Genomic DNA, 288,358 nt, shown 5'->3' on the forward strand with positions numbered 1-288,358 from the left:
TGTACTCCACCAAGGTTAGAATAGGTTATAGGGTCGTAATAGGTATTATGTGCATTTAGGGTTAGTATAGTGTATTATTTATAGTTATCTGTATATTTAGGAAGTTTTAGTATTAGGGTCAGTATAGTCGATTATTTATTGCTATCTGTATATTTAGGAAGTTTCACTTGTTTAAGCTTAACATAGATGTAAATTATGTTCTGTGTACTTATATGTTATGTTATACCAGGGGCTTGCGTTGTCTTGTCTTAAGAATTTCAGTGCCCAGTCTGACCTTGTGTTGTTCTGTGTACCTGACAAATAAAAGACTTGAACTTGAAACATTCCAATTACAGTCCTAACCTGGACACACATTGCATCACTGTGTCTGTCTCACTGTACATGCATGTATAGGATTTCCCATGTACTTAAGTTATACACTAATCAATAGAACTTTCAGTAATCAATAGAACTAGTCATTGGATACTTAGTATGTTCTCATGTGAGTTTGTTATTTATAAGAGTAGATTGGGTGTAGTGAGGTTGAATAGATGTTCAGGGTCACGAGAAAGTACTGGGTGAACGTCCCTTGTGATGACGGGGAGAGCTCAATCTATGATCTCTCTCTGCCCCCAATGCCCTACATTTTATCTGTGACACTGCTGGGTGGGTGAGTGACAGTGATAAGGTAAAACAGAAAGACTGCAGACTCAAGACTGCATAGAAGTTGAATACCCCTGATCTAAAAAATTATTTCTCTGGTTTCCTATTGAATTGTAGGTGGACCAGAGTCCTTGGATCATGACTACCTGGCCTGACAACACCAATCTGACCTTGTCCAAAGCCGCTGTCCACAGCCCACATGGTGGACCTTGTCTACCTGGTTGAACTGCTCATCTGGATTCAGTCTGAAGAAAGGATACAGTTCACCTATGTTTATTGAGCTGCTGGTCTTCTGAACATGCAAAAATATGAATATGAATTTAAAGGTAATCTAATCTGATCTCACCAGCAGAAGCAGAAGACAACACCTCGTAGTCCGACTACAATTTGATTGATATTTGATATGTCAGCAATGTTAGATCAGAGGAATGTGCCCATATTGTGTACAAGCTTTTACCTTTACATCTCATGTGCTAGGGATAAGTAGTCATTAGAGGGGGCAGGTATCAATGTAATGTTTTATGTGAAGCTATTAAATTATCCAAAGTCACATTTATATTGTACGAATTATAATCACTTTCTTTTAATAAAGTTTGTTTTCAATACACCATCTCCATTGTGTTTATTTCATTGTATTCATAAAATTGATAATATCTGCATTTATCTTACTAGCTAATGGATTGTATAGTGGCCTCTAATTATTTTGGCTGTCTATTCTGTTGCTGCGGGTTCTCCATTGCATCATCAATGTGGGAATAAGATGGGTTGTCCATGATGGCAATCAGCTACTCTCAGCCTCCTTCTCCAAGCTGTCCAGCGTGATCCCCAGCAGAGAACTCACCTTTGATGAAGAAAGTATCTTGTTCGTCTTCATTAACAGAGACTAAATTCAGTTCCGTATTTTTATAAGTGGCTACATGTATTATTGATCTGCAGATTGGGAGAGAAAACTGACCTCTGAAAATAAATACGGCACAACACCAGGCTTAGGTCTCAATCGTGTCTCCCATCTTCAAAGGTCGGAGGATCGTGTTTTATAGGGCCAAATAAAGTCACCATAGCTGATAGTTAGGCATTAATGATGTAACAACAGTCACAGAGAAAGATTCCCAGCTCCCAGCCCATGACCACTCAGGGCAGAGAGAGATCATAGGTGGAGCTCTCCCCGCAGTCACATGGAACGTTCACCCAGGACTTTTTCGTGACCCTGAACATCTATTCAACCTGACTACACACAATCTACTCTTATCAATAACAAACTCACATGAGAACATACTAACTTAGTATGACATTTCCTATTGGTTTGTGAAAGTTCTATTGATTAGTGAATAAGTTAAGTACATGGGACATCCCGTGTCCAAGTTAGGACTGTAATTGGAATGCTTAATAACACCCATTGGAAATGCCTAAGTCCTAGGAATTAATGACTGCATCTTTTGAATTAATGACTGCATTTCAACATATTTGTGAAATAATAAAACACAATGCCTGCCGTTTCCCTCCCACATGAACAACATAGGCTACTCGGAGCAGGTACACATTTGAACAGTAGATGTTCACAGTAAAACAGTAGAGGGAGTCAGATGGCTGAGCGGTGCGGGAGTCGGGCTAGTAATCTGAAGGTTGCTGGATCGATTCCCTGCCGTGCCACATGTTGTTGTGTCCTTGGGCAAGGCACTTCACCCTACTTGCCACGGGGGGAATGTACCTGTAGTTGCTGTAAGTCGCTCTGGATAAGAGCGTCTGCTAAATGACTAAAATGTAAATGTAGATGGTGTAGTTCTGCCAATTTAGTGGAATTTAACCTGATAACTATGGTACACATACAATACATTCATAAAAATAAAAAAAGGACAATGATTACGTTTTTTGGGGTCTCAAAACATCCAACTTAATCCATTTTCAAAATCAATGTTGAACAAAACCGAACGCCAACGGATTGCAAAGTCTACAATGGCCACAGTGGGGAACGCTCTTAGCGTAGAAAATGTTAGCCCTTTGCAAACAGAATTTACATAGCCTAACTACTCCCGCCCACATGAAAGTCATTAGCATACATTGTTGATATCCAAAATGCAATTCTGGATATCCAAAATTCGAATTGTTGATATCCAAAATGCAATTCTTGATATCCAAAATTTGAATTGTTGATATCCAAAATGCAATTCTTGATATCCAAAATTTGATTTGTTGATATCCAAAATGCAATTCTGGATATCCAAAATTCGAATTGTTGATATCCAAAATGCAATTCTTGATTTCCAAAATTCGAATTGTTGATATCCAAAAATGCAATTCTTGATTTCCAAAATTCGAATTGTTGATATCCAAAATTGAATTATTGATATCCAAAATTCGAATTTTGGATATCAAGAATTCATTGGTTAAATAAAATGGCTTGCCATAAACAGCATATTCAATATGCGACGTGCGGGACAAGGAGTGAAAATGCTCTGCGACACAACGCAAAGCGGGACAGGTGGTCACCCTAGTGTCAATAAGCAGGATGAGCCTGTGAAAATTTGGAGCGCGCGCTGTGGAGCAATTCAATTGAATTCAATCATATATAGACATACCAAGGTGAAATTGTTTATGGTACTTCCGAGTGATGTCGTCTTGAACCCTAGTCAAAATTATATTACATTTTACATTTTTAGTCATTTAGCAGACGCTCTTATCCAGAGCGACTTACAGTAAGTACAGGGACATTCCCCCCGACGCAAGTAGGGTGAAGTGCCTTGCCCAATGACACAACGCCATCTGACTCCTCAGAGAGATATTAGATTTATTAACACAAAGATATTGAGGCAATGTGGACATTTACATAAATACACCCCTTTCAGCCATTTTGTATTGCATTTCTTATTCAATTTGACCATTTATAAAAACATGTATTCTACACATCTGTAACTAATTTCAAGTCGATTGGATCTTTTGTTCGTGAGGAGAAGGGTTTTGAAGGTTGTACCAAATTTGGACTGTACAGCAAAATCTATCATGGCGGACCTTATGGGTTCTTGATGCTTTTTTGTTCCCCATGAGAAATAAGGAATGTATACCAATTTCCAGGCATTTTGGAGTAATGGGGCACTGGGGAAATCACGTAAACTTTGGGCGTGTTTTATAGCGCCACCTATGGGCGTACATGGGCCACTAGCCGTCTGGGAGTAATGAGTGACCTGTTGTATCATTGGGCCAAATTGGAAAAAATTGGGTCCAGGACTTTTTGAGCTATTGAGGCATTTAGCAGAGAAGAAAAATAATAATAGGAATACTAACAAAACAATATGTTCCCTCCTACCGGAGCAACCCTAATAATAAGAAGAAAAAACATAGTTGCAAGCAGTGATGTGGGTTCCTCCGCAAAATATTATAAAAATGTACATTGTAGAAGGTCAAGAGTTGGACAACAAGAGCGCAAAAGTACTTCATAGTGGGCCATCTACAATAGGCTGAATGAGGATTTGAACTCATAAGCATAAGGTTACAAGGCAGCCTCTCTATCCTCTCTGCTACACACCAACTGTTGAGAATGTATGAGTAGTAAGGGCCTAGTATTAGCTTTGGTCAGCTTTGGGACAAAGGTTAAGAAACGGTTGACATTTCAAAGTGGAATTGCATGAAATTGCGCATGGTGTTTCATAATAATGTCATCCTGTTTAACTAAACAGATATTCAAATTGCGGCTGGATACAAACCTACAACCTTATACTTTGCAGGTCACTGTCCCAGTCCATTGAGCTATTCTCAGTGTTGAATATTGTCATGTTCAATAACTGTATACAAAAGTAAGCCGTTTCTTCTGTGGTAAGAGTTGTCAGATTTAGCCAAAGTTTAAACTACTCAAATTCAATCATATTTTTTATTGTTGATGGTACTTCAGAGTGATGTCATCTTGAACCCAATAAGATTTGAAAACCATGAGTCAAAATTATATTTGATTTATTGACACAAAGATATTGAGGCAATGTGGACATTTACATAAATACACCCCTTTCAGACATTTTGTATTACATTTCTCATTCCATTTCACCCTATATAAAAACACACCTGCCCGCACACTATCCCCCAATCCATGCCGTTTACCTCCTTCCCAGCACAAGTCAATCCAAAACAGAAATGCTGTAGCGGACGCATGAATTTAGACGTCGACCAAAATGTACCTCCCAAAATCAAAACACATTGCTCTCAACACTGTTTCCAGAATTTCTCTAAGATGGCTTAGACCGCTTTCCAAAACCACAGTCATCTTACAATGAAGAATAGCCTCATTGGCCAAAGGTCTGTAGCACAGTCCATGATGATCTCCTTGCTGACACAAATGTATAAAGGCCGACTCTCAGTTCCGATTAAACCACACAACATGCACTCTCAGGGTGACCAACAAGATTATTTTAACTAACAAACAACAATATTACAAACATCTAATTGAACGAACACAACAACTAAAATCCCTTGCATAGCTGTTGTAACCAAACTATTTACCACAAGTCTTGGCGTTTTTTGACATGCCGCACTGGATGCTGGGTACCCAAGAGCGCTGACGCTGATGATCTAGCTGTGCTCCGACTGTGTGATATGACGAGATGCTACTGACACGCAAAGGTCCCGGCATCTCCTGAAATGTAACGCGTCTTTCTGCCTTGAAGCTGCGTGCGCATCATCATCAAGACCCCATGTATATGACAAGATAACATCCAAGCTAACAATTTTGGCAAATCTGGAATGCAGCTTTGTATACCATATGTAGCCTACTGTGTTATGGTTGTTTGAGTTAAACAACTTGCTTAATGAATTTAATGGCTGTTAAATGTCAAATCCAACTATACATTTATAAAAGAGAGAGTTCCAATCAAATCTGAATTATTTTTAAACCTAGAGGTTTAAAAGACAACCTTTGCCTAAACTGACATGCACCAACTCAGAGAACTGAGTTTCAACATCCATTTACACATTTAGTCTCTATTTTTTACTCTACTCTTAAGGCATAACTATGTTTAACTTAATGTCTGCGCCTCTCTGTCACCAACTGTCTCTGGAGTGGGGGGTGGGGTCTTCACAGGGTTTCTACAGGTGTAAACAAGTTACATTTAAGACTTTTTAAGACCTTTTAATACCCCTTCCAATTGAAATTAAAGCCAAATTTACGATGGAAATACAGATCAAAAGTGGAAATATACAGTAATCTTCCCAAACACTGATGTCTGTTCAATATGAACAGTATGGTAAAATGTACATTGACTAAATGTGTGTAATGCGAAAGGATAACACAAAAATGGAATTTCTGTCCTAAATTATATTTTGTATTAAACAATGGTGGAGCAGAAACTAGCAATTCCATGATTCCATTTTCATCAATATCCTCAAAAAAGCAGTCTGCAGAGCTACTGTGTCTGTGGGGTGACTGTCTGTCTCTGGAGGGGCAAGCAGGGCCTGCAGGCAGGGGCAAGCAGGGCCTGCAGGCAGGGGCAAGCAGGGCCTGCAGGCAGGGGCAAGCAGGGCCTGCAGGCAGGGGCAAGCAGGGCCTGCAGGCAGGGGCAAGCAGGGCCTGCAGGCAGGGGCAAGCAGGGCCTGCAGGCAGGGGCAAGCAGGGCCTGCAGGCAGGGGCAAGCAGGGCCTGCAGGCAGGGGCAAGCAGGGCCTGCAGGCAGGGGCAAGCAGGGCCTGCAGGCAGGCAGTCAGGGTAGGCCAGCTGGATGACGCTGTCCTGGGGTCAGGGCTGAAGAGAAGCTGTCCTGATTCTGACTCTGTCCAGCTAGAGGGGGGTAGTCCAGCAAAGGATCAGCATCCTCTGTTGAACTCTGTTGAGCAGGCCTCTGCATGACCCTACAGACCTGTAAAAGTGAAGAAAGGATCCATGTCAGTTGTGAAAAATGAAGCTTTTTACATCTACACTTGACTTAAACAACAGTTTTGACTGTGAAATGGTCTTGTAGGTTAGTTATAACGAAGTTAAGTCTTGTACTCGCTGTGAAATATTTTACTATTGATTGTTGTACACTGTACAGGTACAGTCCTGCACTTTTTTGTGGTTCATGTTGTTTTAATTTGTAACTTGCATAACTGCATGCTCTTATGGGTTTTCCCTTTTGGCACTTGTTTAGTTTTTTCACAATGTATGCTTCATGTTTTGGCTGCTTGCAATGTTTGGGACTACCTCGTTGTTATGATCAGTGACCTATGCTCTTTTGTAAAGCTCTCTCTTGGAAGTCGCTTTGGATAAAAGCGTCTGCTAAATGCATAAATGTAAATGCAGTGGCATTACTTGAGCTTGAATCCAAATGTGTTGAACTGATGGAGACCCGGCCATGCAAAGTCACTCAAAACATTTGGCTCGATTCCAGGCTCTGGCAAGAGTATTTAGCTCTAAACTGGTCAATATACACATCTGACCAAAGACCAGCTCGAACTTTGCCTGTAAACAGTAATTCTGACTGTCAGAGACCTTTAAATAGGCTGACCGAGTGAAACTAGCCTGGCTAACGGTAGGTCGCTTTCTCAGGAAAATGACAAATGAAATAGGCTTGTTTTGAAAGATCCTTTATACTGGCTATCTTCAGTTGACTCTTGTCTACAAAAAGCAGCCCTCCCTGACGTTTTAGGACTAGAATTTAGTGAATTACGATATCGTTTACACACTGCCAGTGAGTGAGCGAGCCGAGTCTGTCATTGAGGCCAAGTCAACACAATGTACCCTCGGGACGCAGTCTCACTCCACTTGCAAGTTTTCCACAAATCACAAAAATAATCGGAGCATCTGGCTAGAAGTACAATTCCTACATCTCTTAAAGGCTTCCCTCCTCGAGGTTTGGTAACAAACACATTTTTGGTGTCGACCGAACTGTGAAATGGTGAACTTGTGAACATGACGCGACCAAAACATGGCTACCGCCTAACAGTGCGTTCACACTGCTGCGACGCGAATCGCTTGCCTTCCCACAGTTCACCACGCTCGGGGGCGTTTCAAACAGAGAAATGTAGAATGTAGTTCTCTAAAGTCAGTATTGTAGTTGTCATGGCCAAGTGTGCAGACTTGGGTTTACGTAGTTGCAACATCGATCAAAATACAACTTGTATACAACATACAAAACCGTTTAATAGACATACACGTTGACATGTGCAAAAAACGTTTTACTATATTCCTCAGTCTCTGCTAATCTGTCTAGACTGAATTAGAAAGTACAAGCACCAACAACTTCGGCAACCTTGCGCCATGCATTGTTTTTTTTAAATGAACATCTCTGTACAAATACAGCTATGTATCGTACAGGACTGGGTAAGCAGCCACACAAACGATTAGTTTCTCCTTCACCTTGAAACCTAGAAAGCTAGAAATGTTTGCCATAGTTGCTACGTTACGAGAAACAAGAAAACACTCCGATTGGCCATCGCTAGCGAAAATCGCGATGCGAGCAACAACATGTTTTCCATTCATTTTCTATGGAGCCAGGCGAATCGCTTGCGTGGTGCATTTTGGGTAGCGACGCGACGCGACAGTTGAGATTTTCTCAACTTTATGCAAATGAGGAGCGATTTTCGCTAGCGATGGCCAATTGGAGTGTTTTCTTGTTTCTCGTAACGTAACAACCATGGCAAACATTTCTAGGTTTCAAGGTGGAGGAGAAACTAATCGTTTGTGTGGCTGCTTACCCAGTCCTGTAAGATACATAGCTGTATTTGTACAGAGATATTAATTTAAAAAAAAACAATGCATGGCGCAAGGTTTGCCGAAGTTGTGGGTGCTTGTACTTTCAAATTCAGTTTAGTCTCATTACGTAACTTCGTTCTGTGGTAACTAGCTAGCTAGCCCGGCTGGAACTCCCTATCGTATCGACAGATTAGCAGAGACTGAGGAATATAGTAAAACGTTTTTTACACATGTCAACGTGTATGTCTATTAAACAGTTTTGTATGTTGTATACAAGTTGTATTTGATCGATGTTGCAACTACGTAAACCCAAGTCTGCACACTTGGCCATGACAACTACAATAGTGACTTTAGAGAACTACATTCTACATGTAGGTTATCTGTTTGAAACGCCCCCGAGCGTGGTAAACTGTGGGAAGGCAAGCGATGGCAAGCGATTCGCGTCGCTGCAGTGTGAACGCACTGTGAGCCTATGCGGTCTCCCTGGCGCATAGGCTTATTACAAAGACTTTCACGAGCCAAATCAAAATTCTGAGCCGACAGGTCTGTGGGGAATCGCTTGTTCTCCTAAAAGCTGCCCTCTTCTACCTTTTTGATGAATTCGCCGAGATGCTTCATGATTCACTAATTAATTACACAGGGAGAACGCTAGCTACTTTTCGAGTTCGGTTTTCCGTCACTTCAAACTCACGATCTACAGGTCTCAAAGTGCTCAAACCTTCACCATAATTCAAGAGTAGTGTACTTTCAGGAACCCAATCATTTATTCTAGCTTAAAATGTGTAAAAATAGGACTTACCGAACTTGGCTGCCTCCAGCATGGCTATAAGGCAATTCCAGTTGAAAACAACAATGGCCGCCGAAAAAGAATTTATATTCGTAACGGCAGCTGCGATTGGAAGCGAAATTAGGGTGAGGGTGGGGCTTGGTCAGCACACCATTTCCAGAAAGGATGTGTGTGCGTCTTGCCAAGCTCGCGCGTGTCAGTAGGTAGACTTTCGGCGTGTTTTATAGCACCACCTATGGGCGCACATGGGCCACTAGCCGTCTGGGAGTAATGAGTGACCTGTTGTATCATTGGGCCAAATTGGAAAAACTCGGGTCCAAGACTTTTTGAGCTATTGGGCCATTTAGCGGAGAAATATAATAATAATAAGAAGAATACTAACAAAAACAATAGGTTTCCTCCTACTGGAGGAAGCCTAACTAACAAAAACAATAGGTTCCCTCCTACCGGAGGAACCCTAACAAGAATACTACAATACAACAGTGAGTGTGTAAACATTGGACAGTTGACTTGCTCATTGTAATTTATTTCAGTTACACGACATGTTGTCATGTCATACGGGCAACTTCCCCGGTTGCCCGTATGATAATCCGGCCCTGGGGTCTCATTTATAAAGCTTGTGTACGCACAAAACGGGGATGAAAATGTGCATACGCCACTTTACGTGCAAAGGTGGCGATTTATAAAAAACAAACTTGACGGGAGAATGTGCGGTCCTCCATGCAAACTCTGACCCTCCCGTAGGCCTACGCACATTTTGGAAACAGTTGGAATTGGCGACGCAGATGACCGTACTGTAGTCAGACTGCAGAAATTGAATGTGGGAAGAACGTTGCTCGTACTATTTATATATTTTTTTTTCCTCACACACACGTTTTTTTCATTCAATTTCATAATTATCATGAAGATTACATCCAGCAGTGTTATTTGCACTTGTACTAAATGATAATTTTTCCATAAAAACCTTGTACAATCCAACTCAAATTTTAAATCAGAATTCAGCGCTGGTTCACCATCAGATTGTCCACTATGGGAGGGTAGGAGGGGGAGATTCCCCGACTGCATGAAATACAGGATAACATCACATTTCCTACCTTTAGATAACTGCAGAACACAGTGTATAACTAAATATATTTCTTTAATACTGAGCGAATATCCTTATATGTCAAAAACTGGAAATACAGTCGTTAAGCTCCCGTGCAATCGCTACACTCTACGTCCTCGTTATCAGTCCAGACTTTAATAGATACTGTTCATAACAAAAAGCTTTTGTTTTCAAATTGTATCTCGACTCCGGGTATCGTCTGGCACAGTTGACGCCACTCGCACAGTTTTTTTATTGATGATCCCTGGCCACCAAATAATGTGGTTTTCGGGCCTCCACCAATAGGTTAACAGCGTCTGAGAACTTTTGCTTTTTTGGTCAGCATGATTCACCGTGAAGAACAATCGCATGCCAGGGTCATGAGATAGTAGATTAGCATTTATGAGGTGCTTTGCATTGACCATTTATGGTAAAAAATGGGCGTGTTCAGGGAGGGGTAACATGCTGATTCACGTACGCACACTTGTTGGTAATCTGTGATTTATAAAGAGAACATTGCGTACAGGTGTGCGTACGTACGGTTTTATAAATCTGAATTTTTGTGTGCGTACGCCATTTTAGGCGTTGAGAGATTAGGTTGGGAGCTGGGTCTACACTACGCAAGCTATGATGACTTTCACCTTGATATTTTAGCGCGGATGTATACTTAGCCGAATTAAACTGTAGGGGACGTGAACGAGTCTTCGAACCTGTGTGTATGCCTTGTGTATGAAATCACCACATCAAACGTGACGTGCTAACATCGATGCAGCTATGAAGCCGCCGGGTTTGCTTCAGGCGGGCCAAGCACTGATGTAGCGCAGGGGAAGAGTCGTGTCAAACTACTATGTTTGAGTGCAACCGAGGCAAGCCCGTCAGCAGCTGTATCAACCAAGCTAACTAATCTCCTCGCTCACCTGGCTTGAGAAACCCTTTCTCAAAGACTTACTTTTAGTCTTTATTTGGGTAGCACACATATTCTGAATGCCTTCGGCGGAATTCAAATGAGCCATTTTAATCTAGATTAATCTTGATTAATTCCAAGATTATATCCAATATCACTAATTATATTAGGCTATAACTACGTTTATCACGCCATGAACATAACATTCATTACACAATTGTTAAATCTACTTTAAAATAACAGAAATAAACTCTATAAACAACCGTTATGTGTGCAACCATTTGTAAAACTGGCTACAGCAAGGCAGGTGAACTGTAGTTTATCAAACCCTTAATTTCCCTTGTGCTCATTCAGCTCAGGTAAATCAGTGTTCGGCTAATGTTCCCTTTTGTGCTCGTGCCTTATTCGTATCCGCATTGAGCACATTTCCAGGCAATTTTTCTTGACGTAAGCAAATAAATAGGGTGCTAGTTTACCCATTTCGTATTGGTTTCAAATTTAGCAAAAATCAGGAAAAATGATTCTAAGATAGTAGTATAAAAAGCTAGTAGTATGAGCAAGGTTCGAGAATCGAACAAAAGGTATTGGGGGAGATAGGGAATTGTTTCTCTTGTTGGCCAGTTGTAACTGATTTAACTTCTTGTACTTACTTTGAATTATATTATTGTTGCTTGCTTTCCCACAGGTAAACTCTTGCACTTTTGAGGTCGATGTTGTTTAATTGTAACTTGTTTAACTACATGCTCTTATGTTTCTTCCCATTGGCACTTATTTGCTTTTCACAATGTATGCTTCATGTTTTGGCAACCCATTGTTTATGGGGCTATCTCGTTGTTCATGATCATTGATCTATGCCCTTTTGTAAAGCACTCTCTTGGAAGTCGCTTTGGATAAAAATGTCTGCTAAATGAATAAATGTAAATATAATGTAACTCATGTGATCTCACTCCCAAGCTTTTGATAAAACTTGAGGATCCTGTCTTAAATAATAAACTCATTGTAAGGCAATGATGTGGTGGCACATAACAGGTGTAGGAAAACCCGGAGGGCAGACACCAACACAAAAGAGAAAAACTGGTGATGAAACTAGGGCTGCAACTAACGATTATTTTAATAATCGATTAATATGTTGATTCTTTTTTCGATTAATTGATGAATCGGATACAAAAACAAAAAAGCATTGATTTCCAACCCTTTATTCAAAAACAGAACTGACAGTGCAAATTCACAGTACAAAAACCTTCAGAATGTGCACAAACAGGCACACAATTTTGAAAAAGTTATTAATATTAGTGTGGATTTAATGCTATTTTCAGAGATGAGCAATTTATTTGAGTTTTGTTTAAAACTTAATTGAAAATTGAAAGGTTGTGGAAGTAGGCCAGACTTGATTAGAATAATCTGGTGTAAATTTATTAATTTTTTTACACCATTTTGAAAAAGGTTAAGATTTGTGAGGATTAATCTATTTTCAAAAATTAGTGATTTTCTATCATTTTATTCGAAAAAAGTTAAGGCCGTGGAAGTATGCCAGACATTGTTAAGATACTCTGTTGTCTGTTTGAGGTTTTATAGTCATAAAAATATTATAAAAGTCTAAATTTTTAAAAATGGTATGGGTAGTTTTCACCATAGTAACATATAGGCTCATTTAACTTAGCTTGCTTTGACGAGCTAGAACAAAGACAGAGTCAGATATTCAAGTTTACAGTTTCTTTATCCGTCACAAACTTAAGCAGTCACATTAAAAACATGAAGCAAAAAGAACAACGTATATTTGGTGAGTCTGAGTCGTATGTGGAAGGTATGTTCCATATATTATAGGCCTATACCTCTAGTACTATATAGTACTAATAGTATTGATTTTTGTGAAGTTCACATGATGTATCTTGTGTCAGCTTCTTGATTGGATTTGTACCCCATTCTGCCAGTTTTCTGCCTTAGCTCACACTAAGGATCACCACCCTCAGCAATGGAGCCATGAATCTGGCGAGTCTACAACATTGCAAAGGAAAAATGTGTCCTTATCATAGAATTTAGCAACCGAGCAAACCAGATTACTCATCTTAATTACTTTGGGCTACAGAAGTTTGTGAGAGGCCTTAGAACACCGGATGCATTTATCCATATTAGTGCAGTACAGAGCAGTTTATTGGACAATCCTGGAAAGCAGCTGAAATTGTGTACATTAGAAGTTCTCAGCAGCATGCTAGTGTACTCCTAACATAGGTGGCCAAACTTGTGAAAGAAATGCACTTCTTAAATGTTAACATTTAAACTTCATTTGGTTACACATTTAAAATCCCTAGTCTAAATCTGCTATTTCAGTTGTGAGACAATGAACTACATAACAAAAGAAAGATGTAAACAAATATTATTTTCTTTATTTGACAAAACACATTTCACATGTTCAGGTCCCAGAGATGATATTGGTGATCCAATAGCAGCAACTAATTACTTGATCCTTTCTCTTTGTTTCTTCTCGTGATATACACTCAGTTCTGGTTCTAGAAAAAGTCCCAGCTAGAACGCTGACATTATAAAATTATACTTTTCACTTATTCGATGATGATAGAAAATGTCCCTCCTCACATCTTCATTAGGTTCAACTAAATTACATCATCTTTTAGAAAAATACTGCTTGAAGGGATTTCATTTTACACATATGGCATTGAAATCCTAATTAATTTCATAAGTTCAATGTGTGATGCATCTTTAGATGAATGTATCAGATAAAATGAAGTGGACCCTTTTTTTAAAAGGTTTTTATCCATCTTTTCAAAATATGGCATCTTGTTCTTGTGGCATCTTGTTCTTGTTTCCATTTCACCAAATCAACTGCCTCACAATCTTCTCACACATTTCCAGAACAGTCACTGAAGCTCAACTACATATGGAGATGTACAATAGAACAAGGGCCATATTCACAAAACATCTTAAGGCTAAAAGTAGCTAATAACGTGCTGATTTAGGAAAACTCTTAAAAAGTATGGGTTAGTCAGTCCTAATTTTAGGAATCCAATTTAATAGTTCATATTTGTGAAATATTATTTCATTTTAGCGCTAAAACCAGCTCCTAAATCTGTGAAAAGTTAAGGGTCGTCAAGAGGACTCCTAAGTCACTAAAACCAAATCACAAACAATCAAAACATTTCGATGCTGACAAATACGCCTGGGAACGTAAACATTTAAGAAACATTTCATTATAATGAGCTGTTAAAAAAGGTATCGTCGGGTAACATGATTGTAATAGAGTTATCAGGGATGCAGTCACTTATGAAAATGACCAAGTAACACCAGAGATCAAGGTTGACAACTCTACGCTACTTGACCACAGGGAAAATGCAGCTATGCATAGCAGATGAACTAGGTATATTATCTCAGTCATCCGTCAGTAGAACACATAACATTGCATCAAACAATATGCCCTCTGCAAACCTCACATCGACAATTCACACGGTGGTCTTTATGCATATTTGTTTTTCTTTACAAGGTTTAAGAAACGGACAATTAGCTTAACTTATACTAATAAGTGACAAGCTACAATTGAACATTTTTTTTTACATTTTACGCAAATCGCAACATCTAACCTTGTTCTACAATATGTCTATGATGAAATCATTGACAGCGATCCATCCCCCATTAGCCAAACACTGTGGGCATAGTTAGTAAGCTTGTTGATATCATCCTTAGCAACAAGGTCAACCCGCCCTTTGTCTTAGCTTAAAGGTCCCATGACATGCTATTTTTGGATGCTTTTATATAGCCCTTAGTGGTCCAATACTGTATCGTAAGTCTCTTTTCCGAAATTCAGCCGTGGTGCATAATTACAGCCACTATGAGCAGTCCCACAATGAGCTTTCCTCAGGACGTGCCGTTTCTGTAGCTTTAAATGCTAATAAGGAGAAGAGAGGCGGCACCATGCGCTGATGTTTACAGTGGATGTATCGCAATGGCTCGTAGCCCCGTTACTGTAAGATGCTTCGAATTTGCCCATTCTCATCTGATCACCCTGGTTTGCAGAGGTGCACACTCAGTCATTTCAATGAGTGGAAAGGCGGATATCGCGCGCCATAACACCAACAGCACGAACGGTTATCCAAATAACAAAGAAGTGTACAACACTCGCGTTACAGCGTTTGTATTCACACACATACTTGATGCTCTCTACCTTTACATTAGCGACAATAACTGAGCCGTTAGCTGAAGAGCTTATGTTACAGCCACATTCTAAGGGTAGCAAGCTAGGTAACCATATACAGTAAAGCAACATACAAAACTTTGGGAAGTTGTGTCGGTGCATTTCCAGAGAAAATTGATTTTTCCACGCTTGGATGAAGGAACTGTAAAAATACTTTTGTTTTCATTTGTACATCAAAACAGTGAGCAACTGTTATGCTTCGTTAGTTTGCAAGCCATCATGTCTAAGAAAAACCAATATGGCACTCGCACGGTCGTAGCTCTGTTTCTTAAGGGCGGGCCAGGTTCTCTGGGCGGGCAAAGCAGAGAGAGGGAGGTAACCCCCTAATGTGACATCACAATAGGGGGATTTTCAAAACCAAGCTTTTAAGCTCTCTTTTTCTCAAAGGTGGAGAAGAATACCCAGGGCTTGTTTTACACCTTTCAAAATTTCTAGCCACTGGGGGACCAAAGGCAGGCTAGGGGAACTTGTATTAATGTTAAATAACCTCCTGTGAAGTGAAGTTTTCATGTCATGGGACCTTTAAGATTTCTCTGTATTCCTTAGTAAAAGTAGGTCTCAGCAGCTTAGTGAAGATGTTTTAAAAAGAAACTCTTTGCAAATAACTTTTACTGCTGTTTAGGAAAACTCTTAGTGGTAAGATAAGATGTTTTGTGAATACGAGCCCACGTCTGGACAAGTTTTATACTCAACATGCAGTATGTTATACAACACTGTACTTGGGCACTTTCATTATTACGTGACTAAAACAAATCAATCGAGATCACCCTCGATTTTATTCGACAATACTTTATTATACTCCTTTCACACCAAAAACCAGTCAGTTAACAGTATAGTCCCATTCAAGTTATTCAAACCAATGGCTGAATCCAGTTATACTGGTCAAATTTAGTAGGTGTGAGAGATTGTATGACAGGATAAAGCAGCCACCCATATGTACATGGGGGCAAGGGAAGAACAGAACACACCAACCAAAAACAGTAGGGTCTGACCTGCTGACCACAAGAAGGTCGTGCCCAGTTGGCCGTTATTGTATTTGAATAAGAGCCACCAGACTACCTTTCCGGATGTATGGATGTAGAATTGGTTAGTGTGTTGCCAGGAACACCCTCTGGACCCACCACACTGATTAGCAGGGATGGCATCAACAATGGCCAAAAAGACATGCACTATAAATTGAACGTTTATACTTTACTAGATTTGGACACAATACTATATCTACAGAAGTTATGAATACTATTACATAAGGAGATAAGTCATAGCTGATCCCTTGTAAAAGTGTGTTTGGCACAATGAAGCCAAAGGATCCAACCACAGGAGCTAAGGTGATCCAAACACCACAAAATTAGAAGTTATTGTTCCTGTGAAGTTACAATCATAGATTGCAACAACAACACTACACTGAAGAAATCTTAACTTCCACTAATTTCACGCATTGTGTAATTATTTAAATTTTCTGTTGTAAAATTATTCTCATGTCGATTTCATATCAAACTGTTTCATATCCATTCCATGATGTTGACAGATGTGGGATCATATAGTTTTATTTCAATGGTCCGATCAAAACACGGTCTCGCTGAAAAGCATTGAGTTTATTTTTCTTAAGCAGTGCGTGAGCACGCCACTGTTGACCCATCCTTTTCAAAGCTGAGCAATACAAAAGTTTTTAAATTTCAATTTCACGTTTTTTTGTTGCTTGATGAACTTTTTATGTAGATCTCTGAACTGTCAGTCTTGATGAGTCTTTTCTTGAACAACTTTGCATTCATACTGAGAAAAAATAAGCCAAGATAGGTATACATGTAAAATGTACTACAGTGAAAAATCCTTGTTTTGTGAATTCATATTAAAAGATACACATTTTATAAAACTTTACACTTTCACAATTTTGTTGAGTTACAGAATAATCTCAAGTTAAGAAAGTCTAGTGACAAGTTGGATGCAAACTGTGTTTCTTACCATGGCTAGCTGTCTTCCTATGTTTCCCATGGTTATCACACCAGCAAAGAAGATGCAGGGTAACCAGGAGCGAATGTATAGGAAGTCTGGAGATGTATACCTGATATAAAAGAAGAGGTATGTTAGCATAGCAACAAACATTTGGGTTCTCAACTAAATGTATTCTCATTGAATTGAATTGAATGTTTTACATTCCATAAATACATATCACATGTAACATGAGTAAGTCAGATGGGTAGACTTAGAATAGTATTCACAGCATGGATAGCACATTAGGCTGTATTAGATTGTGTTGAGACTTCTGTAGTTATTTTCATAGTGTGGTAATGACTATGAATTGAACATATAAATGCGCCCTGTCCATTGTGTACCATCATGATTTTGGCCTTCTTCCTCAGAATAGAACAAGCCCCAACCTGAAACGTCACTCAAGTATACCACATCATAACCCATGTTGCCCCATTTGGTTTCAGATTAAATGTTTCTTAACCTTACTTGTACATCGGTCTGTGGAGAAAGTGTAAATGTCCAGGATTTTATAATTGAGGATGCCTAGATTTTGAAATTACAATATTGTATGTTATGCATCATATCTGCAACACTAAGTCACATTTGTTGGTTGATTTAACATGAGTTTGGAATTATTTCTATTTCACCAGGAAATGTATTTGTGTGTGTGTTGGCAGTGTAATATGTGCAATGTAAAAAAATAAAATAAAAGGTTTAAGTGTACTTACTGAAACACTCCATTGTGGACTAGGAGTTGAGTGGCCAGGGTGGCCAGCAGGGCAATGCCCACACCAAGGCCAAAACCACTGCGTGAGCGGTCAAAGGTCCACCACAGGCCAACTGAAAGGGCGGCCAGGGTCAGGGACAGCTGCACATTGTTAGCAAAGTCAACTTTCTGAGGGAGGTGGTTAAGGTTCGTACATTAATATCATAACAACTACAGAATAATGTACTATTGTAGTTGAATTGATGTTATTGTTGTACTGTGTCTGGTAAAATAAATAAAAATACAGCCCATTCCTTGGTACCAACCATTGAAAAACTGTTAGGACTGAACTTATGGTTCTTGAATATCTTCTGTACTTACTATATGCACTTGAGATAAAGCATCCGCAAAATTATTCAAATGTTAATTTTATTCCAAAGCAATCTACAAAGGCTGCATCACAACTTGGTTACACAAATTTACAAACAGGACAATGTAGTATTTAGCTTATGATTGCTACTAAGGGTCTGCACATGATGTTTGTCTCCCGTAATGTTTACATTATATTTTCCACAGCTAACAGTGGTCACATTTTCATGTAAAATAAAATAACATGATTGATGGCAAAACTATTTGCGAATTCTATGATGAAATACAAGATTGTTTTCGTACAAAGACTTTAAAAGTTTTGCCAAAACTGGCAATGATTTGATACTGTAACGATGTTAATTGTCAAAGCCATGGGTGATTTTAATGTTCTATTGACTTAGAAAGATACAGCACTGGCGTGGTTGATACCCACAAACACAGCTACGCAACGCATCACACTCGACCATTCACGCTTGAATTTGTGAGGCTCTCCCAGACGACTGTCGATGCAAGGGTACAGCAGACCAATCATGGCTGATAGAAAAAAAAAAAAAAAAAAAAAGAGAAAGTGGGATAGAGAAAGAAATTGAGTAGGCAGCAAATAAATCAAGCAACCATCTTCATTGCTGCACCAGCATACAAGTATTGTCCAGAGACAGCAGCAAGGCTGTATCCAACTATTTTGTATCCTATATAGTTTTAAAATATAGCTGCAAGCAGCAATGGGGGGGCCAAGCAAATCAGACAACCCAAAGAAACATTTTAAACATCCTCAGTACAAGGTTCCATCAGTATATTTAGCAAGTTTGGTGTCAATGCAGCAAAGATTTCCTGAGAAACGACCCAACATCCTATTTGGCGGCTTTGCTGCCAATTTAGATAGGCTGTACAGGAAAAACGGTTTTGAGAAAGGACAAAAAAACGTGATAACTTTTGTGAGGCTTGATCTGAAGAATCTGTGCTTTTATCATAAATTCAAAATGGCGGCTGCATCAATTTGGCTGGTGTCGTAAATTAACATGTGTGTGGAATTGCCCAAGATATTAACAGACAAAGGAATCACTTTAAAGCAGAGGTCTTCAACCCTGGTCCTCAAGGACCCCCTGTCCTGCAAGTTTTAGATTTTTCCCTGCTCCAACACACCTGATTCAAATGAATGGTCGTTAACAGGCTTCTGCCTAACTAGATAACGACCCACCCATTTGAATCAGGTGTGTTGGAGTAGGGAAACATCTCAAACGTGCAGGACAGCGGCCCTCGAGGACCAGGATTCGACACCCCTGCCATAGAGGGTGTTGAACTCGTGTTGATTCAGGGAATCCATACCTCATCTTTGGAAATCAGGCATAAGGTTTCTAAAGGCAGACCCTCCAAGAATTCACAATGTTGCGATCGCACCAATTCACGCGAATTCAACGATTTCCCGCGAATTCAGCGCAATGTTGCAATTTTAACCAATCACCGCAATTTTCCCTTAACTTTGACCAATTATCGTCGTCTCACACAACTCTCTCCAGTAGGGGTTAAATCCAGTGTTGCGCCTGAACATGTTCATTGAACGAAAGCTCATGAACTCATTCATAATTTTGGTGAACGTGAACTGAACGTACTGTTACTGCCTGATAAACGATACTGTGAAGGCGTTCATTCTGGTGTCTGTGAACTCTTTCACTCTTTTTAATTTCGTTCAATAAGGTGCCAGATTTCTAGAGACTTCAAGGCAAAAATCACACCGTTAACAGTCCTGTATCCAGGGTTTCCCAACCAGTCCTCCCTTAAATGCGAATGTAAATCCTGGTTGTATAAGGATAAAAAATTGGATATGATGAAAATTGGCATTTTGGTAAGGTTATTTAGGCGACCCTTTTTCAATGGTTTTATTATTTATTTTACTATTTGATTAAAATGACAGTTCTCTCTACAGTCAGTGCTCGCGCAATAAGGTGGAACGTAAGGGAGATACCCTTTCCAAAACTTGTAAGGGCGTAATAGTTTGTGAAAGACCCAGAGAAAGACAAATATCCAACGAGGCAAAATCCTGGACAATTTTGGAATCCCTGCCGGACGTATTTTTTAGGTCTCGAAAAGAGGATATGTCCAGGTAAAAGAGGACGTCTGGTCACCCTAGTTTTATTCTTTAATGAATGTTTGTTAATTACTTAATTTTCAACCAATAACTCAATTAAAATTACAAAGAGGGAAATTCACAACATTGTTTTCGCATCTTTCACTTGCTCCCGCAATTTAATCGCAACAAACACCTAAAAAAACACAGCAACTTTCATCACAACTTTTTGGAAAAGCTACCGCAAAATCAGGAATTTTAGCCCGCAACTATCACAAAAAAGACCCGCGAAATCCTGGGGGGACTGAAAAATTTACGTGTAAACGCACTTCCAACTTTTGCAATTGGTGGTGATAGAGTGCTCCAATGAGAGACATGAAACTGGGTGAAATTGATGAGGAGACTATCCTTAATGTGTGCCAAATTTCACAACTTTTCCCATATGGTTCTAGGGGCTGCCATAGACTCCAATGGGAGAACAAGATATGTAATACGGTGTTGCCTTCAGGATTTTTATTAGCAGTGGGGGCAGGTCTGTCCAAACAACATGCCCAGCTCCGCCACCAAATGTTTTACGTATGAAACATACCTAGAACATGCATTTCTTGCTGAAAATGTGTTGGAATGCTGAAATCTGATTTTTTTTAAATGGCTGAAAATATAGAAATTAGAAAATACTAGAGGAGAGAAGAAGTAGGCTAGTTAGTCGTAACAACGCAGCAACGCAGGATTCAGAACGCAGCGGCCCGCCTGGTCTACAATCTACCCAGACGCTCCCATGTTACCCCGCTCCTCATCTCTCTCCACTGGCTACCCATCAACGCCTGTATCAGATTCAAGACCCTGGTACTGACCTTCCGAGCAGTGAACGGGACTGCACCCTATTACATCATGTCTCTCCTGCAACCTTACACCCCCAACCGTCACCTACGGTCTTCTTCAGACAACCGCCTGGTGGTCCCACCGCTAAAGACCGCCGGTCCCAACACAAGCTCTTCTCCTGCCTGGCCCCCCAATGGTGAAACCAGCTCCCCACCTCCATCAGGGACACTGACTGTCTCCCCACCTTCAAGAAAAGGCTCAAGACGCACTTGTTCCAGGAGTACAAAGGCACTTAGGAATGCTTGGCTGAACCTGATGTTAGTTTCCTCCAGGATCGCCAATTACTCTTATTGAGTGACTTGTTGCTCTTGTAGGTTATTTATAACGAAGTTAAGTCTTGTACTCGCTGTGAAATATTTTACTGTTGATTGTTCTTCTACAGCACAGGTGTCAAACTCAAGGCCCGCGGGCCAAATGTGGCCCGCCACGTCATTTTATGTGGCCGCGGAAGCTTAATGGGCTATTGAAATAAGTCTACGCTGCTTTACAGCGTGCATTGACCATAAACGACATCTCTCAACATGCATTTCGATTGTGTTACGGCAAAGTGACGACATCCCGCCTCTAGAAAGCAGTGTATGCACATCAGTGTTAAACGCAAAGTTTAACTGGGTGAAGGCGAGCATGGTTTGAATGACAGCACTCCAATGCAGCCGGTTCTGCGAACGTACCCCATGTGCATTTTCAGCCAAGGTCCTCGGGCATTCAACCCAAGTTGGTATCGCTCTCGAACTTGGTTAGAGTACTCAGCCAAGCTAGCATGTTTCTGCTTCCCTTGTCGACAATTTGGAGCCAGAAATGATGAAGACATCACCTTCATTAGACAAGGTTTTACCAATTGGAAAACGGCAATGTTTATTTTACATAAAGCTCAAAAAGCTATTCTGCGTTCAAATGAAGGGCAAAAAAAGTTTTGCTCTTGCGCTATGCGCGCTTGCATTTTGTCACCAAACACTGAGAAAAATTTGCAAATTTATCCTCCAAGAAAAACAGCAGATTGTCCAAGAATTAAAAGGCGGACTTCAAATCGCAGCATAATAGGCCCTATGTTCACAAAAGCTACAACAAAAACACCATGTTTTTACATCGTTACTGACGTTACATCGTAGTTACAACTGGCCCTTTGACGGCAACCATAATGCTGATGTGGCCCTCGGTGAAAATGAGTTTGACACCCCTGTTTTACAGGTACAGTCCTGCACTTTTTGTGGTTCATGTTGTTTTAATTTGTAACTTGTATAACTGCATGCTCTAATGGGTCTTCCCTTTTGGCACTTGTTTAGTTTTTTCACAATGTATGCTTCATGTTTTGGCTGCTTGCAATGTTTGGGACTACCTCGTTGTTATGATCAGTGACCTATGCTCTTTTGTAAAGCTCTCTCTTGGAAGTCGCTTTGGATAAAAGCGTCTGCTAAATGCCTAAATGTAAATGTAACAAGAATATTATAGTTTTAACAGCTGAAATTAGTTGGGATAGTAATAGCAGTAGCAGGTACAGTAGCCTTAGTTAGTGGCGGAGCAGGATGCACCGCCACTAACCAGGGTCGGATGTACGTTCTTCAAGTGGCACATCATTTGAGTCGTGGAGGAGTTGTATTTATACTCAGCTTTGCAGTGTTGGCAGTGAAAAAAGTAATTTTTAAGCCAAAATGGTCTCACGCTACACTTCGCCGTGACCTCTTCATTTTTACTTTTGAAATACATGGAAACTCGCCGGTAACTGAGTAGGCCTGTGGCGTTTTTTCCCAAACATTGGCTTCGTTTGGTAAAATGTTTAATTGCTGCCACATAGCTAAATCCATTGCATTCCTTCAAGACTCACACTACGCAACAGAACACGCATTAGTTTTATCAATGAACAAATAATGTCATCAACTAAATTTTTAATGGTCGATAATCGATCGTCGATTAATTATGCCCATCCCTACTTTACACTGACATGCAGTTAATAACAATTATACATTTGATTTGGTAGGTCCTTTCTTAGTGCTGTTGTATGAGTGATGAAGATAAATACTGACTTAAAACCAAATAAGAGTATATTTAAGAGTATTTTCATTGTGCATATGAGTACTTTGTTAAGGTAGTCTAATATTATAACACTGTAGCTTGCATAACTTGCATCAAGCTGTGTATGTTGTCTTTACATGAGTTACCTGAGGCTGTACCACAGCAGGGTGGCACCCACCAGGCTGAGGAAAAAATACTACTGATGACATCTGGGGGGAAGAGAGTGACGTTCCTCTGGATCTGCAGCAGGTTGAGCACCAGGGCCAAGAACACCCCAACGGAGAACAGCATGGCCCCACGTATCACCAGGTTGGTGGTTCTGTTGGTGATTACACCAATATACGGTCCTCGAGAAGGTAACTGCTGTGAATCACTGGCCATTGCTGTCAACTATGGCTGGCAGGGCCAGGGCATCCGTAGCTGTCAGAGGACAAAGCAACTCTATCCTCCTGTGATCTCACTGCCCAAGCTCCTTAGCTCTGGTGATCTCTCATACATCCCAAGTAACCTGCTAAAAAAATACAACTTGTTGTGATTGTTCAGTTGAGTTTACAGACCCAAAAAGGATAGTTAATACATTTGAGTATATACAAAAAAAAGTACTTTTGGGCAGCTAAATACAGGTGCAGTTTACAAGTGAGGGCAGGAATACAAATGATCACTGATCACCCATACAAAACTACTTTAACCTGGCAGGCACACATACTAATCAGTTTACTTGAGAAGTAGCTAGTTATCTACAGGTTAGGTATCTAAAACTGTTTCAAATAACAGGTTTGAATCAGATAAGCAAAAAAGTTGCAATTTAACTAGCTAATCTAAAAGTAGGTTGGCCTAAATGACTATGTGCTACTAATGTAGCTAGTTATTTCTTTAGTGTGTTGTTAATGTGTTTGTCTAATAAGGAAGATGGGTTCCTCTATTGTACTTAATATAGGCAGCACATGCTAGTTAAGAAGAAACGATAGATTATCCCCGATATAGCAAATAAACCTAGTCTAATTGAAACAGATACTACAGCGCAGGTAGATAGCATACACCATCTGTACCACGTTAACAATACCACAGTGGATTGCAAACAGATGGGTTGCTTTTAAATGTCAGTGTCCACAAAGGTAGACTACGCGATGTCACGAAGGTGTTTATAATATCAACTGGTACAACAAGCACTACTTTATCAATCTACATATAATATATTATCCATAGGAAGCTAGCTGGTGCCAGTTGTCTATGATGAATCTGAAACGAAACGTTGATTACAGTAGGCCCTACTAACTATGGTTAGGGTTAGCTCTAGGTTTCAACTTCCTTCTTAGTATGAGCCAGCTAACAAGCCTTTTAGCTCATGAATCATGCTTCCTTTCATTTGGACTCGACCTGGAATATTTAATTACATTTAAGTCAATGACATGAAAAAAATTACAACGAATTAGCCTTGTTAGCACTACCCCTCATCATTCAACTTAATCTTAAACAAGTTATTTGCTAGTCTAGCTAGCTCTAGCTAGCTCTACAATACTGGTAGCCTACTTTTGTGCATTTTTGCACTTTACATTTTAAACTGTAGTGTTAGCTCTACGTCTTAATGTTTTTTTCCTTCCTTATTTTAGTTACAATATGTGTAAACTATTGCATTGATGTGTTCTCTCTAGCCTACCTTTTATCCGGTATCGTACTATGAATTGGCAACACACAGTATCAACAGAGAATGGCTGTTTATCAATCCACGTTTTTTTCCGTTCTTGTGTTCTTGCGAACTCGTTTGACGTAATCTTTCATTGCCCAAGTACGGTTCCAATCCAAAGAACACAAGTCACCAAGAACGCCAAAAATACCCGGAAATGTTCCTGATCCGACCTTTTATCGAGGATGCATCGAATGCAAGCCCCCACCCCTCGCCCCTCGGCTTGAAGCAACGGCCCCGGTGGATGTAGGTGGTATTGCATTACGGTTAGGTTTCCGACTCTTCCGGTCTTTTTTATTCTATTAACTCCAGTCAACATTTACAAAACTATCTCCCCCAATAATTTTTTGTTCGATTCTCGAACCTGGCTCATACTACTAGCTTTTTCATAGAATAATTGTTCCCGATTTTTGCTAAGTTTGAGACCAATCCGAAATGGGTAAACTAGCACCCCATTTATTTGCTTACGTCAATAAAAGTTGACTGCAAATGTGCTGGCGGATACTAACAGGGCACGAGCACCAAAGTTCACATTGGCCGATAGCCGATTTACATTGAGCTGAATGAGCCTTAAATTGAATGAGCATAGGGAGAAATGGCTTGAGTTGCCTGCCTTGTTGTGACAAGTTTAGCAGATCGTTGTCACACTTACATTAAAAGTTGTTAATATAGTTTATTCCCGTTATTTTAAAACGGATTGGATTTTTCGTAAAAACGTTCATGACATGATGGCAAAGATATTGTGTTAAGCGCGAGCATAGATTGTTGACATGTCTATCTGGAGCAAAGACGAAGATTAATACTGTAACTGTTAACCACAATAGGAAATGATATATATTTAAATAATATTAGTTTTTAGTTAGTCTTTTTTTGATCGTGCCAGACTGCTGTTGTGGGACAATGAAGGTCCTCAGTGACTATGTTTCACCCCCACTTACATCTGATGGTAACGTCTTGTAGCCTATATGGTTCTATGAATATGCCCCTTTCAAAGGCAAATGTTCAATAAAGTATATTTTAGACACACTTCTCGAGCTTTTATTTATTACATTATTAACATGTCTTGTTAGATCACTTTATATCCATTAAAAGACGTTTGGTTTTCTAGGTTGAACATATAAAACACAGGCCACATTTCTACACCAATGATAAATTGAAGGCAGTGTGAATTTGTGGCATTTCGTTTGAATATAAAGTTGACAGTAAGCTATGGTAAGTCTGCATTATGGAAGATTTCGGTTACCTAAATAACTAAGCTTTCTTTGCCTGGCGAGAACAACGACGGAGCTGTTCATGTTAACAGTTTATTTCATCCGATACAATGCATTGGAAATCATATGTCACGAAGAAAAAAAGCAAAATATGTGATGAGTTCCATCTAGAATAGCCCTATATTTAGCCCTATAGCCTATTTCTAAAAAACAAGTAGAAGGAATATTATACAGTGACAGAATACATTTCCGTTAAGTTTGCATCATGTCATTGATTCTTATCGGACTTTCTGCCCATAGATTCTGCCTTAGCTCACACGCTCGGGACCATATAAATCTATACTCGCGACTGGTTGTCGCAAAGTATGACGTGTACAGCTAGTTGCAAGCGTGCCCGAGGTCTCGGAGCTAGGGGAAAAAAGAGCCACTGTTTAAAGCTGGACCGGAAGACACGGAAGTGGAAATATGGCCGCGCCCGTTCTCGCGCTCTCGCTTGCCTCACTGCGCCACTGAGCACTTTTCATAGAAATGAATGGGGACGCCATCTTGGAAGACAAAAGTAGCTTACTCTAGTTATATTAACTCTATGGGATGGTTTTGTTGCCCTCTCTTATAAAAAAGAGAAACATTTTGAGAAATAGGAAATAGCCTATTGGGTCCATCCAATCCTGAAGTTGCGCAGAGAGGAAGGAGAGTTTCATCTCCTTTATCAAGGAGCCCAGAAATTGTCAGGAGAAATTTAAAATTGACCTTAGAATGTCAGTGGATCAGTTTGATTATCTAATGTCACATATTATCATTTAACAGATATTTTGTTATGTAAATTATTGCAGTCATTTAGGTGACCAGGACATTGCATGTATTCTATTAAAAGTCCAAGTATACTAGCAACTGAATGAATACACCCTGGTTGAGACGACGTTATCACTTTTGACAACGAATGAATGACATTAGCAACAAGCTATTGTTTAGCTAACTTGAACACAATACTATATAAACCTTCGTACACCCTTTGTCTTTATAATCCGCACTTTTCTTGTCATACAGTGCTCTGTGCTGCGAGACCAACTTGTCAGACGCCATTCTGGATTTTGTCGTTCGCTTGTACGGTGGCTCTGAATTGCCAAAAAAACTATCAAAATGCTGGCTACGGATGAGAAAAACGCAGAAAATCGAACCCGATCCTCACTTTTTTTTGACGATCGAAAATTTCGGAGGCAGTGTACAAGCGCAATTGACATAACGTGAGGTCGTTTTTTTTTTTTACGTGCGAAGATTTCGGATACAAATTTCGGACTCAGTGTGCAAGGGCCTTTAGACAATTCAGTGTATACGAAAATTGTAACGAGACAAACAAAAAGCCAGTCCAGAAATTATACTGTTACTAACTGTTTTTCATTGAAAAGAACTAAGATCTAAGATATGTTTACATTCCTCCTTTTTTTGTCTGTAATACAACTGACTTATTTGTGTTTATTTATCTTTTAAATACTTTAAAGCCACATGATTGAAACAATGCTTAGAGAGCATTTTGGATTTAGGTTGGACACAATTGGACAAATAGAGATGTAATAGCCTGTTCAGTTGGCTCAAAGTGCAATACAAATATTTTTTTCAAAAGCGGAAGTGATTTCTTGGTTTTATTTCTAAGTTAGAATAAGTATAACTCAATGTTTTAACAAATTGCAAAAGCTGAATAATTGTTCAAAGCATTCTGATTAATCAATGAAAAAATAGATGATTAGTCGACTAATTGATCTAATAATCGTTATATTAGTCGATAATCAAAATAATCGTTTGTTGCAGCCCTAAGTGGCAGTGTCGGTGGGGTGGGACATGAACTCGTCAATGGGAGGGAGGATGTTACAATAGAGGAGAAATGGGGGGGGGATGGGGAGCGGAGGTTGCGGCAGAAAGTTACGAGGGGAGGGGAGGTAGTAGGGGTTTGAGGGAGAGAGACAGAGAATTGGATGAAGGAGTGATCAGAAATGTGTAGTCAGATTACAGAGGTTAAGTCAGTGGTACAGTTACGTGTCAGGATGAGGTTGAGCTGCTTTCCTGCCTTGTGGGTCGTCGGTGTGTTCAGCAGCTTCAGGTCGAAGGAAGCCAGAAGAGACTTAAAGTCGACGGCCTGCGTTCCTTCGAGGTGGATGTTGAAGTCCCCAAGGAGTATCAGCGTCAGCATCATCCGGGAAGACGCTGAGGAGCATGTCCAGCTCCTCCACAAAGTCAGCTAATAACGCGTTAACGCAATCTCACTTTAACGCAACAAGAAAAATTGTGCCGTTAACGCAGGTTTCTTTTTGACCCTGGGAATCGCCTGTCGTCACATGACTCCGACTGCCGACGGTAGCTGAATGATGGAGAGAGGGCTTTTAGATGGGAAGTTCCATTTCAAAAAGTTGCGAGACGGCTTGGTTTGACAAAACTAAGGCTGTGTGTACCGATTGTCAGGCTGAGTTTAGTTATCACTGGAGTACTTCCAGCCTAAACTATCGCATGCAAGCAAAGCACACAGCTAGCAGCAGCAGTGTTAGCACTGTAGCAGTAGCAGCATTCGCTCCTGTAACAAATGGCAGACAACACTCGCAAAAGAAGCTGACTGAGTTCAACAAAATATAAACTGTCTTGTTCAATATTAAGGTCAATCTGTGGTTGCTTAAGTATCTGAAGTATGTTTGAGTGAGATTTGAATATTATGGAGCAGGATATCGTAGTAGGCTATGAGACAACATGTCTTAAATGTATTTTATTTTCCAGAAGTCTAATTTTGTAGATGTTTATTATAGCTACAGCAGTATACTTTGTGAGTGAATACAACTCCTTCACAATTTAAGTTGTATTCCATCTGAACTCCTTTATGGACATGATCAACCAGTTAGGCCTATTTGAAGTTTTTGAGTACACCATTTTATTGTTTCGTTTTTTTAAATCATTTATTGGGGTAACATGTTAACAGATTAAATAGTTTGCGATTAATCGCGATGAATAATGTGAAATAATACGATTAATCGCGATAAAATATTTTAATCGCTTGACAGCCCTACTAAAAATGCTTTGATAGGATCAGTTAGCATCACATAATGGTGTTCAAATGATTTGGCAGTAACAGAGAGTGGGGTGGATGTGTATTTAATATGTGGGGAAAGAAGCAAACCTGTCCCACCACCTTGCCCGGTTGAGCGAGGTGAATGAGAAAACGAGTGGTTGACGGAGAGAGCAGCTGGAGTTGCAGTGTTCTCTGGGCGGATCCATGTCTCTGTCAGCGCAAGGGCGTGCAGAGAAACATGGGATGCAAATTCCGGGATAAGGTCTGCTTTGTTCACAGCAGACTGGCAGTTCCAGAGCCCTATAGAAAGAGAGAGGGCAGGTGGAGAATATCTGGATAGGTAGCTAAGATTAGAAGTGGAACGTATATACTTTGTGACATATCTACGTCTGTGTCTGCAAGTGGTGTAATGAGCGGGAATGCTGAAGAAACACATGCTAGCTATGAATGTTCTAGGTGGATTAGAATACAAATTGAGGTTGATACTTATCAGAAGAGGTGATCCGGCCTCGTCGGCCATCCTCGGTGGACTCCCGCAGGTAGACTCCGTGTCTTTGTTCAACCGAGTCTTCGTGCACCAAGGCTGCCAGACAAGGCTGCCTCTGTAGTGCTAGCCGGTGTTAGACCGAATTCTCACTCCCCCGCAGAATCCCACTCCCCTACGCGTGAACGCGCACTGCCTTCCTAGTGTATTGCTAGTTGTAGTTTGAGCTTCCTAGTGTATTGCTAGTTGTAGTTTGACGAACCGAGGCGAGCCTATACGATTTGTATGTCGTGCTACTCGTAAAGTCAGAATTATTGTCTCAAGAAAGTAGACAAACTTTGGAGTTGCACTTGAAAAACGATGTTGATGTCGATGTATAGCCTATACTGTAGTATTATCGAAATGAGGGTAATAAGTGAATTATGTTGTAGTTGCGAATGCAGTTATGTCACTGTCTGGTAAAGCGAGAATCATTCTGTGTATTCATTTGTACGAATCACTTTTAGTAGAACTATTCACTTCTGATTCTTGATTACGTTGTACTTGCTATAGGCCTACTTACTAAATGCACTATATGCCAATTAATTGGCATAAAATCGTCAGGTAAATGAGAATGGCTACATCATTTTACAAATGTAGGCTATATAAAAAGGCCCCTGCTCACAGGTCCCTCCTAACATAATTCAACTTCTGTTTCCCTCTCAGTAAACTACTAGCCAAACAACTGCTTTGTGTTTACAATCATATCCATTTTATAGATCCTGCTTCCCACAGCCTAGTTTGTGTCTGCTAACTTGCCATGTACAGTGCTTGGTTTTAGTACCTGATTAGCCAAGTCTGGACCTTCCCTTTGTGAATGGCTAGTGAAAAACATCTCATAAATGATGACATTTTGATTAGTTCCATCACATTTATTTTTAACAAAAAACTATAATGATATATTTAACAAAAGGTAGAAAAAAAGAAAGAAAGTCATCTTTAAATGAGAGTTTTAACAAGTTTGAGGCTTGATCATGAAAACAGGTCAGGGATGTTTACGGCAGGCAGCACAGACATATACCCTCAGTTGGATTTGAGCACAACACTGATAGAACCTTTTGAGGCAGCTGTCACAGCCAACCTGAGATTTTGGATAAACATTAAGATTAATTTGTGGAATGATAATGAATGATCAAACATTAGGAATGGCAAAAACTGGCACTGTCACCTATAATAACATTACCGCGTATACAAAGAAAAACCAATGCTTCATTATAAATGTGTCTATTAGTGAAAAAAGTATTGTATTCAATACCATTTGACAAGCTATTACCCAGTTAGTGTTGCCAGCCATATTGTCCACATCCTGGTGTGTGTCTAATTTTATAATCACAAGATATGAGGGGGGGGAGGATTTCGGCAGGTATGAAAAACAGTGTTGCCAAAATCCTACTCCCCTTCTAACTTTTACATTTACGCAACTAGTATCAAAAGCTTTTTATTGTACACTCTACAGGGCATGAGGAGCCACCAAATAATTTTGGGGTGTGTCAAATTTTATAATCCCAAAATATGAGGGGGGGGAGGATTTCGGCAGGTATGAAAAACAGTGTTGCCAAAATCCCACTCCCCTTCTAACTTTTACATTTATGCAACTAGTATCAAAAGCTTTTTATGGTACACTCTACAGGGCATGAGGAGCCACCAAAATAATTTGGGGGTGTGTCAAATTTTATAATCCCAAGATATGAGGGGGGGGAGGATTTCGGCAGGTATGAAAAACAGTGTTACCAAAATCCCACTCCCCTTCTAACTTTTACATTTCTGCAACTAGTATCAAAAGCTTTTTATTGTACACTACAGGGCATGAGGAGCCACCAAAAATTATTTTGGGGTGTGTCAGATATTATACTCCCAAGATATGGGGGGGAAGGATTTCGGCAGGTAGGATGTTATCCACCATCATCCCTGTGCCCAAAAAACCAAGACCAACAGGACATAATGACTACAGACCCGTCGCCCTGACCTCTGTGGTAATGAAGTAATTTGAGCGCCTGGTGCCCTCATTGGGCTCATCTCTGACAAGTCTGATTACAGCTGGGAAGCTGACAACCTGGTGACCTGGTGCAACCAGAACAACTTAGAGCTCAATGCTCTTAAGACAGTGGAGATGGTTGTGGACTTCAGGAAGAATACAGCCCCATTCACCCCCATCACCCTGTGCAACTCCCCAGTGAACATTGTGGAGTCCTTCCGCTTCCTGGGCACTATCCTCTCCCAGGACCTCAAGTGGGAACTGAACATCAGCTCCCTCACCAAGAAAGCACAACAGAGGATGTACTTCCTACAGCAGCAAAATAAATTCAACCTGCCAAAGACAATGATGGTGCACTTCTACACAGCCATCATTGAATCTATCCTCGCCTCCTCCATCACCATCTGGTACGCTGCTGCCAAGGACAAGAGCAGACTGCAGCGTATCATCCGCACTACTGAGAAGGTGATTGGTTGCAATCTGCCTACCCTACAAGACCTGCACACCTAGAGGACCCTGGGGCGAGCAAGGAAAATTGTGAACACACTCTGTTTCAGCCACTCCCCTCCGGCAGAAGGCTGCGGTCCATCAGGACCAATACCACACACCACAAAAACAGTTTCTTCCCATCCGCTGTTGGCCTCTTAAACAAGGTTAAGGGCTCACACTGACTTAAATGACTTTAATCGCAATCTGCACAGTGACAACTTGCCACATTGCAATTTGCACTATATTGCACTATTTGTATCTTTTGTACTATTTGTATTTTTATATTGTAAATTTTGGCTACTTCATATTTTATTCTAAATCCCCTTAGTATTAGCTAGACTTTGTACCTTTTGTATAGTTAGACCACATATTTCAGTTTTAAGGTTCCTATATATTTAATGTATGCATACACTTACAATGTATGTATGCCAAAGTAAATTCCTTGTCTGTGCAAACTTTCATGGCAATTAAAACCCTTTCTAATTCTGATGAAAAACAGTGTTGCCAAAACCCTAACCCCAGTAAATTGAAAAGAAATACTCAATATCTGCATCATTAAATAGTTGATTAGAGTAGCAGTTGGTTTTTATGTTTGTTAAATTGGTGAGGTATCGTGTGAGATAAAGAGAACTCATACACAGTAGCCTACTGCAATGCATACAAGGTGAAAATAATGGGGCATTAAGTTGTATTAAACATAGATGAACAAAGCTCTATTTGAACATTTCAGGGATATAGGGTACAGATTAACCCACTAGTAAGATGACGGTCACAATGTTCACTCAGCAGAAACACAAATGCACTCTCATGCATTTGTGGATCGTGCTGTGCATTTGTGAATAGTTTTCCTACAATAATGGCCCCATACATACCCTCTGGCCTGGTTCAAGTATCGGCAACTCTTTTGCTCTGTGTCTTGCTCCATACGCTTCCTTTTGATTCTCTTTCAGCTTTGTGTCTTTTATTCTGAAAACATGGAGATCTGGCCACTTTGGCTTGAGAATTAGTGGTGGGGCTGGAACTGTAGATCTTAATTTTCGTCCCATCAGAAGTTCTGCTGGAGAGACTCCGTGAGCTAATGGGGTTGTTCTGTAGGCTAAGAGAGGTCTCTGATGATCTTGATTCTTACTCAGTATCTGCTTCACGGTTCTGACCGCTCTCTCCGCCTCCCTGTTGCTCTGCGGGTATATGGGGCTACTAGTGACATGTTCAAAACAATGTTCCCTCAAAAAAATATTCTGCTGTGAGCAAATAGAAATCTGTCTTTGCGCAAAACTCAGTACTTTGAGCCAAGTTTGCAGAGAACTCCGCTAGCTTCTTCGTAGTTAAATATATCAGAAAGCTTCACCAGCCCACTTGGACCATCGCTTGTGTCCGTTTGAACAATTTCATCAAGCCAATTGTGTTTAAATGTAAAATTGCCCAATTTTTTGGGCGCTTGTAACAAGGGAGTAGGTTTGGTCTCAGCTTTGGTAGGGACACTTGTTTGTTCAGAATGTTTTTATTTCATACGTAGGGTAGGTAATTGGTTGAAGTTTTATAGAGCTGTACTAGGCCTAGCTGTTACATAATCTGTACTGGACTTCTCAGCAATGAAATAATATATGATGCATACATTTGGGCATCCCAATTTATAGCACCTTTTTACTATCTACAAGTATAAGTGTGAATGATAAAATTTATGGGTAACATCGTCTAAACATCCCTTATAAAACTGCTATTTAATGCAATACTTACCAAAATGAACAAATCAACTTCTCACCTTAACCCCTGATGCTGATTCATCACCAACCTACTCTACATCTGTATCTTCAGGGCGCCGTTTTTCCTGCACAGCAATTCATCAATTTAATACAGACGCTAACCATGCTTAGTTGTCTGCTGACATTGGTCGAGATTACAAGAATAGGCACATTACTTTCCGAGGGATCATATAGGCAGACATCCCAAGTCTCCCGGAAGGTCAGGGAGTCTCCCGCATTTCAATAGTGGCCCCCTGACGCCCGCAAATGCTATACAATCTCCCGGAAATCTGGGATTTTGTTTTTCGAGCGAGAGACTGTGACCGGCTCAGTGAACACAGACACACACAGTGTGGATGATGTGAGTAAGACACTCCCATACAGTAGAGAGAGACCTGTGTACAACATTCCATTCTTCTCTCATTGAAACCAAATGTCTAAAATGTAATCCCTTGACAGTGTTTCGGGGGGGGGGGGGGGGAGGGGGGGGGGGGGGGGGGTATACGTGCTGGTTGAGGGGGTACTTCATGCGGGGGGGGGAGCCTCCCGGAAATGAGTCTTTGCAGGTTGGGATGTCTGTATAGGCCTACTTATTACCAGTTAATATCACTTGTGAGTTGCTAGCCTGCTGGTACTAGGCTAAACTAGCACGGTCCCATTATGTGGGAAGGTTAGCTTTATCTTTCTGGCTTCAACAAGACAAGCCGCTGCTAACACACTGGTCGAAAGATTGCAGACGCTAGGGATAGCGTTATATTTTATACAAGCAAAAGTTACATGTTCTACTACACTAACAACTTTAAAAACACGTTTCCATTGTAGAATTCGTTTCCATTGTAGTGGGTGTCGATGTAAGGCTAGCAGGTTCGCACTGTGTGTGTAGTTTTCCTACTAACTAACAATGAGCTTCTTGATAGCTACTTAGTCTCTGGGTGTTGAAAACACTTCTGATATCTCTCTTCTTTTTGGGTGACATATTCCTATCTATAAAGCACACAAGGGTCAAAAATATCAATGCTGAAACCAAACAAAATACTAATATGAGGCTTCATTATTTCCTGGCGTACTGCCAGCTCTCTTTTTGCAAGTCACGATTGACTACATTTACATTTAGTCATTTAGAAGACGCTCTTATCCAGAGCGACTTACAGTAAGTACAGGGACATTCCCCCCGAGACAAGTAGGGTGAAGTGCCTTGCCCAAGGACACAACGTCATTTGGCACGGCGGGGAATCGATCCGGCATCCTTCTGATTACTAGCCTGGCTCCGTCACCGCTCAGCCATCTGACTCCCATCTGACTAAGTGTTTCTGACTGCCTGCCACTTCAGCCAATTAAATGACATCATCTTGTCTCGCAGGTTTGAGGGCGCATTGTTTAACTTGAAATGTATTTTTTACTTTTCTGGGTGACGAATAAAGTAAAGCAGGGGCGGATCTAGAGATTTTCATTCGGGGTGGCAATGGGGTGTCAGAAGGAAGTTGTTGGGTGGCCTCCTGGAGGCGAATCAAACCCAAAGTAGGGGGGTACAGTACTCCCTATGGTAAATGATTAGGCTAGAACATTGTAGTTTAAATTAAACAGTAACATTAATATAATTTATTTAAATGTTCTGTAATGTACAAATAATATTGTTCCATGGGAAGATTGAGGTTCATGTTGTTTAATTGTAACTTGTTTCACTACATGCTCTTATGGTTCTTCCTTTTGGGACTGTTTTTTCACAATGTATGCTTCATGTTCTGGCTACCCGCAATGTTTGGGGCTATCTCGTTGTTATGATCAGAAACCTATGCACTTTTGTAAAGCTCTCTCTTGGAAGTCGCTTTGGATAAAAGCGTCTGTTGTTTTGTTAAAAGCTTGCGTGTAGTCTAGAGTGACATTGAAATGTATGAAGTGGGCTTTGCCGCATTTCACCGATCAACTGAACATTTATTGGTTTTATGAAGTAATTTTATTAAAAGTTATATTTTTATTGAAAAAAATACAGATTTTATTTTGTGCGCGGTTTGGAAATCTAGTGCGCGGGTCCTTCAACTGGTCTGCGCGGTCACGCAGGCGCGCAGCTTAGAGGGAACATTGGTTCAAAATCATATTCTTGGGCAAATTTTAAGAACTCAGAATCAGAATTCAGTTTAATGGCCAAGTATATTTACATATACAGGATATTGTCCTGGTGATTGGTGCATAGGACATAAAACACATAACATAACAACAAAATAGCAAAAACAAGAATGAAAGACAAAACCATTGTAAATCATTTGATTTACAAGATAGAATATTAAATAATAATAAATAATTTGGGCATGTGCAGGGCTAAGATGCAGTGAATTGGAAATGGCAAACCCAGTCAGTGCAGATGCAGGGGACTTGTTTGTGAGCACCACTGCCGTGGGGAAAAAACTGTTCAGGTGGCGCAAGGTTTTGGTCTTTATAGCCCGGAACCTTCTGCCAGATAGGAGTCTCTGAAATAGGTGGTGACTGGGATGGGAAGGATCAGCGATGATCTTGCATGCTCTCTTGCTAGTCCTGGAGTGGAACAGGTCTAGGAGAGACGGCAGGTCGCAGCCGATGACCTTCTCGGCTGACCGAATGATCCGCTATAGTCTGCCTTTGTCCTTTGCAGTAGAGGCAGCGAACCAGATGGTAATTGATGAGGTGAGGACTGACTCAATGATGGCTGTGTAGAACTCGACCATCACCTTCTGCGGCATGTTGAATTTTTTTAGCTGCCAAAGGAAGAACATCCTTTGCTGGGCCTTCTTGATTGTGGAGGTGATGTTCTAACCTAACACCTTAGGTCCTGTGCCATAATTGTTCCCAGGAATCTGAAAGACTCTACAGTGTTAACTGGGGAGTCACACATGATAAGGGGGATGGTTGGGGCTGAGCTCCTCCTGAAGTCTGCTACCATCTCTACTGTTTTACAGGCGTTCAGCTCCAGGGGATTCTGGCTGCACCAGAAAGCCAGGCTGTCAACTTCTTTTATGTAGACTGCCTCGTCCCCATTGGAGATTAGTCCAATGAGGGTTGTGTCATCCGCAAATTTAAGGAGTTTGAGAGAGGGGTGGCTGGAGGTGCAGTTGTTGTTGTAGAGGGAGAAGAGTAAAGGAGAGAGCACACAGCCTTGTGGGGCTCCAGTGCTGATGGTCCGGGGCTCTGAGACAAGCTTGCCCAGCCTCACACGCTGCTCCCTGTCTGACAGGAAGTCAGTGATCCAACTACAGGTGGGCTCAGGCATGCTCAGCTGTGTTAGCTTGTCTTGGAAGAGAGCTGGGGCGATCGTGTTGAATGCCGAGCTGAAATCCACAAACAGGATCCTGGCGTAGGTGCCGGGGGAATCGAGGTGCTGGAGTCCCATGTTAATTGCGTCATCTACAGACCTGTTGGCTCTGTAGGCAAACTGCAGTGGGTCGAGGAGGTGGTTGGTGATGGCCTTGAGGTGGGTTAGCACGAGGCGCTCAAAGGTCTTCATCACTACAGAGGTCAGGGCGACTGGTCTATAGTCATTAAGGCCTGTGATCCTCTGCTTTTTGGGAAAGGGGATGATGGTGGAGGTTTTAAATCAGGCAGGGTCCACGCATTCAGCCAGTGAGGTGTTAAAGATGTCCGTGAACACTGGAGACAGCTGGTCCGCACAGTACCTTAGTGTGAAGGGAGAGACAGCATCTGGTCCAGCTGCTTTGCGGGGGTTATGTTTTTTTAAGAGGTGTTGACATCCCTCTCCTGAATGGAGAGAGGTGGGATGGGGGGAAGAGGGCTGTCTAGGATCATTCTGTGGGAGAGGGTGGTGTCTTCGTCCAGGCTGGGAAGAGTAGATGTGATAGCTGTGGTGGGGACAGGGTTAGGAGTGGTCCATTGTCTGTCGAATCTGCAGTAGAAGTCATTCAGATCATTTGCCAGTCTAAGGTCTTCCATAGAGTGGGGGGATTTGGTTTTGCAGCCAATGATGAGGTATGCAGATGAGGCGAACTGCGGCCCATTGTCCGTCACTAATACTTCAGGGATGCCAAATTTGGCGAAGATGACTTTCAGTCTCTCCACTGTGGTTGCAGTTGTGAGGGTCGGCAGATTGGCTACTTCAATGTACCTGGAGAAATAGTCAATCACTACCAGGTAGTGTCCTTTCCCCCACTGAAAGATGTCTGCAGCTAACCTCTGCCATGGTCCAGCTGGTAATTGTGTTGTGATCAGTGGCTCTGTGTGGTAAGCAGAGTATTGGCAGCATACCTTGCATCTTTCCACCAGCTCTCTGATCTCTCTTGATAACCCTGGCCACCAAATGGATTGCTGTGCTTTGGCAAAGCATTTTGTCATTCCCTGATGGCCATGGTGTATTCTCTCAAACATCTCTCTGCGCATCGGCGCTGGGATGAGGATTCGTTCTCCCTTCAGGAGGATCCCATCAGCCACATGTATGTCTGCTCTGTATGGCCAATACGGTAACAAAAGCTCAGGAACTGCTTTCCTCTGCACGGGCCACCCTCTGTTTGTGTATGCTCGGAGTTGTGTCATTGTACCATCTCTGTTCTGTAAGTTTGACATGGTCAATGAAGACTTGGCACTCTCTTTCCAGATTGTCACATTCTGTGCTTTCTTCAGGTCCAAGGGGTGCTCATAACAACGCGTCAGCTGCCACTAGCTGTTTTCCTGACTTTCTTGAATAGCCTCAACTCGCTGTCCTGATCGACACACCACCATGAAATGATCTTTCCTATTGCATCTTCTACAGTCTGCCTCTTTAGCTGGACATTGTTTCCATGAGTGCTGAGGGCTTTTACCACATCTTTTACAATTTTCTGTATGACATTTTTGTGTTGGCGCCGCCATCTGAAATGTCCATGGTTTTCGTGCAGATAGTGCACCCACATTTGCTTCCTTAATTTCAGTCTTGTGTCTAATCAGAGGGTGTTGTTTTTTTTTCTTCTTCATTTAGTCGGACTTGTGTTTTTGTTTTCGCCAATGTGAGATTAGGATCTAATTGCAACTTCTCTGACAGTTTGGCATCTCTGATTCCAACTACAATCTACTCTTATAATTTCTTCCAGCAAAACGCCATTTTACATTTAGTCATTTAGCAGACGCTCTTAACCAGAGCGACTTACAGTAAGTACAGGGATATTCCCCCGAGGCAAGTAGGATTGAAGTGCCTTGCCCAAGGACACAACATCATTTGGCACCACAGGGAATCAAACTGGCAACCTTCATATTACTAGCCCTATTCCGTAACTGCTCAGCCACCTGACATTATACCATTTTGACAATGCTCTGCAAGCTAGTGAACATCATTGATAAAACTTTACACTGTTTCACCTGGCTGTTGATATCTGCTATTAAATTTGTCTCTCTCTTAAATGACATTGTGTTTGCCAATGAAATACTCACTCAGGGATTTGCACACATCTTCATATTTCTTTCTCCGAGTGTCACTCAATGTCAGCGTGTGATGGGGAGGTTTTCTGGAGAAGGCAGGCCGGAAGGAGGCACGACAAAGTAAAGGAGTTTGATTCTCTGGTTTATTAGTCGAGTACCCGGATCAAACAATCAGTTCAAGACAAACTGATGGCATGAGTCCAAACTCTGTCTCTCAGCCATGCTTAAATACATGAGTTGGACAGTACAGATATAGAATGCACAGAATTGCTTCCTTAACGGGTCTTCAGTGGGCAGTACACTTATACACTAGAGTATTCGATAGCTGAGGTAGTCGTCAATTACGACAATTAACAATTTGTACATGATTTGCCTCACAGTCTCCTAACTGTCTGGGCTGTGTGCTATATATTTTGCTCAGAGAGAGGCCTCGCTGCAGCACCTATTGACCTTACAGATACTTAGGCTGTACATGTACACAGAAAATCTGCCTTACAGCGTGTACAAAACGTCATCACTTTTCTCCATGCCCGTATAGTAGCGAGTTGACCTGATACCCCTCAGTCTTTTCTGATAGTCCAGGAGCTATCCTAAATCGCTCAAAGTGCCTGTAGCCATTGCCTCCAACTGTTTGGCTCATCAAAATTGAAGCTTGCCGGGGGCGGTATCGAAAATATCTGGTCCATTCTGACCTATGATTCTGACGTTATCCCTCTCCTTTTCTTATCGAGGAAAAGTCAATAAGCGAGCAGCTAGTTCTCTTGCTTAGCAGCTTGCTAAATCACCACTGCAGGCAAATTTGAACGTCTTCCTGACGTTCCCAATTGCACTTTTGCTTTACCCGCATTATCATCCCACTTCTGACACCATGTACAATGGTATGATGTGAACTAGCTCTGTTATACCAGACAGTAACGACGATGTGTATTCTTCATCTATCCAGCTTCGTACATTAGTCATTACTCAATGGTCAAGCACACCCTAGTGGCCTGACGTTTCACTACAGTTACAGCAGAACCCATCTACGCAGAGCCTGTTCACTCCCTATTAAGCCCCATTGTACCGAATTTGGTTGCAGTTCAACTGGAGGTGATCGCGGGACAGTGCAAAATGAATGGGAGTCTATGGAGCTAGACGGCTAAATTCGCAACAAAAAAGCAGTGTATATTTTCTTTGCCTCCCCTTTTGAATGCAACATTCAAATTACTAGACAAAAAGCTACATAATGAGAAAAGTGGATTTTGAGGGGTATAGCTCCATAGACTTCCATTCATTCTGCACTCGCTCGTGAGCGCCCTCACATGGAACCTCGAGTGGAACTGTAACCAGTTCAGATGCTGGAAGTTTCCAGAGAGTGGTAGTTCTCCCCTTATTAGACAGTGGCTGTTTATCAATCCGAAGAACGCAAGTATGTTCTTTTGAAGAACGTTCTTGCAAGAATCCTTGTGAGAACGGCCTTGCAAGACCCCAAGGACGGAGAACGAATTGAGATGCGGGTTTTTCTTGGCTATTTCGCAATACCCTGGACTCGCCGTCTAGATTATTGAAAAGTCGGAACAAATTTACAAATCAGCCGTTTCATCAATAAAATAAGCAAATTTTCAGCAACTACATTGCCCATTTTTCATCACATTATAAGTCAGATGCTAATTTCCACGTAACGTTTAGCTTAAATATGAATTTTGAAGTTTGTCCGCCTCTCCTGACATCTTGCAATGACTTCTGGGAAATCAGATGTGTTCTCGCTGGCTAAGTCACCATCCGAGGTATTTTTGGCGTTCTTGTGTCAACAAGAATGTGTAATAAGGGAGAACTGCCACTCTCAGGAAACTTCCGGGTTCTGCACTGGTTGCAGTTCCACTCTAGTTCCATATGAGGGCGCTAATTTGAATGTTGAATTCGAAAGGGGAGGCAAAAAACACAATGCTGGGTGTCTCAATGTCACAATGCTCTGTCGTTTTTTTTGTCTTAACCAGTTAATTAGTAGCATCAGACATTTGTGAACGTTCGAAAGCGGGCCCCACAGAGTACCGTCACACATGTGTGATTCTGAACATTCCAACCGGCTATTTTCCAATAGACAAAAACTATATGACAAACGCTATAAATTTACAATTAGGAGGCTAACAAGTAGCACTAGCAGGTAGTAGCATAGCTACGAGTATTATGCTAAGTTGCTAGGTAATGGAAGCTAACTAAAGCTAGCTCCTGGGGAGGCAAACTGTCAGGCCCTCGCCAGCTCTCCACTAGTGTCCCACAGGGCTCCGTCCTTGGACCCCCCCTCTTCTCTCTGTACACCATCTCACTTGGACCAATCATCACCTCCCATGGCTTCTCCTACCACTGCTACGCTGACGACACGCAGCTGTACCTGTCGTTCCCCCCGACTGATCCGGGGATGTCAGCTAGGATTGAGGCCTGCCTCACAGACATTTCCGCCTGGATGACCGAGCACCACCTCCAGCTGAACCTCGCCAAAACAGAACTTCACATCATCCCAGCTAAACCCTCCATCTCCCACGATCTGTCAATCACACTGGGATCTGCGACGGTGACCCCTTCATCCTCTGCCAGGAACCTTGGGGTTACCATGGATGACGAGCTCTCACTCACGGCCCACATTGCCGCAGTCTCCCGGTCTTGTAGATTCACCCTCTACAACATCCAGAAGATCAGGAGATACCTGTCTGAGCACTCCACCCAGCTGCTAGTCAAAGCACTGGTCCTCTCCAAGTTGGACTACTGCAACTCGCTGCTCGCTGGTCTCCCAGCATGTGCAACCCGCCCTCTTCAGAGGATTCAGAACGCAGCGGCCCGCCTGGTCTACAATCTACCCAGACGCTCCCATGTTACCCCGCTCTTCATCTCTCTCCACTGGCTAACCATCAACGCCCGTATCAGATTCAAAACCCTGGTACTGACCTTCCGAGCAGTGAACGGGACTGCACCCGACTACATCAAGTCTCTCCTGCAACTTTACACCCCCACCCGTCACCTAGCCACCTGCCGCCACCAGCCGCCTGGTGGTCCCACCGCTCAAGACTGCCCGGTCCCAACACAAGCTCTTCTCCTGCCTGGCCCCCCAATGATGGAACCAGCTCCCCACCTCCATCAGGGACACTGACTGTCTCCCCACCTTCAAGAAAAGGCTCAAGACGCACTTGTTGAAGGACAACGGCACTTAGGAATGCTTGGCTGGACCTGATGTTAGTTTCCTCCAGGATCACAATGACTCTTATTGAGTGACTTGTTGCTGTTGTAGGTTAGTTATAACGAAGTTAAGTCTTTTACTCGCTGTGAAATATTTTACTGTTGATTGTTCTTCTACAGGTACAGTCCTGCAATTTTTGTGGTTCGTGTTGTTTTAATTTGTAACTTGTATAACTGCATGCACTTATGGGTCTTCCCTTTAGGCACTTGTTTAGTTTTTTCACAATGTATGCTTCATGTTTTGGCTGCTTGCAATGTTTGGGACTACCTTGTTGTTATGATCAGTGACCTATGCTCTTTTGGAAGTCGCTTTGGATAAAAGCGTCTGCTAAATGCATAAATGTAAATGTAGCTAGCTTCCGTTTTGCAAAAGCGTCAGAAATATTTTGAACTCACTCGTTAACAGGTTAAAAAGCCTTTTAAAATGTCAATGACGTCATACACAGCGTATGACCAGAGATACTCCTTTACGGCACGCTCTGGTCACTTCCGTTTTTCTCCCGAGGCATCGACAAAATAGCTGACAGGTTAGGCTCTCCCTGTCAATACACTATGCTAGAAAGAGTTTTGGCTTGCTAATGTTGTTGCTAATGCTCTGACATTCTGGTTCCGCTTCGGATGCCATTAAGAGGGATCTCTGGTCGTAGTCAGTCCTTCACTAACCAATCAGCATTCATTAGCAGAATGCTAGCGTGTTTAATGGGCAACAACGACTCACCCTGTAAGAAATCAAAAGGACATAAATTCAAATTTCGACCTATATTCCATAGTTGAACACATAAAAACTACAGTCAAATCTGAGATTTCTCAACGACAATCAGGCGAAAGAGACAAATTTAGCCATTTAGCCCCATAGACTCCCATTCAATTTGCACTTGACCGCAATCACCCCCAGTGGAACTCTGGTGTAACTGCAACAAAATTTGGTACAATGGGGCTTAAAAGGGAGTGGACAGGCTCTCCTTAGACAGGCTCTGCTTGTGTTCTTTGGATCGGAACCGTACTTGGCAATGAAAGATGACGTAAAACGAGTTAGCAAGAACACAAGAACGCAAGAACGCAGAAAAACGTGCATTGATAAACAGCCATTCTCTGGTTACAGCCAAAGTCTGCGACGAAGGTGCCAAAACAGGAAGTAAGGTCATATCTCAGTTTTTTTTATTTTTCTCTTCATTAATCATCAACATATACATATTTTTTAGAAAACGTTTACATCTCACAATGTATAAACAAAACTCTATGGATACATGTGAGGAAACACAGTTTAAGCCAGGGGTGAACTTGTAGCTTTTTTGTATTCAATCTTATCCAGAGTAATACCATATAGTTTAATTTGTTTAATAAAATGTGGCTCAATTTGGCTTAGCATTAGCCCATTTTCTGACGTGAATGTGATATTTCACCAGCAAGATAAGAAGCTGTATAAGAAATAAAATTGTGTTTGTGGAATCAATAGTATCTTGTAAAAAATAACATCAAACTTTTAAATTTGTATTGATTTTCCAAACAACTTAGACATATAGTTAGATACATTCATCCAAAATATCCTTGAATATATAAACCGAAAGAAAAGATGGGTTACAGATTCTTTAGCAAAGCCACAAAAAAGAAAGAGTTTTCCATATCCAAGTTAAAATGTTCACTTAACACCCACTTAACACCTTGACAGGGTCAATTCTGTGCAATATTTTAAATGAAAACCACCTCCCTTTTTTTCAATTTCATTAACCATACGTCTCTCAACTTATGTCTAACCTGTTTGGTCCATTGCAATCGGACCATGGTCTGTTTTCTCTGTAAGTCCGGTTTGTTTGGAGAGGTGAGAAAAAAATATTTCATTATTTATAATAATGATGATGATAATAATATTTATGGTTACATTAAATGTATTACTTGTGTCTTAATCCCTAATCTTTTGAGTTTATCATACAGTATGCACTATATAGATTCAGTCATTTATATTAAAAAAGACAAACCAACTAGTTCAAATAGTCTATCAACAGAAGAACATGTTAAAACACCATGAAAATCACAACAAAGTTTTTAAGATAAAGATGTATTTGATTCCAAGCATAACAAAGGGTATAACATTAACATTATTTACCAAACACTATTTATTTTATCCTAAGCGACTTCCAAGAGAGAGCTTTAGGGCAATTCCATGCAAAGGTCACCCTTACCATAGAAAAAAAAAGTTGTGCCCACACAAATATAACTGTTGTTAAAATGTTCACTTTTTTGTTGCATGTAACCACTCTGATCTAAATTTATAGACAATTGCACTCTTTTACATAATATACAAGTTGTGCACTCATGCAAAAAAAACATTTGTCAAATGGTTGTTTTGTACCATTTCAAGAACTGGGTAAATGAACTCCAGTTTTCAATAAAATGTAACCATTTAGCATTTTCCTGATTGACAAGGGAATGATAGAGCATTGTGTATGCTCAGCTTGAGTTAAAAGCACAACTCCTTAAATGCATTAAGCCTCTTGTTTATGAGTCAGTGAGTTCCAAGGCTCATGTCCGTAACGTTTTGTAGAATAAGTTTATGCCTATCAAACAGTGCCGATGCTACAACATCCAAAGTTTCTGTGCAAAGCTTATTTATACCAATGGTTAGTTTAATTAACAAATCTTGCCCCTTTGTTACTTTTAAAAACTTAAATGATGTGTTATGGACATGACGTTACGGATGCTACACAATGTAAATCTTCACAATACACTGTTCACAACACAATGGAAATGTTCTCAAATGAAACGCCAAAGCTAACAATCGTGTTTTCGGCTGTTATAACCTCTTTCACCGACGTGTTTCAGTGAAACAGACATTCCAGTCGTGATTATAGTCGGATGGGTCATAGACATTACACCAAAAAATAAATAGTATGATGCCAGTAGTTGTATGTACATTCTTATGTACATTCTGTTTATCTTCACAATCTAATTGTGTTTAATTGTTGTTTCATAAATGTTTCATTTAGCCATAATGTTTGACAGTTTGTTGTTTGAGGGTAACATGACGATCGACATCTTCTCCAGTGATACAGACATTTCGAGTAGCCTAATTGTCTTGCCGTAACTGTCTTTTCCATAACCTCGATCCCCGCTCCATGTTTGTAATATTTTCTTCCTACTAAGAGGCAACTCGAAAGTGCTTGAGGGACTCGATTGGTTTAGCCATTTAAGGCGGCGCTCTGTAATCTGCTCGCGCTACCTGTCGGATCAAGCTGAGGTAGAATTTACAGCTTAGATCTTAAAGGGGTCATTGACTGTGTTTTGGGGGTATTTCACACAGTTTATTTTTTAACTCAATGTTTTTAATTTCAGTGCTTAATTAATAGTTTAATGTTGAAAATCACTATTCATGTAGGTGTTTTATGTAATTTGCAGAAGACTGGTCCAGACGGTCACATCCATGACGTTCAAACGTCATATCTGAAATGCTGGTTTCCCAAAAAAGACCAATATTTTAAATAATTTTTTTTGTGTTCATTACTCAAAATCATTTGTAAGACTGTGTGAGAGTATTCACAGCTAAAGATGATTGTGACCATTCTGAACTTTTATAATAGTAAGTTGACAGCAACTCCATCTGAAAAAAGATAAGGGGTCCTTTTCTTGTACCCAGCGCAATTGACTTTTGTGACGACCCTCCATTCCACTGGGTGTCTTCTTTCTTTAGTGCTGGTTGTCTTTCAGGTGCCCTGTTGGAGTGGTGGGTCATCAGGCCTGATGAGCCACACCGTGCCCGGTCTGGCTATATTAAGACTACTCTTCCAGTTCGGGGGAGAGCCCTGGCCAGTTGCAGACGGCTGACTCTCACTGGGATATTGACTTCCGCGATTCGTTAACGTAGTGTTATAATAAATACCTGTCATTTTGGTCATCCCTCGTCTGTCTCCCTCGTTTGTTGACAAGGCTCAGAGGCAGGCTGCGTCACATGGGGGCTCGTCCAATTGTGTTTGACCTTTTGGGTGTGACGCCATAGGTGTTTCGTAGTGGTAGCAGCAGTGGCTGTGAGTGTGAATTGTTTGGGAGAGCGACGAGTGCGGTGAGTAGTTTTTGGTATTTGAATAAGCATTGTGTATCGTGCATTGTGTAGACGGGCAGTTGTGCTGGTTGAGGGGCTATCTTGTTATCGGTTGTGTGCCGCTGAGATCTGTCATCTTGTAGTCACGTCAGTGGTAAGTTGCCGTGTTCTGTCCCTGGTAGGATAAGAGCGTCTTCCCTTTGGAATTCGTTTCGGGGGTGGTTAATGTGGTGTGGAGTGGTTAGTAGCATTTGCTCGGGGACACTCCATAGTTGCAGTGTGAGGTCGCCAGTTTTTGGTTGCCTTACCGGACTATCGGGCTTGGTGTTCTAAGGATCCCGCCACAGAAGCGCTTGAAGACTAGGGGGGAGATTATTTAGGTTTTTGGGTAGGCAGTTAGAGGGACAGGCCTCGGTAGTACCGGTTGACTGGCAAGGCTGTGAGCTCAGTGGCGTTATGGTTTCTGATTGTATTGACAGATTGTTCTGATGGCCAGTGTGGAGGATTTTCTCAAAGCTCCTTCGGAGGAGTTGTTGAGTGGCTGTTCCAGAGACCAGCTGTTGAAAATCGCGGAGCATTATCATGTGCAGGTCGGGGATAAGAGGTCGAAAGAGGGCCTTAGGTTTAGCATAAAAACGCATTTGGTAGAAGCAGGGATTATCACAGAAATTTATGCTGCTGCTGATTTACCTGTTGCTATAGAAGCTAGGTTTTCTTTTGACCAGAACAGGGAATTGCTTTTGTTGCAGATGGAGAGAGAGAAAGTGGCTCTTGAGAGAGTAAAACAAGAGGTTGAGGGTAAAAGACTTGAGCTGGAGGCGCGTAGGTTGCCTGCTGTAGCTATGGGTGTAGGCCAGCTTGGTCATCTTGCCCCTGGTCATGGGTTTGATGTTGCCAAGAATCTGCGTTTGGTTCCTCAGTTTCATGAACAGGACCTCAAGACTTTTTTCTTGCTTTTTGAGCGGGTAAGCAAAGTAGAAACTGGTCAGACGCTGACAGCACGTTACTTTTGCAGTGTGTTTTAGTAGGTAAAGCACAGGAATCCTACTCTGCCCTCACCGTCGCGGACAGTAGAGTTTATCTTAATGTCAAGGCTGCAGTGTTCAGGGCGTATGAGTTAGTGCCTGAGGCGTATCGCCAGAAGTTCCGTACATGGGAGAAATCGGCTAAACAGACGCATGTGGAGTTCGCCAGGGAGCTAGTTTCTCATTTCACTCGGTGGGGTGCTGCCCTGAAAGTTGACACGTATGAAGCTTTGTGTGATTTGATTGTGCTGGAACAGTTCAAGATCTCCATCCCTAGCCACATTGCTGTTCATATCACTGAGCGTAAAGTGATGACTGCTGCAGAGGCTGCTGTACTGGCAGACGAGTATGTGCTTACCCACAGGGAAAACCGTGAGCTCTGTTCTCGTGATGTTGGGTACAGGGGGGGAAGCAGTATGTTTCGTGCAGGTACAGAGAGGGAAGCATTTAGTCCTCGCTCAGGTAGATCAGAATTTGCTACACGTGGTCAGATGGAGTTTGACTCAAATACATGCCATTACTGTGGGGGCAAGGGCCATTGGAAAGCGGAGTGTCCTAAAGCTATACGTGGAGGCGGTAGGGGACAGGTTTCACCAGCACTGTTTGCTGGTTCTGTTGACTCGACCAATTATGTTTCTCCCTGTCAACAGGTGCAATCTGGAGTGAAAGGCAGTTTGGGGTCAGATTTCTCTGCGTTCTTGTCGGACGGCTTCATGTCACTTGTGGGGAGTGACATCACTGTACTGGTAAAGATTCTGAGGGACACGGGGGCTTTTAACTCATACATAGTGAGCTCTGTCTTACCTTTTTCTGGAGACTCTGATACAGGGGACCAGGTTTTGATGCGAGGTATGGGTTTGAGCGTGTTCCCTGTCCCACTGCATAAGATGGTGTTCAACTGTGGGTTGGTCAAGGGTGAGGTGGTCCTGGGCGTGCGGCCTGCATTACCCATTGAGGGCGTGGAGGTCATAGTGGGAAATGACCTGGCAGGTAGCCGTGTGTGGGCTGGAACTCAGCCAAGTCCCATTCCTCCGATAGTGACATCCTCACCCTGTGTTACAGGAGAACCCGATGAGAGTGCTCAGCGCTTCCCTGGGGTGTTTACTGCCTGTGCAGTGAGACGGGCTATGGGCCGTGCCGGGTCAGGGCCTGAACCTGCATCTGAGCAGGAGGGGGCAGAAGAGAGGGTGCCTATTCCTGACTCTCTTTTGTCAGTTTCTCGCAGTGACCTGGTGGCGGAGCAGAGAGCTGATTCCTCACTGAGCCAACTGTTTGACTTGGTTCTCACCACTGAGGAAGGAAGGAGTGCTGCTAGTGGGTACTTGCTTCAGGACAAGTTGCTGGTGAGGAAATGGCTTCCACATGGGGATAGCTTTGCTGATAATCCCGTGTTTCAGGTAGTAGTTCCTTTTAAATTTCGTGGAGAGGTTCTGAAGACCGCTCATGATCAGTCAGGCCATTTGGGAGTTAGTAAGACATATGAGTACTTGCTGCGATATTTTGTCTGGCCCTGTGTAAGGAGGGATGTGTCTAGTTATGTCAAAACGTGCCATACATGTCAAATGACCGGTAAACCCAATCAGGGTATTTCCCCGGCTCCCTTATACCCGATTCCGGTGGTGGAGCAGCCATTCGAGCACCTGATAATAGACTGTGTGGGTCCTCTGCCTCGTTCCACTGGGCCGTTGACAGTGTTGCGGCAGACTTCAAGTCAAAACTATTTATTATCAACACCCTTGCGCAGAAAACCAACCCAGCTCTGCCATATAAATCTGCTCAAACCCTATTATGCTCGTGAGTCAGAGGATTCTGTATGTAGTAGTAGGGAGCTGAGAGGGTCTGTTAGTCCTATTCTAGTCGCGGTCCCAGTTGTTAGTGCACATTTTCCTCTGCAGGAGGATGACGGGGTTATATCGCCTGATGACAGTCTGTTGAAAGGTCGGTTGAGAAACTCTGAGACACTGCGTGATCTGGAGTCTATGTTTGGTCGCCTGTCTGAGGAGAGTGGTGCTGAGCTGTCTGCTCTTGTTAATGGCTAACCTTCTTCATTTGGTGATACACCTAGTAGAACACACTTGATGGAGCATGACGTTGATGTGGGCGAGGCACAGCCAATCCGTCAGCGTTTCTATCGCGTGTCTGAGGAGAAGCGTAAGGTGATGGACGTTGAGATAAAGTATATGCTTGAAACCGGTATCGCAGAGCCGTCATCCTCTAGCTGGGCGTCTCCTTGCCTCATTGTAGACAAATCTGATAAGAGTCCCAGATTTTGCACAGACTACCGTAAGGTTAAGGGAGTCACCAAACCAGACGCTTTTCCCCTGCCACGTATGGAGGATTGTGTGGATCCGGTCGGTTCAGCCCGGTATGTTGGTACGTTTGATTTATTGAAGGGTTATTGGCAGGTACCTCTGTCCAGGAGAGCGAGGGAATTTTCAGCCTTTATAACGCCTTCTGGTCTGTTCTCTTATTCAGTGATGAGCTTTGGGTTGCGGAATGCACCAGCCACCTTCCAGCGCCTGATGAACATGATTGAGTCTGGGCTTGAAGGATGTGCTGTGTACCTGGATGATGTTGTGATTTACAGTGATACTGGGGGGGAGCACGTGGTTCGTATTGAGCAGCTGTTCGACCACTTGCGTAATGCCCGTTTGACTGTAAAGTTGGCGAAGTGTGAGTTTGCTAAGGCCACAGTCAGATACCTGGGCAAGGTAGTTGGGCAGGGGATTGTGCGGCCCTTCAGGCTAAAGTGACTGCCATTGAGCACTGTTTTTGCAAGCCTACTGTTTGGACATCCGTTACATCAAAGGCTCTGAAAATATTGTGTCAGGTGCCTTGTCGAGAGCACCTTGCTCTTAAGTTCTGTATCCATTTAGTCTTTGTTTGGCCTGCTCTGTCTGTGTGTCTCTGCTTTCCAAAAGCGTCTCTCTGGTGACTAGGTGGCGGGGTTGGCTAAGGTTGGCGGTTCCAGGTGGGGACGTTTTTTTATGGGTGGGAGTGTGACGACCCTCCACTCCACTGGGTGTCTTCTTTCTTTATTGCTGGTTGTCTTTCAGGTGCCCTGTTGGAGTGGTGGGTCATCAGGCCTGATGAGCCACACCTGTGCCCGGTCTGGCTATATCAAGACTACTCTTCCAGTTCGGGGGAGAGCCCTGGCCGGTTGCAGACGGCTGACTCTCACTGGGATATTGACTTCCGCGATTCTTTAACGTAGTGTCATAATAAATACTAGTGCTGTCAAACGATTAAAATATTTAATCGCGATTAATCGCATTAATGTCATAGTTAACTCGCGATTAATCAATTAATCGCACATTTTTATCTATTCTAAATGTCCCTTGATTTCTTTTTGTCCCATTCTTTTTTCAAATTTTAAAGCTCTTATCAACATGGAAAAGTGGTTCGGATTGCTTCGTGCAAATATTTTTTTTATTAAAAACAACATTGCAATCGCCTGGCTTTGACGAGGGGGCGGAGAATTCGCATGAATCGCATCAGCTGTGTGCTTGGCCATCAAGTGGTATTTCAGACTGGACGTGCTGCGATGATAGCTCAGTTAACAACGACAAAACACACAGATCACTTTGGTCTTGTCAATGGAACCATTTGGCAACTTTTTAGAAGTAAACTTTCCATTCAGAATCTTATTGGCATCCATTTCGGCGTCTCGCGCTCGCCATCCACTTAAAACGTAACGTTAGCCTACTACCAGAGAATGTCTAATATCCATAAACGGGCTCTGCTACTACTCTTTAGCCGGCTCGCAAGCCAAACAAGTGTGTGTAGCGTGCCTGTTGTTTTATTTCCGGTCTAGCTAGATCCGCAGTGGTGTTGTAGTCTTTCTAACATCGGTAATTGTTGCATCATCATGTGAAAAAAACTACAAAGTTTGCTAGGCCAAAAAGAGCGTTAATCGCGCGATAAAAAAATTGACGCCGTTAATTTGGGTTTGCGTTAACGCCGTTAATAACGCGTTAAACTGACAGCACTAATAAATACCTGTCATTTTGGTCATCCCTCGTCTGTCTCCCTCGTTTGTTGACAAGGCTCAGAGGCAGGCTGCGTCACACTTTGTACACTGACGCAAGTATCATTCCTATTTTGCACTCAGCAGAAAGCAGACTTTTCTCTTCACAGACGCACGTCGGTAAATTAGGGAAGGAACTTGCGCTCCCAGGGCAGTTCAGCGAAAAGAGGGGGCATGTTCCTGCGCAAACGTTCGTTGGTGTTATTTTGCAGTTTGCAAAAAAAATTACGCCACAGACCAGGAAAAAGTTAGTCTAAAGTCAATGGCGCGTTATTCAGATGCTATTTTAAGGGTGCATGCTTGGCCCGTGCGCACTACTGACGAGGCCAGGCTCCTTTTCCTGCAAGCTACGTTACATTTCTTCCATGTCAATGATTGAAAAGAGTTTCATGAGTCTCTGTATGTGAACTTGATTTTTAACAATTGTGGCAAATTCCGTTATAATAGCAATCCGCAAGATAACAAGCGCGCCTGCTCTTAAAGGAAATGTGAGATGTTGCTCTGATTGGTTTATTGCACGTTACACCCAAACCACACCTATGAGTAATGTAGCTACTTCAGACCAACCCATTTTAGATTTGCGCCAGGCGCAGAGTCATTTATCCCGCCGGTATAATAGCAACAACGCCGGAGTACCGCCCACAAAGTCACTTGCGTTTCACTTTTTGATCCTTGCGTTTCAGATTGTTAAAATAGGGCCCAAAATGTCATTATCAATGCTATTTTGGTGGCCATCTTGAAAATCTCCAGTGACATTTCAGATGGTTTTCTTAATGTTAAAACTAATTCACAAGTTATTTTAGATGTTGAGAAAAGCGCTGTGAAAGTTTGATTCTTGATTTCCCAACAGATTCTGTGTGTATTTCAGACACGTCACATCCATAACAGAATAATGTCACATCCATAATGCAGGTTTTTCCTCATACAATTCTGCATAAAAGACTAAATGTTTTAAAACTGGCTATTTTTATGTTCACCTAAAACTCCATGATCATGTCAATATCAAACTTTCTACATTAGACTTAAGGGTTCATAGAGTTACAGAAAAAAGTACTGTCTCCAGAAAATGACTGTCATTTCTCGTCACCATAACGCAGGTGTTTTTGTAATAATTTAGTGTCTGAAAAATATTTTTTGCAAAAAAATAAATCCTCCTCTATTCTACCCATTGAGTACTTTCGGAATATGCATGACTAATTTAAATATTGTAAGAAGCTTTGTTTTACTGATACATTTTTCTTGTCATTTTGAGTACAAATGTCACATCCATAATGCTGGAATTTCCCTTTACAAAGTGCATAGGTCACTGATAATAACAACAATGGAGCCCCAAAACATTGTGAGTAGCCAAAACATGAAGCACATATTGTGAACAACCAAAATAAGTGCCAAAGGGAAGAACCACAATGGCATGTAGTTAAACAAGTTACAATTAAACAACATGAACCGCTATAAGTGCAGGTGTACCTGTGGAAAAACAAGCAACAATAAAAACAATATATCACAGCGAGTACAACATTTTTACTCAGTTACCACTAACCACGAGAGCAACAAGTCTATAAGCAAGAGTCATTGTGATCAGGGTCGGACTGGGACTGAAAAACAGCCCGGGACTTTGAAACACAGACCGCCCCCCCCCCCCCTTCCACTTTCTCCCTCACTTTCTTTTTCCATACTTGTCTGTTTCTGCATCTGCTATTTGATGTTGCAAAAGAACAAGAATCAGTTAACTATATTCAATAATGACAATCAATTCAATAAAAAATTTCCATATAATATCCCTGTTAACAGACTCTTGTGTACAGTTTTAGCTCTGCACCAGTCATAGTCTCTCCACTGGACCCTGTCACCACAGCAGCCTCCATCTCTTTCCCTGTGTCACCTGTGCCTGCTTTAAAGAACTTTCGAACTTTCGATAAGTGTAAACCAAGCCCTGCGTGTTCTTTTCCGCCTTTGACAAAATTAAGGCTCAATTGCTCTGTTTGAAAATCTCCTCCTAGTGACGTAGATAGGGGGAAGGTTACCTCCCCTCTCTCTGCTTTGCCCACCCAGATCATCTAGCCCGCCCATGAGAAACTGAGCTACCACCGTGCAAGGGCGAGTGCGATATCGTTTTTCCTGGAGAGACATCATGGCGAGCAAACAAACGAAGCATAGCAGTTGCTCAGTGCTTGGATGTACAAATCAAAACAAAAGTATTTTTTTAGTTCCTTCATCCAAGCTTCTGCACAACCAGTATCTTAATTTGATTTTCGCTGGAATTGCGCCAACACAACTTCACAAAGTTTTGTATGTCTGCGCCAAACATTTCAGCCTCTACTGTTTCCTCAACTTGAGCCAATATAAAACTGGCCTTGCTGAAAGGAAATTCTGGATCATTACTAACTCTCCTTGGTCAAGCTACAAACCTTGGACAAGTAAGTTAACTAACGCTATATCATTTTGTTGCTTTACTGTATATGGTTACCTCGCTTGCTACCCTTAGAATGTGGCTGTAACATTAGCTCTGCAGCTAACAGCTGAGTTACTGTTGCCAATGTAAAGATAGATGGCATAAAGTATGTGTGTGAATACAAACGCTGTAACGCCAGTGTTGTACACTTCTTTGTTATTTGGAAAACCGTTATGCTCAGGCCCGTAACGGAAACACATGAGGCCCCCCCGCAGAATAAGTCTGAGAGGCCCCCCCCCCCTCCCCCCACATATGTAAGGGATAATGTCATACAAATACCGACGAGCCGAACAGGATCAACAGAACTTTTTGGAACATTCTGAGAGCCTTGTAATAAATGCACAATATCAAAACTCAAGCTTGTCTTGTGAGGGAAATGTATTCAATCAGAAAAAAACACTTGGCGAACGCCTGACTCTCCCTTATCTTCTTTCACAGAATGTATTTTCGATCTGTCGTGTGAAACTTGTAGAAAGCAATGACTGTACGTTTTACACGATCACAATATGTATATAACTGAAATACAATGAGTTATTGTAACTTTGATTATGTTTTTTGTATGTTTACTAAATAGTCAAACGCAATCGCTGCAACTGCACGATACTACTATGTCGCATACGTTAGCATGTTTGCTAATAATGTCAGTTATGTAATATATTTTATAGGCTAATTAAGCACTTTTTCTAATTTCGCTTTTTTGTAGTTTCACTCCATTTCAATGTTGTCAGCTTGATAGGAAGTCAATAAAGGAGCAAGAAGGCAAAAGCAGATGCTACATACGGTTTGAGAGCATATTTCGATACTCAAATCTCAAACTAAGAAGATGTAATTTGGTGTGCAGCAATATAAGATGTGTACATATCGATAAGTTACTTTTGTTCGTTGCTGCTGCATATCTTCTTTAAGAAATTAACGGAAGAAACGGTTGTGGACGATAATGGGGCCCCAAACGTTGGAAATTTTGAGTGGACGATAATGGGGCCCCTTACACTACGTGGTACAGTAATGCATTGTTAGCTATAGCAAACAGTACAATACCTGTCTCTTCTGTGCACCCTCCTTCACCGACTGGTCGAAAAAGACTAGTAAGTTTTGTAAGTTTGGCATTTAATTCAGATTTTATTTTTTTGGAATGCCGCTTTTGGGCACCGCTTTCAAATGTGCGTTAAATTTTTCCTACAGTTAGCTAGCGTTACCTATTTGCAGCGGGCTCGCCGGTCTGTGTGACCACCTGACCTGCTTCGTCACGTCACTTACCTAGCTAACAAAGAAAGCACAATTAAATATACCTTTTTTCATTTTCATATCACCTCTGGAAACAAAGACAAGACAATAAGACCATAGTGTGCATCCCATGTAATTCAAAGTGGATAAAAAAAATAAAACGGGAGACCTCCCACGAGGCCCCCCGTCTCTGCGAGGCGTGTGATCAGATGAGAACGGGCAAATTCGAGGCATCTTACAGCAACGGGGCTTCGAGTTAGCTGAGTTACTGTCGCTAATGTAAAGGTGGATGGCATCAAGTGTGTGTATGAATACAAACGCTGTAACGCCAGTGTTGTACACTTCTTTGTTATTTGGATAACCGTTCTGCTGTTGGTGTTATGGCGCGCAATATCCGCCTTTCTCTTCATTGAAATGACTATGAGTGATCCAAAAACAGCATTTCATGTCTCCTTTAATACACAGAACAAAAAATCAAGACAATTGCATTTCAGCCACATAGCACATTTATTATTTGAAGCCAAAAAACATGTTGTGCATATTTAGATGAGTGCCTTTTTCTCTTGGCCATTTCTATTACTTCATTTAAAATATATAGCCTATATATTGGCTAACAGTAATACCAAATGTATAATGTTTTAAGAAAAATTAAAACATGGTTTGGAATGATATTTGAATTTTCTAAATGTCGAAATTACAGCAGTTTACAGCTACTTGCACCTGGCATCTCTGGTACAGCCGCATCTTCGGGCTGCAAACTCTCTCCATCTTTTGACGGCGTAAACATGTATTCGATACTTCTACATTGTGCAGCATTTGCTTGCTGTGCCCGTTGTTTTTCTCCTTTTCTTTTCGTTTCAATTGTTTTTGCTAAAGAAACAACGATGTTAGCTAAAATAGCTCCAACGAATTGGCTGTACCCGGAAAACGATAGATTTTTGACCAATCGTGATCTGTAAAATGGACGGACAAGTGCACCGTTCAAGTTTACACGGGGGAAATTCCCACCCCCACCCTTTGGATTTTGGATTGCTCCAGTTAAACAGTTGAATGGTATTAAGGCCGTCCTTAAAGTGAGCGTAAACTATTAGGATTTTTTTTCTTGAATAGTGCCGTGGCCGTAGCGGCCGTTTGTTTGACCGGCCGTTCGGGAAATCTCTCGAGTCTCCCGATGGCCAGTCCGACCCTGATTGTGATCCTTGAGGAAACTAACATCGGGTCAAGCAAACCATTCCTAAGTACCGTTGTACTCCCGGAACAAGTGCGTCTTGAGCCTTTTTTTGAAGGTGGAGAGACAGTCAGTGTCTCTGATGTAGGTGGGGAGTTCCACCACTGGGAGGCCAGACAGGAGAAGAGCTTATGTTGAGACCGGGCAGTCTTGAGCGGTGGGACCACCAGGCGGTTGTCTGAAGAAGACCGTAGGTGGCGGGTGGGGGTGTAAGGCTGCAGGAGAGACTTGATGTAGTCGGGTGCAGTCCCGTTCACTGCTCGGAAAGTCAGTACCAGGGTCTTGAATCTGATACGGGCCGTGATGGGTAGCCAGTGGACAGAGATGAGGAGCGGGGGAACATGGGAGCATCTGGGTAGATTGTAGACCAGGCAGGCCGCTGCGTTCTGAATCCTCTGAAGAGGGCAGGTTGCGCATGCTGGGAGACCAGCGAGCAGCGAGTTGCAGTAGTCCAACTTGGAGAGGACAAGTGCTTGGACTAGCAGCTGGATGGAGTGCTCAGACAGGTATCTCCTGATCTTCCGGATGTTGTAGAGGGTGAATCTACACGACCAGGAGACTGCAGCAATGTGGGCAAACAACAACATGTGGGCTAACAAGCAATGCTAATTTAAGATAGACCTCAATAAGCTTGGATTGCGCGCGCACACGGAATACAGAAGCAGCCCAGATCAGGCGATCATCGAAAAGAGGAGTTATGTCGCAAAAGCAGAGCGTAAACCAGCAGAGTGGTGTTATTTTTAGCTGTGTAAATTGATTGTTTTTTTTTTTTATCCCAAAAAGGGCAATATTTCTGCAATTAACACGGCGGGGGGGTGGGGGGGGTTACTTTTCAAACCTTTGATGACCGTAAATTGTAGGCCTACCAAATCTACTTAACATAACGAAGGCATTTAGGCCGACTGATAATGAGTGTAATTTGATGAGCTGTCTGAACATTTTCTGACTGGTAAATACATCACTGGCCGATATTTTCCACAGGAGGTTGAGATTAATAGCCAAAAAAAGAATGCGGCAGCAATTGAAATTTGTATTTGGATGGGGCATGGACAGTGGCAGGGCTGCTACTGTACAACATGGGGTCTCTTCAGTCCACGACACCCTAAGTGTTATCACAGCCTCACTTTGGGAAAGCATGCCCTGTTGGGCACAGCATCTTGTTTCTCTTTTGGAAAGGGCACCATTTGGGACACTGTCATGTAGGGGCAGCATAAAGGGAACTTCATAACAGCACCCTTTTTCTTTGGAAGTAAGCGCACAGGAACAGTCAAGTTTAGACCATTGTAAGGGCACCATACAGGGTACTGCATCACGTTTTCTCTACTAAAAAGGCACTCATTAAGACATTATTATAGAGGGCACACTATCATTTATTGCGATAAGGGGCACCCTGGGCACTCAGGAATATTTCCCAATGAGAATGGCATACAGTAGGGCACTGGGTCTCATTTTTGCCACTTTAGAGGGCATTTTAGAAATGCTTTTTCAACCCTGGGGGCACCAGGCAGTCACCCCTTGAGTCTTCCAGTGGGCCTGGATACATCAATGGAGACAGTATATTGAACCTATAACATTGGGGAAGCCAGAAGGAGAGAATTAAGTAATAAAAAGCCTTGTCAACATATAGGCTACTTTAAACTAAGAAAATACTTTATACAATTGAATAAAAAGTCTCATTGTTCTTTGTGTTTCAAGATGACCTGGAAAACTGATGAAAATATTCAGGTATCACTTTGAAGCAAGGTATACCCAGAGCCTGTTTAAGGAGAGCCTGCCCACTCCCTATTAAGCCCCATTGTACCGAATTTTGTAGCAGTTCCACCAGAGCGATCAGTTCCACCAGAGTGGGAGTGATCGCGGTCGAGTGCAAAATGAATGGGAGTCTATGGAGCTAAACGGCTAAATTTGTCTCTTTCGCCTGATTGTTGTTGATAAATCTCAGATTTGATTGTAGTTTTTGCATGTTCAACATAGATTACAGGTCAAAAGTTGAATGAACGAGAACTTATGTCCTTTTAATTTCTTACATGGTAAGTCGTTGTGTCCAACACGCTAGCATTCTGCTGGTTAGTGAAGGACTGGCTACGACCAGAGATCACGCTTGATGGCATCCGAAGCAGAACCAGAATGTCAGAGCATTAGCAACATTAGCAACAACATTAGCAAGCCAAAACTCTTTCTAGCATGTGTATTGACAGGGAGAGCCTAACCTGTCAGCTGTGTTGTCGATGCCTCGAGAGTAAAGTGGAAGTAACCAGAGCTTGCCGTCAAGCAGTAGCTCTGGTCGTACGATGTGTGTGACGTCAATGCCATTTTCAAAGGCTTTTTAGAACAGAAAGGCGACTTTAAAAAATATATATAACACCCAGTGGTGTGTATTTTTTTTGCCTCCCCTTTCGATTTCAGAGTTCAAATTACTAGACAAAAAATCATATCCTGAGAAAAGTGGATTTTGAGGGGTATAGCTCCATAGACCTCCATTCATTCTGCACTCGACCGTTAGCGCCCTCATATGCAACTTGAGTGGAACTGCAACCAGTTCAGAACCCGGAAGTTTCCCTAGAGTGGGTGTTCTCTCTTTATTAGACATTCTCTGGTATACCCTTCTTATTTATTGGCATAGTTGCCTTTGCTGAACCTTTCTAAGTCACCACCCTGCAGTAGGGGCTAAATCCCTCAGAGCGTCATGGACTTCCATATAGACGTCCATGGACGGACGGCAATGGCTGCTTGATCTTTGAATCCCTGAACAGCAGGGACGTCCGTCGCTAGGGGGAGCATAGAGCATGGACGGCGATGCTGTTCAGAATGCCATCCCTGATAAGCATGGACGGAGGGCGATAGGGGGAGCATAGAGCATGGATGGCGATGCTGTTCAGAGTGCCGTCCCTGATTGGCATGGACGGACAGCGAATGCACCTAATTAGTTGAGAGGGACGGCCATGTTTGCAGGATGTTCAGCTAAACCAGAGCCGTCGAAGCTTCCATAGAATGTAGCTACAACCTTGGATGACTCAATAACTTTTGTCACGTTATTTTGTTGTTAATATTATATTCATTACCAATGCTAACAACACCAAATGCAATAACAATGTATTTTCTCAGTTTTATTTTTTATGGAAATGTTCTTGTTTTAGGTCATGATAAGAATACTCTACAGGCATCAAGGAAGGTGCCGCTATGGCTGATTTATCAATAGCAGGAAAGCTATTTAGGAGACGGGTTCTATGCTTTTATTTATGTTACATTGTTTGATTTAATATTGATGGTGGGGTTTTGTATTTGAATAAAACATTTAGGGCCAAACATGCTTTTGTTTCGGAGGTCCCAGTGCTTCCCACACAGACAAATTTGTGGTGGTGCGCCACAGAATCAACACCGGACGCCACATATTGCATTTCGTTATTCTTAAAAAAAAATTGTTTACGTTATTTAAAACACGCAGCGTATTTGTTTGGCTGCATTTCCTTTCCCTGCTCTCCATCTCGGTCACTCATGCGTCTCTCTCACGTACAGACAGTCACAACGTCAGCACACGTTAGCAACAACGCATAGATATATGGAGTTAGATTAGTTTCATAATTTAAACAAACAAATGCAACACGATTCAAACAAACTTAACACGATCCAAACAAACGTAACACGATTCATACAAACATAATACGATTCAAACAAACAAACGTAACACGATTCAAACAAACGTAACACGATTCATAAATGTATTTCGTGATTCACAAATGTATTTCGTGATTCACAAATGTAACGCGATTCACAAGTAAATGACTCTATTACATTTGTTTGCAACCTGACAAACACAAGTTACAAATCCCTGCATTCGTTGGTGTGAATCCCTGCATTCGTTGGTGTGAATCCCTGCATTCGTTGGTGTGGATTTTTTAAACTTTCCTGACGCGCTTAGATTCACAAATGCATTTTTTCTAAAAGACATCCTCTGCAGCCTATCAGATTGTCTCTTCCAATTTTAGAAAATCACATTAACGTGTCTATGTGCTCTTCAACAACCTGCCATAATGACGGACATCGTCTCCTTCAGATCACGAGCAATGTCGTCTGGTAGCATGTAGGTGAAATATTATGATATTACATAATATTACATTTGTGAATCACGAAAACATTTTTGAATCGCGTTACATTATTTGTGAATCATGAAATACATTTCAAATCAAATCAAATCAAATGTATTTGTATAGCCCTTTTTACACGCAAGCATGTCACAGAGGGCTTCACATGCGCCCATAGAACTGCCCCTCAACCAACCTAAACCCTCAAGGAAGACAAGGAAAAACTCCCAGAAAAACTCCCACCGGAAGAAAAAATGGAAGAAACCTTGGGAGGAGCAATTCAGAGAGGGATCCCCTCCTCCAGAGACGGTTGGTAAGAGAGAGGGAGCAGAACACAAGCTAAACATAGTCATACAGTGTCAATGGGTTTTGAAACACCAAAATCCATTGTTCGGCTTTATAGACGTTGGATGGGACAGGGAAACTCGCTGTTGGCCGTCATGGAGACTGGATTCCGGGTGACGACCTGGTTCAGCGTAGGCAGACCGACGACCAAGCAGGTCCTGACAGCTCAAACCCCCCACACCACAGGGAATGTGTGTGGGGGGGGGGGGGACAGAGAGGAGAGCAAAATTTGTGAATCGTGTTACGTTTGTGTGAATCGTGTTACGTTTGTTTGAATCGTTTTACGTTTGTTTGGATTGTGTTACAGTACTGTTGTTTAAATCTTGTTACGTTTGTTTGAATTACGAAACTAATCTAACTCCATATGTAACCCCCCCCAAAAATCTAAAGAGTGATGTCTGGAAATATTTCGGATTTTGGTCAGTTGATGGTAAACTTGTTGAGCCTACAGCTAAAGTAGTGTGTAAGCTATGTAAGCTAGAGTTAGCTTACCATTCAAAAACTAGCAACTGGAGACTACATCTCCATGTTTACCACAGCACAACTCGCTCGGAGCGTTCAATGTCGGTTCTATAATGTAAAACTTCAATTAATGTCAATAATATTTGTTTCAATCACTGAATGAAGCCTGCCATATTTGGGACAAGAATCGCAACCTTAAATTGCTTGCACAAAACTCTTGATCAGAACTCAGCATTTGTTTATTGTTGTCGTTCATTTTACACCGCCATGCGCAGAGAGCGCGACGGTGCGAGAGAGAGCGTGTGTGCGAGCGAGAGGCCAAGGTCTGCGGTCTTGGCCATTAGTTCATTTACTTATTTTTGTGTAGGTAATATGTTGTTAAATATGTTTAAACTTATATAAATTAAGTCTGCATACCTACAGTATACAAGTAGTTATGTCTCGTTGTATTAATTTGTCCTGTTATTTACGTGCCTAATGCGCAACGATAGTTAATGGAGGTAACTCCATTGACTGAAGATCAAAACGTGTGTGTATGTATACACACCTGTCCCTCACACAGGTGCCCTATATAAGGGGGTGACAGCCGTCACTCATCCTCCCAAAAGTGTTAAATACAGCCGGGTTGAATAAGTCGAGCTGGGCCTGCAACCCTATGGGGCTCCGCTCCACTCATAGAACTGGAGTTACCTCCATTAACTATTGTTCTATTTTGTGGAGTTCCGCCAAATAGGGGAGCTCTGCTCCTAATGGTTTAGGCGGGGCGAGCGAGGCCAGATATACCCCCAGCGAGACTAAATCTAAAAAGACTCAATCTCACAAGGCACCGAGGACAGACCTGCTGATGTTAAAAAAAATACACAGGGTCTGTCCTCCCGATCAGGCCGCTACTGTGACACAGAGAGCCGTCCAGGGTAGAAAAAACAGGGGAAGTTTACTTAAAAACTCATGTTGTTTCTCTCGTCTGCACAACAGCTAAGCTAGAGGGGCAACAGAATACATACAATAAAGACATCTCAACTGAGAATGTCTGCCTGTCCCACATTTGGCGATATAATCAACAAACAACTCTCATCTAGGGCCCACAAGAACCTTGCAAGTTGTCATCTCGCTACACCTGATCCACCAGCCATGACAACCTGATCCACCATCCAGGACAGAATGCGCAAAAGATGAGGAGGAAACGTCCAACAGATAATATCACACAAATGGTGAAGGCGATGACCAAGACGCTGCTTCACAAATCTCCTCTACTCCTACACCCCTGAGGATGGCCGCTGAGGCTGCCATTCCTCGGGTGGAATGAGCCCGAATGCCAGGTGGCACGGGACATCTCATAGACTCGTACGCGAGACCAATAGCCTCGCAGAGCCAGTGAGAAAGTCTCTGTTTTGAGAGTGGCAAGCCAGCCCTCGATCCGCCGTAACAGATCAGTAACTGGGGAAAATATCTGATACTTGCAGTGCATTCCAGATGGCGCACTGAAGCCTCTTGTTTATACAATGAAGGCTGAATAAGCTTTCTTTAGAGGTAGCCTGTATATTCTTATAAATACAACTAATTGAAATGATAATGTCAAAGTTCAAAAATTCAGTACTGTGTTTAATGAATAGTGACAGTTACAGATAATACAATAACTTTATAATGATTTAATACATTCTGGTAAAGATTATTTCTGTGCAATAAAGCATGCCATAATTACAGTAGACAAATAACAATTTTTCACAAAGAGGTGAGTTCATCGCTATATTGGAATATTAATCTTAATTAATCATATAAACCTGACATTGCTCATCTTAACAAGTACATTAGACATTTTGTAACACAAACCAATTATTTCTTTGCACAAAAGATGTCTGATGCGATACTTACATGAAATGATAAAATGGTTCATTCACATCCTAACAGGACAGAGCCTTCCACAAGGTCAACTGATGGAGTAGCAATGTTATGTGCTACATCAATGGTTCAAGCCACTAGGGCTGTGCACAAGTGAATGCAGTAGGCAATAGAATATTCCAGGTGTCAGTAGGACCAGAGTCCTTATACAGTACATTGTGACCTCTCTTGCCCTGCCACAAGTAAAATCAGTCATGCCAAAAGGCTCGAGACAATAATCAGAACAAAGCAATGAAAACAGTCTCCAATGTCTACAGATAATTAATGGCCGTTATAAATAGATGAACACAGTTTACCATATTTCTGTCGGTATACACAAGAATTGGATTTCTAGGCAGTGTATAGGCCAGTCTGGGCTATGAGGCACCCTTGCCTCTAAGCTTGGACAGCAGCATCTCATTCTTACGACACTCCTGTAGACAAAAACATAGCAATCGTGACTATTACTATTAATCAAACATATTTTCTTAAATTCATGACAATTGCTTAATGAATAAAAACCAGCTTATAGTCAAATTCAATCAATACAGGTCATTGACAGTAACATTTTAAGAAACAGTGTTGTTTTACCATGTAATAACAAATACAATGTGTGTGCACTCTATATCTACTCTAACTATTGTCGGTCACTTTTCTTCAACGACTATTTCCATCTATGTTGTCAATGCAATTGTCCTAACCAGTAAATCCTTAAAACCCTTGTGCTGTCTTCGGGTCATTGTGACCCACCGTCTTGGTGCAAAAGGCCCGAAGGCAGCTAATAGGGGTGTGATGATACACTCGATGATATTTAACAACATTGATGATGTTTTATGTTTAAATGTTATTTTTATTGAAATTAATTTTCGTAACAATCTTACGGAAAATGTTTATCTGTATGACGCACGCACACGCCCCGCCAGCTGCAGTAGTCACGGCCTTGTATGGTTTAGACTTTTTCTGCTGTAATCGTGGTTTGGAGAGATATGTTGAGATATATTTTGTTCCTTTTGCATTAGTTTCCATGCTTTCTGGACTACAGTTGTCGTGTGCCTGGAGAGCCTTCACTTTACACAGCTCTTGCGCCAGCCATATTATAGTCTGCAGCAATGTTTTCAGGAAGTGCCCAAGGTTATTCACACATCTAAGTAATTTGGACAAACCCCCCACAGATTGATATCTGATATAACTCACCAAAACCTTACAAGTTACATATGGAGTCTGGAGATTATGTGGGGTACTTACTGTTTACTACTTTACACATGCTGTTGCAGCTAGCTCAGGGGAGAGACTGTAAGTAATACAGCCTGAGACATACACATTAAAACAAATTGGCTTCAAGTTCTCAGTGCTCCAAACAGTTTTTTGAGACAGTGCGAGAATGTTTTACTCGTACTCGCGCATGTGCGACTTACAAATGTGGAATTTATTGGGTGTGCACAACAACAGCACACGTTAGCAACGACTCATAGATACAACAATCTGGATAAGAGAGTCTGCTTAATAAATGACTAATGCACCTTCTAGTAAGAAAGCGATATCAGCAAGCCCTCAGCATTAGTACCGCAGCTAAAAGTCTAGTAAAGTTAGGCTATTTTTTGCTATACCTAGACTACGAACATGTCTTAATACTTATTTAGCACTAGCGTTGTTGCTACTGTATCCCTGCCTGTTTCCGCTGTTGCTCAGCAAGTAGCCTATCGTGTCATGGTGTAGGAGAACTGATCGACAAGCGCATCATACATTTAAGACATTTAGCTAAGACTTGCATGTACAGTAGTTAGTCTGGAGCCCTGCTTCTGCATTTTTGATTTGCTTGTCCCTCCATTGTACTGAACTCGTACCGAACCGTGATGTCTGAACCGCGGTGTGAACCGAACCGTGACTTTAGTGTACCGTTCCACCCCTAGTTTCAAACTCAGCAAAAAACAAATATTTAATATCTAAAGTTATTAGTTTGAGCCAGGTTCGAGTACATAATGTTTTGGGGGGAAGGGGGGATAGTTTCAGGGTTCGTACAGATACTGTATAATGGAATTCCAGTACTTTCAAAGACTTTTCAAGCACTATTTTGGAGGTTTTCAAGGACTACAATCAGAGATCTCATTTATCAAACTTATACTTTATTTACTTTAAATTAATCCTTATTATAGCTACATATGTTATTCGATCAAGAGCAGCGAGTGATTTTCTCTTTCTTTTGTTCTTTGATTAACATTAATGAGACGGACAGCAGTGGGTTTATTAGACGGCTGGCTCTTTAAGACCTGACATGTTGCGGATCTGACACAAATCCAGTTCTCCTCCAGCTCTTCACCTTCATTTAAGACTTTGAAACTCATTAAAAGACTGCTTACGAGGATACTCGCCAAAATGGTCATTTTGACCATTTTCTGTTTCGTCCTCAAGTAGGCCTAATCAATACAGTACTGGCGAGCAATGGCTGAGAGGAAGCGGCTTTTCTCTCGGTGTTTGAGTCTGGTTTTTGTAGAAAGAATGCCGCTTCAGACAGCGCTTCTTCAGAACCGAATTGTTGAATTCTACTTTGGCTCTTATCGTGCTTGAAAAACACTTAAATTATTGAGAACATGATCATATGCTATAACGCAAACCAAAGAATGCCAGAAAAAACGGATGGTGCTTTAAATAAATTAGCAGGAGGGGATGGGCTGAGGCGTTAATTTTTTAGCAAAAATACTGTATTTATGTTTTTATGAACACTTCAAAATTAATTTGTAAATTCATATATATTGTTTTTAAATAATTCAAGCACTTTTAAAGTACCTCGTCATTAATATGACTGTTTTCAAGGGTTTTCCAGGACCTACATTTCAAAAAATCTAATTCAAGTACTTCAAGCACTGTAAAAACACCTTGTACAAACCCTGTAGTTTTAACTTGAGTCAATAGAATAAAATAACTGGGACAAGCCGGGTACCTAATCAGAAATGCAATTCCACCAAGATCCATTGGGGCCTTTGCCTCAAGCCGAGGAGCGAGGGGTGGGAGCTTGGATACTACTATGCATCCACGAGACAGCTTTCCACTCAATGACAAATATCTTGAACTTATAATACTGCATTCCCTAGTAGAGAGGTTTTCAACCCTGGTCCTCAGGGACCCCCTGTCCTGCATGTTTCAGATGTTTCCCTGCTCCAACACACCTGATTCAAATGAATGGTCGTTAACAGGCGTCTGCCTAACTAGATAATGACCCATTCTTTTAAATCAGGTGTGTTGGAGCAGGGAAACATCTAAATCGTGCAGGACAGGGGGTCCCTGAGGACCAGGGTTGAAGACCTCTGCCCTAGTATCTAAAGTGCAAACACAACCATAGTCACAATAAAACACTACTGTATGAACCTCTTTGAAGTCCTTCACAGTTTTGAAGTAGAGCCTCTGTTTATCGAGCAGCTCCAGGTATTCATCATTCAGCTGGTCTCTCCTCATCTTGTTCTCCTGTTTCTTCTTTTCCATCTAGGTACAGCAACACAAATACAATAGCCAGATCTAACATCAACATTGCATGCATGTAAATGTATAATTAATGAGCATTTCCTAACATGTATTTTTCCCATTCTGGATAAGCATTCATATATTACCCATTCTGGTTAAGCTCAGAAGTAAGTGTTAATTTCTAACTATAATAAGTAGGGTTGTAACAATACGCTCAGCTCATGATACAATATGTATCATAATACTGGGTGTACGATACAATACGCATCACAATATTTTGAACAACATTTTTAAATGAAACAGAAATTCAATTAACAGATTCATTTCCAAAACATTAAACATTTTCACAAATTCTTTGTTGCACATACAATTTAGTTAACTCAGTTCAAGCTATTTCTGTGAATGCTATGAATGCACGCATGACGCAGAGTAGGTCGCGTGCTGGTCGCTCAACCAATAGGATCAAACGGACGTCATATTGTAAAAATATTGCCGTAACTCTACGATAAATATTGTAACATTTTTGTATTGCGATATATTGTTCCTAAAGGCCGTAATCATAATATATATTGGGAGGGACACATCCCCCAATATTCAAATCTGGTCAAAATGTCCCCCCCCCCCCCCCCCCCAATATATTGATATAAAAATATAAATGTGCTACGCTACGACAGTTATACAAATAAAATAAAATTGTCCCCCGTGATGTTGACACCATGGCTACAGCCTTGTTGTTACACCCCTAATAATAGGCAATGTATGTCTAATTTAGCACAACTTCTCAGTTGGCTACATACTGTATGTGCTGAATGATTTTACATAAAGTTGTAGGCTGTAACATGAATAAGTCTGGCATATTTTAAACCCACTTCAGAAATATTAGGTATAAAAAGGTTCTGAAGACAATGTTAGATCATCATAGGAATTCAACATAGATGAAAGCTTTATATTTACAAAGTATTGACAAGAGCATTAATGGTTCCATACCTTAATGCGGTTTTGTTTGATTCCATCGACTATCTGTTCCATCTGTCTTAGGAACTGCTCTTTAGCCCCCGAAGATGCCATAGCCCTAAGCAAGACAGCAGACCACAGATCATACAGGAAATATACTGATTTAGCAATACCTCCTATAATCTCATTAAAGAATCTGAATGAAGATCTGGTTAATACTCACTGTTGAAAGTTGTCATAGATGGAGTTCAGCAAATTCACCTATGGGAAAATAGATAATAAAGTAGCAAAACCTTTTCCTCAAGCCTAAACCTAACAGGATGGATCTTGTCTCCTCCCCTCTCTTACCTCCTTCTCTAGGTAAACCTTCTTATCATCCAGAGTGTTGTAAAGGGTGAAGAACTGCTTGGTCTCTTTGTGTGTGGCTGAAACTGCAAAGGGGAAAACAAAATTACCAAAAACATAACCTGGCTGAGTCTTATTTGGGAGAACAGAATAAAGTTCACATATTTTGGAACATGTTATTGAACATTGATCAAATGTTTGATGAAGTTAATAAAACCCACCTTGACCATACAGCTCAATGAATCTTTTCTGATACTGAGTCAGCTCTGCCCGGCACGGCACCTCATCTATCTTCCTGTGCAGGATGGCAATCTCACGGTTCTTTCGTGCCTATGGTAGACGAGCACATCCAGTATTTAGCTATTGCCTACTTTGTATGTACAAATTAATATATCATAACTGTCATCAACAGCCTTTACCATCAGTAACCGAATCTTCTGTAGCTTTTCTCTGTCCATACTGTGCTGCTTGTCAAACAGCAAACTCCTCTCCTTAGAGAGAGATAGAGAGAGAGAACATGACAGAAGTGAGAGCTAGAGAGAGTGACTTAACATATTGGCACACGTGTGTAAACTGGACATGCGAGGACAAGTTTATGTAAGCTACCTTCTCCTCCTCTGTGTTGTCTCCAGACTCTATCTTCAAGTTTTCTATGTTCTGCTGCAGACGAACCATCTCCTCCTAGACAAACAAGAGTAAAGCTTACAGTAGCTTTAAATGTGAAGATTAAATGACCTTGTAGCTATTTTATAAGGAAAAGGGTTGTGCACTAAGCTTGGGCCGGTATCGGATTTTGACGGTATGATAACCTTGAGAAAAAATTCCACGGTTTCACAGATTGCAATTACAGCTCAAAAATATTTTTGTTGAACACAATATATGTTATGCCATTTCGCAGAAATGTAGTAGCAGGGATCTCAAGTTTTATCAAATGTTTGGCGTGAGATTACCATCATATTGTCTGGTTTTTAACTCTGTATAACTCGAGACAACTATCAACTCTGCAGAAATCTGTGCTTCTCAGCGTGAGAAATGGTTGAAATGTGTGCGTTTGAGAGACCTGTAGTAGGCAAATCTGCTCTTCCCCAGAAAGATATTTTTCTATGGCTCTGGTGTAACGTAACGGGAAATTAGCTGATGCTAGCTAGTTACCTGCCTCAGTCGGTAGCATGCCAATAGTACTGTTCAAAGTTTATTCCACCAGTTCTAAACACGCCAACTCTCTCAACTTGTTACAAATGTTCATTTAAAATGTTCAATTTCAGACACAGTTATCTTTAATTTTGCGAATAGTGATGGACAGAGCCATTGAAATAGAGTTACGACACTCTTTGATCTTGCCGACACATCATCCCGTGGTTCAAGTAGCTCACTGTAGTTCCAAAAAACCCACTGCTGTCAACCTGTTTGAATGGTTTTCGCCGGGACAGACAGCAGCACCATCTCGATTTACTGACATTTCCAGTATATTAACACATAATATCAATTGGTTACTGGTGTGTTGTATCATGTATATGTCTGATACTTTATTAACATTTATGTATTACATTAACTTATAACACTAGGCAGTAGGGATGGGCATAATTAATCGACGATCGATTATCGATCATTAAGAATTTAGTCGATGACATTATTTGTTCATCGATAAAACAAATGCGTGTTCTGTTGCGTAGTGTGAGTCTTGAAGGAATGCAATGGATTTCGCTATGTGGCAGCAATTAAACATATTACCAAATTAAGCCAATGTTTGGAAAAAAAACGCCACATGCCTAGTTACCGGCGAGTTTCCATGTATTTCAAAAGTAAACATGAAGAGGTCACGGCGAAGTGTAGCGTGAGACCATATTGACCAAAAAAATTACTTTGTTCACTGCCAACACAGCAAATCTGAGTATAAATACAACTCCTCCACGACTCAAATGATGTACCACTTGAAGAACGTCGCCTACATCCGACCCTGGTTAGTGGCGGTGCATCCTGCTCTCGGTGCTAGCACGGAGGAGCTGCGATGCACAACGAGCAGAGAAAATTACCCAACGGATCTGCCAAGTCCATCGAGATGGATATGCTGCCCTTAAGTATTGTTGAGGGCCAAGGTTTTTATGAAGCTTTGTTAATTAGCCGGAAAAAAACGAGGGTCAGTTGTGTTTGAGCACAGGCTTCTAGCTGTCGGCTCCGCTTCTAGGAGTTACAGAAATAGTTGTTTTTCTTGTAACAGCTACAGATCTCTATGCGGAAACACGCTGTGTTTTTTCTATTTTCACTGCATTTTAATATAGCCTATAAATAGTGAATTTTAATATAATTTTTTTAATGATTAATCGAAAATCGATCGTTAATTCTCCCGACGATCGATTAAGACAATTTAGTCGAATGCCCATCCCTACTAGGCAGCAATATTGGGAAGCAGAGCTAGAAATGGCTATGCTAGTTACCATACTGTAGCCTAATGAGGACAATTGTTATACTAAGGATGTAAGTGGCAGAATTGTCTGGCCTAGGTGACATTTACTGAGATGAGTGTTGATACAGGTTATACATACATTTGATCTTTCTTTCTCCCTTTCTTTCTTCCTCCATTTATCTCTCTCCCCTATCTCTCACCATCTTATTAGGGGTGATTGATTGCAAAACCGATTTTGCCTTGTCATAGTTGAAAAATGACAGTTTGGTGTGTAAAAGACACAGTGAACCTCAAAGTCCATTGAAACCTCTTTCCTATCAAAATTTCACTTTTTGAAACTGCAACTTGCAAACTCTAGCTTTTGAAACAGTGCAAGTTGTGACGTCAATGCAAGTGGTGACGTGCAGCATCAACTTTGACACGCTCCAAAATGTAAATTGACCCGCCCTCTGGTCAGACACTAGTTTAGCTGCGCGCTGCTCTGTGTACTTCCACGCGAACAACACGTTTTTAAAGTATATTGAAAATGGACCATCGTAAATCCAGTGTTCCAGGCTGTACTGGGAATGCTGACACTTTTTATAACTTCCCAAGGAACCAGACACTCGACAGGCATGGGCTGATGTTCATCTATGGGAAGATTCCTATAAAGTACGACACTAAATTATTACTTTGCTCGGACCATTTCACCAAAGACGAAGGATTTGCTAAGCCGCTGTTGCTGAAAAGAAGTGCTGTTCCGACCGTATGCTCATAACAAATGCAAGCTGTAAGTATGATTTTGTCGCTAACAGTAGCCTATTAGCAATGCTAACGTCTCCTGTATAAGTAGAATGCTAAATACGTTTCAAAACACATCTACATAGCGTACCTTACTTAGCAAATGACTGTAGTTAGACTAGCTGTAGTCGGCATTGGAAGGGAAGCTTCCAAAAAAATAGCCAGAAAACAAATAGCAGTCTTGCATATTGCTAACACCTGTCTAGATTATTTATTTGAAAGAACTGGAGAAAGGCAGGTGCAAGATACAGGATACGTTAGCATTGCTAATAACTGTTGCAGTTGTGATGAACATAAGGTCAGAACGCACCTCTTTTCAGCAACAGCTTCATAGCAAATCCTGCTTACATTGTCCAAGGTTTTCAAAACCGTCCTTGGTGAAATGGTTCGAGCAAATGTGTAATTGAGGGTCGAACTGCACAGGGATCGTCTACACTAAAGCTACGGTATACATCAACCATGCCCGTCGAGTCAATGCTAGTAAGACTCTAGCTCATCTGCTTTTTATTAACACTGATTTGCAAGGAATGCAAGAACAGCTAGATGGCGAAAACACCTAGACTGTAGTACGGTGGCCCTGAAGTGCAAAACACCCCCCCTAATGTGAGTACATCCCCCAAATGAAAACACTCCCCCCGAATACGAGTCAACTCCCCCCAAATCGGATGACTTGTTCACCTCCCCACAATACAGAAACACACTCCCCCAAAAAGAAAACAACATTAAATTAACTCAAAAACACATTACATTAACTGTGAATGGAAAGGGTAGGTACTACACTTCAGCGCTGATTGGATGCATTAGGCTAACTAACAAGAAATAAGAAATTGATTGACAGAAGTACAAAATGCAATAGCCTGGCAGAGTTACGTACACCAGGACATTTGTTTGGCTATCGAAGAATGTAGCAAATAGTAGGCTATTTATGCAAAAGTATTTTGTGTTAAATGTAAAAATCGATAGCCAAACAACTATCCTGGTCCACGTTACTCTGTCATTGTTGCATTTCGTTCTTCTGTAGTGGACTATTCGTTTTTTCTTCTGAAAAGTCCTGCTTCCTTCAACTGCGTTTTTAGCGTGCGCATAGGCTACTTATTTTAATATTGTGAAACGTTAACAGCATATCTGAGATTATTTCATAGGAATGACCCTGATTAAAATAAAGAGTAGATGACTACTCATCTATGACTCTGAATTGTTAACACAAATGTTTCCTCTTTCCTTCCAACCAAAACGATCAAGTTCATGATAATGACAGAGTTAGGTGGACTAGTTGTTTGGCTATCGATGTTTATGTTTAACACGCAATTTATGCTTTTGCATAAGTAGCCTCGATGCTACATGCTTCAATACCCAAATAAATGTCCTGGTGCACGTAACTCTGTCAGGCTATTGCATTTTGTACTTCTGTCGATCAATTTTTCATTTTTTGTTAGTTAGCATGCTGCATCCAATCAGCGCTTAAGTGTAGTACCTACCCTTTCCATTCAGAGTTAATGAAATGTGTTTGAGTTAATTTAATGTCGTTTTCCATTTCGGGGGCGTGTTTTTGTATTGGGGGGAGGTGAACAAGTCATCCGATTTCGGGGGAGTTGACTCGTATTCGGGGGGGGAGTGTTTTCATTTGAGGGATGTACTCATATTAAGGGGTGTGTTTTGCACTTCAGGGCCACCGTACTGTAGTCATGTAAACTAGTTTAGCTTGCTAACGCAAGAGCATGGGTAGAATGTGTGACGATTTAGTTTATTGGCAATGGGGCTAACGCGTTATTGGATGTTCCTGACTGTTTCATTCTAATAAATAACCTGTGTTACGTGTAAATCTACAATTCACGAAGCATGTTTGTCCAGATCTTTGTCAGGTAATTTTTCAGCAAGATACCTAGCTACAGTACCTGAAGCTGAGTTGAATCATGATTTAGTTTGGTTGATGCTAAGCTGTAAAGTTTTACCCACCTAAGTCGATCCAGTTTTCTTTGACAAAAGAAGTGGAAACAACTATCATTTCAGATGATATTTAGTCAATCTGTCAAAAACAGTGTTGTGTAGATACAATAAATGTATTTGCACGTTTTTTTATTTCAAGTCTCAGTCTCCACCTTCGTGTTTTAGTGAGTGCTGTTGTCCGTGTTGCGTTTCTGCTCTGCAGCTTCACTCGCTGAAAACCAACCAATCAGGAAAGGAAAGTTTAGGTAACTTTTCGCTAGGTACCTACAAACATGTCTCAATCTGTTAGACAAGTGGGTTCCCCATCGTTCTTTTGGAGCAGTCTCACAAGCCCTACTTACCCGTCGTCATGGAGCCGACCAGCTAAATAGTTATTTAGCACTAACGTTGCTACCTGCATATATGCAGAAATGGTTAAAATATTTTCAGGCTTCAACCAGTGCTGCTCAAGCATAAAAACAGGGTCAGGGAAAGAGTCGTTAGGCATTGAAGAAAGAGTAGGAGAGGACAGCATCCAACATAACTTTTTTTTTTCCTATTAAAGCTATGTGTAACGGTCTGTGTAACGAATGACACCCCCCCCCCCCCCCCTCCCCCGCCACAAATTGCTTTCTAATCTGTGGGAAACATCGAGATGAGCGAGCGGACCTGAAATTCCTGACGAGCGTTGAGAGACGATTGGGGACCCCTTAATCTGAAATTCATTGTTGCTAGATCTAATCAGATGTACCAGGCTAATAAGAGAAGACTACCCCCCCCCACCCCCGCCACAAATTGCTTTCTAATCTGTGGGAAACACTGAGATGAGCGAGCGGACCTGAAATTCCTGACGAGCGTTGAGAGACGATTGGGGACCCCTTAATCTGAAATTCATTGTTGCTAGATCTAATCAGATGTACCAGGCTAATAAGAGAAGACTACCTTTGTATACCAACGAACGCCATTAACTAGAACTAATTTGACAGACTATAAACCAACTGACTTCTGGTTATGATACACATGCTCTCTAGCTAGCTATAGTAGCTTACGTTAGATACTAGACCTACAGTCCAACTCTAACTGCATTTAAAATCTAACAAGCTATTATCTTACGATAAACTTTAACTAAAGTTGGCTATATAAAATACTACTGGGATCTGCAACGCTGACCCATTCATCCTCTGCCAGGAACCTCGGGGTTACCATGGATGACAAACTCACCCTCACAGCCCACAATGCTGCAGTCTCCCGGTCGTGTAGATTCACCCTCTACAACATCCGGAAGATCAGGAGATACCTGTCCGAGCATTCCACCCAGAAGCTAGTCCAAGCACTTGTCCTCTCAAAGTTGGACTACTGCAACTTGCTTCTCGCCGGTTTCCCAGCATGCGCAAACCACCCTCTCCAGAAGATCCAGAATACAGCAGCCTGCCTGATATTCAACCTACCCAGACGCTCCAATGTTAGCCCACTCTTCATCTCCCATCACGGCCCGCATCAGATTCAAGAACCTGGTACTGAGCTTCCGAGCAGTGAACAGGACTGCACCTGACTACATACAGTCTCTCGTCCAGCCTTACATCCCCACCCGCCACCTACGGTCTACTTCCGACAACCGTCTGGTGGTCCCACCTCTCAAGAGCGCCCGCTCACAACCCAAGCTCTTCTCCTGTCTGGCCCCCCCAATGGTGGAATCATCTCCCCACCTCCATCAGAGATACTGTCTCTCCACCTTCAAGAAAAGGCTAAAGACGCACTTGTTCCGGAAGTACAACGGTACTTAAAGATTTGTTGGTCCAGATGTTAGTTTATCTCTTCTGGGAACACTGACACTTACTGAGGGACTCGCTGCACTTGTTGGTTAGTTGTAACAGATTTAACTGCTTGTAGTTGCTGTGAATTATATTATTGTTGCTTGCTTCCTCCTGGTACACTCGGGCACTTTCAAGGATCATGTTGTTTAATTGAAATTAGTTGAACTACATGCTCTTCTGGTTCCACCCATTGGCACTTATTTGCTTTTTCATAATGTATGCTTCATGTTTTGGCTACCCGCAATGATTTTATGATCATTGACCTATGCAATTTTTGTAAAGCTCTCTTGTAAGTCTCTTTGGATAAAAGCGTCTGCTAAATGACTGAATGTAAATGTACTAATAACAATTAATAAGAGGTGCACTTATGTGTTGAAATATAAAAAAAATCAGTAATTTCATCAATTTAACAGCTAACTTACTTCGGAAACACTGAAATTAATGGGGTTGAACGTTGGAAATATACAATGTTTGGAACTATAGGTCGCACATGACACGCTTTACTTCCGCATTCGACTACAATGGAAGTGTCGCAACTCAGTGTTTCCCACAGATTAGAAATCTATTTGGGGGGGGGGGGGGGGGGGGGGGGGGGGTATAACGGCGTATGCATTGTTGCTAACGTGTGCTGACGTAGTGACTGTGTGTGTATGTGAGAAAGACGCGTGAGTGAGAGAGACGGAGGGAGATTAGGGAAAGGAAATGCAATTTAACGAATACGCTGCGTGTTTTTACCTAAATAATGTTTAAAAAAATGTTTTTACGAAATGCAATATGTGGTAGCCGGTGTTGATTCCAGGGATGCAAACATATGTATGGTCAAAAAGAGAGAGGTAATTGAAGCCCTTGCCCTGTGGCAAATATCCATACCTACATTGCCACCAACCCCCTGACATCCCTGGCCCACCCCTATATGCACAGAGTAAAATTACATTCTGAACATCAAAATACACCAACACTCATTTGTAATATTCAATTTCATTTTTAATTCCGAGACAAACTCTTATTAAATTATGTAGCACTTCTTCTGGTTTTACTCCTTCTTCCTATTCTTCCTGGCCACCTCTAAGGGCACTAAATGTTGATGATCCTAGCCAACTCCTTCAGCTAAGTAACAGCCTGGGAATGGCCCCTCACCACAAGATCAATGGAGGACAAGGCCTGTACATTCTTACTTTTGAGAGGTAGTTTGTTCTACTTGCCACAAGCTGTGTATGCCTTGGTCACCTTCCTAATAAAATCCATGACAGTAGGAGATTTCTTTAAGACTGCAAAGGAAGCTCGGTTTCCCCTAAAACAGGGGTACTCAATTAGAAACTCAAAAGGTCCACTCACCAAATTTCCATTCAGTCCAGGGTCCGGAACGGACCATGGTTTATTTTTCTGGCCCTTATCTCCCATTGACTCCCATTCAAAATTGACTTATGTTTACGCACAGTGCCCGTACCCCTGGCCATCTTTTTCCCATAGATCAGAGTTCTGGGTGTCCTTTTGTTCAGTGTCTATGCTTTGTGTCATAGTGACGTTTTGACGTTAGCTCTACCACTTTTGACAAGCGCAACCGTCTCATTGCAGATTAAACACATCGGTTTTGTGCTCCCCACCGGCAACACAAATGCGTACTTGTCAGTCCATTCTGTCTGAAATTTGTGATTTTCAGAATCTACTTTTTGTTGGGTTTTGTCACGCCATGATTTTTGCTGAGGAAGAAACAGGTAGGCTAGCTACCGTTAGCAAATCGATTAGCCTGCGTTGTTGCGAATGACACACACCCGCGTTACCCACAGAGGTTGCGGCTAACGTTGAGTGAGTGAGTTGTCATGGTGATTACAGTTATTATAGGTCCTGATTGGAGCTTTAGATTGGACACGGAAGATATAAAGCACATCTAGTAGGAAAAAAAATATAGGCTATAGCACAAAATCACGCACAAATGAATTGTGTCTAGGTATTGCGGTCCGGATCCGGACCGGAGTCCGTTTATTGAGTACCCACCGTAGACAGTAAAAGATACGCAGCAGGAAGAAACACTACTGGTTCACGCCTGCGCGCATAAACTACTGGGGATTTGCTTATTTCCTATTTACTTGTTGGGTGGAAGCAATCCAGAATTACTGTTGGTGGAATTATAACCAGACCCCCCCCCTTAAAAAAAAAACTCTTTGGATCTGCACGATTCACGCAAGTCACCCAAACTGACGTGAAAAAAGCGGGAGGCGCCTGTTTGCATCCCTGTGATTCTGTGGCGAACCGCCACAAATTTGTCTATGTGTGGGATACAATGCAACTCTTTATCTATGTCTCTGGTGATGGGTGTTGCTCCCGTATATGGGATATCAAACGTATTGCCTCCTCTAGCAACCACACTAAAACACGTCTTACAAGTTGCATTTCCTTCACTCGTGGCCATCTGAATGTTTTCGGTAATCAAAAATACCCATACAGCAGGGAAAAGTTCCAGGCAGGGGTGTTGTTAGACATAAAATCTACCGGGGCACAGGCCCCTATTCATATCCCTTTTTTTTTTTTTTTTTTTCAAGCTTGCAGTGCACAACGCACTACTACGCTATAGAAACGCCTTGCTTAACCCACTATACCAGGGGTTTTCAACCGCGGGTCTGCGGCCCCCTGGTGGTCTACGGGGACATTGCAGGGGGTCCGCGACACGAGCCTATGTTGATCAGTCCACCACTGATTAAAAAATATATATAAATACGCTACAAAGATTTTTCTAGATTTGTTTTAGTTTTTTTTTTATATATATATTTTATTAGTGTTCAGAATCTCACATACACATATTTCAATTTTTCAGATTCTATTTATATTAGTTGAGGTTTTTAAGTAGATATATCTAGATTTGTTTGAGGTTTTTAAATAAAAGCAACATGGAAAACCAAATGTTAAAACTTCCTTCTATCTGCACGCACGCACGCACACACACACACACGTAGGCACGCACACACACACGTAGGCAGTGGGCCGCGGATTACTTTCTAGTAAGAATGGTTGTCCCTGGGACAAAACCAGTTGAAAACCCCTGCACTATAAAACAGTTCAGGGACGCAAGTTTGAAATCAGCTTTGGCCGGGACGTCATTGGTTAATGCGAGCGTGCACATACTTTTCGCATTCATTTGAGCACAAATACAGTTTTTTTGAGCTTCATGTAATATGGTTATGTTTTTGTCAAAATAAGATGATCGGTAGGCCTATCATTTACAAACGTTCTTTTGTTTTGCCTTTTCTTAGCCTACCTCAATTCTGACCAAGTCCGACACCTTGACGTCTGTGTGCATGCTGCAGTGGCTATTTGGCAAGCTCAGAAGAGCGCACTGACGTGGAATTCTGCGTGCATTGGTTTGTGTTTTAGGTAAATTGCTTAGATTTTACAAGCGTTGATTGGGATACTGCGTTTTTTTTTCTAAATCTAAATTCATGCACTGACTAATAAAGTAAATTGTTCAAACTCAAACTTTAGATTTTACTGGGGCACAGCAGATTTATACTGGGGCACGTGCCCCAGTAAAAAGGGTCTAACAACGCCCCTGGTCCCAGGGGTGCACATCCTTCGGCTCTTCTATACACCTGGTGGTGACTGACTGCTTGCTCGCACCAACCGGAGGGATACATTCTCCGCTGCGTAAAACCTGAAGGATTCCTGCACTTTACGTTTTTGACAAGACAAAAAACAGCTCATACCACAGGTTTCACCTTGAAACCGGTAACCGGTCCATGCCTCCTGTGTATTAAGTGAAACGTGTATTGTTGGATAGTACAAATACTCACTCTACAATGTGTACGGAACTCCTGCTCTTGGTGTTTCAGATTTTCATTCATGGCAACCAAAGCTTTCAGTTTATCCAATAGCCTGGGCCAAAACGAAAACAAAAAAACAAAACATGCCACTGTGACACATTCAACTTTAACTGATGTGAGTATATGATGTTTTAAGACTTACATTAGCAACACAATATGAAAGGACGCAACACAATATGAAAGGACGCAACACTCACCCTGTGTCAGCCTGAGCCTCCATCTCCTTCAGAGCACTCAGTTCTTTCTCCAGTCTTTCTGAATGCTCTGTAGCCTATGAACACATGAGGTAAAATATGGAAAGTTCAATCGTTTGACTACAACTTATATTATGTCAATTACAGGGTGGTAGGGAAGGTAGTTCTTCTTGAACATGCTGTTGAAACACCTTACCTCCATTAGTTTGCTCTTGGCCTCTTCACATCCGGTTTTTACCTCTAAATGCTTGGCCTGCAACTAAAAAACCAGACCGCACACAAAGGAAATTCTGACTGTCAAAGAAGTACACTGTAAAATTATATCTCAAAAAGTGTAATTAAGGGGACGTTAAGGGTAACTGTATACCAATACTGTGAGTTCTTACTTCCTCCAGTTGTTTGGTCTTCTGCATGATCTGTTTGTTCAAAGAGGCCACCATGCGGCGGTGTTGTTGCAGAGGTCCAAACCACTCTGAATGGTCCTCTGCTGATAGCTCAGATTGCTAGGAACAGGTGAAAACAGTTACATTACAATAACGGGAGCCGGCCCGACAACGGGAGCCAATAGCGCCAATTGCATTTGCAGTACTCCTATTGTCATCATGCACGAAATGTAGAGGGATGTAGCTTCACTTTGCTCTCTGTTCGTTTTTTTTCTCGTGATGTTTATGTTGTTGTTGTTGGTAGTGGTGAAGAGGTCAAACGGAAAGGGCTGTATCACCGCTAGTTGTAATGAAAACAGCGCCACGTATTGTACTGTGATTCGGTTTATTCACTGCCATATATATTCGGATAATAGCAGTTGCCCCAAAAATGAGCATTATCCGAATAAAGCTAGATTCGAATTGATACCATCATGTAAACGCAGTGAGTGATAGCTTTAGATGCTCACCCTTTCAGCATACTCCAATGCTATCTGCTTAATCTCCTCAGACTGCAGACCCACTATCTGGCCCACTGCACTAGCTGTTAGCCTCCCCTGTGGAAAATCAGATTAACAACCATCTCAAATATCCTAATATATCGGTAAAACAAAAATAATATAAAAAAACTATACTGTATTTTTACCTCTTCAGCTGCCATGGCAGCCATGTTGGTCATCAAGTTTTTGATGCACAGCTATGAAGGATGAGGAAGACAGTCAGTTAAATCATGACTAATGTTCCAACAATTTATGGTAGAATTGCAGATTCTGCAATTAAGTATTAATAATGGAGTATTAATAACACAGTTATATTTTAGATTGAACTGTTGTGCAGACAAAACACGAATAATCTCCAACAGCAAAAGTGCTATGACAATATTTATACAGGTGTCTTGAGAACTCACCTCCTCTGCCGCCTGCAGATCCTCATCCTCCGACACCTCCATCATTCCTGGCGGCAAGGCCTGAGAGCCCCGAACCAATAAAGCCTTCTGCTCATTTGCCTGGAAAATAGAAGGCTCATTAACATCTTGTCTCCCAGTTCAATCCTGTTATCTAGTCTTTTTTAGAGAATATTCCACTGATTGAAGCTTGGGATATAAGTTCACTCCCAAAACTATTAATTACAAAACAAATCATTCCTTTATCCATTAGTACAAGAGTATAATAGTATAACAACACAGAGAGTGCTCTCTGAAAAATTGGCTACCAAGGTAAATTTTAAAAACAAGGCTGTGAAATCATTAAATTGTTGTTTAACAGCTTGACCTTAAAAGTCGCAATCTGCGCTAAGGTTTTAGAGCTTCCAGCAGCAGTAAGCAATACAACAGTAAGGCAAGCCTACTAGACAGTGTTAACGTCATTTTTGAGACTGTATTCAGTAAGAGGGAGAAAGATAGAGATAAAGATCATTTTTACTTCATTTCCATAATATGACACGCAACACAAATAATAAAGGAAATACTATATACCTCAGATCAAACAGATTGGACTTTATTTTAATTAACTACGGACTCTAGTGAAACCTAGCCTGATGTTGTCATACTCATAATTCTATTCAGAATATGAGTCTGATACCGCTCAGTTGGGCTGTGAGTATGGGGCGTGTTTCAACTGAACCCCGAAGAAAATGCTTCTTCGCTCAATTCGATAGACCTACAACCAATCAGAGCAACGAGGTATGTTTGTTGAAAATCAGAATCAGAATGGGCATTTGCTTTGGCAGGAAGGTGCATACAATAAATATATAGGAATCTTAAATTTAAATATGTGGTCTAACTATACTAAAACTAGCAGTAATAAGTGGAATACACTAAAATAGAATAAAAGTGGGCATAAAATAAAATATAAGTTGACAAATTACAATATAAAATACAAATATTACAGGAATTGAATGTAGTGCAAAAGTAAAAAGTTTTAAGACATGAAGTCATTAGAGTCAGTGTGAGCTCTTGGCCTTGTTGAGGAGGCCAACAGCGGAAGGGAAGAAACTGTTTGTGTGGCGTGAGGTTTTGGTCCTGATGGACCGCAGCCTTCTGCCAGAGGGGAGTGTTTGAAACAGGGAGTGACCAGGGTGGGAGGAGTCCGCCACAATCTTCTTCGCTCGTCTCAGGGTCCTCGAGGTGTGCAGGTCCTCAAGGGAAGGCAGATTGCAGCCAATCACCTTCTCTGCAGTGCGGATGATACGCTGCAGCCTGCTCTTGTCCTTGGCAGTGGCAGCAGCGTACCAGATGGTGATGGAGGAGGTGAGGATAGACTCAATGATGGCTGTGTAGAAGTGCACCATCATTGTCTTTGGCAGGTTGAATTTCTTCAGCTGCCGCAGGAAGTACATCCTCTGTTGTGCTTTCTTGGTGAGGGAACTGATGTTCAGTTCCCACTTGAGGTCCTGGGAGAGGATAGTGCCCAGGAAGCGGAAGGACTCCACAGTGTTGACTGGGGAGTCACACAGGGTGATGGGGGTGAGTGGGGCTGTCTTCTTCCTGAAGTCTTCCTTCTCCACTGTCTTGAGAGCATTGAGCTCTAGGTTGTTCTGCCTGCACCAGGTCACCAGGTTGTCCGCTTCCCACCTATAGTCGGACTCGTCTCCACCAGAGATGAGCCCAATGAGGGTGGTGTCGTCCGCAAACTTCAGGAGTTTGACGGACGGATGGAGGTGCAGCTGTTGGTGTACAGGGAGAAGAGCAGAGGGGAAAGGACGCAGCCCTGGGGAGATCCAGTGCTGATGGACCGGGAATCAGAGACTTGTGTTCCCAGCTTAACGCACTGCTTCCTGTCAGACAGTAAGTCTGTGATCCACATGCAGGTGGAATCAGGCACGTTCAGCTGGGAGAGCTTGTCCTGAAGCAGAGCGGGGATGATGGTGTTGAAGGCAGAGCTGAAGTCCACAAACAGGATCCTGGCGTAGGATGCTGGGGAGTCCAGGTGCTGTAGGTGGAGGGCCAAATTAACTGCATCGTCCACAGACCTGTTGGCTCTGTAGGCAAACTGCAGGGGGTCCAGTAGAGGGTCAGTGATGGATTTAAGGTGTGCCAGCACCAGGCGCTCAAAAGACTTCATTACCACAGAGGTCAGGGCGACGGGTCTGTAGTCATTATGTCCAGTTGGCCTGGGCTTTTTGGGCACAGGGATGATGGTGGAGGATTTGAGACAGGCTGGCACATGGCATGTCTCCAGGGAGGTGTTAAAGATGTAGGTAAACACCGGAGACAGCTGGTCAGTGCAGTTCTTGAGGGTGCCTGGAGAGACAGAGTCCGGCCCAGCTGCTTTGCGGGGGTTCTGTCTCTTGGAACAGTTTGTTCACTTCTCAAAAACTAATTCAACCCAAGCGCTATTTGGTGACGTGGTTGATTATGTTACTGTTGATCATCTGTCCATCATCATATAAAGCCCGCCCTGACCATTTGATTGGTACAAACAGTTCTTGTTTAGGTATAGTTTTTCCCCGACCGAGCAACTCCAGACAGTACTTCCCGACCAATTTTTTTTGTGGGCGGGGCTAGGTTCGGCTGGCACCCAAGCTAAGTGAAACCCCCAAAATAATTAAAAGGCTTAAGTGATCAACATTTTCTACCCCAGTAATTAACTGTCAGAGTCTGTGGTTATTGACACTAGTAATTAAAACAACCAAGCATAATGACAAAACATCTATTTAACCTGACACTACATATGTGGCATTCACCTTGTCTTCTTTTGACTGCTTGCTGAATCCATAGCGTCTGAAAAAAATAAGGATTTGTCAAATGAAATATTTTGTAATGTTCAACAGTGATGGCATTACTTGTATGCATGTCAATGTAATTGTACACTTGAAAGCGACACCCAAATTCGAGATCTGAACATAGGCAAGGATACAATACAGAGCAGCAAAACAGCAGGAAATTTGCCATGCATTTTACTAAATCATATCCAACCTTGCTTACACATTCATTTGAATACCACTTCTTGCAGAAAACTACACAACACACACACACACACACCATCCTTACAGGAGTAAACCTGACAGTCTTACACAGGGATGGAATTTATGGAAAGATATGGAGTAGCAATATTAAGGTGATTGTTAAATTAGCTGAGCAAAACAGACAGAGGGTAACTAATTGAACTCTCCAATGCAAAATAGGAACCTAGAGAATTTATGCAAAATATAAACAGATAATGCAAATTGTGGAGACGTGGAGGACAGAAAGTGTGCATACCTCCCATACTCTAACAGAGTTGAGTGAACTTTGGACTGCTCCTCCAGCAATTCTCCTGCCTCTGCTTGTCTCTTGTACTTCCTCTGGGGCTTGTACACTTCCTGGAAATCCCAGAAGAAAATTAAGTTTCTGAGTTTCTCAACAACAACAAAAAATCAGAATCTAAAATAAGATGAGCTGAAGGTTAGTTCCACAGCCAGTAGCTAGAGCCATCTCAAAAACATGCATCTTATATTTAATGGAGTTACTTACAATGACATCCAGTACAGCCTTGACAGCCTGGTTTTTCCTATGCAGGAAGTCTTCATCCTACAAAAAGGGGAGGACTGTTCATTTGATGTTCTAAAGCAGTGTTTCCCAAACTTTTTTCAGTCATGGCACCCTTAAAAAAGTTTCAACATTTTGTGTGTGTGTCCCCCCCCCCAAATGAAAAGGACTTCACTCTGCTTATCCGGAATTCTCCTGATTGAGGAACGTTTTTAACTCTTCCCTCAGTTTGTAGAGTCGTGCCAAAACCTTGCCGCGTGATAGCCATCGATGCCAGCTCTGATGTTCCTCTCCCATTTCCTCGCATTAAAATCAAAAATAGACGGCTCTGAAGTGGGCGTGCCTTGATGAAGTTAACTATATCTACTGCTCTGTCCAGTACATCAGAGTTCCTTCGGGAGCGTTTTTGCTACCAGTGCCTCCTTATGTAAAAAGCAGTGAGTGGCTTTCACATGTGGGTTTTGCGCTCTGACTCTGCTAATGAAGCCTTTCATACTCCCAGTCATGGCAGCGGCCCCATCAGTACATAAACTGTGACAGTCCTTCCAATTCAACCCCACCCTGTTCAAGATACTGTTGTCACACAATATATTTCTTCTCCCGTTGTTTTGTCAGGCATTGATTTACAGAATAAAAACATTTCTCTAATGCTGTCACCATCTAGGAATCGAACATTTGCCAGGAGCTGAGCGTGCGTGCCCACTAATGTCAGTCGACTCATCCAGCTACAAAGAAAAATTGTTGAAGGCAGGGACGGACTGGGAGTAACGCCACCGAGTGATGGTCCACTCGGTACTACGGTGTCGATACTGTCCCGACACATTCAACACTCACTGCATCGGATCAACGTTTCGAGCAGGGTTTTAAAAACACTTTCGGTCTCGTGTCAAAGTGTTTGTGACGTGATCTTAAACGAAACCTGTCTCGTCCTTGCCAAAGAGACTGACATGTCGGGGTATAAAATGAGGCGGCAAAGCCAAAGGTTTTGAATGCGTGAGACTTTGGCTGAGAGATTCGTGAGAGTTTGGAAAAATGGAAGAAAATCGACCCATAATACCTATCCCTGTTCATCCTATGGCATATGCTTTTGAACCGATACGTAATTATGTACCCGCAGGACCGCAGTTGTCCCATATGATGCAGAATATGTGTTTTTGTCGGAAGATATAAATATAGTTAACACTGACAAGTTGAGTGGTGTACTTGTAGCTAGCTACTTGTCGTAACTGCAGACAATGCCAACAGACAGAATTGATCTGATCAAAGAGGCAGACCTGCATGACCTGGGTGTTGGTGGTCCACCAAAATGATCGTTCATCATTGAGCACAGGCTCTTTCCCATGCTGTGTGAGGAGAAATACCTTTTATGTTAACTTATCATAGGTGTAACCTATGCTCGGTCTGACCCTGTGTTGTTCTGTGCATCTGACAATAAGTTTGGAGTGCCCTACACATAGCTGGTAGCTTAAGTTTCAGTTACTCCTAGCCCCTTCAAGTTGTGTGAAACATGCTCACTGGTTGAGTTGATAACTTGTTCGCTGCTAGGTTAAACAAACTACAGTGTAGGAAACGTTACGTAACGGAGCTAGCTTTGGCTACAATCAGATGTGAATTTAGGAGCTAGAGCTAGCTAGCGTAGCTATGTCAAAAACGCCAGTGTGTGTATTAACGTTAGCGTATTTAACAGGTTTATAAATATAATCCACTTCTGTAAAGTGATCCCTGCAAACGCTGAATCCAGGGGCAACTGGCGGGCTTTGGCGCTGTATAGCTACAAGCCATTTTCATAAAACCGGTTGCCGCTTGGGTAGGACATGATAGTGAATGCCTTCTGTCTTGTAAAATTTGTTTGTACAACCAGCCAGTAAGATCCTACTTTCTACCTTGTTTTAGCTGGTTCGTTTAAGCCATTTATACCTCTGTTCTCCCTGAAAATCTATCAATGTCTATCTTGATGACTGCTAGCAGCCGGCAGTCACAATACTTAACCATTCTCGTGACGTCACAGACATGACGATTCAAAGATGGCCACGCCCAGTAGTTAAATAGTAAAGTTTAAAACGTTTTTATTAACAAATGGAACATTTTGCTCTTTTAGTTGTCAGATAAAGTTGTGATTTTATTTTAATAATTATATAAGCCGTACTTCATAAATCAGTTCAGTTCCATTTTAAGAACACAATGTGGAATTAGCTGTAAGACTATAAGTCTTCACTAGGGTGAATTATGCCATACTCGTAGCTGCCAGCAGATGTCGAGCAGAAGTAAAGGTTGAGCGTTTCAAAGGCCCCGACTCCAATGTTTCAATTGTCTCGGTGTTTCGAAAAGCCTCGATTTGCCCATCACTAACGCCACCACAGCTGCCCTGCCAATGCATCCACATTCTGTGTTTGATGTTATGCAACTTAGGGAGTTTGACAGTTCATGCGAGTGCTTATGTCGCGCGAGTTAACATTCTTGGCCTTAATTTGAGCGCAAAATAGTTTTTTAAGCTTAAATAAACATAGCCGTTTTTCAATTGGTAAAACTTTGTCTAGTGAAGATTATTTGAATTCTCCCGGTGATCCCGATGGCCAGTCCGCTACTGGTTGAAGGACTTTTACACGGCACCCCTGTTCTCATCAGACGGCACCCTGGTTGGGAAACACTGTTCTAAAGCTATAAAACTTTTGATGAAGTTTTGTTAGAAAAATACAAATTAAAAAACTATCTACCTCAGGAAACTTGTGGGTCTTCTGAAACTGACAGATGGAGTAGGCTCGCACATAGTCTCCCATTTCCTCTCTGGTCTCTATAGCCATCTTCACAAGCCACTGATAAAAACAAGACAATGGATCACAAATCTGCAACATATACATTACTTTTCACTGCAGTGTGTGTGTGAGGAGCATGTAAAATAACTGCTGCATACTTTTAGCAATACACACCTGTATTACTGGAAATATGTGGATGAAATCCAGTCCCTGAATCTGGTGGGGCTCAAGACGATGGGGGCATTTCATTTTGGGCAGAACAGACACTATTTTTTCTGTGAGTGCTCTGTACAAACATAAACACCATTTTGGGAGATATAACAATATAGTTATGATGTTCAAGTGGTTGTGCATATTAATTTCCCATACATACAGTTAGTTATAATAAAATATAAATATATTATACCACAGAAATGGTAACCCAGCTAACCCTGAATTGCATGGAATGCTCAACCAACAAGGAGCACATTCAATTTGGGGATATTCTGTCATGGGGACTTGCTACATTTTAGAGAAATTAGATAGATATCACAGATAATTGTACAGTAGTCTGCTTCAACTTACATTTTCTGGCCAATGGTTGAATTCTCTTGGAACAGCAGGTCCACATCAATGTCGAAATTACATGTTGTAATACACCAGGTCATCCCCCCAACCACCTAAAGACGAATATTGATTTTGCCCTTTGAAATTATCCAGTTTCTAGCGTGAGGCAAAAGTTGTGAATTTTAAGGCAAGATCCCTAAGTACCTTATCGAAAGGGGACAATCCTTTGATTCGGGCTCGAAAGTATCCAGCAGCCAGCAGAAGCTCCAGGATTTCTGTAAGCTTCAAAATCTGTTCCTCGTCGTCCCTTGTCTCAACCTGCAAGCAACCGTTTTGTTGAGAGGTTACAGTTAGCTAATTATTTAATAGCCGGACCCAGGCAAAATTTTAGGCAAAATCACCCTTTGGCTTTGCAACTTTAGCTAACAACGCTAGCCAGCTACTCGTACTACGTAGCACTACCTGTCTACTAGTTAACCGGCCAATAAGGCTGCTTCCTGTTGCTAACTAGCTAGCTACCAGCACATTTTAGACGCCCAGTCAGTTTACCTCGAAAATACTGTGTTTTTACCATAGCAGAAACAGCAAGAAACAACATTTCACAGCGTGTCAACAATGTTACCGGAATAAGGTGGCCTTCTTGGTCATATTGAGCTCCTATTTTTGAACCTGTTCTTGCTCTTTGGAAAACCGATGTGGCCGCCATAACTGCATGCCATGTGATTGGAAGCATATGGCAGTGATGTCAGACTAAAGCAAGGTTTTAGCAGAGAATGTCTAATAAAGAGAGAACTCCCACTCTCGGGAAACTTCCGGGTTCTGAACTGGTTGCAGTTCCACTCAAGTTCCATATGAGGGCGCTAACGGTCGAGTGCAGAATGAATGGAGGTCTATGGAGCTATACCCCTCAAAATCCACTTTTCTCAGGATATAATTTTTTGTCTAGTAATTTGAATTCTGAAATCGAAAGGGGAGGCAAAAAAAACTGTTCTAAAAAGCCTTTGAAAATGGCATTGACGTCATTCACATCGTACGACCAGAGCTACTGCTTGACGCCAAGCTCTGGTTACTTCCACTTTACTCTCGAGGCATTGACAACACAGCTGACAGGTTAGGCTCTACCTGTTAATACACATGCTAGAATGAGTTTTGGCTTGCTAATGTTGTTGCTAATGTTGCTAATGCTCTGACATTCTGGTTCTGCGTCGGATGCCATAAAGCGGGATCTCTGGTCGTAGTCAGTCCTTCACTAACCAATCAACATTCGTTAGCAGAATGCTAGTGTGTTATGGGCAACAACGACTTACCCCGTAAGAAATCGAAAGGACATAAGTACTCGTTCATTCAACTTTTGACCTGTAATCCATGTTGAACATGCAAAAACTATAATCAAATCTGAGATTTATCAACGACAATCAGGCGAAAAAGACAAATTTAGCCGTTTAGCTCCATAGACTCCCATTCATTTTGCACTCGACCGCGATCACTCCCGGTGGAACTCTGGTGGAACTGCAACAAAATTCGGTACAATGGGGCTTAATAGGGAGTGGGCAGGCTCTCCTTAAACAGGCTCTGGTTTTAGGCTATTGCATGTTGATGTTTTTTTTTTATGATCCTTTGCATATTTTGAAAGACTGACAACGTGTAAAAAGCAAAATACATATTTATACAACCGATTATATTCGCTATAAGTAACAGCTGGAATTCAATATATTGTAATGTCACTTGTGTCCATTAAAACGTGCCTAAACGCCCGTTTAAGGACTAAGGAAGTTTATTTTACTCTTTATTCAAACTAGTGCCGTGCATAGTGTCCACAATAAAATTGGTGGCATTCACACACATTCATAGAATTATTATTGTTATATATATTTATTTTTGTATTCCTGGAATTATAGATAGGGTAGTGGCCGTGATGATGTCGGTGAGGGACTGAAATTGTTACATCTGAAATCTAAATTGTTAACTTTCTAAAAGAGTCGTTATTTGTGTTGGAATTAAAGCCATAGCAGAACCGTGTTGTCCGCTTTCTATCAAAAGTAGGGTTGCTAGGCAACACCTGAAACACCATGAGAAGACTTGAGAGCTAGGCGGTGGCTGTGTCTACCCCCGCGCACTTTATGAAGTACACCGCAATACAGTGCCCTGCAAAACAGAGCACTTACATATTCAGTGCACTCTGTCGCTGATAAGTGCTGTCTCAAATGGAACACTGCTAGGTTAAACACTTGGTGGAAGTGACGGAAGTAAATCTGCTCGCCACACCCGCAAAACCTGCCAAAATGAACGCGCTAAAAGCGGCCGAAAGGGCTCCTCCTTTTCCACTACGTAGCCAAGATGGCGCCCGTTTAGGGCGAGTAGTGTCCATCATTGTACACTGTTTTTTTGGACCGTTTGCAGTGCGCCATCCTGGTACTTTCAGTGCACTGAATTATTCTGGTTTTGTGAGTGAAGCGCCCTAAGCACTGAAAGTCAGTGCTCGAAGTGCACAAGTAAGTACATTGCAATACAGTGCACTGCAAAACAGTGCACTTACATATTCAGTGAACGCCGTCGCTGATAAGTGCTGTCTGAAATGGAACACTTGCGTTAAACACTTGGCGGAAGTGACGGACGCAAATCTGCCCGCGACACCCGCAAAACCTGCCAAAATGAACGAGAAGGGTCCGAATGCAGTGCTCCCTCCTCAGGCCCCTCTAAACCGGAACTCTCTCCTCAGGCCCCTGAAGCCGGAACTCTCTCCTCAGGCCCCTTTTTTCATGTGTATCCGAGGTATTAGCGCCACCGCTGGTCGGAGGATACTGTAGGCTATTTATATTAATAGGCTAACTTACATTGATCTTCGGTTTTAGCATAAGTCAATAGTGTTTAACATAGCGGAAATTAGCATTGCAGCTAGCGTTACGTACAGCGTTCTAAATTAACACCCGCCAACCCGCCAAATGCGGGCTAAATTTCATTTTCATAATAAAAACTCGCTAGCCAGTTTGGCCGGTGATACATGAGGCATTTCATGAACGATACATAAGGCTATGTTTTCGGCATGGTTATTGTTAATTTATCCCCTTGCAGTAGCCTAAGTTTCCCATGAACACTGTGCCGTAATCCTACGTTATTGGAATATGGAATATATGTTTAGTACTATTATCACACATCTTGATTGATGTGGTAATTGATGAAGCAACATTTAACATAAATACAAGGATAGATATTGATTTCAGATTAAGAGAGTAGTGTTGATTTTATTATCAACGTTAAAATATTAATTATTTCAGAACCGGCTCTTGTTGCCCTGGAAACAATAAACAATAATACGAGCCAGCTGTAGCTGCTGCAAATGACCAACGGAAAAAATGTGATATTATATAATCACTAGATGGTGCTAAACTGCCAAACCTATTTTCTATGCTTGCCAGGGGCAGAACAGTGATCATGTTCGTAATGTTAGCAATACGTAATGCTAGCCGCAATGCTAATTTACGCTATGTTAAACACTATTGACTTATGCTAGCCTACTGTATCCTCCGACCAGCGGTGGCGCTAATACCTCGGATACACATGAAAAAAGGGGCCTGAGGAGAGAGTTCCGGCTTCAGGGGCCTAAGGAGAGAGTTCCGGTTTAGAGGGGCCTGAGGAGGGAGCACTGCAATTGGACCCTATTCAAATGAACGCGCTTCTTCCAAGCCCCCACCCCTCGCCCCTCGGCTTGAAGCAACGGCCCGCGTACAGTCTCGCGATCTCGCTTGCCTCACTGCGCCTCTGAGCACTTTTCATAGAAATGAATGGGGACGCCATCTTGGAAGGCAAAAGTAGCTTACTCTAGTTATATTAACTCTATGGCTTCTCCCAAGCCCCCACCCCTCGCCCCTCGGCTTGAAGCAACGGCCCCGGTGGATGTAGGTGGTATTGCATTACGGTTAGGTTTCCGGTCGTTTTTATTCTATTAACTCCAGTCAACATTTACAAAACCATCTCCCCCAATAATTTTTGTTGGATTCTCAAACCTGGCTCATACTACTAGCTTTTTCATGGAATAATTTTTCCAGATTTTTGCTAAGTTTGAGACCATCCGAAATGGGTAAACTAGCACCCCATTTATTTGCTTACGTCAATAAAAGATGCCTGCAAATGTGCTCGCGGATACTAACAGGGCACGAGCACAAAAGTTCACATTGGCCGATAGCCGATTTACATTGAGCTGAATGAGCCATAGACTTATATTGAATGAGCACAGGGAGAAATGGCTTGAGTTGCCTGCCTTGTTGTAGCAAGTTTAGCAAATCGTTCTCACGCATACATGAAATGTTGTTAATATAGTTTATTCCCGTTATTTTAAAATGGATTTGATTTTTCGTAAAAACATTCATGACATGATGGCTAATAGCCTATATTATGTTAAGCGCGAGCATAGATTGTTGACATGTCTATCTGGAGCAAAGACAAAGATTAATACTTTAACTGTTAACCACAATAGGAAATGATATATATTTAATTAATATTAGTCTTGCCTTCAGAAGCTTTTGTTAAAAACACCCATTATTCTTTTTTTGATCGTGCCAGACTGCTTTTGTGGGACAATGAAGGTCCTCAGTGACTATGTTTCACCCCCACTTACATCTGATGGTAACGTCTTGTAGCCCATATGGTTATGGCTATGAATATGCCCCTTTCAAAGGCAAATGTTCAATAAAGTATATTTTAGACACACTTCTCAAGCTTTTATTTATTACATTATTAACACGTCTTGTTAGATCACGTTATATCCATTAATAGACGTTTGGTTTTCTAGGTTGAACATATAAAACACAGGTCACATTTCGACACTGATGTGAAATTGAAGGCAATGTGAATTTCGTGGCATTTCGTTTGAATATAAAGTTGACAGTAAGCTATGGTAAGTCTGCATTATGGAAGATTTCGGTTACCAAAATAACTAAGCTTTCTTTGCCTGGTGAGAACAACGACGGAGCTGTTCATGTTAACAGTTTATTTAATCCGATACAATGCGTTTGAAATCATACTCATGTCATGAAGATAAAAAGCAACATATGTGATGAGTTCCATCTAGAATAGCCCTATATTTAGCCCTATAGCCTATTTCTAAAAAACAAGTAGAAGGAATACTATACAGTGACAGAATACATTTCCGTTAAGTTTGCATCATGTCTCTGATTCTTATCGGACTTTCTGCCTATAGATTCTGCCTTAGCTCACACGCTCGTAACCATATAAATCCATGCTCGCGACTGGTTGTCGCAAAGTATGACGTGTACAGCTAGTTGCAAGCGTGCACGAGGTCTCGGAGCTAGGGAAAAAAAGAGCCACTGTTTAAAGCTAGACCGGAAGACACGGAAGTGGAAATATGGCCGCGTCCAGTTTCGCACTCTCGCTTGCCTCACTGCGCCACTGAGCACTTTTCATAGAAATGAATGGGGACGCCATCTTGGAAGACAAAAGTAGCTTACTCTAGTTATATTAACTCTATGGCTTCTCCACCCCAAGTGGTAAAAATTGCCGAAAGGGCTCCTCCTCTTCCGCTACGTAGCCAAGATGGCGCCTGTTTAGGGCGAGTAGTGTCCATCGTTGTACACAGTTTTTTTGGAACGTTTGCAGTGCGCCATCCGGGTACTTTCAGTGCACTGAATTCTGCTGTTTTTTGAGTGAAGCGCCCTAAGCAATGAAAGTCAGTGCTCGAAGTGCACAAGTGCGCAGTAGTAGACACAGCTTGGCTGTTTATCAATCCGAAGAACGCTGAGAACGCAAGTACATTCTTTTGAAGAACGTTCTGGCAAGCGTCCTTGCGAGAATGGTCTTGCAAGGACGCAAGGACGGAGAATGAATTGAGATGGTTCAGAGATGGTTCAGTCGCATTTTCAGCGACTGAACTGCCCATTTCCCGTCACATTTTAATTCAGATGCTGATTTACACGTACCGTTTAGCTGAAATATGAAAAGTAAAAAATTACTGTTGTGAGGTTTGTCCGCCTCGCTTGACATCTTACAATGACTTCTGGGAAATCAGAAGCGTTCTCGCTGGTCAAGTCACCATCCGATGCATCCTTGATAAAAGGGGCGGATCCTTGATAAAAGGGGCGGATCAGGAAAATTTCCGGGTATTTTTGGCGTTCTTGGTGACTTGTGTTCTGGAACCATGGATTGGAACCATACTTGGGCAATAAAAGATGACATCAAACGAGTTCGCAAGAACACAAGAACGGAAAAAACCGTGGATTGATAAACAGCCACTGTTCTTTTGGACCGTTTGCAGTGCGCCATCCGGGTACTTTCAGTGCACTGAATTCTGCTGGTTTTGTGAGTGAAGCTGAAAGTCAGTGCTCGAAGTGCGCAAGGGCGCGGTAGTAGACACAGCTAGTGTGAAGGAATGATAACATACTGCTAATCAATGCTGCTATACAAATCACTACCTCGTATATGTATGTATACACATATGTCACGTAATGCTTAATACTGAAACATGTATCCAATTATAATCAATTGAATTAATAAAGAAGTAATGAGATCATGCAACAGGATGCCTTCTGTGCAAGTGAGGCAGTGCTGAGATGTATCTGTGCAGCAAATTTCGTGTGTCAATGTAACTCTGGTGTGTGCAAACATGCCAAGGTCAGACAGGAAGCAAGCTTGAGACGCTCAGAGACTGGTGCGAGCACAATAGGGCCTCTCAGCTCTTGGGAGTAAAAGTGCCAACTTGGGAGATAAGGTGATGCTGGGACTGTAAGGCCGAATCCCAATACTCCCCCTTACCCCTTCCCCTTCCCCCTTCCCCTTAGTTTTGCGCGTTCCCGTGAGAGCTAGTGGTGTTCAAATACTCTTTTTGAGCTAGGGGAAGGGCTAAGACTAAGGGGTATACACCCCTTAAAACCAAGTAAGATCGGTATCTTACTTGAAACCTAGGGCTATGTGAAAACTGCGCGACCGGCAACAATGGTGACCAAATCATCCAGAGATTCCAATAAATGTTATATTATCGGCTTAATTAATTGTTAAAAAATTCTGACAGTCTTGTTTTTTGTTATATACAGTCATGAACATATATACAGTGCCCTCCAAAAGTATTGGAACAGTGAGGCGAATTCCTTTATTTTTGCTGTAGACTGAAAACATTTGGGCTTGACATCAAACGATGAATGTGAAACCAGAGATCAACGTTTCAGCTTTTATTTCCAGGTATTTACATCAGGATCTGATGCACAAATTAGAAAATATCACCTTTTTGTTCGAACCCACCCATTTGTCACGTGAGCAAAAGTATTGGAACATGTGACTGACAGGTGTGTTTTGTTGCCCAGGTGTGTCCTATTACATACATTATTCAATCAATAAATACCACTGAATGTCTACACTCAGGTTCAGATTGGGTAAGATAGGTTTTGTCTATGCAGACTGTATTCAGAGGTGAAAACAACATGAAAACCAGAGCGCTGTCTTTGGGTGAAAAACAAGCAATTGTGAGTCTTAGAGAAGATGGAAAATCAATCAGAGCCATTGCAGAAACATTGGCCATAGCCAGTACAACCATTTGGAATGTCCTGAAGAAGAAGAAAACTACTGGTGTACTAAGTAACAGACGTCGAACAGGTAGACCAAGGAAAACCTCAGCAGTTGATGACAGAAACATTGTGAGAGCTGTAAAGAAAGACCCTAAAACAACTGTTAGTGAGATCAGCAACAACCTCCAGATGGCAGGAGTGAAGGTATCACTATCTACTGTTCGCAGAAGACTTCATGAACAAAGTACAAGGGCTACACCAGAAGATGCAAACCACTCATTAGCAAGAAGAATAGGAAGGCCAGGCTGGAAATTGCCAAAAAGTACAGAGATGAACCTCAAAAATTCTGGGACAAAGTTTTATGGACTGATGAGACAAAGATTAACTTTTACCAAAGTGATGGAAAGGCTAAAGTTTGGAGAAAGAAAGGAACTGCTCATGATCCCAAACACACAAGCTCATCTGTGAAACACGGTGGAGGTAATGTCATGGCTTGGGCTTGCATGGCTTCTTCTGGGACGGGCTCATTAATCTTCATTGAGGATGTAACACATGATGGCAGCAGCAAAATGACCTCGGAAGTCTACAGAAACATTTTGTCTGCCAATTTAAGGAAAGATGCAACCAAACTGATTGGCAGAGCCTTCATCATGCAGCAAGATAATGACCCAAAACACACTGCCAAAACAACAAAGGAGTTCATCAGGGGCAAGAAATGGAAGGTATTAGACTGGCCATGTCAATCTCCAGACTTAAATAAATGTGTCATTTATTTAAGCTTGTGTTATATAATTATTTATTTATCCAAGTATTTATTTATTTAGTTTTGGCCCCTATAATCCTCCATAGTGTTTCCCTATAGAGCATGCATTTTACCTGCTTAAGAGGAGACTGAAGGGAGGAACCCCACAAAACAAACAACAACTGAAAGAGGCTGCAGTGAAAGCCTGGGAAAGCATCAAAAAGGAAGAATGCAAAAGTTTGGTGACGTCAATGGGTCACAGACTTGCTGCAGTTATTGAAAGCAAAGGATTTGCAACTAAATATTAAGTCTTATTCACTTAAATATGTTTTAAGTATATCTGTTCCAATACTTTTGCTCACATGACAAATGGGTGGATTCAAACAAAATGCGATATTTTCTTAGTTGTGCATCAGATCCTGATGTAAATACCTGGAAATAAAAGCTGAAACGTTGATCTCTGGTCTCACGTTCATTATTTGATGTCAAGCCCAAATGTTTTCAGTCTACAGCAAAAATAAAGGAATTCGCCTCACTGTTCCAATACTTTTGGAGGGCACTGTATTTGCAACCATTTTCCTAAATGAAACGTTTCTAAAAATCGCTAGTTTGGTACGCTAATGTTACAGTTCTGAGGCAAGTAGGGTGAAGTGCCTTGCCCAAGGACACAACGTCATTTGGCTTGGCCGGGAATCGAACTGGCATCCTTCAGATTACTAGCCCGATTCCATAACCGCTCAGCCACCTGACTTCCCCCTAACTGTTCTCTGTTTAGGGAAAGATCTGTCTCCCGAGGACAGGGAGACAGAACTTGGTGTGGGCAGAACTCTCTAATCTCACGAGGGCCTTCGTTTGTTCTATTCTGAGACTTCTGTTAGACTTTTACATTAGCACGTTAGCATTTGCATCATCGACTGATTCGTTGTATTAGACTGCGAACATCCTGGTGTGTTGTTTTCATTGTGTATCTTGTGATTGCATCATTACTTACATTTAACTACAAGTAACTTGGTCCGATGTTTAACCTTGTTTTATTCACTACCCAGCTACACATTCCTTAACACTAGCTACAATTAGCCTACCATTTATTTTCATTTACAAAATGAAAAGACTGAAAAATATCAAACCTCGGCTTTGCTGTATCCGTAAGCTCACGGTGCTTACGGTGCTTCAAAAAAATGGGCATCGTCGGTGTTTTGTTATTTTAGCATCGAAAGGTATCATAAGTATCGGTTCTCGTGACATCCCTAGGACCGTAAGCACCGTGAGCGCCGATGCCAGATGTTAGCATCGGTGCTGCGCCTCTTCTGGAACTGATGGGGGCAGTATTCAAGAGTGTTCTAGTCGACGTTTACATTCAGAAAACCAAGATGGCAACTTCAGCCGCAGCAATCGCCCCACCTCGACTTGTTTACAACAAAGTCACAAAAAGTCGTGTTTGGAAATAGCCTACTTTGCGTTTGAGGCAGATGACCGTGGCGTTATAATTAATCCGCAGAAGCCACTATGCAGAAGATGCTACCTTGTTCTTCAGATCAAGGGAGGTAATACTTCCAATTTAGCTACGCAACTGAAAGATCGTCATCCGGATTTGTTTAGAGAATTCAAGGCAGTGTTTTATGGAGGATTATAGGGGCCAAAACTAAATAAATAAATACTTGGATAAATAAATAATTATATAACACAAAGCTTAAATAAATGACACAAAATATATAAATGTTACATGTATTTGTGTGTATATATATATATATGTTTACGTTTTCATGTGTTTACATTTATTCATTTATACTTACATTTATTCATTTATACTTACATTTATTTATTTATACTTACATTTATGTATTTATACTTACATTTATCCACGGTGAAACTTCCTGCAGCAAAATAAATCTGTCGTCCCCCCGTCACCAAGTCAGGGGGCGGGTCAAAGCCTCTGATTGGTGGTTCAACTTGAATTGACTGCTTTTGACTATTCCAAGGTGGCAGCACCTTGTGCGGATTCAATGAATGAAATATTGAATGCTACAGTGGTCGAAATGTTGGCGGAAGCTGAAGAGATGGAGGCACCTGCCAGTTCACTTTTTTTTACATCATATTGAGAGCTTCGCTGAAATTATAGGAATGATATTGGCCCTAACTGACACAGACATCAATGAAAATGTGTTCACGATCCTCAGCGAGATGATACAGCATAGGGGTGGGCATATCGATCTTAAGACCGACAGTGGCCGGGTTGGGAAACCTGGCAACTATCAATACCAACGTTGGTATCAATAGCCTGATTGATAGCGTGATAAGATCGATACTTAAGTTTCATTCCACACTGAGTACACAACTCCCTTTACATCATAGTGGTTGTGCAAACACCGTCTAACTTCGCTCAAACTCACTTTGCCCCTCCACTGCTTTTCTAAGCCCAAAGTATCGGTATTGGCAATACTGGCCCTGTATTTACTCCTTGGTATCGGATCTATACCACATCGTGCAGTGTCGCACACCCCTAGCAGCTGTAGAGTGAGGCGATAGAGGATCCCTCTAGCTTGAAGAGAGCTTGATCGACTGGTTGAGCCTGCCTGGTGTGTAATACTGTTCATTCACCAATCAGACGCTTTGACCCGCCCCCTGACTTGGTGATGGGGGGACGACAGATTTATTTTGCTGCAGGAAGTTTCACCGTGGATAAATGTAAGTATAAATACATAAATGTAAGTATAAATAAATAAATGTAAGTATAAATAAATGTAAGTATAAATAAATAAATGTAAGTATAAATGAATAAATGTAAACACATGAAAACGTAAACATACATATATATATACACACACAAATACATGTAACATTTATATATTTTGTGTCATTTATTTAAGCTTGTGTTATGTAATTATTTATTTATCCAAGTATTTATTTATTTAGTTTTGGCCCCTATAATCCTCCATAGTGTTTCCCTTATGTTGATTTTAGGCCGTCTATCAGCCGTGATTGTTAGAGCACATGTCGGAGAATAGCACAGACGCGCTTCACAGCGCAGGTGAGATTGCGCGTGTGCGTCCTTGAGAACTGAAAGTCGTATAACTTATGTTGTCAGTTCATTTAAGTCTTTTTATTGTATTAGTCTATAGTTCTTGCAAATTTAAATTAAGTTAACTGGTGATTTTTGTTGTTTATATTCTTCCCCTGCTTGCGAAATTGCACGTCTGTTGATTTGATAGCGATTGCTGCCCTTGCTCACGTTTGTATTTTAGGTGCATTATTATGCTTAAGTAGCCTAGTTTTAATGAATAAATAGTGTGTATATTGTTATTATTTGCTACAGAATGCTTATCTTATCAAGATCAAATGAAGCAGACAGTGTACATGCTTCCGAGTGGCCTACCTTAATGTGTAGGCTAGGCCACTGCATTTACAATAAGTACAATTATTAACTGGCAGCATTTATGCCATTTAGAACATACTGTAAGGTATCTTTAAGTATGCTAATATTATTTCTTTAGGGGAAATAGGACGAAAATATGTGCAATATTACATTAGCTATTAGACTAGTGCATTAAGTTGCTCCGAAATATAGTGTTAGCACTTTGTTTTGGGGGGGGGGGGGGGGTGTTCGTTGTGGTTCGTTGTGGTCGCGGCGAAGTTCTGAATACATCCAAAGAATGCACTTTTTCTGTTTTTTAATCTGTCATACACGTTACTGTGTACAGGATGTTTGAGATGGTGGGCACTAGTGTTACAATGGCTTATGTTATGTACTTAGTTTAGGTTAGCTATGCTGTAGTTTTAACGTTAGCCTATAGCCTACCTTTGTTAAAAGGTAAAGTCATGTTCATCTTGTTAGCTGAATGGCTTAATTGCACTGTATTAGGTTGTGCTATGCTCTGTTGCACATGTTTTGTATGTCTTATGACATTTTGCTGTTTTTCAAAATATTTTTTATAAATAAGTAAATGTTTCAAGTTCAAGTACATGGAATTTTAGAAAATCCTTTTTTTTTTACCATGGTATTGAAATTGGCATCGAGAATCATGTTATTTTACTGGTATCGGCACCGACTACTGAATTTTTGGTATCGTGACACCCCTACCCTATACGTTCAAGCCTCAGTTTGAAATTTCCCGGCATGACCTTACTCTCGGTTAGTAAGTAGTTATTAGGTGCGCTCGACATGGACTGACTTCATGCAGGCGGCTGACTTGAAACTGAATTCTGGTTAGACTTTTTCTCCAACTTGAGACGGCGCCGAGGCTAGGTCACTGTGACTCCATCTGGCATTTGGTATGGCGTTGCAAGGGTAATATTTATGTAAGATCTTTATATGAACTTCTTTCGGTTTATTTGAAATAAAAAAATCTATGCCGATCAGACCATACACATGCTATCATCATTTCAGGGAAATTAGATTTCCAAAAGTGAAGTGCTCTGGGAGAGTCACTGTGAATCATCGATATTGATTGCCTGATGTGAAGATTATTACATTTCCTGTCAGTAAGGTCTAACCCATTAATTGATAATCGAGGCATCTCACCCGTGAAAGACCCATATGAGGTCAACCGAGCGCATTTTCTCAAGAGCAACTGCACGGGTTCAAGTGACGACACAGCTATTTAATGATTGGCCAGACTCACACACGACAACTTTGACGCGTGTTTTGTAATATTCGGACAACCTTCAGTTTCGCCAATGCTCAAATCCGGACCAAACTGTTGAATTGAATAAAAAATGTAAGGAAGAAAGGGTTTTACTCCACCTCTTCACTTACGGAAAGACTACGTTTAATTGTAAATAGAGTAAAGTAAGCAAACAGCGCTTAATCGGCCGTGACTGACGTCAACGCAGCAAACCACGAGAAGCTGAAATGTCCGACTTCACAGAGCCTTTTTCAACTCCGGCCACTCTCGCCGGTCGTTTCATGCAGCCGCAGTCCATGTCGAGCGCACCTATTGTCAGACCGCAGGCCGGCGAGGAGGTCAGTACGCGGCTGGCATGACTACCCATTAGCCAATCAGAACGCTCGTACTGTCATTGCCATATAATAAAGCATAGACATATATGTCTATGTAATAAAGAAGCACATCAAACTAAAGGCACAAAATGCTTTCGAAGCTATAATCCAAACAGTGACGTCATATCAAATGCCGGATGGAGGTTCAGGACCGCAAGAATGAAAAAAGAAAAGAAAAAAAGGACCGCAAGAATGGAACACCATGGGCGTGTCGCGGGCGACTCGTTTCTCTACTACGCTGAAAAGGAAAGCCATTCTTTAATCTACACCCCATTTGAATTTTTTTATGTTTTTCTTTGCCATCCCAGTTTTGTGCTTAATAGTTTAGCATAATTTTCCTCTTGGACTTCTTGAATGCACCCCAAACTTGAACGCATTGATCAAAAATACATCTAATTGGATGTTGTGAGCGAAGCCATTCGTTCACCAAGCGGGTGTGATTCATATTATTTGACTAGTTAAAACAAAATAGTTTATATTTTGGCATATATAACAAGTAATCGTATTCGGTTTGTGAAGGAAATCGGTAACTGGAATGTAACACATGGCAGCAGTTAGCGTTTCCAAGCCGCTCTGTCATCCGTGCGCTTACGATGAGAAATTCAAAGGTAAACTCATCCTTACTTGATGGTCGTATATTCCAGTCATGCAAACGATGACAATTAAATATGGACAGTTGGCTGTATTTAAGTTACTTTGTAAATGCGATATAATGTCATTTTGACATTGTACCTGAGACTGAGGCGGAGGTTCCACCGGTTTCATTCCAACCCAATCTTTTCTTTCCTCATCACCTGGCTGAATTAGAGTAATTACGAGAAGTAAACAATGTGGTTGTCTAGGTCAAGGTGGATGCTATGGGATTTGTTGTGGAGGGGAGATGGCGGGGAAATAATGTTTTATCTGTAGCTTGAGGTGTGGTTCTGTTATTCTGGTCAGTTGAGCTGCACGTGAAGAGGCCTTTGGTGCCGGTCCAGCTCAGCCCGCAGCAGGTGGGTCTTGAGATGCTGTGTCTCTGTGGACAGCTGGACCTGCTCATCAGAGCACAGGTACATCAGGTAAGGTTGACTTATGCATTGTACACAATAAAATATTTGTTAAATCTTTAAAGATAAAAGAAAGATAAAAAAAATGTGAAAGACCACAAACATGAGGACAAAAAAATCTTTCATTGAACCGTTTTGCTCCTATAGCCTAGTGTGTGGTGTTTTTCCTCGTGGTTCCCCCCACACACCAAGATTTCTTAAGATACCAAGAGAATATTCAATATTTAAGTTTTGTGATCGGGGCGGTGTTCTTCCGAGCAAGTTTGGTCAATCTTAATACACTTCACACCTAGGGAAAATCTGATCAAATAATCTGTCGATAATCAGGAAGATACCTAGGCTTGTCGGGACATTACCTAGGATTGTTGGAAGGTGGAAATCAACCCAAAATCAGCCCGATTATCTTGTGGCATGTACCCAGCATTACAGCAGGGTTCTCCAATCATGGTCCTCGAGGGCCGCTGTCCTGCATGTTTTAGACATTTCCCTAATCCAGCACACCTGTTTCAAATGAATGGGTTGTTATCAAACTCTGTGGACCATTCATTTGAATCAGGTGTGCTGGAGCATGGTAACATCTAAAACATGCAGGACAGCGGCCCTCGAGGACCAGGATTGGAGAACCCTTAGAGTGACTTACGGTAACAACCGCTTTGCGCACCTGGCTGCATCATAATAATAATAATAACCTTTAATAACATAGTTACAGACAGAAACACAAAATGAGACAACATTTAGGAGTTAGTGTCATAGCCAGATACATTAAAAACACATTAAAAACATTTACATCTTAAGGAATCTGTCTCTAGTTCTTTCTTTTTTAATTTAAAAGGATTTAGCGAGATTAAAGCCTTCAGTTTCAAAACACTTTGAAACATATTCCATGCCGAGGGTGCAGAGTACAGAAAAGCCCTCTTTCCAATTTCCGTACGGGCATAAGGGACAGATAGCATGACACTGTCCTGGGAACGCAAAGAGTATTTCCCTGCACTTTTCTTCTTTACAAGGTCACAAAGGTAGTATGGGAGCAGACCAAGAATGGCCTCATATATAAAGGCGTACCAATGACAGAGCCTACGGGTGGTCAGAGCAGGCCATCCTACCAGAGAGTATAACTCACAGTGGTGAGTCAGAGCTTTACAGTTTATGATGAACCTCATGGAAGCATGGTATGCTGTGTCAACCTTATGAAGACACTGAGCAGAGGTGTGCATATACAATAGATCACTATACTGCCCTGCAAAAGCTAACCGCAGTAACTACGCAAACAGTGAAACTGAGAAAAATGACTTAAAAGTTCTTTGACTATCCAGCCAGATGTGTTGTAGGTAGATTAGTGGTAGTGCACTGATTGAACATATATGAATGAAGTAATATTTATTAATTAAAAAACATGGCCAGAGATTTGACCCGTGACCCCAAAAATGCAGATACTTCACTCTGCCTTTTCATTTCCGTAATAGCTATACAGGTAATGTAGAAGCTAAGTGCAGTAACTACAAAGTTGTTTTCCAGTTTTCGTAGGTCATTAGCATTAAAATACTTTTATTACCATTATCTGCGGTTTGTTTCGGTTTTAATTGCGTCCGATGTATGGGGAAACAGATACAGAGCGCAGTAACTAGACTTACTGCAGTTTGCCTTGGTTTTAAGTGTGATTTTGTAGTTACTGCAATTCTTTATACCCCTTTTCTCGAAAACTGAGCAAGATTGAACTCTTAAACCTTGTCACAAGATAAAACAGATATTGAGAAGTTCAATTTAACTTAAAACTCAATTTTGACAAAATGTTGAAAAAAAGTTACTGCGGTTAGCCTTTGCACGGCAGTATAGTCCAGTACAGATAAAAAAGGTGGCTGCAACAAGTTGCTTTTTTACATTAAAAGAAAAACACAACTTATATAGAAAATAAGCCAGTTAAAAAAAAAACTGTTTTAGCCTCAGCTTTTTCACCAGGTACAGAACATGTGCCTTAAAAGTGAGGGAGTCATCAATCAAAATACACAGGTATTTATAATAGTTAACAAACTCTTTCACTTCCCTCAAGAGTGACTACCGAAGCAATATTTAGTGGCCTGTTCCTAGAGTTGGTACATTTACATTTATGCATTTAGCAGACGCTTTTATCCAAAGCGACTTCCAAGAGAGAGCTTTACAAAAGAGCATAGGTCACTGATCATAACAACGAGGAAGTCCCAAACATTGCAAGCAGCCAAAACATGAAGCATATATTGTAAAAAAACTAAACAAGTGCCAAAAGGGAAGACCCATGAGAGCATGCAATTATACAAGTTACAAATTAAACCCATAAGAGCATGCAGTTATACAAGTTACAAATTAAAACAACATCAACCACAAAAGTGCGGGACTGTACCTGTAGAAGAACAATCAATAGTAAAATATTTGGTAAACAACATACATTTAGTCTTATCTGCATTTAGAACGAGTTTCAGCTGAAGTAGGGTATTTTGGAAAATAATAAAAGCATTTTGCACGTTTTCAGTGGCCTTTACAAGTGTTGACGCACAGCAGTATATAACAGTGTCATCAGCATAAAAATGAAGATTAGCATCTAACACGTTTTGACCCAGATTATTAATATAAATAGTAAATAAAAGTGGACCTAATACAGAGCCCTGTGGAACACCCTTGTAGATGGATGCAATATCAGAACATAGACCATCATATTTAATGCACTGAGACCTATTACTAAGGTAGTTTGAGAACCAAGCTACTGCTTGCTCCGAGAGTCCTGAGTTAAGAAGTCTAAGTTTTAAAACATCATGATCAACTGTGTCGAACGCTTTAGACAGATCATTAAGAGTGATGCACAATGTTGCCTCTTGTCCAGTGCAACAGAAATGTTATTACCACCTTCAGTGCAGCTGTGATGGTGCTATGTTTTTTTCTAAAACCCGATTGATATGTTGACAAAATGGCATTTGTGTATAGAAACTCCTTTAATTGATCACTCACAAGGGCTTCAAGAATTTTAGCAAGTACCGATAAATTAGATATTGGCCTATAGTTGTTTGAAATAGCTGAGTCACCCCCTTTTAATAAAGGGAGAAAAAAAGCAGATTTCCATACTCGAGGAATTTCCTTATTCTCTACTGTAAGGTTAAAAAGATATGCAAGAGGCCCTGCTACAAAATCAGCTGCAATTTCAAAAAGTAAGGATCAATAAAATCAGGTCCTGAGGGTTTTTCTAGGATCTAAGGTTTTTAGGGCTTTATGAACTCCCTGAATAGAGAATGATACAAAATTTAAAGACTGACCAGTATACACTGGAATGTCAGAACAAGGTTTCACAGAATCAGAACAGAGTCAAACAGAGAGCCAGAAAATATATAAAATGCTTGTTAGAACATGTCAGTATCTCCATTTTGTCATAGACAACAACCGTATCCTTCATAACAAAGGTCGGTACAGCTTGAGAGTTTTTGCTTACAGAAAGGGATTTTATCGTTTTCCAAAATCAGCTGGGGTCATTTAGATTATAAGTAGTGACATACAAACAATATTCTGTATTGGCTTTTTTTGATCAAAAAGGAACATTGTTTCTTAGCTGTTTAAAAACCAGCCAATCAGCGGTAGAACCTGTTGTCCTTGCCTTAGCCCCAGCCAAGTTACGCTCATGAATAGTATCTGCTAGCTCAGAGGAAAACCAAGGGTTATCGCGCCCTTTTACTCTGTATCTTCTGAAAGGGGCATGTGTATTTACGATTTGCATAAAACCATAATTAAAGAAGGTCCGCGCTGTCTCCACATCGGGGATTAGCTTCATTCTACTCCAATCGAAATTAAACACATCATGATAAAACCCTTTAATGTATCCTGCCCATCCTTCATGTATCCTGCACAGTCGGAACGTGTTTTACTGTCTTTGTAGTTCCAGGAGCAGCTCAGGCTAGACTGCAGCCCAGAGGAGTCAGACACATTCCAGGGTCAGGGTGAGTGTCTTCATCCCTCTTAACATTTGTCCATCTTCTCTATCCTCAACTCGTCTTCCTCAATCTGCAGTGATGTTTCTGGAACTGACAGCTACGGGATGTCTTGTCAGAAGTCTCATGTTTCCTGTCCAGCTAACAGTGTGATGCTTTTTGCTCTGACCACACAGGAAGTGACATAATTGACCTGATGTTCCATTTCCTTGAACATCTGCCTAAGCCTCTACCTCAGCTGGAGGTATCTGTTTTACCTTGAATACAATTTACCGTGTTGACATACTGATAAGGAATTTTATATAATATGATTTGGGTAAATGTGGATTTTTTCCAGGACTACTTGGACATAGTAGGGCTGTCTGCCATATTTCCAAGAGTGGAAGTGTTCCTCCTCCAGGGTAGCCCCGTGGACATGCTTGAGAAGCCCCTAATGGATGGTGAGCTACCCCCACCCATCCTAACCCTACCTATCAGGAGGGTTGACATGCTGTTCCGAGTCTGAGACTCCCTATTAATGAGTATGCGGGACAGTTAGGTTCCAACTAGTTGTAGACTGAGTAATCGCAGGTAAAATAAACTACTGCCGTAAACCCTGACCCTGGGGAGTGTTCTTTTGGCTTGATGGGGTTTGAACTAAAATAGTGTTTGTGTTGCAGAGTACTTCTGTCACATCTCCAGGCTGAACCAGCTACTTGTGCTTAGCCAGCAACTGCAGGAGGACATCAAGCACCTAGGGAGCCACAAATACATCACTCACCAACTTTCAGTTATCTATGTACCTAAAATATCTTCTCTTCTCATATCCTGTCTTTTCTGATAGTAATATAATCTGTGTCCTAGCCATCTATATGTTTCTGTTTTGTAGCAGGTCATTAGTTCTTTCAAAGGCATCCAGCCCTTGTGGGTACTTAAGAAAGACATTGAGAGGAACTTCAAACAGCTGAAGTTGTCCTTGGTGACAGAGGAAGGTTCAAGACAAGAGCCCCAGTTGTCTGCACACTACATCAGCTGGTGAGATCATTGATGTCATAGACAAAGATTTTTGTTCACTTTTAAAATGTGTTTATTGATTGAAGTCAGTTTTGAAATGCTTGTACCAATCGTGGTTCCCAGCCTGAGTAATGTCAGACCCCGTCTGTCATTTACTTCCTGACAGGATACTGGAGGTAATGGAGACAATAACGTCCACTGTGTCCTCTTTACCTGAGGAGCTGATGGAAGACCTGAATCCAGCCTTGACCTTCATCTCCCAGCTTTCCTCCTAGTCATCTGGCCAACACTTGTCTTCCTCTCTGCCTACATATCCTATAGCCTACATATCCTTGTATGTCCCCTCCACCCAGCCCTTTTCCTCCACAGGCTGCTCTTGTTTTCTGTTGGAACAAACAATAAGAACGCTTTTTGTTAGGCACAGGCACCAAATTACCCCTTTCTGATCTTTACTTTACCAAACATCTCAAAAGAGAGTGGCAGGCGTACCTTTAAATTTAAAGCCCCCTCAGACTGGAATAACCTACCAGGGTCTCTAAGATCTATCACTTCTTTGCACTCCTTCAAAATATCCCTTTATAATCACTTACAAGCAAATTATCGCTGTAAATGTTTTGCTCATGTTTGACTGGACTTTTTTCTTTTTCTTTTTTTATTTATGAATAAATATTGTACGTGTGTACGGGTGAAGGTTTGTGTATATGTGTGCATATGTATGTATGTATATGTGTATGTATGTATATGTGTATATATACCTCTCAATATTACAATATGTATTCAATAAGGAGTCGGTGGGGTGGGTGAGGTCTGGGAGTGGGGGAACTTGAGCGAGTTTGAATGTGCATGTATTTGTCTTGTGTCTTGAGGACCCCCTCGAAAACGAGATGCTGCATCTCAAGGGGTTATCCTCCAAACAATAAATTTCTTTGAATTTCTTTGATTAGCTGCTGTTTGTGCTCAATAACGTGACAGAATCAAAGTCAGAATGTAACATTTCAAATCATTGCATTTGTTTAACACTAATATAAATGATATTCACATGGCTTGGGAAACTGATGATAATGATATTCCAACTGTCCAGTAAAATCAGATATTTGGCATTCAATTAAATGCTTTTTCAAATTAATTATATACATTCATCCTACATTTTAATTGATGGGTGGCAGTAAGCGGGGGGTGCAAACTCGTCACCTTTTGGCGAAATTCGCAGTTTTTGATCCAAAATAGGTCATTTGTATGATTTGTGAAGATCTGCAATGAAAATCGAGGGGGTGGGGGGGGGGGGGATCCTCCAAGTAATCTGCGAACGCAAGCTGTCATGAATATTTTTTTCAAGCATGTTCGTTTGGCCAACCATTGTCATCATGACACGCACACTTTTTATTTAGAGTCTTCGGGTCTGTAACTGCCTCGATGCCGTAATAGACAGGTGTGACGTTGGTACACTGCAAGAACGTTAGGCTATCTAACGTCGGATAATGTGCTAATGTCAGACCACATCAACAAATCACATCATCCATTTTTGCTGGTTTCAATAACGGTGTTATCGAGTAGTACAGTGTCTATTTCTCGGTAACTTTAGAAAAATCTAAGCGAGAAAACAACTAAAAATGTACTCTACATAAAAGCCAGAAAACACAACTTTAGCTGCAATTTAAGTTTAATTCCTCAAAATCAGCTTACCAATAAAAAGCAGTCTTGGGTCCAAAGTGATCACAACTACTTGTGTGATGTTAAATTGCTCCACATAAAAAAATCCTAAAGTAAATCATGGGAAATCAACGGAGCAAGGGTTTACTCTGATATCAATGTAATGTTAGCGAATGAGGGATAAGAAGCCCCCCCCTTGCTAATATGTCCAAAGCCAAATCTATTCTTGAGGTTTAAACATTTTTTAAGCAATTTGGCTTTGAATCTGAGTAGTTGATCTTATGTCCCGTCGTTTGAAGCAAACATTTTAGCTCTGGCATTGGTCTCCCATTATTTATTTATAACTTCACTGGAATGGAAGTAGATTATCCAGGTTTTCGCACGCCCCCTTCATTGAGGCAGAGTTTAGGTTTGCCTCCCATATGTGCTTTTTCACTGTGGTTTTAAGTCAGATCAGCATGACTAAATAGCTTCTACACATACGTGAAATACATGACCAAATATTTGGTTGTGTGTCTGTCAAGGGGATGCAGGGTTGGGGTGGGGGGAGGCCACGTGGGAAGGGAGTTATGTAGGAAGTATTTCAAATGTTGATTCTGTAAGTTATGCATGTAAAATTCTAACAAACAAAATAAAAATAAAAAAAGAACTGGCTTCATTTCTCATTTCCCTTTTCCTTGTTCAGAATAGGATCAAGTTAAAGGGGTTGTGAAAGTTGAAAACCACCCAAGATGAATATCCGCATCTTATTTGTGTTTTACTTGAATACCATTGAAGCATATACGAATATATATGTATATATAAAAAAATATATATATATATATTTAAATATTTTTAGTAAATACCCCCCGAGGGGGTCCTTGTCACCTTTTTCATCCCTGATGAGTTTGCACCCCTGAGTAAGGGACCTAGATAATGGAGTATGGGGGCTCTGGCCTGGGTTTGACAGAAGGTATATTTATATGTTCCAGAGAAGTAAATAATAGACGCTTGTTCGTAGCTAGCTAGCATTGATACACAGGTAAGGTGAACTATGAACACTATGAACTGGGGCTGGGCGATAAATCGATAAAAAATCATTATCGAAGTAATGACTTCCCTCAATAAAGATATCGTAACATTAAGTCATTTTCAATAATATCGATAATGTCGATAGAGTATAATTAGGAACAGCAGCCCATTTAATTTCTGTGATGCAGCAGGAAGTTGCAGAGAAATGGTAGCCTACGCTCACTAAAATATTCTGAGCACCTCGAGTGAAGTAGCTAATGTTAACCGCGGAAAATTTTGTCTTATTGCCAAAAACAGTGGCAGCGATAGCCATGGCAAGGGAGCAACTTCCAATTAAGAAATTATTGATGAAAAGGGTTCATCTTCTTCAGTTATTTGGAAGTTGTTTGGCTTTTTGAAATCCCGACAAAGAGCAGAGCAATGTTAGGTGCAAATTGGTGTAGTAAACAAACGGGTGGCTACCAAGTCTGGTAATACGACAAACTGCAAATGTGACTTCTTGTTGACCTCGACCTACGGTCTCGATTAACAAACGTTTCAAAAAATTTCTGCTTACAAAGGTGTTTGTAGACCTGTCGAAAAGTCCATATTTGTTTTTTTATATTATACAACAACACGTAGGAAAATCCCAAATCAAACCCGACGAATCTGGAGCAGACGCCATGTTGTCAACATCTCACAGGCAACCGCTTGCTAGGTCTGTAAATCGTTTGCGGGCCTCTGGAGAGGTCCAGACCGAACAATTTATTTGTCGCTGTTGATGTCTTTAGTATTGTCTGGATAGTAAAACTATATTAAAACTCAGCTGACTCCTCGAAATCGCTCATTTTGAAGATGACGTCAGAGGAGGGCAATAATAATCTGTATCAGACCGCGGACCGGCGATGAGGTCAATACGTCGCTGGCATGACTACCCATTAGCCAATCAGAGCGCCCGTACTGTCGTTGCCATATAATAATAGGTGCGTTCGACATGACCCGACTTCATGCGGCGCTGCAGCCGGCTGCAGGCGGCTAACTTGTTACAGTGAATTCTGGTTAGACTTTTTGTCCGACTTGAGACGGCGCTGAGGATACGTCACTGTGGCGTCGCCATCAAAGTACCGTGAGATCGATTCGAGAACTGCTGGCTGTGTAGCCGAGCGCATTTTCTCTAGAGCAACTGCACGAGTTCAAGTGACGACACAGCTATTTCATGATTGGCCAGACTCACACACAACAACTGACGCGTGTGTTGTAATATTCTGACACTTTCAGTTTTGCCAATGCTCAAATCCGGACCAAACAGTTGAATTGAATAAAAAATGTATGGAAGAAAGGGTTGTACTCCGCCTCTTCACTAACGGAAAGACTACGTTTAATTATAAATAGAGTCAAGTAAGCAAACAGCGCTTAATCGGCCGTGACTGACGTAAACGCAGCAAACCACGAGAAGCTGAAATGTCCGACTTCACAGAGCCGTTTTCAACTCCTCCCCGACTGCAAGCGGCTACTCTCGCCGGTCGTTTCATGCAGCCGCAGTCCATGTCGAATGCACCTTGATATAAGAAACCTTTTTTACCACCTGAAGCGAAATCACTCGTTGGGTGAGTTTGCGCCAAGGTATTGATAGATAGGCTATTGATAAAAAGCAAGGTTTTAAAAAGCTTAAGTTGCTTGACCCCAGGTACGTGCTCCCTGGGTGTAAGCATTTCTCTCAAACCGCTCTGCCTAAACTTTATGCTGAGTGTAGGGAAAAAGTTGAGGAAAATAATTATTTTGCTACTACTACAGATCTGTGGTCTATCGTCTTAATTATCGTTATCGAATGTAAATATAAATATATTTATCGAACATTTTTTACCCATATCGCCCAGCCCTAACCACCAACGATGAGATGAGATGTGTTTGGCTATGCTGAATGGTTTCTAGGCCTATGGTTTAAAATCATTCCTGCTATGGGACTTTTTGGAATACAAGTTGTTTGAATTTACAACATTAAATCACATGCTTGCCCACCAGTTTAGCATCAACTCAAATATATTCAAAGAAGACATGATGATGACAGACTGATGAGATTGATGTGTACTTATTTTAACAGAATTACTGTTTTAAAGTCTACCTTCCTAAAAGTTGAGACTTCAGAGCACAAATGAGTTTTAAACTAATATGTCTAATTGTAAGCAAGGTCTTTGATATTTATTGCCCAGTTTAGTCTTAAATACAGGGACAGGGATTGATCAGATATGTCTGATGTAGGCCTTTATGTCAACAAATGTTTATAATACACCCATCACACAACATTTGTCTAATAATACCAGGAATCTCTGTGTGTGCGTGTCTGTCTGTCTCTCTGCAGTTTTAAAATGAGATTTTAAGGCAATACGTTTCCCATGATTTATCTCGAGAACCGGGCACTGCGCAAAGTTCTAATTTTCAGAACCCAAGTATGTGCAGTGCTGCGTTTCAAATTGTTTGGATAAGCGCTTCCACATAACTAAACTGATTTTCCGCCAGTTTCGGAATGAACTCTTTCAGCCATGTTGAGCTGGCACTATAGGCCTCGACTGAGCTAGTGTTGAGCTGCACTATAGGCTACACTGCATTTACCTGAGCTCCACTAAGCACTTGAACAACTGATCTCACAGCAGGGTTTTCTTTTTGGATGAAATGCTGGCTAGCTAATAGAAAGACAATATGAAGTGGATACTTTATTTCAGTATAGATCAGTGAATTAGTTACATGAATCTACTGATGCAAAAACTCACATTGTAAATGAGCACAAACTCCAATTAAACTGACACCAAATCAACTACTACATTATAATCACCGGCTGCATCATGGGCACTGCACCTGGCCTGTAACTTGATGATTTGGGCCTGCTCTTCGGTCAGTTATCAGAGTTGAAACAAGCCACAACGGTGATAGGACAAGAACACTATTCCAACCCTGGTCGGTTTCTTGAGGTATGGATATAGCGAGCCACAAATGGGCATTGCCTATGACAGGAACAATGTTCTTACAAATTTAGCCTCCTCAGTTGGTTCAGGCAGGAGGACTCAGTATGTCTTTACTAATACTTTATTGCACACTATACAATACATGATTGTACACTTGATTTGGCATTGTGGTTCTGCTCGCATCGGCTGCCTGCTGCTTCCAACGAGACACCGTCTCGACCTCCGAGCAGAGAGCAGCGACGCATTCCCCCTACAACAGGAAACAGAACCAAGGGTGGAGGCCGGGGTGGCGGAGGCAGCAGGATGACTGATGTCTATGTCGCACTAGCGATGCATATGCCGGGATACCCTGCTATATACCCCACCCTGTTAGGAGGGAGTGCCCTGGAGCATAATATGACGCGTTGCTAGTGACGCGCTATGTCTCGCGTCCTCCTTCATAAACTAGCTCCTCTTGATTCAGGCAGGAGGACTCAGTATGTCTTTACTAATACTTTATTGCACACTATACAATATATGATTGTACATTTGATTTGGCATTGTGGTTCTGCTCGCATCGGCTCCCTGCCGCATCCAACGAGACACCGTCTCGACCTCCGAGCAGAGAGCAGCGACGCATTCCCCAACACAAAACCACATGCCAGACGAGACAATGATGAGACTACTGTGTGTACATGGTGCCCCTGTAGATATGAATGATATGTGCGTCGTGTTACCCATACATACCTCAGCATTGTATCTCAGCGCACTGGTGCCCCTGATGCATCTAGTGACTGAAATGAATCGATTGAAGTGTTACCAACTGAGGCACTGCCTCTACATACCAACTGAGGCACGGCCTCAACATACCAACAGGGGCACGGCCTCGCCATACCAACTGAGGCACGGCCTCTACTTACAAACTGAGACACCCCTCAGCTTACCAACTGAGGCACGGCCTCGACTTACCAATGTTGATGGTGACGTGTCACCTTGTTAACGTGCTGCTGCATACCCGCGCCCGGCCAGCCACCTGACGAACGTTTATTATAATTAGTATGCACATATACATGGTATTAAGCGAAAGGAAATGCGATACACAACGTGAAAAGCAAGTTATCGAGAGGTAGGGAGAGTGGAAGCCATTCTCCTCTGGCCTTCCAGAACATCAGTGGCATTCAGTCTGATGTAACGTTAAACGCTTGCAGATGACCAACGACCCATCACTTTCAGCGTTGAGGCTGAGACCACTTGAGATGCTGACGTAGCTGCACCGATTCGGAACGAGTGCGCCGTGTACAGCTTTGGGTCCAGACCACAGCGCCGGCACAGGATTCCGAGCCTCCCGGTGAACCAGTACCGGCTCATGGCTTTCCCAGCATCGGTGACGAACAGGGGCTCGCTCGTTGCCGTGGATGAACGCCAGCGGAGGTATTTCGCCATAGAGGAGAGGGGACAAAAAGCTGAGTTAATCCACGATATGACGACAGGAGTACCCACACCGGCTTTCACACCCTTGCTGTGTTTTAACACCACTGTGTACATACACGTATCCACGGTTAAATTGTAGAGGGTGAGATTGTGCATAGGTTGAAATGTGCTTGACCGACAAGTGAATCTTGAATCTCTTCCTCTTGAAACATGACACGTGATAGTTACCACTCAATGAAGCCTGTTTGAGACAACAACTCAGCCGGTGTTTTGGATGAAGGCTGAATATCCTGATATCGCCACAAAAGTACTGAAAATCTTGCTTCCATTTCCAACATCCTTTGTGAAACGGGATTTTCCACTGTCGTCACGTTTACACACAAAAGTGTGACTGACAGATTGAAAGCTAAACTAGCAAGTAACAATATAACGATGGAAAACCAGGCTAAGAAACGTAAAGATGCAGCTGCAAGATTAAGCAAGAGTGTATGGCTGCAGCCTGCAGCCTCCCGCCTCATGCCCTCCCGCCTCATGCCCTCCCGTCTCATGCCCTCCCGTCTCATGCCCTCCCGTCTCATGCCCTCCCATCTCATGCCTCTACTTTTCAAAATAAAAGCTTGTCTGGTCCGCTATTTCTCCTTTCTACTTTGGTGTACGTGTTTTTTTTAGCTAGACTACAAACTAAAATCCATTCTACGGCTGCAGCCTGGGAGGCCCGGTTGAGTTTAGGCGTAACAACGACGGTTGAGGTTAGGATTAGTTTAAGGCCAGGAGTCGTAGCAGAGGTCGAGGTTAAGGCTAGGCACAACCACAACGGTTGGGGGACAATGATGGTCGGTACAGCACACCGTGCATTTTGTCACCTGCGGTGTGTTCTTTTTTTTAAAGACACTGATGTGTACCATAAGGAAAATCCCAAAAAGAAACCATCAAAGTCTGCAACCATAAATTGCTCTAGGTAACGTTAGCTAATATTCGCTAACAAATGTCAACATAAAACGCTGATGCAGTTTTCAATGAAGGTCATCGCAGGTTTCATCAAATATACGTTAACATCAGGGACAGAACAATAACATCCAGAAATCAGCAAACAAAAAAATTATATTTCAAGTTTTTCAATTTATTGCAACAAACGTGCTCACGAACTTACCTTTAGTATTTTTGACCCACTGAACTTACCATTGGTTGGACAGCTTGGGCATGAGACGGGAGGGCATGAGACGGGAGGGCATGAGACGGGAGGGCATGAGACGGGAGGGCATGAGACGGGAGGCTGCAGGCTGCAGCCATACCCGTCTCAGATTAAGAGACAAAAATACATCACATTCATTAGACAAGATTTTACCAATTGAAAAACAGAGGTTTATTTTACATAAAGCTCCAAAAACTATTTTTAGCTCAAATTAGCAAAAAGAAAGTATTGCACGCTCGCATTACATGTGCAAGTCGCTATCTAAGATCACATCAAACCCAGAGCGTGCATGCATTAGCAGGGCAGCCGTGGTGGCGGGGGCCAGTTCTGGTGGGCCAGTTTGGATCAAAGTCCATGGCCCATCTTTCCTCCCAGTCCGTCCCTGCCGGTCCGTGAAAATATGTATTCCATGAAACCGGTCCGTGGCGCAAAAAAGGTTGGGGGACTGCTGCCATACACAACAGTCTCCCTAGGCAGGTTCTCCATGTCCTTCTGAACCCCATACATCCCTAGCTAGGACCTGCCGTTCCTAGAAGGAATTACGTTTACTAACCTACTACTAGACCAAAAAAACTTTAAAGTTAGCAGGTGTAAAAGATTACGCTACCGACAAAATTGACCTGTAAATAAATAGTCTACTGTCACACTGGTAGTTGTTGCAGTTGATTGCCAAACACTGCGTTCTTTGAGTCCACTTGGACTTCGTTGTCATATTGTTCCTGTGTAACTGTTATAACTAGCTAGTAGGCTATGTTACTTTGTTACTATTAGTCCAGGCAAAGTAGCGTTTTAAAACAGACTAATGGTAAAAGATTTTACAGCGTAGATCATTTCTATGAGGTGTCCAGAACAACATACTAAACGTCCTCAGAAATCCTACTTGAGGAAATATGGCTGAAGACGCACTTGTTCCAGGAGTACAACGGTACTTAGGAATGGTTTGCTGGACCCAATGCTGGTTTTCTCAAGGATCACAATGACTTAGAGCCTTGTTGCTCTTGTTGGTTAGTGGTAACTGATTTAAATTGTTGTACTCGCTGTGAAATATTTTATTTTACTGTTACTTGCTTTTCCACAGGTACACTTGCACTTATAGTGATTCTTGTTGCTTAATTGTAACTTGGATATTACTTGTATATTGCCATGGGTATTACGTGTTTTATTTTTTGAATAAGGCTACTCTGTGTACTGTCCAGCTATCTTCAACCCTGTGTATTCCTAACCAGTTTCATTGTAATGTTATTTTACTTGCTGTTGCAAGAGTGTATGGCTGCAGCCTGCAGTCTCCCGCCTCATGGCCTCCCGTCTCATGCCATAATTTATCCTTGGGTATACCCATCACATGTGTGGTCCGTTCTGCTGAGTTCATCATCGGCAGGAAGCTCCCAGCCCTACAGGACACCTACCACACACGTTGCCTAAGGAAAGCCGTCAGGATTCTAAGAGACTGTTCCCACCCATCCTTCAGTCTCTTTACCCCGTTGCCTTCTGGCAGGCGTTACCACAGCATCCGGTCGCGCACACTCAGACTGGACAACAGTTTCTACCCAAGGGCCATCAGGCTTCTGAATGGACACTGATATGGACATTTTTTTTCTGCACACTAGTCACTTATACACTGTAACTTTCAGCTACTGGTTGCTCTATCAGTAACTTGCACTACTGTACCTCACTGTACCTCGCCAACAGGCTCCTGTATGGTCATTGACATTGCACTATTGTACTGTACTCCACTTAGGTTAGAATAGGTTATAGGGTTGGAACAGGTTTCTTGTGCATTTAGGGTTAGTATAGTGTACTATCTATTGTTATCTGTAATTTAGGAAGTTTTAGTATTAGGGTTAGTATAGTCAATATTTATTGCTATCTGTATATGTAGGAAGTTTCACTTATTTAAGCTCAGCATTGATGTAAATTGTGTTCCGTGTACTTGTATGTTATGCCAGGTGCTTGCGTTGTCTTGTCATAAGAATTTCAGTGCCCAGTCTAACCTTGTGTTGTTCTGTGTACCTGACAATAAAAGACTTGAACTTGAACATTGACCAGAGGCTCTGCCCTTACCATTTGTGCTCTCACACTGCCATTTAGTGGGCACTTAAGGTATACACTTTTTGAAATGTGAATGATAAGTATACAAGCTTAATTATTTTCTGAGTAAATATCCGGTAGCTTACAAAATAACCTACAGTTGTTGATAAAGTCACTGCCAATTTATATTAGCCTATTTCTTAACCTTAATTCAATCAAGATTGGTTGAGTGTGGACAGGTTTTCTCTTGCAATGATCGTTATCTGGTTTCCCCTCAAACACAAATTAAGTGGTAGCCAGGGTTGCCAGGTCTGTGTGACAAAACCAGCCCAATGGACAATCAAAACCAGCCCAAAACCAGCCCAATATCTGAACTCAAAATATGCCCCTGCCTTAGAAAAAACGGCCGTGTACTACGGTGGCCCTGAAGTGCAAAACACAACGGCAAATAGCAAAACACAACGGCAAATAAAAACACAACGGCAAATAGTAAAACACAACGGCGAACAGCGTTTTACTATTTGCCGTTGTGTTTTCTTATTTGCCGTTGCGTTTTCCTATTTGCTGTTGCGTTTTCCTATTTGCCGTTGTGTTTTCCTATTCGCCATTGTGTTTTCCTATTTGCTGTTGTGTTTTGCTATTTGCCGTTGTGTTTTCCTATTCGCCGTTGTGTTTTGCTATTTGCCGTTGTGTTTTGCTATTTGCCGTTGTGTTTTGCACTTCAGGGCCACCGTAGTGTACAGATGTTCACGTTAAAATGTAATGTCTGTATACGAACGTTAACTTCCACGTTTTGGCACAGTTGATGTTCGATAGTCAACTTACAAGTTTTGTCCCTTACGGCCTGCCATATTCTCGCTTGCCTCACTGCGCCATTAACTCTATGCACTGAGCACTTTTCATAGAAATGAATGGGGACGCCATTTTTAAAGAGCAGGCTTGCTGTCTGTCTATGCTGCAGACCTGGAGCACTGATATCACAGAAGATATTTCACGCTACTGCTTGTTAAACCCCTTGCCACGCGATGGCACTGTAACTTAAGCATCTGGACTAAACATGGACGGCTCTAGCCTATTCATATTCCTCTGGTAAGATCAAACTCTTTATAGTTATAACTGACATTGCACATCGCGAAATACATCACTTTTCTCTAAGAGAATGTACGAATATTACCACAATCCACCCATTATGAGAGACTTAAACAGTTATTCCGACAGCTAGGTTATCCGCTCTCCCCAACCACCGCAAACAAAGCGTGTCATTTTGTGTACATATTCTGTAGCTATATCCGTGAATACAAAATCATCATTTATGAGTGAAGGTGCGGTTCAGTCTGGCCGTGAGGGCTGTGTCGGAATGAGCACAGGCATGGGGGATGGGGACAAAGCTTTTGCTTTAGAGAGCAATAGGGGCGGGAATCTAGAGGAGGGACTGCACATCCTGAGTGGTACTCAGACTATCCAATCAGACTCTTGTTTATATTTACTGATGTAGAAGTAGCCAATGGTCGGTTTAAAAGGACATGCTTCCTCCATTGCGCATTAGCAGCCATGAGTGCAGAGACAGTGTTTTGAAAATTTAGGAACGTATGCAGTATGTGGTATATCTAAAGTTCTGACGAATTCAATGAAATATTTACAGAAAATATCTAAGAACAGCTATATTCCCTAAATACAGAAACGGTAAACACATTTATTGGGTGTGATTGCTTTGGCAAGGACCAACCTATATTCTCTATAAATCATTTATTGGGTGTGCTTGCCTAACCTATATTCTGTCATGTATATTCATTTATTATTATTTATTTTCCCACCCCTAAAAACCTTTTTCACGACATAGCTAGTTCGTCTTGGTCCCGATTGCTTGTACTATCTGTGCGAACGTCCTGTTTGACGGTTTAGGCATAATTTAAAGATCCTGTAGAGTAAATTCCATGTTTTGCTTCCAAGCGTTCTATATACGTGTGAAATTAGTTCCTGAAAGCATGTGCAAAGCACAAAAACTTTTTCGCACTGAAATGTGGAGTTAGACTGAAGAAAAGTTTATCTTCCGTTTTCAGATCAGGTTTTAAGGGGCGGAGCCCAAAAACTCCCCATTTATGTCATTCCTCCCCATCTACGTCAGATCACTGAATGGCTCCTCCTGCTGTAGCCTTCTCATCAGCTATCTAGCATCAGGATGCCTACCTCCATCCGCAACTGCATCTTCCATGGATGCAAGAACTCCAGCTGCGTTGCAACGGTATTTTAGTTCCCTCATGATAAGGAAAGGAAAAATCGGTGGATAGATTTTGTAAAGCGCCACGCTCATGGAATGCTTGGTATAAACTCCAACAGCCGCCTCTGCACTGACCATTTCACGGCGGATAGTTTTAACATGGACCAGAGACAGACGGGGTTCACAGAGACACAGCTTCTCTTACGGCGCAGAGCTGTACTGAGCATTGCCCTCCTGGCCGTTCACCCTCCAGTCGCACCAGGACCATCCACCGCCGCCAGCAGTTCGTCACTCAGTTCTGTGAGCTTGTTATAATTATACTAGATAACTTGTCCAGAGGTATCTCTGCTATGAGTTAGTGCAAACCGCTAACTTGATATTAGGCTACTCGGTGTAGAATGATGGTATATTGGTGAAATGGTAGCTAATGTGCCAGAAGTAGTTGGAGAGCTCACTGTCTGCTGTCTCTGGTGTCAATTTTTACTCCTGTGTTACAGCACAGGGGAACATTTCATGTATATGCATCTGTGTGTTTCACTCATTGAACAAATACATTCTAATTCTAAACTGTTTTGTTCGGCTTGACGTAGCGTCCATTATCTGGGTCGTAGGTAGCTTACTTGAGAGAGGCGGCGCCTTCCAGCGAGGGGGCCGAGCTTCAGCTCCTTCAGGCGACACGCCCCTCCAGTCTCGAACAGAGACGACTGATGATTTTCTTACGATTTCAAAGCCTAATTTAACATACTTGTTGGTGTTTTTTTCATTCTAATTTGTATGGGTAGTTAATAACACATTATTCTGTAGTGTGGTGAACTTGAAACTCGTTTTTAATTCCACTTTACAGGATCTTTAAGTTTTTGTGGAGAAAAGTGAACCTAACGGTGGTTAACTAGTGGGGGTCGGAGTCTTTTGGTACCGATTCGATTCTAGGGGTCACGATTTTTTAAATCAAATTTCGATTCAATATATGCTTACATTTGATTTCGGTTTGCTGTTTAGTGTTACCTGTTTCTATTTGACTGTGATAGGCAGTTAAGTGTTGAAGAAAAAAAATCCCAATGCATCAAAACCTTGAAATTGATAGTTCTTCTTGCATTTTAGTAAACTCATTGTAAAAAAACATTTTTTGTTTTGAAATTTGTGAATCGATATGAATCGCTAGAAGACGAATGTGAACACATTTTTGTCCCCCACCCCTACTAACTAGCTAGCCACAGTCACAAACATCACTAACGAGCTACGGGCTAGTCATCTGAAGGTTGCCAGTTCGATTCCCGGCTGGTGCACATGAAGTTGTGTTCTTGGGCAAGACACTTCACCCTACTTGCCTCGGGGAGAATGTCCCTGTACTTACTGTAAGTCGCTCTGGATAAGAGCGTCTGCTAAATGACTAAATGCAAATGTAAACTTTATCAACGGGAATCATACATTCTAGCGATATATTACTATCAGTTATTGTCCATCTTGGTCTATTTCGGGGGCACCGGTAACTAAGGTAGAAGGTTACTAGGGAAGGTACACGCATGCATACCTACTCTCCTCGTCCTGATTGGTCAGCTGTCAGAAAGGCGCTTGACGTCACCCAGCGCTTTTCTGAAAAGTTGACAAAAATTGAACTTAAAAAGGCATTGGGCGCTGCGCTTTTTTAGAAGTTTTTAAAAGGCGGACGCTTTTTAACGCTCGTACTGTCGTTGCCATATAATAATAATACTTATCAGACCGCAGACCGGCGATGAGGTCAATACGCAGCTGGCATGACTACCCATTAGCGGCCAATCACAATGCTCGTACTGTCGTTGCCATATAATAATGACACTTATTACACGGATGTTCTTAATGCTGTAGAATGCTCCATTCATTCTGATTGGCCGCTAATGGGTAGTCATGCCAGACGCGTATTGACCTCATCGCGGGTCTGCGGTCTGATAAGTTTTTAAGTTTTTTTGATAATTATTATTATTATATGGCAACGACAGTAGGCTATAAGCGTTCTGATTGGCTAATGGGTAGTCATGCCAGCCGCGGTCTGTGGTCTGATAAGTATTATTATTGCCCTGCTCTGACGTCATCTGCGTTCTGATACGGATACTACGAAGACTAGACTCTTTGAATCACTTGTGTCGTTATTTTGTGTTGGAATTAAAGCCATTTTAGCAGAACCGTGTTGTCATCTTTCTATCAAAAGTAATTGGTTGCCAGGCAACCCTTACAAAAAATAAGTATATTAAAGTATACTATAAGTATACTAAAATATGGATAGTACATTTTTTGTTCACTTTTGATATACTTTTAAGTATGCTTTGAAAATAGTTCACTTTTGATGTACTTTTAAGTATGCTTCGAAAATAGTTCACTTTTTATATACTTTTAAGAAGTATGCTTAGAAACAGAAAATTGTATACATTTCTTCTGGAGTAGGATATACGTCTTCTATTATTATACAGCAAAAACCGTCAAAATAATTTAAAAGTACATTACAGGTTACATTTTTTAGATACATCTCATTGTAATTATTCATGTCTATGAAAATCTATTATGCATTGCACATTTAATCTTTTTTGGTACTGAAGCTGTAACCTTAATTACTGCCAAAACATTCTGAAACCCTATAATCTTATTCTAATAATTATATAATAATATAAGTATTAATGGAAAAAAAGAAAAAGCTACTTGAGAAAGAAGTAGACAGAAGGGTTTCATTATGCATTTGAAGTGCATGCATTATACTGTCATACTGACTGAAGAACGAAATAACGACGTGAAAAAATGAAGATAGCGTGGCTCATTGGCTGTTCAATTCCCATGATGCAAGGCGGTAAATAGTGTTAAAATTTGCTGATAAGTTTGCCGTTTGTTCGAAATACAGATGTAACTTAATGAATTTAGTTTTTTTAATGTGTCTGCTTAGAATGTAGTGTTTTGTTGCGTGGTCATTGTTGTGGTGGTTTCCCATTCTAACCATGAGTTAAATTACAGTTACATTTCATAAGAAGAGCTGGATTCTTAAAACATCAACGCTTATGCAGTGAATAGTTTCTTTCAGCTAAGAAACTACAGTGTAACTTTGCAAGTGCCCCCTTTCTCGCTAAGTTACTTATAATCAGAGGTTTGAGGGCCTCCTAAACATTATAATATATTAGTAAGCAATAGTAAAATGAAATTAATAAGTTTACTTTTTGAAGTACATACACTAATAGAAAGTGCACTTAAAAGTATTGCAAAGCATACTTTGAGGCTCTTTAGGAAGTATACTTCATGAACTGAAAGTGCACTACACATGTTACTTACGGGGGTGGGTGTGGGGGGGGGGGCATCATAAAGGAATTATGCGTAGGGCACCAAAATGGCTTGCGGCGGCACTGATTTCACAATTCTAACCAACCTGGCATTGGATTTGTCAAATGCATTCTGGTAGATTCATTTTGGCTCACATGCATGGCTTTCAGATGGTGAAAGAGATTGCTAGTGTTTCCACCTTTGGCTAGCACAATTCGACAACATAATTTACAGAGTAGGCTACTGCTTGTTGGTCGATAACTTGATAACGGATAACTTGAAACCAAATCATTTCCAATCAATTTTTTTGGACCAATTCTTCTTTGTCCAGCAAATCAACCCCACTGGCGTTATTTTCAGACATCATTAACGCTTGATTACACTTGCCAACAGAAGCAGTTTACTCATATGAATGTTTGCTTCCTCTGGAGTTGCTCTAGCTTGTTTGTTGACTCTCATTGTCTGGCATAATGCGTGCAGCGTCCATGCTGCATGTTTTTTTTGTAAAAGATACATATTTGAACTAGCCCAATAGGCAGTATCACTTGACTTATTTTATACCAAACAGAAACCCTTTACGAATACATTTATTTATATATCGTGATATCCTTGAAATGGCAAAATCCATATCATGGAACAACGCAATACCGGTATTCATGTTCATACCGGTATACCGCCCACCCCTAGTATACTTTATGAACTGAAAATGCGCTACACAGGCAACTTTAGAGTATTCCAAAGTATACTTTGAAATCCTTTAGGAAGAATACTTTATGAACTGAAAGTGAACTACACAGGCTACTTTAAAGTATTCCAAAGTGTACTTTGAAGTACTTTAGGAAGTTTACTTTTAGAACTGAAAGTTCACTACACAGAAGCCTTCAAGAAGCCTTCACTGGACCCCTCCATTCAAAAAAACTTTTGTCCTATCTCGGTCTTGCCTTTCATGTAAAAAATTCTGGAGAAAATGTTGCTAAATCAACTCCAAAGCTTTCTGAATAACAATTGTACCTATAAGGTTTTTCAATCAGGCTTTGAGTCTGCCCACAGTACTGAGTCTGCCCTTTTGAGAGTTTTAAATGACATTTATCTTTCTACTGACTCCGGAGATTCTGTGGTTCTTGTTCTGCTAGATTTATCAGCTGCTTTTGATACCATAGACCACTCCCTTTTATTATCGAGGCTTGAGACCTTGGTTGGTCTAAAAGCTAATGTCCTGAGCTGGTTTCAGTCATACCTCACTGACAGAAAGTTCATATTGAAACTGGGTAACTTTTCCTCCTCCCCTGCCTCGCTGTCGTGTGGCCTTCCTCAAGGCTCTATTTTAGCCCCTTCTTTATTCTCGCTATATATGTTACCCCTGGGCTCTATTCTCCGGAAACATGGTGTATCCTTTCATTTCTATGCTGATGACACCCAAATCTACTTACCAATTAGGAAAAATAATCCTTCAGCTATCTCATCTCTTCTAAAATGTCTAGATGAGGTTAAAGTATGGCTGGCACAAAATTTCCTGTTTGTAAATGAAAATAAAACTGAGGTAATAGTGTTTAGCAAATTATATGGTTAATTTTTAAGACAGTATGCTGCAGATTTCGTTTAGGTGACAGATCGAATCCACTTGCTTTAAACCTATAATTGTTGAAGTTTTATTAATGTGCTAGCTTTATCATAAGACACTAGCTACAGTAGTTGGGCTTGCCAAAATCGCACTATGGTTTCAATAAAACAAAACAAATAGTCTAAAAGTTAGTATTTCATAAAATTATCATAAGTAAACAGATAATTGTACCAGAATTGTTTTGAACGTTTAGCTAACTTAAATATGTTGAACAATACTTGATTTACATAAGCTACGTCGCAATACTGTTTCATTAAACAAATAAACAGAGTAACAATTTACAGTCTGTTTTTAAGGAAGCTAGCTATGTGTGTAGAGCTAGCTAGCTAGTGCTATAACTAATGAATGTTAGCTCTAGCTAATCAAGTAGTTTGTTTGACGTTGAAAACCACTCCAGTGTCTTGAAATGATTTCGACAGCAAAGTTGAAGTTAGCTAGGTAACGTTGTCCAATTCAAGACACCAGAATTGTTTTAAACATAACCATACGCGATTCACATTAGCTACTTACACTCTGATTCTAGTCCATCTTGTTCTGAGCTGTAATCCTACCTACAATATTCACTACTGCAGGAAAGTATTATCTTGTTCCGGTCCATGTTTATCCCATTCGCTACGTGGCGCTGTCAGATAAAACGAGGGTCCTAGAACTGCGGTCTTGAAACTGCGGTCCTGAAACTGCAGCTCTCCGGTTCTCCGGGCTCTCCGGGGTCTCCGGCTCTGCAGGTACCCCCTACTCGGAGAACCGCGAGAACTGCAGCGCTGCATGAAGTCAGTCCATGTGGAACGCACCTATTGTCTCCTAAATTGTTTCTCTCCTTTCACTCAGGCAGAACTCATTATATGTGAGCCACTCAAGGGGGCAGGGCCAGGGATGAGTACAGACAGAAGAGGATGGTGAGTTCTACCTATAAATTCATTTACATACTAATCGCATGCTTTCGAGTGGCTTGGAGCTTCGGAGTCTGTGAAATACATGTGTAATGTGTATCATGTCTGTGTATAAGTGTGTGCGTCGCTGTTTCTGATAGAAAGGGAAAAAGAGGGCAAGAGAAGGCTCCGAGAATGCCAAGCGCAGGCACGTGAAGACCAGCTGTGCCAGTCTGGGCCGGCCAGGGAGCAGGCATCTCAAACATGCAGACATTGAGGCCGTCACCCTCTTTGAGGTGGTCACCATGGGAAGGGGCGCCATGCAGGTAAGGACTCTGGTATCACTGATATAAAGGCAGACTCACTGGTATACAATTAGATGCACTGGTTAACTGTCAGACTCATGGGTATAGAGACTGGTATATGGGCAAAGTCACCAGTGGCGGATTTAGTGATTTGGGGGCCCCAGGCGAAGACAGGCATGGGGCCCCCTTAACTCCTATTCTTACTCTTTTCAATCCATATACTCATTATTAATATATAAATATATATTGATAAGCTATAGCAGCCTCAGTTGAAAAGTTGGATCAAATGAAGATATTGGGCAATCCGGGGAAAATTTTCCTAACCTCTATGACTTTGTCACCTTTTTCCTGTCTAGTGATATTTTCAAGCATTTAGCCTACTCATATTGCATTAATTCATTAAGAACCCCCTTTGAAACAAGCTATTGTAACAACATTGTCACCGGCAGTATTTCAGATGGAATCGCAATTCAAACAGTACAGTACCATCTGTTCACTGAAAATATGCCCCCAAAACCTAAATAAGCTTGACAATTATTTAGGGCAGGGGTAGCCAACCCTGGTCCTCGAGAGCCTCAGTCCTGCATGTTTTAGATGTTTCCCTGCTCTAGCACACCTGATTCAAATGAATGGTCGTTATCCAAGCCTAAGAATGACCGTTCATTTGAATCAGGTGTGCTGGAGCAGGGAAACATCTAAAACATGCAGGACTGAGGTTCTCGAGGACCAGGGTTGGCCACCCCTGATTTAGGGGAAATGGCTAATTCAAAAAAAGTTTGCTGGAGGCGATCATTGTCAGTAACAATGCCAAATCTGGTCTCAGTCTAGAGCCCTGCGTGGAGAAGCTGACCCCGGTAAATTGTGCTACGAGCAAGCTAGCCTAGCTGCTGTTGCTAGCCAAACTTCACTGAGCAGCACTTGTGCCAGCTGCCGCTTCATTGGATACCTCTCCTCTTTTGTCTCTCTCTTTTGTGCTCCGCTCGGGGAGTTTCGTTACATTTTGCAAATTTTTTTTGCATTCACTTCACTCTTCTACTGTCTCACATTAACCAACTAAAATGACGTGCTTTGCTGCGCAGTTGCTGCAATCGATGGAATAGTCCACAGTAGTATCGGGTGGGAGGGGAAGCCTGGGTTGACACAAATAGAATAAACGCTCTGTTGGTATCAAGGAAGGTTATGACTTTTAATCGATTTGTATTATTATTATTGTTATTATTTATCATATAGTAATTTTATGTAGTCTTTCAAGGGCACCCCTGGCATCTGGGGGCCCCCTGGTAGCTGGGGGCCCCAGGCGGTTGCCTACCTTGCCTAATGGGTAAGTCCGCCCCTGAAAGTCACTCCTGTACAGGCAGACTGACTGGTAAATACTAGGCGTGACTGATTTAAAGAGACTTCTTTTTTAAGGGAAAAAGGCAGTACTGTGATAGGCGAACGGAACACTACATTAGCAAATTTTTATCAAATCTCTATAAGAAAGCAAGATACCAAATACAAAAACATAATGGTTAATTAAGCCCTTCATTAAGTCACTGATTCCTCCTATTGTCACTCCCTGGGTGTGTGTCACATGACCAGGCGGTTGTTGATGATTGGATCGAGGCTTACTTGACAGACAGAGACTCCTCCCTTCTGGACCTCATTAGCTTCTTCATCCAGTGTTCTGGATGCAAAGGTAAAGATAAAGTCAAACACACACGATCACACATACACACCGAAATGCCGCTTGACTTTTTATGCTTTCAGGTTGGGATGTCTAAGAAAAGGTTAGACAGGAAACCAGAAGTACACTGTGTGTGTGTATTCCTGCTCAGGAGCGGTCACAGCTGAGATGTTCCATAGTAGACAGGACAGTCAAGTCATGCAGAAGATGGTGGAGGAGATGGATGAGGTGAGAATTGGGCCATCGGGGGACTTATTTGACACTTTCTGTCTCTTCTCTTCTCTTTCCCGTTTTTCTTATTTCTGTCCCTCTCTCTCTCTGAGTGAAAACGAATATATGTGTTTATTTCAGGGCTCAGGGCTGCAGTATAAGAAGTTTTTGGCCTTTCCCTGGATTCTCACTATTACTTGGCCCATTGACACGGTCAGTCTCTATTCCACTATCTAAAAATGTGTCAATCTCTGTTCTAGACCATCTATCATTACATTTAGTCATTTAGCAGACACTCTTATTCAGAGCGACTTACACTAAGTACAGGAACATTCCCCCGAGGCAAGTAGGGTGAAGTGCCTTGCCCAAGGACACAACGTCATTTGGCTCGGCCGGGAATCGAACTGGCGACCTTCAGATTACTAGCCCGATTCCCTATCATCTAGTATATTGGTATTTTAGCTCTATAGATCTGTCTGTTATCTGTTTTATTATACATGGCTTCAGTGTTTTTGAGTCAGATTCTGATCTATTGTCTCGCAAAGGCAGGGTTTAGCATCTGACTGACAGTCCATCCTCTACCTCTAGGACAGTGGGGAGTATCCTCTGACCATGTCTGGTCCTTATTGGCGTCGCTTCCGCTCTGAATTCTCAGAGTTTGTGTCGGTGCTGGTGGGCCAGTGTCAGTACAGTGTCATCTTCGACAGCTACTTGATGGACACACTCATTTCCCTGCTCACCCAGCTCTCTGACTCTTACATACGGGCCTTTCGACACACCTGCACACTTGCAGGTAACACAACCCACCTCCAACACAACCCACCTCCAACACACATTTACAGGTAACTCAAACATGCTGTTGAAAAACAGCCATCGTTTACAGAAACACATGCACCGCACTCCCACCTCTGCCCTTTGACATGTGTGTCCAGCGCTGAAGCTGCTGAGCTCGCTAGTGGGCGTGGCTTTGAGCCTGAGTGTGGGTGTGGAGAACAGCCAGAAGCTGTACGAGGTGGAGCAGACCAAGAGCTCATCACGTCGAGCCTCACCCAGACTAGAGAGGATACAAAGAAAGATAACTGAGGTACCCTCTGTGTGTATGTGTGTGTCTTACTGTGTGTCTTAGTCTTACCGACTGACGTCTCCATCTGACTGACTTGTTAATCTTTTGTGATTATCACCATGTGACTGTATTTCTCTCTAGCTGCAAGACAAGAGGGTGGAGATAGAGAATATGATGGACAATATCTTCAAAGGAGTATTCCTGAAGCGATACCGGTAGAGATACCTTTCTTTACTGCTCATCTCCTTTATGTGCAACAAGACTCTGTTTATGTAGCTCTTGTTATGTGTGTGGGGGTTTGTTTGTCTGTTTGTTGTGTGTAGTGATGTGCTTCCAGAGATCCGCGCTATGTGTATGGAGGAGCTGGGAGTGTGGATGAGACTCTACAGTAGTGTGTTTTTGACTGACAGCTACCTCAAATACATGGGCTGGATGATGCATGACAAGGTAAACACCAGTAACAGTCAGTCAGACAGTCAATACAAATCTCCAGATGGTTTCAAGGGTTGTATTTGTTTGTAACAACACTGTCCATGTTCACAAAAACTGTCCATGCTCACAGCAACTCTTTCCTTTCGTACATTTTTCTTGGTGGTCATGAGTAATTGTGTGTGTAGTTTGTATCCTGTGTGTCACGCTGTATGTCCAGATTATGGTTAGTTTTTGCTGTACAGCACTTTGGTTGATACTTGTTGTTCTAAATGTCCTACATAAATCAATATTATTGATTGATTGATTGATTGATTTCTGAACCCGTCTGAGCTGCACAGTGGAACATCTCTAGGGTCTCTCTAGGGTATGAATGTAGCAGAGCACACCTGTACATTTTGTTCATTCATGTGACATGTGACATCAGTTTCCTGACGTGCGTCTGAAGTGCGTGCTGGGTCTCCAAGGCCTCTATGGAGACCCCCTGCTGTTGCCCAGATTGGACCTGTTCACCAGCCGCTTCAAGGTAGCACTGACAAGGATTCATTCTTCTGTGGGCATTTGTGGGTTTGTGTCAGTGTTCATTTAGTCAACCAATTGCGTGACAAATATAAATCTTTCACCCTTTTTGAAAGAACAAGTGTGTGTGTGTCTGTGATGACCATGCTGTGTGTGCTACAGGACAGACTCATCTCCATGACCCTGGACAAGGACCCTGAAGTGGCAGTCCAGGCCATGAAACTCCTTATACTCATCTCCGAGTGAGTCTCTCCTTTCCTGTCCTCTCATTTCCCCAATGGAATGACAAAGTACCTCTCATCCCCCATATCTCTCCCAAGGTCCTGTGAGGATGTCCTGAGTCCTGAGGACTACAAACAGTTATTCCAGCTGGTCTACTCCTCACAGCGCCCCTTAGCAGTCACTGCTGGAGAACTGCTCCACTCACGGTCAGCAGATCCTACAGTGATAGTTAGCAAAGTTAGTAGATGGGAAGAAAGACTGAGGACTAAGAAAGATTTGTTTGGGCCCCTAGGCTCCTCAGCAGCAACCCCCTGACCCCTGACCTCCAGGACACAACCAACGAGAAGGACTCAAACACTCTCCCCGCTGCAAGGCTGAGAGCTCTGCTCAGCTTCTACCATGAAAGTCAGGTGAGGCTGAACAGCATGTTTATTCTTTATAGTGCATGTCCACTACCTTGTGTGTGTATTAACCAAAGTGTGTGTGTGTGTGTGTTTCCAGCTGCATCAGCATGTGGTTTACCTGGTGGACAGTCTGTGGGACTGTGCTGGTGCTCTACTGAAGAACTGGGCATTGTTCACCACTCTACTTCTGCAAGACCCTATTGCACAGGGGACAAGTCAGTGTGTGTGCGTGTGTAGACAGTGTGTGGTGAAACTCACTCCTCAAGTATGTAACAGGCCACCCGCGTTAACATATTGCTAGCTTTTCGTTGGCGTAGTTGGTAGTGGTGGCGCTTGGGAAGTCAGAGGTGGTGAGTTCGACTCCCGTTCGGCGCGGACAGTGGCCCGTATACCTCTGACGGAACTTGCAATACCACGTCTGTTACACTGCTGCCGTGACCCGGATCACTAGGTTAGCATCAGCTACCCGGCCGGAGTGAGTTTGAGGGGTGAATGTAGCCAGTGTGTGGTGAAACTCACTCCTCAAGTATGTAACAGGCCACCCGCATCAACAAATTGCTAGCTTTTCGTTGGTGTAGTTGGTAGTGGTGGTGCTTGGGAAGTCAGAGGTGGTGAGTTTGACTCCCGTTTGGAGCGGACAGTGGCCCGTATACCTCTGACGGCACTTGCAATACCACGTCTGTTACACGTGTGTGCAAAATGTCAGTCTGTAGAAATTGACATTATGTAAAATTAAATACGAAAAATACCCAAGATCATGTAACAAAGTAATTGTTGAAATCATTTGTCCACAGGGAAATGTCATTACACTTGGTTCTAGTAATAAGTATTAAAATGTGTACCTGCATTTGTTTGCATGTGTATGTGTTTGTGTGGGGTGTATTACTTCAGGTTTGTCCCTGGAGGAGCAGTCCGAGGTGGTGGAGGTAATGGTAGCATCAATCCGTCAAGCTGCAGAAGGAGCTGTGCTGCCTGGCAGGAATTCAGGGAAGAAGGTTCGTGAGATGGAGAGAATGAGAACATCCACCAGTCTGGACGGTCTTTCACACTAGACTAGGGACTCTACAGATGGATGTCCTCATAAATCCTATCCTTTTAACTTTGACACTGATCCAAGTATTTTTCGGCCACCGTGTCCACTACATTGTCCACCTGTGAGCACAAGTGGGGAATGATTTACAACATAAACCCCGTTGAACAGCCTGCTTTCTTTTATACTCAAGTTTGTGTGCTTTGTGTGACCCTCAGGAATGGCTAACCCAGGATGGTATCTGAAAACATGGATGCCACATCAAATAGCCATCAACATACAACCTTACCTAATCATAAATCTCTGTGTCTTTGTCCTAGGTACTCAGTGCTAAAGAGAAGAGGACTCAGGTGGATGACTGTTGCAAATTAACAGAGTTCATCCTCCCAGTGCTTCCTCAACTGCTCTCCAAAGTTTGTCATTTTCTTTTCCTAACAAGCTAAACCCCACTGTTACAGTATTCTCCAGCCAGCAGACCAGATAATTTCACTTAAGTAGCTCTGCAAACACATTGTTTTGAGTTCCTTGAATAACATTTTTTTAGCTTTGCAATGAGGGAGGTATATTGTGAAGGATTATATATCCACAATGTAAGGAAACAACTGAGAAGATAATGATGATGGAGGTAGTTGTTATAGCAACAATGGAGAGGCAGATGGCTCCAGTGACGAAGAGAATGTTAGTGATGTGGTTATATTTGTGAACTGGTTGTGTTGGTGATGAGGTAATGTTTTATCAACCTAGTTCTCTAAGAACCCTCAGACAGTGGCCAGTCTGATGAAGATTCCTCAGTACTTCCACCCTGACTCCCCTGGTGCTGAGAACACACAAGTAAGTCCTAAAATCCAACACAGCCACATGCACAGCACAGCCACATGTGCGTGCACGCACGCTCACTCAATCACTCACTCACTCACTCACTCACTCACTCACTCACTCACTCACTCACTCACTCACTCACTCACTCACTCACTCACTCACTCACTGACATACACACAACAAAAAGCTCAAGGATTGTAAACAGAAAGGCACTTCCAAATCGCTGGTGTTATGTCTGATGGTGTCCTCCAGCTGTTGTCTGTGCTGCTGACTGAGATGCAGGCTGTGGTGGAACTCCATTCTCACCCTGAGTTGCTAGAGGAGGCTGCCCGCTCGTACTTCATCCTGTGTAGGGCGGAGACGCCATGGCACCCCATAGCTGGCCCTGATAGGGATGCGCTGGTACAGCGCTGGACCGACAGGCTGGCAGCACTGCTGGGGAAATCCTTGCAGGTGGGCATAGACGGCATGAGTACACACAGTGGCTGGTCAGCATTAGCAGAGGTGCAGGGGGAACCGTGTCTTCTCTGTTCTTCTTTAGGATGATCTTCTCCGGGTTGAGGAAGAGCAGACAGAAGAGGTCCTGACCACGCTCAAGAAACTCACTGCTTTTCACAAGTGAGATGTTCAGTGAGACTTCACAAGTTGTGTATCGATGCAGGCCATAAATACTGTATATGTGATTCTGTCCATTTATTGTGTGTCTCTGGTCTTGTCTCTGGTGTCAGTGGACAAGACCTGTCTGGTTGGGGTCTGTATGAACTGCTGTGTCCTCTCCTCTCTGTGGACATCAAACATGGAAGACTTCCTGACCAGGTAACACAAATGAACGCACACAGACACCAACACACACACACACACAGGGGTGTGCGGACACACACACACACACACACACCTACACACACACACACATACAGTCTTCCTGTGTTCCTATTACACTTCAGGTGACAGTGAAGGTGCTTCAGTGTGTAAGCTACTCTGTTCTGTGGAACCTCAACACAAGTGGAGAGACTCTAACCTCCAGGGTGAGTCCAGCTCTGTTTAAAGAATGTAATATAAAAGTTAACATAATCACCCCTCAGAAAGAGTGGGCCAAAAACAGCCGCCTTTTACTTTTTAAATTTAAGTCAATGCACTCAAGCTCTGTGTTTCTAAGTTCTACATTTCCAGTAAAAGAGCCACTGTATAGAGTTAGATAGGTTAAAATGTATTTGTATGGTTTCAGGAGAAGGCAGTAGCCCAAAGGAGACAGTTGAGTGTGTTCTGTGAGAAGTGTCTTGGCTGTCTCTCCCATGCAGAGCGTATGGTCAAGGAACAGGTAGGCAAAGCTCAGGGGGTTGGACTGAAACTGCAGAGTAGACCCCTGCCACTCTAACATGCCCCCTCTGCCCACAGGCCTTCCTGTCTCTGTGCGACGTCCTGACAGCTCACAACTACCAGCTACAGATTTGGGACCCTGCCTCCTTCGGTCCGTTACTCTACACTCCTGACCCAAAGTTGCAGAGGGCACTGCTTCTCTTCATCCAGGAGATGGTCTTCATTGGAGCAGAACATGACAGCCACAGTAGGGGTGAGGCTAGACGTGGGACTGCGGACTCTGCTTTTGTTATTTCACTGTCGCAATCTCTTCCTCCTTTTATACTAAACAGTTTGATGCTCTTGATTTGAAAAAGTTGTGTATCATGGGTAAATTGTGGAGTTGTAAACTGCAGTTGTACCATTTAGTTGGTCTTTTAACAGTCATACAGCAAATGCATTGTCCTGATGAACATGGATGACCAGGGCTTAATCAGAAAATGAACAGGAAGGAGCTATACAGTTGGGTCTGGAAATATTCATAATTTTGTCTCTGTACACCACCACAAAAATGTATCTCACACAACTGAGATGCAATTGAAGTGCAGACGTTTAGCTTTAAATTAATTCAAGGAGTTGAACAAAAATATTCTATGAAACATTTTGTAATTGCAACCATTTTTGTACAGTCCCATTATTTCAGGGGCTCAAATGTAATTGTACAAATTAACAATCATAAATGTGTATTTTTGTAACACTATTGAGAATCCTTGAAGGCAATAACTGATTGAGGTCTGGAACCCATGGACATCCAACCCTGGGTTTCCTTCTTTGTGATGCTTTGCCAGGCCTTTACTGAAGCTGTTTGTTTGTGCGTCTACCTGCCTTAGGTTTTGTCTTCAAGTGAAATGCATGCTTGATCGGGTTGAGAGGTGACTGACTGCCATTGCAGAATATTCTACTTCTTTGCCTTAACCACCTGGGTTGCTTTCACAGTATGTTTTGGGTCATTGTCCATCTGTAAAGTGAAGCACCGTCCATTTAACTATGCTGAATTTTTTTGAATCTGTGCAGACAATATATCCCTATACATCTTGGAATTCATCCGGCTGCTTCCGTCTTCTCATCATCAATAAACACTAGTGTCCCAGTGCCATTGAACACCATGCATGCCAATGCCATCACACTGCCTCCGTGTTTTACAGATGATGTGGTATGCTTCGGATCATGAGCTGTTCCAAGCCTCCTCCATACTTCTTTATTCTCATCATTCTAGTACAGGTTGATCTTAGTTTCATCTGTCCAAAAAAAACTGTTCCAGAACTGGGCTGGCTTTTTAAAATGTTTTTTTTGGGGGGTCTAATCTGGCCTTTCTATTCTTGAGATTTATGAATGAACATCCAGGCCTTTTTGTGTTGCCAAGCTCACCAGTGCAGTCTTTTTTACTCAGAATGTACCAAACTGTTGATTTGGCCACTCCTAATGTTCCTGCTATTCCGCAGATTTATTGGATTATTTTGCAGCTCTATGATGGCCTGTTTAATTTGCATTGAGAGCTTCTTTGACCACATGTTGTCGGTTCACAGCAACAGCTTCCAAATCCAAATGCTACACCTGGAATCAACTCCAGGCCCTTAACCTGCTTAATTGATGAAGAAATAATGAAGAATAGTCCACACCTGTCCACGAAACAGCTTTTGATTCAATTGTCCAATTACTTTTGATCCTTTGAAAAAAGGGGCTATATATTAATGAGCTGTAATTCCTAAAGCCCACCTCCAGTTTGGATGTGAAGATCCTCAAATTGAAGGGCAGAGACTGCACTTTAAGACCATATCGATTACGTAACAGTAACTTGAGTATGTTTCGGTAAACGGCCAAAATAACAAAACGTGTCAGTGTCCAAATATATTTGGACCTAACTGTATATAAACAGGCACTGTCTGATGGACAGATGGGATGACTGCAGTCTGCAATACCCTTCAGAAAGGCAATCTCAAAATCTGTTTTCACAATGACTGTAAATGTTTAATCTCTACTGACTACCATCTGTCCAGCTGGTGGCAGTGTTTGTCTGCCTGTTCTCTTCAGGAGTCACTCCTCACGTTCCATGATCAAGGATACGCAGTACATATTGAATGCTCAGCTGTAGTCAAACAGCTGAAGGTGGTTTGTTCTTCACAAACCACCTTCAGACTTGAAATTGGACCCACAAATGACACCTGCAAATACATAAATAAATAATATTATATTCACTTCCCAAAATGGCATGTGCTGCAAAACATTCAGGTTTTCTGTAAAATGTGTGTCAGCCTATCCTTAAAACTTGACTAGAACTAAAATTACAGACAGGTAATGTACTGTCATGTAACTGAACAGTTGTGTTGTCTATGGTAGGAGGATGAATGCATATTTGGGGAGGACATCTCCATCAGCAGCCTCTTAGAGAGACTACACATGATGGCTACATCAATAACTGGCCTAGAAGGAAGGTCTGACTGTATGTAATATTGAACTATTGGTTTTGAACATGTAATCAAAAATATAGTTTTATTAGACTTGCTTCATAACTGTTGCAGTGTGGGAGATCCGTATTTTGTTAGGTGGTGGAATTGAGATCACTCTCAGGTTGAAAGCATGAAGTTAAGTTATAAAATAAGGAAAATCTCTTTCTGTGAGAAAATAGTGTTAACTCTGGTTCACCTTGCTGGCATTTTTATTAGCTTTGGGAAAGATTGAAGCCACATGGTGTCATAACTCTCCACTCTTATGTTGTCTTTGATTTCCATCTGTTAAATCCATTGTCCAAGAAAATAACTAAACTATGTTCCCCTTACTTGTATTTCTCCTCTTGTTCTCTTCCTCTCTTCAATTGCCCCCACCCCTCCAGTCAGTGATGTGGGCAAGCTGGAGGACCTCCACAGGCGTAGGATACTTCTGGCAGCCTTCTGTAAGCTCATCATCCACGGGGTGCTGGAGATGAGCATGGCAGCAGAAATCTTCAAGTATTACATGAAGGTATTTTTGGAGGATCACAGGGTGATACCAGCTATATATGTTGCAGGGTTTACAAAAAAATACATACATTAGTATCACAGTGTAACCTTCTGGATGGTAAAGGTCAATATTATATTTCAAACTCAGTTGTGAGAAATATAGCTCATGGCTTTTGTATGAGTGTTTGTATGTATGTAACCAACATTTGAGAGAATACATGAGAATACAACCTCACTTCCAATTGAAGTTAAATCGATTGAATAACAATTCAAGTACCCTTCTCAGAAATAGAACTCACAGTACATACTCTATTTCTTTTGTTCTTTTTACCCGTCTCTCAATATAGTATTTTAATGATTTTGGGGACATCCTAAAGGAGACTTTGAGCAGGACCCGGCAACAGGATAAGATAGAGAGTGCTCGCGTGCTGGTGCTGTGTCTTCAGCAGGTACTGCCTGGCTGGCTCGTTTTCTCCATTCTTCTTTCCTCTCTCTTTCTTATCCTCTCTGTCCCTCTTTCATTGTAACCCTGGACTTTTGTAACAGTGTAACTTTTGGAAGTAGGTGTATTGTATTTAACTTTAGGAAGTAAATGTTTTGCCTCCTTCCTTTTTACTTGTCCAGTTGTTTCTGCGGCTGAAGCAAGAGCAAGACAGCGGGGGGAGCTGCAGTTCAGGAGTCCAGACCTTCAGTAGTATCAAGGAGCTAGCTAGACGCTTCTCTCTCACCTTTGGCTGGGAGCAGATCAAGTCCCGCCAGTCCCTTGCCATGATCCACAGGTATGGATGTTAGGTTCCTGTTAGCCATGATCACCAGGGCAGAAGGCTAAGCTAACACATCAACCTCAAACCTCAAGCTGTATATTCACCAACAGAGGTTGTAAAAATGAATCAGTCCTTTGTTTACCCTATACCTACAGGGATGGTATAGAGTTTGTGTTTCAAGGGATTGTCCAGAGCCCAGGCAAGCATACACCTCCTTATCTCTCATACCTCACCATCCTCAGTGAGTTCTCTAGCAAGCTGCTTAAACCTGACAAGAGGACAGTGTAAGTGTTGTGTGTGTGTGTGCTACGTACTTAATGTTCTGTATTATGTAAATGGTGAGTGGGTGTGTAAACATATGCTCTTCTATGCAGGTACTCCTACCTGCAGAGATGTGCAGGAGAACAAGCCATCAGTGCCAGGGACGAGGGCTGGCAGCCGCTCATCTACTACCGAGCCTCCCTATTGGCCACTGGGGCCGAGGGGGAGGATACTTTGTCCTTCGTCAGCTCTGATACACTGAAACAGACATCTCTGGCCAATCGCTCACGTTCGCCCTCCGTCAGACATTCCCCCATGGCAGATGCCCCTGCTGCCCCAAGCCCCACAGAGACAAAGGGGAGGAGAGCCCAGAGAGGAAACAGTACTACATGGTAGGCAAGACTATAGATTGACTAGATTGACAAACGAAGGACAGATTTGGGACTGAGCCAGATTACAGATAGACTTGAAACTGAAACAGATAAGAGACTCAGACTAAGTAGTGCCAGACCAGGGAATATTGCCACCCATACATTACATACTTTTTGACCCTATTTAGATACAAGAGGCAGACTATAAAGAGCAACACAAGATGAGGCCAGAGTAGAGACAGAAGTAGTACACAGCAGTGTCCCTCTAGCAAATCAATTTCTCTGCCTCTGTCTTTTTCAGCCTTGAGGAGATTAACGTAGAGGTGGCCCAATCTCTTGTCGTTTGGGACACCCTGTTGACTTCAGAGGGCCCCACCAACCAGGTGGTGGAAGAGGACATTGTGGACGTTGATCTGTGATCTTCAAACACATGGACTTTTGAAGAGTTGCAGTTAGCTAGGCAGCATACAGTGTATACTCCTCCTTGCGATCTGTATTCACATGCATGGTGCCTATTTTTCGAAAATGTTCTGAAGTATATTCTGAAATGTCTTCTTACGGACTTCGGAAGTTCAACGTAAGAAAAGATCTCCACCTTATTAATGAACGCCTGAAAATGGGTTCCAAAATCCCAAATAATGTTAAGTGTATGGGTATTTTTCCAAGTAGGCCACTGACTGGTCGATACGTGCGATGCATTGCGTGGGCAACGCGCCGTGAACTGAGTGGTCCGCGCGCCATGTATTGAGTGGGCCGGTCTGACAGTAACTCCCGGGACACTTTTTCCCCCCAGTCCGCCCCTGGGGTCTCATTTATAAAGCTTGCATACGCACAAAACGGGGCTGAAAATGTGCGTACGCCACTTTCCACGCAAAGGTTGTGATTTATAAAAAAACTAACTTGACGGTAGAATGTGCAGTCCTCCACACAAACTCTGACCCTCCCGTAGGCCTACGCACATTTTGGAAACAGTTGGCGACGCAGATGACCGTACTGTAGTCAGACTGCAGAAAGTAAATGTGTGAAGAACGATTAGGCTACTCGTAATAATATGTATTTTGTTTTCCTCGCACACGTTTTTTTCCACTCGATTTCATCATTATCATGAAGAATAAATCCAGCAGTGTTATTTGCGCTTGTATTGAGTGATAATGTTCCATTAACACCTTGTACAATCCAACTCAAATTGTAAATCAAAATTCAGCGCCGCATGTCTCACCATCAGATTGTCCACTACGGGTGTGTAGGAGGGGGAGATGCCCGAGCCCGACTGCATGGAATAGGCTACAGGATAACATCACATATCCTACCTTTAGATAGCCTAACTGCATAACCCTTACAAAAAAGAAGTATACTTCAAGCTTATTTTGTAAGTATACTTAGTATAAAAAGTATACTATTATCATGTTACTTAAAGTATACTAGCAGTGTACTTATTTATATACTTTTTTTGTATTAAGTAAACTGAATTGGCCAACTTTTTAGGTCATTTAGTACACTTTAAAGTACACTTGTAGTGTATTTCAAGGTTTACTTTTGAATACTGCAAAGTAGCCTGTGTACTGCACTTTCAGTTCATGAAGTATACTTCCTCAAGTACTTCAAAGTATACTTTGGAATACTCTAAAGTAGCCTGTGTAGTGCACTTTCAGTTCATCAAGTATACTTCCTAAAGTACTTCAAAGTATACTTTGCAATACTTTCAAGTGCACTTTCATTTAATGTAAGTACGTCAACAAGTAAACTTCTAAATGTAATTTTACTATTATTTACTAATGTATTAAGATGTTTATGGGCCCCTCAAACGCCTCAGATCTTCAGTCACTCAGCGGAACGGGCCCTCATAACAGTTTACTGCAGATTTGTAGCTCTAACCTGTAATGTACTTAGTAAATTATTTTGACTGTTTTTGCTGTATAATAATAGAAAACATACATCCTACTCCAGAAAAAATGTATACAATTTTCTGTTTCTAAGCATACTTCTTAAAAGTACATTATTGAGTACGTAGTGAAGAGCTACAAATCTGCAGTAAACTATTATGAGGGCCCCGTTCTCGCTAAGTGACTCAAGATCTGAGGCGTTTGAGGGGCCCATAAACATTTTAATACATTAGTAAATAATAGTAAAATTACATTTAGAAGTTTACTTGTTGACGTACTTACATTAAATGAAAGTGCTCTTGAAAGTATTGCAAAGTATACTTTGAGGTTCTTTAGGAATTATACTTCATGAACTCAAAGTGCACTACACAGGTTACTTTAGAGTATTCCAAAGTATACTTTGAAGTACTTTAGGAAGTATCCTTGATGAACTGAAAGTGCACTACACAGGCTACTTTAGAGTGTTCCAAAGTATACTTTGAAGTACTTGAGGAAGTATACTTGATGAACTGAAAGTGCACTACACAGGCTACTTTGCAGTATTCAAAAGTGAATTCGTTTCAAAGCATACTTAAAAGTATATTAAAAGTAAACTATTTTCAAAGTATACTTCTTAAAAGTATATTAAAAGTGAACTATTTTCTAAGCATACTTCTTAAAAGTATATCAAAAGTGAACTAAAAGTGTACTATCCATATTTTAGTATACTTATAGTATACTTTAATATACTTCTTTTTTGTAAGGGAACACATTGTATAACTAAATATATTTCTTTAATACTGTGCTTATATCATCATATGTCAAAAACCGGAAATACAGTTGTTAAGCTCCCGCGCAATCGCTACACTCTATACTCATATACATCCTTGTTATCAGTCCAGGCTTCAATAGACTACTGTTCAATAACAAAACGCTTTTGTTTTCAAATTGTATCTTGACTCGCGGTATCATGGCACAGTTGACGCCACTCGTTTTTTTTATTGATCCACCGGCCACCAAATAATGTGGTTTTCGGGCCTCCGTCAATAGGCTACCAGTGTCTGAGAAGTTGTCATGCCCCATGATTCACCGTAAAAAACAATCGCATGCCAGGGTCATTAATATACTGGATTAACATTCATGAGCAGTGTTGGGTGTAACGCGTTACAATGTTACGTAGCGTTACTTAATTTAGTCTTTTGTTCGCGAGCACTCAGCATGTAGCTAAAAGTCTAGGAAAGTTGAGGCTACTTTCCGCTAGGTGCCTACCAGGGGCGATTCTAGGATCAGACCTTTAGGGGTGCTCAGCCCCCAATGAGAATGTGACATGAATACAGTGCCTTGCAAAAGTGCTAAACCCCCTTGCTAATAAATTCCTAATTTCACTGGATAACAATTAATTCATTTATGTATTATTATGCAAAATATTGAATGAATGAATTAATGAAAAAACTACGGATGTCCCTTTCTTCATGACCTACGAGCATCAAATGAGAACAAATAATAACAATCTTTTTTTTTTTTATTATTTTTAGGGGTGCTGAGATGAAATTTAGGAGTGCTTGAGCACCCCCAAAAAGGGTCTAAAATCGTCACTGGTACCTAGGAAAACATCTTAATCTGCTAGACAGGTGGGTTTCCCTTCGTTCTTTTGGTGCGCAGTCTCACAAGCCCAATTTACCCGGCATCATGGAGCCGACCAGCTAAATAGTTATTTAACGCTTAAGACTTGCATGTACAGGCCTACGTAATGTCACATTAAATAATGTATTGAACTCAAGCTTGTGTGATGTGTTACTGTATCGTTCAATGGTTTAGGTTTAGGATTATATTACAGTAAGTAAAATAGTCTGGTTCAGTACATAAGTGAACACTGAACACCATTTGCTACCATATAGGCTACCTAGCTATAGCTTAACTTCGTTTTGCTCCTAGATTCAAACCTAGCCCTTGTAGAGCTAGCTAAGTACTAGACTTCTGCCTGGCATTTTACAACATTATTTATTGATTAAAGCGTTTCTTGATGCAAGAACTTCATGCAAATATTGCTTTTCATTATGGTGGATTATTACCTTGATCCGTCTTGCTGTATAATGAGGATTGATCATGTTATATGCGAGTGACATTGAATATTCAGTACAATATGTGCTATTGCTGAGGTCAACCCATTAAATGTGCCTTCTGGGTATAAGAGTGACCAAAGTGAATTGTCTTAGAAATTTTCTTAATGTAAAGCAAAAGTAACTTTACGCCTCACTCTGTACAGCAAGTAACTAATGTAACTATTTACTTAACTGTAATTAGTTACTTTAAAAAGTAACGTTACCCAACACTGTTCATGAGGTGCTTTGCATTGACCATGGCCAAAAATGGGCGTGTTTAGGGTTGGGTAAAATGCAGATTCACGTACGCACACTTGTGAGTAGTCTGTGATTTATAAAGGGAACATTGCTTACAGGTGTGCGTACACACGGTTTTATAAATCTGATTGTTTTTGGCGTACGCCATTTTAGGCTTTTGGGCGTACGTACACTTTTAGTAAGAATCCCACGCAGTTTTATTAATGAGATCCCTGATCTGGATTAATAACGCATCAAATGAAATAAAGGACTTGTTTGTTGTTTATTGTGACCCTATTGTTCTGGGGTTGTGTGGGGATGTTTGGGTGGTGCCATTTCTGTAAATAATACCACGCATTTGAATCCTATCTTTGTGCTAGTGGATTTCTGTTCTGTCATCTGTTCTGGTTTTGTCAGTTTCATATGACCCCTGTTTTATATTATAGAGTTAAGGTGTTAAGTTTGGCAAGCCCATGGCACACAGTTATATTTCCACTGTTTTTATCAGTCATGCTTTTGGTTTTGTTCATCAAATCAAATCACACTTTGCCACTCAAATGACAGACACCCAAGATGTGTTTTTCGGTAAATGCAAACCTCACATTATGCCATGTTTCCATAGTTTCTTTATATCTGAGTATTTGGTGGTGTTTATGGTGTTTCAGGTGTTATACTGATTAAAGAATAACTCATCCACCTGGGTCTTAACTACCTAATAAATTAATATTGTTGCGTGTAATAGAAGTCCTGTCAGACTGTAAATAAATATTGACATGATAAAAATAATTGGGTAAATGATTTAGGTTCGTTGGGTTTAGATCTAAATTGAACACAATAATATATTGTTACTTGACTCTCGAATAGACTAGGTGGTGGGCCAAGCCCACGTATCTGTTTTAGTTTTTGAAATGACCTATCTCCGTCGATGGAGGAGCTGGATTTTAGATATTATCAACGTTGTTTTTTTCTTAAAACATTTTCGTTTGTTGGCACATCCAATTCTTGCCAATTTTCTCTGTAGCTTAGTTCAAAATTTGAAACTTTATCAGGCAATCGTCTCAACTACCTAAACTCTCCAACCAACCAGAAGTCGTGTATCATCTTCTTAGCTAATCGAATGGTTCGTGACAGGATCAGCTGATAGTAAAATCAACCTAAGTGACCAGAGGCCTGTTATATAGAGCGAGTTTACCGACTTATGTCAGTTAGTCTGACTCATTTTCTAGTTCATTCGGTTCCATAAAGCTAGCTCAACGTAGTTCGAACTCGGTTACTATGGCAACTTAGGCTGCGAAACTAGTCTGGTCCGGGGGAGGCTAACTGTCAGGCTTAGCATGACTTGGTGCTTAACCAGACCTTCCCTTAACACTGACCCAACGGGAAAACGATGATTTACCACGGATATTCTCATTTTCTTAATCTCATCAGTTCAATATGTTCAACATTGATAGAAAATCTACTTAAAAAGCCTACATAGGCTACATTATTTAGCCTAATGCATTAGACGATGATGAACCATGATTTGATACACGCCACGTTAAACGTAGCCTATGGCTATCCTAGTTTGTAATTTCAAATGTTTAGGCATCAGGCATAGGCCTATCTCAATCTAAATTATCAGAGTATAATTATCATAGCTATATAGTTGTTGACAGTAGTCTACTATTGCAAAACAAACCTAAATCCATAGAGGGTTTTCACCGACGTCGCGTTCTGGGCGGTAACCTGGATGCGCGGCCATTGTGGAGGCACTCGATGTAAAAAACTGAACGGAGTACAATGGAGTATTGTGCGCTTTGTAGGGGGCGGTATACCGGTATGAACGCCAATACCGGTATTGCATTGTGCCATGATATGGATTTTGCCATATCATGGATATCACGATATATTAATAAATGTATTAGTAAAGTGTTTCGGTTTAGTATAAAATGTAGGTAAGTCAAGTGATACTACCTAGTGGGCTAGTTCAAATTTGTATCTTTTACAAAAAAAACATGCAGCATGGATGCTGCACGCATTGTGCCAGCCAATGAAAGTCAACAAACAAGCTAGCGCAACTCCAGAGGAAACAAACATTCATGAGTAAACTGCCTTTTTGGGAAGTGTAAGCAAGCGTTAATGATGTCTGAAAACAACGCCAGTGGGGTTGATTTGCCGGACAAAGAAGAATTGGTAAAAAAATGTTTTTGCCTCTGTCGTTTGGAAATGATTTGGTTTGTGTTATCCGACATCGATCTCTTTCACCACCTGAAAGCCACGCATGTGCGCAAAAATTCATCTACCAGAATGCGTTTGACAAATCCAATGCCAGGTTGGTTAGAATTGTGAAATGTATGCTTATTGTAAGCCAACAGAATCGAGTATTCAGCCATAAAATAATTGTTTAAAGCTAGAGCTAACTCACAATATTTTTTGCGATCCCATAAACGTAGGCTACTGTTGAACGCGTAGGCTACTGAGAAGTCGATCTTCCGTGGCAATTAAAAGCTGCAAAATTTGTAAAATTCAACTCATGTGACACTGACACACCGGAGTTACCCAATCCAAATCCGTCCGAGTGCGGTTGATTAGCCACTGCAGTACGGATTGCATTGTCATTTCATTTTAAGAATAACTTATATATTGTGATAAATACCGATACAGTCAGTGCTTACGAATTATACCGTGATAAACATTTTAGGCCATACCGCCCAGCCCTAGCGCTTTGGATACTTTAAGTGAATGTACCCATGTCTAAACACCCGAAAAGCTCTTCAAAACGCGTCCAAGATGCAAAGGCATATAGGGAAGGACTTGGACCACAAGAAAAGGCGCAATATTTCGAGAAATTACGATGTATTGGCGGTGCAGATCCCTACGAGTTAGCTCCCTCTTCTTGGATCCATGACGCCCCGGAGATTCTTCCTTCAGTTGCATATTCCGATATAGTCAACTCCTGGTTTTCTCGCCAAGCCCATACACAGCGGAAGACCTTAAATCCTACAAAGGTTTGGAGGCCTATAACCAGATGGTGTGTGGATGGGTGAGGTAGACGCAGTACCAAGTTATCAACAACCGTTGTGTTGTGAAGGCCAAAGTAATTAATGCAATAACGTCTTTAACCAACCTAACTTCAACTGTATGATATCATTGCATACTCAAGGTGTAGCCAAGTGACTCTCAATCGGGTTTTTTCCCTTGTAGATCTTGGTTGAGCATTGCCAACCACAAGCGCCTCCTTTCCTTTGATAAACTCTGGCATTCCTCTCCCTGGTTTTTAATAACTTAAGGAAGTCGATAATATTCCAAATTATTTTCTCGATCTGTCCTATTGGTACAACCTGAAACACGGCCATAATTAACAATTTTCCTTGACGACGTTCGGTATATAATTTAGTCATAGAGTTAATATAACTAAAGTAAGCTACTTTTGTCTTCCAAGATGGCGTCCCCATTCATTTCTATGAAAAGTACTCAGTGGCGCAGTGAGGCAAGCGAGAGTGCGAGACTGGACCATAGAGTTAATATAACTAGAGTAAGCTACTTTTGTCTTCCAAGATGGCGTCCCCATTTATTTCTATGAAAAGTGCTCAGTGGCGCAGTGAGGCAAGCAAGAGCGCGAAACTGGACCGCGCCATCTTTCCACTTCTAACTCTTCCGTTCTAGATTTAAACAATAGGTGCGTTCGACATGGACTGCGGCTGCATGAAACGACCGGCGAGAGTAGCCGCTTGCAGTCGGGGAGGAGTTGAAAACGGCTCTGTGAAGTCGGACATTCCAGCTTCTCGTGGTTTGCTGCGTTGATGTCAGTCATGGCTGATCAAGCGCTGTTTGCTTACTTTACTTTATTTATAATTTAACTTGGTCTTTCCATTAGTGAAGAGGCTGACTAAAACCTTTTCTTCAACACATTTTTAATTCAATTCAACTTTTTTAAGCGTTGGCGAAACTGAAGGTGTCCGAATATTCCAAAACACGTGTCAAAGTTGTCGTGTGTGAGTCTGGCCAATCATGAAATAGCTGTGTCGTCACTTGAACCCGTGCAGTTGCTCTTGAGAAAATGCGCTTGGCTACACAGCCGGCAGTTCTCGAATCGATCTCACGGTACTTTGATGGCGACGTCACAGTGACGTGTCCTCGGCGCCGTCTCAAGTCGGACAAAAAGTCTGACCAGAATGCACTTTTTCAAGTCAGCCGCCTGCAGCCGGCTGCGGCGCCGCATGAAGTCGGGTCATGTCGAACGCACCTAATGGCTCTTTTTTTCCCTAGCTCCGAGACCTCGTGCACACTTGCAACTAGCTGTACACGTCATACTTTGCGACAACCAGTTGCAAGCATAGATTTATGTGGTTACGAGCGTGTGACCTAAGCATTGCAGTGGGAGAATCTATGGGCAGAATGGGGTACAAGTAGCCTATGATAAGAATCAGAGACATGATGCAAACTTAACGGAAATGTATTCTGTCACTGTATAGTATTCCTCTCACTAGTTTAAAAAAAAATTGGCTATAGGGCTAAATATAGGGCTATTCTAGATGGAACTCATCACATATGTTGCTTTTTTTCTTCGTGATATGAGTATGATTTCCAACGCATTGTATCGGATGAAATAAACTGTTAAAATGAACAGCTCCGTCGTTGTTCTCGCTAGGCAAAGAAAGCTTATTAGTTATTTTGGTAACCGAAATCTTCCATAATGCAGACTTACCATAGCTTACTGTCAACTTTATATTCAAACGAAATGCCACGAAATTCACAATGCCTTCAATTTATCATCAGTGTAGAAATGTGACCTGTGTTTTATATGTTCAACCTAGAAAACCAAACGTCTATTAATGGATATAACGTGATCTAACAATACGTGTTATTAATGTAATAAATAAAAGCTCGAGAAGTGTGTCTAAAATATACTATATTGAACATTTGCCTTTGAAAGGGGCATATTCATAGAACCATATAGGCTACAAGACGTTAGGCCTACTATCAGATGTAAGTGGGGGTGAAACATAGTCACTGAGGACCTTCATTGTCCCACAAAAGCAGTCTGGCACGATCCAAAAAAGAATAATGTGTGTGTTTAACAAAAGCTTCTGAAGGCAAGACTAATATTATTTAAATATATACAATTTCCAACCAAATTTTGTTTCCGCGTCTGGTGCAGCCACTCTCATTGATTACAATGTATAGACCAATTATTTGTTTGTAAACAATCGGGATGCGCGCGCAACGTGGCTGCAGAAAACCGGGAAAGGATAGCATTATAAATGGCAAAAGGACCACACGGATAATACAAATAGTTAGAATTAAAAAGACCAAAAGCGTAGAGGATGACATGCTTCTAGGAGAGAAAGCGATTACCCAATGATCTGTCGTATCAGAATTTTGATTTGGGTCACGAAAATCTTGAAATTTGAGTGAGAATGTCGCCCGGTACAGACCGCATAGTCGAGCGGCAACCATGTCTTCACGTCATGTCACAAAGTTCATAATTTTCACTCCATTCTACACCAGAAACGTCAGGGAGGACTGCCTAATGTAGATACGAGTCTGGTGAAGATAGCCAGAATCTCGGATTTCTTTAACCTGTCTGTTACATTCGTCATTTGCCTGAGAAAGCGACCTCCGTTAGCCAGGCTAGTTTTGCCCGATCACTTGGACAGGCTATTTAAGGGTATCGGGGTCAAGTGACTTTTGTGCATAGACAAGTGAACGTAAATGTATTTGTCCAAAGGCCAAGAGCCTCAAAAAGTTAATATCAAGCCCTGCAATCCAGTGGCCAGAGATATATGATGACCTGAACGACACTTCAAGAGTAATAGAACGGGGAGAAGTTCGTCTTTTGCAACCCACATGCGCAGTTGAGACTGCTTGACAGTTGTGTGACGTAGGGTGATAATTGGTCTATTAGAACTCTGCTGAGTCCACATCGCGTCCGCAAGGCAAAATTTCCGTACTTGGTGTATGGTGTAGCCACGGCGTTATGGCGACTTCTGGTCTGATGACGCGTCGTGAAAAACCTCTATCCATAGATATATATAAACAATAGATGTCTCGTCAGCGTTGAGAGTGTCTCGTCACAACGGAGTTTAACGTCCGCACATGGCGGCCATCTTGCCACAGTCAACTAGCCCGGGCCTTCGTTTCCCGAAAGCATCGTAAGCCTAAATTGATCGTAGAGTCCATCGTACGATGGATCTTAGTTGTATGGGCCGTTTCCCGAAACTATCGTAGCTAAACAGGCACTTGAAAATCGTTCAGACCAGTCGTAGATCGCTAAGTGCATCATATCACAGAGACTCAGTGGAGACACACGTAGGCCGACCATGAAAACTACATCAAACTCATGCTGAAAGTTACTTTCGATGGAAAATAAGATTATTTTGGTCCTCTTTTTACACCAGTTACGCTGGAACTGGGATATTTCTTAGTGAACCATACAAGTTTAACTGCCGAAAAAATATCAGAATCCGGTTTATTCTCAAGTAAATTTAGGTTACACAAAATAATTTAATTTAGTGGGTTTGGCGCATGCAATCAAGGTATTTAAAAAACAAATGTCAGTCTTATTCAAAATAGCCTACTATAACATTGAAATATGGCTGTTGTAATGTGCAACAGCAACTAGAAATGCATTAACGTAACGCTTTTACAAGTACAATAACACAACAACAATTGAACATTGAAGATGTTTATTAGAATTATAGGGCTGGTAGCACACCAAGCCCGGTGGATGAAGAGGCTGGTGGCAGAGCCGAGCCTGATGTTAGGAGATGGTGGCGCCCAGGAAATGGAAAGACTCCACAGGGTTGACTGGGAAGTCACACAGGGTGAAGGGGCTGGGAGGGAGTGAAAACTCATACAAAAATCATAAAAGCCATTGAAGATAGCCTAAGTCCTGCACTGCAGACTTGTCCCCTCTGATATGGGGAATTGGATGTGGTCTGGGATGTGGCAAAGTAATGCAGTTGTGACAGCTTGCACAGATCTTGACACTGAGGCCTTGGCGAGCCCATGTCCCTCTCCAATAACCTCCAAAAAACTGCCAGTGGCATAGAACCTTAACACTGCCAGTAGTTGGGTTGCAGGGGTCAGTGCAAAGGACCTCCTTGTTAGCCTCTGCAGGTCTGCTTCTATGTGGTTCAGGAGCATCATGATATCATGATGTCATCTGACATATCTTACACTCATAATGTATAATTGATCAACCATCAATTAAAGTAGAGTTGATTATTCATGTCAGAAACAGTGATTCCATGTTGAAGACATGGGGTATTCATTACTTATGTGTTTGTCATTTGTCACAATGTCATTTGTGGCCAATATGTGAGAATTATGAGATTGCAAACATGGTCTTGGGAAGCTGTTGGCCTATGCAAGATTGTAGATATAGTCAGCACTAGAAAATAAGACAGTAAATATGTTGGATTGAGATGCTTGTATTTGTACATTGAATTGTTTAGGCTGCTAGCTGGGACATGCCATGTGTGATACCATTTATATGCATGGTTTTTAACCTTGTAGTTCAATCAAGTAGTAAATATAGGACTCATATGTACATGCCTATGGAAAGTGGAGCACCAAGAAGAGTTAAAAACCAAGGCAAAAGTAATTTGAGAAATAGTTGTTTTATGGGAGTTTGTTCTCCCTGCTCCTGCTCCTCACATGGATCTATAAGGTGAAAACACATGTAAGGATTGGACAGGCAACACTGAATATATGATACAATACACAATTCAGCCTTTACTTAATTTAAATAAACATTGTATGCTTAAGGCTATGAGGTGACCTAAATTGGACACTACCTTGTTGATTGGGCAGAAGAATAGGCACAGAAATGCTTTGTTCGTTTGCTCGCCATGATGTCTCTCCATGAAAAAACGATATCGCACTCGCCCTTGCTCAGTTTCTCATGGGCGGGCCAGATTATCTGGGCGGGCAAAGCAGAGAGAAGGGAGGTAACCTTCCTCCTTGTGACGTCACAAATAGGAGATTTTTAAACAGAGCAATTGAGCCTTCATTTTCTCAAAGGCGGAGAAGAACACCCAGGGCTTGGTTTACACCTATCGAAAATTCTAGCCACTGGGGGACCAAAGGCAGGCTAGGGGAACTCATATTAATGTTTAATAACCTCCTAAAGTGAGGTTTTTCATACACTGGCTGACCCTGAATGGGGTAGGCCTTGCAAGTGATCCCCAAAAACCCTGTAAAAAGTAATACACAACATCCGAGTTGGACTGTGTTTTTAAACATCTGATGCTAGAATGTGTTCCAGGTTGAGGATGTAAGCTGTCTTGTGTCTACCTCTTGTTGAGTGTACTGTAGACTGAGCTGGCTGGTGAAGGGACCCTTAGCTGACTAGAGATGGTAGACTGAGCTGGCTGGTGATGGGACCCTGAGCTGACTGGAGATGGGAGGCTGAGCTGTGTCAACATAATCAAACGAGCGATCGGTCTTGGTCTGCTCTAAAAGTTATTTCCCGACCTTTAACCTTCGTCATTGTCTTTCTTGCTCTGTCCTTAAACATCTAAAGATCATGTTTTTTAATCTCTTCACTCTATAGCCTTTATTGTAAAAACTTTACAAAGGCATTGTCTCCTCTCTCTTCAGCCTCAAAAAGGTCACTGACAACAGCGTCTTAAGCCAGTGATGTTATGTGACTTTCTCCCTCCAATGTCTGGTCAAATGGGTTGATCATGCATTTGATTGTTGACATGATGTTTTGAATATCCTTTTTATCTTTTCAGGATTTAAGCAGTTCACTGTTTTGGAGTGATGAGGTGCATCTATGCACTGCATCATTGTTGAGGGAGAATCCTCTCAGTCCAAGTTTAGTTTTGGAGTCGCTGTTTGCTCTATGACTTGACAGGCAGTGTTTGCAAAACCATACTCCTGTTGTCTCTGAGCAACAAAATCCCCTGATTGTACCTGTAGTAGGTATATGCAAAATGTGTGTCCTAGACTGTTCATCTCCCGTCAGTAAGAAGAAAGGCATCTTGAATAGTTTACCTTATCGTATGAAAAAAAATAACATGTGAGCAGACACTCGGACGACTAGAGGGGCATGGTATTCCACATCAGATTATAGGTCTTCTTTGTCCTGCCCGTCCTCTCCTCTGCCCGTCCTGTCTGTGCTTTGAATAAGCATGCAATGTATGTCAACTAATTTTCCAAGACTGGTTATGGCTGCAACAACCCTTGTAAAATCCAACATTATCTAAATGGTTCTGAGGTGCTGAATTTAAGTTGAATTTTTACACTGCTTTTTCTGCAACAATGCTTTCTTTGCTGTCAAGAATTTGCAATTGCAATGGACTCTGAACCAACTTGGACCAACTAGCTTCAGTAAATGGATATATTAAATCTTTTGGTTTGCTACCTACATGCATACAGCATGATTGCAACTACTTGTGGCCTTGAACACACTGCTAGCAATACAATGAATTGTGCACATGCGTGTATTATGCTAACAAGCTTCGTTTTCTAACTAGCCAAGTGCGCTGATGTCTTTATGTATTGAAAATCTACCTTTTCTTGGCTAATTATAATTACGTATGTCATTGATTCATGTCATTATTATATGTTTAGGCGACACACACTAGGCTATACTGTACATTTATTTGAACAATGTTATGCACATTTCATTATCACTAAACTGCTAACTTGCTCTGATGACTAATAGCATTTAGTGAAATGAAGCATTTAGTGGAATGCTGCAATGTTTCTTTAGAGAATACATGAATTACCCATTTGTTTAACTTTTTTCCATACATTTGAAGCCCAGTCACCCACTGACAAGATACCGGCTCACCAAAATGCACGTGAATGTTTACTTCCTACTTTACTCGCCTTGAATATCGGGGTCTACAATTGGTGGATTTTATGAAGGTATTTTGTATATGAGCAGAGCCTGTTTATCTTTTTTGTCTTTATTAGACATTCTCTGATATGAGCTCTTATTGGATGCGGACCATAGTTGTCCGGAAAACATGCCTGTGTCGTTAAAGAAACAAAATGTTTTTAAGGGTTGTAGAAAACCCAGCACCTCCATCGCCAATGATCGTTCAAATGCACGATTTTGAGCTTCGGCCCACCACGTCCTCGACCCTTCTCAGGACATTTACGGTAAGGAGGTGGGAACAGGGTTGCCAGGTCTGTGTGACAAAACCAGCCCAATGACCAATCAAAACCAGCCCAAAACAGGCCCAATGGTCGATAAAACCAGCCCAAAAACCAGCCCAATATCAGAACTCAAAATATGCTCCTGCCAAACCATATACACTGCTTTTAAAGTCCAACAGCATTGTTATCATTGCCAAATGTATTGTAATATCTACAAAGTAACACCTATTTTTTGGTATGCCAGCATTAAAAGCGGTTTTCAGGAGGTTTTCTCAGGAAACTGAGAGCATTAGGCACTTGTGTACACGCAAAGTGCGTGTGTGTATGTGGGCGTGTCCCATGTCCATGTGTGTACATGCTAATCTGGAGTCAGTTTGGTAGGATTTGGGTATAAATACATTATTTCATTTAAAATATGGATTTTTATATAAAGATATTTATGTCATTTGCATGCAAAATACGTCTACCCAAACCAGCGGACAAAAAAAATCAACCCGCGGCAACACTTCAAAAGTAGCCCAATTCCGCGGGAAAACCGCGAACCTGGCAACGCTGGGTGGGAAAGAGCATAGATATATCGGAGCCCGTTTACAGTTTTTTTCAATCGCTAAGAAGCGCTTACCCATACTTCGGATACTTTTTCTAAAAACTTAACATAGACTGACACCTACAAAACACAATTGGCCAAATGGATAATTTTCTTCTCAAAAACACATTTTGTTAAATATATACTAACTCTCCATTTCAAGACAGAACACATGTTTCTCTGCACACACTGACTTTACCAAAACACTGGAAATCTGACTCAAAATGAAAATATTCTGTCAAAGAATAACACTTGTTTTCACTTCACAAGGTACATGCAGTCAATCAAAGTACACCAGGTTTCAAAATACTGGCTATTGTTGACATTATAAAAACTGCATAGACTTATGTTTCAGGTATTTGCATGGAAAACATGCAATCCACCTTTTACACTAAATTTCTTGGTTGGGAACTGTATGTCCACATATACAATAATGTTCACATTCAAACGCATTTCAGTAAAAAGCAAATCAGTTCTTTTTTTCTTACTGTTTACTACGTAAAGGAAGTACAGTAGAAACACAGTATACAGTAATAGAACAGAAAAAAGTTTTACAGTAACGCTTACAGTGAACAAAATATTAGTTTGTTGAAAGATGCGTATAATGGAGGCAACCATTGACCGCCTCAACTTGGGTTGCACTCTTTCACCAGCCTCTCTTAGTGAAAGACCGTGGTTGATTACACGGTCAATGATAGTGGTACGAAGTTCATCACTGACTACTGTTCTTGCAGCCCTTGGAATGCCACCACCATGCATTCTTACACCTCTACCTTGCCCTTTAATTGGGCCTGGTCTTATCCCCAGCCCTGCTCCTCTCACTGTACCTGCACCTCTCCCTCCATCTCTCACTGGGCCTGCTCGAATCTCCCTGGGCCCCTTGCTCTTCCTCGTCCAAACATTACAGTGTTTGTATTTGTCTGTTTCTGTTTCCTAAATCCAACAACATCTCTCCTCAGAGTCCTTCTTTTATAGTAATTGAAGGAAATAACCCCTGCCACTGAGTCTAAGCTACTCTGGAATCAGCTGTGGTTGGCCCACTTTACCCAACATAAATCAGCTGTGTGTCCATTTTTCAATTGCCTTTTTTTGTTTGTTGCTGAGATATGTTGTTTTTGAACTAATATCATTGCAGAAGCAGATGTTTTTATACTGTATCTAAGGTTTGGATAATTGTTTTTGCTATTGAGGGATGTTGTGTGTTAACATTCGTAAATACTACACAAACAATCCATCATTTTGTTGGGAGGTATAGCTTGTCTGTTAAGAAAATTTAAGCGTTGTGGAAATGTCTTCACTGACAGCATATTGTGTGAAAAAGACATGAAATATGTGAATTGTATGGCCAAAAAAGACTGATGCTGTGCTAATTGTGTTAAGAGTTTAGAAAAAGTATCCGAAGTATGGGTAAGCGCTTCTTAGCGATTGAAAAAAACTAAGACATTCTGAGGCTATGGGAAAGGGGCTCTCGCGTTAGTAACGCTTCCTGGTTACTAAGGGAACGAGATTTGATGCTTGACTTGAAGCGGGTTAACTGGTGATTCTAATACAAAACCAATGTCAACTTCGATAGCACAAACTTTCAGGTGATGTATTGTAAGCTATCAGCAATTTAGTATAACTTTAATAATATGCATTTTGAACTTTCTGCCCAAAGAACATACTCGCTGTTGCCAATGAGTTGAACTAGCTGGTTTGTTAGCAGTTAGAGCTAGGTAGCACTAGCTAGACGTGCAACAGTAGTGTACAGTAGGCTACTACTAGTGCTAGTTAGTTAGGAAAACTGGCGCTAGCTGTAGCTGTAGGTACAATAATTTGCTAGTTAGGTTTGGTAGCTATGAATACATTTATGCAAAACTATTCGTATGTAGCCAGCGTATGGGGACGTTAGTAACATTAGGTGTATTCGACTTCATGCTACACCTGCGGCGCTGAGAGCCGGCTGCAGCCGGCTGCCTTGATTCTGAGAATCCCATTGGCTGCTTCAAGTCAGCCGGGCTGCAGGCTGCAGACGACGCCGGCGCTGCATGAAATCGAACGCACCTATTATTACTACTCTACTAAATATGACGTCACGAAATTTGACTAGCTACTGAAAGTACTGAGTCAAACTATATCCTTTAGCGTTAAATAGCAGCATTGGCCTTTAAAATTGAGATATATTTGTAATTTACGTCCAATTTGAATTTTCACTGACATTAGATTTGTTTGGCTTGCGCTGCAATTACTTGCAAGTGATTGAACTCAGTTCCTCAGCGCTACATATGGATAATTTTCGGACTCTTTCTCTTCTCCATCCCCAGTGCAGATGGGTAGGCTTATCCAAACAACCAAGGAGCAAAAAGAGATTGAGAGCTAATTTATTGTGCCAATCGATACCATCACAATGCTTCACAAGAAATGCTGCAGTGACTTAACCCTTGTGTTGTCTTAGGGGTCAACCCGGGATGACCCGTCACCATGTTTATCAGCAGAGAAAACCCCCTAAATGTTAATTTTTTTACCTGAAAATTTATGACTTTTCCTAAAATGACCCCAACATTAGAAAAAGTGAAACATTGTCTTTGTTCACATTTACATGAAAGCTGTACACCACTAGGGTACGAAGATTGTCTTAGGGGTCATTTTTGACCCGGCAGTTATAAAACCATTATACACCACAAACATTTTTTTTGACACACATATACACACACATACACTCACACACATATAATAAGATAATTACATTATTTGTGCTACTGATTGAACTCAGACAAAGCTAAAACTTCTGTGTGCAGGTGCAGCATCTCCCCTCCCTACATGACTCAAGCTCAAAGACAAAATAAAAACAATTTCAGACAAACTAAACCAAATTTCAGACTAAATAAAAATGTCTTCAGAGCATTGTTTACTAATGGGGAATGCAGTCAGAGGCTACCAAGGTCCTGCAAATGACAGTACCCCCAGTATTCTTTGCTGAAGCCATGACTGCATATTTCAGTGCCCAACAGGGTTAGGGTCTCAGATCTACAGGTTGTAGATCAGGGGGAGCCCTGATAGTTTAACTGAGACGACGCAGTAGATACGACGTGCATATATGTGATAGGCTGGATAGAACTAGCTAGCACTCTATAGGATAGACTGTTGTACAGTACTAGTAGCTTAAGTACTATCTATTGTGCCGTGGTGTACTGGCAGCATCATACATATAAGCAATTCAAGACTTGCATGTGCAGTAAGTAATGTCACATTAAATACTGTATTTAAACTCAAGCTTGTGTGGTGCGTTGCTATCTTCAATGCCACAGGCTAAACTTTGTCAAAAGAAACGTTTTTATTTCCGGCACATTCAGTGAAGTTTGGCTAGCAACATCAGCTAGGCTAGCTGGCTCGTAGCTTCTTCTTGCAGCTTCTCCATGCAGGGCTCTAGACTGAGACCAAAGGGTCGGCTTTTTTTACTGACAATGATTGCTTCCAGCAAACTTCTTTTGAATTAGCCATTTCCCCCTATAAATATCTTATTTAAAATAAAGCTTATTTATGTGTTTGGCTGCATATTTTCAGTTAGCAGATGGTACTGCTTGAATCGCAATTCCATCTGAAAAATTCAAGTAATAAGCCCCTGTGTTCAAGTGTTGAGCATTATATTAGCTGCATGGTCTGTGGAGATCTTGGGACGAAGCTGCAATAGCGTACATAACAGAATGTGTTTCATTCTGTAGAAATTGTGTAAATGTTTTATGTAGTTAGATGGTCCGAGGAGAATGAGTGCAGTTGGTGAAGCGTCCTGGTGAGTTGCAGTCATTCGCCATAGTTTTAGTACTAATGTGAGGCTAGTCTCCATAGATATCTATATTATGTCTATGGATATCTATGCCTAGTCTCCTCCACGTCTCCTCAACGTGACGTCATCACCAAATTGCGCTAAAATGCTTATGCTAACACCAAAAACGACAAAAACTGGTCTTTGACACCATTTAGAGACACCATTTGGAGATTTTTGTAATTATATACATATCTGGAGTGCTTCATGTACCCATTTATCAACAGTGATGTTTAACCTGTAATATGGCCTTTAAGTCATGGTCAGAAATGTGTCATTTGCATATTAAAATCACAAAAAAGTGATTTTGGAAAGTTCTACCCACCTAAGTCGATCCAGTTTGCTTCGACAAGAGAAGTGGAAACAACTAACGTTATCATTTCAAATGATATCTCAATATGTTGAAAACAGTGTTGTAGACGCAATAGATTTATTTGCGCGTTTTTATTTCAAGTCTGCACCTTCGTTGTTTTGTTTCAGTGAGTGCTGTTAGCCATGTTGCATTTGTGCTCCGCAGCTTCACTCGTTAAAACCAACCAATCAGCACGCAGCTCATCTAAATATTAATAAGCATACTGGAAAATACATCAAATTCTTGTAGTAAGTTGTTAAAAAGTAGGTGTACAGAGTATAGAACTATCTGGTAATTGCTACTGTTGTTGGATAACATTTCTTTGACAAATTGTGAATTTGACAAACCGTAAAACAAGTGCAAATTTGCAATAGCAGCAACCGTCTAAACACACTTGCAGTTTTTGTGGGTCAAATGACTGACAGCGAGCTTTAAAGCAGCTAGTTGTAGCTGTCCCAATGCTGAAATGGTCAATACGGAAGTCCCATTCATTAGCTGTCTGTTAGTCTACTACTATTGTGGTGCACTGTTAGTTTTTCATTACTTATTTGGCAGTTATTCCATCTGTCAGTTAATTGTCCTTATTTTTTTCTTCATTTCTCACCGCAGGTGGAGTCGTTAGTGGATGAAGTGAGTCATCATGCCGTCACATCAGGTGCTCGAGCCTGTCTTGGAGATGAAGGTGGACCAGTTGTTCCTCACCTGGCTGAGTGAACCTGTCACCCTTGGTGTGCTGAAAGACTATTTGAGCCTCATCAAGAGTGGACAAAGCATTGACCTAGGATTGGGGGATGCAAGGGACAAGCGGTCACTGTCCTTCAATGAGAACAACAACCGGGTGTCCAGGAGGAGCCTGGTAGAGAGGGGGTCTGCCCCACTGAACACCCCCTCAAGCCCCCCTTCCTCACACACGCTGCCCTCGGGGAGTGGTAGCAGTGGCAGGGTGGGGGGGGCCAATGGCAGGGCCCTGCGCAGGTCTCTCAGCACCAAGAAGGTAATGCCTGGGCGTTTTCGTGACTTACGATCTGTCCACACTGGCCTTGTTCACAGCAGGCTGGTTGTCAGCACTATCTGTCCATGTAGAGAGAGAGAGAGACAGTACCTTGAGTTGACTGCTAACTCATGTTCAAACTACAATAGTATTATCCTACAAATTATGCCTCTTTGAATATTGGTAGCAGCTAATTAGTATCCATAATTTCCCAAGTTTCCACTTTGTTTATAAACTAGTAAATGCTGATAAGTAGCTCTTAATCAACAAGCAATGAGAGAGGGCCTCTCTTCCCATACTAGATGAAATCCACTACCACACTAGGGATCTAGGGGAAGGGGGAAACATTCCTGGAAGGGCAGTGAAAGGCAGAGCAGGAGGAAAATATTCCTGGATGCGCAGTGTGGGGCTGTGGAGGGGAAAGACATTCCTGAATGCGCAGTGCAGTGGAGGGTGTGATGTGTTGACAGTGAGAGGTTCAGACAGCTGAGGTCAGCTGTGTGTCCCAGGATTCCCTGACTCACATATGTTGTTAGCATGTTACAGAGGTGAGAGTTTTTCAGGTGGTAGGCTACATCATTTTCGACCTCGAACTAGGAAAAATGGCTGCTGGCAGAGTTTGCATTCAACGTTTTTTGAGTCACCCGGTACTTTGTAAATGTAAATGTACTTTAATGAAATGCTGCCATCCCACAGATTTCTTTGCCAATTTGACTAATAACACCGACAAAGTAGGCTATGGCAGAGTTTGTAGTTCTGCAGCCAATTGTGCTCGTGCCGTGTGCAAAATACCAAACCAAAACAAAGCGCAGATTAACGAAAGCGAAAACAGTAACACCTTTTCTTTTAAATTATAAATGTGTAGGTTTATTTGTCTTAAATAATATCATCTACAATTTCTGTTGAATATTTCGTTAATTCAGCAATGATGACACAAGCGGGAATCAGATCTCACACTGCCATATGGCAGCTCGACTAAAACAATCTTAGTCAACCAAGAGCATATCGACCAGAAAATCGACTAGTCGACCAAGTGGGGACAGCCCTAGGTGTAATATCCATCCCGTTCAGGGTTTCCCGCAGAAAATGTGTTAGTTAAGGTGGTATGGTTTGCCGTCAGACCTGGGGGGGCTAGTTTGTGTGATAGACTAATGCGTTAGACTAATGCGTTCTGCAGAGAAGGGAGACCGGCATTGGATACGGTTTGAAATGAAAGGGTGACGACGTTGTTCCGGCGGCAGGCGTGTGTTGGTTAGGTGGCCGCCTTAGATGCAAAGTGCTGCGGGAAACCCTGCCTTTGATTCAAAAACCAAAAAGCATTAATTTCCAACCCTTTATTCAAAAACAGAACTGAGAAACAGTGCAAAAAAATCTTCAGAATGTGCACAAACAGGCACACAGTTTTGAAAAAGTTATTAATATTAGCGTGGATTTAATGCTATTTTCCAAGATAAGCAATTTGTTTGAAATTGAAAATTTAAAGGTTGTGGAAGTAGGCCAGACATTTGTTAAGATACTCTTTTTCAAAATGGTATGGGTTGTTTTCACCCGGTCCCTAACGCGATGCTGCAAAGTAGCGTCTTCTGAATGTGAGACGAATGTCGAATATGAAACTAACTTCACCTCGGTCAATTAACACACTGTTTCGATGTATTTAGTGTGAAATGCTCCCATACCTCGGATGACTTGGGTCGTACTGATTTCTCTTAGCCTGGCTGCCAGCCCAACTTCTCCCCGCCCACAAAAAAATGTGTTCGGGAAGTTGGGTCTGGAGGGTCTCGTATTGTAGCCTGACGTTGTCATACTCATAATTCTAGTCAGAATATGAGTCTGAGAACTCTCCGTTGGGCTTTGACTACAGGGCGTGTTTCAAACGAGCCTGGAAAACAAATGCCTCTTCGCTCAATTGGATAGATCTACAACCAATCAGAGCAACAGAGTATGTGATGTATGTTAAGCACCGTAGTTGTTGTCAACAGAACTAAACTACAAGCAGACTTGAAGTATGCTTGAAGAATGAATACAAACGATTTTTGCCAGTGTTGTAAAATTAATTTAAGGGTAGGGAGAGTACTTGTTCACACGGTCAACCTTTTTGAGCGAAACAATAAAGGGCAATGCATATAGGCTACGAACAAGTTCTCCGTTTAGGATTACAACTCCATCGGGGCCAGCTGATAAATTAAACTTTTACCGAATCCCGTAGGAAGGACGGCAAAAACATATTTTCCATGACAAATGCCTTGATTGCATCTCTCTGTTCCTCTTTCAAAATTAATGCGCTGTCGACGTCTTCTAAAACAGACTCGATGGCAGAATCATAACATCCCTGATCTCCAGCGGTAGCCATGTTTGTTCAAAACGAATTCAACTTAAGCGCTCTTTTGTGACGTGGGTGATTACGTTACTATTAATCATCTGTCCATCATCGTATAAAGCCCGCCCTGGCAATTTAATTGGTTCGCCCAGATTCTGGTTTTCTGTAGTTGGTCCCCAATACGAGACCCTCCAGACCCAACTTCCCGACCAAATTTTTTTTGGGGCGGGGAGAAGTTGGGCTGGCAGCCAGGCTACTGGTATTGGGGACAACTATAGAAAACCAGAATTGGGACGGACCAATGAAATTGCCAGGGTGGGCTTTATACAATGATGGACAGATGATCAACAGTAACGTAATCAACAACGTCACGAAAGAGCGCTTGGGTTGAATTCGTTTTCAACAAACAACATATTACGTTGCTCTGATTGGTTGTAGGACTATCCAATTGAGCGAAGAGGCATTTGTTTTACGAGTTCGGTTGAAACACACCCGTAGTCACAGCCCAACGGAGAGTTTTCAGACTCATATTCTGACTAGAATTATCAGGCTAGATTTATCTGCCTCTGCCATGTGTTTCAGAACAACGTTACTCAACAACGTCTCTCCGATGGCCTTTCCTCTACCTCCGCTCCGCGCTCAACTAAACTTTTTTTTTTTAATACTCAAACATCTCCGCGACATATTGAGTGGCGTAATAATCGCGCAATACAACGAATCGATAATGAAATTCGTTGCCAGCGCTATTAATAATCGATTTTAATTGATTGAATCGATTCGTTGTTGCAGCCCTACTCCTGTACCATTAGTATTACATTAATTAGAGGGTGTGCATTAATTTGGTTTTGTATATGTGTGTATATATATATAGATGTATATCTATATATATATATTATTATTATTATTTTTTAGTATTGAGAGCTACAGCTTGAATAGTTGATGGTGGCTAGGAGGGAACGAGTAACAGTGCTTCCCACAGATTAGAAATCTATTTGTGGCGGGGGGGGGGGGGGGTTTAACATAATTCCTTCGTTAATAATTCGTTACACAGAACTTATTTTGTTTTTATTAAATATGTATGTATTATGTTGGATGCTGTCCTCCTCTCCTACTATTTCTTCAATGCCTGACGAATCTCTTTCTCTCCCTGACCCCGTATTTCTGCTTGAGCAGCACTGGTTGAAGCCTGAAAATATTGTAAACAATTTCTGCATATATGCATGTAGCAACGCTAATACTAAATAACTATTTAGCTGGTCGGCTCCATGACTCCAGGTAAGTAGGGCTCGTGAGACAGCTCACCAAAAGAACGATGGGGAACCCACTTGTCTAGCAGACATGTTCGTAGGTACCTAGCGAAAAATAACCTACGATGGGGAACCCACTTGTCTAGCAGATTAAGACATGTTCGTAGGTACCTAGAGAAAAATAACCTAAACTTTCCTAGACTTTTAGCTACGGCACCAATGCTGAAGGCTCGCTGATATCGCATAGCGTCGTTGCTAACTTGTGGTGACGTTGTGACTCTGTGTGTGTGTGTGTGTGTGTGTGTGTGTATGTGTGTATGTGAGAGACGCGTGAGTGACAGAGAGACGGAGGGAGAGCAGGGAAAGGAAATGCAGCTGAACTAAACTAACTAAATACGCTGCATGTTTTAAATAGCGTTAAAAAATTCTTTATAACGAAACGCAATATGTGGCGGCCTGTGTTGATTCTGTGGCGCACCGCCACAAATTAGTCTATGTGTGGGAAACACTGAGTAATACAACAGGCTGCATTTCTGAGGATTTCAGATTATAACCTTGCACACGAGAGACATCTTTTGGCAATGAATCTCTTTGACAAGACTGTCTCTGTGTGGCTCCCTAAAGTTGGGCTCTGTGGTGAGATGGTCAAAGGTTTATTATGTGAGAGAAATGCTTTGATTTTGCCATGATTTCTGCCTCTCTCCTGGTGATGTCTTTGTTCCTTAGACCAGAGGTCTTCAACCCTGGTCTTCAGGGACCCCCTGTCCTGCATGTTTTAGATGTTTCCCTGCTCCAACACACCTGATTCAAATGAATAGTTGTTACCAGCCTTCTGCTGAGCTAGATAACGACGCACTCATTTGACCCAGGACAGGCAACTGGGTCTTCTGATGTGACATGAGGCATTATCAATAGGCTTGGGGTCAGCACTAGAGTAATGATCTATTTTAAGACAGACAGAGGAATTCCAGAATTCAAATCCTTAAGAAATTAAATTATAGTCAGTCATGGGGGTGCTGCCTGCAACAGCTGGTCTAAGTCTCTGATACTGGACACTGATATACATAGCCTTTGTTCCCCTATGCCTGCGTTGGTTACCCAGAACTGGGTCAGTGTACAGAGGAGAAGGACAGATAGTGGTTGATCAGCCCATACACTAGGGGTGGAACGGTACACTGAAGTCACGCTAAGGTTCATACCGCGGTTCAGACATCACGGTTCGGTACGAATTCAGTACAATGGAGGAAAAGCAAAACAAACCAGGTTTCTCTTTACGGCCGCATGGAAAATGACATGTAAATTCCGATGGCGTCAGTGGTTTTTTTCGGCTCTATTTGTAGGTGTATCTAATGGCTGGTTAAGCACTGTAGGGAGGAGAAGTTGGACAGTTTTTTTTTTTGTCTCGTTCCAGTAATTGGCACACCTTGGTGATGTGGCGTCGGATATTTTTTGTCATTTAGCACACGCCAGATGCGTTATATGCGTTGGCATGTTGTATTTCCACTCACATACCCCACAACCAGTAACGTGCGGTTATGTCAGTAAGAGGCTAGGCACTGAGTTATGAAAGCCAGATTACCTAATTAGGCTAATATGTCAAAATAGTAAACGCAGTAAAACAGTACAAGCAGTAGCTTTCAGCCGGTGAGCCACATAGCCAATCTTTTCTTCATACTAGTCTGTTTGAAACGATCGAAAGCATGTTGTCCCTTTTGCTGCAGTAGTCGATCTAGGTCTGGTGTAGACCTCCCTCTTGCTATTAACAAATGTTTTGTATAAAGTGGAGCTTGGAGAAATTCCTCAACCCCGTGATATCGGCAGACACCGCTGCTGTCATTTTGACTTGAATTTAGCTGGGATTATGCTTACAATAGCTGGTGTAATGAGTTGTGCTTTTCAACGTACATGTTGAAGAATACAGGATCGAAGTGCGCAAGTGAGTTTTTTTTGCTTGTTGTCCACAGTGAACGGACAGTAAAAGCACTGCTTGTAAAAAAAAAAAATTGTATTTGATTACGTGTAACTGCTACATTTGTCATTGTAACGTCTAAAGAATTGGAATGACACACACATTGCATATAAATCACAAGAATAAACAGTAATAATACAAATACAAGTTTATTAAATAAAATGATTTAATAAAATTTTTACGCTTGAATTTTGTCAGGGTAGGCAGTGCCTACTTCGGCCACTTCCACCAGCTCTTCCTGGGGGACCCCGAGGCGTTCCCAGGCCAGCCGAGAGACATAGTCCCTCCAGCGTGTCCTGGGTCTTCCCCGGGGCCTCTTCCCAGTGGGACGTGCCCAGAACACCTTACCAGAGAGGCGTCCAGGAGGCATCCTAATCAGATGCCCGAGCCACCTCAGCTGGCTCCTCTGGACGCGGAGGAGCAGCGCTTCTACTCTGAGCCCTTCCCGGATGACCGAGCTTCTCACCCTATCTCTAAGGGAGAGCCCGGACACCCTACGGAGGAAGCGCATTTCGGCCGCTTGTATTCGCGATCTCTTTCTTTCGGTCACTACCCATAGTTCGTGACCATAGGTGAGGGTAGGAACGTAGATCGACTGGTAAATAGAGAGCTTCGCCTTTCGACTCAGCTCCTTCTTCACCACGACGGACCGATGCAGAGCCCGCATCACTGCGGACGCCGCACCGATCCGCCTGTCGATCTCGCGCTCCATTCTTCCCTCACTCGTGATCAAGACCCCGAGATAGTTGAACTCCTCCGCTTGGGTCAAGATCTCCTCCCCGACCCGGAGATGGCACTCCACCCTTTTCCGGTCGATAACCATGGCCTCAGATTTGGAGGTACTGATTCGCATCCCAGCCGCTTTACATTCGGTTGCGAACCGCTCCAGTGAGAGCTGAAGATCGTGGTCCGATGAAGCCAACAGGACCACATCATCTGCAAAAAGCAGCGACCCGATCCTGAGGTCATCAAACCGGACCCCCTCAACGCCCTGGCTGTGCCTAGAAATTCTGTCCATATAAGTAATGAACAGAATCCGTGACAAAGGGCAGCCCAGGCGGAGTCCAACCCTCACCGGAAACAAGTTCGACTTACTACCGGCAATGCGGACCAAACTCTGGCACCGGTCGTATAGGGACCGGACCGCCCCCATCAGGGAATCCGGTACCCCATACTCTCGGAGCACCCCCCACATGAGCCTTTTCCAAATCCACAAAACATCTGTAAACTGGTTGGGGAACTCGCATGTACCCTCCAGGAGCGGGTTGCACCAACAGGATTTAGGACCAGTCTTAAGCTAAGACTGGCGTAACTCAACGTTCTATGTCTAAAATGATGTTGCGCCTGTTGCACCACGCTGACTTAAGTTGCTTTTTCCCTAAGTCTAGTCCTAAATGTTACGCCCTGTGGAGAGGAGTCTTATGTTAAAACAGAACGTTTTCTGTGTTGGTTTCTATAGTAGGCTAATTTTCACAAAACCGTTGAGTGCAGCTAAAACAACAAGTAGCCTATAACAATGGCGCGTCTAATTTATAGATTGTATAATGAACGCGCTTTAAGACGTGAGAGTGTAGCCTAGTGCGAGACAGAACTAACCCGCTGGATATGTACAATGATGAGGAGTTATTTCAGAGGTTTCGTTTCAGTAGGGTTGAGATTTTTTCTCTAGTGGATGAACTGTCCGACGATTTGCGCTTTCAGGCAGACCGAAATGCTGCCCTGACGCCAACGTTACAGCTTTTAATTGCACTGAGGTTTTATGCAAACGGTGCATTTCAAAACACCGTGGGGGACATGATCGGCGTGCATAAATCTACAGCTCGTAGAGTTATTCGTAGGGTCTCGCTGGCACTGAGTCGCCGCCTACCGCATTATGTCAACTTGCCTAACGAGGCCGAGGCAATCGCTGTCAAGCAGCATTTCCGCCAGGCGTCTGGCATCCCTGGTATCATCATGGTAAAAATGTATGGGTATCATGGCAACGCACGTTCCATTCTCGAATTCCACGGGCAGTTTCATGAACGCGCATGTTACCACCAGTCTTAGTTAAGACTGGTCGTAAATTCAGTTGGTGCAACAGGCGTTAGATATGGGCCTAAGACCGTTCTTAACTAAGACTGACTTAGGACTTAAGACAGTCTTAGCAAAGACTAGTTGGTGCAACCCACTCCAGGACCCTGCGGAGGGTATAGAGCTGGTCCACTGTTCCACGGCCGGACGAAAACCACTTTGCTCCTCCTGAATCCGAGGTTCAACAATCCGACGGACCCTCTTCTCCAGGACCCCTGAATAGACTTTCCCAGGGAGGCTGAGGAGTGTGATCCCCCTAAAGTTGGAGCACACCCTCCGGTCCCCCTTTTTAAAGAGGAGAACCACCACCCCGGTCTGCCAGTCCAGAGGCACTGTCCCCGATGTCTACGCGATGTTGCAGAGTCGTGTCAACCAAGACAGCCCTACAACATCCAGAGTCTTAAGGAACTCCGGACGGACCTCATCCACCCCAGGGGCCCTGCCACCGTGGAGCTTTTCAACCACCTCGGCGACCTTAGCCCCAGAGATAGAAGGGCCCCCCCCAAAGTCCCCAGACTCTGCCTCCACGTCGGAAAGCGTGTTGGTGGAATTAAGGAGGTCTTCTAAGTATTCCACCGTATACAGTGTTGACAGAGCACTGCTTCCCCCTCCTGAGTCGCCGGATGGTGGTCCAGAACCTTTTTGAAGCCGTTCGGAAGTCATTCTCCATGGCCTCGCCGAACTCCTCCCATGCCCGGGTTTTTGCCTCCGCGACCGCCAAAGCCGCGTTCCGCTTGGCCTGCCGGTACACATCAGCTGCCTCTGGAATCCTACCAGCCAATAAAGTCCGATAGGCCTCTTTCTTCAGCTTGACGGCATCCCTCACCTCCGGAGTCCACCACCGGGTTCGAGAGTTACCGCCGCGACATGCACCGACCGCCTTGCGGCCGCAGCTCCGGTCAGCCGCTTCAACAATGGAGGCCCGGAACATGGCCCATTCGGACTCAATGTCCCCGGCCCCCCCCCCGAGACATGATCGAAGCTCTCCCGGAGGTCGGAGTTGAAGTTCCTTCTGACAGAGGGTTTTGCCAGCCGTTCCCAGCAGACCCTCACATTACGTTTGGGCCTGCCAGGCCTGACCGGTGTCCTCCCCCACCATCGAAACCAACTCACCATCAGGTGGTGATCAGTTGACAGCTCTGCCCCTCTCCTCACCCGAGTGTCCAAGACATGCGGCCCCAAGTCCGACGACACGACTACAAAGTCGATCATCGAACTGAGACCTCGGGTGTCCTGGTGCCAGGTGCACATATGGACACCCTTATGCTTGAACATGGTGTTCGTTATGAACAAGCCGTGTCTAGCACAGAAGTCCAACAACAAAACACCGCTCGGGTTCAGATTGGGGGGGCCGTTCCTCCCAATCATGCCCCTCCAGGTCTCACTATCATTGCCCACATGAGCATTGAAGTCCCCTAGGAGGACGAGGGAATCCCCTGGAGGAGCGCTTTCCAGCACCCCCCCCAGAGACTCCAAAAAGGGTGGGTACTCTGAGCTGCTGTTCGATGCGTAAGCACAAACAACAGTGAGGACCCGCTCGACGCCTCTCACCAAGGGCAACTCCAGAGTGGAAGAGAGTCCAGCCCCTCTCAAGGAGACTGGTTCCGGAGCCTATACTGTGCGTTGAGGCGAGGCCGACTATATCAAGCCGGAATCTCTCTACCTCGCGCACCAGCTCAGGCTCCTTTCCCGCCAGCGAGGTAACGTTCCACGTCCCTAGAGCTAGCTTCTGCAGCCGAGGATCGGACCGCCAATGCCCCCACCTTCGGCCGCCGCCCGACCCCCATGACCCCTCCTGCGGATGGTGAGCCCACTGGAAGAGGGTCCCACGTTGTCTCTTCGGGCTGTGCCTGACCGGGCCCCATGGGAAAAGGCCCGGCCACCAGGCGCTCGCCATCAAGCCCCACCTGGCTCCAGGGGGGGGCCCCGGTGACCTGCTTCCGGGCAGATAGAGATCATAGGTGGAGCTCTCCCTGTAATCATCACAAAGGAAGTTTACCAAGGACTTTCTTCTGACCCCGGACAACTATTGGCCGGGTTTCTCAGATTTGTTAAGAAGCTCTTGCGCTAAGAGCTTCTTAAGAGCGTTCTAAGAGCGTTCTAGAGCCCTCTTCGAACGTTCTTAAGAAATTCTTAGCGTTAAGAGCTTCTTAACAAATCTGGGAAACCCGGCCATTATCAATAGCAAACGCACAGAGATCCAAGATGGTGCCAAGATGGTTAGCGCTAGGTGCGCTCTTTTTTTGTCTTTTTTTGTCTGTTAATTCAGTTTTCTGCCAAGATTTCCGGGGTTCTTCAACAAGAGAAGTACTTCTAAACATCAGGACTACAACTCCTGTGGATTTATTTCCCACTTTTCTGCTTCCAGCGGCAGAATTAGTGGGAATTATGGTCAAAGCCACCCTCGTCTTTGTCCTAGCAGCGAAGCGCCATAGGAGAGGCAAACGAGCTGGTGCACTGGTGCGACTCCGTCAGTGTGGGGCACGCACAGCGTTACCGGGGATATTTCTCTCCAACGTGCGTTCACTGAGCAACAAACTGGATGAACTTCAGCTACTGGTGTGGAAAAACAGAGACTTTCATTCATCTTCCGTTTTGTGCTCTACGGAGATATGGCTGAGTGAACTGATCCCAGACTCTGCGCTACAGCTAGCAGGTTTCACACTGCTGAGAGCGGATCGTAACCCTATGCTCTCTGGCAAAACGAAAGGTGGTGGTATTTGTTTTTACATTAACAGTGGCTGGTGTGAAGATGTGACAGTGATTCTGCAGCACTGTTCTCCAGATCTGGAATCATTTTTTATTAACTGTAAACCTTTTTACTTAAAAAAACTTAGTGACGACACTCTCCATTCAGGAGAGTGAAGTTAACAGACTTTTCAAGAGGCAGAACCCACGCAAAGCAGCTGGGCCAGACGCTGTCTCCCCTGCCACCCTCAAGAACTGTGCTGACCAGCTGTCTCCGGTGTTCACCTACATCTTTAACACTTCCTTGGAGACATGCCATGTGCCAGCCTGTCTCAAGACCTCATTTCATTTCATTTAATCATTTAGCAGATGCTCTTATCCAGAGCGACTTACAGTAAGTACAGGGACATTCCCCCCCAGGCAAGTAGGTGAAGTGCCTTGCCCAAGGACACAACATCATTTGGCATGGCGGGGAATCGATCCGGCAACCTTCTGATTACTAGCCCGACTCCCTCACCGCTCAGCCATCTGACCTCCACCATCATCCCTGTGCCCAAAAAGCCCAGACAACTGAACATAATGACTACAGACCCGTCGCCCTGACCTCTGTGGTAATGAAGTGTTTTGAGCGCCTGGTGCTGGCACACTTTAAATCCATCACACACCCTATACTGGACCCCCTGCAGTTTGCCTACAGAGCCAACAGGTCTGTGGACGACGCAGTTAACATGACCCTCCACTTCACTCTACAGCACCTGGACTCCCTAGCATCCTATGCCAGGATCCTGTTTGTGTTCTTCAGCTCTGCCTTCAATACCATCATCCCAGCCCTGCTTCAGGACAAGCTCTCCCAGCTGAACGTGCCTGATTACACCTGCAGATGGATCACAGACTTTCTGTCTGACAGGAAGCAGTGTGTTAAGCTGGGAACACAAGTCTCTGACTCCTGGTCCATCAGCACTGGATCACCTCAGGGCTGCGTCCTTTCTCCTCTGCTCTTCTCCCTGTACACCAAACGCTGCACCTCCAGTCATCCGTCCGTCAAACTCCTGAAGTTTGCAGACGACACCACCCTTATTGGGCTCATCTCTGGTGGAGACGAGTCTGATTATAGGTGGGAAGCGGCCAACCTGGTGACCTGGTGCAGCCAGAACAACCTAGAACTCAATGCTCTTAAGACAGTGGAGATGGTTGTGGACTTCAGGAAGAACACAGCCCCACTCACCCCCATCACCCTGAGTGACTCCCCTGGGCACTATCCTCTCCCAGGACCTCAAGTGGGAACTGAACATCGGCTCCCTCATAAAGAAAGCACATCAGAGGATGTACTTCCTTCGGCAGCTGAAGAAATTCAACCTTCCAAAGACTATGATGGTGCACTTCTACTCAGCCATCATTGAGTCCATCCTCACCTCCTCCATCACCGTCTGGTACGCTGCTGCCACTGCCAAGGACAAGAGCAGGCTGCAGCGTATCATCCGCAGTGCTGAGAAGGTGATTGGCTGCAATCTGCTTTCCCTCGAGGATCTGCACACCTCGAGGACCCTGAGGCGAGCGAGGAAGATTGTGGCCGACTCCTCCCACCCTGGATACTCCCTTTTTCAGCCACTCCCCTCCGGTAGAAGGCTTCGGTCCATCAGGACCAATACTTCACGCCTCAAAAACAGTTTTTTCCCTTCCGCTGTTGGCCTCTTCAACAAGGTCAAGGGTCCACACTGACGCTAAATGACTTCCTGCTTAAAACACATTGCATTTCGAAAATTCTATTTTGTACATTTGTATCTTTTGTAATATATTTGTATTTTTTGTATTTTCATATTGTAATTGGCAACTTATATTTTATTTAATGGCAACTTATATTTTATTTCATTGTACATTTTATTTAATTCTAATTACACTTAGTACTGCTAGTTTATGTACCCTTAGTATAGATAGTCCACATATTTTAACTTTAGGTTCCTAAATGTTTATTGTATGCACCTTCCTGCCAAAGTAAAGTCCTTGTCTGTGCAAACTTTCATGGCGAATAAATCCCTTTGTGATTCTGACATGAGAACATTCTAACTAGGTATCCAAGGAGTAGTTCTATTGATTAATGAATAACATAAACTATTCATTAATCGCAACAAACTGCAATGCACTGTGTTCTGACACTTTTCTGTCAGAACCAGCATTCACTCTTTCAGCAATTTGAGCTACAGCAGCTCATCCGGAAGGGACCACACGGGGCAGCCCATCTGCATCAATGAACCTCGGCCACCCATGACCCTGTCGCCGGTTCACTGCTTTTCCTTCCTTGAACCACTTTCGATAGACTGACTGCAGACACAGGAAACTCCCCACAAGAGCTGCCGTTTTGGAGATGCTCTGACCCCGTCATCTAGTCATCACAATTAGGGCCTTGTCAAAGTTGCTCAAATTCTTACGCTTGCCCATTTTTTTCTGCTTCTAACAGATCAACTATTAGGACAAAAATGTTCACTTTCATACCTAATATATCCCACCCAACTGACAAGTGCCGCGATAACGAGATAATCAGCGTTATTCACTTAGCCTGTCAGTGGTCATAATGTTATGGCTGATTGTTAAATGTTTTAGTGGGATGTTCAAGAAGATTCAGTCTGGATATCATGGTGTCCCCTGTAGTCCCATTTCCCTCACAGCAGCCCATCACTACTACTGTACTTGTAATCAAGCTGTTTGTTTTGAATGTACTGTTGGAAACTGTAGGTCTGCATGACCTCAGAAAGACTAGATTAGACAAGGGTCAGGGGTGATACGTCTGGACCAGCGACTCCACGTCTACGCTCAGATTCACCGGAGTACTAGTGGCGGCGCTGTCCAGTGCTGATTACGTGCTATTGCGCACACCTGTGTTTTTTGTTCACCTGTATCTAATCTTCGTTACAGAGTATATAACCTGGGTTTTTCTGTGACTTAGTTGTCGGTTATTATGTGTTACACTTTACTGACTTCTCATATCCGATGTATTTTTGTTTATTCTGAGTTATGTACCTCCGTTATCGTAATTCGCTTGAGGTTCATTAAAAGAACCATCGAAACTGCATTTGCCTCCTCATTTCCTACGAATACCGTAACAAGGGGTCATGTTAGTGGCAGTCTGATTTATCAGACCTGGTGCTAAACAGGCCTCTTCGCTCCCTCACCCTGCTGACAACACTCAACATCTCTAATCAGCTCAGGCTCTTAGCTATGTAAGTGATGAAAGTATAGTCTTTATTATCATATACGGTATTATGTACTTTATCAGTAAAATATTATGGTGAAATATATTGAAATCTCTGTGTAGCTCTTTAGTAGGTAGCAACAGTGATCCTACAATCTATTGATGTGGGTCTTGCCAGCTCTTGTTCCTTTGCTCCAGTTCTGTTTGTCACATTGGCCTTATGGATTGAAGTGAAGCCCTCCATGAAGACTACGTCCTGGTGTTATCTCTCTTATGTAAGCCTGCTCATGTGATCACATCATGTTCTGTTAGGTGGCGGTCTTTAAGCTCAGCAGGCAGCCAGTGAAAAGGGCCATATTTTTGGCCTTGGTTCACATGTATCTCAAATCCTGGTCTCAGACATCGAGATTGGAGAGGATTGGGTTGTGGCTCTCTGAATTTGTGTTCAAACCAACCATGGGAAAAACGATATGGAGAAATCAGACCTAGGTTTAGCTCATTCCAAACCAAACTGTCTGAAAAGCCATGTGGTTCCCAATCAGGTCTGTACCATATGGTAGATCCACTTCTATCATGCTACAGTCAGGAGGACTCCACTATTCTGGGTCACTCTATGTAGATTTGTATTGATGATTGCTAGAAACCCCCGAGGTGTTTGTGTGTGAGAGGTGAAGGTTTCGGGCCTGGTGCTTGTAGTCTGACACTGACAAAAATTTCAATCTGTCTGTTCAGGTTGTTGAACAAAGTTGTTTAAATCCCCAAATACTCTTATGATTCACATTTTGTTTAAAATGGTTTTCCCCACATAAAAAGTATATAAAAATTCAGAAATATGGCTAGAAGCACGTCTACATTTTGTTCCTCATTGAACAATTCTGTATTCTATGAATATGCAAATATAATCTTTACAAGTATGTCAATACTTACCAAGGGTAACCAGTCGGCTAACTGTATGTAAACTGTGAATTATGTGCAAGTTCGCAGCTATCACAAACATTTCCTAAAAATTCCACTCTTGCTCTGCGCTGGAGCTTCTGGGATGGTTTGCATCATTTGCATATTACTAGACGATTGGCTAGCGATGTCACTAGCGATTGGCTCAAATATATGATGACACAAATCTCATTAGCATAGGACCGTTTCACTCAGATTTTTCAGAAGTGCACAGTAGACTTCCAACTTCATCAGAGGATTCTGAAAAAACCTCTCTAGTGACAGACATTGCACAGATACCATTCAATTAGTCAAGGTCAGACATTTTAGGGCACATACGAAAAACAAATTATTCAGAGCAGGGGGTCTTTAAATATTTTTTACTGTAAATTGACTAGTGTAGGGGAACAACATAAGGCCATAGCATAAACTGCCATCACACAAATGGCTTATCGAAGGACTGCAGCATCCTGCAAAAGGGAGACAACAGGAAGTGGGTTTGAGCTGAAACTAGTGGAAGAATGTGGACTCTGTGATCCTGTAATCTAAAAATACTTACCATTAAAGCCTGCGTGTGTTTTGTTTTTTTCCACACCCGCCATGTTTACACACCACAGAGCTACACTTCCAACCTCTTGTGTGTATTAAAGTGTGTGTGTGTGTTTTAACTGCACTCAGCCCTGCTGGTCCCTCTCCTGCTCACTGTTGTGGGCAGACAACCTGCTGCTGCTATTGGATCACCTTGTTTATGTGGAATTGATATAATTGCTGTCAGTCCAGGACAGAAGCGGATGTTTGTGTGAGGGACTAAAGATACACACTTGTTTCTCCAGATCTGGTTTCTTGGTTCCTCCCAAACCAAGGCTGGCACTTTTAATAGGCCAGCAGACTGGTTTGGCTATCTTTCTTTGAATGTGACACTTCCCCATGTGTCCGACACGGGCAGTCAGCTAGAATGAGAGCAGGAATGGCTGGCAGCCCAAGCTTGCCACAGGAAGAACAACACAGGCAGAGCTGAAAGGGCTGGGAGAACACAGCTGCCTTTATGCTTTTCCTCTTAATCAGTTGTCTTAAGGATGCCGTTCTTCTCTTCTTTACTGTACAGCTCTGTGTAAGTGATAGAGAAGCAGGCCAGCATGTCTTGGGTTCATCTCACTCAGTAGACCTCGTATGTCAGATTAATTCAGTCCTCTGAAAAGTGGTTCAATTACTTATTCAGGTGGATGGTCTGCCAGTCAGTTCTGGATTCCTCAGCTTTTTATTAGCCTGGACTGGTTAGCTGGTGAGTGGTGTGGAGATGTCCACCCAGCATCTCGGAAGCATCTTTCTCTGACTCATAAAATGGGAAGGCAGCGGCGATGACCAACATGTTATCTTTTCATTCAGCTGCATCCCCAAATTTGCGGCATCTGCTGTAGCTACAAGTCTTTCTCTTTACCCAACCTTCTCTGAGAGTTGAGTAATGCTAACTGAAAAGGCCAAAAAGGCATGGAGACACACTCCCTTATCTCTCCAGTGAGGCTAGGGCTCCCTGACCCCGGAGGGTGGGTGTGGGGTTGTGTGTGTGTGCGTACTTTGGGACAGGACAGTCTGTAGGCAGAGTGTGGTTAGAGCTGAGCTGAGAGTCACTGCAGCAGCTGCTCTTTGGCATTAAGAGGCTTCCAGTCTGAGAGGGAACCAGCACTGACACACGTATACACACCCTCTCATACACACAGAGGAATCTTGCCTATTGCTGCAACTGGATCGGTACAAAGGAGCGTACTTGTGCGTGTTTAAGCAGTCCCATCCTATCTGACGCAAGGATGAGGATGAAGGAGCTGAACTTGCGTCAGGACCCTGACCTGAGGAAGGAGCTGGCTCTGCTGGCGCGCGGCTGTGACTTTGTCCTGCCTTCGCGTTTCAAGAAGAGGCTCAGAGCCTTCCAGCAAGGACAGGCAGGTGATCCCCATTAAATCTGTCTTTGTCTCTCCCTCTGTCTTGTCAGTTAGCGTCTTTGTCTAATTTTGCAAATTCGGCATGTTTGCCATTGGTTTTATTAGTCAGCATGTTTGTGTGCCAGTCTGGTACAATGCTTTCTGGTTGTGAGCCTGTGGTCTTGGAGGACTGGGCTTTGTTGTTGGAGGGGTCAGAGAATGTGCTGGCTGCAGGCCACTGATGGACTGGGCTTTTTAATAGTTGAAACGATCTGCTCTACTCATATCCCAAAACCAACATGGCACTATGAATACCGTAGTTTTCAGACTGGTAGTTTTTAATGAAGTAGGACTAGGCCAAATTAGACCACTACATTATCAGACATTCCCACTGTGGCTTATTGCACCTTCCTTCCATAGTAAATTCCTTGTTTGTGCAAAATTACTTGGCGAATAAAGTTGATTCTGATTGCATGTCCCCGTGCCTGAAAGCACATCTGTAGCTTTGGCCACAGCAACCTTAGCACCAGTCTCACTGTGGTAGGTCTGTGGGTATTGTAGGAGTAAATAGGCAATGTTTTGAGTTCAGGCGTGGTCTGGTGGAGGTGCCCTTTATCCTGGGTATGAGCATCCTTACAGGAATGCTGTCCTCCTTGTAAATGTGTGGAATAACACAGGGATTTGAAGCTCTGCTAGCGGTTAGCATGAAAAGAGAGGGATGATGACGAGTGGGGAAAGGAAAGGGGGAGGGGGACAGGGGCTGAAAGAGGGACTGAAAAAAAGAGAAAAGTGGAGAGCATGCGGTTCAGCAAGCCAACAGGAGATGTGCGTGTCCTTTTATAGCCATAACTGACACCCGCGCAGAGACAAGAAAGAGAGAGAGGGGACAGAGAGAATCACAGATGCATCACTGTGTTTAACACTGAACAGAATCCCTCCGACTGAAGGCCTAAACATTTACAACCACTCAACGCAAACGCGCGTGCACCAGCCATAAAAAGGTCTTTCAATCTGAGGAAGATGTACCCCTTATATGGCTCTGAAGGCTATGTAGGATTTAATTCCGTGTGGCCATAGTAGGATCGTTTACAAAAGTTTGTATTCATGGGACATGAAGTTTGCCCCGACCTGTGGGATGATGAGAGAAGCCGCTAACCATGTATCTGGTATTGGGCACAATAACACATGCCATTTTTATCTCTAAGTGTAGAGTCCTTCATGTGTGTGTGTGTGGGGGGTCAAGTCACATGGAACACCCAACATAAAGCCTGATCCAGTTGATACATTCTTGAGTTGTGTAAGTAGTGTGTGGGAATCAGACCTTGATTTAGAGCTTTTTTTCAGCTGGCCAGACTGTGTTTAGTTCCCAGTTAGTGCAAAAGAGAGATGTGAGTAGTAAAACAACACAGATCAGACAGTTTCTGTTAAAAAAAAAATGCTTCTTTTACTACACTTAACTAAGGGGCTGGGCAAGCACAACGCTGGGCTGACGGCTGGTGGGCGTTGGTGGAACATGATATTCTAGCAGCACGTTTGTCATGAATGTTATGCCTATGTAAATCATACGGCTACATTTGGAATCAAATTGATCGTGACAGCTCAGCCAGATACAATGATGTTGCGTGATGTCATCTTTGTAAAATGATACGTTAAAGGAGAAAGATTTGTTTCCATAGACATGATTATAGTTTACGCATACACACACACACACACATTGCGGTGCCTAGTGAAGGCTTGGCCTCAGCAGACAAAGCTGTTATTCTGTGTCCTGATTGGACACACACACACACATTCACAGCTGTGCTTATGCTCTGGCATACTAGGAGTTTTAAGTTACTGTGGGCTGCTGTACTTATGAATGACATTGCCAGTCTGAGTTAGTTAGGATTAGGAAAGCTAGACTCAGAGGGCAAAGACAAGGGTGTTGTCGAACACGAACTAGCCTGGGCTCTTTACCTGGTCCTGCCAATGAGAGAAACATTGTCTACAGACAGGCACTACATTCCTGCCTGGTCTAGATCTCTCCAGCTGTCATTAGCAACTGCTGTCAGTCCCCAATTTAACATGGTATTTAGGACTAGCCAAGATCTTCTACCCCCTCCCCTCTGTGTTGGTCAAATGGCCATGGACACAGCAACAATGGTTATCTGGTCACTTGTTATCTGTCACTTTCGTAAGCCGTGCAGGTCATTCAACAGATACTGATTCAACTCTGTGAACCTTTGGGCCTCATTACAACCTTAGAATGAATAAAATAAATGTTCTCCTAGTCTGGATTTTCAATTGACTAAAACGATCTGCAAGATGGAAAATGACTGTCTTTGCAACCTAAACTGCCTTCTAAAAGGCCTGTGGGAAAGAGGGTTAGGTGTTAGGATGAGTCTTAGTAGCTAGTGTTTGAAAATGCTCTAGTTTTAAGTTGAATATATGAAGTAAATGTATTACTCATGAGGGTTTGCGTTTTTAGCTAAAGTAATTGACACTGTCATGGGACTCCCATGTCGCTAGTCGCATTACAATTGATGTAGAATTACGGTGATGTAGAAATACGGTCACACGACTACAGTGTATCATTTCACTGTATCAAAGACGTTTCTGTAAAGGAAATATGTCATAACTGGGTGTTAAGGTTGGTTTGTTTTATCGAGACAATTAAACAATTAAGCTAACTGTTGCTGCTAGCTATAAGTGAAAAGTTCTATGCTTTCTCTGGCATTTACCATTGGTCCCATGAAACTTGTGCAGTGTGATGATGCTGGTGTCTCAACTATGACATATTAAACCTATGAAGGGCCTGGGAAGTGTGTATGCTGGCTTCTGGACCTAACCATGTTTATTTCTGTCCTGTCCCTTCAGGTCCAGGTGAAGCCCGAGGAGCCTGTCGCCACACCGCTGAGTGAAAGCATTCCAAAGTTCTACTTCCCGCGGGGGAGGCCCAAAGCCAACCTTAACATCGACAGCCTCATTTCCAAAATTGAAAAAACATTTTCCCAATTCCCCAATGAAAGAGCCACCATTGAGGACATGGGGCAGGTTGCCAAGGTGAGAGTGATGCCCCACTGCCTCCCAGCTAATGGTTTTCATTAGCACCATTAGCCCCCCTGACTGAACCAATGTTAGCTGAACAAACTGTCCTTACCCATAAAGTAATATTATGACTGGCCCCTTGAGGTTCATAAGCCATGACCTGATGGTACCTGAGAGACGCCAGATAGATTTCCTAAAGGTAGTGAATGTCGGCATGAGCTGTGCTGTTGATGAACTTCGTCAACTGACCAGACTAGTTCTGCCCGCTGTGGTTTGTGTGTTAGCAGCTTGTGTCCACACTAGCAGCTTGATACATGTGAAGCACACCTTTCACTTGTGATGTTGACAGCTCCTAGTGTCTTGTGCAACATTTATAAACTGCCCATGTACCCTTGGGTATGCACAGCCCCGGTTGGGAAACACTAGTCTTTAAAGTACTTTTTAGATAATTGTCTGCTAAGCAGTCTGCTTATTCCTGTTTGCCTGAAGCTGTTTCCTTTTAGCTGTTGTAAATGCTCACATCAGAAATTATGCAGCTTATTTCTTATGGTGATGACATCAAAACTGGTTCTCTCACTGTTTCTCTGTCTGTGTTACTTCATCTCTCCCACCTCTCTCTCCATCCTCTTCTCCCCCCCCCTCTCTCTCTCTCTCTCTTTCTCTCTCTCTCTCTCTCTCTCTCCCCCCCCCCCCTCCCCTCCGTTCCAGGCGTGTGAGTGTCCTCTCTACTGGAAGGCTCCATTGTTCTACTCTGCAGGAGGCGACAGGACAGGCTTTGTGTCCGTTCACAAGTTTATAGCGATGTGGAGAAAGTAAGACAATGGTGTTGTTATGTGTGGAAAGTAAGACAATGTGTGCACACACAGACACAGACTCCCACAGTAGGGGTCCTCACTGCCTCTACAGGACACAGTGCAGTCCTTACACCCACATCAGAGTTGAACAGCAATACTTAAAGGCCTGGTTATTTCTACAGTGGTCTGTCTCCAGGGATAAAGACTTGGAAAGGACTGAATGTAAAGGCCCCGTCACACCATAACGTTCTGGTCAACGTTGTCTGAACGTTCTAATCGTTTAATTTCGAGCGTTCCAAGGCGAGTGACTAACGTGTGACTAACGCATGACTAGCGCGGGACTGACGCATGACTAGCGTGGGCCTGACACATGAGGAGTGTGTAACAGCGACCAAGTGAGACACCCCTGAAAACTATTAGCACTTTTGTGCATGTTGAAAACTTTTTTTTGGACCAGCATTCTCGGCCGATCACCGACAATTAAAGACGATAGCATCACACAACGCTCTTCTGTTTCCTCTAACGTCATACAACGTTGACCAGAACGTTAAGGTGTGACTGGGCCTTGAGACTGGGGAGCCCAGGCTCTTTGTGTGTGACTGGGGCTTAGTGAAGCAGTGCAGGCATGTGTTTTGAGCTGTTATATTTGCCCTATCAAATGTAATTGCAATTTTTTTTGTTATAAGCTTACTTATGCTTAACACTTGCATTAAGTAAATTTGGCTGCCAGTGCAGTAAGAAACTATCACTTTATACAATTATGTGATGTTAACTTAAAATAAGTCACTAGATGAACCAATTTATCCTAGAAACAGGTCCAACTAGATATACAATCTAAAAGCAAAATTATCACACACTTGCAGTAGGACTATTGTCAGTATCCATATAACTGGTTGTGACCCCTGACCTCACTCCCTGACTTGGAAGGGTTGCGGGATGGCAGGGTTCAAGATGACATGAACTCGGACCAAGCACCTCGGCCCACAGAATCCTTCTCAATACATGAATACACTTAGAGCATTCCCAGTACTGCTCTCCTACTGAGAGAGAAAGGCTGACGCCATCTGTTCCCTCTTCCGCTTCCAGAACGCTGCAGACTTGTCACGACGAGGTGTCTAAGTTTGTGCAACTCTTGGCCAAACCTGGCTGTAACTATCTGGAACAAGAAGACTTTATTCCATTCCTTCAGGTGTGTTTGTGTGTGGGGTGGCACAGCTCTCTGACCTTAAGTGGAGAGGAGAGTGCTGGATGTAGTTGGTGTGGGGAACTATTGGTGGGGATTATGCTTGAGTTTTGTTTTGGATCATTAAGGTGAATTCAATTGAATTGCTGGAGGTACTGCAGACTGTCTTCCACACTACAGTACCTGAAAATGGATTTCACAGTGTTAACTAATGTTTTGACTATTGTTAGTGCTAGGATGGATATGTCCTGTGTATTGCAAATGCGAACATAGTCAGACAGATATAGTTCTGCCTGTGCTTTTCAGGATGTGGTAAACTCTCATGCTGGATTGGCCTTTCTGAAGGAAGCCTCCGACTTTCACTCACGCTACATTACCACGGTAAGTTGTACCACATACACACTCACTCACTCACTCACTCACTCACTCACTCGCACACACTGAGCTTAATTAGTTAAACTCCCTCCTCAGTGCAACACCATTCCCCTCCACCAGTTGGCTAAAGCATAGTTTGTTGGGAGTTCACTTGTGTTTTGTCAGAAGTACTTTCCTGGCTGGACCCTAGTGTTGGTGTGCTTGTGTGAGTACAGGTGGTCCAGAGGATATTCTACAATGTGAACCGATCCTGGAGTGGCAGGATCACCTGTTCAGAACTTAGGAGAAGCAGCTTTCTGCAGGTAGGACACACTTCTGGTGACAACTCAAATGCTGCCAGACAGAAGATTGGCGGGTTAATTTGTTGTGTTGACTGACTGGTTGAGTGGCTAGTTAATTGACTTATTAACTGGTTTGTTAATTGATTAACTTAGTTAAATGACCATTGCCCATTGTCGTTCTAGAATGTGGCTCTACTGGAGCAGGAGGAGGATGTGAACCAGCTGACAGAATTCTTCTCCTACGAACACTTCTATGTCATCTACTGCAAATTCTGGGAGCTGGACACAGACCACGACCTATACATCCACCAGAAAGACCTTGTACGACACAATGACCAAGGTACACACACAAACACACCCACACGATAGCTTTTCCTTAATGTTCCCTTTCTCACACTCCACCACAATCTTTTGTAATTTTTGGTCTTTGAGTTAAGAATGAAGCTCGCTGTATTTGGAACAGAAACATTGTTACATTGTTACGTTAGCCTTTACTGAAGCGTTGCTTGGATCTTCACACATCTTCTCTGCTCTGTGTGTTCCAGCCATCTCCCACAGGATGGTCCAGAGGATCTTCTCAGGATGCGTCTCCAGGCTAGTCATCCACCCGTCAATGTCCATAAACCTGGACACACAGACTCAGCTCCTGTCATTCAACAGCTTAGTGTTGTGGTGTTCCAGTGTTAGAGTTTGGCGATGCTGACATAAGGATTGCTGTTGGTGTTTTCAGGGACAGACGAGTGCACAAGGAGAGCAGAATCAGCTATGCTGACTTTGTGTGGTTCCTCATCTCAGAGGAGGACAAGAAGACCAACACCAGGTACACACACACACATACACGTGGTGGTCCTGATACATCTCTGTGAATGTACTTGTGCAGTGCTGAATAATCATCCCCTCTTGCAGTATAGAGTACTGGTTCCGCTGTATGGATCTTGATGGGGATGGGGTTTTGAGCATGTATGAGTTGGAGTATTTCTATGAGGAGCAGTGTCAGAAGCTGGAGACCATGGCTATAGAGCCCCTGCCCTTTGAAGACTGCCTCTGCCAGATGCTAGACCTGGTTAAGCCTGAGGTGGAAGGTCCGTCATAACACACACACACAGTTAATCCGTCTTTGCACTGTAGCTTGTCTCTGTGTATCTGAGGGCACCCGTCTGTGTCTCTGCAGGTAAAATCACCTTGAGAGACCTCAAGAGGTGCAAGATGACTCACATCTTCTTCGACACCTTCTTTAACATCGTGAAATACCTGGACCATGAGCAGAAGGACCCCTTCTCAGTTGTAAGGGGAATAGGGGCATGTGACGGAATGTTGATATCCCTGCACCTGAATATGATCCCGAGGCAGCTACTGATACGGGTGTTGACTGTTTCTGGTGTTTCTGTAAGGAGGCGGAGTCTGATGTCCAGGACATGTCTGATTGGGAGAAGTATGCAGCAGAGGAATACGACATCCTGGTGGCAGAGGAGACTGCTAACGACCAGTATGATGGGTAAGCTTGACCCTCTGGCAGCGTGGGCTGGTTCTCTGACTTAAAAGAACAGTCGTACCATAGGATATCACTACCAAGGTCTCCAAGTGCTGGTTGAGGGATACAGCTTCTTATTGGTGTGTTGTGTGGCGCTTTTAGGAACACCACAGACTTATAAAGACAAGCTGGCTAGGCACTGGCTGCTTACTTGGGCAGGTAAGACACACAAGTATCAGCAGGATCCAGATGATATTCTTCTATTCTCCATTTCTCCATGCGTGCCCAGTTCTAAGACCCCGGACTCCAGCCACATGGCTTCTGCATTGGTAGTGAAAGTTCCTGATAATCTTGACAGTCATAGAAGTGTGGAGGACTATCACATTTACTTGCACACTCACTCTCTCTCCCTTGAACAGACCCACAGCTTTGAAGGGTGTCATGTGATGATGTTTGCCCTTGTTTTTTCTGACTACCTCAGTAACATAAAGTCACTGATGTTTGAAAGTCTTTTACAATCTTTCCTGTCTCTCACCCCCAAGGTATGACCCTCCTCTGAGCCCTATGCAACAGCAGCATCTTTCCAGTGATCTGGGTCTGAGGATGGACAAGAGGTGCTTCTTTGGGATCCCCAACCCTCACTGTGACCTGGACCAGTACAAATATCAGGATGACTTTGAGTGATCATTTCCTCTCGCTACTTCCCTCTGTTCTAGGGCAGAGAAACTAGTTGTTAGTAAGTCGTCAGTCCAACTGAAAGATCTCACTGAGACAGCAGCAGAACATGCCTTCCCCTGCACACAGGACAGGAAACACTGACACCAACACAGCCAAACACATCAACACAGGAGACTTCCAACGGTGGACAGGAAGTGACTCCTCCATCTTTATTGTGGGGTCAGACCACGAGTTGTGTGTGCCCCTCCGCCTCTGATGGAAGTCAACACTGACGTCCCACCCTCACACACATTCACCCCGCTTCTCCTGTTTCCTTACCTCAACCAACTTCACCTCTATAGATGTGGTGACTGGGAGCAGCGTGAGGCCAGGTTGTTGTCACCAGGACTGCTTCCCTGCACGGTCACTCACACTAGCCACAGAAGTGCTACACATTAGCTTATATGGTGCCATACACACATTTTAACCACAGTAACTAAACCACTACTAACTCAGGTGTATTGGGAGTGAGACTTGAAGTTTACTCTAAATACCAGATCCAACACTTCCTTTGAAGTATCCCTCTAATCCCCCAAATAAAGAGTAATCATTTTTCCTTTCTCCTTCTGTATCAAAGATTTTCATGTGTGAGGGTTGCATACCTTTTATTAGCATATTTATAAACAGCTGTAAATATTTATTGTGTGCTTGCAGTGTTGCAAATTAGTTGGTCAACTGTGTTAGATATATCATGTTCACGTTTTTTTCTGAAAAAATACTTAATGTACTTTCATACAGTCAAGAAGGAACCAGTTTTTAATTATATATTTTTTTGTCCAAATAAAGAATCCAAATTATTAATGTATGACTGTCATTTTTATTTCTTAAATAAAAACAATGTGAGTGAATGCGTTCGTAGCCACCAGAGGGCAGCACCTGTCTTCTACCAGCTGCTCTACACTCAACTGGAACTGTATTTGTGTCTATTTATTTTGCAAACAGACAGGTAAACCACCTTAATTCCATCAAGGAAGGGAATCGTTTTGGTCATGAGTGTATCAGACTGCCCAGTGAAGTTATTGTGTGAGAAAAATAAATTATTGTAATGATAAACAATATAATGACAATTTATCTTGAGGGGTTTTGGTACACACTTCACTGATGGGGCCCATTTAAAAGTGAACAGAAAGGAAGATAAGACAGAATGGGTAAATCAAATGAAGGAAGAAGATGTAATAAATCATATTGGATACCCCTGACCATAGGTTGTGCTGCTAGGATGGTAGACTACAGCAGGCTCCATGTTGACTGGCTAGATGCTCTACTGACAAAGTGAAGGCGTCAAGACATGAATAAACCTAATTTTTGTGTTTTCTGATGTCATCCACATGCCTCTGGTCTTGTAATGCTTTAGACTGTGCTTGCCATAATCCAGACTTATGTTATACCCTAATTGCTCCACACTTATCTATTAAATCCATCCTAGGATCTTCAGTTTCTTCCTTATAAATCCAATCCTGCTTCATTGAATGAATAACAATGAATCGTATGTGTCTGATCCCTTCTTCCACTTCTCTTGCCATGTCTTGCCACTCTTTTCTCTCACTCTATTCACCCTTTTCTTTGTTATTCTAATTATTCTTACAAATAGAATTTGGTTCAGCAAGCTTGGGAGCTGCTAGACTCTTACAGGCTCCTATTGATTACTGGAGATGAGTGGGTCCAGACCATTAACATAGAAGCCCCTTGGTCCAGACATCCTGGCTCTCCTGCCCTCCAGCCCTGCCAGTGCAGAAGCTTGGGACTGTGTAACAGGGCAACGCACACAAAGCTTCCATCCTATATCACTTGGACAACTACTTGAGGTCAAGGAAGACTATATTTTTCACTATACACAGGCTTTGACATTGTGTATCTTAATAATTAACAATAATCCCCAAAGATATACAATATATATATATGGCAATGATTTTTGTGACATTAAACAAATGTTTTACTATTAAGTTTCTTTGGGCAAGTCAGTAGATCATAGTCTTAATGTTTCAACATATTAGTTAAAATCAGAGTGACTAATGACATTCTTTTTAATGATGCAAAGGGAATGTATAAATCCAATATAAATCCTTATCAATACTAATCAGTGCTATTTCCAAATGAGTATTTACATACCAAGATTAATGTTCTATCAATATTAGTTAGATGTAATGTTACCTAGAATTCTGATCCTAAATAAATCCCCCCTCACACACCTTTACAGGACTGCTTCACTGGACTGTGCAAGAATAATATAATAAGTTAGCATTTCTTTACATAATTGTACTAGTATTTTTTATACATAGCTTAATGTATATAACTGGCTATAATATGTGTAAATATATTTTTAGACATAGTGTGTGACATAATGTGGGAACATGGTTCAGCAGATCACACAGTATGTAGAAGACTTAGCCTCTGTTATCTTATAAATATCTCAATGGAGCAAAAGGAGGCCTATACTCTATCCCTCAAGGTTTCTCGTTCACTCACTCACACACACACACACACACACACACACACACACACACACACACACACACACACACACACACACACACACACACGCACACACACACACGCACGCACGCACGCACGCACGCACACACACACACAAACACACACACCCACAGTGCCTGTAGCTTGTTTATCAAAAGCAATAGAATGTTGTCTCGCTGTTGTGAAAATTATTGACAGAATTCCTCTGATTGCTTCCCTTGATAACAGCAGTCAGTAAAATCTGAAACATTCCAAGTTTTACTGAGGCGAGGAACGTAATCAGACGCTCTTTGTTCTGTGCTACACAGCACCTCATTTAGACCCTAATCAATATCAGATACCCGAGAAGAGAAAGTAAAGGTTTTGAAACCCTAAACTTTGTAACTTCTCAAAGCCTAATTACAGTGTACAAATAGGATTTTACCCGATGCTGTGCGTGTGTTGTGTTTTTTTAGGCCTTGAAGGACATTTCAAAGCTCTGGCCTGGGCAGAATCCATGGGGGACATCTGGTTACCGTAGGAACGTGTTAGCACGGGCCTCGTGCATACAGCTCCCTCCTCCTCGGTTAAACCATGGACTCTCTGAAGTAGGCTGAGGCTATCTGCTCTAATAAGGCATATGTGGTCAGCTGAAACATCTGTCTTGTTGTTTCATATAGAAATCCTGTTGAGCGGGTTATGTTGGCCAGCCTCACACTCAGGCTGGTGCATAGGACAAGCACCATGGTTATGTGTGTGTATATTCTGGTTGCAAAAAAGACTGTGAACACTGAATTGTTCAACCCTTTTGAGGACTCAAAGATTAATATCCTTTAAAGTTGTGTACACAATGTTTAGGTTTTTGCAGCAGACTTGTGTTGTATTCAACAAAATGCACGCAAAACTAGCTTGGAATAAAACAAATGTTATTGATTAAGGACATTTACTGTCAGAAAATCATAAAGAGTTAGCATTAACATGAAGAATTGAGCCTCCATAGAATGGGATGAACATTAGTATAATGTGCCAGTACACTCAAGTGTTGCATCCAGTGAGAAATATCAGCCAGGATTATTATTGAACTTGCCTCCAAAAACGTAAAGGACAATCAGTTAAGAATAATTACTGATGAGCAACCGAGGTATTTAATACTTCTCTCTTGAATCACACCCTCACACACACACAAACTGTCTCACACCCTCTCTTATACATACCATCACATACCCGTACACACTCACAAATACACACCATCACATACCCTTACACACACACCAGCTTACACACCCCACAGAACACGACACATTGGACATTCCCCTGTACTGTTCCATTGGAAATGGCTTTTGGTTTTGGCATCGCTCCTGGTGGAATCTCTGAGTCCTCATTTCCACAGAAGATGGTGTCAAGGCACCTGTCTAAAGTGTACAGTATGTAGCTGTGTTGAGCTCTCACATGTCTCCTGATTGTGTCAGTCCTTCACATGTATATTTAAATTGCATTTCATCATTTAGGAGACACTTTTATCCAAAGCTTACTTGTTGCTGGTGTTTCCTTTTTTTTCTTGTTGACTTTGGTTGCTTAGAAATGTATGTATTTGACTGTATTAAATGTATTTCATAGGATATCTTCTGACATGAGACATATGCATCTAAAATATGGCAAAAATAAAGAATACAAATCAGACACCATCACACACACCAGCTCTAGCGGATCGTATTGAGAATAATTTTCCATCTTTACGATTTATGTTTGGTTAGCACTGTTTTTACTGTAAATGCTTTGATCTTCCCTCCAGGATGTTCTGCTGTGTTCTGCGTGAGAAGTGGTGAGACACTTAGACCCTCCCACATTTCTGTGTGATGGCGGCCTCCTCCTACAGTTTAAACACACTAGACTTCTCTTATTCCTTTGGAGAATCACAGAGCTCAAATCAAACCCTCTTCGGTCGACATTTAGATTCCTAATCCTTCGTGTGAGATAGAGGCGCAGAGGAGGGACTCGTATCATTAGACACTTCAGTGGAGCTCGGTGGCTCATTGAAGTTCCTCCTTCCATCTAACATGACTTTAAACAGAGAAACAATATCTGTGCATGTAGAGGTCTGCTGAGACGTTGTCTCTCATCATATATTAATGGTGGAGGTACCACTGTAGTCTTGCAGCCGGTACTCTCCTCTGCTCCTGGAGAACCTGGCTGAAAATTTATTAAGCTGAACCTCTCAAGTTTCTTGGCTGTGTTGTCTCAGGTCTATATGTCTATATACAGTATAAAATTGTGTCTTGAAGACTATATATATTGCCTGAGGTTACCCTCAAAGGCCATGGTGTAAGGCCACCTGCAACAGACAAATACACTCTAGCAAGCCCAAATGATTGGTTTGGTTCAGTCAGTTTTTGTGAATACATTTTTTGATACTGTGTATGCAGACATATACTGTATGTTCTGGCATCTCTTCAGAAAAACTCAGAAAATAGGAGTTGTTTATTGTTTTGTAATGTTTCTATTAATTGCAGTCTAATCACAATTGGAGGTAAATTCCCTCTCTTCATCAACCATTGGTGGAATGAGATGTTGCTTTGAAGCCCTAATGGCTGGATGTCTCACACCAGATGCTGCTCTTACTTTCAAGATAAGAAGAAATGGGCATTACGTCACTTTCCAAATTTCTTGAATTAGGGCAATTGCACTTAAATTGGTGCCCTTAAAAAAATCAAGAAACCCGTTGAGAAAAACGTGTTTCGTCTATTATTTTGTCTGGAGATTATAATCTGGGCCTTAACGACTCAAACATGGGAGTCAGTGTTTGATTTGGGTTTAATGCTGAGAGGTTTGCTAACGTCTGGTCAGACAAAGGCCTCTGTTCCCCAACACTTCATAGATGGAACACTGGCTTAAAAGCAGCACTTATGGAAATCAGCCTCCTTCATTATACCAAGGTCATCACAGCTATTTTCTTACCCTCCTCTGCTCTTGAGGGATAAAATCACCTATACAATATCAGTCAAGGCTTCTTCTTTGAACACAGACACACACACATGCAAACACACATTAATTCACCCACATAGGATAACACAGCCACACATATTACTGTAACATTACAGGTTGTAAATGAACACACATGGTAAAACACACGTGGATACTCATGCATGATTGCACACACAAACACACATATACACTCAAGCTTGTCTTTCATTTGGGCTCCTTGAATTTCATCAGTCATTTTACATCTCATTAAATGCAACCTGTTCATTGTCGCTTGCTGGGTGTGAGGGAGAGGAAGTAGAATGAGGAAGACGAGAAAGGAAGAGTAGGAGAAGACTGGTTTGATACTCTCCCAAACTAGACCACATATTAAGTCTGATTTATGGAGTGTATACAGTGTATATATGCATGCGAATGTGTGCCAGACTGCAGGCAGATGGCTCCAGTGTAGTAAGGTTGAGGGGTAAGCCACAGTGAAAGCCTCTGAGTACATGTCTTTCTGGAGGTATGTGCTCAGCAGTTCTACTCAAACACGCCAGTGGATCCTTCAACCTCCTCCAGCTCCTTGTAGCACTGGAGCGGCTGCCACAACACATGCGCCTCACTTCACTGAGGCGCTCAGCTTCTGGTCCTAACAGGACCAGCCTCACTGGCTGTCCTCCGATTCCACTGCTGGTACTGCCTCTAGGAGTGTGTGAGAGTCTCCAGTGATGCCCCATGCTCTGTCTGTAGTCCTCTATCTAAATATATACACACACACACACACACACACACACACACTAATATGGACTACTTTACATGCCTATTTTGGGGGGTGGAATCTTTTCACAGAATGGCTGAATGGTCCCTCAATACTGTACAATACTGTCCCACACAGAAAGGATTGTTTTATAGTACATGCTGAAAAGACACCACATATCTCACACAGACACTGATCTGGAGAGGAACCAAAATTATCAGACTGCATCACTGAAAAACAATTACAGGGCCAGGGAGGGGTTAGTCTGCTTTCCTACCTACCTGCCCTGACCTGCCTTTCTGCCTGCTTGTCTGTCTTTCATTTTTGGTGGTTTTAGTTTGTGTATTATACAGAAGAAAAAAAAAAGCTTTTGTGTTTACTTGAACTTGATAGGCTGGGGGCAAATGTAGTATCCCATACTGACTTACGGGTAAAAATACTATGAAGGATATTCTAACAAAAATGTACCGTAACATGCGGTAAGAAAAGATACTGTATGTGTGCTGCATGAATGTGTGTGTGTATGTGTGAAGAAAAGTTAATAGTACTAGTAATATTAATAATAATAGTACTGCTTGGTGTGTGTGTTTTCAATTCATTGTCATAATCATGGTTTATTATTAAAACAGCTGGGTTTTCACAGCAGGGGAAAAGGGGTTGAGCGACCAACAGGTTGGGCCTCCCTCTGAGTCTCTGTTTGAAGGCAGATACATATTCATGCTTTCTGTATGCACACATTTGTTTACTGTTGTTATTTATTTGGGTTGTATATTTTAACTGCAGCACAATTTCCAATGATTGCACAGTAAATGAGAGAGAACAAAAGACCAATATGAAAGTGGAGTCAGACAGTGTGGATGTTTACCAGATATATTAACTCTACCAGCTGATGCCTTGTCATACAGACCTCTCACAGAGATAGGTCAAGCTGTCTCTAAAGGCTTGTTGGAACTGCAGGCTTTCAACAATGGTCTACAATTTACCCAGTTATTACTGATTATCTTGACATTATTATTTTATTATCATACTGTTGTATCTATCATCCAGCCATAATCTATTAACTGAATATTCTCTATAACCCAAGTTGTATTTTGTTACCCAGTCCTTATCTATCTATTATACATTTTCTATCCATAACTTCATCATTTCCAATACCCAGACATTATTTATGACCTATTCCCATATTACAATTATTTTCCTAGTCATTATTTGTAACTATGCTATCTGTAACCTAAATAACCTGTAACCTAATCAATCTTCCCTAGATGTTAACAGAGGCGGCTCTGGGAGAAGGGGGCAGGAGGCAGGAGGCAGGAGGCAGGAGGCAGGGGTGACCAGTGCCCCCTGTGACAACAACCTTGGACCCCCTTGTGGGTCCCCTAAATGTAGAGTCTGAAATAATTAAAAGGTATGTAACATACCTTTTTTACATTTGCATTACATAATCAGTAAGGAAAATACAAATAAATGGTGGAATAATTATAAACATGATTTTTAATGTCTGTCTGTTAATGCCTATTAATGTCTGCAAAGCAGCGAAGAAAAGACTTCACTGCAGTTGAAACTTCCACTGGATGTTGCCCTCTCACTGATCTGCTCAGTTGATGTTTCGGAAAGGTATGGTGTGTGCTGGCAAACCCTGTCGGGTGCCAACCAACCCCAACAACCAACCATCAACACCTTCAGTTTCACATTTGTTGAATAAATATGTTTCAGCAGCCCTAGTAAACGGCATCTCTCCAGGACAATAAGTGACAGCATGCAGTATTAGGTACAAAGCCACAACTTGAGAACTTGTATTGGCATAATTCCACCACTAGATGGTGGTATATCCTCTGTGGACAGTGCTGTCATCCAGCTCTGACACGGTGAGACACAGCAGAAGTCTTCAGTTATTAATGCTTCCAGACATTGGGGTTACCACCACAACAAGGAAACAAAGAAATAACAGCTGACAAAATCGTTTGATGTTTGAATAATCAATTAATCTCTTTATAAGGCTTTTTACCATGCATAAAATACATATTGTCAAAGTACCAGACACACTCACAAGTGAAAGTTGACCAAAAACAGGCTTCATAATTAAATTCACTAATGTGAAAGTGATCAGCGATCTGTGAGCTGGATAAAAACGTCTGAAAGGACATCTGATCAAATGTTTGTCCTAAAGATCTATCTGAGGCTGTGGCAGGACCTCAGTGTCTATTATTGTAGCCCCACCCCCCTACACACTCAAACACAATTGCACACTCTTTGCACGTTTCTATTCTAAAGTCAGTGCAAGTGGAATCTAGCTAATGGGAGGAGAACAGAGGAGAGGAACTCATTGTATTCCATTCCACTCCAACTCTGGACCTGCAGTCCTGAGGCTCACAGCAACGAATGGAGAGAAAGAAAGGAAACACAGACACACATAAGGAGAGAGGGATGGAGGACGAGAGAAATGAGAGGGGGAAAGGGAAAACTGAGACACAAACTGAGGGGAGTGAGGGCTATTAGTCCAGGTCTGGTTAACAAGGCCATTAAAATGTGTGTGATTACCTTTAAAGTTGGTGTTACAGGGTGCTAACTCTGCAGAGTTCCTCATCTAACCTTATTAACACGCCTAATAGCCAGTGACAGGCTGTAACTAAAAGTATTTTAAAATATAGTTACAAACAGAGCTGTCCTAAAAAATGTTCTTTTTCCGTAATCAAAATCTAAGAAAGAAGAATTTGCTACTGTACCACTACAGCATGTGTATCATGCACTGTGTACCTGTACAGTATGTGTGTGTTTGCATGTTTGAGCAGGATTACCCCCCCCACACACACACACACACACACACGCACACATACACCACCCTTAAGCATCCACTTGCATTCTAATTCATGCAAAATGAAATGGAAACCTTCTTAGCAATATGCAGATTCCTTTATGCAAAGCAGCGTTACCTATGGTGCGCTAGCCTGCATATGCTTTGATCTGGCTTTCTGACATCCTGTAACTACAGAGAAGAAAAGAACTTAAAAATTGTAAAGGCTCTTAATTGAAGTTAACATAAAAGGAGATCCATGGTGTTAATTGGGATATGCTGAGAATATTCCAGACCTCGGAGACCAGTGTCCCTCCCCAGCCCCCCCAGCCCCTCGACCCCCCCTGGCTGCCACAGTGTCAGCAACCCCTCCTCTAATCCAACATTTCCCAGGATTAATTACCTCACAGCAGAATGCACCACACTTCATTTTAAAGTCTAATAAACACCCAAATAGTCTTTCTCTTCTCCCTGTCCATGAATATAATTCAGCTGTGTGTGCAGCAGCCTCCACTATCAGGTAAGACTGGAGCTCAGGACCGAGGTCACAGCGAGCCTGGACATGGTTGGAGAAATATGCCACGATTATGTTTATGGCGCAATATGTTTTTAAAGGGATATGTTAAACATAACAGATGTTGGATTTAAATGTTTCAAATATTTGTCTGAAACTTGATATATTTCATCATGACGCCTGGTATAACGTCTGAATGACACTACTCTGAATAACAGTTGACAGTTAATGAAAAGCACTGTAAAAAAAATCCAGAGTCATCCGTGTAATGATTATCCAATGTAGAAAAAGAAGGTAGAATTTTTATCAGCAAAATAAAAACCAGATCATAGACAAACTATAAGTAAATATCCAGGTAAGATCCTCGCCTCATCATGTTTTTTGTTTCCCTTTTTCCTTTCTCCTTTTCTACATCCAAGTATATGTGTGTGTGTGTGTGTGTGTGTTGCTCTGTGAAGTAAAGCAATTTCAACAACCAGCCCTGTGTGTGACCTGTGCTTATGAGAGAGGGATGCAGCAGGGCAAGTACAACATGATGAATGGGACAGAGAACTGCTGCTGGACAAAACTAGCATTTAAGGAGGCCTCCCACCACACACACACACACAAACACACAGACACCCGCACACACCCATACAGACACGCACGTACAGAGACACAAACAAACGCGCACTGATACACACATGAACACAATTATTTGCAAACACACACGCCCCAGTACTCGGTTCCATGTGTCTCTGCCTGTTTAAGGAACATTTAACAGCACTCTGCCCTGAACAGCAGCTGCATGGATGGATTTATCAATGGAAATAGGAACAAGTATTAAAACGCCTCACCCCATCAGCATCTTAAGCATCCCGATGTGTGGGTAATATTATGCAGGTTATTAGACAACAATAAGCAGTTTATGTAAACACTGTTCAAATAAGCTCTGCTCCTGTACACCTAAAAATTCTTTCCTTTTTGAAGTATTCTTTATTTTTGAGTGTTATTGTAATTTATTGGCTCAAAGTGCACAATCCAGTGTTAAAACTGATTTGCTATGGAAACCTGTAGGGACATATTAATTAAAATAGCAATCTAATTAGCATTCCACTGTGACTTAAAAGTTGAATATTATTAGAGCAGTGAGCGTCGGCTGTGATGAAAAGAGTGTACATGACAGAGTGGGGGATAATGTACACACAGATCAAAAGAACAAACAGCAGGGAGAAAATAACATAGCAAGAAGTTTTACATTTCCTCACAAGAGGAGTATGAATACAAGCACACACACGGATACACACACACTCACTCACACAAATTGGCTGGGCTGTATGAGTGGATGGGCTGTGCTGGACTGGAAGAGAAGCTGGTTTGCGTTGGGTTGGGCTGGGCTGGGCTGAACTGGGCTTGGATGGTATGGGTTAGGCTAGGTTGGGTTGAGTCGAGATGGGATTATCTTTTCTCTTTATTTTATTGTGCAGATTCTCTTATACATTCAGTGGCTACACAGTTTAACAGTTTTACATAAGGACTCAAATTACTCTACCATGAATGCAAATGCAAGAATTGTATTGACAAGTGGATGACAGGAACATCTTCTGTAAGGAGTGTTCAGCATTCAGCTTTTTCTGTGAACCGCAAATACTAACTATTCCTCCATCTAGTGGAAAGCATTTTACCAAGCCACTTTAGGAGGAAGAATACACTACCTCCGAGATTAAAGAGAGCGAAAGAGACAAGGGGTACCCAATCTTACCCTCTGTGGCAACCGTGACCCTAACTTTAACCCATAGTGATGCTGATTTGCCCAAACCAATGGAGCAACCAGGATGCTAGCCTATGTTAACAGGTTTGATGACCAGTCAGGGCTGTGTCTACTAGCTTGCTCTCACCTCTTTTCAGCTGAGGATCCCTTTGGATCAACCTTCCCCAATGCCCGTACACTCTTGACAGGAAAAATCAAGTTGGATACCCTATTGGAGATCAGTCAATGTCCCTACTCTGAGTACAATTACTGCAATTGACAAGATGTTGTAATTATTGTGCAACTGTTACTATGACACAATGGTCCTCTTTCAGGTGTGCCCGGTCATGACTGGAAAATCTTTGCGTCCTGATTTGCGATGACACTGTGCCTCCCTCCTCCCTGTGGGGTATTGTGAGGGCTGTTACATCTATTGCCTCACATGGGATGGAGGTTCCACAGTACAAATACAACTCCTTTACAGTAATGGCAGAGAGATGTCTATGGAGGCGATATTGCAAAACACACCCGCACACACACACACACACACACACACACACACACACACACACACACACACACACACACACACACACACACACACACACACACAGGGAGTGCCTCGCATAGCCTCCCAGTATCCTGACATGATGCTGGATTACAAAATGTTCCCAAACTACAAGAGTATGTCATGACATTCCTCCGTCCCTCCCTTGGTCGCCGGCATACATGGTCTACCTCAGATTTATGACAGGGGCGTGTAGGTGCACTTGACAGCTCTCAGATTGGGGCTGTAGAAGAGAGAGCTGCTTAAGTGAGACAGGTTAGCTGGGTAAATCTATCAGGGGTCCGTCAGGGGGGGCGCTTCCCAGGGAGAGGAAAGGAGCAGAGGTAGAGAGGGAGAGAGAAAGAGAGGCTTGGAGGGGCCCTGCTGAGCACACAAGCTACCATGCTGAGCACATCCGTGGCTGGCTGACAGTTGTGCTCAGCCTTCACTGTAATAATGCATAAAAGGAAACTCCCTGCAGATTACACATCTTCCATGTTTTGACATTGACCTTAATACATAATTTAACCACCGAGCCTGGAGAGTGTGTAACCAGAGAGGAGAGGAGAGTAGAGTAGAGGAGAAGATAAAAGAAGAGAAGAGAGGAGAATAGAAGAGAGGAGAGAAGAGAAGGAAAGAAGAGAGGGGGGGGGAGCGAGGAGCAGCGGACCCAAGTGAGGAACACCTGCCTCCAAATGATGCACCACTAGAGATACTGCTCGTTGTTGTGTCTCCTAACATCAAATCATATTTAATCGACATGCTATACATCTTGTCACTTTGAGAATATGTGGCAACAAACTTGCTGTTTATAAATGTAAGTAAACTGGCATCCTCGGATTCTTGCCAAAATATATCAAATAAAATCAAACTTGTGGGTGCCCTGGTGGCTCACCGTTTAAGTGCATGAATCGTGTAATCACAAATGGAATCACTGAAGACTACCCCAAAATATATAGGATATGTTTGTGCATTTCACAGACACTGTCCCCCAGTTGACTGATAAACATATTGACAATCTTGGTAAACTGTATAATATTTATTGCTGGATAGCACTGGTGGGCAGAGCAGTTGACAGCTAACTAGCTGGGTCAGCTTGATCAGACTGGTTAGGTAGGAAAAACTTAAAATGAGCCCTATGTTTGTGTGTGCAGGAGGTGTGCATGTTTACCTGTAGCATGTAAATGTGCAGAGCAGGTATACTGTAGTGTGAGTGTTGAAGAAGTCTCTTCTTGTACCCTATTACTGTGAAAGTAACAAGTCAATAAAGTCAGTACCCAAATACAAGTTCAAGACAAAATCTAAGTATTTTTTACAGATTTGTAAGGTGCAGGTGTCTGATACACTCAAGCTGAGCATCTCAGAAGACTGGACAAAGAATACAGGAATGGGCAAATAACGAAACAATGGCTGTAAAATAGTATCACAATATGGGAGGGGGGTGACAATCAACATAGCTTGGCAAGCACAGAAAGAAAATGCTGCATTCATGGTGCTAGATAGCTTTTGTTTAGTCTTTAGATAGGGCTCCTAGAAATGGCATTGAAGTTCCTCCTATTTTCCAAGTTCAAATTTGCAGGCATAATAACGCATTATACACTTTGGTAACTGTGACCTTAACCCTTCACTCTAGTGTCACAGACATTTCCTCGTTGCATCTTACAAAGAACTAACTTATGGCTATGCAGGCATAAGCAAGCTTTAGCAAACAGCACAATGACAGTTTATCAATGCTACAAGCAACATAATTCATAGATTTTTCATGGACATGAACAAGGGTCATGTTCTCATGAGATTATAGCAGGTTATAAATTTACATTTAGTCATTTAGCAGACGCTCTTATCCAGAGCGACTTACAGTAAGTACAGGGACATTCCCCCCAAAGCAAGGAGGGTGAAGTGCATTGCCCAAGGACCCACCGTCATTTTTGCACAGCTGGGAACCGAACCGGCAAGCTTCTGATAACTAGCCCGATTCCCATACCGCTCAGCCACCTGACTCCCTATGGGGTATAGATCAAATGTTGTTTATTGTATTCAAAACATTCGAAACAGTATAAAAGTAATAATGATCATTATTTTTCATATTTATTATTGTTAATTGATCAGTGGTTGATGACAGACCTCTTCAGTGTGAATAGATGTGTATGAAGCTATGAAGTGTGTGTGTTTGTGTGTGTCTGCATACAGGAGTTCTGTATTAAAGGCTCAAATCTGCTCTGTGTGCTAACAATAATAAGACTTTATTTATATAGCACATTTCATAAAAGAATTGCAGCTCAAGGTGCTTTGCATAAAATCAATAAAACAATAATACAAGTGATAAAAGAAATAATTAAATAAATAAAAATGTAACTCAACAAAATGCAAGCCGCAGTCTTTGCGGTATCTCGAGCCACAGTCTTTGGTATCTCGAGCCACAGTCTTTGTGGTTTCCCATTATAAATAAAAAATCACAGGCCGCAGCCTTTGCGGGAATCCAAAACACATAAGCCGCAGTCTTTGCGGTATCTCGAGCCAGTCTTTGGTCTCTCGAGCCACAGTCTTTATGGTTTCCCAAAACAAGCCGCAGTCTTTGCGGTAACTTGAGCCACAGTCTTTGATATCTCGAGCAACAGTCTTTGTGGTTTCCCAAAATAAATACAAATATAACTCACAAAAATACAAGCCGCAGTCTTTGCAGGAATCCAAAACACATAAGCCACAGTCTTTGTGGTTTCCCAATATAAATAAAAATCGAACTCACAAAAATACAAGCCGAAGTCTTTGCGGTATTTCGAGCTGCAGTCTTTGTGGTTTTCCAGAATAAACAAGCTGCAGTCTTTGAGGTATCTCAAGCCACAGTCTTTGTGGTTTCACCAATATAAATAAAATGTAACTCAACAAAATAAATAAAATGTAACACAATCAATTTAAGCAAAAGTACAAGTCAAAACACAAGCCGCAATCTTTGCGGGAATCCCAAAAATCTATAAAAACAATAATATAACTAATAAAAGTTGTAAACCCTTCTGAGATAAAATGTGTTAAATGCTTTGGTAAAAAGATAGGTTTCAAGCTGTCTTTTGAAAATGTGTAGTGTGTTTGCTTCCCTAATATTTATGGGTAATTTGTTCCATAGTTTTGGGGCGTAATTGACAAAGGCCACATCACCAATCTTCTTATGACTGCTTCTAGTGACCTCTGATAGGCCTGCATCTGATGCTCGCAGTGTTCTAGCTGGTGTGTAGTTAATAACTGAGTGAGCAATGTAGCTAGGTCCTTGTCCGTTCAGAGCTGTGTATGTGAGGAAAAGGACCTTAAAGTCAATTCTGAAGGTAACAGGGAGCCAGTGTAAAGTAGCTGGGACAGGACTAATGTGTTCTCTCCTTTTAGTTTTGGTTAATAATCTAGCTGCAGAATTTTGAATGAGCTGTAGTCTTTCAGTGGTTTTCTTGGGAAGACCAGCGAAAAGTGCGTTACAGTAGTCCAGCAGGCTGGATATAAAAGCATGAATTAACTTCTCGGCATCCTTTTGGTTTATAAATGGTCGTACCCTTCGCTATATTCCTGAGGTGAAAGAAAGCTGTTTTGGTTACTTTATTTACGTAAGAGTTGAAATTCTGACCAAACATGTAGGATAGGATGATGTAGGATGCTCTGGTCTGGCATGGTGAACATACATTCCCTTTTTGTCTGTGTCACTCACATACTGGTAACAGTCATTAGATTCTAATTCTACAGTAGCTCTAATTCTGCAGTAGCTGTAACAATGCGTTTGTAGTCTCACAGAGCTTCTGTAGGGCCATGATGCTCTGGTGCTCTGCCATCAGGCTCTCATCCAATTGCTGTGTCAAGATGGAGAAGGCCTTGGCTGGGTGGTTTGTGTGCATGTTTGTTTGTGTGTGTGTGCGTGTGTGTGTGTGTGTGTGTGGGGGGGGGGGGGTGTGGGGGGGTGCTCCACCACTGCAGCAGTAATCTAATGAGCCTGTAAACACACTCATTTGACATCATTAATTGGAGGGAGATCAGAGGACCTCTCGGAGATGAGTGTGTGTGCTTGTGTGTGTGTGTGTGTGTGTGTGTGTGTGCGTGTGTGTGTGTGTGTTGGTGGTTGTGGGGTTATCCCATCAGAAAGTGTTCATCCAGATCAAAGATTTCTGGTGCAAAATCCTTAATTATGAGACATAAGAGGCCCTCTGGTGCCAGAGACAGCAGAGCTGGCTGGTCAGTGCCAACACTGTGCCAATACCATGCCAACTATGCCAGCACATCAGAGACAGGCTTGCGCTGTTGCACTGGGAAATTATTTACTCCACAGACTGGCCAAAACAAATTTATTTAAGTGGACAATTTCAACTCTAAACACTATTGATTCTCTTGTCTCGAACAATGGTGACTGAAGACCAATAACAACAATACAGTTCCGGTTGCTTTTGAGAAAAGAACAGTTGGATTAGACTCTCTCCCTTGGAATGTTCCTGAGGTCTGAAGCTGTGTGTGTTAGGTCTGTCAGCCACTTATCAGGAGAAGAGACAGTAGTTAGTCAGGTAGCTGCAGTTTTCTAATGATCTGTCTCTTCTACAATGGCCCACACCACCACTCTCAACCTTTCATTTACCCTCTCTCTCTCCCTCTCTTCACTTCCTTCATCAAGCCTTTGTTCCTCAACGTTTCATGTCATTCCGGATTTGAATAGTAGAGTTGTGTATGTGAAACTTTGGCCCTTGAGTGTGTGTGTGTGCAGTAGAGTCAGAGACAGCGACATTGAGAACATACGAGCAGCTCCTGTTCTGGAGTGCTACATTATGAAGATTTTACTTTCACCCTTTGATTCCTGTCTGACAGTCATCCTTCAGCCCGCCTTTAAAGTCCCACGTCTCCCTAATGGCTGTCATGTCGCACTGTGCTCCGGACTCTGACTCAAAGTGTCATTGGCATAATGGTCGGCAGCCGTTGGCCTCTTTTGATCATCCATGCCGTGTGGGAGAGGGATAACCGGAGCGGAGACAGCAAGGTGTGTGACTGATTGTGTGTGTGTGTGTATGTGAGTTTGTGTGTATGTCAGTGCATGTGTATGTGAAGTTTATGAAAGTGTGTGTGTGCAGACTGCGCACCTCTTGGCCCCTACTGACAAGAGGCAAAGCAACACGACCGGAAATTTAAAATTCACTTTTAAATAGTTTTCGTTCCTTTTTTGGCACCTAATAGCCGTGCAGCGGAAAGCATGTGTGTCTGAATGTGTGTAAGTGTGTGTGTATATACACTCATTAAAGCCACAAGAGCTGTTTCTCCTATATCAGCATCCCTGGCCCTGCCCCTCACAAGAAAGAGATAGAGGGAGAGGCCTTGAACCAAGCGTGGATGTGTTGGAATTCAAACACCCGCACTGTGTTCAAACACAGAAAATCAGGCCAAGATACGTTCAATCACACCAGGCTATAGAAGACCCATCCAATCATCCCAAGCCAGGCCAAAATGCTGCCAGAGAGCTGAAACAGGCCCATGTTAAAAGCTGGACTTCGTGTTGAGTGTCTGAGACTGTGTTCAAACGTGGTGGGCCACAGTGCTCTCAGTGTCCAGGTATGGTCTTCCAGCTCTGCTTTTCTTTCATGTTTTGCCTGACTCACCTGCCTGCCTGCTCTCTGAGGGCCATCCAGGCCCTGGTCTGGCTCCAGATCCTAGGCCTAACCTAGGCTCCAGACCATACACCCAGCTCCCAAGTCTGCCTAGCTTTAGACCAAAAGTCCAAACCTAGCTGTGGCTCCAGCTTCTTGGCCCGACCTTCTCCAAAATCAATAGCAATGACACACAAAGCAATTTTCCTCCTTTCCTGAACCACACCTATACTCTCAATTTTCCAGTCAAATAAATAATTTGTCTGCCCAAGTAATACTACAGTTCTTCAAGCCTTCAAAGGCAGTGCAAATAACATTCTAGCCAGTACCTTGATCCGGCCCATAGCACATACGTCCAGCTCTAGTCCATAGCTCCAACCCATGGGTCAAACTCCATCTTCATCCTCAGCTGGCCCTATGTCTAACTTCAGACAACTCAACCCTTGCTTTAGCCCTAAGGCTAAAGGCTATAGCTTTCAGCCCTATACCAAGCTTAAGATTCCCAGGCCTAGCTCCAACTCCAGCTTCTGTCTCATAGGTTGGCTTGAGATCTTTGGCTCCACAAAAAAAAACTGGAGCTTGGCCACACGGCTGGAACACACTTGGATATGTGTGTGTATCTCTTAGATGCATAACATGGGTCATATTCTTTCATAAAATGTGACAGGTACTGGCATTATAGTATTTATTTTTACAGATTATGAAAATGCATATCATAAGTTTTAAATTTATGTATGTCCGTTGAAATCTGACACATCATGTGTTCTTTTCTTTGGACACACCAATTATATGTATTCTTTCATTTTCTTCATTTTTTTGCTAGCCTGCTATCCATGACGTGTCTAAAGCGTCCTCATTTGTTTCAAGCGTCCTCATTTGTTTCCTGTTGAAATGCTGTGGAAACTTCTGATTTGTATCTTTGCATCCATTGAAATCTTCTGCACACAGCTCCAATCGTTTATTTGTCAACCACACATAAAAAAAACTAAACAGAACACAAAACAAACCATAAAACAACCATGTTCCTTGAAAGTTGTATGCTACGTGGCTAACATCACACATACTGTTAGGTATGTGCAATATACAAGTCAGTGCCGGTCCTAGCACATTTGGCACCCTAGGCAAGATTTATCACCAGCACACACCCCCCCCCCACCACAACAGGGACATGCTCTCTACTTGTAGTGCGTGAGGGTTAATTAATGTAATTAATGAATGCAGTTCTGACAATGCCGCCCCCCTCTGCTTATGTCGCCTTATAGGAAGGACCGGCCCTGATACAAGTCGATTGCTTTAACGCACCTGACAAATGCATGTCTCCTGAGTGTGATTGTCACAATCCCCAGTGACTGAACCCAATTGCAGACCTGGACAGGTAGGTGGTGAAAAAGGCAATGTTTATTGGTGAAACAAAAATGACTGAAGGGGTATTGCCAGACGTGAAGACAGGTGAGTACAGGTGATGGGAGGCAGATGGTGGTGCCGAACGTGCAGGTCGGTGGTTACTGGTGGCCAGGCGGGAGTGAACAGAGGAACAAGGAGCCGATCAGAAAAACAAGCAAAAGTTTAGAAGGGCAAACAGACTGACACTAGCACAACGTACGAGTACGTCTAACGATCTGGCAGGGACTGGATGTCAGGCCACAGCGTAAGTAGTGTAGTGATGATGATCAGGAACAGGTGTGTTTATTGCTGAAGGGGAACAGGTGAGAGCAAGTTCGTTGCCCGGCAACCGGAACGGGGTACGTTCAGGAACGTAACACAAAACACAGAACAAACCAGACAGACAGGGAAAACAAGCTCAAGGGGATGGGGTCATGACAGTGATATCTAGTTTTTGTAGCACTCAATAACACAGAAACAAAATGAACAGGTGACTCACTCTACACTGGTATAAATGGGCTGCTGATGTCACAGATATCCTTATGTCATCTGTCAGTATTACTGATACGTCTTAACTGGGGGACCCAAACATACGACACACACACACGTGAGTCTTGTTGTGTGCTGAGCTTTTAATGGTGCAAGAGAGGATGGTCGAAGTGGGGTATCTGGTGGATGGTTGAGCGTGGTACCGGTAGTGGAGGAACGGAGAATAGGGAGCGGCGATCTGCTGGCAGACAGGGATAAGGGTACACAATTCAGGAGACTAGGAATCAATATCAGAAAGCCAAGGATACAACCGTGATGTCAGTGATTCAACAAACTGACTAGTAGTGGATGACAATCCGGGGTTCAAAAGCTGTGGTGTTGATGAGGTAATGAGCTGCAGGTGAGTTAACGGGAGGGAGTGAAGAAACAGGAGGGATAACCAGGGCCTGGAATAAACAGACAGAACAGACACGATCCGGCCTGGCCTAGGCCGTGGACATGACAATTGCTTCATCACACACTGGTTCAATCTTGGTCTCTATGACTCTCACTCATCAGACCAGCTCATAAATGTTGCTTTGACTGGAAATGCAATCATTTCCATGGCTTTATAGTTGGTACTTTGATAGATACAACGTTTTATCATACACAGTACTTTTATACATTTAAATCGGTAAAATCTGATGACTGAGCCACATGTCAATCACAAACAAATTCATTTTTTATGAAACAACCCTCAGCTTTAAAATAAATATCTTATTGTCTGAAACTTTTTTTACCCATGTCATGGGGACCCTGTCACCAATTTATGTTTACAGTTGTTACAGAATCCGGTCTTTCCTGAACTCCTGATCTTGAGGTGATGCTGATTCTCAAGTTTAGTTCCATTCTCTAACAAACTTTCAAAGTCCTGTAGTACTGTATGTATTGATATTTTTTTATTTATTCATTACACTTATACAAACGCACACACACACACACACACACACACACACACACACACACACACACATACATACATACACACACACACACACACACACACACACACAAACACACACACACACACACATACATACAAACAAACAAACACACTCACAGCAGGCACACATACCTAGCCTTGCAGCTCTCTGATCAGAGCATTCGGCCAGGAGAGTGTGTGATGTAATCGTCTGGAGGATAAAAGATGTCTCTTTCAATAACACCTCCAGCATGGATGGAATGGCATGTCAATTTCAGTTACACCCAGAGCAGCCATTGGAAGACACAGATTTCCTCTTCTAAAAGACAATGCTGTCCCAGTCACTCCCCACCTGAATGACTGATACATTAAACATGCAGCAAGCAGCAGGGGACACTGGGGAGGGAGCGTTCAAAGAGGAGAACAACACTTCCAAAACCAGAAAAATGCTGTTCCCTCTTCCAGCAACACAATGCAACTGCCTGGCTGTCTGACGCTGTATAGACTAAGGCCTAGGCAAACTGGAGCAGAGAGTCTTTCTAGCAACAGAGACAGAGCAGGATGATGACATAGCTAGAGAAAGAAAGAGAGAGAGGGAGAGACAGAGAAGATATGGAGATGAAGCCTTACAGTATATGAAACACATCCTCAAAACGAAGAACCATCGCAAACTAGTAAAAGGCTTCACGCCACTTAGTCTCTCTCTCGTCAGCTGCAGCTGTCCAGACAGCTGTGTGCTCTATCACAAAGAGTTCCTCAGAGAGTCTCGTGAAAGACCATCAGATGATCCAGACTTGGACTGTCACACCAGCACATTTACAAACTTACAAGAGTCGGTGTGAACTGCTGACACCATCCCACTCTGCTGTGCTGCATTCAATTAGCTCAGGCCTGTGAGAGCCCACCTCAGTCAGTCAGACAGACGGGTGCTGTTAGAGATGGTTAGAGAGAGAAGTAGACCCGCTGGTCTTTGTTCCCTGCTGGACACATTAGGACTCCATTAAAAAAGCTGATCCCAGACTTGGGCTTTCTGTTCTACTCTGTCTGCGGAGGGAGCTGAACAGTCTCGTATGCTGCACCATTTTCCACTGGTAGTGTCATTAACACCAAAAGCTGAGATGTTCAACAGTACAATAGCATAGCCTACAAAAGCCTGACTTGAGTTCTTTGACTAGTGTGATCTCAGATAACCTCATCATCTTGAGACTAGTACATACTGGCATAACAGACAGCTCCTGTGCTCTTTCTCCAAGGCCATAGCAGTTAACAAGTGATTTTAGTGTAGGATTCTCCATGGGGAGGTGGAGACTCTAGATGACATTTGCTGATGCAGAGCCCCTAGTTTCATTGCTGCCCTATCTGGTCTCAGTGCTACCATGGTCTCAGTACTGCCCCCTGGCCTCAGTACAGCACCACGGCATTCACCAGCCTTTGTTGATAAATACACCCAATTAGGTGTCTGATGGGTCGGGCCTCATGTTGTTCCCTCTACCCTCCATTGCATCTTTCTGTGTACAAGGGTGTGACCTCGCTGTGTGGCTGCGTCCAGAGAGATCCATGGTGCTGTATCCACCTCATCTCTCTCTCTCTCTGGAGGCCACATTGCTTCAGAGAGGAATGGTAATTAACTTTGAACATAAATTAGCATTTAGAACCCCCAGTGATAACGAAGAACCAATTACAAAAAAAATCATAATCAATTATTTATCCTCTCTTAATTACAGTGTACTTTACCCTGTTAAATCAAAAGCAGCTCAATTAATGACCTTCAAGCCATCTTTATAGGAAATTACTTTGGAGCGAAGGATTTTTCTCAGGCCCTGTAGAAATATAGAAACATGCACAGACACACTCACACACACACACAAACACACACACACACACAAACACACACACACACACACACACACACACACACACACACACACACACACACACACACACACACACACACACACACACACACACACACACAGGGACTGGCAGTGCCTGTCAGTCAGATGCCCAGGCAGCAGTGTGCAGGGTGTCACCCATGCTAGCAAGCGTCTGTCGGGGCCACCTGCCTCATTATGGTGAATGTATGCATCTGGGGCATCTCACTTGCTTGGTGCCACACGGCCAGGGACGCCTGGCCGGGAACTATTACCACTGCAGGTTAGCTGGCTTTACACACGCACACACACACACACACACACACACAGCATATGCGGAGAGAAGACTGCCCTGTACACTGCATTGCCATTTTGCACATTTGTAGTTGTAAATTATGTGAAAAGTTTAGAGAAAGGCTGATGCACCCACGACATGGTTGGCAGATCTGCGTAGCTGTCTAAGCATGATGATGAAGCATCTAAGCATGATAATGAAGGTGATGAAGAAAGACTTGTGGTATTACTGTAAGTGCAGTGTGGCATTATCTAGCTGACCACACAAGGATACAGAGAGCAGGTAAACTGGAACACAATCGGGCTGAGCTTTTGTGTCTAACAGCCATCTTGGATACATGGAGACAAGTGCTTCCATACATGCCTCACCACATGATGAAACCTAAATTCAACTTGCTCTTGGATTCTTCTGTAGAGTGGTATTATGGCATTTTGGTATGCAGTTCACATAGGTTGCTTTGGAGTTGTGGAGCACTTGATCTGCTCCGCCACTGTGCTACCATGCACTTCCATATCCTGCCCTGACACATTCTGCCCTGCCCTGCTGTACCCTGCCCTAACCTGCCCTGTATGGCTATATCCTGGCCTGCCCTTCGCTACACTACCCTGCCCTACCCTGCCCTGCCCTGCCCTGCCCTGCCCTGCCCTGCCCTGCCCTGCCCTACCCTGCCCTGCCCTGCCCTGCCCTGCCCTGCCCTGTATGGCTATATCCTGGCCTGCCCTTCGCTACGCTACCCTGCACTATCCTGCCCTGCCCTGCCCTGCCCTGCCCTGTATGGCTATATCCTGGCCTGCCCTTCGCTACACTACCCTGCCCTACCCTGCCCTGCCCTGCCCTGCCCTGCCCTGCCCTGTATGGCTATGTCCTGGCCTGCCCTTCGCTACGCTACCCTGCACTATCCTGCCGTGCCACATCCCGCCCTGACATATCCTGCCCTGCACCTTGCCTTACTTACAGACACAACCAGCCCATAAACTGAAAGAAATGGCAACACCCTATCCATCCCACATTCTCTCCCTCCATTCTCTGAATACCATTAGACATAATAGAGCACCGTGTGAGAGGTGGTGTGTGTGTGTTAGCGTTAGTAAGGGACGGTAAGAGTGACAGGGCATCAGAAGGGCGTGGTGTCAGTGACATAGACATATATTCTGCTGCTCATTATCATCCTTGAACAGCACCAATTTACATCTGATGCTGTGACTAATTCTGCTCCAGTGTTGTCAGGAGGCACAGGAAGTGGTCTGGCCGTGATGACAGCCTTCCTGTCAGGAGCCTGGATGGAGGATTCCTCCGGGCCATGATTTAATGTCCATGTCAAGACCCGCTGTCAGCCTCCCTCCCTCCCTCCCTCTCTCTTTCTCTCTCTCTCTCTCTCTCTCTCTCTCTCTCTCTCTCTCTCTCTCTCTCTCTCTCTCTCTCTCTCTCTCTCTCTCTAACCCACAAACACTCTTTCCATCTCTCTCAGTCCATCTCTCTCTCCCTCTCTCTCTCTCTCTCTCTCTCCCTCTGTCTCTCTCTCTCTCTCTCTCTCTCTCTCTCTCTCTCTCTCTCTCTCTCTCTCTCTCTCTTTCTCACTATGTCTTTCTCTCACTTGCTCCACCCGCTGACTGAGAGATGGAGAGAAGGACCAAGCTGTTTAGGATTCACACTCAGGGCGAAAAAATGCAACATGCCTGGTTTCACAAGTGATTACCCTTCGCCTGTATGCTGCAATTAACGTTACAAAGAAAGGAGACAGGAGAGAAAGAGATGAGAAAGGAGAGAAAGTAAGAGAGAAAAAAAAATGCACATGGAAGAAAGAAACCTTGAGCTGTCTGAGCTCTTGCCAATTTGATGCTTGCTAGTCTATTGTTTTAGACACCTTTGACCTGGAGAGTTGTTATTACTTGTATGTCTGCAGCCGTTGTGTGATGACCTACCTGAGGAGTCTTTAGGTGCCTTCTCTTTTCCTGTTTATCTGTCTCTGGATGTGGAACTGCAAAAAGGGGTAGAGGGGATGGGGCAGGGTGGAGGAAGGGAAGTGGGAGAGATGGAAGAGTGACCTGCATTGACCCCCACCAGAGGTCAAAGGCGTGAGGGGCCACAGATGTCCAGTGGGAGTCAAAAGGTCAGACAGTGGTTTGACTCAGACTGGATGGATTTAGATGTCTGAGGCTGAGAATTAGTATTTTTTTACTTACTTTATGTAAATGAGCAGCGTTAAACGCTGGCGTTGGCCAATCGGATTGTAGCAACCGTTGCTCATGGTAAACATTTTCTAGGTTTCAAGATGGGGGAGAAACTTTTAGTATATATGTCTATACACCCAGTCTTGTTTTATAGGTCTCTGTACGATTAAAGAGACGTTAACAAAAAAAATTATACCTGGCGCAGGGTTGCCGAGGTCAGTGTCCCTGGTGTGTTTATTGTACTTTTAAATTCAGTCTCGTCACATTAGCTAGCTACATAGCTCTTACTTTCTTCTGTGCTAGCTGCATACTACAGTAGTCTAGCTAGTCTAGTTGACCGGCACACAATTGACACTCAACGTTGAAATGCTGGTTGGCAGTCACTCGCTAGCTATACAGTAAATGTGTAGTGGCCATAATCTAGCAAATGTTACTGGAAAAATGTATGAAGTGCTATATAGCCTAGTTGACAAGATCATGCAACATCTAGTCAGCATATCTGATTCCTTGCATCATGTGTGTAAAAGCTGTATTTTCACAGAGACAGGAGCACCTATATTTATATCAATAATGATCGATATTGTAAGTATATGAATCCAAGTCTGCGAGGGTTATTGTGAGGGTTTCCCCACATCTATGGTACACTCAATGTTTCTCTGTCCAGCCTCCCTCTACCTCTCTCTCTCTCTCTCTCTCTCTCTCTCTCTCTCTCTCTCTCTCTCTCTCTCTCTCTCTCTCTCTCTCTAACTAGTCTTTGATTGATGACCAGTGGTCTGGCTGCCTAATGGTTGTGTAAGCATTTAGGACATATGTTCAGGTCTGGTTTCGCTAACGCCGTCACTGAACATTAGACAACACCAGAAATATTTCTCTGTTCTATGCTATTCTAGTCTAGTATGTTCCATATTACATATATTTGGGCTACCATGGCATTACAGTATGTGTTTGTTTCTGAGAAATGTCACTCAGGTTGGGCTGTGTTGGCTGTAAAAGGCTTGGTATGAGCTCAACCAGCTAGGCTGGCCGGTTCAGTCTTGGTTAGATTGGGCTGGACTGAATATAGGCTAGAGTGGTTTAGAATGGGCTAAGATGGGTTGGGCTTGGCCAAGACGTGACAGGACATGATCATTTGGGCTAGTATGGTCTCGAGAGGCCTAGGAAGCATTGAGAAAGGCTTGAATGCCATTCTTATTTCTTGCTTGAGGTTGACTTGATGTTGGATACAGAAGATAGATGAACACCCAGAGTGCTTCTTTATGTCTGGGAGGAAAGTATTGATCACTGATGCCATTGTTTACAGCTCAATTCTGTTGATGGGACCATGTAGTCTCAAAGGCAAGGATCAGACAGGATGTACCTGTTAGTGATGTGTCGTTCGTGAACGATTCGTTCATTTTGAACGAATCCTTACAAGGACTCGGGAGTAACGAGTCCTGTCAAAGAGTGATTCATTCATTTTCTCATGGCCGGGCATCGGGACGGTTGCATAGGCTCGTCCAAGTAAACAGAAATGATTCGTTCATTTCCCAACTCGGTCTTTCTACGAGTCTTTGGATCATTTTTCACGTGACCTGCATAGGCTCTGTACTGGTAGCTAGAAGAATGATTCGTTCATTTCCCAACTCGGTCTTTCTACGAGTCTTCGGATAATTTTGCACGTGACCTGCATAGGCTCTGTACTGGTAGCTAGAGGACCGATTCGTTCATTTTCCTACTCGGTCTTTCTACGAGTCTTTGGATAATTTTTCACGTGACCTGCATAGGCTCTGTACTGGTAGCTAGAGGAACGATTCGTTCATTTCCCGACTCGGTCTTTCTACGAGTCTTTGGATCATTTTTCATGTGACCTGCATAGGCTCTGTGCTGGTAGCTAGAGGAACGATTCGTTCATTTCCCCACTCGGTCTTTCTACGAGTCTTTGGATCCTTTTTTCACGTGACCCGCATTGTAGGCTATTTTGTAGTAGAGGAAACAGTTTCCTCATTCCTTTTCGCGTGGCCGTTGTTTTAGTAAGACGTGAATGATATTCGCTCAAGTCATCATACTGACTGGTTTTGTTATTTTCACTTTACATTTACACTTACAGTTTAGTGCAGTGTAATTGTTTGCCGTGATAACTAAATGCTAGTGTGATAATAAATGACCAAATCATACAAACTGTCATGACACATTATTTTAATACAGGAATTTATTTAGAAATAGTATCTGCTGGTGCACATGTTATGTACCTAACCTACATGAGAATATGATACGTGTTTGCAGTGGACGGATAGCCCCCCCCCCCCTGTTGAAATTAACGAATGACTCAAAAAAAGATTCGTTAATTTTACTGAACGAGATTCAATGAACCGAATCAGTAAAATGATCCGAACTTCCCATCACTATTACCTTTTGATGGTTCATCATGGTGAGACGGGAGTTGTCTGAGGCGTGTTTATTTGGGGGGATTGGTGATAAATGTGCTCGATACAGAGCCAGGTTTGGGTAAAGCTGTTATTGCAATAAAGAGACCAGCAATTTTGATACACAGGACTTTGATAGTAGTGTTGCCTTTAAATAATTACATTCTTTAAAATGTGACATTTCTGCTCTTCAGTTCATTAGTTAAATTGTATTTAGTGTAATTTTTTATTGCTGTTTTCATCAGGTCTTTATCCTCATCAGCAGCCGAGCTAGAAGTAGCAAGGGGAATCATTAGCCCATGGACAGAAGAAAAATGCCATGGAAGTTGTCACAGAAACTCCTTGTTCTCTAATTTAATAAACAGAAAACACACATTCTCCCTTTCATGTCTCTTCATGGAGATAATTATGACAAGATGAAAGCAGTTAAATTCCTCCCTCTGTTCTCTGCTCTTCAGATATTTCCCCCCCATTGTCAAAAAATGGAGATAAGATTTCATGTGGCTGTCACTGCCTGTGTCTCCTTGTCTCTGTATCTCTCGTCTCCCTTCCCCTGTCTTTGGTTTCTCTCCCTTCCTCTGTCTCCTCTTTCTCTCTGTCTCTCTGTTTCCCCTCCTCCTTTCTTTCATCCCCACCACAAAAGTATGTATTTTCCCCCGGTCTCTGTCTTCCCTCTGACTCTCTGGTCTGTCCCTCCGCTCTGTCCCTTTCTCTCTGTCCTTCTTTCTGCTCTCAATTTGCTCCATGATTTAGCAGAAGTGCAGCACAGTTAGTTGCTTGATTATCCTGTCGTTCAGTAAATCATTCAGTCAGCCTGTCAGTCCATACTCATGTCACAAATCCCTTATTTTGTGTGGAAAACATACTTTTAGTGCTCTTGATTGGTATCACAATTAAAGCATCTCCCTCAAAGGAGAAAGGGCCTCTCTCTCTCTCTCTCCCTCCCTCTCTCTCTCTCTCTCTCTCTCTCTCTCTCTCTCTCTCTCTCTCTCTCTCTCTCTCTCTCTCCTCTCTCTCTCTCTCTCTCTCTCTCTCACACACACACACATCCACACACGTCCACACACACATCCTTGCACACACAGCAAAGTATGAACAGACAAGCAAACGGGGTGCTCCCCCTCCCCAACACACACACATACACACAGAGACACACACAGACACACACCACTACATTTGCACACTGAAGCGACGAGGCCTGTGTGTGTTAGTGTACCATGCAGTGGAGTGTGTTGGCGCTAACCCCTTGGGAGGTAATTAGGATAGTAAATAGAACGAAGGTTGCAGCTGCTAATTTATGGCTGATTGTTGACAGTCAGAGTATTGTTGAACATGAGGAGAAAGGATCCTCTCTGCTGTTTCCACCACCTCTGTGTGTGGACTTCTCTGTGAGTCCTAGCTCAGATATGTCACTGTATAGACAACTATAGACATTACAAAAAGTAAACCCACCTTGTATGCATTCCTATGAAAAGCTCTTTCTAAGCAAGGTTGGATGGAAATAATGTTTGTGAGGGTCATGCATTATCATAAAAACTGGTGTATGTTTATAATCATGCATGGCTGTACATGTCACTGATTCTCCCTCTATTTTTCTCAATTGACTGGTTCTCTTCTCTCTTTATTGAGTGGTCGTGGTCTCTGTTGGTTAGTTCTGTTTGGTGGAAATGAAAGGTATTTCAACCACTCCAAGGTCTGTACCTGGGAAAACGGTCCCATTCACATTCTTCATTAACATACAATACCGAAAACAGACAGCACTGTCCCATTCACACACATTAGGCTACTGAAAATAGTCTGAAATGATGTATTCACACACAGCACTGCAGACAGACAAACTCCAGAACTGCCAGGGACAGACTTACTCCACAAAAGAAAAGGACTCCTGTTCGTTCCACAAGTTTTAACGACAGCCCAAGATCATCAAAGATATTGGGTATTAATCCATTAATAATGGATACGAGAGCTATTTGAAGCACTGGTGGTGGGCCCTCCTGATGTCCCAGTGGATAATGAAGGCTGGGGAGACACCTTTGAGGGGCGCCGCTCAGCCTCCAGAACACCAGAGGTCTTTGTATTACTTGAGATTGAGCCGGTCGTCTTCCAGGCCTGGCTTCGTTACAGCACCCAGGCAGACGGCGCGTGCTACACTGGGCCCGCTGTAGCGTACTGACGAGTCCACTGATGAGTTCGTTTAATTGTACGTAAATAATGTATTCCCAGGGAAGAGATTTGGCTCAGCTGGTAATTGCTGGAGATCAGAGGGCACAATTCCAAACTTCAAAAGGCCGGAGCAAGGAGGTCCTAACAGCTATAACGATGACGACTTCCAAGAGAAGGAGTGGAGCACGAAAAAGGCGGAGCGGGGGTGGGGCGGGGCACGGTAGGGTGGGGTGTTGGGGTGTGGGGGGGCAGAGAGGGAGGGACTGGAGCCGAGACACAGAGGAGGGCTACCAGCGCGAATGAGACAGAGAAAGAAAAGAGAAAACCTAATGAGGAACAAAGAGCTAACGACTTCAGTTGAGGAAAAATGAAGTGTTTCCAAAGTCATCTTTAAACTTGAGAGATGAAACGCCGGGAGTGCCAGTTGTTTTTGACAGCTTGGGATGAGGCGAGCCACAGCTCAGAGAGAGGGCTAATTCTCTATTCCTTTATATTACCCCGCCTCATCCCTCTCTGCTGGGAGCCCAGAGTCCCACGCCCCGCTCTCCTACATTGATTCTTGAATTAGACTGTTTTATTGAATAATTAATAGGCCTTTCCCCGTGATTGATGATTTGCATGGCTTGAATATTAGCTTTTCAATCAAACGCTGCTTGTTCTAATGTAATCATATTGAAAACATGTCAAACAGTGTTTACCCACTTTGTGTGTGATGTTGTGTTAAGCTGAGGCGGCCTCGGCCTCACTCCGCAATGGGAAACATTACACACATACAGACATTAACACAAGCATACACACACACCCACACACACACTCTGACACACACTCTGACACACACACAACCCTGATAGATTCTTGTGCAATGCAAAGCCATCAGTTCCCCAGCAGAGCATCTCTAATAGATACAGCAGAGCTGTGCTCAGTGATTGGCAGCTGAACCAGACTGGGAATACGCAGATTGTCAGGCATATTGCTGCTACTATCATCTTACACTGCTATCAGAGAGTGGCAGCTCATCAACGCCGGCATAGACATTAAGATTCCTTTTTTATTTGATTAGGATTGAAGCTGAGCGTTAAATTACATCATTATTCCTCTCCACTCCTGATTTTGTTTGTTTGTTTATTTATTTAATGGTTTACTTATTCATTGATTCTGAGAGTCCGTTTCTGAGAGGGTGTCAGCGCGTTGCTCGGTGCATGAAAGCGATTTGCCTGGCGTTGTGTCGTGGGTGTTTAGAGGCTTCCTAACATGTGCAGGGCTGAATAATTCAAGGCTTAACACACTGCTGACAGGCAGCTATCATGTAGAGACGGGCCTGGATCACTGCTGTTCAGGACCAGACACTATCGAAGATCCAACCATTGGAGGCCGCTTGTGTGTGTATGGGGGGGAGGAGGGTTACATCTGGGTGTGTGTTTGTTGTGTTTATGTGTGTGCATCTAAACATGTAAGCCTAAATTTCACTTCACTTAGTTACGTAACATGCAACCATGGACATCTCGAAAGACAGAACTGAGAAGTATTCATCCTCACTGTCTTTGTATGACAGTTGCATGTAGAAACCAGTCTAGTTTGTCTGTTTGTTTGTGTGTATGTGTTTATGTATATATGCGTAATGTATATGATATATACACACATCTTAGGACATTACTGTAAGACAGAGTTTTGCGCATCCTTTTGTGTCTCTAGGTTGTAAGATGGTTTATTTACTGTAGATCTATTATCTGAATCGCCAATTAATTGACATTAGAGGGTTTATGACAGTTTCCATGACAGTTTAACAACTGTGAACTGATATAAAGTCTGTTTACTGTGCTGAACACCACTGCAATAGGTGGGGGTTGGGGGGTGGGTCCTCAGAAGAACTACAAAGTAAATTAGATTATAAACACTGCAACCCCCCCCCCCCCCCCCACAACCTACCCACTACCCAAAAAAAGAAAGAAAGATTACAATAAAAACAGACAAACAGCAAAGAAAATATGGTAACAATAACAATCCTGCCCAGAGCATCTCATCTGCCTATAAAGGCACCTTGAAGAGCAGGCAGGCTCCCTGGGGGTGTACTACGTATCTGATCTAGAATGCACAAAATCATTAGGCTAAATTAAAAAGCTGTTTGAGGGTAACCAGATCTTTTAATGAGGTCAGCACAGTGGCGAGCAACATTAAAACAGAACCCTAAAACCAAGACATGAGACGAGGGTAGCAAGAGGCCATTGATTATCAATCAGATAGGTCATTATCTCTCCCACCATCTCTCTCTTTCTCTCGCTGTGGCTCTGATACTTTCTCTTTCTCCCTCTCACTCTATATTTCTCTCTCTCTACCTCTCTCTCTCCCTCTCTTTCTCTCTCTTTTGCTCTTTCTCTCTCTCTGACTTTCTTTTTTTTTACAGTATAGTCCATGTGTTTATGTTTGCCTATTTATATGCTCTTATAAAAAAAAGATTCAATAGCAATTTCTAGGTCCAAAAGCAAAAACAACTAAACAAAATACAACACTAAGACAAGATTATTAACGGTACCATGAAGTTACTTTGTTTATTTGATTTGTGAGATCAAGACTAGATAAGTCAAAAGGATAGCAGCACGGGAAGAGACATGTACCATTCAACCCACTTAAATATGTTGATGTACACACAGTAAGGAGCGTACCGTGGACAATACTTGGGTGTGACTGCATTGTTTCTTGCTCAGTCAAGTTTTTAACTTTCCACCTATACTGCATTCGGTGGATTTGATTTTGATACACTACTGAAAACCAGAGGAGAGACAGCTGAAACATACATATCAACTTTTCTTTTTCGCTTCTCCAGATGCATATTTAGTGTTTCAGTGTTCTCTAAAACAACCAGACAGATCAACAGCTATCTCTGGCAGCTGTTTGTTTATGACTACATTATGTGTACTTTATGTGTTTGTTTCTGAAAGGTGTGTGTGTGTGTGTGTACAGTATGTCCCGGTGTTTTTTCTGAGTGTATTTTCAGTTTTTACACCATGTTGTGGGATTATTTCGTAATGTGAGCAGAGATGTCCATTTCATTAGTGTGTTGAATTTCAAGAAGCCAGTAGATCTAAAAATACAACCAAATTGATGTTAAAGAGACAAGATACAGTAAAAGATGACAATTATGGTAATAGTTTTCAATTGTAATAAAGACAACCCACTGTGGATGCACCCAGACCTGCCTCTCAGTTCGCTGTCTCACTGTGTTTGGATTTGAAGGCTTTCGTGTAAATTAGATGTGATGAGCCACAAACAACAGATTGCATTAACATATCATAACCATAAGGCAGACACATTATCTTTCTCTTAATTGCGTGACAGTCAAGGGTTTAAAGCTTCAGTATATTTAGCCTATGTGGCTTGTATTTGTCATGTAACAGAAAGCCCATGACAAAGACTAACAGCTAACCTACACTAAATCAGTTCCTGTCATTAGCACATTCCTCTGGTGCATATATCCTGAGATAAGGTATGAATTGCTGCTGTGTGTGTAGGAATACTCTACAGCAAGCCAATGGCAGTTATTTATAGATATTGAATATCAACAGAAGCTTTACAGGTACACTCAAGCTGTTGATCTGTGGCTTTTGGGTGACATCTGTGTCTGTGTGCGCGTTGGTATTTGCTTGTGTATGTGTGTTTGTGTGTTTGGTGGGTTGATTAGACCTTAAAAATAACCTGCTGGTGATGCATCAAATCCATCACTATCACCCTGTAACCCTTCCAAGTCCACCCTGCATATCACTCACCTCCTCACTTTGAGGGGCTGTCAACACCTATTTCATATGACCTCTGATCTGCCGCCTGGTCAACTGGCTAAGTTTGAGGCTTGATTTGTGTGTGTGTGTGTCTGCATCTGTGATTGCATGTGTGTGTAACCTAACCCCTGACCTTTGAAGCTGAGTAAAAGGTCTTGGTCTGGGTCCATATCGAACAGGACAGTTGGCGTGACTCAATCAGATGGAGGAACTAGTCTCCCTGTCGGCTTGGTAGGAGGAGCTCTCATTGGAGCAGCGCTTCAAGCAAATCGTCTCTCAGGGTTCCCTGTATGCCAGTGGGGGCGGCAGGAGACTGCGACACTATGTAGCTGAGTAACAGGACACTTAGTCAGGTTCTAATACTGTCTGGTTAATGGGAGACCAGACCCTGCTTTGGTTTGCAGGCATCCAGTAATGTGTGTGTGTGTGTGTGTGCGTGTGTGTGTGTGGAGGTGGGAGGGGGGTATTGAAAACTAAAGGAGATACAGGGCTTTGACAGGTCAAACACTTCATCACACGTACATACACAGGCGCACACACACACCACATGCTGTACATTTCCCTAGTCTCTTTTGAAAGCAACAGTTGCCAGATGATCTAAGAACAATTACTGAAACACCTGCTCTCTGCTTTTGGTAACATGGGACCTACTACGACACACACACACACGCACACACCCACACACAGAGACATGATGAGTTTTTTTTTTTCTTTTTGCAACCTTTCAAATATAAAGGTCCTGGGCCAATTAATGATATGATGTCCAACACTGTTGCCAAGGAGACAGAGGGTCACTTCCGGACACACATTGGCTGTATTCACAAAGGGAAATCGAGCAGGTGTGTCATGATGTTGTAATACAGGCAGAAAGTGTGTGTGCAACAGACTTGATAGATTGTCTAACACAACTTGATAGAATGGACCAGTGGATGTCAACACACGGTCAACCCATTTATGTAAGCCTGTACATGGAGGCCACCTGTGGCATGGAATTGTTCGCTCATGGGCTAAATTGATTCTTCTGGAGCATGTTCATATGTTGGTTCACAGAGCTTTTCAATTTAAGCCCAGAGAGACATGTCGGACCCTATTCAAGATACTTCTGGGTTGGAACAACACACCAAATTTGTATCTGAGCCTAATCTGTGCTGATGCTAAATCAATAAAATGCTAACTGTGTTTTTAATATGACAAATACATAATTCATTTTTTACAGGTCTGTTCTTGTCTGCTCTGTGACTATGCTCCAACTTCTACCAAGAAGACTGGGCCTGTAGAGACGCAGGCCCAGCTGATTGAAGGTCATCGATTCCCACCTCGCTGCAGCTGGTCTCTTTCAGCTGTTACATAGCCTCAGCTTGGGAAAGGACCATGCTAATGACATCAGCAGTCAGAGAGAGACCAGGGAAAGACCTGCCTGCCGATCCCCGTACCTTTGGGAGATTGAGAATAAAGCCCGCTAGATATACTGGTCTGTTGTGGACAAGCTACCTCTCTATGTAGGACCACAACCATGTGGCGTGTGTTGCGTATAGCTTCCACCTGCTCCCTCTTAACTCCTTAAAAACCATGCATCCCCATTACCCTGCCTCTCCTTTTCCCTCTCTCTGTACAGAGCTCGCTCTCCTCCTGTCCCTCCTTGCAAGCCTCTCCCCTTCTCTCTTTGTCTTTCACCCTTTCACCCCCATCTCTCGGTCCATGCGCCTCTCTCTCTCTCTCTCTCTCTCTCTCTCTCTCTCTCTCTCTCTCTCTCTTCTCTCGCTCTCTCTCTCTCTCTCTCTCTCTCTCTCTCTCTCTCTCTCTCTCTCTTTCTCTCTCACTATGCAGGCCTTACACCTTCTCTCTTTGTGTAGGTCTCACTCACCCTCTCATCTTCCCCCTTCTCTCTCCATAAACCTCACCCCCTCTCTCTCTATGTTGGTCTCCTGCTCTGTTCTCCAACCCTGGTTGAGAGACCACACTCTCGTTGCACCTTTGAAAGCCTGAGCTCCCAACTCCTACCTGAGGAGAAAAAGGAGAAGACAGAGAGCTGCTTCAAGACAAACTACTCTGCAGCTCCTGCATTTGTTTTCACGTCTGGAATCAAACAAACGTGTTCAGCTTTGTTTGCCCCCGAGCAACATGCAACTGCTTTGTTGGGGGGAGCAGAGGTGTGAACTCTAAGCTTTGCTGCTGTATATCATACTGCATAGCTTTCAACATTAAAAGAGGCTTGTGAATGTCTTTTCAAGGCAGCAGAAGGCTTCTTTTTATCGGAACACAACTGCAGTTCACAGTCACAAACAGATGTGTGCATCATCTTAACCCTTCACAATATGATTATTTGGTAAGCTGTGATGTTCGTCAACTATGTGCTATCTTAAAGGTGACTGCATCTCCTCCCAGAATCAAAGGAGAAAGGGAGAGAGAGATGACTGTATTCCAGTCAAGGCAGGAACTCATAAATACTGTACATACCAAATCTACCAGGCCCACATCCCAGGCATTCTGTCCATATAAACTATTGTATGTCCTTTGTGATCTTGAAAAACATAAAGCATGCATTCTTGTTACATTTATATTAGTGGAAACAGAAAAGTGTCAAGCTGGGGTGGATGGGTGGGAAAACACAGTTTCGGTCTTTGGAGATCACTTCACAATTAGATCCCAAACTCTACTAGCTGCTTCTACAGAGGTTATAATTGTACAGAATGATCCATTTTAGCGGCACATGTTACTGTAAACACCCTTTTTTACTGTAGGTGTTACATTTATGAGCAAAGTCAAGTTCAGGCATGGCAGTCGGTCTGCTCATCATCAACTACACCTGTGTTACTAAAAAGACGACAACGTAGAAGCCGCACAGACACACTTACACCTACCTCTGGTGTGTCATCCACAGTGCCGTGTGTTGCCATCAGAGAGGGATTGTAAAAGTCTAAAAGCTCTCTGCCTCATATTGTATGCACGCTGATTTGCTGGTGTTCTAGTGTCCCTTAGATAGAACCATTCTGCCAAAGTCAAAGTCTATTTTCATACAATTATCAATAACTTGTCAAATGAATATGTGTGTCTTGACTGAAATGTACCTATTGAATCAATGCGGTCTGGTGCATACCTACTGCTCCTCTAAAATCTACTTTTCACTTCAGTATACAATAATTACTACCTAATATTAGTGTATGTGAGAGGTTTATTACTCTAAGCACAAAGATAAACATTTGAAATTAAATGTCAGATTTAGGTCAGCTGGGGTTTCTCCTCCTCTGCCCTACATCTCTGAGCACTGTTTTTAACATTCAGAACTGCCCCTGATTACTGCTGTCTCTAGTAATGCAACCTGAATTACTGTAAATGGTTTAGGGGCGAGTGTTTGATTTTGCCAGAAAAGTCAGAGGTTTTGGAAATTGAGTTTGAAGAGTTTGTGTTTACACTTTTGAGAAAATAAGTGACTGTTTCAAGAAATGTGTTTTAACAATTGTGAAAAACTGTAAAAGTGAAGTTAGAGTTAGCTCTGACCACCAGTGAACTTGATGAACTGAATAATTAGGCACTGTCTAAACAAATTTCTTGAATAACTATGGTTTTTATTAGTTAGTAAGGCCTTTATATTTCCCACGTAACATAGGCCATTGATGAATTGTTTCCACCCTCGTCTGTCTTGAGCCATCCTTTCCAGCTGTTTCCACGTCAGCCCCTTCTTTATGAATTCCTGCTCTGTGCTCCTTCTCCAGGTGTTTTTGGGTCGTCCTCTATCCCGTTTGCCTTGTGGGTTCCATGTCAATGCCTGTTTTGTTATTGCTGTTATGTTTCTTCGTAGTGTGTGTCCAATCCAGCTCCATTTTCTCCTTAACAGCTGTATATCTACTGTTTCCTGTTTTGTGCATTCCCACAGGTTGATGTTGCTCATTGTGTTCGGCCAGAAGACTCCAAGGATGCGTCTTAGACAGTTGTTTATGAAGGTTTGTAGTTTGTTTGTGGTGTTAGTGGTGGTTCTCCAGGTTTCGGAGCCATAGAGCAGCACGGTTTTAACGTTGGAGTTGAAGATTTGGAGCTTCGTCTTGAGGGAGATGTTTTTACTTTTCTAAATTTTGTTTAAGATGTTAAATGCTGTTCTTGCTTTCCCAATTCTTGTCTTCACGTCGTCCTCTGTCCCACCATCAACAACTATCACACTTCCCAGGTAGGTAAATTTGTCGACATCTTCCAGCGTCTGGTCTTTATTACAGTAACTAAAAGATGTTCAAGCACTTTTCTCATTAACTCTTTATAAGAGGCTACAAACTATTTTGTGCAGTGTGTGGAAGACAGGATTCAGGTGCCTTCATACAGAAAAAATAGCGAAAGAAAAGGATGAAGGGAAATAACTGGAGAGAGAGAGAAACAGAGGGAGGGAAAGAAAGAGGGAGAGAAGGAGAGGGAGAGAGAGAGAGAGAGACAGAGAGAGTGAGAGAGAGAGAGAGAGGAGAGAGAGGAGAGAGAGAGAGAGAGAGAGAGAGAGAGAGAGAGACAGAGAGAGAGAGAGAGAGAGAGAGAGAGAGAGAGAGAGAGAGAGAGAGAGAGAGAGGAGAGGAGAGAGAGAGAGAGAGAGAGAGAGAGAGAGAGAAAGACCACAGCTCCATCTCCTTGGAACATTTTTCATTTCCCACTGAGTTGAAGAGATTGGGTAATTGAAAAGGAGAAGACAATCCAGCAGGTTGGGCTCCACAGATGCCAATGAAAAGCTGCAGAGGTATTAGAGCAGTGCACTGTGGGGTTGGCTTTGTGTTCCTTGCACATGGGGGGGCTATGGAAAAATTGCTTTTTAATGACAACACCTGAAAAGTGTTTTCCATCAGACCCATGCATCATTGTCAGAGCTGGAGATTAAACCTTATTGTTTCCTTTTGGAAGGGCGACATAGATGTGGCAAGAGATGGGGGAGGAGAACAAGAGAGAGAGAGAGAGAGAGAGAGAGAGAGAGAGAGAGATAGAGAGAGAGACAGAGGGAGATAGAAAGAGAGAGAAAAAGAGAGAGAGAAAAAGAAAGAAAGAGAGAGAGAGAGAAAAAGAGAGAGAGAAAAAGAGAAAAAGAAAGAAAGAAAGAGAGAGAAAAAGATAGAAAGATAGGGAGGGAGAGATAGATAGATAAAGGGGAAATCCCAAATGCAAAGTGTTCCAAGATTAAATAACATGCAGATGCCACCCTTCTCCTCCCCAACACACACACACACACACACACACATACACACACACACACAAATACACACACAAATACACACACACACCTTACACACACCTCACAAATGATCAGCTACCAAGCAAAAATATAAGTCCTTCTCCACATGCATTTTTATTGCTTTGTAGAATGCACTACATTCTGGGCCTATCCTGAATAATTTATAAGCTAACCATGGTTGGTGATAACATCCTAAAGTTCCAAGATCTTTTTTGATAATTATTACAGATAAAAAACATTTTTTATATGTTTTGAAATTGTAATGAGTGATTTTAGCTGAAATTATAAATGCATCTTTAAAATGACGTAAATGTTCACACGATGCTCTGGTTACCTAGTGAATGTGCATGTTATTTAGCATGTTATCACTGTGTAAATGTAATGTCACTGCAATTCTAGGTTTTTGACAGCATTCCATTTACAATAACACTCAACTAAATCCTTTTCAATTTATTAAAGCTGGCTGTAAAGGAACTTTACTGCCAGATCTGCAGGATTATGCTTTGATCAATAAATCAATAAGCAAATGCATTTTCCAAAGTGGTTAATTTATATGCAATTTAGATAGATGTTCACCTCTAGTAATTCAGATTGGATAGGGTTATTGTTAAGAATATAAGAATATAACAAATTTGTGAAACAGAAAGGATTGCACTAAGTTGGCTTTGAATATGGTACCCTAGAACACTACCTTCTATAATTATAGTTTTTTTTATTAAAGAAAAAGGTTAAATGCAAATCTAAGCAACAATCCACTGCTGGAGGTTGAATGAGGACTTAACATGCGATACAGGAATCTATCATTGCCAACCAATCTCATCTCTCTTCGCATAGCTCTGTGCAACTGATCTGTCTGGCATTAATAGTTTCATGATTTATAGGCATGTGAGAATGTGGCGTAGAGTGTGTGTGTGTGTGTACCTCCAAACTGCCCCACATACAATTATGTTGGTATCCTGGCCTATATGAATGCCATTTCCCTCGCATCCCTCCTTAAAAGAGACCAGGGCCATTTGTCTCTCTGGCTGTGTGCGTGCTGCCAGTCGCAAGCCATCTGCTGGCTCCCAACATGAAAGATTAACATGATATACAGTATGAAAGCTCTCTATTCAGGTGCTAATGTCCAGGATTCAGGGACGCAGAGGCCAAAGCTGTCATCTCTCTCAGGAAGAGGTAATTATCGCTCTGTCCCTCTAAGGGGCAGCCACTCTCCCCACCCCCGCCTCGCCTCGCCGTCAGGACCTCATACTGCCCCGCCTGCCGCCAGCCCAACCTCATTTAGCTGGCAGGAACAATGCCCGACCAAATGTCTTATAGGGGCTTATCCCCACAAACCTTTGTATTCATTGAGACCTGGTTGCATTAGCCCCAAACGCAGGCAAGGCTGGTGTGTGTGTGTGTGTATTTGGGGGCAAGGAGGTCAACTTCAAGACTGCAGTGGTACAGACGAGGTGGGTCATTATTTGACTCTCTGTAGTCTTCACGTGTGTGTGTTTTTGTGTGTGTCTGAGTGTGTGTCTGTGGGTAGTGGGGTGTAAGTGATAGGGGTATTGTTAAAAGGTTGCAGGATTAGAGAAACACACAAATTGTTTGTCTCAGTTTGATCCAAGGGGCAGAGATGGAGGCAGAACAGGGTAGAAGCTTAATAAGATATGGTTTGATAACACAAACACACACGCACACACAAACACTCACACACACACACAGAATGAAATGTTAGCCCTGTGTCTTAACCCTTGTGGAGTGAAATATTTGCAATGGCAGAACTCTAGAATTCAGGATTTTATTCAGTTTATTTTGGTGTCAGTCAGAACACAAAACAAGCCAAAGTGCTGAATGGTCTAGCCAGCATAACTAGAAAACTACAGCCATCTATTTGTTTGGGCTGTAAAAGATGCAACATGTGTGGTGCTGAGGCTAACTGACAGACTCTGGCAGGTCAAGCCTTGGCAGAGCACACACATGTTCTGTTATCACCATGTCCTGGAAACCACTGCAATCAGCCTCCTTTTCACTTTCTCTCCATCCCCTCTCTTTTTTTCTTCTTCTCTACATTCGTCCTCTCTCAGTAGGACTGTGGAGGTTGTGTGTGTGTGTGACATGTATTCACAACTCCAGAGAGAGAGAGTGTAAATCAATTAACCATATAGACCAGGAAGCGTAATACACTCTCATGGTACCCAGTGTTCTCTTGAGCACTGCTGTTAGACAAAGCAGTGTGTTGGACAGAGCAATGAGGGATGTAGACTGTTGGACAGACGAGGGTGATCCACAGCTCCTCTCATCATCAAGAAGGAGAGTCTGTTCTCCCCACTTCCATATGTCAGACATTTCTCTCTCTTCTCCCTCCTCCCTCTTTCCATCCACCTATCACACTCAATAGAGGAAACGCTCTCCTCATTCTATTTTTCGTAAAGCATGTTTCAATTATGCATAAACTCGTCAATTTGGGGGGTTCAAAGCAGGTTGACACAGAAACCAACGGAGAGGACTGTCTGGAGGGATATCTCGCTGTCTGACAGCAGTGCGCCTAATGCCTGTCTAAGTGACTGTCCTGTCTCCCAGTTCTCTGCTATGTGACCAGTCCTTAGTGGGGCAGGTACATCTGAGTTATGAGAGGAATAAGGCAGATTGTAGGTGACGTCATACAAGTTGTGTGAGTCAGTCAGACAGAGAGACGCAGATACTCCCACAGTTTGTATGTGCACTACATAATTTGATGATCTGGCATGTGTCAAACCTCAGAGTTTTTACAATACTGTGAAAAATATTGAAGGCCAATGTAATACTTGAACATGTATTTAACTACACAGAAAAATACATGTTTTTCTCCGTGAAAGCACTTTTGTGTGATAGCACAATCATTATGACATGCATCCCTCTCTGTGGTCCTCATTGATTATTGGTTTGAATTTGAGTGTGGTAAAGCTGTTTTAGAGACAAGCTTAATATTATAGTCATATTTCCTTTCTTTCTTTCTCTTGTTCTTTCTTTCTTTCTTTCTTTCTTTCTTTCTTTCTTTCTTTCTTTCTTTCTTTCTTTCTTTCTTTCTTTCTTTCTTTCTTTCTTTCTTTCTTTCTTTCTTTCTTTCTTTCTTTCTTTCTTGCTTTCTTGCTTCTTTGCTTTCTTTCTCACCTATCTTACCTATCTTGCCTCTGTACTTTTATCTGATTCAAGCCACCTTCACAGAGGCTGAACATGAGTAAATGGTTCTGTCAGGCCTGGTGACTGGATTATAGTATCTTCAGCACTGACCTTATGAAGCTGGTTAACAGCAGACCCTGTGACCCCCTAAACACAGCCATTCTATGCCTCATTCAGACGTACACATCCAGTTCACAAACACACATTTGGGCAAACGAAAGAAATGGAGGGAAAAAGTAAACAAAGAATGGATCTGTAAAGAAAAAAAAGATTTTTAGGGCCAAAATGATTCATTCTGGAAGTATCTCCTTTCTGCGATTTAGTTGGAGATCAAAGCTCGTTTTCAGGTCTAATTAGGCAAACGAGAGCTGATCTCAGACCTTCTGGCTAGGGGTGAGGCCTTGGAGGGATCCCTGGTAAGAAATCCACCTCAGATTTAAATAATTAATATGACACCTTGAGCTGCACGGAGAGAGAGGGGTGTAAGAACAATGATGGAGGCTGGTGTAATGCAGTTTGTCTATGAGTGTGAGCAGTGCAGACTACAGCCGGGCTCATTGTGCTGAGTGACGAGAGGATCAGGCCTCAGTCCACAGCCTCTTTGTCATGCTAACTCAGACCGGCTGCAGGAGGCCTTAGGCCCAGGCTCCCTCTGGCTGGGCTGGAATAGGCCGCCTGCACGGGCCTGACTACCTGCCTGCCTGGCTGACTGACTGCCTGGCCCTTGGGGAGTTGGAGCCGGGGTCATTTTATGGTTTTTAATCCTCTTAATCCCCGTTGGAAGGGAGCTTGAGGAGACAAATCCCTTCCCAGAGGTCCTTAGGATTCAAACGCTGCGCTTGAGCAACTGTATCATTTGATAACAACAATGGTGGAGGTTGAGGAGAGAGAGGGACAGACGGGAAAGGGAGGGCAGGGTTTGGGGGGGAGCAGACGGAGAAAGAGAGAGACGAAGAGACGAAGAGAAATCAACTGTGAGATCTGATAAAGTCGACAAGGTTTGTTTTAATCTGCAATGCCACTTGTTTCTCTGCTACCCTCCTACATGAGCACTCTGTCTCCAGTGGCGTCCTCGACCACCTAAACGTTCTCTGGGTTTGGATTTTAAGATCTGGCTAGGATCCACAAACGTTAGGTCTGACTCTCATGCAAATTACCCTTATGTTGCTCAGTGGTCCAAACAGGCCTGAAGCGCCCTCTCTTTCCCTCTCCTTCTCACTTTCTCTTTCTCTCTCTCTCTCTGTCTCTCTCTCTCTCTACTAGACGAAAGGATAATCCATCGGGCCTTATTCAAATTAATGCACTGAGCTAATCTGAGGCCTCTTCATTATCACTCTATTAAAGCTGCATGTGATGGAGAGGCCTGGTCTGGAGAGGCCAGTGGGCAGGGATACCAGCCCACAGGGAGAGAGCAGTCCTTAGAGAGAGAGAGAGCGAGAGAGTGAGCAGCCCACAGGGACCAGAGACCAGACCAGTCGGAGACAAATTAGTCAATACTGCCAACTTTGCTATTACAATCAGAGTGTAATGGTGCACTGTCCTCATGCAAACTCCTAAACTGCATAAACTCTAACTAGACAACAGGAAGTTCTCAATCTTCTTCTATCTTGTCTTGCTATCTATCATCTCCATCCCCAACGATGTAAGACCTTTACAACGATGTACTGCCATGCTCTGAATGCTGTATGGAGCAGAATAGCAACATGACAAGTAGTTCCTGTATCATAAGCAGGTATATTTGGAACCTATAAATAATGTATCTCACCATCACTGTGAACCAATATGCCCAAAGCATCAAGGAGTCAAGCAGTTATTCTTCGTATCAAACCTAGGTAGTGCTACACTACTAGTGGCTACCGTACTATATTTCAAGCTGAGACTATGAGTCAGTCACTCATAACTGCAAGGCTGACAATACTATAGGTGACAGAATGCCCAAATGACCAAAAAAAGCATAGAATGTCCTTTCGAAAACTGGGTAGTTTAATTATATTATGGGCAATTAATCTTAATTCATCAATAAATAAATTGAACAACAAGTGAATGAGACAACTTTGTTCACTTGCTTTCTGTTGATATGATATAGTACCTTGTATTGATTGCAAAATCATTTAAATGCACAAAGCCTACCAATGCCTTTGAATTTCTCTGACAGTAGGCCTGCTTAAAGAGAGTGTTCAGACTAAAACCCATTGTGTCTAATTCTGTCTGACTGAAGAACTAAGTTTCCAATGCCACCACTCACTGTAGGGAAAAAATATTTTTTCCCAGACCCGTGCTACCGAAAAACTATATTTCTAACAGGAACAAATACTCTATAGCCTCTTAGTACACACACACACAAACACACACACACTAACAAACACACAGTGCATATGTTCATGCTCTGTGGGTTTATAATCCTTAGGGCACACTGAACTTTAACATGACTTTGATTAGAGCTGAGTTCTCTATCCTTCTCTCCTGTTTCAGTTAGCTCTGAAAGGCCTGTAAGCATGGTTTGTGTAGTGTGTGTGAATGTGTGTGTGTGTTTGTACTGAGACACAGTACAGCATCTTTGTTTCTAATGTGAATTCACATTAATTTGATATTCTGGTTCTTTCCTGGATTTGTAGATGTAAGTTTGTGTGTGTATTTGTGGGGAATGTGTGTGTTTGTGTATGTATGTATGTGTACGGTATATGTGTGTGCACTGACAGCCTTTGAGCCAGCTTTTGCCTTTTACTAAAATGCTTAGGGCACAAAGCAGCCTTCCCGCCTTCTCTGCTCTCCTGCTACACCATCTCTCTCTCTCTCTCTCTCTCTCTCTCTCTCTCTCTCTCTCTCTCTCTCTCTCTCTCTCTCTCTCTCTCTCTCTCTCTCTCAAACACACACACACACACACACACTCTCTCTATCCCCCCTCACTTCCCTTTACTCTGTCTCAATCTCTCCCTTCCCCTCTCTCTTTTACCCTGTCAAAAGCTGAAGGTAAAGACCAAAGACATTCTGACACTCCAGTACCAAAGTTGTTTTGATGGGGGAAAATGGACCGCTTTGCGGTGTAGAAAGAACAGGAGCATGTCAAAAGAAGCCGGGCCGGCGGGAGAACACACGGCAGGATCACATGGTATTACAACATCAGGAACATGAGCTCCTGCATCCACGGAACCTCCTTCTGCCTCCCGTTTCTCCTCTTCTCCAGCTCAGTTTCATTCTGTTTACCGCTCCTGTAATCGTATGAGAAACTTTGAGGGACAATTGCATTTGGATCAGCATGAAGCCTCGCACACTCTTCATCCCCGAACCCTTCTGCTGGACTGCCGGGCTGTGAAGGGGTCAGGATCTAGCCATGCCTCAGAATGAGGGTGTCTGGTTCACACCCAGGGCTCCACCTGTAGGATGTTACTAAACCCTCACAGAACAAACTGTCATCATTTACATCTGAGACCCTTTCCCCTGGGAGCGTGTGCGGATGTGTGTCTGTGTGTGGTGGTGGTGGAGGTGGGGGGGGAGTGGGGATGGGAGATGGGAGATGCAACTTGTGTCTGCATGTGGCATTGGGGGAAGGGACAGCTTGATGTTTATTTATGTGTGAAGTGTGATGTGGTGTGTTTGCAGAGTTTTGGCTAGGGTTACGAAAATACACAAACTTGTGAGCTGTTATGTTATGAGATTGAAAGACACATAGACAAGAGTCACAGGCTCCAAAGACAGACACTACATGCCCACCCATTCTTCTCAACTTGCCCCCTTCCCCATTTCCTTGTCAGTCAAGAGCATGCTGAGGTGGAATTCTACATAAACGCTTTACGTTTGACAGAAAAGCTGCTTAGACATGGACAACATGGCCATAATGACAGGTAGATGGGTCTGGATTTTGAGCTCTCTGCAACAGAGGACGAGAGACAGATGTGTGAGTCTTCCTTCCCCCATCCTCAAGGTTCCCAGAGACATCCAGTGCAGTGTTTCAATGCATCTTTCTCTTTTAGTCTAGAACAGGAAGCCAAATCACCACTCTCTCTTTGACTATTGGCAGATGGCCTTACTATTCTCTCTCTCTTTCTCACACGCAGACTTACAAACACACACACACACATGTACACACACAGACAAAAACAATGGAGTACACTTGGTGCTGGGAAGTAGTGAGAACAGAATTCATGTTCCGAAACTGTATAGTTATCTCAGCGCCTCAGTGTGTTTGAATTCACTGTATTTACTCCTGTATGCTACAGTAGCCTTCAGCCTGAGGATAGACAGGCACACACAGGCAAACACACCCACACACAGACAGACAAGTACACAAATCTGCCCATGCTCAACTAAAATCACATTTCACACTGATCACTGCACACAGGTTATCCAGACGGACACAGAGAATTACATGTCCGTGATTTCTGTGTCTCGCAGCGCTGAGCTGTGTTTACTCTCCTCATTGAACAGCTCGACGCTCAGCCAGCTGAAGCCTGCAGCTTTCCAGTCTGTGGCAGAAGAATAAACATTTTCCTTTATAGCCTGAGGACCCACTTTTCATCTGTCAAGCATGTTTTAATAATTCATCTGCTTAATACATAGGCAGCATCTGCTGGTGCAGCTCCCACCCTCCCAGTCAGCTGCCACTGTACAAGTTCACTATACACTCCCACATATCCATGCACCATGGAAATGAACTCCTCACACCCATGCTCTTTGGACAGACACGCACGAGTTTCAGAACACCACACCCCTGTATGTACCCGGCACCCGTGCACACCACATGCACGCAAACACACACGTACACCCACATTGTGGTCTCAATCATCAGTTTACTCAATAGGGGTGAAGGCCTAACTGGGATAGCTGGGGATTCTTCTGCTCTGCATGGTGCTACTCTGTACAGTCCAAATGGGGATTGTGTGAATTAAATACCTTTCTTTTTGCGGCGGCCTCCGAAATGCAGCCAGATTAAGTCCATGAATATATACATGGAGCACCACTGACCTGTCTGGAGGGGCCTGATTTCCCTGGGGGAGGCTGACATAGTGTGGGCTTGGGTGTGTGTGTCTGTGTGTGGGGGGGGGGGGGAGTTAGAGAAAGGAGAGAGAGAGAGAAAGAGAGGGAGAAAGAGAGAGAGAGGGAGAAAAGTGTGCGCGTGTGTTTGTGGGTTGATGTGTGTGTGACAGCCCAGACAGAGGTGAGGAGATCTTAAACAGGTCCAAATTGAGCTTAATCTCATTCCTCATTGTGTTCCAACAGGAATGAAATGGCACAATTGCACTTTCATTGTCAAGGCGACCCCTCCCCCTTCTCTCCCCCCACCCTCTCTCCACAGCATCCCTCTCTTCCCTGGGTTTCCTCTGGTGATATCCTCTCTTGTCCTGGCTGGGATCTCTAATAATGTCTATTTAACCAATCAGAGGTTAATGTGGCCGGGATCAGGACAATCATAAACCAATGGGGAACATCCGGATAGCTCCATTCCAGCCTCATTCCCTCTCTAATCCTAGAGATTGGGATGTGGGTTGTCCTGCGCTGTGCTTTCTGGAGCGAGACTCCATCAGGAGCAGGAAGGATTCAATCAGTCCCCTGGGGTTGATTACACACACACACACACACACATGGACACAAACACACATGCCCCTATGCATGCACAAACACACACGTATGGGTACAAACACACACACACACACACACACACACACACACACACACACACACACACAGACAGTTCCTTGTGATTCACAGGTGCGTCCTATTATCTGAGATAAGGATGCCATGGGCCAGCCCTTCATTATCCTGATGACTGGCATAGTCTCTCCTGAGTCAGAGGGTAACCTCAGCTCTCAGTCCTCATTACCACAAGCCTTCAGTCTTGGTCTTTGTGGTTCTCTTTTCTCTGAATCAGAACAGGCACTGTCACTCCAAAAAATGTGTCCTGTCTGGATCTGAACCTCGGCATTGGTTAGTTCCTGAACCACCACAATACGTACACATGTTGCAGTTGTTGGATGGATGTGTGAGAGTTAACCAGTGTCACAATGATGCAAATGAAGGACAATAGCCAAACACCCTCACCTGTTGCATCTCCCACAACAACCTCCCAGAATACACCAGTCCCCAACGCCTTGACTGAGCAGGTCTATGTGTGTATGGGCTTGGCATCCACAGTGTCACAGGGGCAATTCCACAATGACCAGTTTTGTCAAGACCACATTAATTAACCATTAATTTCAATGGAAAAAACTTTAGTGGTGTGGTTATATTTAAGTGTGAACTCCCTACCATAGAGCACAGCTAGCATAGCACAAGTAAATACAATGACATGGCAGGGAGCATAGGATATTTTATCCCCTGGTGGACAGGAATCATTTTAAACTAAAGTAATATTTTTAACAAGCAAGTCAAAATCTTTGATACAGAAGACAGTATGCTGGGGATGGTGGAGGGTGGCAGCAATTGCACAATATGCAGGTACATAGCAATGACAATGATGTGTGAGCATGTGTGTCCGGATCTGTAAAATCATGCAGTATTCAAGTCCTCTGAAGGGGGAGGGCTGGACCTTCAATAGCACACCTGCAGTTGATTGCATGAGTGACATCAGCTGATAACGTGACAAACTGCCCGAGTGTAAAGCCAGAACTAGGTCCGCCAGTTACATCTTGGATTAAGGTTAGCATCGTTTTATAACAATGCTGTATACATGAGCCTGCTCTGTGTACTGTCAACAGTTCATTTCAGTAGGCTGAAGAGTCTGAAGGAATCAGAAGGAGACACACTTTCCCTCCCAAACAAGTTCGGCCTGACAGTGCCTCTGCTTTGACCATGTGTGTGTTGTAGAATGTGTTAGAGCAAAACCAGATACCAAAGACTCCAGGGGTGCCTATGTTGGATTGCATGTTCTCATTATGGTTTATAACAAAGGCCTTGCTTTCTAAGCATCTGCTCAGCAAGACACACATGCACACACACACACACACGTAAACGTACATATGTACGTACCCACACTAACACAGAGGCACACAAATGGCTGCACACACACACATACGCAAGCACACACACACTGGCTGTGCTGCTACTAGGCTGTCAAGTCCAGAAATAATTAGGCATCAAAATGAGTTTCTCGTTTTTTTATTCTATTTTATTCATGTGGAGGAGCTCTGGAGACTGGCTAATGCCGTTAACATGCTCTCATCATGAATTTTCATTACAGCTTTACATGGCTACATTACACCAGCACACTGCAGAGCAGGTGAGCTGAGGGGGCCAACACAAGGATGTCATCAGCGCACACACACACACACACATACAAACATCCTGTCAAACTAGCATAGCCGTAGGTTTAAATCCCTTTTGCACCTTATGTAGCACCAACTATGAAATCACTGTACTGTAAGTGTGTGTGCATACAGGTTTTAATTCCTCTCATCAGTCTGTTTGATATTGGCACAGATTACTGTTATAAGATACTCATCACAGCTGGCTCTGGCTGACTGGTTCCCACTTTCCAGTCACTTGCTCCAAGAAGCTAACTGACTGCTCCTACCCTCTTGTAGCCATCTCACAGGCTCTTTCCCACTTTGAGCCTCATATTGGTTTAAGCTGGATTCCACCTACCTGCTACCAGCCTCTTACCACAGCCTCTATCCACCTGCTCCCAGCCTCTTACTTTAGCCTCTACCCACCTACTCCCAGCTTCTACCTACCTACCTACCTACCTACCTACCTACCTACGTACCTACCTACTATCAGCCTCTTACTGCAGCCTCTACCCACCTGCTCTCAACCTCTTACTGTAGCTTCCACTCATCTGCTCCCAGCCTCCAACCATCCCAGCCTCTACCCTAAAAAGGGTTAACACCAGCATCATCACCCTGCTCATGCTCAATTACACAACATCCCTAGGGTTTTGATAAGCGGAGGGGGACATGTAATCTTGGCCTGACTCATTCAAGTCCGATCAGGCACATAGACAGACAGACTGGTCAGACAGACAGACAGACAGGTATTGTCAGTCACATTATTAATTTGGAAATGATCTGCTGGTGGAGTTGTCTTCGCTACTATGCCAAGGTCTGCATGCCAAGGCATTCCTTCCATGTCCCTGTGCCACCAGTCTCCTCCAACATTCCTTCTACCCTTCCTTCTGTCTGTCTTACTTGTTGTGTGTGTGAGGGAATGTGTTTGTGTACCTACTTGAGACATTTGTATGAATGGGAAATTACCATAACAGTTGGGCACATTTATACATTATAACCTTCTAAATATAATTAGCATTCACTAATAAATCCAAAAGCGCAACCTATTCCTGACCTGTACACCAAAAGTGCATTGCCTCCCCCAAAATGTTGTCCCTTCTGGTATCCAAGAGAACAGCAATTCTTGAGGATGTATTGAACACAGTAATCAAAGACAAATGTCAATGTTTTCAATTAGAACTTTTATGCCAATACTGTAAAAGTGATATGGGAATAAATCAAACGTTACAGTAATATTTTGACACCTCACTAGGCAGTGTTCGCACTGTCCAATATCAACCTTTTTGAAATAGTTGAATGGAAAGCGTGAGTTTGTAAAAGGCAGTCTTATCAAAAAATGCTGCCTGGTAAAAAAAAAAGAAGCAGTTTATGTGGGAGACAAAATAGTTGAAAGTGCAATTATGCAACGGTTGCTTCCTCCATCAAAACGAGGAGGAGATGGAACACCCAAGTTTGTTTACAATAATATGTAGCCTCAGAAACCACACAGAAGTAAAGAAAGAATTCCTTATAACAAACCACAAACACTTTGGGTACAAAAACAAAAAACAGCACGATACTTTATGTAGCCTATATATATATATTAGGGATGGGTGTTCGATTGCAATGTCTTAATCGATCGTCGGGATCGAGAATTAACGATCGATTTTTGATTAATCATTAAAAATATTATATTAAAATTCACTATTTATAGGCTATATTAAAATGCAGTGAAAATAGAAAAACACAGCGTGTTTCAGCATTGAGATCTGTAGCTATTACAAGAAAAACAACAATTTCTGTAACTCCTAGAAGCGGAGCCGACAGCTAGAAGCCGGTGCTCAAACACAACTGACCCTCGTTTTTTTTCCGGCTAATTAACAAAGCTTCATAAAAAACTTTGCCCTCAACAATACGTAAGGGTAGCATATCCATCTTGATGGACTTGCAGATCCGTTGGGTAATTTTCTCTGCTCGTTGTGCATCGCAGCTCCTGTGCTAACACCGAGAGCAGGATGCACCGCCACAAGTAGGCGAGTGGCGTTTTTTCCAAACATTGGCTTTGTTTGGTAAAATGTTTAATTGCTGCCACATAGCAAAATCCATTGCATTCCTTCAAGACTCACACTACGCAACAGAACACGCATTTGTTTTATCGATGAACAAATAATGTAATCGACAAAATTCTTAATGATCGATAATCGATCGTCGATTAATTATGCCCATCCCTAATATATGTGTGTGTGTATCTCCTGTCCGCAGCCTTAAGCATTTCTTCTCTCCAAACCATGTGGAAAGGGCTGCATCTAAAGTAGGGTATCCTACAATAATTCTTCATTTTGCTTCCAGGTATGTGTGTGTCTTTGTAAACTGTATGTGTGTGTGTGTCTTCTGTCACCATGCACCTCTCTCCTGGCGTATCTATTGATTCTTATGAATAGACTTTTGACTGGGGGCGTGACCCCATTACCTCCTACCAGCAGAGGCGGTCATGTGATCCCAGGGGAGGCTCTGAGACGTCAACACAAATCCCATCCACAAATCCCACCCCTCCGCCAAATGGAGGAGGGGTGGGAGAGATTCAGGTGGTGCAGGTGTGCGGGGTGTGGTGGCAGGTGCAATTAAGGAGGAGCCCACAATGGGACTAGCAGCCCATTAAACGTCTCTGCTGTTACTTTCCCGTCTCGTCCATCTCTCCTCCTTCATCTTCTCCCGTCTCCCAAATGTTCCTGTTCTTGCTTTCTCTTTGTTGTTTTCTAGTTCCCAATCTTTCTCTTGTCATGCCCTATTTCCTTCACCATCTCCTCCTTCCTTCCTATCCCCTCTCTCCCCTTATTGGCCGTTCCTTTCTCTTTCAGTGTATCCTGTGTGCTCATTTGTCTTCCCGGTATGTTTCAGAGTGGTGGCAGGACAGTACAGTAAGACAGGACAGTAACATCAGTGTACAGACGCAAATCTCTCTCTTTGTGACAACGGCTGCCATGTTCCACTGTGATCTCCCCTTCAATGTGAATGAGCGTACCACCGCGCTCTCTCAGTCTGTCACTCACTCCTCTGGGGAGCTGCATACACACACACACACACTCATAAAGGCACACACACACACACAGCAGACATGTGTATGCCCCCACCCTTATCCACACATAAACAAAGATAATTCCTTTCCTAAGGACCACATGAAAATGCAATGATCTGGAAATAATGCTACTTCACAGTTGATTAATTCACATCAATTCTCTATACCTTGCCTCATCCAAATACTCTCAGAGCATATGTGTGTGTATCAATCAGCTCATGCACAAGGGTCAGGAGGGTTGGTGGGGAACAGGAAGAGAGCTGACAGACAAGGGCATTAGGCTGTGTGTGGTGTTATATTTGTGTCTGTGTGTGTATATGCTTATATATGTGTATGCATGTGTTTGAACATGTGTGTATGTCTGTATGTGTATGTGTGTGTGTGAGTGTGTGTGTGTGTGTGTGTGTGTGTGTGTGTGAACCTGTGTCTGTGTGGGAATTGACCTGTAACATAGCAGCTCAGCACAGCTGACTACCTCTGTTAAATCCCCCTCTACTTGTCACATCAAAACAGCTCATTATCCCTTGCTGTCATCGGAATTCAGGCTATGCTTTTTTATTTATAAAACGTAATACTCCCTCTCTCTGTCAGTGACTGCTGAAACAAGATTGATCACTTCCCGGAAGGAGACGGTCTAGCACATGACATAATTCCGAGCAAACTGTTTACAGCATAACACACAGACTACAGACTAGCATCCACCATTTAACATAGAATTTCATGGCATGACCAAGCATACAGCCTACAGTCTTGCATACAGCCATGCCTTCAACAAACAGTCCAGCAGTAAGACTAGCATTTAGCCTAGCCTACAATGTAGCATACAGGCTACAGCCTAAATAACAACACACAGCCTTGCATTGACGGCAACAGCCTTGAACCTAACCTACCACCAAATGCCATACAACCTGGAAAACAACCTTCATTCTTGCATATAACCTATAACCTAGCAACATATAACCTAGCAAACAGCCTAGCATACCGCCTACCACCTAGTATATACTCTAGCATCCACACTCTGGACCAGACTTTTCTAGTCATTTGTCTGAGACAGTCGGGAATACTGGAATGACAGAGGTACGGCAAGTCATCAAAGATCTGACGTAGAAAAGGTTTGCTGAGGTCATCACCTATTGATCCTTCCTACCATCGTCTAATGCAGGTATAAATCACGTCAGGGATCTTTTTTCTTTTGAACAGTGCTGAAGTACGAACATCTCCACCTGGATTGAAATAACTGCAGGCAGACTTCCATATTCTAATATATATCCCAAACAACACAATAACCGGCAAGCCATTCAAACAGTAAACCAACTGGTGAGTCATACAAACAAAGGAACAGTCATCATTTCCTACTGGACTGAACATAACTAGGAGCTTTTCAATGCATGGTCAGCCCAAGTGTGGGCCAACAGGATACTCAGTCCATTTGACTTTGTACTAGTGGACCCATGAACAGTCTGGTGATGAGGTTCAGGAGTAGAACAGCAACAGGATCACTGGCCTCTAAATACCAGCTTAATTCAAACAGGAAATAAGTATTACTTGATACAGGATATGTATGTTAGAGAGTAATAGAAGACTGTAGAGTGCCTGTTTTGTCAGTGGTACTCACTTTCCTCATTAGAATAGTTTTTTTTGTGGCACGAACGGATATACACACGGACACACACAGAAACATACATTTTCCACCTGTATCCTGGACTCCAGGTGGCCAGTGTAATGGATCACTTCTCCACGGCACATTTACTTCTCCAGCTGCCTGACAGGAAGTTCTTCTTGGGAGAACATCCTGCATGCAGTAAAAGGTGAAGGGCTGCAGTACCTCTCTGTTACGTAATATCTCTCTCAATTTCTCTCCACTTGCTCCCTCTTTTTCTTCCTCCCCCTCTACCTCCACTCTTTCTCAATGCCCCTCTTATTGCAGTTTTCTAAGGTAGAAGCATGAAGCATCCCTTCAGTTCTCTGTTCAGACCAGCAAAGGTGATAACCCTTTTGTTCAGTCTCAGTTGCATCACACACCCTGTCAGGCCCAAGATACACACACACACACACAAACACACACACCCCTGACAGGACCTGCATTTGACAGCCTCTCACATCACCAGGCTAAGATCATCTATCACATCAAAGAGGAGAGAAAGAGGTGTTGGTGGTGGTGGGATTGACATTGTTCCTCTGCTCTGGCATCCCTGTTAGTATCTTCATACTGTCTCTGACACAACGTACTTACCCCCCTGCTCAGAACCCTTAGAAGCAGCATCCTCGTGGCTAGGGGGAAGCCTGTTGGGGGACTCCCCCCACTGGACTGACAGTAATGTGTGTAGCCTTTGTAGAGACAGAGGCTGAGTGACATGTAGAGAGTACATGACAGGGTGTTGAAGCCAATGTGTGTTTATGTGTTTGTGTTGCTGAATGGAAGGAAGGGAGCCGGGGAGAGGAAGGGATGTAAACAAGGCAGCTGTTCTTTACTGTGTGTGAATGTGTGTGTGCATGTTTACAGGATGTGTGTTTTACTTGACAATTTTTATGAAATGTCGGTGGTCTCCAAGAAGCACAGAGAGGGACTGCTGATCAAATGTCACTGTTCTACTAATAACTACATAAGCATTTCTCAATGTTGCTCACGATATCAAATACATAGCAGTTGGAAGGAATGACAGACAGGCAGGCAAGTAATCATACTTAGACAGACAGACAGGCAGATAGACGAACAGACGACAGACATTCAGGCAGGCAAGTAATCAGACTCAGGTAGACAGACAAATTGACAGGCAGACTGGCAGACAGACAGATCGGGAGGAAGGCAGGCTGGCCGGCCAGCAGAGGACAGATGGACAGACGAAAGAGAGAACACAGAGAGAAGGGTACAGTGGTTGTTTGTTATGTGGGTCACATGTGACCCTTTTTATTCCAGATGTTGGTCCAGATGCAAACCTGCCAATCATCCAACTCAGCACACTCTGTCTGCATAGCCAACTCCAGTGTTGTTACAGTAGTCAGACTACTTTTGTTAGGTAACGAGTAACTTAACGCGTTACTTATTTAAATGAATGAATTCGTTACTAGTTCCTTGTTCAAAAAAGTAACGCGTTACTCAAGTTAGTTTTGGTCGCGAGCCCTCAGCTATGTTAAAAGTCTAGGAAAGTTTAGGCTACTTTTCGCTAACCTAGGTACCCACGAAAATGCAAGACAAGTGGGTTCCCCTTCGTTCTTTTGGTGAGTAGTCTCACGAGCCCAACTTCGGCGTCATGGAGCCGAGAAGCTAAATAGTTATTTACATGTAAGACTTGCATGTACAGTAGGCCTATGTAATGTCACATTACGTAAATAATGTATATGAACTCACGCTTGTGTGCTGCATCGCTGTATCGTTGCAGCGGTTTTAGGATTATATTACAGTAAGTAAAGTCTGGTTCAGTATATAAGTGAAGTGAACACCATATACTTAGCTAGCTAACACTATAGCTTAGCTTCGTTTTGCTCCTAGATTCATACTTAGTAAATTGTAGATAGCTAACTACTAGACTTCTGCCTGGCATTTTACAAATTATTTATTGATTAAGGAGTTTTTTGAAACAAGAACTTCATGCAAATATTGCTTTTCATTATGGTGAATTACCTTGATCTGTATTGCTGTATAATGAGGATTGATAATGTTATATGCGCGTGACACTGACTGTTCACTAAATATGTGCTATTGCTGAGGTCAACCCATTAAATGTGCCTACTGGGCATGAGAGTGACCCAGGTGAATTGTCTTAAAAATAAAATACTTTTGTTAATGTAACGCAAAAGTAATGCCTTACTCTCTACAGCAGGGGTGGGGAACCTTTTTTCTGCCAAGGACCATTTGGATATTATCAAAATCATTCGGGGGCCGTACTGTACAGATTTATCAACTTAAAAATGTGCCTGCTATATTTGGTCAAACATTTAATTAACTCACCCCTAATGTGATGGCTGGAACTGCTTCTCTTTGGTGAGGTTTGTGATGTTAGCTGGCACGGATGCAGCCTGCTTTGACTAGAGGTGCATCGAACATTTCTGGGGATCATGATTACGGAAAGGGATCGTATTATTTTTTATATTGCTACAATTTTTTAGACTGCTTATCAATCTGAGTGTTAATCAGGTCCGGAGCCAAACGTTGTAAACATTCGGGGCTTAGCCAAACCAACAATGTTTTGATTTGCTAGAAAGGAAATCCACACTTAATGCGAGCACGGTCCTCCACGGTCCTCGTCCACATATTAAAATAGTGCTGCTGCCAACGAATAATGCACCTAATAATATGGTTCCTGCAGTGCCATGGCGGGCCGGACCAAATTATTTTGCGGACGTGTTCCCCACCCCTGCTCTACAGCAAGTAACTTTTCTCGTCTCGTTTCTTTACAAGAAATGTAACTAGTAACTGTAATTAGTTACTTTAAAAAGTTACGTTACCCAACTTTTCCCAACTCACAACCTTCACACAGGAAACACAGAACATTCTATTTGAGTTACATTTTGTCAAGTTTAAGTTTTTCAAAAAATGCCTCATGCCATTATCACAACCGTCTTTTTTTATTTTTGGGGGGGGATTTTTGTGTTTCATTGACACTTTACACCCATTGACACTTTCCTGATGTATGGCTATGTTACTGTAAGCGTGTGTTTGGCAGCTCCTCTTTTGCCAACCGTCTCTGGAGGAGGGGATCCCTCACTGAATTGCTCCTCCCGAGGTTTCTGCATTTTTTTCTCCTCTAGTGATCCAGAGCTCTTGTCGCTCTGGATAAGAGCGTGTGCTAAATGACTAAATGTAGTGAGATTTTCTGGGAGTTTTTCCTTGTCTTCTTTGAGGGTTGAAGTTGGCTGAGGGGAAGTTACAGTTTTTGCCTATTGCTTACACAAATGCTTAAACCAAAGCCTCAATACCTACACTTCTTTGTTACATACCTTAAACACATTGTATCCATTGCTTAAACACATTGTCAACGTGCACTTTGTTTGCAATTCTGTAACACACTTATTGCGAAACACTACACATGTTTTCTTACATTAGACACTTTGTTCAAAAACGAATTCTCCTATTATCATTGGGAAAACACTATTTTCAAAATGCAAAACTCATCTGGCAATTGTAGGCACTTACATAAACACCTGAAAACACTTGCACTGAAAACAGAACACCAATCGGTCTGGGCCTTAGCACTGTAAATAGGCCTCAGGTAAGCCATTGTAAAAACTTTGTGAGCATGGAGGCAATGAGAGTCAGAGTAAGAGGAGGACAAAGAGAGAGAGGAGTCGGACGTGGAAGAGGACGAGGACGAGTACAAAGAATCCGATGACATCAGGGCTACTCTGGTGGACCATGTGATAAATCATGGCCTGTCCATGAGGAAGGCTGAGCAAAGAGTCCACCCTAACCTCAGTCGCTACACAGTAGCATTGATAATAAGGACATTTTGACTGGAGAACAGGTATATCTTCAAGTTTCTACTCCAGACTGTACCTATTGTATGTGTCACATGATTCTGTCTCATATTACAGTATTACTGTACTACTGTAAGTGTACTATACAAAAATAGTTAGTGCTGTGAAGTATAAGTAAAGGAATACCATTGTAATGTTACAGTACTGTGTACAGTTTACAGTTTTTCACAATTGTTACAGTTTTTCACAATTGTTACGTAACACATGTTTCTCAAAACCATAACGGTTTTCTCAAAACTGCACACAAAACTGAAAACCTCACACACAAAATGATAAACCTGACACTCCCTTTGCGAGATGACTCTTTGCCATCAAATGTCTTACCTGTTCACAAAATGCAACTCGTGTTCTCACTTGGTACACACAGCCATATTTTCAAATGACACACACATACCATTCATAACAGTACACACAATAAGCATTTGCTGCACACTACCAAGCATTCACAGCACACAGTAGTGCAAAACTGAAAACACAATTCTAGAAATGGAACACACCATATGAATGACTCTGGAGAATGAGCCATTTCAACTTTTGTGAATGAGCGATTTCAACTTTTGTAAAATGTCTCAGTGTAGGCCTAATTTTTTCATAGTCAAACATAAAACAGCACACATATGCGAAAAGTTTTATTTTTGAACAGTACAGTACTGTCAACGGGCCTGCTCAACTCATTGCAGCAGACAAAGGGATGTTCCCACCACGCTCGGCGGGGACCTCAACAATGGCGCGCTGGCCAATGACAATTCTGCCCCGGCGTCTCCTCTTCACCAGGTTGAATCCAACCTCATCAATGAATATGTATTCATATAGCTCATTACATAACTGTGTCATGCTCCTGGATCCGCTGAAACAGACAGCATGATAATGCAAGTTATAGTATGGACATAGATGGGTCAACACAGTGGGGTACAGTGAGACAATGTAGAAAAGGAACAATATTGGATTACAGGTACAAATGCATGCATGTGTCAGTGCTGAATGTATGGGACTTACAAGCACAAACGCTTTCCATAACTCCTTGATGTGGTCTGTGTTACGGTCGAATAGGACCCTGTACACTTGTTTCATCCGCTTGGCATTCCTGCGGAGAACACGGTCCAGTGTCGAGGCTGACGGTCTGGATGTTTCTAAATGTGGCATGGTCAGCCAGGATCCTAGTTTGTATCTGAGTGTGATATTGTTGTTTTCACAAACCATTTTCACAATGTCAGTCTCCTGTTCGGCTGTGAAAGGGCATGTTCTTGCTCCACAGTGTGGTTTTCTTTAACACTTTTTTTCAAATGCTTGCACACATTTTTTTTTACTTGTCCTCTTTTTTTTTTTTAACTTAACACACAAATCCAACAACTGCACACACAAAATGCAAAATGCCTCGCTTCTCTCGCAAAATGAAGCACTGCAAACAAAACATCACAAACACATCTCAAAAGCACACATTTGTCTCATGTTGCAAACACTTTTGCCATTATATTACATTTTTGGATATATCATATACACACAGTTATTCAAAACCTAAAGCTCTTTTTTCATGAGCTCCTTGAAATGGCAGAGATTATTAAAAATTCATGGTAAACACGAAAACAAGATTTAACTTACTGTATTTTTTTACTATAAACATTTGTGGAATACAGTATTACACAGTACAAAAGAAAGAGAGTAGTAGGACAGAAACCAAACCTACAGTAATTTTGAAAAAGGTGATTACGAAATGGTGTCTGTGTGTGTGTGTGCCATGAACTGTAGCATACAGAAATATATACTATTTTCTACAATATTGTCAGAATGTCTTCTTACAGTCACTGTATTGTTGCATGGTATGATACAGTTATCCACCAGACTGTGACCAATCATGCAGTGCATTGCAGTCAATGGATGCATGGGTGCTACGTAAAATATATGTTTGTTTGTAGTATACCGTGTGTTGTGCTGAAACAGCTATTACAGTATGTGTACATTAGAACATGTGTATATTACAGCATATTGTTACATACCTGTACACTTTCTACAGTAAAGGTTCAAATTACTGTATACCCCCCACTGTAAATCAACTAAAATTAGGCTATTGTATAGGTCTAGTCTAAAGCCATGATTGGTTGGTGTTGAGTAAAGCAATGAGTGTTTGCATATGTGAGGAGTTAGTGTAAGGCACTGATGAAATTGTGTGTCATTTTGATTGGTTGTGTTTTAAAAAGGAAATCAAGATGCTTCCTGTTAGACCTTTGTGTGTTACATGGAGAATTGTGTGTTATGTTTTGAAAAAGTGTTTTATGAAATTGAAAACTGAGTCAAAGGCCAAAAATGTGCATATGGTTTTGCAGAGTCTAATGCAGATAAGGGAGTGTAGAGTAGTGATAAATTGGGTCAAGCAATTGGTACATGAAGTTAAGGTTGTGAAAATTGTGCCAAATGTTTGCTTTTTTTGTGTTAACAATTGTGAAAAACTGTAGTACTGTCAACAAAGAACAAAAAACAACGGGGTAAAACCACTCTGGTGTGCTGGATCCAGCCTTATAAACACTCCACACCAATGTCATCACAGGCCAGTTCTATTGCCTGTAGGAGATTTACCCTGGTATATTAGTTTCGGTCATAGACCTTCCACTGCCACACAGAGAAAAACTTCATTTGGGTTGAAAAAGGGCTGTATGGTGGAAGGCAAACATTTACAGTAAAAAATGCTGGTCGATGTTGAATTGTTTTTTGTATACGGACACCACGGTGAAAGCTGACATTGTCCCAAACCACCATTAGAAACAAGTGTGAACAATTTTGAGTCACTGTGTTTTTTCAGATGACAACTGTGTTGTAGTTGTGTTTACTGTTTGCTGCCTGTGTTTACAATTTTGCATCACAAGTTACAGTGCAAAATGTGTTTAGTGAATGAGAAATGTGTTTAGAGTTTTGCCAAAAGTTTGTCTGATTCGACAAATGGGTTTAGGCCACTGAACATTTGATTCAGAGAATGTTGTTCAGTGTTTTAGCAATTGTGAAAAACGAATATATACAGTTAGCAATAACTATACTTAAGTTGTACTGCATTGCGTGTGTGTGTGTGTGTGTGTGTGTGTGTGGGGGGGGGGGGTACAAATGGAGCTCGAGCTGCAACTAAAAAGGCTACGTGGCAAAATAATTAAATCTAACATGGATAGAGTACACGTTCTAATGCATCCCCTTCCCACCATGTGACCAGACCTCTGGCTGACGAAGGTCTGGATGAGGTCATCCGATGAAGCCTTTGACCACTGGTTTAATCATGTAAAACAACCCTGTTAATCAATACGGTCATTACCTGCAGTGCTTAGTGAAGTATTCCCTAATGCCTTCTTCCCTGATGGAAAGACAGGGGGAAGGGAAAAGTGAGTGAGGGGGAGTGTGTGTGTGTGTGTGTGCGTGGGGGTCGGGGGGCGGGGGGCAAGGGAGGGGTATTGGGAGGTAAAGAGATAGGTTGATTATAATTACAGATTTTAGCAGCTTGTGCCTCGGCATAACATGCTCATTACGGTGAGTGAGAGCCGTTTGCGTCCCATATGTGTGTGAATGTGTATGTGTTGCAGATAGTGACTGGGTGTGTATATGAGTGTATGTGTGTGTACTTCTTGTAGAGGTGTATGTGCATGTGTGTGTGCATGTGTGTGGGTGTGTGCAGTCGCGTGTGCGCGTGTGTGTCTTGGCACCGCCATTTCCCTGCCTCTTCTTCTGCAGAGGGCCATACACAAGCCTGCCATTTAGAATATAACCACACAAAAACCTGTTATATCAATTGACCTTCGTCATATCAAGCTGTCAATGATCTCAGAGTGGACTCCCTCTCTACGAGATGCACCCTCCCAGACCTCATGGTAATGACTGTTTGGTTTAGAATATGGGCTTTAGGGTAGGGGATACAGAGAGAATGAGAGAGAGAGAGAGACAGCTACAGCGATGGAGAGAGCGAGAGAGAGAGAGAGAGAGAGAGACAGAGAGAGAGAGACAAAAGAGAGAGAGAGAGAGAGAGAGAGAGAGAGAGAGAGAGAGAGAGAGAGAGAGAGAGAGAGAGAGAGAGAGAGAGGGTAAATGATGTGCCAGGGCATTTAGGCCTGGTGTGTTTCAGGGTTTGCATAGACAGCCAGCAGCAGTTATGTTAATGTGCTGAGCTAAGGGAGGAAGGCTGCTGAGTTGTTTAACCGACCTGAAGACAACCACCTCCAAAATGAAAGAATATCCACCTGACCCCGGTTCATCCAGATTCTTTTGTCCAAATCTGTGCTGAAATCATGTTTCTTGGGACAGCATGTTGAGAATGTGATAGTTGCTGTTCCTGTATAGAGGACAAAACAAAAGCCCTGTCCTTTTGGGAACAATAACAGGAAGGGAACTTCCAATCATATCAGCATCATTCCAGAAGTTGTACTGGCTACACTTACATGAAAATCTAGGTTGAGATCCAACATCTTTTTTTACTTTTGTTTTATATGATTATGCTTGTATATCTGTGTATGTGTCTGCATAAATGTCCGTGTGTGTATGTATAAGTGTGTGTGTAGGTTTCTGAGATAACAGCAGTAGATGGGAATGGTACTTAATGATGTGTGCTGTGGTGTGTGTAGCTGTTCTGTTCTGTTTCATGATGATCGGATCAGAGGCTATCTGAGCCATCCGCTGTCTCCACCAAGACACACACACACACATGCATTACTGCATGAGGTGGATAGAAAGCCATAATTATTACTATAACAACTTCCTCTATCTCATCTCCATCAAGAGCCTTGTTTCAGTTTTACCAGAATACACATGAGCTACAGTGTCTCTATTAATGTCATGGCTGTCTGTGCAATATTGACTCAGTTGGACAGTCACCTTCAGTCTGACGTGTTAGTTTGGGACAGTTGGGGATGCTGATGTGTGGCTGGCAGGAGTAATGCCTGGGATGCAGGCTGATTAGAAGCCAGTGTGTCATCGTCACTTTTACCTGTAATATTCAATAATAAGCTTAACTCCAAGCAGGAGGCATGTCTCGGTTGTGCGAAGGTTGGGTTGTTTGTTTTGGGTTTAATACTGTCAACTTATAAATACAAGACTCAGTAAGTAGAGTTAATGGAGTGTGCTGACTTTCAGTGATGTTTTAATGGTTTGCCGTTCCCACATTCTTAAATTGTTAATATTCAATATAATTAGACTGAACACTTAACAGTTTTACTCACAGAGAAAATCGTTGCAAAACTTTCTCTGTTAGCACTTCAGGAGAGTATTTCAGGAGAGATATGGAATGATTGTGAATGTTTGTGACATACTTTGTTTTGGCTGAGAAACAGTCAATGTTACACTGTAGCTGCTTCTGCAGTCAAAGCAGAAACAAAAACTTAAATCCCCATGTGATTCTTGGGGTCTGGCACATGAGTATCTAAGTTAGGATTGACTAGGGACTGAGAAGGGATGAGGCTGGGGCTGGGGCTGGGGCTGAGGCTGGGGCCAGAGCTAGGGCCGGGTCCAGGGTTAAGGCTGAGGCTGAGGCTGTTTGTCAAGTATGTGCTTTGTATGCCTCAAAATCAACCCAAAGAAAGAAATACATTCACACATTGTACATATCACCTAAAATATTAAGCCTCATGTAAGACCTGTTTTTCTGTACTCGTACCTTCCACATTTGGTAAATACATTGTCTCCCGGGTATGTCTAGGATGGAGTATCACACAATCCCACCCACACCCAAAAAAAAGCCGCCCCATACACACGCACACACACACACACACACGCGCACTGCTCAGACTAACAGTGATTGAAGCTGTTTTAGAAAGGAAGGAAGTAAGAGCATGTCCTTGCCTCCATGTAGAGCAGGAGACATGGCCACACACACACACACACACACACACACACACACACACTACACAGCACCCTGTTCAGAGAGGACCATCTGGGCACAGCGAGGGAACCGTCCATACAGGCAGCTACATGGACGCCCGTGCCAGATATGAGGTCCCCAGATCCCTGGCCAGTATTATGTAAATGTGATTTGTTAATTCAGTGGCCCTGTTTGGGGTAAATCTGCCACCAACACCTGCCAGAGTTTCTACAGGCCAGGACCCATATCCACCGTGACACTGGCTTCATTACATAAACAAAGCAGGTCCCTATAACAGCATTTGGTGGAAGGCACCATCAATTCTGGTACATTTAGATCACAGGGATTGGATATGACACTGTGGGGGCTTCGTTACTCTGGCTCCCAGACTCACAAGGTGAACACAGAATGTGTGTGTGCATGGATGTGTGTATGTGTAAGGTTCTCTCTGTCTTTCTTTCTCTCTCTTTCCTTTAATGTGTTTCTGGTCTAAATGAACAGGCACAAATGTGTGTTTTTATTCTGTGTCCCAGATTCCCTGCCATAAAGATGGTGACTGATGTATTTTTCAGCCATGGTACCATAATCAAAGAGGCTCTTGTGGCCTTTCTGATGCATCATGTACATTTTATATAGACTGGAGCAGAGTAGAAAAAAAACAGAGAAAGAGGCTGAGACATATTGTAGACAGCGACAGAGTCAGAGTCAGAAAAGGAAATGTTTCTGTCTATGTGCTTTTAATTCTGGCATCCCATGCCAGCTCCCTCCTCGTCCAGCTCCTCTCTCCTCCATACAGTTTATCATCTCTAACTTCTCCAGCTGATGTATTTTTCTTCTGTGGCTAATGTCTACCAGCCTTTACACAAATTATCTTTACCTTCACCTTCTCTTGCAGTCATTCATTTTCCTTTGGATCATCTCTACCTTCTCATTAAGTTCATGTCTTCTCCATGGATGGTGACTGTCCTATGGAGCATCAGCCTGCTGAAAGGCATGCAGGGTTTGCCTGTGTGTGTGTGTCTGTGTGTGTGTGGTCTTGTTTAACTACCCTTGTGGGGACCAAATGTCCTTACATGCATAGGGAAGCATGAAAAGACTGTGGGGCCCACGGGAAGATATGGTTCCCATATCATCTAATGATTTTTTCATGGCGTTTTAGGGGTTTTAGAGTTAGGGTTAGAATTACATTAAGGGTTAAGGATCAAGTTTAGAGTTAGGGCTCGGGTTAGTGGTGAGAGATAACACAATTTTGAATGGAAGTGAATGGTGGGGCCACACTAGGATAGAAAAACAAACACGTGTGAGTGTGCGTGCGTGTGTGCATTTAGAGTTCTGGTTACATGCATTTTTTGCTCAGCTGCAGACTTGGCACATAGTAGATCTACAGTTGATATTTCTAATGATTCAATTGGCCCAACGAGCATATGCTGTCCTCCCGATCATAAAGTTCAATTATACCAGTTGTAATTGGATTTTCTATGTGTGTGTGCATGTTTGTGTCTGTGTTTATGTGCCTGTGTGTTTGTACAGTGTATAGGGAGGTGTGAGTGTTGTAATCAGGTTTCTTCTTGTTTATTGAGTTTGAAAGAGAGTGAAATGTAATCTGAAAAAGACGTTTAATCAGTGACCTCTCACCAGAGTGTGTATAGTCTGCTCTAATCAGATCTATAAAGGTTGAATTTGACACAACTTTTTTATATTTTTCAGATACAATGTTGCACATTCATGTTAAACATGCACCTTCGTCACAACTGTGTAGTCCCAACATAATTTTGGTTTAAATCAATTAGATTTAAATTCCTTTGCTAAAAGAATATTTATAATTTGATGATTTTAATAAATTAAATTGGCCATGAGAGACTCCAGTCTAAGTTGTAGAGGTCCAAGCAGCCTGTGGGATCCCTGGCTTTGTCACCTCAGGAACACTGGAGGTTGTCAGCTGCCGAGTCTGCACAGGTTCGGGATGTTTACTATTAAATATTGATAGACATCTGGAGCCCCATTCATCAGCCATCAAATCTCAGCCTTCCCCTCAATGTAAAACACACACACACACACACACACATAGACACACACACGCACACACACAGACACAGACACACACAGTCCAGGTCACGTGGGCTCATGAATCAGATGCTTTGGCCGGCTTGGTTGCTTTGGTATTTCCAGGAACTGCTTGTGCCTCAAAGGGCATGCAATTCTGGCACAGACCCCAAAACATATTAGGTGGATTACCAGGACAGGATGAAAATGTGCTTGCCCGTCACATTTGTAAGTGCTGAGTGCACAGTGGGCACTGGAGAGGTCTGAAACAAAACTAGAATAAGATTGTTTGGTCACATTTCAGATTTGGACTTAGAAGTTATACAATTGTTTGGACAACAATGAATAGATTTATGAAAAAATACACGTTTCTCAGCTTTATCAGGACCAACCATTGCGAGTACTGTTATGGTGCTGCCACACAAGAAGGCATTGAACGCAAACGTAAATATATTTTATTTCTTACAGCAGCCATTTTGGTTAATGGAATTAAATAGTATTACATTCATTTTATGATACTATGAAGAAAAACACAGGGAGGAGGTTAAGGTCAGAAAAGGGCCCAAAAGTGCTGCGCTTTTGTACAAGCCTTTTTTAGGATACTGCTTGTTGGAGGCCAACACTTAACCATAAAAATAACAGCCTGATAAAAAAATATATATATATATATATATATATATATATACATTTCATCTGTAGAGACAAATACTATTTTTTGGGGTCAAGATTGAAATTTGTCATAATTGTGGACCATATACTGTATATAGTGTATATAGTGAAAATAAGTTATGGACTGACATGTTGACAATTGAGACCAAATGTCAACATGGCATACTGGTGTCAAAAAAAAAAAAGATGCTCATCAAATTTGTTGGTATTTTGTAAATTTGTAATTTTACTGTTTCAATCCAATGCTACTAAGTGTGTATTTTTCCATGTTTGTTTTGTGTGTGGTGGCTGGTAAAAAGGCCGGATGTTCAAAACAAAGAAACACAAAAAGGCTTCTTTAGCAAGGGGATGGACAGCCTTTCAACTCTTCTGTTTTCACAACCAACCTCCCTACCCTGTCTATAAAATTCCCGCAAGGCCCAATTGGAACTATGTGTTCTGTGAGCACCACAGAGAAATTGGTGGAGAACACTGTGAATGCCAGACACACTAAAGGAGAGAGGAAGAGAGAAAAGGGAAAACAAGCCTCTTTAGTGTTTTCTTAATTATTCAGCCCAGGAGGGATGCTCTTGCTGCTTGTTTCTGTCAGCCGACACATGTACAGGTACAGAGGCACAGGGACACACTGTAGGGTAGAGAGTGCGTTTGTTTGTGTGTGTGTGTGACATGCGACTTCTGTGCATGAGTACATCGCCGTCCTTTTTTAGTCTAAATGTGTACTGTTCGCAGAGTTTGTGTGTCTCGTATCCATGTGTATCCATGTGAATGGGTGACACAGTCCAATCCTGCCACAACAGAAACAGCCTTCTCTGTCTCTGCCTCTCTCCCCCCTCTCTTTCTCTCTCTCTCTTTCTCTAGCTCTCCTTCTCTGGAGAAAATCAAAGTGATGAAGAGGAGATTAGTTAGGAGATTAGTGATAGGCTCCTCACATCTACCACCGACGACAGACAACAGCAGCAGCATTGCTGTGGCGACCCTGTCCCGAGCTCTAATCGCTTCAAATGAAGTCATGATGGAACAGGGGCAGACGGTAGATCTGGGCTGCTACTAGGTGCACCACTTGTTTGTGCGAATGTCTGGCAATTAAAAATAATTGGGAAGCAGGTTTGCCTGTAAATCTTCCAAGAGTGCCAGTTGTGATGTAATGAAGCTTCATTAGGTATTCTGAAAGCTGAGAGCACCGTATGACAACAGCAATTAGCAGGGATCACAGGCACAGTGAAAGCAAATCATTAAAAAATACCCCGGCCAAGATTAGCTTTTCGTTTTATGACCAATTCATTAGCTAATTGATTTCTTATTAGTTCCAGGCAGAGGAGCCTGTTTGGGGCTCTGGTGCAGGTAATTAACAGCATTTACTCTATTAGTCAATTGCCTAATTTTGTAGGAAAACAACTTTAGAACGGAGCGGTGCTGTAGGCAGAGGGCCGAGTGCTGTGTGCTTCACTCCCTCTTTAACATGGAGGGGAGGGATCCTCTCTGCTGCTTGGGGTTCGGCATCGTTAACGCCTGTTAATACGCCCTGATTACACATTCCTGTCATGAGACCGTGTCTGGTGCCTGGGTCCATGTTAGCCGGGATGGATGGATTGAAAAGACGGAAGAGGGGATGACTTCTGTAATGAATGAAAGAGAGCCACAATAGAGTGTGTGGGGGGGGGGGGAGAGAGAGTGAGAGTGAATAAGGATGGCAGATTTGTTGTGTTCCAAATTTAACGTGACAGTGAGAAGCCTTCGTTTTTATCTCCTTCCATGAATAGGGCATCTTTACTACCTGCTTCCCTACCATGTATGGATTAGTTGTGTCAAATGAATTGAGAAGGAATTCTATTAATTATTGCTGGTGACCACAAAGACAGTGATGCACATCTGAGAGCTCTCTTTACTCCGCACATGGGGAAGAGAGCAGGTAGATGGATGGTGACAGGTGAGACTGCCTCCAGCAGCCACTCACAGGGCAAGAGAGGCGAAGAGGACGGTAGAGATGAAGATTGAGGGAGGGGTCATGATTTTGCCTCTCCTTTGGAATCCTCTATAGATCCCCATTACTGTCCAATCAAGCTGTCTAATGAGGTGTTTTAGGAGAGAACAGACAGGTTCACTGTTACATTGGTGTTGTAAATCTACTTCAGAACTCTCTTTCATAATTGTGGATCAGTGAAGGAGCCAGCATTTGACACGTGAAACGTGGAGAGGGTTCTCCATCGTTTTTTTGTACATGTCAAATATTGACAAGACGTCCGTGTGATGGTTAAGGTTGGGGAGAGGGAGCCAGGTCAGTGCTGGAGTTTGTCCAAACACATCAGTAAAAATGACGCTGACAAGCAGGAGGTATGTGATCAGCCTGTTCAGTATGAAGAGGAGTGGGCTATGAGTTCACCATGGCCACGGACAGACAGAGACGGAGCTCTTCGGGGGATGAAGAGTGAGATAAAACGAGAGATAAAAAGAGAGTAGGGGAAAGTTCCGTCTGATGGAAGAGAGACAGGGATTTTGCCCATCAAAGCAGCCAACGGACACATGCACACGCACAGCCTCGGGGTACTGCTGAATGACTCCAGTCAGGACTATGTATACACACACACACACACACACGGTCACTGGTCCCTCACTAACTCATACACACACACACACTTACACACGTGAGCACTCACACACATCCGAGTCTGCTACATGGACCATTGATAAGCATTGTAACATGCATGACCATGGTATTGCTGTGGGAAGATTTCGGTGTCGGTTCCAAGGGGGAGAGTTAGGTCAGGGTCAGACTGTTTATGCCCACGGAATTTATACTTCATTTACTCTGGACAAATATTGTATTTTCAATTCAAAAACGACCGATCTACAATTGCAGGACAGATGATGTCTGTCTGACTGACCTGCCCCACAGTGTTGTCCTTTGTGTGTGTATGTGTACACATATGTCTCACAAACATGGTTTCCATCCCCATAGGGGAGACCTGGGGGGACAAGGGGACTTAACTGGACAGATGGAGGCTCAGGGACCCACTACAGATGGACCCCCCCCCCCCCATGTCTCTTCTGCCTTTCATTTCTCTAACCTCCCTCCCAGCCCCTGCCTCCCAGTACCTCCTCTCCATGCCTCTTAATCTGCTTGCATCCCTTCTACACCTCTATTCTCTCTCAACAGACTTCGTTTTCTCATTGACCCCTGTCCACCATCCTTGTTTTCCTCCTTTCCTCCATCTCACCGTCACTTGATTCTTCCCTTCTATTTGCACTGTCTGTCTCAATCCCTTTGTTAATGAATCCTAATGACTTCTCCTGAAAACCAGGGAATGAATCTTCCTCTCTCACCCTGTTGCTCTCCCTGTTTCTCTCCCACCCTCTCCCTCCCCCACTCCCTTCCTTTCTCTGTCTCTGTCTCTCTCTCTCTCTCTATTTCTCTCTCCCATTGAGATCAGAGGACGGATGGTGAGTGTCTCTTAGTAAAACAGACTGTGATTGCATGATTGAGCAAGTGCAGCACGGTTCTATAGTGGCCTGTCTGTGGGCTTGTGTCAAATGGCTGTGCTCTCTGTGGCTGACGCCCAGGGATGCCTCGTAGCCTGCTGTGGATACCCCCATTTAAAGACGCACAATCGCAGACACACACACACAGGGAAAATGTGTGTGAGATGTGTGCTCAGCCAGGGGGAGTTCCACAATATCCTGATTAATCTGCTACTGTTTGATTGACTAACTGACTGCTGATTGGCTAGAAAACTGTATGACTGTCTGGCTGACTGGTTGATCTGACTAATTGTCTAGCTGGCTGGCAGGCTGATACACTGCTATTTAATGGCCATCTAACTGGCCATGTGATGCAATCTTAACAGCTTCAGCAGCAATTTAACAGACAATGGAATGAATCCAAATAGAAATCCTAGTTCAAAATAGAACTGAATGTGGTAATCCAGTGTAGCATACTGATTTCTAAACCCTCTGGAAATATAACAGGTTAAAATGACCAAACAGTGCTGGGGTCAATAGGGTCCTTACCATTCATAATTTTATAATATTCCTGTCATAGATTCCTATGTCCTGTTAGATTGTGTGTTGATCAATATGAGGCGGATTTAACCAAGGGTCCATTATGAAATAACCATGGGACATCCCTCATCTATCGAACGGCACTAACAAACTTTAAATACGTGTTATGATTTAGATTATGTACACTACAGGATCTTCTCATAATAGGTATGCCATGCACTGCCACCATAAACATGTTCTTTTCTCTCTATCCCTACATCTACTTTTCATGTAGCCCCTGAGACACAAATAAACAAAATAAGGTTCAAATAGTAAAATAGTAGCGTGCATTAACGGCTGTGAGACCACTGTAATATTTCATGAATTATTTTGAAATATTGATTTGTGCAAATTGTGTTCTACCTGTTTTTATTTCCCTGGAGACCCTGGCTATTAACCTGAACAGCAGCATGGTAGAAGGTATGTGATAAAATGCACACCGTCACTTTGTGATGACTGGAAGTGAATGCAGGTTGATGAAAGCACCTGATGAATAAGGATGACCTGAAAATCCAACAAACTGCCTCCACTGCTTCTCAGTAGTGGAGAGGGAGAGAGAGATGGGGAAAGAGAGAGCAAGAAGAGACAGGAAAGAGGGAGGAGAAATTGGGTGGAACTACAGACCAAGCCTGATAAACATATAGAGTTAAACGCATATGTCAGTGGATTAGAGTGTTTTCCCTGTAGATCTGCTCTGCATTTAGGGGTATAATGTTGATTTCATGCCGTCTTTCAGTCAGAGGCCCCTTGCCCTGTGGGTAGGAGAAGATAGAGGAAAACAATAAAGAACCAAGAAGAAGACCATCATCAGATTCCCCAAATGGCTTGCTGTTATAATGTTCAGCAGAATCTTCTATTTTGCCTTGTTGAATTATTTTGCCCTAAAACCATAACATAGATGACAAAAACGGTACGGTGATTAGGAAGGGTCCTTGTCTCATGGGGCTGCCGTTGCTCTGCATTTATTCAGTGAAATGAAGTTGACTGTACAGCTGAGCTACAGCATAGATACTCTAATATGCGTTTAAATTGCATAGACACATATAAAACAGCTTCCAGTTCTTGCCATGGGTACATTGCTCATTGCTGTGCATCATAGACCATAATCTACTGTAGCACAGCTGGGGTTGGCATGGACTCACTAACTAAATCAGGACAACAACAAACGCCACGCAACACTAAATGATGTTAATAAATCTTTGAAGGATTCCACTTGTAAAAACCTTTGACATCATTAAGCCATCTGTGTTAGTGGGGGAAGGTATGTGGTGTGGTTTTTTGCAGGCAGGGTATACTGTAGCTGTCTTCCCTGCTCGCATGTGGTGATGAGGATGGACACGTTGGAGTGCCTTAAGAAACAGCTTCATGATTACGGAGATTACATTGGGAACAGAGCAGTAGCAGAGTACTTGATGCAAACATATAAAAAAGAGCCAGCAGATCTCTCTAGAGGTCAAGTTTGAGGGTATAGGGTCTGTAATCTAAAAAGATTTGACTAAATTATGGGGCAAAAAATAAACGTGTATGTGTGTGTGTGTGTGTGTGTGAGAAAATAAATTCAAAAACACACATGAAAAAACACACTTCATATGAGGAAACCTAGATTTACAGACTTACTCATAGGGACTTTACACGCACCTGTGTGTTGCACACCTTAGGCCTATTTTACACTTATTTGGCATAACAAGGACTTCTGTCAACCATTTTCTATTTGCACTAATGTTTACTAACTTTAAATATATATATATATATATATATATATATATATATATATATATACATTCTTTAAATATATATTTATAGATTTTTTACTTTTCAGAGAATGCTGTTACTTTCTATATTTTGCATTAGGTACATTTTGTGTTGCCTGTCAGTATAGTTGTAACAGTGTAATTTCCCTGTGTGAATCAATAAAGTAGTAGTCTACATTAATCAAGCATTCTCCATTTCTGATTCAACCAGAAGGGGACTCGCCATGCCAATTTTCACTCATAAAAGTACCAATAATAACACCAACAACAATACTGTTAGTGTTATTCCAAACACAATATTAAGCAGCAACCTAGACCTACCAGGACAGGGCAGATAAAAATAACACTGATCTTTATACCTCTGGATAAAAGTTGTCTGCCAACACATTACTCCAAGCATGTGAGAAAACTAGAGCTCTGATTGGACATCAACAAAGCCACACCTCCCAGCTCAGGCCCAGGAGCAGAATACACTCAGCTCAGCCTGTCGAAAACATATCAGGGCCTTGTCGGCAGAACGGCAGGTTTATCATCACCATATTATCCCAACACGTGGTAAATTCTCAGACACTGGCATCAGCATATTTAAGGTGGTAGTTTGGATATCAAATCCGGTATGACATCTACAACAACAAATTAGACAGATGTTTTACAGTTTGTGCCAATTATTTCTGTTATTGCACCTGCTGCTCTTTAAGGTGATCAGCATGCTCGTTCACTGAAATATCTGTTTAATCTTTTTAATAATTAACAGTAGTCCAAATGAAGTAGCCCATCATGCTTTAGTTTGACATTTTCATAATTCATAATTCAAATGATGCATGGTTAATGTATTAACGTTCAGCTAGAATTTGCATTGATTCTGAAGTAACATTACAAAGTATGAGGCCGACTGTGGGGCTCATGGCCTGCAAAGAGTCAAACTCTCCTCCACATTTTAACTGATTGGTGAAATAGTGGATTTGAGATACTCTAATGATTCTCGAGATTGGAAGAGCTAATTCTAAAGTGAACATAAAGCAACTGTCCACGCGCTTTGCTAAGGCGCCATATCATAGGGTGTTGGGAATGCCAAAATAGGGTGGGAGTCAGCCTGCTTTACTGTACTAAATGCAAAGGGTTATATTATATGCATCCCGTGGCCAACATGACACGGAAATTACTTGAACTTCAGTTAACGCATTGGTATGAATGGCAAATGAATGTTACAATGTAACAATTTCACGCTACTCGCAAACAGAGAGCAATAGGCTATCGAATGTTAAAAGAAAATTCGTTTTCACCGAAAATCTGAAAGGTTGCGCTGTATATTGCATGTTCAAATGATTGATTTGAAAGGTATACATAATTAGATTATATTACGTTATTATCTTGTAGCCTGTGAGTTCATTGCAGTGATTTAATTACTCAAAATCATATGCAAAAAATATAAAAATAAAAATGAAAACATTACAATATGAAAAACAATACTTCTAGTGTTTTTTTCATCATTCATTATTTTGATGTTCACAATATTATTAGTAGTGGTAGTAGTTTTTACATTTAGATAAGGCTTTTTTGTAAAACATTTTAACCTGTGGTAGACTTCATCAGAACGATACGTCACAAATGAATTCAAACATCTGTATCGGTCATCACATTACGTTGGCTTTGTCGTAATGCAGAACTCAAGATGAAAAATGAGCGCTACCCTGCACAGCAGGACCATAACCTTGCAGTGAGGGTGGGTTACAGATCACTGCTAGGTGACTGTACGTCTCACGCTGCCACCCTCTCCCTCTGGGAAGCTACAAAGTGTCAAAACAGAGGGAGGGAGAAGTAATAAAATAATTGGCACAAAAAGGGAAAAATAGGATTCATGGCCCTTTAAGAAAGTTTCGCCACTAAACTATAGCGACAACCGCGCTGCTGCCTAAAGATCTGTCTCGTGGAAGCGTGCTCACGTACAAATACCCTTGAGGCTGTCGTTGAGCTCTTGTTGGGAACCTACAAGTCAACGGGCAACAAACGTGCAGTCAATGGGAAAAGCCCAGTCATTGCCACCAATTTAGAAAAAAAAGCATTAATTTTAAGATCATGCTGATGTATGAAAAACAAAAATCTGTATGGAAGTCAACGTCCTACACATTTCCCAAAAGGTCAAGCTACGTATGCCTATCACACGGTATAGCCATTTTTCGATATGCATAAATATTGGCCTACATAACACACTGTATCAAGACATTAACAATGTGTAATACACATGACGTTATAAACATCGAAATATCTCAAATAGGCCATTTCATCCAAGCACTTTTCCTATGCAGGGTTTATTGTGTCCTAGTCAGCCTGCATTCAGACAGTTGAAGCATATCAAAATGTAATTTTATCAGAGTCTAAATAGTTTTTGAGTGTAATAAAATAAAAGACTACCATAGAATGTCTTATTGCGCGATGTTCATAATCCGACACAAAGGCTATAAATTAACGGCAGCCAAGATGGATGCCATTCATTATTGACCACACACATGCGTCTCTACAAGTTATTCTGCAAGGATACTTATTATCGAGGCTAGAGATTTAGAGCACAGATTGGCGTCTCAAAGAGGATTTACGTCCATTAACAACAAAAGGCGCAGCTCGTGGCACAAGGGAGAGACCTCAGCCCAGCGCATCAGCCGATGTGATCTGAAGCCGGTTTGTGATAAATGGGGAGATATCAAAACACGTCATTAGAAAGCAGAGCTTTACTGAACGCTTTCACACTGCCAGGGCGCTCAGGGTAGCATACCCAGGGGACAGCTCTCTTCTCTCGGCCTTTTGTGTTGCTGTGCTCGTCCACGAGTTAGATAATGTTAAACCATTATGCTATACTCAGCTTGTGTTTCCATAAAAATCTTATAAAACAGGGATTTTTTCAAGAAATTATGATCTAGATCAGTTGTCGGATGCAACTCAACATCAACAATGGAATCTACATTAAATTAAATACATCCTCCCAAATATGTGATTGTCATATAACATCTCATTTGTCAATAAAATTACATTTCCAATTGACTGCGCCGCCCTGAATCGAGTCTGATTATGTAGACAATAATTGATTTTATCATCACAATATTAATGCACAACTGGCATTTCAGAATTTTTATAACAACACGAAATTTCTCAAAAAAGCTATTCGCACTGGAGATTACATAAAATGGTGCTCACTGGATGGAATGCAGTAAAATATTTACCTTGATTTAATCAAAGAGTTCTGCTGTTTAAAATAATAATGTAGGCCTGTTAAAACAAAAACGAGCATGTGCTGTAGACAGACATTATTATTGCCTACATTATGGTAAAATGTATATGTATAGGCTATAAAGGCTATATGTATACAAACATTTTGAAATCTTAAACTATCAATCCTATTTCAATCAGTCTAAAAAGTGTAATCTTCCAATCAACCAAAGCCTCCTTAAAAAAAAGAATAAATGAAAATATATATTATTATAGCCCAATTGTTTTAATATGTAGCCTGAGCTATGTCATTAAAACAAAACTTCAGGCCTACAATTTGAGGTAGACTAACTGTCCTGTGTTTTCCACTGAAACTTGGCAATCTAAACGACTCATGGCAATGTATGCTGTTGGTGTAGCCTATAGTTCACCTGATAGGCTAGGTGCTTTGCATTTCCACTTGTCAACCCCCCCCCCCGCCCCCCCAAAAAAAAACAGGGGCAAACCCAGTCTCTCCGTAGGACTATTCATAAGTCATAATCATGTTAATGAAAGTAGCACCAAGTTAATTAAACATAAGCTACAGATCTCACACGCATTTAACCGTAAGGCACCGGCATTTTAATGACCCGTAATTTAATTAACCGCCTCCGTCGCAACATTGATTTTTGGAAAAGCTGCTGAAAGTTGAATTCAGAAAAGTCGAGCCACCCGTAATTGCTCAAGACACAGAGATGGGGGCTGGGCTGAGGTGGCTGTGTATAAATAGTCTGCTCTCAAATACTCACTCATAACAGCTAGAGTGATCTCACCTCCTCTCCACCCCTCCTATCGCTGCAATCACGACCGAACGCGAAGAGCAATACAGTGTAACGGTATAGCTAATTTATAGTGGATTTCCGTTATCAGGACCACTAGCCATGGAAGAACTTACGGCGTTCGTTTCTAAATCCTTTGACCAAAAAACGAAGGAGAGCAGTAAGGAGAGTATCACGTACAGGGAAGTTTTGGAGAGTGGCTTGGCACGGGCAAGGGAGCTCGGAAACTCGGAGACCAATCTACAGGACATAACGGAAAGCAGCAACCACTGTCCGGTTCATCTATTCAAGGAACACGTAGAATTAGAAAAGGAAAAATTAAAGGACTTTAACGTTTCAAGGTCTTCAGAAGGTGGGTTTTTGAATGAATGTCGTTCGAGTCTGTCGACGTGAATGTACGAGATTCATGCAGTTCGCAGCCTAGCCATCAACCCCTTAATGTTTACCTTGAGAATATGTATAGCCGTTTACAAAAAAATCTAAATAAGATAACCGTTGTTTTGGTTCCATTGAAGTATTGGTTATAGGCTGTGTTGTTAATAATTTAGTATGTAACATGTTAGGGAAAATGCATTCTATTGTCAGGATGCCAACAATGTTTTTCAACGCAGCTGTTGATCATTGCTGGTCATTTCGAAACAAATCATAATGAAAGAACATTATGGCCCATTCGATCGATGTTGCACCGTGCTAATGAATAGGATAAGATGATGATACTTTCATCTCTGTGTCACCCTAAAGAATAGCATAGCCTACTAGACATTTAGTCCTGTTTGGCTGCGGTTCAACTTTGAAACAACTGTAGGCTACTAAATTAGTGTTCCTACACCCTTAGGCAACATTTTGATTTTCATAAAACATGAAAATGTATAGGTTAAAGAAATTAAACATGAATACCTAAATATAGGCTCATCTCTCATCGTCATCATCCTAAATAGACTAGTGTAAATGGTCTACGTAGGCTAAAAGCTCATGTTTGATAGGCCTTTCAATAATGAAGTAAGCTATTCTATAATACAACACAGTCATCACAGTAATCCTCACCCAAAAATATTTATATTTTATTGTGATCTGAATACCCAGACAGAAAATGCTATCCAACAAGAACGTGGGGTTTCACATACAGTCTATTATTCTAAACATTCTGAACGTGTTTAGCACACACGGAATATTATTGTTAAAGTCTGCAAACGTCTCTAAACCACCAATTAGGCCATCCTAACCTGTTAAAACCTTGATATGATTTTTGGGCTAACATTAGGCTGCCTTCGATATTATCATCTATGAATTGTGTTCAAACAAAGGTAGAATGCGCAACATTTTAAACAACTATTCAATTAAACCTTCTATCGCCTATTTGTATTTGTAAATTGAGAAACAAGCAGTGGACTTAATTACGAGATAGTCAACATGAGATCGACTGGGTAATGGAATAATAGGCTTTACTTTATTGCGGTAAAATGTTGCTTATGATGTCTAAGTGAACAGTCTAATTTATCAACCAAAAGGCTTCTCGGTTAAACAGAATCAAACCTGAATGCCGCAGTCATTCTTAAAACAGGAAAATTACTGGACTATTCCAAACTAATGGTGTTCAAAATACTTTCCTTGTTATATTGTTTTACATGTAGGCCAATTTATTATAATGTTTTTGTGTGTGTGCAAAATGTAGGGCAGACTAGGCAATATGGATGTGTTTTGTATGCATGCATGCATTGTGCCTTTTACTAGAAATTAACTAGTTGTATTTTACACAGGGATCTACGAATGTAAGGACAAAAAGGAAGACGTAAAGTCGGAAGACGAGGACGCGCAGAGCAAGCTGAAGCAACGACGGAGCAGAACCAACTTCACCCTGGAGCAGCTCAACGAGTTGGAGCGGCTTTTCGACGAGACCCACTACCCGGACGCCTTCATGCGCGAGGAGTTGAGCCAAAGGCTGGGGCTGTCAGAGGCCAGAGTGCAGGTGAGCGTCGTTTCTAAAATTATACTGTGGAGGCCAAAAACAGCATGGGTAGGCCTAAAGGTTATTGGATGTAAAACATCGACATCAATTCCGTATACGGGTAACGGATTCTGATGTCCAGTCATGTGCCCAAAATAACAGGCCTATGGAATACCTACAGCATTTAGGCTTATCATTATCCCGCGCAATAATTTATGGACTAGTTGAGTTCCACACTCTGCAGACGTGTTGAGCTGTCTTTAATGATGCAATCAAACAAATAATGCAATATGCAGAACACAAACTATTAAGAGACCAGAAGCAACACTGCTTTTCTTAACGACTGTATTTTTCTAGATTGGTAGTCGGCTAATGGCCAACAGACTCAATTAGTTCAGCCTCTTATCAATTGTCGATATTATTTTTTGATTTTCCCAAATAACTGATTTTAGTAAGAACACAACTATAGGCTTCTATATATATTTTTAGGCTGAGAGGCAACGTAGCCTAATAAAAATATAATATCAACAATAGTAAGCTACTATTAGTAGTAGTTTACTAGTACTAGGCCTACTACTAACAACTCCTAACTAATATAAATAAATAAATAAAAAGGCAAATTAATAATTTCGATTTAGGTCAAAACCGCACACAAATCGTCTAGAATATGCGTTTTTAACAATGGTATCTTTCAATCTCTCAAAAGTTGCGTGTGCCTGTGAAAGATCTTACCACATCATTAAAACTAATAAAGAGATGAGACGTCGGCTGCAGGGGACACTCTCTTATGTCAGTCACCTCATTTACCCCCGCATTCTCTTTGTAATATTTGCCATTGGGATGATAAACTGTTCCCATAAAAAAGGATTAGATATAATGTAATTATGGCTCAACTCTGTCGGTGGTACTGCATGTTCAGCAATCAAATCTATGTTAGAGGTCTTCAACGTGGGTCAGTTTGCAGAGGGACAGTATCTAAAAAATAATCTGATCTAGGGTGAAACTAAATTGCAATGTTCAGCTGTGTTAAGTCAAAGAATTTGTAGGCTGCAGACGGAAATGCATCAGCTGTAGGCTATTATCTTCGTGTAGGCCCTTTCTAGTATAAGCTAGTCCACAACAACTTGATGGAATTTGCCGTGTTGTCAAAGAGCACTGAGCTGAGGCCACGTTGCTGTAGAACGGCTGAGGGACAGATTTTCGATCTCAACCCCAATCTATCGTAAGTAAATTGTCAGACATGTGCTAGATAGCGGGTATTAACCTGCACTTACTCGCCTGAACAGAAGCCCCGCTCCGCACAGCTGTCAAGAATCTAATTGAAAGTTATGAGAGCTTGGTGAGGAGCAGGCAGTAACCCGATTAGGACTAATATCTTTGGGTTTCTGGTGCACAGCTAAATTAAATGTCATTATTCACTGTCTCTAATAAAAATCAAAAGGAAATTAGATTAGGGTATTTGTGAAGCGCATCATTGAGTGGTCCTTAATGAAGAAATAACTGTCTGAACCAGTGTAGTTCACTTTGCTTAGCATACTGCCGTGTAATTGGAATTGATCCCAAGTTGTAAAACGTTTGATTTATTTGTAGTTTTTGTGTCAATACAGACCTCTGAGACAACACCAATGTTCTTCAATGAAGGCTTTTATTTCTGACTGTTGTTATAGTTACAAAGATAACAAAACATGCACACATGATAACAAAAGCAATAGCCTACACACTCTAATAATGACAAAAACCCAACAACACCCAATCATAATGGTAACATCTAATAATAATTATCATAACAATGACAATAATAGTAGGCCTGAAACAAATAGGCTTAAATTATCGTTCGTTGTCCTTTCTAAAATAAGTAAAAATTGCATTTGATCCCTAGCCTCCATTACCACTTATTGAAGTCCACTAATCATCTGTGGTCAGCGCATATGCCAATAAAGCCTGCTGTATCGACAACCCTGTTATTGCAGCCCCATCAACACATCCTCAACGATCCACGCACTTATAATGGTTGCGGCACTTTGAGTCATTTGACTGCGCCCTTTGTGGTCCGTGGACTTGCTAATTCCTAACTGTAAATAGTAGTCATTGAAGGGTCGGAGGGGAAATAATATGATGATAATCATTGCAGGGTCGAGGGGGGCTGGGGGAGGGGGGGGGGGGCGTAGAAGATAATGATATTCAGAAGGGAAATTAGGTTGATGATGATTAACAACAAGAGACGACACAGTCTCTGCAAACTACATCCGTGTAGCTCCGGCTTGGAAGACTGCACGAATTAGATCGTCTACTGACCCTTTCACCTTGTAGGCTAGATTTTGGGCGACACACAAAATAAGGAATCAGGGCGGCATTGCTACATTAATATACTGCTATCATAGTATATGTAAACTGAGTATACTAAAAGCAGTCTATTTTAATCGGTGAAAATATGAACGCCATGATAATGACTAATTTCATGTGTTACCTACAGGTTTGGTTTCAGAACAGAAGGGCAAAATGTCGAAAACAAGAAAACCAGATGCACAAAGGTAAACATTATTATGATTATGATTTTGATAAGTATTGCAATTTCGCTGTAGTCGTGGCATTAACTAGCCTACACATAATTGATCAATCGCAATAAATACAGAGGCCTATGTAAGCCTATATTTTGTTCGAGGTTGTAGAGGCTTCCATTTTGGTTTATCCACGGCTGTACATTACCTTAAATAATGAAGCAATACTTTAAAATATTTAATGTCAGATTTCAAGCATCGTTGTTTCCTACTTTGCACAAACTGTTCCAAAGCCCTATCTCACCCTGCTGTCTCGCTGTCTGACAGACATCTCTCCGTTCTCCGCAGGTGTCATCCTGGGCACCGCCAGTCACCTAGACGCTTGCAGAGTAGCTCCGTACGTCAACATGGGGGCCCTGAGAATGCCTTTCCAACAGGTAAGCAATTGTTTTCTTTACCACCGAAATTGCGTAAATTACAGAATGGAATTTTATAACATAAACATTTAAACCATTTATATTTCTATATATATAACTAACATTGGATCAATCACGCTTTCAAAATCATCAATGCATTTATTTGGAAGTAGCCTGGTATAATTATTAACTTGCCCTGATAAATGAAATAAATTATGTTAAATTAGTTAATTCCTCACAGATGTTCAGTATAGTTTCCAGCCATAAAATAATTCTCAAGAGCACTTTTAATAATCTCAGATTCTGTGAAATACCAAGACTTTTGTCATATTTTAAACTTTAAACAAAATACAAATATATTCCTTGGTTTTGTCTCAGTATAACTTGGGTTGAAATGCAATTATCTGTACTGTAGCAGAATGGCGGACAAAGACTTATCCATTGACTTTAACAGTATGATGGGGGGTGTGTTACAAGGACCAACTGGACTTTAACACCCAGAGCCCAACCCTCTCACCTTTTTTGGTATCTTTTTCTGTTGAGAGGTGAGCAGGAGAAGTGAGCAAGTAGGGGGCAAGGACAGACGTGTGATCTGGTGGTGTGTGCTTCTGCGTCCTGGTCATTGCGGTTTTCAGTGAAGAGTACAAGTCCAATTAAGCCGACAGAGTGCTAGGCACATAAAAGAGATGATGAAAGCAAAGGAATGGAGAAGGCTCTGATGGATATTGGCACTGAGTTACACTGACAGGGGTGGAGGCATAAAGCCTGCATACTGAGTGGCCTCTTCTATGCAGGACTGAGGCACAGCTTCTAGGATGGACACACACACTCTGTAGTACTCTGGCAGACAGGACCAGTGGGTGAATCTGAACATGCGTGCATGCATTCATATAAGCATGTCAGCACTCAGACGTCGTACAAACGCAAGCATACATATTAACTCAATGACCAAAAACATATGCATGAGCACATACACAAAGATACATTTACCACTTATCCAAGACAACCCATACATACGATTACACACGCAATACACAGACATTGCATGCTAACACGCGTAACACAAGACACACGAGGAGACAAAGCTAAAGCTATGTCCTCTGGCCTGTTATAAATGGCGTACTGTATGCTTAATAGAGAGCCCTCCAGTGTTTTAGTGGTCGTGACAGTTTGTGACTATAGGATAGTATAGAGACTCAGGTCTGAGGCTCTTTGCGTTTTCACGTAGAAAACTGTGTCTGCTGCCCCAGAGACAGCGTGTTCTTAACATGCTGAGGGAGTAGAGACTGGTGGTGCGATGAGAAGTCTTCCACCACCAAATTAATTCAATGTGTAAGTTAAACCACAATTATTTGTCGTGTTTAGCATGAGTTTGACTATTTTGAATCTGAGAAAAGTTCAAATTGGTTGAAACAGTTAGCCCTCCATACCTCTGGTCATGCATGGACTTAGTTTTATTTTGTATGGATGAGAAAGCATGAAGATCTCCACTTTTCTGGGTGCTTTCTTTGGTATTTGAAGCACACGAGGAATGGCAAGAGGCTACACTAGTCTGAAGAAAAAAAATGGCAAATTTTCACCTACTTCTTAAAAAATAATTGCCAAGAATTTGCACACTGATGCTCCATACGATTTTCCCCCCTTTGCTCGGGAATATGTCAGGATAAATATTTATAACTCTAAATACGTGAATATTTTTGGTGCAAAATAGTTTATTTATGCAATTGAATACATAATTAGGATAACAAGCTGGTGCATATTTCCAAGGGTATAAAGAAGGGCTCAGATTGAATTAAACTAATCTGTTCAGTGTCCTAGAAACACTTTGATACTGGACTAGTAAATTGGATGTGGTGTCTGACTGCAATGTATGATTCATTCACTTTTAGAATAGCTGACATGCAGAAAGGGGCTCCAGCTCAAAGTGCAGCTCTGACTATTTTCTTACAAAACAAAGTGTAAGCAACAGCTTAGAGAGGGGGAGACTTGAGGGGGAATTTAGTGTCAGACTATGAAACCTAAATCCTGAGCTCTCCTCCCACACACGCACACTAGCAAAAGGGCAGGGACTCACTAACCCTGGGTTTGTATTTGGCTGTCCCTGCAGGTACAGGCCCAGCTCCAGTTAGAAGGTGTTGCTCACTCCCACCCCCACCTGCACCCACACCTGGCGGCACATGCCCCCTACCTGATGTTCCCGCCCCCTCCCTTTGGACTACCAATCGCTTCGTTGGCGGACTCAGCCTCTGCTGCGGCGGCTGTGGCGGCAGCTGCCAAAAGCAACAGCAAGAACTCCAGCATCGCCGACCTGCGACTCAAGGCAAGAAAACACGCTGAGGCTCTGGGACTCTGACCCCACGGGGCCACCCCTCCGTTCGCCCGACGCCCATAATCGCTTCTCACACAAGACTGAGCCTGTGAAAGGGCCATGACACGCACAGCTAAAACTAAACTAAACAAAAAAACACTGAGGGGATTGAAAGAGAGAAACACAGAGAAAGAGAGAGTTTGAGAGAAAGAGAGATAGAAAGAATGGGGGAAACAGGAGGAGGAGTAACAAAAAAAAGGAGAGAGAGCGGGAAATTGTCACAAAACCAGCTGCCAAAACAAGCCACTTGTAGTGAAAGGTAATTAAATACAAATGAAATCACCTTTTACTTTTCGCCCAACAGGCAGGACTTCTGCGGGGCCAGTGGCTCAGTCCACTCCAGGCACAGATCTCAGCCCCTGGACCGTACAAACACATGTGGATGTCTGTCTGAAGGCCAAACCAGGCCAGCCAGTCAGACCCGAAGAGGCTTTAACAAAGCTAGCTGGCTAAGCAGACGGCAGGGCCATGTTGACATTGAAAACTCTTGACTGTGGAACAGACACAGACAACCAAGCGACATCGGAACTGCTCTGACTTTACACACGTAAAAAAAAAGAGAAAAAAAATGAAAAGACATGATCTTGTTTGCCTCCAACCACTGTGTTTCCTGCCGCCGCCTAGTGCATGAGTCCTATTGGAGGATAGTAGACCTGTATGGGCCTGGCCTCTGTCTGTTTTATCTCTGCCATCTAGCCCCCACGACATCTTCATCTCCCAGGCCAAAGGTCACTGGCCTCTCTTAGGTTTCAATTTCCTCAAGCTGTGGACCAAAAGAAAAGAACACCAATCCCATCTTCTTTGAGAAGGAGAGAACAAATCTATTGCTGGGCATGTGTCAGTGAGACAGTTTTCTTTCCTTACACCTCAATTTGTGCTCTCTCTTATTTTTCTTTCTCTCTTTCTTATTTCTTTCTGCTTATTGTGATTTGTCCTGGGTTTAGAAGTGAAAATAGCCTTTGCACTTCAGGTCTTGTATGTGGGTGTTTAATAACGCCCCTGCAAGCAAATACTACTTTATTAAATGAGGGGGGATTTGATATCATCACGACATTGAAAAGAGACAGTCATAAGATGTTTCGTGAAAAAAGGGTATAGCTGCATTTTTGTAATTTTGAAAATATGGAGAAAGCATCAGTTAAACTGAAATGCAAATGTGTGCAGATTAAGTGCAATACTGTAAATATTAAAAGTAAACACATAGCAGTTAATCCTCCACGATATGGAATCCCGACAATTTTCAGTCATTTTTGACGTGCTGATATTGTTGGTGTCAACTCTCTTTGCCAAACAGAACAGTTTTTCTAAAGCAGTGTATATTATATTATGTTGTTACTTCATCCACAATAATGTGCCATAACACTTAGAAACTCCATTGTATTCCAACATAGTTCTGTACACACCAGGAAATGACAATTAGTTGTGGAGGTAGACAAATTATTGATGTAGCAGAAATATACAGCTGATTTTCTAGAATAGTGCATGTTGTTTTTACAAAGAGCACATCTAACAACAAAGCGGCTTTGTGTATTTAAAATTATTCAGAAGAACTTCCAGAAATTATCCAGCAGATTAATAATTATATGAAATATTTGGAATGTCAAAAACATGATTTATTGTTTGTGGAAAGGCCATTTGATACAACTGTCTCAGCGTGTATGTGAACCTGTGAATCCTAGTCACGTCTACCTTCAACAATGGATTGCCATTTTCTGTGGTCATAAATCTCAAATTATAGTTGTTTAGCGATGTTTCCATTTTAAATTAAACAAATGGGTGCTTTTATTTATTATTTTGTCTGAAAGTTTATGAAAGGTGAAATAGTTACACGTGTATATTTTACATGGCTTTGCATTTATTTTTATATGTTTTATAAATGTTACATGAGAGGTGTGGCTGTAGTGCATTGTTTGCCTAAATGTAGCGTGTCCGAGTTTACAAACATTTCAGGGATGGTTGAATTTATCAAAGCTCCATGGAAGTTTTACCATCAGAATTACTATCATTTCAAATGCAAGCATGCCTAAACATGATTCACCATACAGTTGTGTTTTTTCTCTTTTGATTCACAAAATATGAATGTACATCTTGTACAAGTAAACTATCAATAAAGTTATAAATATTTGTACTGAAGCTATCATAATTCACACACATTGCATTCAACAATGTTATTTTAGAGCTATGACTATGATTCCCAATGAACAGACTTGGAGAACCATTTTCTCCTCCTAATGATTCTTTATGACCTCTTTACGATAAACTTGGATCCAATCCTTGCAGGGTACATAAAGACCATCAGCAAACAGTTTATACATAAAGCTATGGCATGAATAGTGCTGTAAAATGATCTGCATCCTGACCTTCAGCACACAGGCTGTAGGAGTTGATGTGTGATCTGGCAGTATCATGACAGGCTTTGCCCACAGCTTGGCAGTGAAGGATGTGGATCAATAACAATATCAGTCTGGTCCTGAGGTTCTTGCAGTCTCTGGCCCACACCATCAGATCCAATCTGATCCCCATTCCAGAAGAGAAAATTGAGGTGCTATGAGATCCACAGGCTCCCTGCACTCAACTCATCCCAGAGTCTGCAGCCAAGCCTTTGTGAAGGCCCCATGCTGGCATATAATGACAGAGATAGTATTGGGATTGAAAGTGAACTGTAACTTTGTCAAATAAAAGCAGGATGGCTATAATTGGAGAAATAGCAGTTCCCACAGAGTGAAAATAGGACAATAATAAGGAGCAAGGGTTTGGAGAGATCATTTCTTTTCCTTTTTTAGATTACTTCTATATCCAGAGAGCAATTTTGCTCCCTGTTTCAATGGCAATGATTAACTTTGAACAGATCTCAAGAAGAGATCAATAGTTGTATCCATATGTGTACATCTGCATTCAAAATGATTTCCTTCAACTTCTATTTTCTCTCTCTCTCTCCCTTACACACAACCCATACACAAATGCATACACACGTGCACACTCACACCCTTTCCACTTGTTTTACCCGCACATACTAAATTTTGCACGTTCATAATAGTAGGCCTCTTTTTCATGTGTACTGGCTTCCTCTGGGAACCCAGATCCAGATGTCTGTACACACAGTAATTACAACATGTGCTGTAGTACCTTTTTGTCTGAACTCCATGCAGGAATTAGTCCAAATGGCGTCCTGTTGAGTCAGTACCTCATAGAAGGTCGCCATGCGTTTAATTTGTACCTTTGTGCTCATACATCAAGATTAAGTGATAGAGTCGCAGATGGATCAGTCTGTATTTACGCACTGACCCCTCTGGCAGGGCCCACTGGGCCAGGCTGGAAATACCAGCATCCTTTTATGTGTACTAATAATTAGCCATGCACACACAGCCATCCATCAACATGCAATGAGCCATGGCTGCTTTGTCAACATGTTCAAGAACATAAATCTATTTATGTTGGCCACAAGTAACAAATAAAGAGTAATGTAATAATATGGCAGGTAAGTGTGTGTGTGTGTGTGTGTGTGTGCATGTGTGTGTTAGTGAATATTTGTCTGTGTGTGTGTGGGTATGTGAGGAAAATGTACTGTATGTCAAGGTTGTTCAAAAGTGTTTTGATTATTGTCTGAATTACAATATGTTACACATGTAAATGTCTCATACTTCCTTATCCTGGCCTTACCGTGAAGGTGAAGAGGAAGGAACCACATTTCATACAGCGTGTTCACAAGAATATATCTCAATATTGATGTGTATTTATTAGCAGTAATGAGGTGTTCCGGCAAGGGCACCACATTGTAATTGGAGTCCAGTCTTAAACAGAGATCCCTTTACTATAACTCTCCCACACACAGTCTGTCTGGGCCATGTCGACCACTCTAGAGGCTGAGCAATAGAGGCTGTGTGGAGCTTTCAACCCCAGTGCCAAGCTATGCTATCCTGCAAGAGGTCAAGTGCTCAGAGGTCACGTGAAAATAGTTTTTTATCACATTTCATTCTCATAATCCTCTTTGAATGTCACACACAACTATGGTCAGACGGAATGTGTGCTGCCGCAGCCTGAGGAGTATGAGGCTGGGCAGTGCAGTGGAAGGGGTCAGAATACACACAGCTTAGTTTGACTCAACTAGACAGTGAAGAAAAGCGCCTACCTTGAACACGTTGCTGTAAATGTTAGCGAAGTTCCTGTGACTTCATTTTGTTTATCCCCATACCCTGTCAACGTTAATAGGATGTCCTCTAGTCACAAAGTATTGATACATTTTGTCATGCTGCTTCTAATATCTAACATATCCAGATTAGAGTGTTTTTTTTTCATGTTGAGGAACATCAGAAGTAATCTGGGTGTAAGTAATCTAATCGAAATCCTGTACAGTTCCTCTTGTCAATAGCCTCAAAAGTTTCTTTGTTCCCAGGAAATGTAATTCTAGTGTTCCTCATTTGGCTGAGAGCTGCAGGATCAACCGCTCACAGAAACTTCAGCTGAAAACTATTGAACTGGAGTGTTGAAGTCCTTATGGCCGACTCCAGATCAAAGACCGTTTTCTAACCCTGTTTGCTTTGATTTGGCTTTGGTTTACTTTGTTGGCTAATACTCATCATTTAGCCTATCTGGAGTCAACGGCAGTGCAGGACCATATTAAAACCAACATCTTAATACTGGGTCAATATTTCTATTGTGCATTGAAGAGAAAAGTGTCAAGAGTTTCAACAGTAAAGGAAAAAAAGACAATTAAGTTTCTATGGACAACAAAAAACAAAAAAAACATTTAATTAGATGTCTGATTTTCTCCATGATCCAAATGAATTATTTTAGAATAATTTTATTTTCTATTATAAGGCCATGTCTGTTCAATTTAGCACAACTACAATGTCACTACACACCATGGGTGTTTACACAGCATATATGTTTGTCAGTCCAATCTAAACAATAAAACTCTACACTGTTCAAAAAGGGGCTAAATTATTATTTTTTCTCTGACAGTCTATTTATAATTCATAATATTCACAGTTTGTAGAATGGCTCAGTAAGGTGAAAGAAAATGTTTCAGTGTATTGGTCTCATTTTGATAAAGTCACGCTTACAATTATTCCTGTTGTTTACAGTAATAGCTTTGCATGTGCAGTATTTGTGTGCTTGTATGCATATAGAATGTATATGTAAGGGATAATGTATAGTACGCCGGTCATTATCGGGAAAATAAGCCCCGACAGGGCAAACAACACCCTAACCCTAACCCCTAACCCTAACCCTAAAAAAAATAAACATTTACAATGTGTGTCTTATTCTGGACAATCAGCTGGGCTACCACAGCATCTTCATGGTCATCCAGAAAACATTCTGGTTCTAGACTTCCAGCATTCCGTTCTGAGCTGTGAGCATTCCAGTGCTGCCATGGTCGTTCTGGCGAGAGGGTCAGAGGATCTACCGTATTTGCTCTACCCCAGGCTGGGAACACTCTTGTCCAACATATCTCTCTGAGCGCTGTGCTTTCCCCTCCACAGGTCTACAGTATCTACCTCTGTCGGAAACAGAGAGAAAGAGAGAGGGGGGGGGAGAGTTTGTGTGTGAGAGAGAGAGAGATAGAGAGAGAGCCATTTGAGCTTACAGGGGATATCACAGCCATGCACTAAACTAAGTAGAGTGATCTTTATAAATACCCTTTATTGAAAATATAAGCAGGGCTAGTTACAAAATAAATAAATACATAGATTTTCAAATATGTAAGAATTTTGTGAAGTCTTTTGAAAACATGTTTTGTGATTAATAACTTTTTTTTTAATTTATTTTGATCAAAGGCAACATTCTGCTTTCATTTGATGGATGCTTCTGCCCAAACAAGCCAACCTTCTTCAAGCTTGTTTTTTTTTTCAAATAAGAAATGGACATTCGAATGCAATTAGGAAAATATATCAAAACAGATGAAGACACCAAACATGAAACTAAGTCCTCCCAACAGTCCATTGAATTGATTCCAGCACTGTTAAGAACCGTTAGCTCCAGTTAAAGGAAATTCGATTCTCAATAAGTTTTTTAAGTACTCTTTCCATCATTAATCCTCAATGCAATTTTTTAAAACTATTACTGCAAAAGAAGGGGAAGCGCTCTAGAATGCATCAATGACTAAATATGCTAAATATGCTGACAAGGACCAATCTTTTTCAATCTTAGGATGGTGGTTACTTGTATTTGCACTTTGTCATTATTTGATTGTGCCCAAGTTATGTAATACCAGGGTTCTAGCAACTGATTTGCAACATGTATTCACAAACCTATATAAAAAAAACACAAACCTTGTTTAAAGTCATATTTTTACCATTTAACCATGGTAACTATGACAGAAAGATGTCTTATTGTCTTATTTCAATCACATGCAGTAATTATGTAATTCTATACATTCTATGATTTACTTTGAGTTACCTTTCCATAAACATGGTTTCCAATTGACTAGTGACGTACTGTAGCCAACCATCTTATTAAGTTTAACAGCCTTTGATAAGGCAGCAAGGTGTCGTGTCATTGATGTTGTCATGGGTAGATCTGAGAGGCATAACACTGTAAGAAAATCTATTGTATGAATTCATTTCATGACGAATCATTTGCATCCTATTTTAGATTTTAGAGACCCAAATCAAACATTGTCTAGTTTGGTCTAACATTATATTTTTGAGTTTCTACTTATTTTATCTCAGGTGGAAAAAAAGTCAAAAGTTTCATCACGTTCAGAGAGATTTCTCAGATGCTCAACTTAAGAAATGACCACAATGGCATTTTCCAACTCGAGAAGACCAATGACACACCGAATTAAGAATTAACCATCTACAGTTGTTACTCATTACTGACATTTCTACAAATACTTGTCCATTTAAATCCTCTTTGTGGACTACTCTACCTCTCCTCTCCTCCAGCTCCTGTTAAGAGCTTTCCCACAATGCATTTCAACTCTGTGAACAAATAATACATCAAACTGCGTTGTTGCATGTACGCACATCAAACAGTGAACCTCTCCGGAGCCTCTGGTCTCCATAGACAAGCACAGCGGGAGGCTCAGGACTCTCCCCCCTCTCCTCCATGGGGTGGTTGGGAGGGCTGGGAGAAGAAGGGGCCTTACAGATTCCAGGGCAATCAGACAGACGGTGAATGTTAATGAAAAAGCAAACAGCCCACTGCTGCAATTTGTGCTGGGAGCCATGTTAGAGCAATTGGTGCTACCCTTCGCCACAGCTCTGTTCCCCCTGCAAACTAGGAACACTCGGGGGGGAAATAATTATGTGTCATTTCCAGTCTATGGGTCAAACGCATTTAGATGCAAATGCAAACAACTTCCTGTTTTGGGAGTCTTGTTAATGTATGGCGAAATGCAAATGTAGCAGGAGTAAATGTTTTCCCCTCCATCCTAAAAAGCTTCATATGGAGGATGTGGCTCTCTCTGATCAACTAAAGTAAACTGGGAAGAGCCAAAAACCAAACCGGCAAGCTGTGGTAAAATTGTAGAACTTTTTTAGAATACTGGGTGTTTGTTACTATCATAGTCATGGAACTGTTCTTTTTACTTTCTAATACATTTTATACAATACATTTAATTTCCCTAACATGGTCACCAAGCCCTCATTCAGTCAGTCCAATACGGTAGTTAACTACAAGTCCACAAATGTATTTTTGTGGGCTTTGCATGGCTTTAGGATCAGATTTAAACCTTTAGTTTCTAAGGTCACAAAGTCAATCTTAACTGAATATACTGAGGGTTTATCTGAGGGTAATTGTGCAATACAGACTGTCGGAAATTTGATTTTCATATAATATGGATAACTGGTCTCTGTGTGCAGTAAAGAGAATGACTGCAGGTTTCAGGACTGTGCAATCTGATTACCTTATTCACTGGTAATTATGATTGCCTCAACACCAATTTAAACTGTCTAATGATATACTGAACCATCAAATGGAGACAAGGGCAACCTTGAAAACGTGTGTGTTCTGGAATGTCGTAGGCCATGACGATGAAGCTGAACATGATACCATATGCTGTCGTGTTGAATAAGGTTACAATAATGTACACACACAATGTAACAGGCAAGGTTGGTACTGTACACATAATTCAGGGTTAACCTGCAAAAAATGACATGAATTTCACTCTGCTACAATAAACACATTGTGAAACTCTGGCTCTATAATGTAAAGTATCTAAATGCAGTTCAGTGGGCAATTCCTGATAATAGTTTTCACTTGACTCTGTGGGAGAGTGAGGAACACAATGATGGGGGCCTCAATGAGAGGCAGCAACACAGCTAATACAATAACCGACACAATGTGTATCAAATTATTCACTCTTAGCCCAAGGCAATTTAAGGAAAAATGATATAATTTGACAATGCACGTCTGGATAAGTATCTAGTATACTGTATGTGTTGCTAATCATATCAGAGAACAACACTGATGTCTCTGTTTGTCCTGGCTGTCCTGAAAATAAAAACAGCTAGCGCTCGTTTTCTTGTGCATGAAAGCTTTGGCGAAATGGCGTCTCTGGGATTCTTCAAAGATGAAATTACAGAACAATGTTGACCCACCACTGCTCTTTTCATGTGGTACTGATTCATATCTTTAATGATTATCATGCATAATGTCAGTTCTACCTACAGTTTGTGTAATTAACCCTGACAAGAGTATACTTAGACTATGATTTTACGCCAATCACCAAGCAACAAATACTTTTGTAACAAGTACCTTCCATGCAAGCAATGAAAGATGAAAACAAGGAATTGTTGTTTTACATTTTGATCTTTGGATTGATCTTTGGCTCAATGTGTATGCTACAATGAACTTGAATACTTACAAGCTAAATACTAATGTGAGGCATTAGAATTAAGAATCAATGAATAAATACATCTCCATACATTATTCATAGAAAGCATAACCCTCCAAATATTTTTACATAACCTTGCGACTCTCATCTCTCAAGGCCATGAAACAGAATGTGCAAATAAAGCCACATTCTATTCAAAAGAGTTTGGAGTGGGATGGTAATCTCCGATTCCATATCAACGAGAGGAAGAGGGGTAACTGAAAGATGAAATCAGAATACAAATGGGACAACAAGGCTCTGGGGAACACTACGGCAGCCCACAAGGGTCAGATAGAACCATGTAAAATAACTTATATCATACACTCACCTTTGACCCCTAACCCCCCTGCAATGTGATTGGTTTGGAGTCAGGCCCTGAGGGTGGCTTTCAGGCTAAAACTGCACACTGAACTCTCCTCATTGCTCCTCTCCAAGGAGAGAAACTGGAGTAGTTTCATATGATGAAGGCAGATGGTTGGATAAAGTGCCTGGGGGAATGAGAGCTCCCCTCGTTGCAGCCCATCTCCCCGTTTCCCCAAAGCTGACCACTAATCAATACCTGCACATGCATCCTCTGTGTGTGCATGAAGGTGGTGTGTGTTTACAGTTACAATACACTGAACCGTCTGTGTGTGTGTGTGTGAGGAGAAAGGGGTGTTGAGTTACTCTGTGTTTTGTGAAATAGCTATCAATCCATGGCCACTTTATAAATAGACATAGTAAAGAGAGGTAGATTATCTCCAACGTTTTTTGTTGTGTTGTTGGTGTTGCAGTCGAAACCACAAAACTGCAACATCACTTCACATCCTGCTTCATGAACATCTTTCCATGCCCATGTATCAAAAAACATCAACTAAAACATTGAACTGCACTTGTTCTTAATTCTTCTAAACTGCATCCATGAGTAAATCTTAGAATTAAATAGGAAGCTGTCGTATTCATCATTCTTAGGGAGGACAACTTTAACCCAAACTCCCTTGGTAGTGCCCCCTATGGGCAAGGATGTTTCACCTATACGCTGACATCACCTTCTGAATGCTTACTGAATCTGATGGGTACAGATCTTTCTGTCGGTGCTTGTCCAGATTTCCTTATAGTATCTGCATGGTACAAAAACATTTTCATTAAGAAAGGTCACTCAACAGCTCACTCACAATTATATGTTTATCATATTTAATGAGATCTTACCTCAGATTTTTCACACACAGCTCCACACCTAGATATGATAAATAACTCTGCTGCTTATGTACTTCAAGAAACTGGTGTCTCAATGTACTTTATGGTAAATGCAGCTGGTTGAGGTAAACAATGCATCTAATTATCCTTAGTTACTGGATGTTTCTGTAGAAAGCTGTTTCACACATTCTTCATGTCTCACCCAGGCACACTCAGCATCAACTGGTAGTGGATTCCATCCCTCCAATTACTCCTCATGGATATTACAGTAAAAAAAAAGCAGCACGCAGCACATTGCACCTTAAAAGTAAAGGCCATCGTGTCGTATCACGAGTCACCATGAACACGTTAGAGTGTTACTGACGCTTCAAAACCCACAGCCATAAGCGTGAAGAACTGAGCCGATATGCACAAGCTGTAAAACAGCACAAGCGGTCTGCCCATTTCTGGTAAAGGATGCACCACTCAGAAATGTACTGGAAATTGGTTATATTTGAGAACATATTCAATGCAAATACTTGGAATTTACTAAATAAAACATTAGTGCTATTTTAATTACAATTTTACATTAAAACCTGAAAAATATAATAAATTAAGAATGACAACAACAACAAAATAAGATGGGAACACCCCAATAATAACAGATTACAGTGATATTGTGTCATAAATAACATCTTTCCAAATGGCTTACACTACATGCGTGTTTGTATGTGTGTATCTGTCTCTCTACCCATCTAAAATATGTCTGGCTTTGTCTTATAACTCGACTCATCTTCTCCTATTCAGTTGTTCTGTACAGCTTATAACTGTCACAGGTACGCAATGTGCTTCAAGCTAATGAGAACAGATTGATCATGTTTAGCTGCTGTTGTGTTCTGTCCCCCAGGCATGGTTGGGCTGTATTGATGAACACATTAAGAAGGGAGGATCTGACTAGAGAAACACTGTGATTAGATGAAGCTATGAAAGATGAATTCAATAGTGATTGAATAGCCCAGTCAGGACCATATTAGTTCCAATGGGAGCGGGGAATCGGCTGCTGGTTATTGAGTTGTGCTTGTTATGGAAGCCTCATCCCCTACCTCAATAGCCTCAGTTGCATTAATCGCGAGTCCAGTGCTTTAAAAACAAATCTTTGTTTTCTAACATATTAATAATCCAATTGCCTAACTTGCAAACAACTGCGTCAAAACAATGTGTATATTGCAATTGAACCTGGAGAGCATGCTGTGTTGTTTGAGGTCCAATTAAATCCACTAATCCCCTGAACGCACACACTCTATTTGGAGGCTGGTGTTACTTGCTGTCCGAGGGGAAGCAGCGTGGGAGAGACAAGGAGGCGAGCTGCCAGCACAGTGAGAGGGTGGATGGTGCATATCAAAACAACTGATCACTGTGCAGCAGGTGTGGAGTCCACCTCGGAGGCAGACAGGGCAGAGGTTGTTTCATCTTTTATGGATCCTGTTTGAAACAACCAATTGCCTCAAAGAAAGTCTGAGTGTACGACCAGAGATGAACAAAAAAGAAGTATTTGTCTATGTGTCGATGTGTGTGCGTCACATGTGTGTGTGTGTGTGTGTGTGTGTGTGTGTGGATGTGCGTGTGATAAAAACGAAGAAGAATCAGGCCTCACCAGTCTAACTGGGCTGTTTGCAACAATCTCTGTGTGGCTTTGATATTGTTTGTGTGGGAACAGATCCCTGTAGAGGCTAAGAGCGGGGCTGTAGGGTTCCCAGTGGAGGCCTGGCCTTTGTGGAGCCTCCCTTGTTTGCAATAGCCCCCATGATAGAGCCCAGCAGGCGGAGAATACAGGCCTAATGTTCTGGCTGGATGGAGCCATGAAAGCAGACAATTACCAGGCAGCAAGTGGCCTCTCCCAGGGTTATGGTTTTAGTCACATTATTTGTTTTATGTAGTATTTGAAGCAGGAGCTTTAAAGTTTAACAGCCCTAGGGTTACTTTCCCCCCCCTTCCTCTCCTCACCCCCCGCTCTTCCTTGTGTATGTGTGTGTTTGTGTGTATTACGGGGAATGTGGTTTTTGATGATTTAATTGGCCATTATTAGATGTTTGCAGGCGCTTACACTGTTTTTTTAAGGTATGTGTGCGATATTGAGCATACTCAAGTTGTGCCCTCCGCACACTCTATTGCATGTTGATAGGGCCCATGTGGCTTAAACTCTGAATAGAGCAAGAAGATACTGTCGAAAAGATAGACAGAGAGAAAGAGAAAACGATAGAGAGAGGGAGAGAGAGAGAGAACGAGAGCAGATGTGATTCTGAGTTATCTTGGGGTAGTAACGCCCTCAGGTATCATGCTTGTGTTGAGGATTAATGGGTTTTGATTGATTACACTGGGAATACACAGCAACACCCACAGCCTCAAATAGCCTAACACAAACACTAAGAGATTTTGCCACACGATCACACAGACGTACTCGACAATCACTGGTAAAAGGTTAAATCCTTGTAGTCGCGTTGATTTCTGTAGAGTGTTTAATTGCAACTTTGTCGCAATACTATTTGTGTTGCTGTGTTTTGGAAGAATACACAGACAAACTGAGAGCACTGACAAGGTGTTTGCCTATGCCTGGTGGCATGCTTCAGGCCATTAGCAGGGCAGCAGACTGCTGCTCCTTCAGCAGCCTTAATACACACTTCTCTCAATGATCCCTCAGTAGGTATTCCAATATATACATGCAGTCAAAACATGGTATGGTTTTGCTGTGGTAAAACGCATAGCTAAATTAGCACACGTTGATTAAAATCAAGATGTGGGGGGTAAAGAAAATGGAAACCTCACACATAGATACGCCAGAGTCCAAACGCAGACTATTCCCAATTGTACAGAATATCCCTGCTTCTCAGCCATGAGTTGCTATGTATTTCATTTAAATAGTTTGTTCATATAAACAATCAAATGTTTCTACAGTCCAAAGAATGTTGTTTAGTCTGTTGCCAGACGGATATAATCAGTATTTATTTAATTGTTTGAATTGCTAGCTATACCCACTTTTGATATTCTAATCTAATTTACAACTCCAGGAGTGTCTGTCAGTGTGTGTGGCTCATGAACCGGGCACTGTATGAAGTAAAAAATTGGATGCTGTCTTGCTCAGGACTGAAGGATGTGAAGTGTCACGTCTGACGTTGTTTGGATGAACTAGTTGCCTAAAGGCCTAAACATTTATGATGATTTAAACTTTCAAAGATCAAAAGTTGTTGACTAGTTTGAATCATTGATTACACAGACACAAGGTAATGTTTATTGCAATTATTATGATTATGATGATTATGTATTTTCATGAAATACAACATTTATGAGGATGTTTTTGGGTGGATTACTTTTTTGGTACTATTCACATGAGACATATGAGATGCATACAGACTACATACAACAGATACTGAGAGAATAAAAAAGAGGGAGAAAGTGGAATGCATGCAGAAATGGGCCAGGCTGGAATTGAACTTGGGCTGCTGCATTGATTCGTCGGTCCATATGGTACACAATTGACAGGGTGAGCCACCAGATATATATTTTTTTTATCTGGTAAGTACTGTTTTTAATTGTAAAACCCTAACCTAAATACACAACTTTTTCACCTAACCACATCAAAACATTGAGTATGTCTTCTAAAGTGTAATTTTATTATGTAAGGAAATGTACATGTATTCACTGTTTTGGATTAATTTAGTTAGATTTAACAGAAATAATTCTGTAATTGTTCATGATTCAAAGTTTCATCAAAGCAGGATAGGAAAAACTTATGTCACATTACTGCTTCTCTTTATGCGCGCACAATAATACTACTTCCTGTGCAATCAGCCACTCAACTACCCCCTTGGCAAGCAAGAAAGCGCCCTCACGTCTCCTCCAATCATCTCCTTCCTCTGTAATCTGCTCCTCCAACCGGATGAGAGCAGCCTGAGTAATTTGTGTGAATATTTGCCAAATTAAGAATTATAATGGGGCAGAATGCGGTTTGTTCTCTCTGCTTATTGAATACAGCAGTGCCAACAGCCATGCTCTCTCCGAAGCTCGATTGTTACTGTCTGGATAATCACATTCTCACTTCTTCGTCCCTACCACGCCCACCCCATTCCCAGATGGGCAACAAAGGTGGTGGTGACAATCCGTAATATTAATCTGATTGGGCTAATACAATCTGGGGGGTGTGTGAGGCGGTTCTCCTCGATCTTGCAGTGTCTCTGACTACCTGTGGCTGTATTCTAATCCGATTGAGTTAATCAGAATATTCCAGAATGAGGACAGCTGACCGCACAACCTGTCAGGCCAAGCAGAGCCCTGTTGAAACTCTTTCACTGGAACACCCCTATATTGTTTAATAATTACTATCACATGGGATGCCAAGAGACCCCTTCAGGCCATGCAGTAATCAGGAAGAAGTTTGAGAGAGAAAGAGGGAGTGGTGGTTGAAAAGTGTGTGCGTGTGTGTGCGTGTGTGTGAGGGGGGAGGGGGGGTGGGGGGGATTGAGACATGGCGGGGGGGGGTGGCGGGTTGAGCTGTGAATCCCTGTTGTGTGACAGTTCAGGTGCTCCGTAATGAACTGTAATGAGGTAACCCGTGTATGGCGTTTATCATTTTATTTGCTGCATCATTTGTCAACAGCACCAGTACAGATGCTGCTGCATTGGTTATCAACCATTCCCATTATGATTAATAAGATTCACCATACTGTAATAGGGTGTGTAATGTATTACATTTATCATTAGTTTAGGGAGGCCTCTCAGTCAGCCCGGAGCATCCTGCCTTTAAAACACACATTAGGCATATGCCCATGGATGGCCTGTGTTATCTCCCTATTAGCTCAACATCCCATTATGACTGTGTTCAGCTGAACATGCTGGCTGCACAGCACCAGAACACAGCCGTGAGTGGGAGTTCAGTCGCTGTCTGCATCCAATCACTTTCAAATGAGCTCCACAAATGGCCTCGGCGGGAGGCCTGGTCGCTAACGTGGTATAAACATATGAATATTATGTATGCGCCTCCGTCCAATTTACTGCCAGCAGATATGGTAACGAACCCACAGTGTGCTGAGTGATTGTCAGATGGCTTGTAAGTGTGCGCGCGTGTGTTTGTACTTGTGTGTGTGTTTTCCCCCACTGTATCTGACAACAGCTGAACCATGTGTATTGGTGGTGCATTTAATGTGCCCATCTTAACACACTATCTGTTGGGGGATTAATAAGCGGATCACTTTTCTCTCCAACTACTGACTAACAAGGCAACCAAGGAGAAAAGTTGAGCTTGCATCAAATCTGTATGCATATTTTTGGGCATGATATGTGCCCACAAGTGTGTGTATGTGTATTTTTGTTAGGATGAGTGTGTGTGTATGAGTGCATGTATATTTGTGTACATGAGTGTGTTTTTAACCTTTTAGCCCAGTAGTCATGCCAATGTTTTTTTTTCTGTTCACTTTGTTAATTACATTCCTGTTACTGGTAGAACATAATTACAGTGTTAGTACACAGCCACAGCCACACATATACACACACACACACACAAACACACTGTACGCAGCGACACAGCCATCGTGTGAATTCCTATACTGTAGGTGGAATGATATGCTGTTATGTGTTGTACAGATACTGTACACAACGCACACACTCATAGAACAAGCCACTCAGATGAATTACACTGTCTACGTAAGTGGAGGTGCTGCTGTAACGGAGACATAGACAGAAAAATGGAAATTCCACTTTTAGAGAGCGATGTCACACACACAAATGTGCACGTACACAACTCCCCCTTTGTGATCATCACTCACACATATGCATTTACATACAGTAAACTCAGACATGCACACACACTCATTAGGAGAGGTAGATGAGACTGCCTCCCTGACAGCACTTCTAACAGGGATGTCTACGAGAGGAACATTGCCGAAGCCTCCTAATATCTTTGATAGTGTCGTTATGGTAATGACGAGGGATGATAAAATAAAATTCATGAAGCGTACCTAACAGATGAAGATGGCTAATAATCGTTCTCTTGGCACACAAGCTGAAGAGAGAGATTTCATAAATATAATAGGTGTGCGTAAAGACGCTTGCACGTTTATCTCTAATGGTTTGTGGACATTTCGGTGCATCTAAATTACTTTCATGTGAAGAAAGAGTGACAATTATCATTTAAGCTTCCTCTGCAGCTGTTAAGCAACACAATAGCAGGGAAACAAGCCCCTTTTCATCCTTAGTCCTTAAAGATGAAACCTATGCAATTACATAACCCAGCTCATGGCTGACACAACAGCAGATAGAACTTCTCATTAAGCCTTCCTCTGCATGTCTAACCAGTAGTTGTCACACAAGAGAGAAGATATTCTAATCACAACTGGACGTCAGAGAAAACCTGGCCCATCCTGTCACTTCACAGAGATGGAGAAACTGATGCCTCAATGACAGTTATGTGTTTGGACTCACCCTCTGATGTAGGTCCGTGTCTGTGTTTGTATGTGTGTGTGTGTGTGTGTGTAGTTGTCTGTGTTTGCATCTGAGTGAATAAATGTGTGTGTGCAGCCTGTATATATGTGTGTGTGTGTGTGTGTGTGTGTGTGTGTGTGTGTGTGTGTGTGAGTGAGTGAGTGAGTATGTATGTCAAAACTCAGATCTCTAAGGACTTTCTTTCAAACAAATTTACGGTGAGCAGTCTTCATCAGTAGGAGGTCCAGGTCGCTTGCAGATGGCACAATCACTCGGATATCACACAGCTAACCAGGACTGTCAGACAATTGGGATTTTGATTTTGAATTTGATTTCCCCTGGAATCCATGCTCAGTTCAGATTAACCTGGACTACAACACACACATCAGTTTATATTGTGATGAGGAGGATCTGATCTACACATCTGGGGAGGGATTACCAGAGATGGCCGAGATGAGACACTGTCGACTACGGAAACAGTTGTGGTCCATTAGTGACAGATCTCATGAGCAAACCGAATAATTGTCTAATTGAGGGTGAGGTGCATGGTCAGTGTTGAGGGTGTTAAGTGTATTCATACGACTTTTAATGGAACTCTACATCACAGATAAATGTGATCATTGTCTAGTCAGGGTGGTGGAGTGGAGATATGACCATTCAGAATGTTGTAATATTGAAGCAGGGGGGGACTTAGCTATGGGCGACATGGGCAGCCGCCAAGGGCGGCATCTTGCAGGGGGCGGCACAAGGCGCCCGCTCAAAAAGGTTCAGTCTATATCGCTCATTTGCAGGTCACATAAATAATAGCCTATAATGCCCACCTTCACGGAGTGGGCGCTTTGATTTTAGTTTGTGAGCTAGGCAGACTACTGCCTGGGCTGAGAAGGCCTCCCACTCAGAAGCAAGAGATGAAGAGGAGGCCGGGGGAAAGTCTCCCCACTGGGGAGCCCTGGAGGGGAGCGAGGGAATGCATCAAATAGCGCACCTCTAACTTTGTATAGTACTAATGCATATAAAATCTGTCACACTACGAAATGCTACCAACCACAACGTATTAATAATATTGGGAATACATAGTTTTAGAGATATATAGTTGTATTTTTTTCTGTTTTGTGAGAAATCATGAAGAACTAATATAAAAACAGGCTGCACACCACTAAGGTGAACCACCACTGGGGTTTGCCCAGGGAGTTACACAAGCTGGGCAGCCACTGCCGACCGTACTGTGTATTGATCTGAAATGTAATTCATAAGTAGGAGATGTGCCATACCTATGATATTTTGCAAGGTCTGGTGAGTGGTGGGCTGTGACACTGATGTTCTGAATTGTATGAGTGGGGTGGCGGGGAAGTGAACCTATACCGTTCAGCGATGTCTGGTCGTGGTGAGAGGCAGGTGACAAAGAAGTGTTCTGAAATGAATGGATCGGGTGATGAATTCAACCCCATCGTATTCCGTAACGTCTGGTTGGCGTAGTGCGGATATGACTTTACAACGTAATCTGTGATGTATTGTGGGGGGCTGTGGACATGCGACCCATGTTGATGACCTTCCGACGGTTCCCATGGTCTATTCACACAAACACATCTGAAACTTCATATCCACACCTTCCCCCTCCCTCTTGCCCTCCCTCCATCCCTCCCTCGATTCTTCCCTCTACCTTCTTCTCCACAGCCCCCATGACTTCCCTTCTTGACCTTCCCCCTTTCCCACCCTTCTTCCATCTTTTTTCCACCTGTGACCCATGGAGGGCCATCTGGGCTCTGTTCCCACACCTGTACGCCATTTCACTTTCAGCGTGGAAACATGACTGACAGCTGCACTTCAAAGATCTTTCCTCCACCTCTCTCTCTCTCTTTCCCTCGCTCTCCCAGTTATTTGCTGTTATGGGGGGTGGTAGAATGAGGGAAGGAGGTTATGGGTCTAATTAAGATGAGTGGTCCTGAAATGCAGCTGAAATGGTTTTCCCAGTGTTCATCCAAGTTGACCCATGCACAGTCGTGTAGTGTAAAATTATCCCTGTGCGTGTTTGTGTTGTGTCAGATGTGGTGACTGGCACAAAGTGTTAGTAATTGCCTAAGTGCTCCAGAGTGTCAGAGCTGTCCGTCATTCATCCATCTCCCCCCCACCCCAATCTCTTTCTTTAGCTTCTCATAATATTTTCACTGAACTACGAAGGACAAACTACTTTAAGTTATAAAGTTGTCACTTTGGTGCTTTAACTTGGAAAAATATTTTACCTCGGGAAGAACACACACCCAACTGACATGTGTTCCTGGGATTTTAGAGGAAAAAAAATAAAAGAAGCATACTTGTTCTTTCTTTTGTTCTTTGATACTTTTACAAATCCAAGACTGTACGCTTCCTTGTCAAACCTCATTTGAAGTCAAAGCTGACCTCAACGTGACATTAAGAAAATAGATTTCCAACAAAATCAACTTTAAAAGAATGGACTCACTTATGCACTCTGCGACACACACATATTCCATGTGTAATTGCCTGCACTCTGAAAACACCAAAGCTTCTATTGGTAGTCTGAATGCCACAGAGCAGAAACTGAATATTAAGAAGACTGATACTATTACTGTTAACAGTGACACTGTTATATCCCAACATACTTTCTCTCCTTCCCTCGTTTCTAGAGAGCTCTCATGTTGCTTTTCCTACAGGACAATAAAACTCAACATTATCATGTTAGCAGGACCCAGGACAAGTAAACTTGCTATTTCAATGTTTATACCTTGCTGCTACTGTTTTCCTCTCTCTAAAAAAAAGAATACAGAGTATTAATGTGGGGTTTTAATGGATACCTCTCCTGCTGTAAAGTAACAGTACAGAGTATTGCTGAATAGTGTGGAGTATTATTGATTGCTCCTGTCTAAATAGACTTTCTCTCACTTCCTCTGGGACATAGAAAAATAATTTGTTACTTTAATGGATGTCAAATATGTTTTTCAAATCTATTAAAAGGTTATCTTTGTTACACACGGACAAGTGATTATATCTGAATCAATGTTAACTTTGTTACCAGGGAAATTTACTGCTCTCCCTCCCTGCCGCGGTTTGCAAACTTAATCGCCGTGTTTTTACAAAGCCCAGCAGAAGGATGATTTATATTGCCACAGTGGCTGACTGGTCTTTGATAGAGCAGGAGAAAAAATGTAGAGGAGAGTTTGGAGGTGGAGTAAATAACACTGGCTTTATTTTCATTGGGATGTCGGACACTCGTTCTGTATTGTTAGTGTAGCAGCAGCAGGAGACTGCTGTGGTCAACATGACACATGACTCTACAGACACTCGTATTGTATATTCCCCAGCGGAGCTTGCTCCTCAGACTGGGCCTAATACTGCTGTAGAAGGCTCTGGAGGTTTCAGACTGTGCCGGGTCTATGTACTTTACATTTACATTTAGTCATTTAGCAGACGCTCTTATCCAGAGCGTACATACAGTAAGTACAGGGACATTCCCCCCGAGGCAAGTAGTACTGAACATCTCAAGCTATCACAGTCAGACCACCCTGTTTGAAAATTACATAGAAAAAAACATTCAAAAGACTTTAGGGTCATATTTTAACGATCTGAAACGCACGTTTCAAAATGCAAAGCGCAAGGAACTTTGTGGGCGGGACTACGCTGTGTTGCTATTATACCGGCTGGATAAATGACTTCTAAAATGGGTTGGTCTGAAGTAGCTACATTACTAATGGGTGTCTTTTGGGCGTAACGTGCAATAATCAGAGCGTCATCTCACATTCCCTTTAAGAGCAGGCGCGCTTGTTCCATGGCGAATTTCTATTATAACGGCGGATTTGCCAGGCGCACGCCAGAAGCGGTTCACAGTCGAGGAGACCGACGTTCTCGTCAGGGCCGTAAAAGATAGAGAAATTACATTGTACAGGGACAGGCAGAGCAGTTTTCTCATTGCACTAAGTTGCCCACTCATGCTGCTCATTCAAATTAGTCTTATTTTTATATATATTTAATTTTTTTAATTGTTATATTTTGTAATGGGTTAGTTCTTAGAATTTGTTTAACCATTGTACTTTTTTACTTAATATAAGACCCGTATATTGTTTGCACCTTCCTGCTACAGTAAATTCTTTGTTTGTGTAACATACATGGCGAATAAACCGAATTCTGATTCTGATTCTGATTGGAATGGGAGAAACCCACCCAAATTATCTTCGGTTAAACAGGCGTGGGAGGAAATTGCCACATTTGTTACAAATCAGGTTCACATACATAGAGATTCCTCATGAAAATCTTTTTAATCATTGACATGAAAGAAATGTAACACAGCCATACAATAAATCCAAACATTTTATCTAGTTTCGCAGGAAGAAGACCCGGACCTCGCCAGCAGTGCGCACGGGCCAAGCATGCGCCGTTAAAATAGCATCTGAATAATGCGCCATTGACTTTGGACTACGTTTTTCCTTGTCTTTGGCAAAAAAAATATTCTGAAACTGCAAAATAAAACCAGGGAACGTTTGCGCTGGAACACGCCTCGTTTTTCGCTGAACCGCGCCTGGGAGGCAAGGTCATTCCCTAATTTACCGACGTGCGTCTGTGGAGGGAAAAGTCCGCTTTGCGTTAAGTGCAAACTGGGAATGATATAAGTCAATTGCGCTGGGTGCTAAATAGGGCCCTAAATCCCATTTACTTCAATGGCAACACGCTTCTCTGCTTAAAGTATGTACTGTGCCCCGTCAGCACTTTGTGACAGTTTTGGAACCACTGCCGTTATATCATAAAATTATTTTGGGGGATAAATGCATGTCCTTGCTATGGTATTATTGTGATTTTCATCAATACATTCCAAATGTATAGCTATTTGTTAGAATTATTTTTTATAAAGCTGCTGCCTTGAGAATAGAGAGAGGGAAAGAAAAAGGAGAGAGAGAGACAGAAGAGGGGGAGTCTAGTGTCTACGCATCACTATTTGTCTTGGGCAAGTTAGCTTTATCTAATAAAGTGTCTTTGTATTAAGATAGATACTTCAAACGTTCTTTTGTCTCTACAATCACAGAGGAGGCAGGCTGAACTCACACATTCCTCATGCAATTTATTATTAATAAGTACATCAGTGGGAGAAAGATATCCTGGGGACCAAAACACTCGCCGGGCACAGCATTCATCAAACGTAAACGAATATCACAATACACAGGATACAGGCGCTCCAATAACAGGTAATTGATGAGAGGGGTGTATGGGTGCACTAGATTATTGTTGATGGTTATTATCGTAACATCATTTTACAGCTCAGGCCTAATGATGAACTGTCTGCTCATGGTAACACTTCTGTATACAACAGCTGTAGGAGATGAATCATGGTTTCTCTTGGTGATAGAAAGCTATATTCCACAGAACGGATCAGTCTTGATAAAGACTTGGTTAAGCATCATTATGTCCACTTCAATGCCTTTGTTTTTTTAAGAGCAGTGTGATCAATTGCAACCACAACAATTAATCTCCTAACATGGAAACGAACCACATGCTCACTGGCAAGTATTTACTTTGAAGATTAAATCGTCTGATCCATATTAAGGTGACGACTGATCTATTATTGAGATGACTGTCTCAGAGATCAAATTCATGTGTAAAGGGTACAGAAAAATATCAACAAACGATAAAAAAACCAAAACAATAAATGATACACGCCAATTGATTCGCGTAAGTGTACTCCATTGATTCTGACCTGAGGGTGTACTCTGTGTATTCAACTAGGATGTACACTCCATTTAAGTTAGTCAGACGTTGTACTCCATTATTGTAATTAATTAGTTAGTATGTCCTGGCCTCTCCCTTACAGGTATTGGAGAGTGAGGGACAAGAACCATCAAGAAGACAGATGAGGATGACTGAGACAGTCAACTAGCCAGTCACCCAACCTCACAACCAGTATGCTCCAGTGTTTGGTTTCTAACAGGCAACACCAGCACTAAAATACATAGAGAACCTCCATCCAATCAATACTGCTTGTCCCTCCAAGAGCTGCAACACGCTACACCAGAGCGGGGGTTGAAGAGACCATCTGTCCCTCTAAGAGTGGGGTCCCCAGTCCCATGTGCTAATGTGGTGGTTATCAGGTTAACACTCATAAACCACAGACAATCACCTTTCACTTCTCCTCTTACAAAGAAGTAGATAACTCTATTTGCTTTTGTGATACTGACGTTTGCATTAACTCTGGGTCCCACCGAACACAAGTCTTTCTCTATTAGAATTTAAGAGTGCGTGTCTGTTTGTTTGGCTAGTGTTATAATGCTCTGCATTGATACAGTAGCTTCTTCTTTGGTTATCGATCTCATGGTTATGAATGCCATTTTCTGGCAGCTGAAACTTAAATAAGAATGAAAGAAGGCTTGGATGTAACCCACCCTACCTCACATTCCTGAGGGACTGTGTTATAACTAAAACGTTAAACAAAACTTATACAAGACCCCCAAAACTACTACTCACTTCTTTTGAAGTGAACACTTGTTTCCCAATTACGTGCAATATTGGGATGGTTAAGCTTCTGTATTGAACTTAACAATGTGGTTGTAATGAAAGAAAAAAGCTTAAAATGAAAACACGATTCAGTAAACGGTTTTCTCCACTACACAGGCTTTTTTACAATGGATGTTTAATTGTTTCTACACAATTGCTGTCTGAGGACACTTCAGTCTTTATGCAGAGCTCTTCAGTATGAAGACAAAACGTACCTTCTGAGTACTTCTCAGTCATTCACACTGGTGGACTGAATGAGACATTGAAATGATGCATTAAGATGGTCTTTATGCCACATACTCTTGTAAAGACTGTGGAGTAGGATGTGTTCATATTGAAACAGGAAGAATAGGAAAACGCTGACTGGCAAAAATCAAGACCTTGAGAAACATACCTGTAGAGAATATAGAATAATGTTTTGTTTTCATACTCTTAAAACATTCAACTAATAGAATTACTAAGGCACGGACAGTGAAAAATAGTAAGATTTTTCCACACATTTAATCCAATTAAACTTCCACCCACATTCTTTGTTTTTAGTCCAAATTGCTAAAGGGTTATGTTATTGTGGACCATTCATCATACAGGATATGATCATGATATCAATTGTTTCAGGGTTCTATATAATTCAGGTCTCATAAGTATATGAACACATTCCCATCTGTTTGGTGGTGTTGGATTTCCAACCACACTTAGCTGCTAAACCACAGTCATGCTAGACATTCACTGCTGTTTAATTAGAAAGGAATAAAGGGAGAAAATGTCAGAATAAAAACCTGCTGCTATAAAAGTGTTTTGCCAACAATAACATTATCGTTTGACACGCAGCGTGTCAAAAAACCAGCATCGAATCACTGTGGAGAGTCAACCTTTGAAGAGTGTGTGTGTGTGTATGTGTGTGCAAAAGTGTGTGTGTGCATGTGTGAACCAGTAATATTAAAACTTCAAACAGTGCTTTTAGATACTCACCAAAGAAATAACCCCTGACACTGCAACAAACAAACACAAGGCACATTTAAATAGCACAAGTTCGAAAAAGTCTGAAAACAAAGTAAGTTGAAGTTCCTTTGTGTGTGAGTTTCGGTGTCTGCTTTTCTGCATGTGAGCGTGTCACAAAGAGCAAAGACATGTCTATTATGTGCAGGCTGATTAAAGCAGGATGGCTGGTGTCCAATCTGTTTTGAGGGCAGCTCAGTGACAGCCTGGCGCATGTCTACCTGCTGCCTCCTCACCGTGTTAGGTGATTTACGTCTGACTCCCTCCGTTTAAGTAGCGCTACGTTCTCATTCCTACCCCGCTGAGTGCCAGGCTCAGAACTCCTGAAGAAATATTACGCTTTGCTGCCAGACTACAGTGACAGCCATCTCCCAGCCTTAAAGAGACAGAGAGTTTAGCGGGAGAGGAGCCGCGAGACAAGGCAGGGTGCGAGGCATCTGTAGGCACGCGGCCCTGCAGAAAACAGCCATTTGATCTAAACCAGCTCTGATTGGGTAGAATTATGTTTATAGCTGGGTAAAAATCGACTTTCAATTAAAAAATGGCACAAGGGGGGGTTGGGGGGAGCTCTGTAAAACAGACGGTAAAATTTATTGAACAACTTTTACAGGGGTCTCGTCTGAGAAACATGTGGCACACAAATGAAACGTTTGTTTCGACAGACCGGGTCGCCTGCAGACGAGCAAGTAACTCGACGCCAGGGACTTCTTCATTAACCCTGAGTTCAAACCCACCGCTACACAGCTTTCTTAGTG

At 42.3% G+C, this 288,358-nt stretch overlaps 6 protein-coding genes across 13 annotated transcripts; 4 read left to right on the top strand and 2 right to left on the bottom strand.

Moving 5' to 3' along the window:
• Positions 1-15,717: 15,717 nt before the first annotated feature.
• insig2 (insulin induced gene 2) lies at positions 15,718-25,049 on the bottom strand. Of its 2 annotated transcripts, none has more exons than XM_047047240.1 (6): positions 24,923-25,049; positions 23,412-23,776; positions 18,718-18,842; positions 17,962-18,128; positions 17,225-17,324; positions 15,718-17,035 (listed from the first exon to the last, which is right to left on the bottom strand). In XM_047047240.1, exons 2-6 carry the CDS (start codon positions 23,644-23,646, stop codon positions 16,994-16,996), a joined length of 669 nt encoding a protein of 222 aa, XP_046903196.1. In that variant the 5' UTR covers positions 23,647-23,776; positions 24,923-25,049; the 3' UTR covers positions 15,718-16,993. The 2 variants fall into 2 exon arrangements, with proteins under 2 accessions (XP_046903196.1, XP_046903197.1); XM_047047241.1 differs by having other exon boundaries at positions 23,412-23,773; positions 24,923-25,048.
• Positions 25,050-49,584: 24,535 nt separating this feature from the next.
• si:ch211-218d20.15 lies at positions 49,585-107,023 on the top strand. 2 transcript variants are annotated; one of them, XM_047046340.1, is made up of 8 exons: positions 49,585-49,952; positions 101,343-101,461; positions 105,342-105,402; positions 105,570-105,637; positions 105,731-105,833; positions 106,053-106,171; positions 106,262-106,407; positions 106,553-107,023. In XM_047046340.1, exons 1-8 carry the CDS (start codon positions 49,658-49,660, stop codon positions 106,659-106,661), a joined length of 1,020 nt encoding a protein of 339 aa, XP_046902296.1. In that variant the 5' UTR covers positions 49,585-49,657; the 3' UTR covers positions 106,662-107,023. The 2 variants fall into 2 exon arrangements, with proteins under 2 accessions (XP_046902296.1, XP_046902297.1); XM_047046341.1 differs by lacking the exon at positions 49,585-49,952 and adding an exon at positions 100,262-101,011.
• ccdc93 (coiled-coil domain containing 93) lies at positions 62,981-87,889 on the bottom strand. Its single transcript, XM_047046339.1, has 23 exons — positions 87,777-87,889; positions 87,359-87,472; positions 87,173-87,267; positions 86,783-86,894; positions 86,570-86,668; positions 83,841-83,897; positions 83,589-83,689; positions 83,072-83,108; positions 80,295-80,393; positions 80,034-80,084; positions 79,858-79,944; positions 79,352-79,468; positions 79,162-79,224; positions 78,969-79,042; positions 78,742-78,823; positions 68,639-68,713; positions 68,452-68,523; positions 68,254-68,362; positions 68,036-68,118; positions 67,911-67,948; positions 67,721-67,805; positions 66,641-66,754; positions 62,981-63,711 (listed from the first exon to the last, which is right to left on the bottom strand). Exons 1-23 carry the CDS (start codon positions 87,885-87,887, stop codon positions 63,655-63,657), a joined length of 1,932 nt encoding a protein of 643 aa, XP_046902295.1. The 5' UTR covers positions 87,888-87,889; the 3' UTR covers positions 62,981-63,654.
• A 10,486-nt stretch (positions 107,024-117,509) lies between the features above and the next one.
• Positions 117,510-137,774, top strand: si:ch211-269e2.1 (cohesin subunit SA-2). 3 transcript variants are annotated; one of them, XM_047047507.1, is made up of 30 exons: positions 117,510-117,705; positions 124,560-124,627; positions 124,762-124,926; positions 126,487-126,583; positions 126,723-126,799; positions 126,923-126,994; positions 127,370-127,574; positions 127,714-127,865; positions 127,986-128,059; positions 128,168-128,291; positions 128,701-128,799; positions 128,955-129,034; positions 129,113-129,220; positions 129,307-129,424; positions 129,516-129,633; positions 130,310-130,413; positions 130,769-130,861; positions 131,193-131,279; positions 131,520-131,720; positions 131,809-131,885; positions 131,996-132,083; positions 132,212-132,292; positions 132,493-132,585; positions 132,663-132,837; positions 135,454-135,581; positions 135,907-136,008; positions 136,184-136,338; positions 136,479-136,607; positions 136,698-136,976; positions 137,257-137,774. In XM_047047507.1, the coding sequence occupies exons 2-30, from the start codon at positions 124,625-124,627 to the stop codon at positions 137,372-137,374; spliced, it is 3,402 nt and encodes a 1,133-aa protein (XP_046903463.1). In that variant the 5' UTR covers positions 117,510-117,705; positions 124,560-124,624; the 3' UTR covers positions 137,375-137,774. The 3 variants fall into 3 exon arrangements, with proteins under 3 accessions (XP_046903463.1, XP_046903465.1, XP_046903464.1); XM_047047508.1 differs by having other exon boundaries at positions 117,511-117,705; positions 124,564-124,627; XM_047047509.1 differs by lacking the exon at positions 137,257-137,774 and having other exon boundaries at positions 136,479-136,522; positions 136,698-136,942.
• Positions 137,775-153,327: 15,553 nt separating this feature from the next.
• Positions 153,328-181,969, top strand: ppp2r3b (protein phosphatase 2, regulatory subunit B'', beta). Of its 3 annotated transcripts, none has more exons than XM_047047272.1 (14): positions 153,328-153,426; positions 156,604-156,988; positions 176,169-176,354; positions 177,048-177,151; positions 178,220-178,322; positions 178,623-178,697; positions 178,907-178,993; positions 179,156-179,312; positions 179,518-179,566; positions 179,703-179,792; positions 179,879-180,054; positions 180,144-180,256; positions 180,364-180,467; positions 180,986-181,968. In XM_047047272.1, exons 2-14 carry the CDS (start codon positions 156,635-156,637, stop codon positions 181,125-181,127), a joined length of 1,740 nt encoding a protein of 579 aa, XP_046903228.1. In that variant the 5' UTR covers positions 153,328-153,426; positions 156,604-156,634; the 3' UTR covers positions 181,128-181,968. The 3 variants fall into 3 exon arrangements, with proteins under 3 accessions (XP_046903228.1, XP_046903229.1, XP_046903231.1); XM_047047273.1 differs by lacking the exon at positions 180,986-181,968 and adding an exon at positions 180,606-180,979; XM_047047275.1 differs by lacking the exons at positions 153,328-153,426; positions 156,604-156,988 and adding an exon at positions 172,956-173,333 and having other exon boundaries at positions 180,986-181,969.
• A 74,447-nt stretch (positions 181,970-256,416) lies between these two features.
• shox (short stature homeobox) lies at positions 256,417-265,799 on the top strand. Of its 2 annotated transcripts, none has more exons than XM_047047316.1 (6): positions 256,417-256,796; positions 258,202-258,410; positions 260,863-260,920; positions 261,215-261,324; positions 263,411-263,623; positions 263,976-265,799. In XM_047047316.1, exons 1-6 carry the CDS (start codon positions 256,547-256,549, stop codon positions 264,063-264,065), a joined length of 930 nt encoding a protein of 309 aa, XP_046903272.1. In that variant the 5' UTR covers positions 256,417-256,546; the 3' UTR covers positions 264,066-265,799. The 2 variants fall into 2 exon arrangements, with proteins under 2 accessions (XP_046903272.1, XP_046903273.1); XM_047047317.1 differs by having other exon boundaries at positions 261,236-261,324.
• The last annotated feature ends 22,559 nt before the right edge of the window (positions 265,800-288,358 follow it).

The sequence above is a fragment of the Hypomesus transpacificus genome, chromosome 23, assembly GCF_021917145.1.
Source record: "Hypomesus transpacificus isolate Combined female chromosome 23, fHypTra1, whole genome shotgun sequence".
NCBI lineage: Eukaryota > Metazoa > Chordata > Actinopteri > Osmeriformes > Osmeridae > Hypomesus > Hypomesus transpacificus.

Coding starts and splice junctions, on each gene's coding strand:
- ccdc93 (XM_047046339.1), bottom strand. CDS start 87,887: ATGCTTCCAATCACATGGCATGCAGTTATGGCGGCCACATCGGTTTTC. Junction 86,895..87,172: donor TCAACCATTGGCCAGAAAAT/GTAAGTTGAAGC, acceptor ATGTTTGTACAG/AGCACTCACAGAAAAAATAG. Junction 68,524..68,638: donor ACAACACAGAGGAGGAGAAG/GTAGCTTACATA, acceptor TCTCTCTCTAAG/GAGAGGAGTTTGCTGTTTGA.
- ppp2r3b (XM_047047272.1), top strand. CDS start 156,635: ATGCCGTCACATCAGGTGCTCGAGCCTGTCTTGGAGATGAAGGTGGAC. Junction 176,355..177,047: donor ACATGGGGCAGGTTGCCAAG/GTGAGAGTGATG, acceptor CCTCCGTTCCAG/GCGTGTGAGTGTCCTCTCTA. Junction 179,313..179,517: donor TGTACGACACAATGACCAAG/GTACACACACAA, acceptor TGTGTGTTCCAG/CCATCTCCCACAGGATGGTC.
- si:ch211-218d20.15 (XM_047046340.1), top strand. CDS start 49,658: ATGGAGCATGACGTTGATGTGGGCGAGGCACAGCCAATCCGTCAGCGT. Junction 105,834..106,052: donor TGAGAAGCCCCTAATGGATG/GTGAGCTACCCC, acceptor TTTGTGTTGCAG/AGTACTTCTGTCACATCTCC. Junction 106,408..106,552: donor TCTGCACACTACATCAGCTG/GTGAGATCATTG, acceptor ACTTCCTGACAG/GATACTGGAGGTAATGGAGA.
- shox (XM_047047316.1), top strand. CDS start 256,547: ATGGAAGAACTTACGGCGTTCGTTTCTAAATCCTTTGACCAAAAAACG. Junction 260,921..261,214: donor AGAAAACCAGATGCACAAAG/GTAAACATTATT, acceptor GCTGTCTGACAG/ACATCTCTCCGTTCTCCGCA. Junction 261,325..263,410: donor TGAGAATGCCTTTCCAACAG/GTAAGCAATTGT, acceptor CTGTCCCTGCAG/GTACAGGCCCAGCTCCAGTT.
- insig2 (XM_047047240.1), bottom strand. CDS start 23,646: ATGGCCAGTGATTCACAGCAGTTACCTTCTCGAGGACCGTATATTGGT. Junction 18,843..23,411: donor CTGCTGTGGTACAGCCTCAG/GTAACTCATGTA, acceptor TTTTTCTATCAG/CCATGATTGGTCTGCTGTAC. Junction 17,325..17,961: donor GTCCACAATGGAGTGTTTCA/GTAAGTACACTT, acceptor CTTTTATATCAG/GTATACATCTCCAGACTTCC.
- si:ch211-269e2.1 (XM_047047507.1), top strand. Junction 128,292..128,700: donor GCTGGATGATGCATGACAAG/GTAAACACCAGT, acceptor ATGTGACATCAG/TTTCCTGACGTGCGTCTGAA. Junction 136,009..136,183: donor TGGTGCTGTGTCTTCAGCAG/GTACTGCCTGGC, acceptor TTACTTGTCCAG/TTGTTTCTGCGGCTGAAGCA.